Source organism: Theobroma cacao, chromosome 9 (genome assembly GCF_053813885.1).
Source record: "Theobroma cacao isolate CCN51 chromosome 9, ASM5381388v1, whole genome shotgun sequence".
Classification (NCBI taxonomy): Eukaryota; Viridiplantae; Streptophyta; class Magnoliopsida; order Malvales; family Malvaceae; genus Theobroma; species Theobroma cacao.
The window spans coordinates 17763985-18052342 of record NC_142647.1 but is presented as its reverse complement, the minus strand read 5'-3'; the positions used below and the strand labels follow the sequence as shown (position 1 = coordinate 18052342).

Below are 288358 nucleotides of genomic sequence, written 5' to 3'. Positions count from 1 at the left end.
ATGATTTCATAAATTTGTCTTGAAATTGAATGATGGCTTTGAAAATTTGAGTAATTGGAAACCATGTGAGTTATTGTAAATTATCATTTTAATTAAATGACTTGTGATAAATTGGCATGATTGGCTGAATTTATACTTGTGTTGAAAAATATGAACTGTCTATTTTGCCTTGATAAATTAGTTAGTAATGTAATTGCCATGCTATGCCATTGAGATTTGATCAATTGGTGGATTAAAGATTAGCTACTACAGTTGTCACGATCCGGAACCTCCCTCAGGCCCATGACAATCGCCGCGACGTCCCAATTGACACTCATTATTCGGAATGCCAACCGGAACCCTGCAAGGCTTACATATCAGTTTCTTTCCTTTCCTGTGAGCAATCATTGTTAAATACCGAGTTTTTAGAGAATATATATTATTTTAGATCAAAAACAATCAAAATAAAATTTTCGCCACACAGGGGTATTTTGGTCATTTTTTTCTCAAAAATTTCGAAACTGGCTAAAACGTAATATACAAGTACAAAACACATAATTCATATTCAAAATGAGTTTAAAAGTCTAAAATCTTCATTTAAAACGAAATTACGGTTATTTGAATATAATAAGAAAACAAAAGAAATATTAAGGAAAATATTCTATTTTCTTATAAAACAATATTTATAGAGTTATACGTAAATAATTTTTATAGCGTAAAAGCTAAATAAATTTATACATACTGAAATACAGTAAGCCAAAATATTTAATTTAATTTACAATAACAAGAGGGCCCCCGAATAAATAAAAGTAAAGAGGACTGCGAACCTACGGTTGAAAAATGCAGATCCAATGGTAGTCCTCGATGAGATCAGCTATCTACAGTCTATACTGAACCTGAAATGGGTGGAAAGGAGGGTGGTGAGATTATAAAATCCCAATGAGTAAACAGACATTATCATAAATATCTAAAAGCGAGTAAAATGGAGGCAAGTTTAAACAACAAATTTCAACCCATTTCATAATGTTTCCAATTTATTTCTTAAACCATAAAATATTTGTAATTTACCAAAACAGTTGTTAAGGCTTATGTCTTTTATTAAAACAAGGCTCAAGCTAAAACTAATCCTCGGGGATACCTTGGCCGAGGCATCTAACCGAGTCCGCCAAGGGTGTTAAAATATTCACACGTGAAACACATTTTTATTTTTAAAACCAGCCATTCCTTGGCGTTGGCCGAGTTACACATTCACGTGAGGGTTCGACGTGAAGTGAGCTCTAATACTACCCCGAGAGTTACCCTCCTCGCCTCTACAACCGGAGTAACTATATAACTGGGTTTACCGTACCCCTCTAATAGGCAGTCCACGGAAACCCGTCACTGCAGTGACTAACCCACCAATTTTAATAAAATTTCGACAGTATAACGTGACTTTTATTTATTTATCCAGTCTGCATAGTAAAATCAACTTACATAAATTTTCCAAATGCACTCACAAAATATAGCCACATATACTCATTTCTCATAAGCCATTCCTAGGAAAATATATATTTTTCAAGTCAATTTGCAGCCTCCAATTACTCAATTTCATAATCAATACAATATATTTTTATTTATCACATTTATTCCTAAAACATCAAAAATCCCGTTTTTATTTCATAAAATACATAAAGGGCATTTAAAAATAAACTCTAGATAATTTACAATAATAATAAGTTTACTCAACGTTTGTACAACTAAAAGCTTTCTAAGCACCCCGATCATTACTCGTCGGGTATGACTTCTTTGCCTTTTTCGGAAGGCTCTCCTCCTAGACACATTACAAAAATTTACACAATTCATCATATTGATGCTAAATCACTATATAATTAACTTAAATCCTATACTAATGCATGGTATGAAATGCAATAGCCTAAAACAGCTTAAACGCGGTATTAACCTATTTTTGGCACTTTGCTTGATAAATTGCTAACGCGCTCCATTTTAGCCCTAAATCATCCCATTCTCTCTCCAACATTTCTAACCATTAAATATCAGCCAATAACCTTCTAAAAACAACAAAATCAGCTCACTCCCTTCCTTGGAAAATTCGGCCAAAAATGGGACATTAACTCGGTTAATTTTCTATTTTGTTTTTCTATCACGTTTAATCGTTTTTCATCATTTTCTCTTCATTTTCCTTAGAATAAAATCAATTCATCATCATTGTACAGCATTGAGCATCCAGCCAAGAGTGGGTATTGTGAAAATTTAATGATTTCTTGCCCAATTTAATTTCTAAACACATTTAACTAAGTAAAACTATCAATTTAACTAAAAATCAAAACCTAAAAATTTCAATTTCTCTCCCCTAGAATTTCGTCCAGGCCTTGATATCACTTTTTGATCTCTCTCCTCAAGCATGCTAAATGGAAATAAAGGTATAGGAAAGGTAGAAATCAAGCTAAAATCGAAAAATATTACCGTTAGACGCGTAAACGGGCGAAAAACGCGAATTTCCCTTTGAATTTTCTTGTTTCTCTTTGGTTTTTCTTTTTTTCTTCCTTTCCTCTCTATTTCCTCTCTTGTTCTTCCTTATGGCCGGCCAGCACTTAAAATGGGTTTAAATGGGCTGACTTTTTATTAAAATAATATTATTTCATTTTAAAAATACCACGTGTCACTTTCCCATTGGCCCATTTTTAAAATTTCATCCATTTGTTTTCAAATTTTCACCATACACTTGTCCCACATATCCATAGCTTAGATCAAATTCTCAGACTTATCCAAAGTCTCGGTGGAGTAATTTTTTGAAATTTACACTTTTGCCCCCGTAAAAGTGAAAAATTACATTTTTGCCCAAAAAACTGAAAAATTGCCCATAGACATATTTTTCATCCCTTATACTCATACCATTCTCCAATTTGTCAAATTTGATCTAAATTCTCTCAAAATCTCAAATTTTGTCCGTGGGTGGCAAAATTACGATTTTGCCCCTACACTCCAGAAATCACCAAAATTAAACTTTTTCACTTCCTATCATTACATTATACTCCAAATAGTTAATATTGGTCAAAAATTTCACTCCATGATCAAATTATTATCTTAGGTGGCAAAATGACGATTTTGCCCTTGAACATCAAAATTTTCAATTTTACCCCAAATGAACCCTTGAACTCCGAACAATCATTTTTAGTCATTCCTAGGCTATATAATATTAAATTTCATCCTACAATTCCTATTTGAACTAGTTCGAGGTTAAATCAACTCAAGTGTACCGTTAGGTACGATATCGGGTTTCGTCTTTTCTTATGTGCTTTCCTAGCATAATAACATGCTACTCAGTGCATGTATGTCATGACATGTATTTATAGGGTCGGGTTTTACAGCAATGGTGGGGGGTTCCGTGGACCAGCCTATTAGAGGGGCACGGTAAACTCCTTTATATTCTCACCTTGGTCGTAGAGGCACGTAGGGTATCTCCTGAGGTGGGCTTTTTGAGTGCACTTCACGTTAACCACCCCGTGAGAATGAGACCCAGCCAACGTCAAGGAACGACTGTGTGTCAGATGCGAAAACATGTTTATGGGTATGGGACATTTAACAGCTTTGGCGATCTTAGTGGGATACCTTGACAAAGGTACCCGCGAGAATAATTTTGGCAGGAGCCAAGTTTTGAGAAATTCACGAGCCATATTGATTATTTGGTTGAAATGAATATTCGTGTTGTGAAAAATTTGCTGAAATGAACTATTTTTAATTGTCTCCCTTTACTCGCCTTTCAATAGTTTAGATGGTGTCTGTTTACTCAGTGAGATTATGTAATCATAATCTAACCCCTCTTCCTATCCATTTTTCAGGCTCAGGACAGTTTGTTGATAGTTGATTAAGACGAGAATTAATCTCGGAGTTGCATCTTAGAAAGTAAGGGTTCGTAGCCCTACACCTTCTTGGTTAGTTGAGGGGCCACGTGTCACTGTAAAAGTAATTTTATACTTCAGTTATCTGATTTAAAGTATGTATGAACATATTTATTTTTTACACCATGTTTTTGGTGAGTTTCAGTATTTTTGAAGAAAAATGACAAATATGCCTCTGTGGGCCAAAAAAAATAATATTTTATTATTTTGATTTGGAAACGACTTATGATTTTTGAAATGTGAGATTTAATAACTGTCGCTCACCGGGGAGATGTGGAAGCTAATGCTAAGCCTTGTGGGGTTTCGATCAGCATTCGGGATAATGAGTGCCTATCGAGACGTCGGGCGGTTGTCACGGGCCCGATAGGAGTTTCGGGTCGTGACAAAGGAAATGCGAGTACTTCAAGCTTAAATCTTGGTAAATAAGAATGCAACATTTCATGATATGATGTCTCTTTTTTGTTGTTAGACTGAGATACTTTTTTAGTATGGACATATAATAGCACATTTAGTTTTATATTCATGTGTTTGACATTTTTAGATATTGTGTGTTTATAACGATTTTTAATTGTATGACCTTGACTTTGAATTTTAAATTTTAATGCGTGTTTCTCTCATAAATTTTGAATGTCAATTGTGGATGTCAATTGATAACTTATTATCAAACTTTTAATTGGTAACTTTTGTTTAAAAGGCATTACCGACAGAACATACCATCAAAAATTAGTAAAAGAATTTCCATTGGAAATACATCACCAAGGGAAAATTCCGTCAAAAATTTTCAATGGAATTCCATTGAAATGTTTTTCCAACAAAAAATTCAACCCTAAATTTCTCACAAAACAGTACAACTGACGGATTATGTATTTTTTCCTATGGAATTTTCCAACGAAAAGTATTTCTAACAAGGCTTTTATCGACAAAATTTTCAATGAATTTTTTAGTTGGAAATTCATTGGGAAAAGGCATTTCTAATAGAATTTTAATTTTTTTCAACGAAAAATTTCGTCAAAAAAAGCTTGTTTTTTTGGTAATGGTGGAACAATTGAGACATATACTACACATCCAAAAAATTTTAAATGGAAAATATTTGGTTCCTGACCATAAACTAATAACATAGAGGAGAATTTATAATAACTCGTCGGTCTAATGTGTATGTGTTGTTGTGTGCAAAATGGAATGCTTCCAAGTAGAAATTTGGAGTTTGAATTTCATAAGTAATGGCTTTGCAATCAGTTGGAAGTGTTTAATAAATAATTCTGTTAGACCATTTTGTATATCAACATAAGCAACAGGTTATTCAACAATTATTCCAACTAATATGCAATATTCATTAAAGGCTTAATATGTAAATTCATCAACATTGTCAAGAAGAATAGTCTTTTTTGTATTTTTTTTATTTTTTTGTATTTCTTTAATTTTTTTAGTATGTTTTTTCATTTTCCTGTACTTTTAATTTTTAATTTTTTTATTTTTTGTATTATTAATTTTTTTAATTATAAAAAATTAAAAAAAAAACCTTAATTCCAAAATTTTCGAAAGGTCTCCAAGAATGTAAAGTTGAAATTATTCTTTTTAAAATATTTAAGTAAATGTATAATGATAATTAGTAAAAAATCTAATATAAATATATATATATATATATATATATATATATACATATATAGTTTGTTTTTAACACATTGTAATCTAATTCATATTCCCTCAAATTAGTAAGCAAGAACTATTAAGTGGTAAATTAAAAATGTTAATGTTAAGCAATTAATATTTTTAAAATTTTAATGTAAGTGTATGAAAATAAGGATAACAATAAATATATTTGAAATGTCACTTTTTATATCCTTGACTTAAATGTGTAAGAATAAAAGTAAAAAGTTATATCATAATAATTTAAATGAAAAAACAAAGTATTAATTTTTTAAAAAGATGTTAAAAAAATTTGTATCCTCTCAAGCTAGCTAATAAGAATTTCTAACTAATAAACTAAAAATTGTTATGAAATATAATTTGAAAGAACAATTATGAGAGAAAGTATTTAGAGGAAAAAAGATAATCTAATTCAAGTATGTCTTTACAAATTAAGTGAGGGGCTTATTTATAAGTTAATAACCCCTTAAATCTTAATCTTAATCCAATTTAACCTATATCTAAATCTTGATATATATAATCAAATCTAAGAGTTTAAATCAGATTACACTTCTTGTATTTAGCATGTTGGGCTATTTGACTTGATCTAAACTTCTGAGGTCATAACATAATGGACATTCACGCATATATTCATAAAACTTTCCCTTGAATATCCATTGTATTAAGAATATGTCTTATTAAAACCTTATTAGGAAAAAATTTCATGGAAAAAAATCCAAGTGAATAAAGGTCTTATGTGAATATGAGTAAAAATCATTCAAGGGACACAAATAAGGAAAAAGGAATTAATGTCTCAAGTATGGATATTGATTTGATACTTGAGGCTAGGAATGAAAAAGAAAAAAATCATTCATAATGTTAAAGAGCAGAATCAAGGAAGTTCTAATTCTGATTGGGAGGGTAAAGCTATTGATCGATATATGACTAGTATTCCTTATGTACCTAATGAGTTTGGAAATGTTAGGCTAGTCCAGAATATGTTGTTTAACAATGTTACTCATTCTAGGGAAGTCATGACAGACTATATGATTTAAGAAGGAATTGACTTAGATAAGGCTAAAAATGACAAGACTAAGTATGCAACGTACTATAACGGGAATGGTTGTAATTGAAGCATACATGATCAATTATTTTGTATAGGAAGACATAAAACTAGAAGGTGAACACACTTGGATAAAAGTGAGTAATAACCATGTTGTAGCAACAAATGTTCAAATAGCTAGAAGTTAGGTTCTCAGGTGCATTCTAAACCCAATATGTCTTACAACTTAATGCAGCATGAATTAACTAAGAAGTATGGTGTGATAATGAATCCTAAGAAGATTTAGATGGTTAAAAAAAAGTCAGAGAAGAATCTCAAGGAAATCATGCTAGGTTATACAAATTCTTTTATTTTAAATGCTCAAATGGTGATGGATACTAATCTTAGTAGCATTGTCATCATGTACTTAGAAAGGTTTGAAATTAGTGTCAAACCTACATTTAAAAGTTTTTTTTTCTTTTTTGAAGCTATGAAGAAATGGTTCACTAATGGAAATAGGTCTTTTATTGATGTTGATGGATGCCACCTAAAAGGATCTTACGGAAGAACTCTGTTACCAGCTATAACCGTTGATGGGAATTGTGGACTTTTACCTATTGCTATTGCTATTATGGAACTAGAAAATGGTGATGCACGGGCATAGTTTTTGCAAATATTGAATATTGTCATTAGGAACTTCAACAGACCTTTGACATTAATGAGTGATGGTCAAAAGGTAAACTGATTCCATATATTATTTTTCACTAATTATTTTAGTGATTTGAATAATTAATTTTTTCAATTTTGTTATATAGTTAAGGCTAGATGAAATCATCATAGAAGTCATGGCACATGCAAGTCAAAGAAGGTGTGGTAGGCATTTGTCCAATAATTTTAAGTAAAAGTTTATGGGTTTGGATTTGAAGAAAAAATTTTAGAAACTTGTTAAAGCTTCTAATCAATGGGACTGGAATGAAGTAATGATGAAGATTAAGGCTTAAAATGGTGAGGCATGTAAGTGGTTGATGGAAAAACCGCACACATTAAGGGCTAGGCATACATTTGATCCTAATGTGAAAAGTGATTATGTCACCAGCAACATAACTGAGAGCTTCAATTAGTGGATTAATAGTGTTAGAAGCAAGATAGTCCACTATTAAAGGGTACTGCAATGAAGCTGATCAAAAGGATTCATGACAAAAATGTGAAGGCTTGTACATGGGACATGATGATGACTCCAGCAATTAGGAAGAAACTAGATTGAGTTAAGTACAGTGTTAGGTTTTGCAAAGTTGTGCTTGCTAGTGAGAGTGAGTTTATTGTATTTGAAGGTGGAAGGACTTTTGTGGTGAACTTGCAATAAGGAATTTGGACTTGTCCATGTAAGGTTTTGGCAGATTTCAAGCTTGTAAGTATGCAACAGCATGCATTGCTTACAAGAAGGGTGATATTGAGCTCTATTGTGATAATTATTACTCCAAAGAAAATTTCATGTTGGCATGTAATGAGTTCATTCACCTTATACCTGATATCACCATGGCTGAGTTTTGAGGTCAAGTTGATCCAGTGGAGCCTCCATTACTTCGTCGTATGCTTGATAGACAAGAAACATTGAAAAATGGAACTTTAGGAAGCATTAATTGGAGACTAGAATGCTAGAAGGAAGAGCAGTATCAGATGCACTTTTTGCTCTAAGCTTGGCCAGAATAAAAGAACCTATCCTAGAGTTCTTGTGGGAAGTAATAAAAAGGTAATTTTCAAACTCAGTTTTTACATTAATTATGCATTTTACTACAACTAATACATTTATTTATTATATTCTAAGCAATGAAATCTGACTTTAGAGGAGCTTTAGACTGTGAATTTTAACTTCAAAACCTAAACTTCCTGTTTCTATGATGCGAAAAGGATAAAATTGTTCAAAAATTAATGCTATGTCATTAAATAAATAGAAACTCTAAAGATGGACTAACAGTAAGACTTTTGTGTCCAGCAATTTGTGACAGAATGTCCATTTTTGACACTAGTCGACCAAAAATGAATTATAATCAAAACATCAAGGGTAGGGGTAATTCACCCTTTCATATAATTAGAGGTGGCAATTTGGATCATTTTCGAATTTGGATCATTTTAGTTTTAGGTCATTTTGGGTACGAATTGTTTTGATTTTGCATCATCGCAGGGTCATCTCATTCGAGTTTGACACTCTAGTTCTTCAAGTGCAGCTTATTTTAAATTCAATTGAATTTGGACAAATTATTCGAATTCGGACCGTTTCAAATTATTTTTTAAAATCATTCAATTTCAAGTCATTTCATATTCAGATCAATGCAAGTTCAAATCATTTCAAATTAGATTTAGAGTGATTTAATTATTGACTTTTTTTTATAATCGGGTTCCATCGAGTTAGGGTTCAAGCGAGTTTGTCTAGTTGTGTCAGGTTTGCCACCTCTAAATATAGTGTATTATTTTTAATTTGTTAAAACTATGTTTATTTCTTAACTATTATGCTTATGATAACTTCGTTATTATTTTTGCGACATTTAACAACATTATTTACCTTCTTCTTTTAAATATTTTTGAAAAGAAAAGGAAAAATAAAAATTTTGACAACAAAAAAACAAAACTCAGAAAACAGTACAAAAGTGTAACAAACAGATCCTAAGTTTATAAAGATAAAAACTAAAAGTTAAAGTTGTTAACTGAGAACAGAAAAATTCAGAGTGTCAAAGTGAATCAACCTTGGTAGTCTAGCAGAGGATATAACATTGCAATATAAATCAAAATTCGTGTTATATTTCATGCAAACTCGTAGTTTGAGATGATAAAGAGGATTGAGTATGATTAAATCAATGAATAAAACAACATAATAGTGTTAAAAGATAAAAAGTGACTAGTTAATCAGATTACACGAGCACAGTCACCTGCTTCACAAATCAAGACAGCAGTATCTGGGTTCAATTGGCTGGCCAACACAGGCTGGAGCTTTGGATATTCTTCCCTGACAAATTTTGCAGCTTCTGCTACACAATCAGTATCTACCAATGCAACACAGCAACCCCTAAATCCAGCACCACTGAACCGAGCTCCAAATACACCAGGGGCCCTCAATAGGACCTCATATAGTTGAATTAGTGGCTCACAACCTTGACATTCATATATTCATCCAAGTTAATAGTTGAATAATTTTAAGTAGGCATTTTAGCAGAGTCACAAACTCAAACCTACAAGATAAAAAATAAATAAACTGCTTTATAGTCAATAGGAAATTCCATCAGCACTTCACTCTTTCCACATTTTATCGAGACAGTGAAGGGAAAATTGACGGTTCAAGGTTTTAAAGCTGTAATTGACTCCTTGAAAAATACAAGTAAAACTCTCAAGTCTGAAATAGTAGAAGCTTTAAATTCAAATTTAAACTTAAATAATAGTCATAAATGCATTTGAGTTGAACAAAAAATATTCTTGGTAATTGGACCATGGGAAGGGACACAGGAAACGGTTGCAGCATTTCATATATTACGGCAATCGTCAAACACAAAATTTTCATGTCCTTTAGAACCAGTATCAGAGCATGTATTAGAACTTGAAGTAATTCAACCATCAGGTGTATATAACACCCACCTCACCAAGCCAGTTAAGAATAATATAATTAATTAACTACAAAAGTATCGAAACTGAGAATGGTAGAAAAGCCTATTTATATTATTATATATGAAAATGAGATAAAGGTTTCTCAAGGTATGATTATTGTGTCTTCTCAAATGGGCTTCAATGGCAAATATGAATATGAGTTCTTTATTGTTTTTGTGCTTTCTTGGCAACTTTTAGGAATTTTAGGGGCAGGGTGATGCAACTATGGAACAAAAGAGGTATGCCATACCACATTCATAGTTTTTAATAGAACTTAGACCAGAAGCCGACATTAGCTGTCCAAACTGCCTCAATTCTCCTGAAGCCCAAGCCTCTAATCCTGGAATAACCATTACACCAATGCCATAGTAGTTGATAAGCCTTATAACAACATGGATATCTACATGAAACCATTACATAGATCAGAAAAATTTATGAAAGTGTGATAACACAGTTGTACCTTTACTAACTCTCATATTCTCTGAAAAATAATGCTCTGCTCTTCTGGCTAGATTTGGTTCCAGTTTGACCTGCAAAGGAAAGGAGATACTGATATAGAAACAAAATTGTGAACAAACTTAGCATGTTAAGTCAACAAATGGATGCTTAGCATTATATACATCAAATATAACCTATCTACCACCTTGTCGGGATTAGGTAGAGATCTTATGTTTGAGACATAGTGATCTCTTCTACCAAAAAGGAAAATGGATAACCAATCTACTGATGAGGTAGAAGGTTGATTTAGACATGGAGAATTGCTGTTTCTTTTCCTTTGTTATGTAATCTGAGTTTTCATTCACAAGGGAAAGTATGTTATTTCAGGTACTTTAAGCTAGGTTTATTATTTCTTGGCTATCAGATTATTAGGCTTATTTTGCTCATAGTCTAAGTTAATTAGTCTTCTTTGTTGAAGTTTAATCCTAAGAAGAGTATTTAGGATCTACGTAAATGCTTATGTAATTATCATATCCAGGGAGCTTTTGATAGATTATCCAGTTGAGAAATTTCTTCAAATCTTTTCTCTTTTAATTCTTTATATCTCGTTCTCTCTCTTTTACTCTTTTCTCTCTCATACTCTATTTTGTCCTGTCCGTGTGCTACATCATAAGTTTATATTCAAGGATGAGGTGAATAGACACCTCATTTACGACAAACTGCAATGTTTATTAATAGTAATATAGTCATGAATCTATGCACTCTGCACTCCTCTAACTATTTAATAGTGAGAAATAGAAATCTTATTTAGTGAATTGAAGTATAGAACTTAAAGTTTACTCTTCTAGTAGGATAAGCAATTAAATAGAATACATTCAAAACATAACTATTTAACTGATAAAAAGAAATGGAGCAAAAATTCTCAGCTTCAAAAATCAGAGTTTATATGTTTGATGTTTACCTTGTGAGCTTCATAAGATTCTGGTTCAACTGTTCAAAAGAGGGGAACAAAGAAATTTAATTCATTGTGCAAATCAAAAAATTGAAAGGAAGTTCAAATTCACAGAGAAAATTGGGTCAAGTACTAGCCATTGCAAAGGAAGGGCTCCAGTTCACCATTTCCAGAAGCACTGCAAAACAGAAAACAGAGAACAAAAGAAAAGGATGAAACAATATGAACCAGGACATGATCCTCATAAACAGTAATATTACAAATATGGTGCACAATGTTGCAGTCTATTGAAAAATGGAAATATCATGTTTATCTTAGTGAAAGATATGTGTGAAGTCAGAAACAAGGCTACAAAAGATGTTGATTTCATTTAATGCTATTAGTTGTGTGCATTTTTCCCTGCAGAGTGTGGACCCAGACAACTTTCGGTTTTGTAAGAAAAGGAGGAATAGTACCATGCATTGAACATCTTTATGCATTCTGTTCATAACAAGTTGGAACATTTAACAGGGGATATGAAATATCTCTGAAGTTTTAAACAATATATTAACTCCCCCCAGTCAACACTATCAAGGAAACAATTCAAATGCTCTCCGTTCATAATCATTCAATCAAAAAGTGATTCAATATTGAAATTAACATGAACACAACTGTCTCACAAGCTAAGAGGACAAGGTGAAGATATGTGCAACCAAAAAACCAAAATCATAGTTGAAAATTTCCAGGGTTCTCAATTAGAGGGAACAAGAGTCATACTGCAGAAGAATTTTGGCGGCTTCTTGACATTCTGCAACTCGAGAATTGTATCCAGGGTTGCTGGTCAAAGCCTGCCTCAGTCCTGAAAATGCTAGTAATATTTTGTAGCCTTTCTGTGGTTCAGTCTCGTGATCCTTTAGAAAATTCAGTGGGTGTATAAGCTTGTGTTCTGTAGTCTACATTTAATGAGATACCATGTTGCTTGAACAAGTTAAATAAATTCAGCCTCGACTTTACAAAAATAATATAAGAATAAAAGTAAACATTAATAATTTGATCATAATTATATTGCAAAGAAAACATTAACAATCAAAGTGAGTGAGAAGTACAGCAAATTCTCTAAAAGCAAATTTATTTTGAAGCAAAACATCATCCGTTTGTAGATAAGACACAGGTTTATCAATTTATAGAGAAAGGAAATCTTGTAAAAGAGTAATAAATGAATGTAGACAGTGGCTTAGGGAGAAGCATCTGACCAAATGTAGACAGCTCAAGCAATATGGTAGACAAGCAATTATTGAAAGGTCCAAAAACGAAATATTTTCGATGTCCTAGTATTCTTCTAACTCACAAACATAGCCTATGATAGAGAAAAAAAAGATCTTTTATTTCTTGTGCCTCTCAATTAATTAGCAAAAACTTTAACAGGTGATGCTTTACAGTTAAATAAAGTGCATCTTTTTGTCAATTTAATTTGGTAGTACAACTGGCAATAATAAAAAAAAATGATATTGTACATATATGTTTATGCAATGATAGAATAATTCAGTAGAACTGAGGAGCAACAAAGACATAGAATTAATGATTTCAAACATATATACAAATATGAGAGTAAAATATAGCCATAGATCTGCGTGATAACTAAATTACAGGAAGTCCATCAGACTAATTAAGCAGTGCAAAAGTAACAAAGTTAAACCACATTAAAACAAAGAAGGATCTGTTATTTCTGAATTTTTTTTGGATAATTTATTTCTGAAATTATTATCAATAGTGACTTACTTTGCAGTTCATGTAGGTTAGACAACCATGGCTTGAAAGCAGTATAGCTGATTGATCCAATATGCCATTTCTCAGGCCTAAGTACTCATTTTCAATCACCCTACATGTGCCATAACATCAGATTCAGAAAAGGTTTCACATGTAACAATAAAGAGGCAATCATGTAACCCTAACAATGTGCATTCTCTGATCAGTGAAGTAACTTTGAGATGAAGAGGATTGGGATAAAGTCTAAATAAACCACTTTACTTAGAGTGATAGACCAAATTTACCACTTATTTTTAAATTGATGCAATTTCAACACTGTACTTTTTAAATTTTGTCAAAAATGGTCCAAAGTTAATGGTAAAGGAATATTTCGTAGCATATTACATGGAATATTCCTTTGCTCCCTCACAAAATATTTTTTTTTTTTTTACCATTAACTGCTGACCATTTTTCTACCAAATTAAAAGTCAAAATGCACCCGCTCAAAACTGGGATTAAATTTGGTCCATCACCCTAAGTAGAGTGGTAAATTTGGATCTTATCCCAAAAAGGATTTAACATTTCAAATTCAAAGAAACTTCATTGCCAGCTAAATGGAACCACTTATCATGAAAAACATTGCAAGCGATCATCCAAATTATCTATTCTCTCCATCTAATTTTCAATATTCTCGTACCTTTTTGTATATTCTAAGTCTGCTGTTGCAAAACAGATATATATTTAATATTAGTTTTTGTTATGTTATATGTCAAAACCTTTTAGGGCAAAGAAGAAATATTATTGAGAAAGACAAATAAACTTAAAAGTTTTTTTTTTAAGTTTTTGCAAGTCCAAACAAATTGGGACAAAGGGAGCACTTAATTAATAAATTCTAATAATTCCTTATGATCACTTATTAGAGGTATTTAAAACAAGAGTAAAGCTTGTTGCTTATTTATGAGATATTAGTAATTATACATTGAAATTACCCAAAGAAAATCGCCCACAATATGAATTGAAGGCTGATTCCGAAAACATCCTTCACCCTCATAAATTTTACCTAATAAGGACAACGAAGACAAGAAAGCTACTGACTAATGTAAGGTCAAAGTTAAGCTATCCTCTACAATTAATGTGGCTGCATTTAATGTAATTCCTTAATCTTTGAGCTTTTAACTTTTCAGAAAAAAAAAAAAATCTTTGAGCTTTTCAGAGGACAATAACTTTGCAACAAAGGGAACAATATTTAATATCAAGTGCAACAGTAGGCACCATATTGATCATGATTTCCCAAGCTCCATATATCCTTTCTAGGTATATCCACCAAGAAATTAGCAACCTGCTCCAGAAACACTTACTTTGTATGTCTTAACCTCCTTGAATCAAGCAAACCTACAATTCAGTTTCCACTCTCAAACCAGTTCCCCATTCAATACCAATGACCAACTCCAACTTAAGTCAGGACCCCCCCCTCTACTTTAAAATATTTCCACTCTCCTTTATTCAAAATGATTCTAGATTTCAGTCTAGGGATTGGGTGAGTTATTTAGCCAATGGAAAAAAAAAAAGAAAATTAAAAATGAAGATCCCCTCTTTCAAGTTTTAAGTATCAGTCCATCTCCAAGATCATGTAAATCCCTAATTACTCTATATAACACCTTGCATTTCATTTTTTTCTTTTCATGACAGAATTTTAGGTTTGAATGGATTGAACATCTTCCCAGATTTCAAAATATCCTGACCTCTATAGAAGCATTCCTAAGCAACAGTAAAGAGAATGGAAACTAAAATAAAGCACTGGAGTGAACAGTGATCAAACCTCTTCGAGTTAAATCCAAACTGGCCCCACCTATACAGACCACAAAACCACTGCTACCAAGACAGTACAAACCTATGATATTCCAATTCTTCATATTCCTCAATTACCCATGTTGGACACTTATCTGACACCTCAAAGTGGACATGAGTATGAGGTATTGACCCTCAATAAGGAAAAACTTGGAAAAAATTTTAACACAATTGTGTTAGACACACACTTATGTCTGACAACTTACACCCAAGTCCAACCAACAAAGGAGTCAAGTACTATTATACTAGACTTACTCAGCTATGGTACATGGTGGACCTTATTCAGTTCTATTACGTCCTTCCCCCCTACCCCCCAGTTCTCATAAATGAACGCACACATGCAAGGAGACACACAAATAAGACAATCATGCACATGCACTTCTTGACATGTGTAGAGAGTCATGGACAAGGCAAAGTAGATACTAAGTTACAAATGATCACACAGAAGTTGCTTGCTATAAAAATTGCTTCAAAATAATTATGGCAAATTGTGCTGCTTACTTGTAGGATTTTACCCAGAAACACACCACTTCACTACATTTTTCCAAAGGACAATCTCATCCTTATTTGTAAATTATGTGAGACAATATATTACATCAGCTTGCACATACACATCCCTTTTTTATTGGAGAAAGAGGATTTGAACCCACTCTTTGCGCAAGAAAATACATTCACATACCATTGAGTTAAATATTAAAGTGCAAGTTTTGAAATGGAGTATTGAGATTTTCCTTTTTTATTTCTCTCTGATTTTCTACCCTTACTACCTCTATTTCTCCCCCAATTCCATTTGTTAGTCCCTTATTTCTTATATCTATCCCTATTTTTCTCTTTGATTCCTATTCCCTATATCTTTTCCCCTCTTTATTCAACATAATGACTTTTTTATAAATGTGGTCCTGAAGCATACTTATAAGCAACAGATATGCAATTTGCCTCTAAAACTAAACATAACTTTTGGTGATTAAAATTTGACAACATTCACCAGTAAATTTCAAATGTTAAGCATAAAACACAGTTTTAAAATTTGGATGGTATTACCACTAAAGTAAAATGCATACACACTAAAGTATTTCAACATGAACAAAAATACCTGTCATATTCAATATTTTCTGTGGGAGATACAGTTAAATTATTTGCACTTTCCAAAGCCAGCAGGTAAGCTACGCCAACCTGTCAAACATAAATTAACTACATGGTAAGCAGAAAAGAGGAAATTCACTTAGAAAAAAAGCATGCCTCAGGTTGGCCTTAAAGTTTTAGAAAATAACTATGAAACAAGACAATTACTGATAAAAGTTACATATATTGGCCTGAAACTATAATTACAATTTAATTTAATCCCTGAGTTTTCAAGAAAAATGCATACTTAACTATATGAATGGTGCAGATCAATTCCTAAGAAACATTGAATGCTACACTTCCTCTGCCTATGTTTTCTTTGCAGACTCCCAAAACGAAAGTTACCAACAATTAAGGTACTAGATTTATTGATTTTTACTTTGATTATTAAAGATAAACAAACACAAGCACTAAACACCATAGTTTTAATGATATGTAATGAATTTCCTGGTAAAAATTAAAAAATAAAAAATGCAATATATCTCTTCCTAAGACTTCCCACCAAGTTAAGCAAGACATGGAGAATGGTACCTCTCTTGCCTGGTTAAAAAAATTCCAATAGCCTCAGATTTCACCAAAACAGATATACTCTTTTCAAAAGACGGCTTGAGCATATATAGCCTATTTTCTAATGAAAAGTTAGTTCTCATCCTCCCAAGGTTGAGAAGGTACAGCTTGAATCAGTTTCCTCCTTATGAAAACATACTGAGCCTATCTTTCTCTGCCAATATTTGGACCTCTTCTGTTTCATCTTCACTAATCCTTTGAAAGCCAGAGGCATCTATCAGCACATAAAAATTTCTCTAAAATTAATATATTGTGAAATTCAGAAATTTTTGCAACTTTAAGATGGCTGAAACTCAATCACAACCTCTATCTACTCCTATTTTGAGAACGGTACATATTGTCATTTCTGGGTGATTCATCCGCTTCCTCTTCTTCCTTTTGTTTCGAGTTTTCTTATCTTGTTACCTTTTAATACTTTATATGCAAATGGAAGAAGTTTTGCAGAACTAAGGCTCCTTCTTCATAGAACATTCATACCTTAAGGAATGGTTTCAGGATTGTCTTTTTCTTTTTTTTCTCTCTTACTTGATAATGGTCTTTATCAAGTTATGCCTAATTTCTTTGCACAAACCAGAGCCATTTTGAATTTATTTATTTTGGAGTTAATCCGTGGGTATTCTGAGTAGGAAGGGAATGTAATGAGAGAAAAATAGGATCTCTTTATAAGTGATCACCAAATATCAACCTATTAATTCTTCTCAAAAATTCAGACTTTGAATTTCTGCGACTCTTGAAAAATTTCAAGCCATATTTTCCCCATTTATGCAGTCTACCAAGAATTCTTTTAACCTATTTTGTAATGCCATCTAATGCTTCATCTTCTCCTAACTTTGCTGCTAAGCTGTAGCAGTCTGTATAAATCATTCTCTACTTAAACTGCCATTGTATAAAATAAGCTGACTTAGCTTACCAACTTAATTTGGACGTCATAAACATCAATTTCACATTCTAAATGAAGAAGGCAAGAAAAAGGATGGACTTGTGGGTGCTGCCAGAAGTGAGTAGGAGTGCTGCTTATTCAACCTAGCAAGTAAGGAACCTATGTGGTTCCATCTGATGCTTCAAACTAATGAAGTTCTATAAAACATTGGTTAGTTTTGAGCTTTAACTCTATGTGGGTCAATAAGGATTAATCATGTCCAGGACAAATAAAAAACAGGATTAATTATACATGCCATATATATGGTGAGTAAGCATATTTATCTAGTTTCTAATGCCTCAAACCATGCTGGTATTGGAATTTTATTGAGCTTATGTCTGTTTAATTGGATCAGGAGGGCAACTTTTAGCTTCCAATTATTTGTGTTCCCTATGTCTAGAATGAGATGAACTTAGTTTTGGGGCTTATTCACTAGTATTTCCAGGAAACATAATTTTTATTGTTTCCTATACTAGAAAACTGTTCCAACACTGGTCTATGCATCTGCAAATAACGTATAGAAAAGCATATTATGCGAAATTTTATCTCTGGGATAGATTTTCTTGGAGCAGTGAGCTGCTTTATCTCAAAGGTGTGAGTGCATGAGCTTTTCTTTCCTTTACAACATAGTGTCACCTTAGCTGTCTATATGCTGTAATGAAGGCGAGAAAAAACATAAACATACAGCAGCTGAAGAGCTAAGGCCTGAACTGTCCAGACCCTCAGATCCACAGATGTAGCCAATGATTCCCTGCAAATATGAGTGGAATTTATTGAAAACCTGCATATTTTCAAAAATGATTAAATGTGAAAAAAACTAAGAAAAAGCATTTGCTTTCACAGTTTGTAAAAAGTTAGTTTCCTACTCAGCATTTTGACGGACATAGCCATCAGATTAGGAATCTGAAGATGATGATTGATAACCCAATACAAATAAAAACCAGTTTTCCTCAATCTCACAATGCATAAACTTGAAAAGGATGCTCAGGTCCTAAAGAAAGAAATGAGAAAAGAAACTTGGCTGTGATTATCTTTCATTAATAGATTTTGCATATTTTTCTAGACTGTGAACAGATTCCCTCTCATTATGATCTTCATTACGGGTTTTAGAATGTATTACAGCTTACCGTCGACTGATAATTTTATTTTCTTTCTGCGTGGTCATAATAATTTAGATAGTTTTTTACTTGCATGAAAATACAGGGGAATAACTCTTACCTGAGCAAGATGGTTCCCTCTGCTCTGTAACGCATACAAGGCTCCTATAGCATATCTGCCCCAGTAACATTCTTGTGGTGAAGGAGAAGATTTATCTACTTTAATCTCTTCACCCTTGCTAATCCTGTGTCTCGGCTGTTGGGTTTCATTAACTCTATAAAACCAGTGATGCCAAAGAATCAAGTTAAACATGGCATAGTTGTGTAATCATAATGCAAAAGATGTGACTCATCACAATGGATTAATCTTGTTTGAAGCAGAAAGAAGAAAGTCATACACACAGTATATGCAAATACCCTAGAAATAAGATGGTAGTACTATTGTATAGAGCATCCTATTTGAATTGTGTGATGTAATGATTCATCTTTAACAGCAGCCAGTGAATTTCCAATGTAATTAGTGATTTCCTATTTATAATAGTTGAAGATCCCTACCAATAACAGGCTTTTTAATGTAGAAGAGTATTAACCAAGAGGTAAGTGGAGGTTGAGTGGGGAAGGGTAGAAAGAAAGAAGAACGTAAACTCAATGGTTTGAGATGTATCACTTAGGCAACTCAATTTATAGATATTTGACATTGGCACACAAGTTATATCTAACTGCAAATACAGTCCATGGTTCATTTGAAAAATCTAGAAAGATGGCTATCATGTTTCACAAGCAATCCTCACAAAAGAAGGGCTAGCGATGGTTCTGTATTAACAAGCATATTTCTTCCTTTAACCAACAATGATTTAATGCCTGAGAGAGGAGAGGACAGTTTCCACTGACAAAAGAAGTAAAAGAAAACAAAAAATGCTGCAAATGAAATGAAAAATCACAAAATCCTTATTAGACTTGGAAATATAAAAGACTAATCAGATAAAAAAAAATGAAAAAAGGACATTATTGAAGAGCAATGCATAAGGGAAGGAGGATTATCATAATCCTCATACCTGAACCTAACTTCTCCTTTAAACTGACCTGAACGTAATGCAACCTATACCAAGCATTCCAAAGTCCATTCAGCAGAAGATGAAATGAAAAAAATAACAATAGCAGAATAGGAAAATGATTGCTCACATTCTGTTAAAATTTTTGAATTGTGGTTGCTTTTTCTTTTATACCCTCAAGCATTAAGAAAAAAGTCAAAGGCCTTCATGTCTGTGTGTGTGTGTGTGTGTGTGTGAGAGAGAGAGAGAGAGAGAGTATTATAATGCTATCCAAGAACAACTCATTTTGCGATGTACATAGTAATGGAACTCAAGTCAGGGATTAGAAATTCAACAATAGCCTTTTTCTCATGGCCACTCTTGAAGTTTGGATTCTCACCCTTAGATTGATCAGTCAAATTCATTACCTTTGCACTATACAATAGCCTTTTAACTTCTCATTTTATGATACAATAGCAATGGTTCAGCTGCCTACGTAGTTACCACTCTCTCAGAGGACAATATCTTGTTTACTTATCAAGAGAAGAGGGAAAAAAAACAGAGAGAGGGAGAGAGAGAGAGAACATCTTGCTAATATGATCTGAAGTACACACCAGGCAGCAGTCTGTCTCGCTACAACACGCGTGAAAAAGACTGCTGCCAGACACATGATGATATACTAGGTATCAAGCGCATTACACAAGCCAAATGGCATTTTAAAACTGCTGAAGGAAAAAACTCAGGTGAAAGCTCACGTCCTAAACAACCTCTTAGTTTTAAATTTCTTTCATGAAATGCAGGGATAGGCCAAAAAAGCTCCTTCAGAAGAGAAAGATACTTGGCAACAGCTCAGTAAATCTGCTTTTTTTAGCAACACTTACAACTACTTTGCAGAGTAACCTAGTTCGCACTACCCCTCCTTCTAATAAATATACAATGGGAAATCTTATAAGATCTTTAAACCTCAAGGTAGGACCAAGCAATTGAAATTCAAATTATAAAGATAGACATTCTGGAACATAAATTTTATGATTATATTAAAGACAACCTCAAGGCATCAAAATGTTCACAGGGCAACTAGATGGTGTTCAAAAATTGAGTTCACTGTCTTCTATAAACTTATTCAATGAAGAGAAAAAACTACTAGCAACAAGCATGCTTGTGCAGTGTTTCACGTATGCAAATTTGATTTATTCCACCTACTTTATTTGCACGCAATTTGTAAGAATTCTAAAAGATTGGTGCGAAGCAGGCAGGTAACAATCTGGAACAAAACAAGCAGATTGAGCCACCGCATGACCAATGTACAACAGCACAAACTTATATTAATTTTATTGTCTGAGATCAGGAAGTTTTGTAAAAAATGTTAAGATTCGAGCATAAATGACCACAAAACTTCCAGAAATCTAATCACTGTTCTGAAAAACCTACAAGATAAAAACTCTATCTTAACCTCACCTGAGTGTTGCCAGAAGGTACAAATCCCAGCAGTATCCCCTTATTAATTGTCATAGCAGAAACAATTCCACCCTGTAAGCATTAGAAAACAGAAAGTGGTCAGCAATAAACAAAAAACAAATTTACATCACTGACATCATACATAACACAGAGCAAATACAGCTGCAATGTTCTAACCTGATGATCAATATGAGCTCCCAACGGACAAATCCGATAAGGAGAAACAACAACTCGAACATCCTCTGTACCTTTCCCAGCCATTTCAGATACTATCCCTCTAATTTTATCTAACTGCAATCCAGTGGCATCCGCAATTATTACATGAGCACAGTAGCCAATGCAAAGTGGGAAAATGTAAGAGAAAGAAACCCAAGATTTACTAAAATAAAAAATGCAGAGGCAATGGCAATCATCCAAAGACCCCCCCCCCCCCCCCCTCCCCCCAACATCAGATTATTAAATCATTCTTAAATTAGTTTTATCAGAATTAAAGAGCCAAAACTATCCCCTTATTTTTGGCTTTGAAAAGAAATAATATCAACTGGAAGATACTGATTAAACAATGCCACAGACACTGATGTAAAAACGGAAATGACGCTGTATCGATGTAAATAGATCACAAGTAAAAACTAAAAACCCAGATAGATGCAGAAATATTAGCCAATTCAACCAAATTAAAAGAGAGAAAAGAGAAATGCAGTTAAAAATAGTAAGGCAATGGCCGTGCCTATGGATGAAGGAAGATTACTACCTCATCCTGAGTAGGCCAAGACATTGCAGCCATCTCCCAATATGTTCTGAGCTGTAGCCAACTCGAGGGCTGTGTTTATAAACGGAAAGAGGAGTAAAGTGAAAGAAACAGTGAAGGAAGGAGGATGCGGTTGGTGAACCGGGAAAGTCGGTTCAAACGTCAAATGAGGTAAATGTCTTCCTCACAGTTATACAATGGTTGTTTAGTTGAGTTTCTTTGTTTTTTTTCTTTTTTTTTTTCCAGAATTTTGAATTTGATTTTTTATTATCTGAATGGCTGCGTTTATTTAGATTTGCATTTTTATTAAAAATCAAATTTATCAATTTATAAATCTAAGAAATTAAGAGATAAATATCAATGTATAAATCTAAAAAAAAATTATCAATTTTAATATTTCGATGTACTTGAAAAATCATCTTGCCCCCTTTTTTGTTTTTTTTTTTTCATTTTTCTGTATTTTTAATTTCTTTGTATTTTTTATTTTCAGTATTTTTATTACTTTTTGTATTTTCTATTTTTTTTGTATTTTTTTCATTTTCCTGCACGTTTAATCTCTTTGTAGTATTATTTCTGTATTTTTTTTGTGTATTTTTTAATTAAAAATAAATTTAAAAAAACCTTAATTCCAAAATTTGCAAAATGTCTCCAAGAATGTAAAGTTGAAATTCTTCTTCTTAAAAATATTTAAGTGAATCTATAACGATAACAGTAAAAAATTTAAAATAAATATATATATATATATACATATATTTTTTTTAACATATTATAATCTAATTCGTATTCTGTCAAATTAACAAACAAGAATTATTAAGTGGTAAATTAAAAATGTTAATGTTAAACAATTAATATTTTTAAAATTTTAATGCAAGGGTATGAACATAAGGATAACAATAAATATATTTAAAATTTGACTTTTTATATACTTGACTTAAATGTGTAAGAATAAAAGTAAAAGGTCATAGCATAATAATTCAAATAAAAAAACTATTAATTTTTAAAAAAGATGTTCAAAAAATTTGTATGCCCTCAAATTAGTTAATAAGAATTTCCAACATAATAATCAAAAAATTATTATGAAATATAATTTAAAAGAACAATTACGAGATAAAATATGTAGAAAAAGTAAAAAATCTTATTCAAATATATATTTACAAATGAAGTGAGGGTCAATTTATAAGTCAATAATCCCTTAAATTTTAATTTTAATCCAATTTAATTTATATCTAAATTTAGATATACATAATCAAATCTAAGAGTTCAAATCATATTACACTTCTTGTATATAGCCTGTTGCGCTATTTGACTTGGACTAAACTTCTTGGGTCATAATATAATGGATATTCACACATATATTCATAAAACTCCCTCTTCAATGTCCATTGTATTAAAAATATGTCTTGTTAACAACTTACTAGGAAAAAACCTAATGGAAAAATGTTTGAATGAAGAAAAAAGAATACATAATTATTTTAAAAAATACTGTGAAACCTCGACCTCTATAGCCTCATAACTAGGTGTTGACACAATAACTTGAGCCAAGGGTAATTTTGTCATTTCTTTAGTGAGCCCCTGAAAATATGCTTTCAAATATTTTCAAGGCCTAAGTAGGCCTAAAGCATAAATGAATGATGAAAATAAGGATTAAATGACGAAAGAAATAAAAATAATGATGATTTCCAAAATATAGGCAAAATGGTCATTTTTCATCTCGGGTCAAAATTTTAATTTTTCATAAACTCAAATATTTTTAGACCACTGTAGACTTGGCCTCAGTGTCAAAAGAGTAAAAAGATTGCATAAAGGATTGGAAAAGAATAAGCTAATTTGCTAAGGGCATTTTCATAATTTAAGTGGAATTGGATAAGCTTGAGCTATAAATATCATCTTCCAGCAACTTTTTCTCACATTTTCCAGTAGCTTCTTCTTTTTCTTCCTTCTTCCTTCTCACGTTTCTTCATCCTCCATGGGAGTTTTCTTTAAGCTTCCATAACTCTTTCAAGCTAGCTCCACTTTTCATGCTTTTGTACACCCTTTCATTGAACCTTTATGCTCTTTTACTCTCTCACTTAAAAACCCTTGAAAAAAAAAATCTTACTTCCATACTTTCTTTCACTAGCTAGGTGTTTAGAGAGAGAAAGAGGGAGCTTCCATAATAGCTTGAAATTTTTGGAAAGAGATTCAACTACGAAGCTACCAAGGTGAGTAGGGAATTAGAATTTGATATTTAAGTATTGAGAATAGCTATTGATAAGACTTGGGAATGTTTTGTAGTTGAGGTTGTTTATTCATTTTAAAGTGATTAGGATGGTACAAATAATAGCCATTTAATAGTAGTTAGAAACTAGTTAGGAATGACTAGTAGAACCCAATTTAGAAAATAGTTGTGGAATAGTAATAATGCCAAGTTAGGTTGATGGTGATGTTATTGTGTGTGATAGGCTCCAACGAAACCCTACACCTCCATTCGGAACATTAGTCAAAGCTAGAGCCCACCAAAACATCAATAAAGACTGGTGAGTGAACTTGCATTTCAAAATTTTTTTGGGAAATGTAATGTATTTGAATGAACATTTGAATGATTTTATCCAACTTTTCTTTAAAAATGTATGCCAGGGAACAAGCCCTTGATAAAATGTTTTGATGTTGTGAAAAATGTGAAATGTGTAAAAGGATGAATCCATGTGCTTCTATATTTTATTGGTAGGTATATATATGAATATATGTTTTGTATTGATGAATAATGTTGTGTGATGATGTTGAAGTGTGCGAGTAGGGAATGCACACATGATGATGATATTGCATTGAGTTGAGTGTGGTGGAATGGTATGCATGATGATGTACGTATATACAAATATATATATATATATATATATATATATGTTATAGAAAGTTTATGAAAATAATTGTGATTGTGTTGTGTGTTGGTGTTGTTAATTGCTCCCAAATTGCTTTTCATTTCAATAAGAAAATGGCTTTTGATATAACAAGACTCATTTCACTTAAAATGCTCTGTTTCTCGCTGCAACGAGATTCATTTTCATTGCAGTGAGAAACTCTCTGGTTTTGGGGGTCACACTAGCCTGATTCTCGCTGCAGCATGAAACTCTCTAGTTCTAATGCAGTGCTTTCACTTCAATAAAGATTTTGACCACTTTCTCGTCCCAACTGAGAAAAGTGGTAAACATAAAAGTTGTAGCCCTTCCTCTTAGCTTTCTAATGGTCTAAATATCATGTCAATTGTACTTCTGTAGTGGGAGATATGATAGAAACTAACAATGTTTCTCGCTGCAGTGAGAAACTTGCTGCCATGCTTGTTACCTTGCTTGATTTTGACATATTTTTCACCCATTTAACTTCATGGATTGATTATGGGTTTTTACAACACTATGAAGTTATTAATCAAAGTTTGAAATGAGAGGTTTTTAGTAAGAAATTAAATCAATTGCATTGTTTTTTAAACAAGTGCATCATGATTTCCAAATTCTTCCTATTGATTGCTTTTTCTCTTCTTATGTTCACTCACTGAGTTTATACTCACCTTTTTCAAATTCATGTTTTTAGATCAAGAGGTAGCCGGTAACTAGGTCGAGGTGTTCTCCTAGATTCGTATCCTTGGTAGGTATCTTGGCATTTCGTCGCTGCACCTTCACCTTGGTCACTTCGTTAAAAACCCAAAGTCATTTTTATTGTAAATACGTACCTGTGATGTAAAGTACTAAGATGTATACATTAGACCATATATGTACGTTTTGATTGGTAAAGCTACCATGGGTGGCAATAGTTAATGTTATTTTGGGATAATATAAATGCAGTTTTGATTGTTATAATTTACTATTAAAGTACTTAAAGGGTTGAGATTATGAGATGTAAATGTAAAAATAGTTGACAGAATAATTAGTATGATTATATAAATAGGCTTGCTTGGGCTTAATGGGCTACGTCCATTAGGCCCATGCACCGGTCATGGCCCGAAAATTGGGTTGTGACAAATACGCTTTTGAAATATTGCCTTATTATAAACTTTATCAAGAAAAATCGAGTGGGAAAAATTTTAATGAAGGAAAAGAGTACGGTACGTATTTTACTCTCCTTAATGATTGTATTATTTGAGATCTTTAAAACAACGAATTTCAATCTTTCGTACCAACTTTTCAAACGTTACAATAAGAAGGACTTTGATGAATAAATCTATTAGATTGTCACTTGGACAAATTTGTTAAACACTAATATCACATTTTTCTTAGAAATCGTAAGTGGAGAATTTTAGCAAAATATGTTTTGTCCTATCGCCTTTAAAGAATCATTCCTTTACCTGGGTTATGCAAATAGTATTATCTACATATAATGTTGTTGGTATTTCCTTTTTGATTAACAAGTCACATGTTTTACGAATATGTTGAGTTACAAATCTTAATCAACACATTTATAACTTACCTCATGAATTGCTAAAATTTTTATATGATTAGAATAAGTAGCAACTATAGTTTGTTTTACAAAACACTACGAAATAGTTGTATCTCTATATGTGAATAAGTAATCTATTTAGGATCAAGCTTTATGTGGATCAAATAAATATTCTGCATATACATAATCAATGCATTTGAATAATATAAGCTCATGTTCATTGTTCTTCGGAGATATCAAAGTATGTTAATTCCATTCTAATTTCTTTGAGTTGAAAAAAAAAAACTATATCTTACTAATAAAATTATAACAAATGATATATTAGGTCATGTATTGCTAACAAGATATATTTGTGCTCCAATTACACTAAGATATGGCATTTCAAGACTAAGAAGTTTTTTATCATCCTCATGAGGTCAGAAATAGTACTTTTTAACATCTAATGACCTTAATACCATTGGTGAACTTAATTGATATGCTTTGTCCATATAGAACTGTTTTAGCACTTTTGTTATATAATTTGATTGATGGATAAAAATTCTATTTGTTGAGTACTCAATTTAAAGACTCAAACAAATTTTTTTTTTCAAAGATCTTTCATCTCAAATTCTTTCTTTATGTAAGTCATGGCTTTGGATAACTTTTCACAAGTTCTAATAATGTTTATGTCATCAACATAAACAACAATTATGACAATTTCATATTTAAATCTTTTTATAAAAACACATAAGCATATAGGATCATTTTTATAATCTTCTTTTAATAAATATTCACTTAGACAATTGTACCATATGTGTCCAGATTGCTTTAATCTATATGCATATTTATTTAATTTGATTGAATAAATTTCTTAAGAATTATGTACATATAATGTTGTTGGAATTTCCTTCTTGGTTGACAAGCTACACGTTTCTCGAATATGTTGAGTTACAGATCTTAATAAGACATATTCACAACTTGCCTCATGAATTGTTAAAATTTCTACATGATTAGAAGAAGTAACAACTGTAGTTTGTTTTGCAAAACACTATGAAATAGTTGTATCTCCATATGTGAATAAGTAATCTATTTGGAATCGAGTTTTATGTGGATCAAATAAATATTCTGCATTCGCATAACCAATATATTTAAATAACATTAAACCCATATCCATTGTTATTCAAAGGTATCGAAGTATATGCTAATTCCATTCCAATTTATTTGAGTTAGAGGAAAACTATATCTTACTAATAAATTTATAGCAAATGATATATCAGGTCGTATATTGCTAGCAAGATATGTTAGTACTCCAATTGTACTAAGATATGGTACTTTAGGACTAAGAAGTTCTTTATCATTCCCACGAGGTCAGAAATGGTACTTTTTCACATCTAATGACCTTACAATCATTTGTGAACTAAATCGATGTGCTTTATTCATATAGAATTATTTTAACACTTTTGTTATACAATTTGATTGATGGACAAAAATTCAATTTGTAAAGTGCTTAGTCTGAAAACCCAAAAGGAAACTTTATTTTTCAAAGGTCTTTCATCTCAAATTCTGTCATGGCTCGGTACTCTTTTCGAGCCCGTGACAACCACCGCGATGTCCCGATAGACATACCTTACTCGAAATGTCAACCGAAACCTAGCAAGGCTCTAGCATCAGTTTTTCGCCTTCCCTATGAGCAACAGTTACTAAATATCATGTTTTAAAATAATATAAACTATTTTCAAATCAAAGACAATTAAAAAGTAATTTCTACCGCACAGGGGTATTTTGATCATTTTTACCCAAAAATTTTGAAACTTGCTAAAAATATAATATATAAATGAAAAATATACATTTCATATCTAAAAATAAATTTAGGTATCTAAATCATCCATTTAAAGTGAATTTTTATCTAATAGAACTAAATAAAAATATTGGATAAAATATTCCATTTTCATATAAAACAATATTTATAGAATTCTACGTCAACAATTACTATAACGTAATAACAAAATAAATTCATATATATAATAGCACACTGCGCCAAGGTATACAAAAATATTTTACAATGACATGTGAGCCCCAAAATAACAAAAATAAACAGGATTGTAGACCTACGATTTCTAAGGGTGCAAATCCAAAAGCAAACCCTCGACAAAATCAACTGTCTACAAACTACTCTGAAACTGAAATGGGTGAAAAGAAGGGGGTGAGTTTTTATAAACCCAGTGAGTAAGCAAAGTTCATCTATAACATCTAAAGCCGAGTAAATGGAGAGAATTAAAACATCTCTTCATAATATGATTCATAACATTAAAACTCATTTCAACCATATAAAACAATTACATTTCATAAAAAAAATCAGTAAGGCTTATGACTCTCTTAAAACTTGGCTTGTGCCAAAACTCTTCCTCGGTGACACCTTGAGCCGGGCATCCAATCGAGTCCGCTAAGGCTATTAAATTAACATATACACATAAAACATGTTTTTACGTTTAAAAACGTAGTCGTTCCTTGGCGTTGGCTGAGTTTCACCCTCACGTGGTGGTTCGACGTGAAGTGAACTCTAAACTACCTTAGGAGAAACCCTTCGCGCCTCTCATACTTAGGTAAAATATAACGGGGTTTACCGTGCCCCTCTAATAGACTGGTCCACGGAAACTCGCCCATTGCAGTAAGCTAATCACTTACCCCACCAAATGAAAAAAAATTTCAACAGCATGACATGGATAATATGATATTACCCAGCTTGTCAAGGTAAAACAAAACAATTCATATATTCCACACAAACACAAATCCAGCCATTCATGCCATCACATTGTCATAAGCCATCAATTCAAACCATATGTCAAAACATATATATAACACAAGTATATAGTCTCCACTTACGCAATTTCCAAAACCAGTATTCGATTTCAAAGCAAGTTATAAATCTCATTTCGTTTAACCAACACTTCAATTTTAAAACATAATAATTTACAATTTAAACTCATTATTCTTTAAAACATAAAAACGAGTAAAAACAACTTTAGATAGTTAAGATGAAAGTTTGTTACTCACTATAACGGGAGTACTCCTACTCTTGGTGTCAAGCCCAGCTCTACAATATGTTTATTATGCCATTCCTACATAGGAATGCATGTTTGCTTACTTGGGTACTTCGAAAATCGTTAAAGGACGACAATGTACCAAATGGTACAATTAAGTTGAATTAAGCCTTGAACTTGTCCAAATAGAGATTTTAATATGAAATTAACAAATTTAAACCCCAGAATGACTTAAAATGGTGATTCGGAGTTCAAGGACCGATTTGGAGTCAAATTGCAATTTTCATGACCTAGGGGTAAAATGGTCATTTTGCCACCCGAGGTTAAAATTGGAATGTTGGAAGAAGTTTTTGATCAAGATTGAATATTTAGAACATAATTTGAGTTTGAGAAGTGAAAAATTTTAATTTTGGTATTTTTTCAAGCATAAGGGCAAAATAGTCATTTTGCCACTCCAAGGTCAAAATTGTAATTTTACACCGTCCAACACTTGTCCAGCACATGAATTTTACCCAATATTATCATGGATAATTGAGGAAATTTAAGTGGTGGAGAGAGATTTCTTAATGGGTAAGTATGACACATGGACCAATGGAATGGTGACATGTGTCAAATTTTCATCCATTTATTATTTTCCTTATAAATCAGCACAAAATCAGCCCATTTCTCATTCTTATGGCTGTCCAAAGCAAGAACAAAGGAAGAAAAGAAAGAACAAAACCTTAGGTGGAAAAATTCAAGGGAAAAGTGTGAAAATTCAAAGAATCAAGTGACAAAAGGTAAGATTTTTCAATTCTAGCTTGTGATTTACCTTTCCTATGCATTCTTTTTCATTTTCCATGGTTGAGAATCAAGTTTGCATGAGGATACCCTTGCTGGCCGGACATGGGGGGAGGAGTTTTTGATGCTTGATTTGGTTATATTTTAAGATATTTTAGTGTTTTTAGTTAGTTAGTGATGTGTAGCATGAAAATCAAGCAAGAAAAATTCATGTTCTTCCATCACCCATCATTGATCGAATTCTCCATGTAGAATATTGATGATGATTTTGATTTTATTTCAAGTGATTTGGTTAGGAATTAGTGATTTATGGTGTGAGAATCAAGCTTGAAAAATTATAGTGTTGATGCATCCACCATGGCCGAATTTTTCAAGAGAAAATGTGAGGATGATTTTGCCATATTTCAAGTTATTTAATTTGTGTTTGATGATTTGGAGTATTGGGAGAAAAATGGAATTATTTGGAGTTGAATTGGACATATTGGCCAATTAATCGGGTGATAGATTGAATTAGGCCAATACCGTTTTATTTAGGTACATAATTGAATTTATATTGAACACCGTATTTAGATAGTTACCTGAGTATTTCACATCCCATTTCGTGCATTAGTATAAAGCCTAAATTGGTTTTACAACGGTTTAGCACAAATGTAGTAAATGACTTATTGTGCATTATGTCTAGGTGGTGAGCTTTCTGGCAAAGTAAAGAGATAGTACCCGAGGATCAAGAATCGGAGTACTCGAAATTCGACTCCCGAAATAGTGAGTAACCTTACTATCATCTTAATTATCTAAAGTGGTTTTTATCCAATTTTGTGATTTTATGAAAAATGAGTTAAGTGGTAAATCTATGTGTTTTGTAATTAAAATGTGATTTAATGAAATGATTTTATAACATTGTCTTGCAATGAAATGATGGTTTGAAAATAGAGTAATTGGAGACTAATTACTGTGTTATAAATCATGGTTTGAATTGAATGGCTTATGATAATATTGGCATGAATGGTTGGATTTAGTAAATGTGCTAAAAAAGTATGAACTGTTGATTTGCCTTGAGAGGCTGTAAAATGAAATGATTGCCATGTCATGCTGTTGAATTGGTGGGTTATAATTGGTCGCTGCAGTGGACGGGTTCCGTGGACCAGCTTATTAGAGGGGCACGATAACCCTATTATATTCATACCTCAGTATGAGAGGCGCGGTTGGATAACTCTTGAGGTTAAAACTTTAGAGTTCACTTCACGCCAAACCACCACGTGAGGGTGAACTGAACCAATGCCAAGGAACGGGTATGTTTTCAAAATAAAAATATGATTTATGTGTACATAACTTTTTAATAGCCTTGGCGGACTCGGTTGGGATAGCCCTCGGCCAAGGTATCCCTGATAACTGAGTATGAGAATGATTTTGGCATGAGCCAAACTTTTCAGGAAATCATAAGCCTCGTTGTTTATTATGGTGAAATGAATCTATTTTATCTTATTAAAATGAGTTCGAAATACTAAGAATCATTTTTATGCGAATCTATTTTATCTGTCTCCATTTACTCAGCTTTAGATATTTTAGATGGTATTTGTTTACTCACTAGGATTATATAATCTCACCACTCTTCTTTCCACCCATTTCAGGCTCAGAATAGTCGGTAGATAGCTCACTTTGTTGAGAGCTACAATTGGACTTGCATCTTCAAAAACTGTAGGTTTACTGCTTTCGATATTTTTGGTCGTTCGTGGGCCCACGTGTCACTGTAAATTAAATTTTACACTTTGGTTATCTATATTACAGTATGTATGAATATATTTAGCTTTTACGCTACAAAAATTATTTACCGGTAACTCTATAAATATTGTTTTATAATAAAATAGAATATTTTATTGAATATTTTTATTATATTCAAATAGTTATAATTTCACTTTTAATGAATATTATAGATATCTAAACTTATTTTTGATTATGAAATATGTGTTTTCCACTTGTATACTATAGTTTTAGCTGGTTTCCAGATTTTTGAAGAGAAATGACCAAAATGCGCTTGTGAGACAGACATCATTTTTTTATTGATTTAAGTTGGAAATAACTTAAAATCTTTTAGAACATGATATTTGGCAACGGTTACTCATAGGGGAAATGAGAAACAGATATTAAAGCCTTGCGGGGTTTCGATTGATATTTCGGGTAATGAGTGTCGATTGGGACACCACGACGGTTGTCACAAGCTTGAGGGGAGTACCGGGTTGTGACACTTGGTCCTCGGGTACGATATCCTTACCCTTACAAGAGGACTCACCACCTATACATAATACATAACAAGTAATTCAATATATTTGTGCCAAACTGTTATAAAACTATTTCAGGCTCTTTATGAATGTATGAAATTGAATGAGAAGCGTTCGAATAATCACTTAAAGATGGTGTTCTACGTAGGTTCAATTATTGTTGGATTGAAATGGTATTCGACCTAACTCGCACTATACACTGTTTAATTAGCCAAAACATCCAATTCAACTCCAAATAGATTCATTGCACTTTCGATACTCCAATAAGTCTGTATACCTCATTAGAAATCAATTCTAAGTCCATTTACTATAATTTTCTCATTATCCTTCAAGTCGTTTACTAAAGGAACTATACTTTTCGATAATCGTTTTCGATATCCGACATCACGAATCATCAAATACAAGCTAGATAACATGAAATATGACAAAAATTATCTTCAAAATATTCCCTATAGAATTCGGCCAATTAGGGTTTGATGAAGAACATGTTATTTTCTTGCTTGTTTTTCATACCGAATATCATAAAACACTAAAAACATCTAGATAGTCTAAAATCTATCAAAAACCATCATCAAAACCTTCCCCCCTTGATTCGGCCAGCATGCTTCCATCATGAAAACTTGAGTTTCAACCATAGAAAATGAAAAAGAAAGCATGGGTAAGGTAGATCTTAAGCTAAATCACAAAATCCTACCTCCGATCGCTTCGTTTTTCGAAAATCTAATGAATTTCTCTTGAATTTTTCCTCCTTAGGGTTTTTCTATTCTTTCCCCCTTTGTTCTTTGGTTTGAACGGCAATGAGAGAGTGAATGGGAGAGTTTATGTTGAGTTTATAAAGGAAATTACAAAATAATAAAAACTTGACACATGGCAACATATAATTGGTTCACATTTAAAACTTAACTAATAAGGCTTTTCCTTTCCACCACATATAATCCCATAATTATCCAAAGTATAAAATGATAATAGGTGAAATTCATGGGCTTGACAAGTGTCATGGTGGTGTAAAATTTTAAAAATTTCAATTACGTCCTCGTGGACACGTGAAATGACCATTTTGCCCTTATGCTCAAAATTGAAATTTTTCACTCCTTAAATTCAAATTATGTTCCAACTAGTCAAACTTGATCAAAAATCTCATCCAACATTCCAATTTTTCCCTCGGGTGTCAAAATGACCATTTTCCCCATACATTATGAAAATTCTCGATTGGATTCTAAATTAATCCTCGAACTCCAAATCACCATTTTAAGACATTCTAAGGTTCAATAACTCTCAAATACATCCCAAAATCTCTATTTGGACTAGTTCGAGGCTTTAATCGACTTAATTGTACCACTAAGTACAATACCGACTTTTAACGATTTTTCGAGGCATCCAAGTATGCAGACATGCTATCAAGTACATGAATGACATGACAAGTATATTATAGAGCTGGGCTTAACAGCACTACCCCCCTTAAAATAAAATTTTGACCTTAAAATTTTACTTACCGGATTATGAGAAAAAATGGGGATATTGGCTTCTCATCTGGTGCTCAACTTCCCATGTCATCTCTTCCATCCGAGCATTCTTCCACAACACCTTAACCATCAGGATGCTCTTATTCCTCAACACTTGATCCTTTCGATCTAGAATATGTACAGGTTGTACCTTGAACTTTAAATCTTCCTGCAACTCAATCCAAGGTGCCTCGAGAATATGGGAGGGATTAAGGACATACTTCTTCAGCGTTGAGACATGGAAGATATTGTGAATCCGATCCAACTCCGGGGGTAATTCTAGTCTATATGTCACTGGCCCAATCCTTTCAATGACACGAAAGGGTCCAATGTATCTCGGATTGAGTTTTTCTCGCTTTGCAAACTGAATCACACCTTTTATTATCCAACAAGATACCACAATTTACTATAATAGTATAATCAAATAAGACTTAATACCTCAAAGTATTCAAATCATTACCTTTCCAAGGAGAAACCTTAAGAAAAACTCTATCATCAACTTCAAATTCTAGGTATTTTCTCTGTCTATCAGAGTAACTTTTTTACTTGTCTTGAGTTGTCTTTAATCGTTGTCGAATAACCTTGATCTTGTCATTAGTCAAATCAATCAACTCTACATTAAACAATTTCCTTTCACCCACTTTATCCCAGCAGAGTGGAGTTCAGCACGTTCTCCCATACAGAGCCTCGTATGGTGCCATCCCAATACTAGACTGAAAACTGTTGTTATACGTGAACTCCACCAACGGCAAGTGTCTATTCTAACTCCCAATAAAGTCAATGACACAAGCTCGTAGCATATCTTCCAAAGTTTGAATGGTCTTTTCAGACTAACCATCTGTCTGTGGATGAAAGGCAGTGTTAAATCTCAAATTAGTTTCGAGAATGTCTTGGAATTTCAGCCAGAATCGAGAAGTGAACCAGGGGTTTCGATTTAACACGATAGAAATTGGAACTCCATGCAATCTCTGTCAAGCCCTGCTCTATTATATACTTGTCATGTCATTCATGTGCTTGATAGAATGTTGCATAAGTGAATGTATTGGAAAATCGTTAAAAGTCGGTATTGTACCTAGTGGTCTAATTAAGTTGATTAAAGCCTCGAACTAGTCCAAATAGAGATTTTAAGATACATTTGAGAGATATTGAACCTTAAAATGTCTTAATATGGTGATTTGGAGTTCGAGGATTGATTTGAGGTTTAGACGGGAATTTTTATAACGTAGGGGGAAAATGGTCATTTTGCCATCCAAGGGCAAAATTGGAATGTTGGATGAGATTTTGACCAAGTTTGACTATTTGGAGCATAATTTGAAATTGTGGAGTGAAAAATTTCAAATCCGACATTTTTCTAGTATAAGGGCAAAACGGTCATTTCACGCATCCATGAGGACGTGATTGAAATTTTACACCACCATGACACTTGTCAAACTCGTGAATTTCACTTATTATCACTTTATACTTTGGATAATTATGGGATTACATGTGGTGGTGAAAGATTGCTTAATTATTAAGTTTTTAAACATGGACCAATTAAAAGGTGACAAGTGTCAAGCTTTAATATTATTTTAATTGCCTATATAAACTCACTTAAAACCCTCACATTCACACTCTTATGGCCAGCCAAGCAAGGGAACAAAGAGAAAAGAGAAGAGCAAACCCTAGGAAGGAAAAATTCAAGAGAAATTGTTCGATTTCAAGGAATCAAGCAAGTAAAGGTAAGATTTTTTGATTTTAGCTTGTGATCTACTTTTCCCATGTATTCTTTTTCATTCTCCATGGTTGAAATTCAAGTTTTCAAGAGGGAACCTTTGCTGGCCAAACCTAGAGAGAGAAGTTTTGGTGATGAATTTTGCTAGATTTCATAATATCCTAGTGTTTTTAGTCATTTTGTGATGTTTGGAAGGAAAAACAAGCAAGAAAATCACATGTTCTTTAACCACCCTCATTTTGCCGAATTTTCTATAGGGCATGTTAATGATGGATTTGGTTGTAATTCATATTATTTAGCTAGGAATTGATGAATTATGATGTTGGATATCAAAACCAGTTATTGAAAAGTATAGTTCCTTTATAAAATGGCTTGATGGAAAATGAGAAAATCATAGTAAATGGACTTGGATTTGATTCCTAATGATATATAGATGGATTTACGAGACTGTGTTGACATTGATTAGTATGTTAGTTCGGAATTGGAATGAATTTCAAAAAATGGTGAAGTTAGTAAAAAATCAAGTTCATTGTAATGCTTTGGTGTATCAGATTATTGGGAGTGTAACGAATATATTTGGAGTTGAATCGGATGTTTTGGTTAAATCAATGGTGTATAGTTCGAAGTAGGTCAAATACAAATTCATTCCGATCACAATTGAACCTACGTAGAACACCATCTTTAAGTGACTATCCGAACATTTCTCATTCAATTTCATGGATTCATATAGAGCCTGAAATAGTTTTATGACAGTTTGGTACAAATATATTGAATTACGTGTCGTGTATTATGTATAGGTGGTGAGCCCTCTAGTAAGGGTAAGGATATCGTACCCGAGGATCAAGAATAGGAGTACTTCATACTCCCATTATTGTGAGTAATCAGACTTTCATCTTAACTATCTAAAGTAGTTTATACTCATTTTTATGTTTTAAAGAAAAATGAATTTAAATTGCAAACCATTATGTTTTATAATTGAAGTGTTGATTAAACGAAATGAGATTTATAACTTGATTTGATATTGAATATTGGTTTTGGAAATTGAGTAAGTGGAGACTGTATACTTGTGTTATATATATGTTTTGTCATATGGTTTGAATTGATGGCTTATGACAATGTGATGGCAAGCATGGCTGGATTTGTGTTTGTGTGGAATATATGAACTATTTTGCTTTGCCTTGACGGGCTGGTAATATTATATTAGCCATGTCATGCTGTCGAAAATTTTATTGAATTGGTGGATTATTTGATTAGCTTACTATAGTGGGTGGGTTTTCGTGGACCAGCCTATTAGAGGGGCACGGTAAACCCGGTTATATTTTACCTTGGTACGAGAGGCGCGGAGGGTATCTCCTAAGGTAATGTTAGAGTTCACTTCACGCCGAACCACCACGTGAAGGTGAAACTCATTCAACGCCAAGGAACGGCTGTGTTTTGAACGTAAAAACTTGTTTTATGTGCATATGTTATTTTAACAGCCTTGGCAGACTCGGTTGGATGCCCTGGGCCAAGGTGTCACCGAGTACGAGTTTTAGGCATGAGCCAAGTTTTTAAGAGAGTGATAAGCCTTGTTAATTATTTTTGATGAAATGTAATTGATTTATACGGATTGAAATGAGATTTGATATTATGAATCATATTATATTGAGATGTTTTAAATTGTCTCTATTTACTCTACTTTAGATGTTATAGATGAAATTTGCTTACTCACTGGGTTTATAAAAACTCACCCCTTCTTTTTATCCATTTCAGGCTTAGGACAGTCTGTAGACAGCCGATTTTGTCGAGGGTTGCTTTTGGATTGCATCTTTAGAAATTGAAGGTCTACAGTCTTGTATATTTCGATTATTTAGGAGGCCCACATGTCATTGTAGAATGTTTTGTATACCTGGCTGCGTGTGCCACTGTATGTATGAATTTATTTTACTTTTACGCTACAAAAATTATTTACGCAGAGTTCTATATATATTGTTTTATAAGAAAATGAAATATTTTATCTAATTTAAATAGCTATAATTTCACTTTAAATTGATGAATTAGACAATGAAACTTATTTTTAGACATGAAATGGATGCTTATTACTCGTGTACCATATTTTTACCAGGGTTCGAAAATTTTGGGTAAAATGACCAAAATACCCCTGTGTAGTAGAAATTACTTTTTGATTGTTTTTGATTTGAAATTAGTCTATATTTCTTTAAAACATGGTATTTAATAATTGTTGCTCACAGGGGAGAAGTAAAACTGATGCGAAAGCCTTGCGAGGCTTCGGTTGGCATTCTGGGTAATAAATGTCAATCGAGACATTGCGACGGTTGTCATGGGCTCGATGGGAGTACCGAGTCATGACAATCTCACTATCTCATCAATATAAAGCTTAGCTAGTTTCTCAATGGAATACGTGTTATGGATAGCCAAGAAATGGGCGGACTTAGTCAATCTATCCACAATCACCCAAATAGCATTCTTCCCACTCTGCGTCCGCAGTAAACCCAATGCAAAGTCCATAGTCACGTGCTCCCACTTCTATTTAGGGATAGGTAAAGGCTGAAGAGTACTCGATGGTTTCTGATGTTCCACCTTGATTTGCTGGCATGTGAGACATTTCGTCATAAACTCTGCTATGTCTCGTTTCATACCCGGCCACCAGTAACTTTCCTTGATAGTCCTATACATTTTTGTGCTTTCGGGATGTAAAGCATAGGCGAAAGAATGAGCTTCCTCCAAAATAGCATGTCTCAGCTGATCATCCTTAAGGATAAAAACCTGATTCCCAAGCATCAAAATACCATCATCACCGAGTCTGAGCTCACTAGTTTCTCCATCTTGCAACTTTTGAACTTCCTGCCTCAACTCATCATCAGACTTCTGCAATTCTCTGATTTGATTCAATAGTGAGGGTCTCACAACAAAACTAGCAAGTAGGGTTCCATTCTCGCCATTACTCAACTGAATCCCTAGAGATTTCATCTCAACTAGCATCGGAAGATAAGACTTTCGAAATGATGCTAATGAAGATGAGGATTTACGACTCAAGGCATTTGCTGCAACGTTTGCCTTCCTCGGATGATAATCAATCACTAAGTCATAATCCTTAATCAACTCTAACAAGCGTCTCTGTCTCAGGTTGAGTTATTTCTGGGTGAGCAAGTATTTCAAGCTTTTGTGGTCGGTAAAGATCCGACAACGCTCACCATATAAGTAATGCCTCCAGATCTTCAATGCAAAGACTATTGCTGCCAACTCCAAATTGTGGGTAGGGTAATTCATCTCATGTTTCGTCAACTGCCGAGAAGCATAAGCTACTACTTTCTCATCCTGTATTAACACGCACCCTAATCCCAATTTAGAGGCATCACTATATACCACAAATTCTTTCCCACTAACAGAAAGTGTCAAAATTAGAGTGGAGGTCAACCGGTTCTTTAGCTCTTGAAACTAACTCTCGCAAACATCATCCCATTCAAACTTGATTCCTTTATGAGTCAGACGAGTCAGAAGAGCAACTATCAATGAGAACCCCTGAATGAACCTCCTATAATAACTAACTAAACTGAGGAAACTCTGAATCTCTGTCACCGTTTTCAGTTGCTCCCACTGTAAGATTGCCTTAATCTTCTTGGGATCGACATAAATTCTAGCTCCAAACACCACATGTCCCAAGAAAACTACTTCCTTCAACCAGAACTCACATTTGGAAAACTTGACATAGAATTGTCTCTTGCATAAGGTTTGCAGCACAATGCGCAAATGGATAGCATGTTCATCATCATCCTTCGAATACACTAGGATGTCGTCTATAAACACTATCACGAACTTATCCAAGTGCGAGTGGAACACCCTGTTCATGAGGTCCATAAAAACTGCCGGGGCATTAGTCAGACCAAAAGGCATAACTAGAAACTCGTAATGCCCATAACGAGTTCTAAAAGCAGTCTTGGGTACATCCTGTTCCTTGATCTTCAACTGATGATACCCAGACCTCAGATCAATCTTAGAAAACATCATAGCATCCTGTAGCTAATCAAAAGGATCTTTAATCTGTGGTAGAGGATATTTATTCTTGATGGTCACTTAGCTCAATTGACGGTAGTCAATACATAGCTGAAGAGTGTCATCCTTTTTCTTTACAAATAAGACTGGCGCACCCCAAGGAGAAGTACTAGGGCGAATAAAACCCTTATCTACCAAGTCTTGCAGCTGGACTTTCAACTCCTTTAATTCTGTCGGAGCCATCCGATATGGAGGAATAAAAATAGGTGCGGTACCCGGAAATAGATCAATAGATAACTCAAGCTCTTGATCAAGAAGTAGTCTTGGTAATTCACCCAAAAACACATCAGAGAACTCATTTACTATTGGGACATCCTCTAACTTAGGTTCCCCCTTTAAGGTATCAATCACATGTGCTAGATAAGCCGGATGTCCTTTCTGCACTAGTTTCAAAGCTTTGATAGTCGAGATTACATAGGATGGTAATACTTGATGTTCCCCTGCAAATATAACCTCTACTCCCTTAGAATTCTGAAGTACAACTTCCTTCCTGAAACAATCCACATTCGCCCGATGTGTAGTCAACTAATCCATACCCAATATCAAATCAAAATCTCAGATTTCTAGGAGAATTAAGTCAGCCCTGAATTCTTCCTCACCAACCCTTATTTCACAGTCTCTATAATAGGTGTTTCTAACCAACTACTCTCCTAGAGGGGTATGAACTACAATTTCCTCCTCTAAAGGTGACAGGTTTCTATTAGAAAATGATGCGAATGTCGTGCTCACATATGATCTATAAGAAGAAACAGAACGAATTTAGACAACTTCAGGTCCTATATGCAGATGCATGCATTCAACTCAATCTAACTTAACTTGGGGTCACAATGACATTGTAGTTTTTAAAATAACTTTAAAATCAATGGCTTTGATACCAATAGAATTGTCACGACCCAGTACTCTCTTCGAACCCGTGACAACCGTCACGATGTCCTGATAGACATACCTTATCCGAAATGTTAATCGAAACCTTGCAAGGCTTTAGCATCAAATTTCCACCTCCCTTGTGAGCAACAGTTACTAAATATCATGTTTTAAAAGAATATAGACTATTTTCAAATCAAAGACAATCAAAAAGTAATTTTTACCGCACAGGAGTATTTTGATCATTTTTACCCAAAAATTTTGAAACCTACTAAAAATATAATATATAAATGAAAAATATACATTTCATATCTAAAAATAAATTTGAGTATCTAAATAATCCATTTAAAGTGAATTTTTATCTAATAGAACTAAATAAAAATATTGGATAAAATATTCCATTTTCATATAAAATAATATTTATAAAATTTTACGTCAATAATTACTGTAGTGTAATAACAAAATAAATTCATATATATAATAGCACAATGCGCCAAGGTATACAAAAATATTCTACAATGACATGTGAGCCCCAAAATAACAAAAATAAACAGGACTGTAGATCTACAATTTCTAAGGGTGCAAATCCAAAAGCAAACCCTCGACAAAATCGACTATCTACAAACTGCTCTGAACCTGAAATGGGTGAAAAAAAGGGGGTGAGTTTTTATAAACCTAGGGAGTAAGCAAAGTTCATCTATAACATCTAAAGCCGAGTAAATAGAGAGAATTAAAATATTTCTTCATAATATGATTCATAACATTAAAACTCATTTCAACCGTATAAAACAATTACATTTCATAAAAAAAAATCAGTAAGGCTTATGACTCTTAAAACTTGGCTCGTGCCAAAACTCGTACTCGGTGACACCTTGAGCCGGGCATCTAACTGAGTCTGCCAAGGCTGTTAAATTAACGTATACACATAAAATATGTTTTTACGTTTAAAAACGTAGCTGTTCCTTGGCGTTGGCTGAGTTTCACCCTTATGTGGTGGTTCGGCGTGAAGTGAACTCTAAACTACCTTAGGAGAAACCCTTCGCGCCTTTCGTACTACGGTAAAATATAACAGGGTTTACCGTGCCCCTCTAATTGGCTGGTCCACGAAAACCTGTCAACTGCAGTAAGCTAATCACTTACCCCACCAAATCAATAAAAATTCAACAGCATGACATGGATAATATGATATCACTCAGCTTGTCAAGGTAAAACAAAACAATTCATATATTCCACACAAACGCAAATCCAGCCATTCATGCCATCACATTGTCATAAGTCATCAATTCAAACCATATGTCAAAACATATATATAGCACAAGCATATAGTCTCCACTTACTCAATTTCCAAAACCAGTATTCGATTTCAAAGCAAGTTATAAATCTCATTTTGTTTAACCAACACTTCAATTTTAAAACATAATAATTTACAATTTAAACTCATTATTCTTTAAAACATAAAAACGAGTAGAAACAACTTTAGATAGTTAAGATGAAAGTCTGTTACTCACTATAACGGGAGTACTCCTACTCCTGGTCCTCGGGTATGATATCCTTACCCTTACCAGAGAGCTCACCATCTATACATAATACATAACAAGTAATTCAATATATTTGTGCCAAATTGTTACAAAACTATTTCAGGCTCTTTATGAATGTATGAAATTGAATGAGAAGTGTTCGAATAATCACTTAAAGATGGTGTTCTACGTTGGTTCAATTATTGTTGGACTGAAATGGTATTCGACCTAACTCGCACTATACATTGTTTAATAAGCCAAAACATCCAATTCAACTCCAAATAGATTCATTGCACTTTTGGTACTCCAATAAGTCCATATACCTCTTTAGAAATCAATTCTAAGTCCATTTACTATAATTTTCTCATTATCGTTCAAGTAGTTTACTAAAGGAACTATACTTTTCGATAACCGTTTTCGATATCTGACATCACGAATCATCAAACATGAGCTAGATAACATGAAATATGACAAAATTCATCTTTAAAATACTCCCTATAGAATTTGACCAATTAGGGTTTGATGAAGAACATGTTATTTTCTTGCTTGTTTTTCATATCGAATATCACAAAACACTAAAAACACTTAAATAGCCTAAAATCTATCAAAAACCATCATCAAAACCTTCCCCCCTTGATTCGGCCAGCATGCTTCCATCATGAAAACTTGAGTTTCAACCATAGAAAATGAAAAAGAAAGCATGGGTAAATTGCGAAATATTACCTCCGATCGCTTCATTTTTCGAAAATCCAATGAATTTCTCTTGAATTTTTCCTCCTTAGGGGTTTTCTATTCTTTCCCCCTTTGTTCTTCGGCTTGAACGGCAATGAGAGGGTGAATGGGAGAGTTTATGTTGAGTTTATAAAGGAAATTATAAAATAATAAAAACTTGACACATGGCAACATATAATCGGTTCACATTTAAAACTTAACTAATAAGGCTTTTCCTTTCCACCACATATAATCCCATAATTATCCAAAGTATAAAATGATAATAGGTGAAATTCATGGGCTTGACAAGTGTCATGGTGGTGTAAATTTGGAAAAATTCTAATTACGTCCTTGTGGATACGTGAAATGACCATTTTGCCCTTATGCTTGAAATTAAAAATTTTCACTCCTCAAATTCAAATTATATTCCATCTAGTCAAACTTGGTCAAAAATCCAGTCCAACATTCCAATTTTTGCCATTGGGTGGCAAAATGACCATTTTGCCCCTACGTTATGAAAATTCTCGATTGGATTCCAAATTAATCTTCGAACTCCAAATCACCATTTTAACACATTCTAAGGTTCAATAACTCTCAAATACATCCCAAAATCTCTATTGGGACTAGTTCGAGGCTTTAATCGACTTAATTATACCACTAAGTACAATATCGACTTTTAACGATTTTTCGAGGCATTCAAGTATGTGGACATGCTATCAAGTACATGAGTGACATGGCAAGTATATTATAGAGTTTGGCTTGACAAATTCTTTCTTTGTGTAATTCACGGCTTTTAATAACTCTTCAAGAGTTTCAATAATGTTTATGTCATCAACATAAAAAACAATTATGACAAATTCATATCCAAATCTTTTTATAAAAACACATGGGCATATAGGATCATTTTTATAGTCTTTAACAAATATTCATTAAGGTGATTATACTGCTTGCGTCCAAATTGCTTTAATCCATATACATATTTAATTCGATTGAATAAATTTCTAGAGAATTGTGTAACTATAATGTTGTTGGAATTTCCTTCTTGATTGACAGGCCACATGTTTCTTAATTATGTAGAATTACAAAACTTGCCTCATGAATTGCTAAAATTTCTACATGATTAGAAGAAAGTAGCAACTATGGTTTGTTTTATAAAACACTATGAAATAGTTGTATTTCCATATGTGAATAAGTAATCTGTCTAGGATCAAGCTTTATGTGGATCAAATAAATATTCTGCATATGCATAATCAATGTATTTGAATAACATAAGCCCATGTCAATTGTTCTTCGAAGATATTGAAATATATGTTAATTCCATTCCAATTTCTTTGAGTTGGAGAAAAACTATATTTTACTAATAAATTTATAGCAAATGATATATCAAGTCGTGTATTACTAGCAAGATACATTAGTGTGCTAATTGCACTAAGATATGGTACTTCAGGATCAAGAAGTTCTTTATCATTCTCATGAGGTCGAGAATGGTACTTTTTCACAACTAATGACCTTACAACCATTGGTGAACTCAATGGATTTTTTTATCCATATAAAATTGTTTTAACACTTTTGTTATATAATTTGATTGATGGACAAAGATTCAATTTGTCAAGTGCTCAATCTGAAGGCCCAAACAAAATTTTATTTCGCAAAAGTCTCTCATCTCAAATGCTTTCTTTATATAATTCACGACTTTTGATAAATCTTTAAGAGTTTCAATAATATTTATGTTATCAACATCAACAACAATTATGACAAATTCATATCCAAATCTTTTTATAAAAACACATGAGCATATAGAATCATTTGATAGTTTGTTTTGAACAAATATGAACTAAGATGATTATAACACATGCGTCAAAATTGCTTTAATCCATATACATTTTTATTAATTTGATTGAATAAATTTCTCGAGAATTGTGTATGTGCATCAAGCAACCTAAATCTTTCAAAAATTTTCATATTAAATATCGACATTAAGTGAGCCATATAAATAGGCTAAATAGGCTGTAGTTACATTTATTATACATATTTAAATATTCTCATTTATTACCAGACTAAGTAAATATAGAAATGTAATTACATCCACCACAAGAGAATATATCTCTTCATGACCAATATCAGGTTTTTGGGTAAAACCTTGTGCGATAAATCATGTTTTATATCTAATAATGTCATTTTTCTCATTCCATTTTCGCCCAAATACCCATTTAGATTCCACTGATTTTACACCATTTGTTCTATAGACTAAAAGCTTAAAATGTCACGACCCGGAACTCCCATCGAGCCCGTGGCAACCGTCACGAAGCCTCGACAGACATTTTTCCCCCGAATGCCCTTCGAGACTTCGCAAGGCTTTGTACCAGTTTTTCCACTCCTCTTTTTTTTAAAATAATAAAATAAAATAAAAATATTAATTAAAATAATCTATTTTAATGTAAAACAATATATATATATATTTTTGAAACATCAAAAATTAATTTTCTGCACATAAAAACAAAATAAATTTATACATACTGTAATATAAAAAAACTGGAGTATGCAATTTAAATTACAATGACACGTGGGCCCCCAAATAACTGAGAAGGTTTAAGTCTATAACCTTGCTTTCTAGGATGCAACTCTGAAATTTACTTCTCGATGCAATTGACAGTCTATTGCCTATTCTGAGCCTGAAAAATGTATAGGAAGAAGGGGTGAGATTATAAAATCCCAGTGAGTAGACAGACATCATCAAAATAATCTAAAGCCAAGTAATAGGAGACAATTAAAATAATTCATCCCAACCCATATAAATAATTGGATTTCATTCAATAACTCAACATGGCTTATGGACTTTTCAAAAACTTGGCCCTTGCCAAAAATCCATTCTCGGGGATACCCTGCGGAGGCATCTTACCGAGACCGCCAAGGCTGTTTATTACCACACACACAAACACATTTCACCTCTAACAACACAGTCATTCCTTGACGTTGGCTGAGTCCCAGTTTCACGTGGTGGCCAGCGTGAAGTGTACTCAAATCCTACCTCGAGAGTTATCCTACACGCCTCTCCAATCGAGGTAAGCTCAATAATTGGGAACCGTGCCCCTCTAATTAGGCTGGCCCACAGAACCCCCGTCACTGCAGTGCCCACTTTATAATCCACCAACCAATAAAATCACAATAGTATGACATGGCTCACTTAACACATTCAAGGCAAATCAAAGCAGTTCACATATTCTTTAAATCATAAAAATAACCAATCATACCCACATTTATCATAAGCCATTTAATGTAAAATCATGAATAAACAACACAATCATAGTATAGGTCTCCAATTATTCTATTTTTGAAATCATTATTAAATTTTCAAAAATATTATAAAATTATTTTATAAAATCCCATTTTCCCATAAAACACAATAATTTTCCAATTAAACCATTTTTCCATAAAATCTTACAATTAAATAAATCTACTCTAGATAATTAAGACGATAGTAAGTTTACTCACTGTACCAGGAGTAGATATACTCCTATTCTCAGTCCTCGGGTGTAGTCTTTTACCCGTATCAAATAGCTCACCACCTATCCACAATACATGACACAAAAAATTCAATAATTTGTGTCAAATCAATATATATTATTTCAGGCTCTTATCCATGCGTATGCACTAGATAGGGTGTGAAATGTTTTGACAATCGCTTAATCACAGTGTCCGACCTAACTCGCCTATACACGGTGTAAATTTCTAAAATCTCCAATTCAACTCCAATTCCATCCATTTCAATTTCAATTATCCAATTATATCCATAATACCTCAATGACTGTGAATGTGGTCCAATTTATCAGTTCGGACCATAAATTAAGTTTTTACCCCTAGTGGGTAAAAATTTCAATTTTTTTACACCAAAAATTCCCATTTAATTTCCAACCTCATAATTCATCATTTTTCCATCTAATTCTCTTAAAATAAAGTCAACCTCATCCTCACACACCATTGGCTAGATTCGGCCTATAGAAATTCATGGAGAAAATGAATATTTTTCTTGTTGTTTTACTCATAAACATGCTAAACTAACACTAAATACTAACATAGTTCAAAATCAAATTAATCTAACAACTTTCTCTCTCTAAACCCATATGATCAGATTTGAATCCATCATCAAAACACATAATTTAACCATGGAAAATAAAGAGAAATGCATGGAAATGATAGATCTTAAGCTAAGCTTGAAAAATCATACCTTTAAACACTTGATTCTTTGAAAAATCACACTTTTTCTTTGAATTTTCTCACTCTAGGGTTTGTTCTTATTTCTCTCTCTCTCCTGCTGGTTTTGGCTGACCCTCCAAATGAAGAATTCTGGAATTTTCAAGCCTTTTAATAGGCTTAGTAAAATATTATTATTTTATTTACCTTTTGAATATTTTATTATTTTATTTTTTTCTAGCCATCTTTTTGACTTTCTTTTTCTACCACTCAATCCTCTTCACTTATCCATGTCTTCCATGAAATTTCTAGACTTTTTCAAAGTTTTGGTAGAGCAAATTTTTAAAAATTACACTTTACCCCCGTAAAAGTAAAAAATTACATTTTTACCCCAAAAATTGAAAAATTACCAAAATGCATAATTTTCACTCCTTATACTCATATCATGCTCCATTTAATCAAATTTGATCTAAATTCTCTCGAAAAATTCAATTTCATCCTCGGGTGGTAAAATTACCATGTTACCCCTATACTCCAAAAATATCAAAAATTCATATATTTTCACTGCTAAATCTTCCAATTGTACTTCAATACTCATATCATACTCAAATATGCCAAATGGGTCTAAGAAAATCTTTTTTAAAAAAAAAATTCTCATTTTGTCCTCATATTGCAAAATAACCATTTTGCCCAATAACCGATCAAATTTCCTAATTGATTCCAAATTGATCCTCGAATTCTGAATCACCATTCCAAGTAGATTTTGGGGTTTCAGAACTCTCAAATCCCTTTTAAATTTTTCATTTGAACTAGCTTGAGGTATAAATCAACTTTATAGCACCTCTAGGGGCAATACCGTCTTTTGTCGATTCTCGGGCCTCTTCAATATACAAACATTCTATCGAGCATGGGAATAACATCATAATTATTTTACAAAGCAGGGTTTGACATAAAAACTTCATGTTTGGCAAGTGAATTCAATCCCACCTTGATTGTGTCTTTCCATATTGGCCAATCATTTCTATGTTTACATTCTTTAATAGATGTAGGTTCAAGATCTTCTTTTTTTTTTCATTATATTGAATGTCACATTACATGCAAAAATATCGTCTACTTTTATTTCATTTTGATTCAATCTTTTACCCGTCATGATATAATTTAATGAGATTTTTTTATTTTCAATGATTTCAAGTACTTGAATTTCTTCTGGAATTTTATCAATTATGTTAGGGGTTTATTCTAATGTTTTTGTTTCCTTTTTTTGACCATTGTATATTTGCTCTTTTCCTTTTTTGAGAATTTTATCTTTGGAACCCATTGGTTTCCAACACTTTTGGCGTGCCTTGTCCTATAGGGACATCAATTCTAATATAAGTATTTGCAGTGAGTATATGAGATTTAGTTATTCTCTTTAGGTCAGTAAATATATCTGGCAATTGATTTGCTGTATTTTGCAAATGAATTGTCTTTTGAACTTCATGTTCAAATTGATTTATGCAAAGATCAAAACTAGATAACGCTAATGCATTTCAAGAAATTTTGTTTTCCACGTGCTTATTTTCTTCGCTTAATGTTAGAAAAACTATTTCATCAAAATAACAATCAACAAATTTGTAGTGGATAATTCTCCTGTTAATGGTTCTAGATATTTCATTATAAGAGGAGATTCATATCAAGCATATATTTCTAACCTCTTTTGAGAACCCATCATTTTGCGTTGTGGTGGAACAATTAGGATATATATCGCACATCCAAAAATTCTTAAATGGGAAATATTTGGATCCAAACCACAAACCAATTGTATAGAAGAGAATTTATGATATCTCGTTGGCTTAATGCATACAAGTGCTGCTGCATGCAAAATGGTATGCTCCCAAGCAAAATGTAAAACCTGACCATATAAACACATGTCATGACATACATGCACTGAATAGCATGTTATTATGCTAGGAAAGCACCTAAGAATAGACGAAACTCAGTATCATACCTAACGGTACACTTGAGTTGATTTAACCTCGAACTAGTTCAAATAGGAATTGTAGGATGAAATTTAATATTTTATAGTCCAGGAATGACTAAAAATGATTGTTCGGAGTTCGAGGGTTCATTAGGGGTAAAATTAAAAATTTTGATGTTTAGGGGCAAAAATCGTCATTTTGCCACCTAAGATAATAATTTGATCATGGAGTGAAAGTTTTGACCAAGATTAACTTTTTGGAGTATAATTTAATGATAGGAAGTGAAAATTTTCAATTCTGGCAATTTTCGGAATGTAGGGGCAAAACGATAATTTTGTCGTCTCGGGGTAAAAACCGTAATTTTCACCACCCAAAACTTGTCAAAATCATAGGATTTATTTATTTTTGGTATGAACAACTATGGTATGTTAAGTGGTGAAAATTTGAAGTTTAAAAGACGAAATTTTAAAAATGGGCCAATGGGAAAGTGACACATGGCACTTTTTAATGATTTAATATTATTTTAATGAAAAGTCAGCCCATTTAAACCCCATTTTAAGTGATGGCCGGCCATAAGGGAGAACAAGAGAGAAAATAGAGAGGAAAGGAAGAAAAAAAATGTAAAGCCCGACCTTATAAAATACTATTCATGACATACATGTGATGATAGCATGATTGCATGCTAGGAGAGTCCCGAAAAATTTACAAAAGTCGGTATTGTACCTAGAGGTACAACAAAGTTTATTTAATCCTCGAACTAGATCAAATAGGAATTTTAAGGTGAGATTAAGAGTTTCACAGTTCATGGATGACTTAAAATGGTAATTTGGAGTTTGAGAATCAATTTGGAGTCAAATTGGAATTTTCACTAACTAGGGGCAAAATTGTCATTTGCCACCTTGGGACAAAATGGAAATTTTTAGAAAAGATTTTTGGCCTCATTTGACTTATTGGAGTAAGATTTGAGGTTTAGAAGTGAAAAATTTTAATTTCGGTATAATTTGGAGTAAAAGGGTAAAATGGTAATTTTACCATTCGAAATCGAAAATTTAATTTTTTGAAAGGATTTTGATCAAATTTAATTATTTGGAGTGTGAAATGAGTATGAGGAGTGAAAATTATGCATTATGGAAAATTTTCAATTTTTGGGGTAAAAATGTAATTTTTGAAAAGTTCGGGGGCAAAAGTGTAATTTTGAAAAATTTGCTCCACCAAAACTTTGGAAAAATCTGAAAATTTCACTTAAGACTTGGATAAGTCAAAGGGAATGCATGGTGAAAAAAATAGGACAAGTGGATGGCTAGAAAAAAAATGAATTAATAAAATATTTAAAATATGAATAAAATAATATTATTTCATTAAACAATAAAAAGGCATAAAAAAAAATCAGCCCACCCATTCTTCTTCTTCAACATTCGGCCAAGCAAGAAACAAGAGAGAGAAAGGAGAAAACAAAACCCTAGAGAGAGAAAATCAAAGAAAAAGTGTGAATTTTCAAGGAAATTAAGTGAAAAAGGTGAGATTTTTTCTATTAAGCTTGAGTTTTCTTATTCCCAAGCATTTCTCTTTATTTTCCATGATTAAATTACATGTTTTCATGATGAATTCAATTCTGAAAAAATGGGTTAGGAGAGAGAAAGTTGTTGGATTTATTTGATTTTAATTTATGTTAGTGTTTTTAGTTAGTTTAGCATATTTAGAAACAAAACAACAAGAAAAGAATTTATTTTCTCCCCCAACCATTAATGGCTGAATTTACCATGTAGTGAGTGAGGATGAGTTTGATTTTATTCTAGGAGAATTGGTTAAGGAATGATGAATTATGAGCCTAGAAAAATAATGGGAATTTTCGGAGCAAAAATATGAATTTTTACCCACTAGGGGTATTTTCGTAATTTGTTGTTGGGACTAATAATTTGCACCACACTGAGGGACATTAAGTTAATTTGGGTGCAATTGAGGTATAGAAACTGAAAAGAATTAAATTGGAGTTTAAACGGACCCGTTAGGAATTTAATCGGGTGATAAGACGAATTAGGCCAATACCGGGTTTAAATAGTTACCAGTGCATTTTTGCATTCCATATCATGCCTTGGTAATCTAAATTAGTTTAATTTTGATTTAGTACCAACTTGGTGAAACTCTCGATTTTGTATTGTGTCAAGGTGGTGAGTCCTCCGATAAAGGCAAGGAAATTGCATCCGAGGACCAGTAGACAGAGTGCTTCGAAAGTCTGCATTCTAGACATTGTGAGTAAACTTACTGTCATTTTAATTATCTAGGGTGGTTTTTAGATGCTTTCATGAATTCTATGGAAAAAGGAATTTAAAAAGATAAATTTTCATGTTTTATGAATAAATGAGTTTCAATGAAATTAAATTATAAATTGTTTTGAAATTAATAGTGATTTTGAAAAATAGAGTACACGGAGACTGTTAATTGTGGCAATTTGATTGTTTAAATTAACTGGCTTATGATAAATCGAGCATGATTGGCTAGTTGGCAATTGTATTGAAATGCGAATTGTTTGGTTACCTTGAAAAACTACGAATTACAAAATTGCCATATCATGTTATTGAGTTTTGTTATATGGTGGATTATATATTAATTAATCACTGCAGTAGGGGGTTTCTGTGGACCAGCCTTTTAGAGGGGCACGGTAAACCCCATTATATTCTTACCTCGAACGGAGAGGCGCGTAGGGTATCTCCTGGGGTAAAGTTTAGGGTTCACTTCACGCTAAACCACCACGTGAGGGGGAACTCAGCCAACGCCAAGGAACGGCTATGTTTTCAAAACAAAAACATGATTTATGTGAAATGTGAATTTTAATAGCCTTGGCGGTCTCGGTAGGATGCCTCGGCCAAGGTGTCCCCGAGAATGGATTTATGGCACAAGCCTAGATTTTTATGAGATTCATAAGCCTCTTTACGTGTTTTGAACAAAATGTGTTCTAATGCTATAACCCAGTTTATGATGATTTACTTTATTGTCTCCATGTACTCAACTCTAGATGTTTATGATGATGTTTGTTTACTCATTGGGATTTTATAATCTCACCACCCTCCTTTCCACCCATTTCAGGTTCAGTATAGACTGTAGATAGCTGATCTCATCGAGGACTACAGTGGGATCTGCATTTTCCAAACCGTAGGTTCACAGTCCTCTTTATTTTTGTTTATTCGGGGGCACTCTTGTTATTGTAAATTAAATTAAATATTTTGACTTACTGTATTTAAGTATGTATAAATTTATTTAACTTTTACGTTATAAAAATTATTCACGTATAACTCTATAAATATTGTTTTATAAGAAAATAGAATATTTTACTTAATATTTTTTTTATTTTCTTATTATATTCAAATAACCATAATTTCGTTTTAAATGAAGATTTTAGACTTTTAAACTCATTTTGAATATGAATTGTGTGTTTTGTACTTGTATATTACGTTTTAGCCAGTTTTAAAATTTTTGAGAAAAATGACCAAAATACCCTTGTGAGACGAAAAATTAATATTTTATTTGTTTAAAGTTGGAAACAGCTTAAAATATTTTAGAACACGATATTTGACAATGGTTGCTCACAAGGGAACAGAGAAACTGATAGTAAAGCCTTGCGGGGTTTCGGGTTGACATTCCGAGCAATAAGTGTCTACCGGGACACCGCGGCGGTTGTCACGGGCTCGAGGGGAGTACCGGGTCGTGACAATTCGATTGGTATCAGAGCTTTTGGTTTTCAAGATCAAAGTTTTTAGTTTTAAAGTTGTTTTAAATATTTACAATATCAGTGTGGCCCCGGATTAAGTTAAGTTAGGTTAGGTTGAATAGAATGCATGCATTTGCATATAGAGCCTAAGGTTACCTAAACTTGCTCGTATTTTTTTTTTATAGATTATAATGCCTCCTCGACGCGGACGCCCACCTCTCACTAGATCGATTGGGAGGGGAAGAGGTCGTTCCCAACGTCATCAGCCAGATATAGTAGAGGAGGAATCAGCTGCATCTACCATTCGGGCAGCACCTGCTGCTGAGCAGGCCGATAGTCCTCCACATCCTCCATCTCCTCAGCCACCTACTGGTATTCCCGCCATGCCTACTGAGGCAGCACAGGCATTGGCAGCTTTCTTTGCAGCAATGGCTGGTCAAGCTCAGACTGGTCAAGTTCCACCTGTACTGCCTCCAGCTACTCATTTAGTTCCACCACCAATACAGGATGTATCCATTTCCAAGAAGCTGAAGGAGGCTAGGCAATTGGGTTGTGTATCTTTCACTGGTGAGTTGGATGCCACTGTGGCAAAGGACTGGATTAATCAGGTGTCCGAGACTCTCTCTGATATGAGATTAGATGATGACATGAAGCTGATGGTGGCTACGAGATTATTAGAGAAGAGGGCTCGTACTTGGTGGAATTCGGTGAAATCCCGTTCCGCTACTCCTCAGACATGGTCCGATTTTCTCAGGGAATTCGATGGTCAGTATTTCACTTATTTCCATCAAAAAGAAAAGAAGAGAGAATTTCTGAGTTTGAAACAGGGAAATCTAACTGTAGAGAAGTACGAGACTCATTTTAACGAGTTGATGTTATATGTGCCGGATCTGGTGAAATCTGAGCAGGATCAGGCCAGCTATTTCGAGGAAGGGCTCCGTAATGAGATCAGAGAGCGAATGACAGTGATTGGTAGGGAGCCACATAAGGAGGTGGTACAGATGGCTTTACGGGCTGAGAAGCTCGCGACTGAGAATAGAAGGATTCGGACTGAGTTTGCAAAAAGGAGGAATCCTGGTATGTCTTATAGTCAGCCAGTAAAAAGAGGCAAGGACTCAGCGACTTCAGGGAGCACTACTTCTGTTTCCGTGACATCTCCTCGACCTCCATTTCCACCATCACAGCAGAGACCTTCGAGGTTTAGCAGATCTGCTATGACTGGTTCTGGGAAGAGTCTCGGAGGTTCTGACAGATGCAGAAATTGTGGGAATTATCATAGTGGGCTATGTAGAGGGCCAACAAGATGTTTCCAATGTGAACAGACGGGTCACATTAGGAGTAATTGCCCACAGTTAGGACGAGCCACTGTAGCTGCATCATCTCCACCAGCTCGCACAGATATACAGAGGAGAGATTCTTCTGGGTTACCACCGAGACAGGGAGTAGCCATACGGTCTGGTGTGGAGAGTAATACCCCGTCACATCCACCTTCGAGACCACAGACTCGTACCGCGACAAGAGTTTTTGCTGTGACAGAAGATGAGGCACGAGTCCGACCTGGAGCAGTGACAGGTACTATGTCTTTATTTGATAAAGATGCTTATGTTTTGATAGATTCTGGCTCAGATAGATCTTATGTGAGCACGACATTTGCATCAATTACTGATAGAAACCTGTCACCATTAGAGGAAGAAATTGTAGTGCATACCCCTCTAGGAGAACAGTTGATTAGAAATACTTGTTATAGAGACTGTGGGGTAAGGGTAGGTGAGGAAGAATTTAGGGGTGACTTAATTCCTCTAGAGATCTTGGATTTTGATTTAATATTAGGTATGGACTGGTTAACTGCACATCGGGCGAACGTGGATTGTTTCCGAAAAGAAGTTGTTCTTCGGAATTCAGAGGGAGCAGAGATTGTGTTTGTAGGGGAACGTCGAGTATTACCATCTTGTGTAATCTCGGCCATCAAAGCTTCAAAATTAGCGCAAAAAGGGTATCCGACTTATTTGGCATACGTGATCGATACTTCAAAGGGGGAACCTAAGTTAGAGGATGTCCCAATAGTAAGTGAGTTTCCTGATGTATTTCCTGATGAGTTACCGGGAATACCTCCTAATCGAGAGCTTGAGTTCCCTATTGATTTACTTCCGGGTACTGCACCTATTTCTATTCCTCCATATAGAATGGCTCCAGCAGAGTTGAAGGAACTGAAAGCCCAGTTGCAAGATTTGGTGGATAAAGGTTTCATTCGCCCTAGCATTTCTCCTTGGGGAGCACCAGTCCTATTTGTAAAGAAGAAAGATGGCACTCTTCGATTGTGTATTGATTACCGTCAGCTGAACCGAGTGACCATCAAGAATAAATACCCTTTACCCCGGATAGATGATCTTTTTGATCAATTACGAGGTGCTATGGTATTCTCTAAGATTGATTTGAGATCTGGGTACTATCAGTTGAGGATTAAGGAGCAGGATGTACCTAAGACTGCCTTCAGGACGCGTTATGGGCATTATGAGTTTCTGGTGATGCCGTTTGGTTTGACTAATGCCCCGGCAGTTTTTATGGATCTTATGAACAGGGTGTTCCATCCATACTTGGATAAGTTTGTGATAGTATTCATCGATGACATCTTGGTTTATTCGAAGAATGATGATGAACATGCTGCCCATTTGCGCATTGTGTTGCAAACTTTGCGCGAGAGACAACTCTATGCCAAGTTCTCTAAATGTGAATTCTGGTTGAAGGAAGTGGTTTTCTTGGGACATGTGGTGTCCGGAGCTGGAATTTATGTCGATCCCAAGAAGATTGAGGCAATCTTGCAATGGGAGCAACCGAGAACGGTAACTGAGATTCGTAGTTTCCTTGGCTTAGCCGGTTATTACCGGAGATTTGTTCAGGGATTTTCTTTGATAGCAGCTCCTCTAACTCGTTTGACTCGTAAAGGAGTTAAGTATGAGTGGGATGATGTTTGTGAGAATCGATTTCAGGAGCTAAAGAACCAGTTAACCTCCGCTTCCGTTTTAACACTTCCTGTTAGTGGAAAAGAATTTGTGGTATATAGCGATGCATCTAAGTTGGGATTAGGGTGTGTGTTGATGCAAGATGAGAAAGTAATAGCTTATGCTTCCCGACAGTTGAAGAAGCACGAGACGAATTACCCTACTCATGACTTGGAGTTAGCAGCAGTAGTATTCGCATTGAAGATTTAGAGACATTATTTATATGGTGAGCGTTGTCGGATTTTTTCTGATCATAAAAGTTTGAAGTATTTGCTCACCCAGAAAGAGCTTAACTTGAGACAGAGACGATGGTTGGAGTTGATTAAGGATTATGACTTAGTGATTGATTATCATCCGGGAAAAGCAAATGTTGTAGCGGATGCTTTAAGTCGTAAATCCTCATCGTCGTTAGCAACACTTCGGAGTTCTTATTTTCCGATGTTACTTGAGATGAAATCTCTAGGGATCCAGTTGAATAATGGTGAGGATGGAACCCTACTTGCTAGTTTCGTCGTGAGACCTTCATTGTTGAATCAGATCAGAGAATTGCAGAAATCTGATGATTGGTTGAAACAGGAAGTTCAAAAGCTGCAAGATGGAAAAGCTAGTGAGTTTAGACTCAGCGATGATGGTACTTTGATGCTTAGAGACCGAATTTGTGTCCCTAAGGATGATCAGTTAAGACGAGCTATTTTGGAGGAAGCTCATTCTTCCGCCTACACTTTACATCCCGGAAGCACCAAGATGTATCGGACTATTAAAGAAAGTTATTGGTGGCCGGGTATGAAACGAGACATAGCAGAGTTTGTAGCGAAATGTCTCACATGCCAACAGATCAAGGCGGAGCATCAAAAACCGTCAGGTACTCTTCAACCTTTACCGATTCCTGAATGGAAGTGGGAACATGTGACTATGGACTTTGTATTGGGTTTGCCGCGGACACAAAGTGGGAAGGATGCTATTTGGGTGATTGTGGATAGATTGACTAAGTCCGCCCATTTCTTGGCTATCCATAGCACGTATTCTATTGAGAGGCTGGCAAGACTTTATATAGATGAGATTGTGAGATTACACGGAGTCCCAGTTTCTATTGTGTCAGATCGAGACCCTCGATTTACTTCTCGATTTTGGCTAAAATTTCAGGAAGCTCTTGGAACTAAATTGAGATTTAGTACTGCCTTTCATCCACAGACAGATGGTCAATCTGAGAGAACTATTCAGACCTTGGAGGATATGTTACGGGCTTGTGTCATTGACTTTATCGGGAGTTGGGACAGACACTTGCCATTGGTGGAGTTTGCTTATAATAACAGTTTTCAGTCTAGTATTGGGATGGCACCATACGAGGCTTTGTATGGAAGGAAATGCCGAACTCCGCTCTGTTGGGATGAAGTAGGTGAGAGGAAATTGGTGAATGTGGAATTGATTGATTTGACAAACGATAAGGTCAAAGTTATCCGAGAGCGATTAAAGACAGCTCAAGATAGGCAGAAGAATTATTCGGATAAATGAAGGAAAGATTTGGAGTTTGAAATCGACGATAAAGTTTTTCTTAAGGTTTCTCCTTGGAAAGGTAATAATTTGAAATTTCCAAGTATTAAATCTTATTTGATTATACTATTGTGATAATTTGTGGTATTTATTGGATGATGAAAGGTGTGATTCGATTCGCGAAGAGGGGAAAGCTCAATCCAAGATACATTGGACCTTTTCGTATCATTGAAAGGATTGGGCCAGTGGCTTACAGACTTGAATTACCCCCAGAGTTAGATCGGATTCATAATGTCTTCCATGTCTCGATGTTGAAAAAGTATGTTCCCGATCCCTCTCACATTTTAGAGACACCTCCCATTGAGTTGCATGAGGATTTGAAGTTCGAGGTGCAGCCTGTACGTATTCTAGATCGAAAGGATCGAGTGCTAAGGAACAAGAGCATTCCAATGGTGAAAGTATTGTGGAAGAATGCTCGAATGGAGGAGATGACGTGGGAAGTCGAGAGCCAGATGAGAAACCAATATCCACATCTTTTATTCGAATCAGGTAAGTGAAATTTTGAGGTCAAAATTTTATTTTAAGGGGGGTAGTGCTGTAAAGCCCGACCTTATAAAATACTATTCATGACATACATGTGATGATAGCATGATTGCATGCTAGGAGAGTCCCGAAAAATTTACAAAAGTCGGTATTGTACCTAGAGGTACAACAAAGTTTATTTAATCCTCGAACTAGATCAAATAGGAATTTTAAGGTGAGATTAAGAGTTTCACAGTTCATGGATGACTTAAAATGGTAATTTGGAGTTTGAGGATCAATTTGGAGTCAAATTGGAATTTTCACTAACTAGGGGCAAAATTGTCATTTGCCACCTTGGGACAAAATGGAAATTTTTAGAAAAGATTTTTGGCCTCATTTGACTTATTGGAGTAAGATTTGAGGTTTAGAAGTGAAAAATTTTAATTTCGGTATAATTTGGAGTAAAAGGGTAAAATGGTAATTTTACCATTCGAAATCGAAAATTTAATTTTTTGAAAGGATTTTGATCAAATTTAATTATTTGGAGTGTGAAATGAGTATGAGGAGTGAAAATTATGCATTATGGAAAATTTTCAATTTTTGGGGTAAAAATGTAATTTTTGAAAAGTTCGGGGGCAAAAGTGTAATTTTGAAAAATTTGCTCCACCAAAACTTTGGAAAAATCTGAAAATTTCACTTAAGACTTGGATAAGTCAAAGGGAATGCATGGTGAAAAAAATAGGACAAGTGGATGGCTAGAAAAAAAAATGAATTAATAAAATATTTAAAATATGAATAAAATAATATTATTTCATTAAACAATAAAAAGGCATAAAAAAAAATCAGCCCACCCATTCTTCTTCTTCAACATTCGGCCAAGCAAGAAACAAGAGAGAGAAAGGAGAAAACAAAACCCTAGAGAGAGAAAATCAAAGAAAAAGTGTGAATTTTCAAGGAAATTAAGTGAAAAAGGTGAGATTTTTTCTATTAAGCTTGAGTTTTCTTATTCCCAAGCATTTCTCTTTATTTTCCATGATTAAATTACATGTTTTCATGATGAATTCAATTCTGAAAAAATGGGTTAGGAGAGAGAAAGTTGTTGGATTTATTTGATTTTAATTTATGTTAGTGTTTTTAGTTAGTTTAGCATATTTAGAAACAAAACAACAAGAAAAGAATTTATTTTCTCCCCCAACCATTAATGGCTGAATTTACCATGTAGTGAGTGAGGATGAGTTTGATTTTATTCTAGGAGAATTGGTTAAGGAATGATGAATTATGAGCCTAGAAAAATAATGGGAATTTTCGGAGCAAAAATATGAATTTTTACCCACTAGGGGTATTTTCGTAATTTGTTGTTGGGACTAATAATTTGCACCACACTGAGGGACATTAAGTTAATTTGGGTGCAATTGAGGTATAGAAACTGAAAAGAATTAAATTGGAGTTTAAACGGACCCGTTAGGAATTTAATCGGGTGATAAGACGAATTAGGCCAATACCGGGTTTAAATAGTTACCAGTGCATTTTTGCATTCCATATCATGCCTTGGTAATCTAAATTAGTTTAATTTTGATTTAGTACCAACTTGGTGAAACTCTCGATTTTGTATTGTGTCAAGGTGGTGAGTCCTCCGATAAAGGCAAGGAAATTGCATCCGAGGACCAGTAGACAGAGTGCTTCGAAAGTCTGCATTCTAGACATTGTGAGTAAACTTACTGTCATTTTAATTATCTAGGGTGGTTTTTAGATGCTTTCATGAATTCTATGGAAAAAGGAATTTAAAAAGATAAATTTTCATGTTTTATGAATAAATGAGTTTCAATGAAATTAAATTATAAATTGTTTTGAAATTAATAGTGATTTTGAAAAATAGAGTACACGGAGACTGTTAATTGTGGCAATTTGATTGTTTAAATTAACTGGCTTATGATAAATCGAGCATGATTGGCTAGTTGGCAATTGTATTGAAATGCGAATTGTTTGGTTACCTTGAAAAACTACGAATTACAAAATTGCCATATCATGTTATTGAGTTTTGTTATATGGTGGATTATATATTAATTAATCACTGCAGTAGGGGGTTTCTGTGGACCAGCCTTTTAGAGGGGCACGGTAAACCCCATTATATTCTTACCTCGAACGGAGAGGCGCGTAGGGTATCTCCTGGGGTAAAGTTTAGGGTTCACTTCACGCTAAACCACCACGTGAGGGGGAACTCAGCCAACGCCAAGGAACGGCTATGTTTTCAAAACAAAAACATGATTTATGTGAAATGTGAATTTTAATAGCCTTGGCGGTCTCGGTAGGATGCCTCGGCCAAGGTGTCCCCGAGAATGGATTTATGGCACAAGCCTAGATTTTTATGAGATTCATAAGCCTCTTTACGTGTTTTGAACAAAATGTGTTCTAATGCTATAACCCAGTTTATGATGATTTACTTTATTGTCTCCATGTACTCAACTCTAGATGTTTATGATGATGTTTGTTTACTCATTGGGATTTTATAATCTCACCACCCTCCTTTCCACCCATTTCAGGTTCAGTATAGACTGTAGATAGCTGATCTCATCGAGGACTACAGTGGGATCTGCATTTTCCAAACCGTAGGTTCACAGTCCTCTTTATTTTTGTTTATTCGGGGGCACTCTTGTTATTGTAAATTAAATTAAATATTTTGACTTACTGTATTTAAGTATGTATAAATTTATTTAACTTTTACGTTATAAAAATTATTCACGTATAACTCTATAAATATTGTTTTATAAGAAAATAGAATATTTTACTTAATATTTTTTTTATTTTCTTATTATATTCAAATAACCATAATTTCGTTTTAAATGAAGATTTTAGACTTTTAAACTCATTTTGAATATGAATTGTGTGTTTTGTACTTGTATATTACGTTTTAGCCAGTTTTAAAATTTTTGAGAAAAATGACCAAAATACCCTTGTGAGACGAAAAATTAATATTTTATTTGTTTAAAGTTGGAAACAGCTTAAAATATTTTAGAACACGATATTTGACAATGGTTGCTCACAAGGGAACAGAGAAACTGATAGTAAAGCCTTGCGGGGTTTCGGGTTGACATTCCGAGCAATAAGTGTCTACCGGGACACCGCGGCGGTTGTCACGGGCTCGAGGGGAGTACCGGGTCGTGACAATTCGATTGGTATCAGAGCTTTTGGTTTTCAAGATCAAAGTTTTTAGTTTTAAAGTTGTTTTAAATATTTACAATATCAGTGTGGCCCCGGATTAAGTTAAGTTAGGTTAGGTTGAATAGAATGCATGCATTTGCATATAGAGCCTAAGGTTACCTAAACTTGCTCGTATTTTTTTTTTATAGATTATAATGCCTCCTCGACGCGGACGCCCACCTCTCACTAGATCGATTGGGAGGGGAAGAGGTCGTTCCCAACGTCATCAGCCAGATATAGTAGAGGAGGAATCAGCTGCATCTACCATTCGGGCAGCACCTGCTGCTGAGCAGGCCGATAGTCCTCCACATCCTCCATCTCCTCAGCCACCTACTGGTATTCCCGCCATGCCTACTGAGGCAGCACAGGCATTGGCAGCTTTCTTTGCAGCAATGGCTGGTCAAGCTCAGACTGGTCAAGTTCCACCTGTACTGCCTCCAGCTACTCATTTAGTTCCACCACCAATACAGGATGTATCCATTTCCAAGAAGCTGAAGGAGGCTAGGCAATTGGGTTGTGTATCTTTCACTGGTGAGTTGGATGCCACTGTGGCAAAGGACTGGATTAATCAGGTGTCCGAGACTCTCTCTGATATGAGATTAGATGATGACATGAAGCTGATGGTGGCTACGAGATTATTAGAGAAGAGGGCTCGTACTTGGTGGAATTCGGTGAAATCCCGTTCCGCTACTCCTCAGACATGGTCCGATTTTCTCAGGGAATTCGATGGTCAGTATTTCACTTATTTCCATCAAAAAGAAAAGAAGAGAGAATTTCTGAGTTTGAAACAGGGAAATCTAACTGTAGAGAAGTACGAGACTCATTTTAACGAGTTGATGTTATATGTGCCGGATCTGGTGAAATCTGAGCAGGATCAGGCCAGCTATTTCGAGGAAGGGCTCCGTAATGAGATCAGAGAGCGAATGACAGTGATTGGTAGGGAGCCACATAAGGAGGTGGTACAGATGGCTTTACGGGCTGAGAAGCTCGCGACTGAGAATAGAAGGATTCGGACTGAGTTTGCAAAAAGGAGGAATCCTGGTATGTCTTATAGTCAGCCAGTAAAAAGAGGCAAGGACTCAGCGACTTCAGGGAGCACTACTTCTGTTTCCGTGACATCTCCTCGACCTCCATTTCCACCATCACAGCAGAGACCTTCGAGGTTTAGCAGATCTGCTATGACTGGTTCTGGGAAGAGTCTCGGAGGTTCTGACAGATGCAGAAATTGTGGGAATTATCATAGTGGGCTATGTAGAGGGCCAACAAGATGTTTCCAATGTGAACAGACGGGTCACATTAGGAGTAATTGCCCACAGTTAGGACGAGCCACTGTAGCTGCATCATCTCCACCAGCTCGCACAGATATACAGAGGAGAGATTCTTCTGGGTTACCACCGAGACAGGGAGTAGCCATACGGTCTGGTGTGGAGAGTAATACCCCGTCACATCCACCTTCGAGACCACAGACTCGTACCGCGACAAGAGTTTTTGCTGTGACAGAAGATGAGGCACGAGTCCGACCTGGAGCAGTGACAGGTACTATGTCTTTATTTGATAAAGATGCTTATGTTTTGATAGATTCTGGCTCAGATAGATCTTATGTGAGCACGACATTTGCATCAATTACTGATAGAAACCTGTCACCATTAGAGGAAGAAATTGTAGTGCATACCCCTCTAGGAGAACAGTTGATTAGAAATACTTGTTATAGAGACTGTGGGGTAAGGGTAGGTGAGGAAGAATTTAGGGGTGACTTAATTCCTCTAGAGATCTTGGATTTTGATTTAATATTAGGTATGGACTGGTTAACTGCACATCGGGCGAACGTGGATTGTTTCCGAAAAGAAGTTGTTCTTCGGAATTCAGAGGGAGCAGAGATTGTGTTTGTAGGGGAACGTCGAGTATTACCATCTTGTGTAATCTCGGCCATCAAAGCTTCAAAATTAGCGCAAAAAGGGTATCCGACTTATTTGGCATACGTGATCGATACTTCAAAGGGGGAACCTAAGTTAGAGGATGTCCCAATAGTAAGTGAGTTTCCTGATGTATTTCCTGATGAGTTACCGGGAATACCTCCTAATCGAGAGCTTGAGTTCCCTATTGATTTACTTCCGGGTACTGCACCTATTTCTATTCCTCCATATAGAATGGCTCCAGCAGAGTTGAAGGAACTGAAAGCCCAGTTGCAAGATTTGGTGGATAAAGGTTTCATTCGCCCTAGCATTTCTCCTTGGGGAGCACCAGTCCTATTTGTAAAGAAGAAAGATGGCACTCTTCGATTGTGTATTGATTACCGTCAGCTGAACCGAGTGACCATCAAGAATAAATACCCTTTACCCCGGATAGATGATCTTTTTGATCAATTACGAGGTGCTATGGTATTCTCTAAGATTGATTTGAGATCTGGGTACTATCAGTTGAGGATTAAGGAGCAGGATGTACCTAAGACTGCCTTCAGGACGCGTTATGGGCATTATGAGTTTCTGGTGATGCCGTTTGGTTTGACTAATGCCCCGGCAGTTTTTATGGATCTTATGAACAGGGTGTTCCATCCATACTTGGATAAGTTTGTGATAGTATTCATCGATGACATCTTGGTTTATTCGAAGAATGATGATGAACATGCTGCCCATTTGCGCATTGTGTTGCAAACTTTGCGCGAGAGACAACTCTATGCCAAGTTCTCTAAATGTGAATTCTGGTTGAAGGAAGTGGTTTTCTTGGGACATGTGGTGTCCGGAGCTGGAATTTATGTCGATCCCAAGAAGATTGAGGCAATCTTGCAATGGGAGCAACCGAGAACGGTAACTGAGATTCGTAGTTTCCTTGGCTTAGCCGGTTATTACCGGAGATTTGTTCAGGGATTTTCTTTGATAGCAGCTCCTCTAACTCGTTTGACTCGTAAAGGAGTTAAGTATGAGTGGGATGATGTTTGTGAGAATCGATTTCAGGAGCTAAAGAACCAGTTAACCTCCGCTTCCGTTTTAACACTTCCTGTTAGTGGAAAAGAATTTGTGGTATATAGCGATGCATCTAAGTTGGGATTAGGGTGTGTGTTGATGCAAGATGAGAAAGTAATAGCTTATGCTTCCCGACAGTTGAAGAAGCACGAGACGAATTACCCTACTCATGACTTGGAGTTAGCAGCAGTAGTATTCGCATTGAAGATTTAGAGACATTATTTATATGGTGAGCGTTGTCGGATTTTTTCTGATCATAAAAGTTTGAAGTATTTGCTCACCCAGAAAGAGCTTAACTTGAGACAGAGACGATGGTTGGAGTTGATTAAGGATTATGACTTAGTGATTGATTATCATCCGGGAAAAGCAAATGTTGTAGCGGATGCTTTAAGTCGTAAATCCTCATCGTCGTTAGCAACACTTCGGAGTTCTTATTTTCCGATGTTACTTGAGATGAAATCTCTAGGGATCCAGTTGAATAATGGTGAGGATGGAACCCTACTTGCTAGTTTCGTCGTGAGACCTTCATTGTTGAATCAGATCAGAGAATTGCAGAAATCTGATGATTGGTTGAAACAGGAAGTTCAAAAGCTGCAAGATGGAAAAGCTAGTGAGTTTAGACTCAGCGATGATGGTACTTTGATGCTTAGAGACCGAATTTGTGTCCCTAAGGATGATCAGTTAAGACGAGCTATTTTGGAGGAAGCTCATTCTTCCGCCTACACTTTACATCCCGGAAGCACCAAGATGTATCGGACTATTAAAGAAAGTTATTGGTGGCCGGGTATGAAACGAGACATAGCAGAGTTTGTAGCGAAATGTCTCACATGCCAACAGATCAAGGCGGAGCATCAAAAACCGTCAGGTACTCTTCAACCTTTACCGATTCCTGAATGGAAGTGGGAACATGTGACTATGGACTTTGTATTGGGTTTGCCGCGGACACAAAGTGGGAAGGATGCTATTTGGGTGATTGTGGATAGATTGACTAAGTCCGCCCATTTCTTGGCTATCCATAGCACGTATTCTATTGAGAGGCTGGCAAGACTTTATATAGATGAGATTGTGAGATTACACGGAGTCCCAGTTTCTATTGTGTCAGATCGAGACCCTCGATTTACTTCTCGATTTTGGCTAAAATTTCAGGAAGCTCTTGGAACTAAATTGAGATTTAGTACTGCCTTTCATCCACAGACAGATGGTCAATCTGAGAGAACTATTCAGACCTTGGAGGATATGTTACGGGCTTGTGTCATTGACTTTATCGGGAGTTGGGACAGACACTTGCCATTGGTGGAGTTTGCTTATAATAACAGTTTTCAGTCTAGTATTGGGATGGCACCATACGAGGCTTTGTATGGAAGGAAATGCCGAACTCCGCTCTGTTGGGATGAAGTAGGTGAGAGGAAATTGGTGAATGTGGAATTGATTGATTTGACAAACGATAAGGTCAAAGTTATCCGAGAGCGATTAAAGACAGCTCAAGATAGGCAGAAGAATTATTCGGATAAATGAAGGAAAGATTTGGAGTTTGAAATCGACGATAAAGTTTTTCTTAAGGTTTCTCCTTGGAAAGGTAATAATTTGAAATTTCCAAGTATTAAATCTTATTTGATTATACTATTGTGATAATTTGTGGTATTTATTGGATGATGAAAGGTGTGATTCGATTCGCGAAGAGGGGAAAGCTCAATCCAAGATACATTGGACCTTTTCGTATCATTGAAAGGATTGGGCCAGTGGCTTACAGACTTGAATTACCCCCAGAGTTAGATCGGATTCATAATGTCTTCCATGTCTCGATGTTGAAAAAGTATGTTCCCGATCCCTCTCACATTTTAGAGACACCTCCCATTGAGTTGCATGAGGATTTGAAGTTCGAGGTGCAGCCTGTACGTATTCTAGATCGAAAGGATCGAGTGCTAAGGAACAAGAGCATTCCAATGGTGAAAGTATTGTGGAAGAATGCTCGAATGGAGGAGATGACGTGGGAAGTCGAGAGCCAGATGAGAAACCAATATCCACATCTTTTATTCGAATCAGGTAAGTGAAATTTTGAGGTCAAAATTTTATTTTAAGGGGGGTAGTGCTGTAAAGCCCGACCTTATAAAATACTATTCATGACATACATGTGATGATAGCATGATTGCATGCTAGGAGAGTCCCGAAAAATTTACAAAAGTCGGTATTGTACCTAGAGGTACAACAAAGTTTATTTAATCCTCGAACTAGATCAAATAGGAATTTTAAGGTGAGATTAAGAGTTTCACAGTTCATGGATGACTTAAAATGGTAATTTGGAGTTTGAGGATCAATTTGGAGTCAAATTGGAATTTTCACTAACTAGGGGCAAAATTGTCATTTGCCACCTTGGGACAAAATGGAAATTTTTAGAAAAGATTTTTGGCCTCATTTGACTTATTGGAGTAAGATTTGAGGTTTAGAAGTGAAAAATTTTAATTTCGGTATAATTTGGAGTAAAAGGGTAAAATGGTAATTTTACCATTCGAAATCGAAAATTTAATTTTTTGAAAGGATTTTGATCAAATTTAATTATTTGGAGTGTGAAATGAGTATGAGGAGTGAAAATTATGCATTATGGAAAATTTTCAATTTTTGGGGTAAAAATGTAATTTTTGAAAAGTTCGGGGGCAAAAGTGTAATTTTGAAAAATTTGCTCCACCAAAACTTTGGAAAAATCTGAAAATTTCACTTAAGACTTGGATAAGTCAAAGGGAATGCATGGTGAAAAAAATAGGACAAGTGGATGGCTAGAAAAAAAAATGAATTAATAAAATATTTAAAATATGAATAAAATAATATTATTTCATTAAACAATAAAAAGGCATAAAAAAAAATCAGCCCACCCATTCTTCTTCTTCAACATTCGGCCAAGCAAGAAACAAGAGAGAGAAAGGAGAAAACAAAACCCTAGAGAGAGAAAATCAAAGAAAAAGTGTGAATTTTCAAGGAAATTAAGTGAAAAAGGTGAGATTTTTTCTATTAAGCTTGAGTTTTCTTATTCCCAAGCATTTCTCTTTATTTTCCATGATTAAATTACATGTTTTCATGATGAATTCAATTCTGAAAAAATGGGTTAGGAGAGAGAAAGTTGTTGGATTTATTTGATTTTAATTTATGTTAGTGTTTTTAGTTAGTTTAGCATATTTAGAAACAAAACAACAAGAAAAGAATTTATTTTCTCCCCCAACCATTAATGGCTGAATTTACCATGTAGTGAGTGAGGATGAGTTTGATTTTATTCTAGGAGAATTGGTTAAGGAATGATGAATTATGAGCCTAGAAAAATAATGGGAATTTTCGGAGCAAAAATATGAATTTTTACCCACTAGGGGTATTTTCGTAATTTGTTGTTGGGACTAATAATTTGCACCACACTGAGGGACATTAAGTTAATTTGGGTGCAATTGAGGTATAGAAACTGAAAAGAATTAAATTGGAGTTTAAACGGACCCGTTAGGAATTTAATCGGGTGATAAGACGAATTAGGCCAATACCGGGTTTAAATAGTTACCAGTGCATTTTTGCATTCCATATCATGCCTTGGTAATCTAAATTAGTTTAATTTTGATTTAGTACCAACTTGGTGAAACTCTCGATTTTGTATTGTGTCAAGGTGGTGAGTCCTCCGATAAAGGCAAGGAAATTGCATCCGAGGACCAGTAGACAGAGTGCTTCGAAAGTCTGCATTCTAGACATTGTGAGTAAACTTACTGTCATTTTAATTATCTAGGGTGGTTTTTAGATGCTTTCATGAATTCTATGGAAAAAGGAATTTAAAAAGATAAATTTTCATGTTTTATGAATAAATGAGTTTCAATGAAATTAAATTATAAATTGTTTTGAAATTAATAGTGATTTTGAAAAATAGAGTACACGGAGACTGTTAATTGTGGCAATTTGATTGTTTAAATTAACTGGCTTATGATAAATCGAGCATGATTGGCTAGTTGGCAATTGTATTGAAATGCGAATTGTTTGGTTACCTTGAAAAACTACGAATTACAAAATTGCCATATCATGTTATTGAGTTTTGTTATATGGTGGATTATATATTAATTAATCACTGCAGTAGGGGGTTTCTGTGGACCAGCCTTTTAGAGGGGCACGGTAAACCCCATTATATTCTTACCTCGAACGGAGAGGCGCGTAGGGTATCTCCTGGGGTAAAGTTTAGGGTTCACTTCACGCTAAACCACCACGTGAGGGGGAACTCAGCCAACGCCAAGGAACGGCTATGTTTTCAAAACAAAAACATGATTTATGTGAAATGTGAATTTTAATAGCCTTGGCGGTCTCGGTAGGATGCCTCGGCCAAGGTGTCCCCGAGAATGGATTTATGGCACAAGCCTAGATTTTTATGAGATTCATAAGCCTCTTTACGTGTTTTGAACAAAATGTGTTCTAATGCTATAACCCAGTTTATGATGATTTACTTTATTGTCTCCATGTACTCAACTCTAGATGTTTATGATGATGTTTGTTTACTCATTGGGATTTTATAATCTCACCACCCTCCTTTCCACCCATTTCAGGTTCAGTATAGACTGTAGATAGCTGATCTCATCGAGGACTACAGTGGGATCTGCATTTTCCAAACCGTAGGTTCACAGTCCTCTTTATTTTTGTTTATTCGGGGGCACTCTTGTTATTGTAAATTAAATTAAATATTTTGACTTACTGTATTTAAGTATGTATAAATTTATTTAACTTTTACGTTATAAAAATTATTCACGTATAACTCTATAAATATTGTTTTATAAGAAAATAGAATATTTTACTTAATATTTTTTTTATTTTCTTATTATATTCAAATAACCATAATTTCGTTTTAAATGAAGATTTTAGACTTTTAAACTCATTTTGAATATGAATTGTGTGTTTTGTACTTGTATATTACGTTTTAGCCAGTTTTAAAATTTTTGAGAAAAATGACCAAAATACCCTTGTGAGACGAAAAATTAATATTTTATTTGTTTAAAGTTGGAAACAGCTTAAAATATTTTAGAACACGATATTTGACAATGGTTGCTCACAAGGGAACAGAGAAATTGATAGTAAAGCCTTGCGGGGTTTCGGGTTGACATTCCGAGCAATAAGTGTCTACCGGGACACCGCGGCGGTTGTCACGGGCTCGAGGGGAGTACCGGGTCGTGACAATTCGATTGGTATCAGAGCTTTTGGTTTTCAAGATCAAAGTTTTTAGTTTTAAAGTTGTTTTAAATATTTACAATATCAGTGTGGCCCCGGATTAAGTTAAGTTAGGTTAGGTTGAATAGAATGCATGCATTTGCATATAGAGCCTAAGGTTACCTAAACTTGCTCGTATTTTTTTTTTATAGATTATAATGCCTCCTCGACGCGGACGCCCACCTCTCACTAGATCGATTGGGAGGGGAAGAGGTCGTTCCCAACGTCATCAGCCAGATATAGTAGAGGAGGAATCAGCTGCATCTACCATTCGGGCAGCACCTGCTGCTGAGCAGGCCGATAGTCCTCCACATCCTCCATCTCCTCAGCCACCTACTGGTATTCCCGCCATGCCTACTGAGGCAGCACAGGCATTGGCAGCTTTCTTTGCAGCAATGGCTGGTCAAGCTCAGACTGGTCAAGTTCCACCTGTACTGCCTCCAGCTACTCATTTAGTTCCACCACCAATACAGGATGTATCCATTTCCAAGAAGCTGAAGGAGGCTAGGCAATTGGGTTGTGTATCTTTCACTGGTGAGTTGGATGCCACTGTGGCAAAGGACTGGATTAATCAGGTGTCCGAGACTCTCTCTGATATGAGATTAGATGATGACATGAAGCTGATGGTGGCTACGAGATTATTAGAGAAGAGGGCTCGTACTTGGTGGAATTCGGTGAAATCCCGTTCCGCTACTCCTCAGACATGGTCCGATTTTCTCAGGGAATTCGATGGTCAGTATTTCACTTATTTCCATCAAAAAGAAAAGAAGAGAGAATTTCTGAGTTTGAAACAGGGAAATCTAACTGTAGAGAAGTACGAGACTCATTTTAACGAGTTGATGTTATATGTGCCGGATCTGGTGAAATCTGAGCAGGATCAGGCCAGCTATTTCGAGGAAGGGCTCCGTAATGAGATCAGAGAGCGAATGACAGTGATTGGTAGGGAGCCACATAAGGAGGTGGTACAGATGGCTTTACGGGCTGAGAAGCTCGCGACTGAGAATAGAAGGATTCGGACTGAGTTTGCAAAAAGGAGGAATCCTGGTATGTCTTATAGTCAGCCAGTAAAAAGAGGCAAGGACTCAGCGACTTCAGGGAGCACTACTTCTGTTTCCGTGACATCTCCTCGACCTCCATTTCCACCATCACAGCAGAGACCTTCGAGGTTTAGCAGATCTGCTATGACTGGTTCTGGGAAGAGTCTCGGAGGTTCTGACAGATGCAGAAATTGTGGGAATTATCATAGTGGGCTATGTAGAGGGCCAACAAGATGTTTCCAATGTGAACAGACGGGTCACATTAGGAGTAATTGCCCACAGTTAGGACGAGCCACTGTAGCTGCATCATCTCCACCAGCTCGCACAGATATACAGAGGAGAGATTCTTCTGGGTTACCACCGAGACAGGGAGTAGCCATACGGTCTGGTGTGGAGAGTAATACCCCGTCACATCCACCTTCGAGACCACAGACTCGTACCGCGACAAGAGTTTTTGCTGTGACAGAAGATGAGGCACGAGTCCGACCTGGAGCAGTGACAGGTACTATGTCTTTATTTGATAAAGATGCTTATGTTTTGATAGATTCTGGCTCAGATAGATCTTATGTGAGCACGACATTTGCATCAATTACTGATAGAAACCTGTCACCATTAGAGGAAGAAATTGTAGTGCATACCCCTCTAGGAGAACAGTTGATTAGAAATACTTGTTATAGAGACTGTGGGGTAAGGGTAGGTGAGGAAGAATTTAGGGGTGACTTAATTCCTCTAGAGATCTTGGATTTTGATTTAATATTAGGTATGGACTGGTTAACTGCACATCGGGCGAACGTGGATTGTTTCCGAAAAGAAGTTGTTCTTCGGAATTCAGAGGGAGCAGAGATTGTGTTTGTAGGGGAACGTCGAGTATTACCATCTTGTGTAATCTCGGCCATCAAAGCTTCAAAATTAGCGCAAAAAGGGTATCCGACTTATTTGGCATACGTGATCGATACTTCAAAGGGGGAACCTAAGTTAGAGGATGTCCCAATAGTAAGTGAGTTTCCTGATGTATTTCCTGATGAGTTACCGGGAATACCTCCTAATCGAGAGCTTGAGTTCCCTATTGATTTACTTCCGGGTACTGCACCTATTTCTATTCCTCCATATAGAATGGCTCCAGCAGAGTTGAAGGAACTGAAAGCCCAGTTGCAAGATTTGGTGGATAAAGGTTTCATTCGCCCTAGCATTTCTCCTTGGGGAGCACCAGTCCTATTTGTAAAGAAGAAAGATGGCACTCTTCGATTGTGTATTGATTACCGTCAGCTGAACCGAGTGACCATCAAGAATAAATACCCTTTACCCCGGATAGATGATCTTTTTGATCAATTACGAGGTGCTATGGTATTCTCTAAGATTGATTTGAGATCTGGGTACTATCAGTTGAGGATTAAGGAGCAGGATGTACCTAAGACTGCCTTCAGGACGCGTTATGGGCATTATGAGTTTCTGGTGATGCCGTTTGGTTTGACTAATGCCCCGGCAGTTTTTATGGATCTTATGAACAGGGTGTTCCATCCATACTTGGATAAGTTTGTGATAGTATTCATCGATGACATCTTGGTTTATTCGAAGAATGATGATGAACATGCTGCCCATTTGCGCATTGTGTTGCAAACTTTGCGCGAGAGACAACTCTATGCCAAGTTCTCTAAATGTGAATTCTGGTTGAAGGAAGTGGTTTTCTTGGGACATGTGGTGTCCGGAGCTGGAATTTATGTCGATCCCAAGAAGATTGAGGCAATCTTGCAATGGGAGCAACCGAGAACGGTAACTGAGATTCGTAGTTTCCTTGGCTTAGCCGGTTATTACCGGAGATTTGTTCAGGGATTTTCTTTGATAGCAGCTCCTCTAACTCGTTTGACTCGTAAAGGAGTTAAGTATGAGTGGGATGATGTTTGTGAGAATCGATTTCAGGAGCTAAAGAACCAGTTAACCTCCGCTTCCGTTTTAACACTTCCTGTTAGTGGAAAAGAATTTGTGGTATATAGCGATGCATCTAAGTTGGGATTAGGGTGTGTGTTGATGCAAGATGAGAAAGTAATAGCTTATGCTTCCCGACAGTTGAAGAAGCACGAGACGAATTACCCTACTCATGACTTGGAGTTAGCAGCAGTAGTATTCGCATTGAAGATTTAGAGACATTATTTATATGGTGAGCGTTGTCGGATTTTTTCTGATCATAAAAGTTTGAAGTATTTGCTCACCCAGAAAGAGCTTAACTTGAGACAGAGACGATGGTTGGAGTTGATTAAGGATTATGACTTAGTGATTGATTATCATCCGGGAAAAGCAAATGTTGTAGCGGATGCTTTAAGTCGTAAATCCTCATCGTCGTTAGCAACACTTCGGAGTTCTTATTTTCCGATGTTACTTGAGATGAAATCTCTAGGGATCCAGTTGAATAATGGTGAGGATGGAACCCTACTTGCTAGTTTCGTCGTGAGACCTTCATTGTTGAATCAGATCAGAGAATTGCAGAAATCTGATGATTGGTTGAAACAGGAAGTTCAAAAGCTGCAAGATGGAAAAGCTAGTGAGTTTAGACTCAGCGATGATGGTACTTTGATGCTTAGAGACCGAATTTGTGTCCCTAAGGATGATCAGTTAAGACGAGCTATTTTGGAGGAAGCTCATTCTTCCGCCTACACTTTACATCCCGGAAGCACCAAGATGTATCGGACTATTAAAGAAAGTTATTGGTGGCCGGGTATGAAACGAGACATAGCAGAGTTTGTAGCGAAATGTCTCACATGCCAACAGATCAAGGCGGAGCATCAAAAACCGTCAGGTACTCTTCAACCTTTACCGATTCCTGAATGGAAGTGGGAACATGTGACTATGGACTTTGTATTGGGTTTGCCGCGGACACAAAGTGGGAAGGATGCTATTTGGGTGATTGTGGATAGATTGACTAAGTCCGCCCATTTCTTGGCTATCCATAGCACGTATTCTATTGAGAGGCTGGCAAGACTTTATATAGATGAGATTGTGAGATTACACGGAGTCCCAGTTTCTATTGTGTCAGATCGAGACCCTCGATTTACTTCTCGATTTTGGCTAAAATTTCAGGAAGCTCTTGGAACTAAATTGAGATTTAGTACTGCCTTTCATCCACAGACAGATGGTCAATCTGAGAGAACTATTCAGACCTTGGAGGATATGTTACGGGCTTGTGTCATTGACTTTATCGGGAGTTGGGACAGACACTTGCCATTGGTGGAGTTTGCTTATAATAACAGTTTTCAGTCTAGTATTGGGATGGCACCATACGAGGCTTTGTATGGAAGGAAATGCCGAACTCCGCTCTGTTGGGATGAAGTAGGTGAGAGGAAATTGGTGAATGTGGAATTGATTGATTTGACAAACGATAAGGTCAAAGTTATCCGAGAGCGATTAAAGACAGCTCAAGATAGGCAGAAGAATTATTCGGATAAATGAAGGAAAGATTTGGAGTTTGAAATCGACGATAAAGTTTTTCTTAAGGTTTCTCCTTGGAAAGGTAATAATTTGAAATTTCCAAGTATTAAATCTTATTTGATTATACTATTGTGATAATTTGTGGTATTTATTGGATGATGAAAGGTGTGATTCGATTCGCGAAGAGGGGAAAGCTCAATCCAAGATACATTGGACCTTTTCGTATCATTGAAAGGATTGGGCCAGTGGCTTACAGACTTGAATTACCCCCAGAGTTAGATCGGATTCATAATGTCTTCCATGTCTCGATGTTGAAAAAGTATGTTCCCGATCCCTCTCACATTTTAGAGACACCTCCCATTGAGTTGCATGAGGATTTGAAGTTCGAGGTGCAGCCTGTACGTATTCTAGATCGAAAGGATCGAGTGCTAAGGAACAAGAGCATTCCAATGGTGAAAGTATTGTGGAAGAATGCTCGAATGGAGGAGATGACGTGGGAAGTCGAGAGCCAGATGAGAAACCAATATCCACATCTTTTATTCGAATCAGGTAAGTGAAATTTTGAGGTCAAAATTTTATTTTAAGGGGGGTAGTGCTGTAAAGCCCGACCTTATAAAATACTATTCATGACATACATGTGATGATAGCATGATTGCATGCTAGGAGAGTCCCGAAAAATTTACAAAAGTCGGTATTGTACCTAGAGGTACAACAAAGTTTATTTAATCCTCGAACTAGATCAAATAGGAATTTTAAGGTGAGATTAAGAGTTTCACAGTTCATGGATGACTTAAAATGGTAATTTGGAGTTTGAGGATCAATTTGGAGTCAAATTGGAATTTTCACTAACTAGGGGCAAAATTGTCATTTGCCACCTTGGGACAAAATGGAAATTTTTAGAAAAGATTTTTGGCCTCATTTGACTTATTGGAGTAAGATTTGAGGTTTAGAAGTGAAAAATTTTAATTTCGGTATAATTTGGAGTAAAAGGGTAAAATGGTAATTTTACCATTCGAAATCGAAAATTTAATTTTTTGAAAGGATTTTGATCAAATTTAATTATTTGGAGTGTGAAATGAGTATGAGGAGTGAAAATTATGCATTATGGAAAATTTTCAATTTTTGGGGTAAAAATGTAATTTTTGAAAAGTTCGGGGGCAAAAGTGTAATTTTGAAAAATTTGCTCCACCAAAACTTTGGAAAAATCTGAAAATTTCACTTAAGACTTGGATAAGTCAAAGGGAATGCATGGTGAAAAAAATAGGACAAGTGGATGGCTAGAAAAAAAAATGAATTAATAAAATATTTAAAATATGAATAAAATAATATTATTTCATTAAACAATAAAAAGGCATAAAAAAAAATCAGCCCACCCATTCTTCTTCTTCAACATTCGGCCAAGCAAGAAACAAGAGAGAGAAAGGAGAAAACAAAACCCTAGAGAGAGAAAATCAAAGAAAAAGTGTGAATTTTCAAGGAAATTAAGTGAAAAAGGTGAGATTTTTTCTATTAAGCTTGAGTTTTCTTATTCCCAAGCATTTCTCTTTATTTTCCATGATTAAATTACATGTTTTCATGATGAATTCAATTCTGAAAAAATGGGTTAGGAGAGAGAAAGTTGTTGGATTTATTTGATTTTAATTTATGTTAGTGTTTTTAGTTAGTTTAGCATATTTAGAAACAAAACAACAAGAAAAGAATTTATTTTCTCCCCCAACCATTAATGGCTGAATTTACCATGTAGTGAGTGAGGATGAGTTTGATTTTATTCTAGGAGAATTGGTTAAGGAATGATGAATTATGAGCCTAGAAAAATAATGGGAATTTTCGGAGCAAAAATATGAATTTTTACCCACTAGGGGTATTTTCGTAATTTGTTGTTGGGACTAATAATTTGCACCACACTGAGGGACATTAAGTTAATTTGGGTGCAATTGAGGTATAGAAACTGAAAAGAATTAAATTGGAGTTTAAACGGACCCGTTAGGAATTTAATCGGGTGATAAGACGAATTAGGCCAATACCGGGTTTAAATAGTTACCAGTGCATTTTTGCATTCCATATCATGCCTTGGTAATCTAAATTAGTTTAATTTTGATTTAGTACCAACTTGGTGAAACTCTCGATTTTGTATTGTGTCAAGGTGGTGAGTCCTCCGATAAAGGCAAGGAAATTGCATCCGAGGACCAGTAGACAGAGTGCTTCGAAAGTCTGCATTCTAGACATTGTGAGTAAACTTACTGTCATTTTAATTATCTAGGGTGGTTTTTAGATGCTTTCATGAATTCTATGGAAAAAGGAATTTAAAAAGATAAATTTTCATGTTTTATGAATAAATGAGTTTCAATGAAATTAAATTATAAATTGTTTTGAAATTAATAGTGATTTTGAAAAATAGAGTACACGGAGACTGTTAATTGTGGCAATTTGATTGTTTAAATTAACTGGCTTATGATAAATCGAGCATGATTGGCTAGTTGGCAATTGTATTGAAATGCGAATTGTTTGGTTACCTTGAAAAACTACGAATTACAAAATTGCCATATCATGTTATTGAGTTTTGTTATATGGTGGATTATATATTAATTAATCACTGCAGTAGGGGGTTTCTGTGGACCAGCCTTTTAGAGGGGCACGGTAAACCCCATTATATTCTTACCTCGAACGGAGAGGCGCGTAGGGTATCTCCTGGGGTAAAGTTTAGGGTTCACTTCACGCTAAACCACCACGTGAGGGGGAACTCAGCCAACGCCAAGGAACGGCTATGTTTTCAAAACAAAAACATGATTTATGTGAAATGTGAATTTTAATAGCCTTGGCGGTCTCGGTAGGATGCCTCGGCCAAGGTGTCCCCGAGAATGGATTTATGGCACAAGCCTAGATTTTTATGAGATTCATAAGCCTCTTTACGTGTTTTGAACAAAATGTGTTCTAATGCTATAACCCAGTTTATGATGATTTACTTTATTGTCTCCATGTACTCAACTCTAGATGTTTATGATGATGTTTGTTTACTCATTGGGATTTTATAATCTCACCACCCTCCTTTCCACCCATTTCAGGTTCAGTATAGACTGTAGATAGCTGATCTCATCGAGGACTACAGTGGGATCTGCATTTTCCAAACCGTAGGTTCACAGTCCTCTTTATTTTTGTTTATTCGGGGGCACTCTTGTTATTGTAAATTAAATTAAATATTTTGACTTACTGTATTTAAGTATGTATAAATTTATTTAACTTTTACGTTATAAAAATTATTCACGTATAACTCTATAAATATTGTTTTATAAGAAAATAGAATATTTTACTTAATATTTTTTTTATTTTCTTATTATATTCAAATAACCATAATTTCGTTTTAAATGAAGATTTTAGACTTTTAAACTCATTTTGAATATGAATTGTGTGTTTTGTACTTGTATATTACGTTTTAGCCAGTTTTAAAATTTTTGAGAAAAATGACCAAAATACCCTTGTGAGACGAAAAATTAATATTTTATTTGTTTAAAGTTGGAAACAGCTTAAAATATTTTAGAACACGATATTTGACAATGGTTGCTCACAAGGGAACAGAGAAACTGATAGTAAAGCCTTGCGGGGTTTCGGGTTGACATTCCGAGCAATAAGTGTCTACCGGGACACCGCGGCGGTTGTCACGGGCTCGAGGGGAGTACCGGGTCGTGACAAAAAAAGCCAAAGAGAAACAAGAAAATTCAAAGGGGAATTCGCGTTTTTCGCCCGTTTACGCGTCTAACGGTAAGATTTTTCGACTTTAGCTTGATTTCTACCTTTCCTATGCCTTTGTTTCCATTTAGCATGCTTGAGGAGAGAGATCTAAAAGTGACATCAAGGGCTGGCCGAATTTCAAGGGGGGAGAAATTGAAATTTTTAGGTTTTGATTTTTAGTTAAATTGATAGTTTTAGTTAGTTAAATGTGTTTAGAAATTAAATTGGGCAAGAAAGCATTAAATTTTCACAATACCCACCCTTGGCCGAATCTGCAATGAGGTACAATGATGATGGTCTGATTTTTATTCTAAGAGAAATGAAGAGAAAATGATGAAAAATGGTTAAATGTGATAGAAAAACAAAGTAGAAAATTTACCGAGTTAATGTCCCATTTTTGGTCGAATTTTCCAAGGAAGAAAGTGAACTGATTTTGGTGATTTTAGAAGGTTATTGGCTGATATTTAATGGTTAGAAATGTTGGAGAGAGAATGGGACGATTTAGAGCTAAAATGGAGAGCGTTAGCAATTTATCGGGTAAAGTGCCAAAAATAGGTTAATACCGCGTTTAAGCCGTTTTGGGCTATTGCATTTCATACCATGCATTAGTATAGGATTTAAGTCAATTATATAGTGATTTAGCATCAATGTGGTGAATTGGGTAAATTTTGCAATGTGTCTAGGAGGAGAGCCTTCTGGTAAAGGCAAGGAAGTTGTACCCGACCAACAATGATCGGGGCACCTAGGAAGCATTTCATCTGTACAAACGGTGAGTAAACCTATGATTATTGTAAATTATCTAGAGTTTATTTTTAAATGCTCTTAATGTATTTTATGAAACGAAAATGAGATTAAAATGGGATTTTTGATGTTTTAGAAATAAATGTGACAAATAAAAATATATTGTGTTGATTATGAAATTGAGTAATTGGAGGCTACCAATTGTCTTGAAAAATATATTTTCTTATGAATGGTTTATGATATATGAGTATATGTGGCTATATTTTATAATTGCATTGGGAATAGAATGTAAGCTGACTTTTACTATGCAGGCTGGATAAATAAATAAAAGCCACGTTATACTGTCGAAATTTTATTAAAATTGGTGGGTTTAGTCACTGCAGTGACAGGTTTCCGTGGATTGCCTATTAGAGGGGCACGATAAACCCGGTTATATAGTTACTCCGGTAGTAGAGGCAATGAGGGTAACTCTCGAGGTAGTGTTAGAGTTCACTTCACGTCGAACCCCCACATGAATGTGTAACTCGGCCAACGCCAAGGAACAGCTTGTTTTAAAAACTAGAATGTGTTTAACATGTAAATATCTTAACAACCTTGGCGGACTCGATTATATGCCTCAGCCAAGGTATCCCCGAGGACTAGATTTTGGCTTGAGCCATGTTTTTAATGAAGGTTATAAGCCTTGACAACTGTTTTGGTAAATTACAAATGTTTTATAGTTTAAGAAAGAAATTGAAAACCTTATGAAATGGTTTGTGATTTGTTGTTTAAACTTGCCTCCATTTTACTCGCCTTTAAATATTTATGATAATGTCTGTTTACTCATTGGGATTGCAAAAATCTCACCCACCTCCTTTTCAAACATTTCAGGCCTGTGGTAGCTTGTAGATACCTTATTTTGTCGAGGATTCCAATTGACCCCTCTATCCCACAAATAGTAGGTTACTATTACCAACACTTGGTGTATTTAGGGGCCATTTGTCATTGTAATTATTATTGTACATTATAACTTTGTAAATTATAGTATGTATGAATTTATTTTGTTCTTACGCTACAAAATTTATTTATGTATAGTTCTATAAAAATTGTTTTATAAGAAAATGAAATACATTATCAAATATTTTTATTTAGTCTAGTTAGCCAACTTTTCACTCTAAATGAATGATTTAGATTATAAAAATTTATTTTTAATTGGCAGTGGATATTTTTCTACCATACGTTGTATCTTTATCAGGTTTCGAAATTTTCTAGTAAAAATGACCAAAATACCCCTATGTGGCGAAAATTTTATTTTGATTGTTTTCGATCTAAAATAGTTTATATTTTCTTAAAACTTGATATTTAACAACGATTGCTCACAGGAAAGGCAAGAAACTGATTCGTTAGCCTTGCGAGGTTCCGATTGGCATTCAGGATAATGAGTGTCAATCAGGACGTCGCGGCGGTTGTCATGGGCTCGAGGGAGGTTCCGAGTCGTGACACAGAAATTGAGAGTTTAGATTTCATAAGCAATGGCTTTGCAATCAGTTGGAAGTGTTTAATAAATGGTTCTGTTAGATCATTTTTGTGAATCAATATGAGCAACAAGTTGTTCAACAATTATTCCAACTAATATGCAATATTCATTAAAGGTTTGAAACGTAAATTTATCAACATTGTCAACACGAATAATCTTTTTTTGTATTTTTTTTTATTTTTTTGTACTTTTTTCATTTTCCTGTACTTTTAATTTTTTTGTACTTTGTATTTTTTGTATTATTGATTTTTTTATTTTTTATTTTTTTAATTATAAAAAATTAAAAAAAAAACCTTAACTTCAAAATTTTCAAAATGTCTCCAAGAATGTAAAGTCGAAATTATTCTTTTTAAAATATTCAAGTAAATGTATAATGATAATAGTAAAAAATCTAATATATATATACACACACATATATATTTTTTTAACACATTGTAATCTGATTCATATTCCCTCAAATTAGCAAGCAAGAACTATTAAGTGGTAAATTAATAATGTTAATGTTAAGCAATTAATATTTTTAAAATTTTAATGTAAGTGTATGAAAATAAGGATAACAATAAATATATTTGAAATTTGACTTTTTATATCCTTGACATAAATGTATAAGAATAAAAGTCAAAGGTTATATCATAATAATTTAAATGAAAAAACTAAGTATTACTTTTTTATAAAGGTTTTCAAAAAATTTGAATCCTCTCAAATTAGCTAATAAGAATTTCTAACATAATAAACTAAAAATTATTATGAAATATAACTTAAAAGAACAACTATGAGGGAAAGTATTTAGAGGAAGTAAGAAAATCTTATTCAAGTATGTATTTACAAATGAAGTGAGGGTCTATTTATAGGTTAATAACCCCTTAAATCCTAATCTTAATCCAATTTAACTTAGATCTAAATCTATATATATATATATATATATATATATATATATATATAAAATCAAATCTAAGAGTTTCAATTGAATTACACTTCTTGTATCTGGCTTGTTGGGCTATTTGACTTGGTCTAAACTTCTTAGGTTAAGTCATAACATAATGGATATTCACATATATATTCATTAAACTCCCCTTTGAATGTCCATTGTATTAAGAATACACCACATTAAAACCTTATTAGGAAAAAACTTCATGGAAAAAAATCCAAATAAAGGAAAAAGAGTATATAATTCTTTTCAAGAATACACTTTTGAAATAGTTCCTCATTAAAAACCTTGTCAAGAAAAACTCAATGGGAGAAATCTTGATGAAGGAAAATAGTATAGTGCGTATTTTACTCCTTCGGATGACTACATTATTTCAGATCTTTTAAAAGATGCATTCCAATTTTTTGCACAACTTTTCAAACATTGTAGTAAGAAAGGTTTTGGTAAGTAAATATGCTAGATTGTCACTTGAAAAAATTTGTTGAACATTAATATCACATTTTTCTAGGAGATCATGAGTGAAAAAAAACTTTGACGAAATATGTTTTGTCCCATCGTCTTTAATATATCATTCTTTTAACTAGGCTATGCAAGCAATATTATCTACGTATAATATTATTGGAATTTCCTTCTTGGTTGACAAGCCACATGTTTCTTGAATATGTTGAGTTACAAATCTTAACTAAACACATTCACAACTTGTCACGACCCGGTACTCCCCTCGAGCCCGTGACAACAGCCGCGGTGTCCCGGTAGACACTTATTGCCCGGAATGTCAACCCGAAACCCCGCAAGGCTTTACTATCAGTTTCTCTGTTCCCTTGTGAGCAACCATTGTCAAATATCGTGTTCTAAAATATTTTAAGCTGTTTCCAACTTTAAACAAATAAAATATTAATTTTTCGTCTCACAAGGGTATTTTGGTCATTTTTCTCAAAAATTTTAAAACTGGCTAAAACGTAATATACAAGTACAAAACACACAATTCATATTCAAAATGAATTTAAAAGTCTAAAATCTTCATTTAAAACGAAATTATGGTTATTTGAATATAATAAGAAAATAAAAGAAATATTAAGTAAAATATTCTATTTTCTTATAAAACAATATTTATAGAGTTATACGTGAATAATTTTTATAACGTAAAAGTTAAATAAATTTATACATACTTAAATACAGTAAGCCAAAATATTTAATTTAATTTACAATAACAAGAGTGCCCCCGAATAAACAAAAGTAAAGAGGACTGTGAACCTATGGTTTGGAAAATGCAGATCCCACTGTAGTCCTCGATGAGATCAGCTATCTACAGTCTATACTGAACCTGAAATGGGTGGAAAGGAGGGTGGTGAGATTATAAAATCTTAATGAGTAAACAGACATCATCATAAACATCTAGAGTTGAGTACATGGAGACAATAAAGTAAATCATCATAAACTGGGTTATATAATTAGAACACATCTCGTTCAAAATACGTAAAAAGGCTTATGAATCTCATAAAAATCTAGGCTTGTGCCATAAATCCATTCTCGGGGACACCTTAGCCGAGGCATCTTACCGAGACCGCCAAGGCTATTAAAATTCACATTTCACATAAATCATGTTTTTGTTTTGAAAACATAGCCGTTCCTTGGCGTTGGCTGAGTTCCCCCTCACGTGGTGGTTTAGCGTGAAGTGAACCCTAAACTTTACCCCAGGAGATACCCTACGCGCCTTTCCGTTCGAGGTAAGAATATAATGGGGTTTACCGTGCCCCTCTAAAAGGCTGGTCCACAGAAACCCCCTACTGCAGTGATTAATTAATATATAATCCACCATATAATAAAACTCAATAACATGATATGGCAATTTTGTAATTCGTAGTTTTTCAAGGTAACCAAATAATTCGTATTTCAATACAATTGCCAACTAGCCAATCATGCTCGATTTATCATAAGCCAGTTAATTTAAACAATCAAATTGCCACAATTAACAGTCTCCGTGTACTCTATTTTTCAAAATCACTATTAATTTCAAAACAATTTATAATTTAATTTCATTGAAACTCATTTATTCATAAAACATGAAAATTTATCTTTTTAAATTCCTTTTTTCCATAGAATTCATGAAAGGATCTAAAAACCACCCTATATAATTAAAATGACAGTAAGTTTACTCACAATGTCTAGAATGCAGACTTTCGAAGCACTCTGTCTACTGGTCCTCGGATGCAATTTCCTTGCCTTTATCGGAGGACTCACCACCTTGACACAGTACAAAATCAAGAGTTTCACCAAGTTGGTACTAAATCAAAATTAAACTAATTTAGACTACCAATGCATGATATGGAATGCAAAAATGCACTGGTAACTATCTAAACCCGGTATTGGCCTAATTCGTCTTATCACCCGATTAAATTCCTAACGGGTCCGTTTAAACTCCAATTTAATTCTTTTCAGTTTCTATACCTCAATTGCACCCAAATTAACTTAATGTCCCTCAGTGTGGTGCAAATTATCAGTCCCAACAGCAAATTACGAAAATACCCCTAGTGGATAAAAATTCGTATTTTTGCTCCGAAAATTCTCATTATTTTTCTAGGCTCATAATTCATCATTCCTTAACCAATTCTCCTAGAATAAAATCAAACTCATCCTCACTCACTACATGGTAAATTCAGCCATTAATGGTTGGGGGAGAAAATAAATTCTTTTCTTGTTGTTTTGTTTCTAAATATGCTAAACTAACTAAAAACACTAACATAAATTAAAATCAAATAAATCCAACAACTTTCTCTCTCCTAACCCATTTTTTCAGAATTGAATTCATCATGAAAACATGTAATTTAATCATGGAAAATAAAGAGAAATGCTTGGGAATAAGAAAACTCAAGCTTAATAGAAAAAACTCACCTTTTTCACTTAATTTCCTTGAAAATTCACACTTTTTCTTTGATTTTCTCTCTCTAGGGTTTTGTTTTTGTTTTCTCTCTCTTCTTGCTGGTTTGGCCGGCCATGGGGTGGAAGATGGGCTGATTTTGTGCCTTTTAAAAAGGAAAATAATAAATTAATAAAGGCATGACACATGGCATCATGTCATTGGCCCGTTTTTAAAATTTTAAAAATTTAAACATTTTATCTCCACCACATGTTTAGTCAAGGGTCAAAGATGAAGACAAAGGAAGACCATGTGCTGGAAAAAATATCCTGGTGGTGGAAAATTACAATTTTGCCCCTGAGGTGGCAAAATTATCATTTTACCCCTATACTCCAAATTATACCGAAATTAAAATTTTTCACTTCTAAACCTCAAATCATACTTCAATAAGTCAAATTATACTCTAATAAGTCAAATGGGGTCAAAAAAATCTTTTCTAAAATTCCCATTTTGTCCCCAGGTGGCAAATGACCATTTTACCCCTAGTTAGTGAAAATTCCGATTTGACTCCAAATTGATCCTCAAACTCCAAATTACCATTTTAAGTCATCCATGAACTGTGAAACTCTTAATCTCACCTTAAAATTCCTATTTGATCTAGTTCGAGGATTAAATAAACTTTGTTGTACCTCTAGGTACAATACCGACTTTTGAAAATTTTTCGGGACTCTCCTAGCATGCAATCATGCTATCATCACATGTATGTCATGAATAGTATTTTATAAGGTCGGGCTTTACACAACTTGCCTTATAAATTGCTAAAATTTTTGCATGGTTAAAAGAAGTAGCAATTATAGTTAGTTTTACAAAAAGCTATGAAATAGTCGTGTCTCCATATGTAAATAAGTAATCTATCTGGTATCAAGCTTTGTGTGGATCAGATAAATATTCTGCATATGCATAACCAATGCATTCGAATAATATAAGCCCATGTCAATTGTTCCTCGAAAATATTGAAGTATATGTTAATTCCATTCCTATATCTTTGAGTTGGAAAAGAACTATATCTTACTAATAAATTTACAGCAAATGATATATCAGGTCATATATTGCTAACAATATTTATTAGTGCTCTAATTGTACTAAGATGTGCTATTTCAGGACCAAGAAGTTCTTCATCATCCTCATGAGATCGACAATGGTCTTTTTTCACATCTAGTGACATTACAATCATTAGCGAACTCAATGGATGTGCTTTATCCATATGAAATTGTTTTAGCACTTTTGTTATATAATTTGATTGATGGACAAATATTCTATTTGTTAAGTGCTCAATCTGAAGACCTAAACAAAATTTTGTTTTTCAAAAGTCTTTCATCTCAAATTCTTTCTTTGTGTAATTCATGGCTTTTGATAACTCTTTTAAGAATTCCAATAATGTTTATGTCATCAAAATAAACAGTAATTATGACAAATTCAGATCAAAATATTTTTATAAAAACACATAAGCATATAGGATCATTTTTATAACCTTTATTTCACAAATATTCACTAAGATAATTATACCACATACATCCAGATTGTTTTAATCTGTATACATATTTGTTTAATTTGATCGAATAAATTTCTCAAGAATTGTGTACGTGCTTCAGGCAACTTAAATTATTCAAGGATTTTCATATAGATATCAATATTAAGTGAGCCATAAAATAGGCTGTAGCTACATTTATTAGATGCATTTTAATATTCTCATGTATTGCTAGAATAATTAAATATAGAAATGTAATTGCATCCACCACAAGAGAATATTTCTCTTTATAATCAATACTAGATTTTTGGATAAAACTTTGTGCGACAAGTTGTGCTTTATATCTCACAATCTCATTTTCTCATTTCATTTTTGCACAAATACCCATTTAGATCCCACTGATTTTACACCATTTGTTGTATGGACTACAGGTCTAAAAACTTCACGTTTTACAAGTGAATTGAATCCCACCTTAATTGCTTCTTTCCATATTGGTCAATCATTTTTATCTCTATATTCTTCAATAAATGTAGGTTCAAAATCCTAGTTTTTTTCACAATATTAAGCATTACATTATATGCAAAAATATCGTCAACATTTATTTCATTTCGATTCCATCTTTTCCCCATTATGATATAATTTATCGAGATTTCTTTATTTTCAATGATTTCAGGTATTTGAATTTCTTTTGAAATTTTATCAATTATCTTAAAGGTCTTTTTTAGAGTTTCTGTTTTTTTTTATCATTTTGTATATTTGTTCATTTTCTTTTTCGAAGATTTTATCTTTGGAATCGATTGGTTTCCCACGTTTTTGACGTGTTTTGTCCTACAAGCACATTAATTCTAGTAAGAGCATTTGCAACTGATGTATGAGATTTAGTTATTCACTTTGTCTTAAGGTTAGTAAATACGTATGGCTACTGATTTGCTATATTTTGTGAATGAATTATCTTTTGAACTTCAAGTTCACATTAATTTATGCGAGGATCAAAATTAGATAATGTTAATGCATTCCAAGAAATTTCTTTTTTTGTTCAAATGCTTATTTTTTCCTTTAATGTTAGAAAAATGGTTTCATCAAAATGACAATTGGCAAAACTTATCGTGAATAAATCTTTTGTCAATGGTTCAAGATATTTAATTATAAATGGAGATTCGTATCCAACATATATTCATAACCTCCTTTGAGGACTCATCATTACACATTGTGATTGTAAAACCTGACCCTATAAACACATGTCATGACATACATGCACTGAGTAGTATGTTATTATGCTAGGAAAAGCACCTAAGAATAGACGAAACTCGGTATTGTACCTAATGGTACACTTGAGTTGATTTAACCTCGAACTAGTTCAAATAGGAATTGTAGGATGAAATTTAATATTTTATAGTCAAGAAATGACTAAAAAATGATTGTTCAGAGTTCGAGGGTTAATTTGGGGTAAAATTGGAAATTTTGATATTCAATGGCAAAATCGTCATTTTGCCACCTAAGATAATAATTTGATCATGGAGTGAAATTTTTGATCAAGATTAACTATTTGGAGTATAATTTAATGATAGGAAGTGAAAAAGTTTAATTCTGGTGATTTCTGGAGTGTAGGGGCAAAATCGTAATTTTGCCACCCACGGACAAAATTTGAAATTTTGAGAGAATTTAGATCAAATTTAACAAAATGGAGAATGGTATGAGTATAAGGGATGAAAAATATGTCTATGGGCAATTTTTCAGTTTTTTGGGCAAAAATGTAATTTTTCACTTTTACGGGGTAAAAGTGTAAATTTAAAAAATTACTCCACCGAGACTTTGGATAAGTCTGAGAATTTTATCTAAGCGATGGATATGTGAGACAAGTGTATGGTGAAAATTTGGAAACAAATGGATGAAATTTTAAAAATGGGCCAATGGGAAAGTGACAAGTGGCATTTTTAAAATAAAATAATATTATTTTAATGAAAAGTCAGCCAATTTAAACCCCATTTTAAGTGCTGGCCGGCCATAAGGAAGAACAAGAGTGGAAATAGAGAGAAAAGGAAGAAAAAAAAGAAAAACCAAAGAGAAACAAGAAAATTCAAAGGGAAATTTACGATTTTCGACCATTTACGCGTCTAACGGTAAGATTTTTCGATTTTAGCTTGATTTCTACCTTTCCTATGGCTTTATTTCCATTTAGCATGCTTGAGGAGAGAGATCAAAAAGTGATATCAAGGGCTGGACGAAATTCTAGGGGAGAGAAATTGAAATTTTTAGGTTTTGATTTTTAGTTAAATTGATAGTTTTAGTTAGTTAAATGTGTTTAGAAATTAAATTGGGCAAGAAATCATTAAATTTTCACAATACCCACTCTTGGCTGGATGCTCAATGCTGTACAATGATGATGAATTGATTTTATTCTAAGGAAAATGAAGAGAAAATGATGAAAAACGATTAAACGTGATAGAAAAACAAAGTAGAAAATTAACCGACTTAATGTCCCATTTTTGGCCGAATTTTCCAAGGAAGGGAGTGAGCTGATTTTGTTGTTTTTAGAAGGTTATTGGCTGATATTTAATGGTTAGAAATGTTGGAGAGAGAATGGGATGATTTAGAGCTAAAATGGAGCGCGTTAGCAATTTATCGAGCAAAGTGCCAAAAATAGGTTAATACCGCGTTTAAGCCGTTTTAGGCTATTGCATTTCATACCATGCATTAGTATAGGATTTAAGTTAATTATATAGTGATTTAGCATCAATGTGATGAATTGTGTAAATTTTTGTAATGTGTCTAGGAGGAGAGCCTTCCGAAAAAGGCAAAGAAGTCGTACCCGACGAAGTAGTGATCGAGGCGCTTAGAAAGCTTTTAGTTTGTACAAACGGTGAGTAAACTTATTATTATTGTAAATTATCTAGAGTTTATTTTTAAATGCCCTTTATGTATTTTATGAAATGAGAACGAGATTAAAATGGGATTTTTGATGTTTTAGGAATAAATGTGACAAATAAAAATATATTGTATTGATTATGAAATTGAGTAATTGAAGGCTGTAAATTGACTTGAAAAATATATATTTTCCTAGGAATGGCTTATGAGAAATGAGTATATGTGGCTATATTTTGTGAATGCATTGGGAAATTTATGTAAGTTGTTTTTACTATGCAGGCTGGATAAATAAATAAAAGCGACGTTATACTGTCGAAATTTTATTAAAATTGATGGGTTAGTCACTGTAGTGACGGGTTTCCATGGACTGCCTATTAGAGGGGCACGGTAAACCCAGTTATATAGTTACTCCGGTTGTAGAGGCGAGGAGGATAACTCCCGGGGTAGTATTGAGCTCACTTCACGTCGAACCCCCACGTGAATGTGTAACTCGGCCAATGCCAAGGAACGGCTGGTTTTAAAAATAAAAATGTGTTTCACGTGTGAATATTTTAACACCCTTGGCAGACTCGGTTAGATGCCTCGGCCAAGGTATCCTCGAGGATTAGTTTTGGCTTGAGCCTTGTTTTAATAAAAGACATAAGCCTTAACAACTGTTTTGGTAAATTACAAATATTTTATGGTTTAAGAAATAAATTGGAAACATTATGAAACGGGTTGAAATTTGTTGTTTAAACTTGCCTCCATTTTACTCGCCTTTAGATATTTATGATAATGTCTGTTTACTCATTGGGATTTTATAATCTCACCACCCTTCTTTCCACCCATTTCAGATTTAGTATAGACTGTAGATAGCTGATCTCATCGAAGACTATCATTGGATCTGCATTTTCCAAACCGTAGGTTCACAGTCCTCTTTACTTTTGTTTATTCGGGGGCCCTCTTGTTATTGTAAATTAAATTAAATATTTTGGCTTACTGTATTTCAGTATGTATAAATTTATTTAGCTTTTACGCTATAAAAATTATTCACGTATAACTCTATAAATATTGTTTTATAAGAAAATATAATATTTTTCTTAATATTTCTTTTATTTTCTTATTATATTCAAATAACAGTAATTTCGTTTTAAATGAAGATCTTAGACTTTTAAACTCATTTTGAATATGAATTATGTGTTTTGTACTTGTATATTACGTTTTAGCCAGTTTCGAAATTTTTGAGAAAAAAAATGACCAAAATACCCCTGTGTGGCAAAAATTTTATTTTGATTGTTTTTTATCTAAAATAGTATATATTCTCTAAAAACTCGATATTTAACAATGATTGCTCACAGGAAAGGAAAGAAACTGATATGTAAGCCTTGCGGGGTTCCGGTTGGCATTCCGGATAATGAGTGTCAATCGGGACGTCGCGGCGATTGTCATGGGCCTGAGGGAGGTTCCGGGTCGTGACAGTGATGGAGCAACTGGGACATATATTGCACATCAAAAAATTCTTAAATAGGAAATATTTGGTTCCTGACCATAAACTAAGTATAGGGGAGAATTTATAATAACTTGTTGGCTTGATGTGTACAAGTGCTGCTACATGCCAAATGGCATGCTCTCAAGTTGGGAGTTTAGATTTCATAAGAAATAACCTTGCAATTAGTTGGAAGTGTTTAATAAACGATTCTACTAAATTGTTTTGTGTATGAACATGAGCAACAAACTCTTCAATAGTTATTCCAACTTGTCACGACCCGATACTCTCTTCGAGCCCCGTGACAATCGTCGTGATGTCCCAATAGACATACCTTACCCGGAATGTCAACCGAAACCTCGCAAGGCTCTATCATCAATTTTTCACCTCCCCTGTGAGCAACAGTTACTAAATATCATGTTTTAAAGGAATATAGACTATTTTCAAATCAAAGACAATCAAAAAGTAATTTCTACCGCACAGGGGTATTTTGATCATTTTTACCCGAAAATTTTGAAACCTGCTAAAAATATAATATATAAATGAAAAATATACATTTCATATCTAAAAATAAATTTAGGTATCTAAATCATCCATTTAAAGTGAATTTTTATCTAATAGAACTAATTAAAAATATTGGATAAAATATTCCATTTTCATATAAAACAATATTTATAAAATTCTACGTAAACAATTACTGTAGCGTAGTAACAAAATAAATTCACATACATAATAGCACACAGTGCCAGGGTATACAAAAATATTTTACAATGACATGTGATCTCCAAAATAGCAAAAATAAACAGGACTGTAGACCTACGATTTCTAAGGGTGCAAATCGAAAAGCAAACCCTCGACAAAATCGACTGTCTACAGACTGCTTTGAACTTGAAATGGGTGAAAAGAAGAGGGTGAGTTTTTATAAACCCAGTGAGTAAGCAAAGTTCATTTATAACATCTAAAGCCGAGTAAATGGAGACAATTAAAACATCTCTTCACAATATGATTCATAACCTTAAAACTCATTTCAACCATATAAAATAATTACATTTTGTCACGACCCGAAACTCCCCATTGGGCCCGTGACAACCGTCGCGAGGCCTCGACAAACATTCTTCACCCCAAATGTCGATCGAAACCTCGCAAGGCTCTTGTATCAACTTTCGCACTTCCCCAGTGAGCAATAGTTATCAAATATCAAAATTCAAGAGATTACAAATTATTTCCAAATCATAACATAACATATTTTTTTTTGGCTCACAAGGGCATTTTCGTCATTTTTTTTCGAAAATCTCCAAACTTGATAAAAATGTAGTAAGTAAGCAGAAAATATATATTTAATGATTTAAAAACAAATTAAATATCTAAAATGTTCATTTGAAGTGAAAATTTGACCATTTGAATATAATAAAAATATTCAATAAAATAAATCATTTTCTTATAAAATAATTTTCATAAAACTATCGGTACATAATTCTTATAGCGTAAAAGTAAATTATATTTGTATATACTATAAAGCAAATAACCAAAGTATAAAATTTCTTTTACAGTGACACGTGGGCCCACATCTATCCAAAATGCATCGGAAGCTGGAAACCTACAGCTTTTACCGATTCGAGTCCAAATGAAGGTCTTTGTCAAAGTCAGCTAACTATGGAATTTGAAATACCCCATATTTTGATATAGTGATAAATAAAGTTGATCGAATGCAAATTGAGGTCAATTAAAATGTTTAGAAGTGATAAAAGACGAAAGGAGTAGTTTAGGATAAAATATTTCGCAAGTGAGAAAATAATAATAATTTTATCGGAGGAGAATTTGTGAGATAAAAGGCGATTTGGAAGTCAAGTGAGGCATAATAAGGTATTTTGGGTACCAAGGAGACAAGATAAAATTTTTAGAATAAAATAATGTTTTATTAATAAAATAATATTAAAATATTAATATTTAGCCGGATGTCGAAATCAATCAAGAAGAAGGATCATATGGTGGATCCAAGTGGGGGAGAAGATGACAAGCTCGACTCTACAGAAATATTTGTCATGACATACATGTGGTGGATAGCATGTTTACATGCTAAAAGAGTCTTGAAAAATTTACAAAAGTCGGTATTGTACCTAGACGTACAACAAAGTTGATTTAAACCTCGAACTAGATCAAATAGAGAATTTATGATGAAATTAAGAATTTTAAAGTCCCAGAATGGGTTAATATGGTGATTCGGAGTTCGAGGATCAATTTGGAGTCAAATCGGAATTTTCGCTATCTAGGGGTAAAATGGTCATTTGCCACCTAGGGACAAAATGGGAATTTTTAAAAAATATTTTTGGCCCCATTTGACTTATTGGAGTAAGATTTGAGGTTTAGAAGTGAAAAATTTTAATTTCGGTATAATTTGGAGTAAAAGGGTAAAATGGTAATTTTGCCACTCGAAATAAAAAAATTTAATTTTTGAAAGGATTTTGATCAAATTTAATAATTTGGAGTGTGAAATGAGTATGAGGAGTGCAAATTATGCATTATGGCAAATTTTCAATTTTTGGGGCAAAAATGTAATTTTTGAAAAGTTCGGGGGCAAAAGTGTAATTTTGAAGAATTTGCTCCACCAAAACTTTGGAAAAATCTGAAAATTTCACTTAAGACTTGGATAAGTCAAAGGGAATGCATGGTGGAAAAAGTAGGACAAATGGATGGCTAGAAAAAAAAAGAATTAATAAAATATTTAAAATATGAATAAAATAATATTATTTCATTAAACAATAAAAAAGGCATAAAAAAATCAGCCCACCCATTCTTCTTCTTCAACATTCGGCCAAGCAAGAAACAAGAGAGAGAAAGGAGAAAATAAAACCCTAGCTAAGAAATTTAAAGGGAAAATAGGTGGAAATTCAAAAATCAAGTGAAAAAAAAGGTAACATTTCTTAAATTTGTCTTGTGCTTTACCTTTCCCATGCATTTCCCATCATTTTCCATGGTTGAATCATGTGATTTGAGGATGATTCCAATTCTGGTCATATGGGTTTAGAGAGAGAAAGTTGTTAGATAAATTTGATTTTGAGCTATGTTAGTGTTTAGTGTTAGTTTAGCATGTTTATGAGTAAAACAACAAGAAAAATATTTATCTTCTCCATGAATTTCCCTAGGTCGAATCTAGCCAATGGTATGTGAGGATGAGGTTGACTTTATTTTAAGAGAATTGGGTGGAAAAATGATGAATTATGAGGTTGAAAATTAAATGGGAATTTTCGGTGCAATAAATTGAAATTTTTACCCACTAGGGGTAAAAGCGTAATTTATAGTCCGGACTGATAAATTGGACCAAATTCACAGTCATTGAGGTATTGTGGATATAATTGGATAATTGAAACTGAAATGGATGGAATTGGAGTCGAATTGGGGATTTTAGGAATTTACACCGTGTATAGGCGAGTTAGGTCGGACACCGCAATTAAGCGATTGTCTAAACATTTCAAATCCTATCTAGTGCATACGCATGGATAAGAGCCTGAAATAATTTATGATAAATTGACACAATTTATTGAATTTTGTGTCATGGATTATGGATAGGTGGTGAGTCAATTGTTTCGGGTAAGAGACTGCACCCGAGGGCGAAAGATAGGAGTATTTCTACTCCTAATGCTGTGAGTGAACTTATTATCGTCTTAATTGTAAAACCCAACCCTATAAATACATGTCATGACATACATGCACTGAGTAGCATGTTATTATGCTAGGAAAGCACATAAGAAAAGACGAAACTCGATATCGTACCTAACGGTACACTTGAGTTGATTTAACCTCGAACTAGTTCAAATAGGAATTGTAGGATGAAATTTAATATTTTATAGTCCAGGAATGACTAAAAATGATTGTTCGGAGTTCGAGGGTTCATTTGGGGTAAAATTAGAAATTTTGATATTTAAGGGCAAAATCGTCATTTTACCACCTAAGATAATAATTTGATCATGGAGTGAAAATTTTTGACCAAGATTAACTATTTGGAGTATAATTTAATGATAGGAAGTGAAAAAGTTTAATTCTGGTGATTTTTGGAGTGTAGGGGCAAAATCGTAATTTTGCCACCCATGGACAAAATTTGAGATTTTGAGAGAATTTAGATCAAATTTGACAAATTGGAGAATGGTATGAGTATAAGGGGTGAAAAATATGTCTATGGACAATTTTTCAATTTTTGGGGCAAAAATGTAATTTTTGACTTTTACGGGGGCAAAAGTGTAAATTGTAAAAATTACTCCACCGAGACTTTGGATGAGTCTGAGAATTTTATCTAAGCTATGAATATATGAGACAAGTGTATGGTGAAAATTTGGAAACAAATGGATGAAATTTTAAAAATGGGCCAATGGGAAAGTGACACATGGCATTTTTTTAATGAAATAATATTATTTTAATGAAAAGTCAGCCATTTAAACCCAAATTTTGAGTGCTGGCCGGCCATAAGGAAGAAAAACAGAGGAAATAGAGAGGAAAGGAAGAAGAAAAGAAAAACCAAAGAGAAACAAGAAAATTCAAAGAGAAATTCGCGGTTTTCGACCGTTTACGCGTCTAACGGTAAGATTTTTCGATTTTAGCTTGATTCCTACCTTTCCTATGCCTTTATTTCCATTTAGCATGCTTGAGGAGAGAGATCAAAAAGTGATATCAAGGGCTGGACGAAATTCTAGGAGAGAGAAATTGAAATTTTTAGGTTTTGATTTTTAGTTAAATTGATAGTTTTAGTTAGTTAAATGTGTTTAGAAATTAAATTGGGCAAGAAATCATTAAATTTTCACAATACCCACTCTTGGCTGGATGCTCAATGCTGTACAATGATGATGAATTGATTTTATTCTAAGGGAAATGAAGAGAAAATGATGAAAAACGATTAAACGTGATAGAAAAACAAAGTAGAAAATTTACCGAGTTAATGTCCCATTTTTGGCCGAATTTTCCAAGGAAGGGAGTGAGCTGATTTTGTTGTTTTTAGAAGGTTATTGGCTGATATTTAATGGTTAGAAACGTTGGAGAGAGAATGGGATGATTTAGAGCTAAAATGGAGCGCGTTAGCAATTTATCGGGCAAAGTGCCAAAAATAGGTTAATACCGCATTTAAGTCGTTTTAGGCTATTGCATTTCATACCATGCATTAGTATAGGATTTAAGTTAATTATATAGTGATTTAGCATCAATGTGATGAATTGTGTAAATTTTTGTAATGTGTCTAGGAGGAGAGCCTTCCGGAAAAGGCAAAGAAGTCGTACCCGACGAGTAGTGATCGGGGCGCTTAGAAAGCTTTTAGTTTGTACAAACGGTGAGTAAACTTATTATTATTGTAAATTATCTAGAGTTTATTTTTAAATGCCCTTTATGTATTTTATGAAATGAAAACGGGATTTTTGATGTTTTAGGAATAAATGTGATAAATAAAAATATATTGTATTGATTATGAAATTGAGTAATTGGAGGCTGCAAACTGACTTGAAAAATATATTTTACTAGGAATGGCTTATGAGAAATGAGTATATGTGGCTATATTTTGTGAGTGCATTTGGGAAATTTATGTAAGTTGATTTTACTATGCAGGCTGGATAAATAAATAAAAGCCACGTTATACTGTCGAAATTTTATTAAAATTGGTGGGTTAGTCACTGCAGTGACGGGTTTCCGTGGACTGCCTATTAGAGGGGCACGGTAAACCCAGTTATATAGTTACTTCGGTTGTAGAGGCGAGGAGGGTAACTCCTGGGGTAGTATTAGAGCTCACTTCACGTCGAACCCCCACGTGAATGTGTAACTCGGCCAACGCCAAGGGACGGCTTGTTTTAAAAATAAAAATGTGTTTCACGTGTGAATATTTTAACACCCTTGGCGGACTCGGTTAGATGCCTCGGCCAAGGTATCCCCGAGGATTAGTTTTGGCTTGAGCCTTGTTTTTATAAAAGACATAAGCCTTAACAATTGTTTTGGTAAATTACAAATATTTTATGGTTTAAGAAATAAATTGAAAACATTATGAAATGGGTTGAAATTTATTGTTTAACTTGCCTCCATTTTACTCGCCTTTAGATATTTATGATAATGTCTGTTTACTCATTGGGATTGCAAAATCTCACCCAACTCCTTTCCACCCATTTCAGGTTCAGTATAGACTGTAGATAGCTGATCTCATCGAGGACTACCATTGGATCTGCATTTTCCAAATCGTAGGTTCACAGTCCTCTTTACTTTTGTTTATTCGGGGGCCCTCTTGTTATTGTAAATTAAATTAAATATTTTGGCTTACTGTATTTCAGTATGTATAAATTTATTTAGCTTTTACGCTATAAAAATTATTCACGTATAACTCTATAAATATTGTTTTATAAGAAAATAGAATATTTCCCTTAATATTTCTTTTATTTTCTTATTATATTCAAATAACCGTAATTTCGTTTTAAATGAAGATTTTAGACTTTTAAACTCATTTTGAATATGAATTATGTATTTTGTACTTGTATATTACGTTTTAGCCAGTTTTGAAATTTTTGAGAAAAAAATGACCAAAATACCCTTGTGTGGCGAAAATTTTATTTTGATTGTTTTTGATCTAAAATAGTAAATATTCTCTAAAAACTCGATATTTAACAATGATTGCTCACAGGAAAGGAAAGAAACTGATATGTAAGCCTTGCGGGGTTCCGGTTGGCATTCCGGATAATGAGTGTCAATTGGGACGTCGCGGCGATTGTCATGGGCCTGAGGGAGGTTCCGGGTTGTGACAATTCTATTGGTATCAGAGCTTTTGGTTTTAAAGATCAAAGTTTTTAGTTTTAAAAATTTACAATATCAGTGTGGCCCCGGATTAAGTTAAGTTAGGTTAGGTTGAATAGAATGCATGCATCTGCATATAGAGCCTAAGGTTACCTAAACTTGCTCGTATTTTTTATAAATTACAATGCCTCCTCGACGCGGACGTCCACCTCTCACTAGATCGGTTGGGAGGGGAAAAGGTCGTTCCCAACGTCATCAGCCAAATACAGTAGAGGAGGAATCAGCTGCATCTACCATTCGGGCAGCACCTGCTGCTGAGCAGGCCGATAGTCCTCCACATCCTCCATCTCCTCAGCCACCTACGGGTATTCCCGCCATGCCTACTGAGGCAGCACAAGCATTGGCAGCTTTCTTTGCAGCAATGGCTGGTCAAGCTCAGACTGGTCAAGTTCCACCTGTAGTGCCTCCAACTACTCCTTTAGTTCCACCACCAGTACAGGATGTATCCATTTCCAAGAAGCTGAAGGAGGCTAGGCAATTGGGTTGTGTATCTTTCACGGGTGAGTTGGATGCCACTGTGGCAAAGGACTGGATTAATCAGGTTTCAGAGACACTCTCTGATATGAGATTAGACGACGACATGAAGCTGATGGTGGCTACGAGATTATTAGAGAAGAGGGCTCGTACTTGGTGGAATTCGGTGAAGTCCCGTTCCGCTACTCCTCAAACATGGTCCGATTTTCTCAGGGAATTCGATGGTCAGTATTTCACTTATTTCCATCAGAAAGAAAAGAAGAGAGAATTTCTGAGTTTGAAACAGGGAAATCTAACTGTAGAGGAGTACGAGACTCGTTTTAACGAGTTGATGTTATATGTGCCGGATCTGGTGAAATCTGAGCAGGATCAGGCCAGCTATTTCGAGGAAGGGCTCCGTAATGAGATTAGAGAGCGAATGACAGTGACTGGTAGGGAGCCACATAAGGAGGTGGTACAGATGGCTTTACGGGCTGAGAAGCTCGCGATTGAGAATAGGAGGATTCGGACTGAGTTTGCAAAAAGGAGGAATCCTGGTATGTCTTCTAGTCAGCCAGTAAAAAGAGGCAAGGACTCAGCGATTTCAGGGAGTACTACTTCTGTTTCCGTTACATCTCCTCGACCTCCATTTCCACCATCACAACAGAGACCTTCGAGGTTTAGCAGATCTGCTATGACTGGTTCTGGGAAGAGTTTCGGAGGTTCTGACAGATGCAGAAATTGTGGGAATTATCATAGTGGGCTATGTAGAGAGCCAACAAGATGTTTCCAATGTGGACAAACGGGTCATATTAGGAGTAATTGCCCACGGTTAGGACGAGCCACGGTAGTTGCATCATCTTCACCAGCTCGCACTGATATACAGAGGAGAGATTCTTCTGGGTTGCCACCGAGACAGGGAGTGGCCATACGGTCCGGTGTGGAGAGTAATACCTCGGCACATCCACCTTCGAGACCACAGACTCGTACCTCGACAAGAGTTTTCGCTGTGACGGAAGATGAGGCACAAGTCCGACCTGGAGCAGTGACAGGTATTATGTCTTTATTTGATAAAGATGCTTATGTTTTGATAGATTCTGGCTCAGATAGGTCTTATGTGAGCACCACATTTGCATCAATTGCTGATAGAAACTTGTCACCATTAGAGGAAGAAATTATAATTCACACCCCTTTAGGAGAAAAGCTAGTTAGAAATAGTTGTTATAGAGACTGTGGGGTAAGGGTAGGCGAGGAAGAATTTAGGGGTGACTTAATTCCTCTAGAGATCCTAGATTTTGATCTAATATTGGGTATGGACTGGTTAACTGCACATCGGGCGAACGTGGATTGTTTCCGAAAGGAAGTTATTCTCCGAAATTCGGAGGGAGCAGAGATTGTGTTTGTAGGGAAACGCCGAGTATTACCGTCCTGTGTAATCTCGGCCATCAAAGCTTCGAAATTAGTGCAGAAAGGGTATTCGACTTATTTGGCATACGTGATTGATACTTCAAAGGGGGAACCTAAGTTAGAGGATGTCCCGATAGTAAGTGAGTTTCCTGATGTATTTCCTGATGATTTACCGGGACTGCCTCCTGATCGAGAGCTTGAGTTCCCTATTGATTTACTTTCGGGTACCGCACCTATTTCTATCCCTCCATATAGAATGGCTCCGGCAGAGTTGAAGGAGTTGAAAGTACAATTGCAAGAGTTGGTGGACAAGGGTTTTATATGCCCTAGTATATCTCCGTGGGGAGCACCGGTTTTATTTGTGAAAAAGAAAGACGGTACACTTCGGTTATGTATCGATTACCGACAGCTTAACAGAATGACCATTAAGAACAAGTATCCGTTACCGAGGATTGATGATCTTTTCGATCAATTACAGGGAGCTACAGTGTTTTCCAAGGTTGATCTAAGGTCTGGGTATCATCAGTTGAGGATTAAAGAACAAGATGTACCCAAGACAGCGTTCAGGACTCGGTACGGTCATTATGAGTTCTTGGTCATGCCTTTCGGGTTAACTAACGCACCGACAGCTTTTATGGATCTCATGAATAGGGTGTTCCACCCTTACTTGGACAAGTTTGTTATTGTGTTCATTGATGACATACTGGTTTACTCGAGAGATAATGATGAGCACGCTGCCCACTTGCGTATAGTATTACAAACTTTGAGGGAAAGACAGTTGTATGCAAAGTTTTCGAAGTGTGAGTTTTGGTTACAGGAAGTGGTATTCTTGGGACACGTAGTATCGAGAACTGGAATATATGTTGATCCTAAGAAAGTAGAGGCAATTTTACAATGGGAGCAACCTAAGACAGTGACGGAGATTCGTAGTTTCCTCGGATTAGCCGGTTATTATCGGAGGTTTGTTCAGGGGTTTTCCTTAATAGCAGCTCCTTTGACCCGTCTAACTCGTAAGGGAGTTAAGTTTGTGTGGGATGATGTTTGTGAGAATCGATTTCAGGAGCTAAAGAACCGGTTAACCTCCGCTCCCGTTTTAACACTTCCTGTTAATGGTAAGGGATTTGTAGTATATAGTGATGCCTCAAAGTTGGGGTTAGGGTGCGTATTGATGCAGGATGAAAAAGTTGTGGCTTATGCTTCTAGACAGCTAAAGAGGCATGAAGCAAATTACCCTACCCATGATTTAGAGTTAGCAGCAGTGGTGTTTGCTTTAAAAATCTGGAGGCATTACTTGTATGGTGAGCATTGTCGGATATTTACGGATCATAAGAGTTTAAAGTATTTGCTCACCCAAAAGGAGCTTAATTTGAGGCAAAGGCGATGGTTGGAATTGATAAAAGATTATGACTTGGTGATAGACTATCATCCGGGGAAGGCGAACGTTGTAGCTGATGCCTTAAGTCGTAAGTCTTCATCGTCTTTAGCAGCGCTTCAGAGTTGTTATTTTCCAGCATTAATAGAGATGAAATCTCTTGGGGTCCAGTTGAGAAATGGTGAGGATGGATCCTTATTGGCAAACTTCATTGTGCGACCTTCGTTACTTAATCAGATCAAGGACATTCAGAGTCTGATGATGAGTTAAGAAAAGAAATTCAAAAACTGACCGATGGGGGAGTCAGTGAGTTCAGATTTGGATAGGATAACGTCTTGATGTTTAAAGATCGAGTTTGTGTTCCTGAGGGAAACCAGTTGAGACAGGCGATCATGGAAGAAGCTCATTCATCTGCTTATGCATTACATCCCGGAAGCACCAAGATGTATAGGACTATCAGGGAGAATTATTGGTGGCCGGGTATGAAGCGAGACGTAGCAGAATTCGTAGCAAAGTGTCTCGTATGTCAGCAAGTTAAGGCGGAGCATCAGAGGCCAGCAGGTACACTTCAGTCTTTACCTGTTCCCGAGTGGAAATGGGAGCATGTAACTATGGATTTTGTTTTGGGATTGCCGCGGACACAGAGGGGAAAGGATGCGATTTGGGTGATCGTAGATCGGTTGACTAAGTCCGCTCACTTTTTAGCTGTCCATAGTACATACTCTATTGAGAAGCTAGCTCAGCTCTATATAGATGAGATTGTGAGGCTACATGGAGTTCCCGTTTCTATAGTGTCAGACCGAGATCCTCGATTCACTTCTCGATTCTGGCCGAAATTTCAAGAAGCTCTCGGAACCAAATTGAAATTTAGCACTGCTTTTCACCCACAGACGGATGGTCAGTCAGAGAGGACTATCCAGACCTTGGAGGATATGTTACGGGCTTGTGTCATTGACTTTATTGGGAGTTGGGACAGACATTTGCCATTGGTGGAGTTCGCGTATAATAACAGTTTTCAGTCTAGTATTGGGATGGCACCATACGAGGCTTTGTATGGAAGGAAGTGCCGAACTCCGCTCTGTTGGGATGAAGTAGGTGAAAGGAAGTTAGTGAGTGTGGAATTGATCGAGCTAACTAATGACAAGATCAAGGTTATACGAGAGAGGCTAAAGGTAGCCCAGGATAGGCAGAAGAGCTATGCAGATAAACGGAGAAAAGACTTGGAGTTTGAGATCGATGATAAAGTTTTTCTTAAGGTTTCTCCTTGGAAAGGTAATAATTTGAATACTTTGAAGTATTAAATCTTATTGATTATACTATCATGATAAATTATGGTGTTTTATTGGATAATGAAAGGTGTGATTCGATTTGCGAAGAGGGGAAAGCTCAACCCGAGATATATTGGACCATTCCGAATCATTGAAAGGATTGGACCAGTGGCTTATCGGTTAGAATTACCTCCGGAGTTGGATCGGATCCACAACGTTTTCCATGTCTCCATGCTTAAGAAATATGTACCAGATCCCTCTCACGTCCTCGAAGCACCTCCGATCGAGTTGCATGACGATTTGAAGTTCGAGGTACAACCTGTGAGTATCTTGGATCGAAAGGATCGAGTACTGAGAAACAAGAGTATTTCAATGGTCAAAGTATTGTGGAAAAATGCTCGAATGGAGGAAATGACATGGGAAGTAGAGCATCAGATGAGGAACCAATACCCGCATCTATTTGTCGAATCTGGTAAGTGAAATTTTGAGGTCAAAATTTTATTTTAAGGGGGGTAGAATTGTAAAACCCAACCCTATAAATACATGTCATGACATACATGCACTGAGTAGCATGTTATTATGCTAGGAAAGCACATAAGAAAAGACGAAACTCGATATCGTACCTAACGGTACACTTGAGTTGATTTAACCTCGAACTAGTTCAAATAGGAATTGTAGGATGAAATTTAATATTTTATAGTCCAGGAATGACTAAAAATGATTGTTCGGAGTTCGAGGGTTCATTTGGGGTAAAATTAGAAATTTTGATATTCAAGGGCAAAATCGTCATTTTACCACCTAAGATAATAATTTGATCATGGAGTGAAAATTTTTGACCAAGATTAACTATTTGGAGTATAATTTAATGATAGGAAGTGAAAAAGTTTAATTCTGGTGATTTTTGGAGTGTAGGGGCAAAATCGTAATTTTGCCACCCATGGACAAAATTTGAGATTTTGAGAGAATTTAGATCAAATTTGACAAATTGGAGAATGGTATGAGTATAAGGGGTGAAAAATATGTCTATGGACAATTTTTCAATTTTTGGGGCAAAAATGTAATTTTTGACTTTTACGGGGGCAAAAGTGTAAATTGCAAAAATTACTCCACCGAGACTTTGGATGAGTCTGAGAATTTTATCTAAGCTATGAATATATGAGACAAGTGTATGGTGAAAATTTGGAAACAAATGGATGAAATTTTAAAAATGGGCCAATGGGAAAGTGACATATGGCATTTTTTTAATGAAATAATATTATTTTAATGAAAAGTCAGCCATTTAAATCCAAATTTTGAGTGCTGGCCGGCCATAAGGAAGAAAAACAGAGGAAATAGAGAGGAAAGGAAGAAGAAAAGAAAAACCAAAGAGAAACAAGAAAATTCAAAGAGAAATTCGCGGTTTTCGACCGTTTACGCGTCTAACGGTAAGATTTTTCGATTTTAGCTTGATTCCTACCTTTCCTATGCCTTTATTTCCATTTAGCATGCTTGAGGAGAGAGATCAAAAAGTGATATCAAGGGCTGGACGAAATTCTAGGAGAGAGAAATTGAAATTTTTAGGTTTTGATTTTTAGTTAAATTGATAGTTTTAGTTAGTTAAATGTGTTTAGAAATTAAATTGGGCAAGAAATCATTAAATTTTCACAATACCCACTCTTGGCTGGATGCTCAATGCTGTACAATGATGATGAATTGATTTTATTCTAAGGGAAATGAAGAGAAAATGATGAAAAACGATTAAACGTGATAGAAAAACAAAGTAGAAAATTTACCGAGTTAATGTCCCATTTTTGGCCGAATTTTCTAAGGAAGGGAGTGAGCTGATTTTGTTGTTTTTAGAAGGTTATTGGCTGATATTTAATGGTTAGAAACGTTGGAGAGAGAATGGGATGATTTAGAGCTAAAATGGAGCGCGTTAGCAATTTATCGGGCAAAGTGCCAAAAATAGGTTAATACCGCATTTAAGTCGTTTTAGGCTATTGCATTTCATACCATGCATTAGTATAGGATTTAAGTTAATTATATAGTGATTTAGCATCAATGTGATGAATTGTGTAAATTTTTGTAATGTGTGTAGGAGGAGAGCCTTCCGGAAAAGGCAAAGAAGTCGTACCCGACGAGTAGTGATCGGGGCGCTTAGAAAGCTTTTAGTTTGTACAAACGGTGAGTAAACTTATTATTATTGTAAATTATCTAGAGTTTATTTTTAAATGCCCTTTATGTATTTTATGAAATGAAAACGGAATTTTTGATGTTTTAGGAATAAATGTGATAAATAAAAATATATTGTATTGATTATGAAATTGAGTAATTGGAGGCTGCAAACTGACTTGAAAAATATATTTTACTAGGAATGGCTTATGAGAAATGAGTATATGTGGCTATATTTTGTGAGTGCATTTGGGAAATTTATGTAAGTTGATTTTACTATGCAGGCTGGATAAATAAATAAAAGCCACGTTATACTGTCGAAATTTTATTAAAATTGGTGGGTTAGTCACTGCAGTGACGGGTTTCCGTGGACTGCCTATTAGAGGGGCACGGTAAACCCAGTTATATAGTTACTTCGGTTGTAGAGGCGAGGAGGGTAACTCCTGGGGTAGTATTAGAGCTCACTTCACGTCGAACCCCCACGTGAATGTGTAACTCGGCCAACGCCAAGGGACGGCTTGTTTTAAAAATAAAAATGTGTTTCACGTGTGAATATTTTAACACCCTTGGCGGACTCGGTTAGATGCCTCGGCCAAGGTATCCCCGAGGATTAGTTTTGGCTTGAGCCTTGTTTTTATAAAAGACATAAGCCTTAACAATTGTTTTGGTAAATTACAAATATTTTATGGTTTAAGAAATAAATTGAAAACATTATGAAATGGGTTGAAATTTATTGTTTAACTTGCCTCCATTTTACTCGCCTTTAGATATTTATGATAATGTCTGTTTACTCATTGGGATTGCAAAATCTCACCCAACTCCTTTCCACCCATTTCAGGTTCAGTATAGACTGTAGATAGCTGATCTCATCGAGGACTACCATTGGATCTGCATTTTCCAAATCGTAGGTTCACAGTCCTCTTTACTTTTGTTTATTCGGGGGCCCTCTTGTTATTGTAAATTAAATTAAATATTTTGGCTTACTGTATTTCAGTATGTATAAATTTATTTAGCTTTTACGCTATAAAAATTATTCACGTATAACTCTATAAATATTGTTTTATAAGAAAATAGAATATTTCCCTTAATATTTCTTTTATTTTCTTATTATATTCAAATAACCGTAATTTCGTTTTAAATGAAGATTTTAGACTTTTAAACTCATTTTGAATATGAATTATGTATTTTGTACTTGTATATTACGTTTTAGCCAGTTTTGAAATTTTTGAGAAAAAAATGACCAAAATACCCTTGTGTGGCGAAAATTTTATTTTGATTGTTTTTGATCTAAAATAGTAAATATTCTCTAAAAACTCGATATTTAACAATGATTGCTCACAGGAAAGGAAAGAAACTGATATGTAAGCCTTGCGGGGTTCCGGTTGGCATTCCGGATAATGAGTGTCAATTGGGACGTCGCGACGATTGTCATGGGCCTGAGGGAGGTTCCGGGTTGTGACATTAATTATCTAGAGTAGTTTTATACAATTGTGTGATTTTACAGAAAATGAGTTTAAATGGTAAATTGCTATGTTTTAAGAGAAATTGTGATTTTATAAAATGATTTTATAAATTTTCTGGAAAACCGAATATTGGTTTTGAAAATAGAGTAATTGGAGACTGCCTGCTTGTGTTGTAAATTTATGGTTTTAAATTGAATGGCTTATGACAATATATGAGCATGAATGGCTAAACTGATTTTGGTGTCAGAATTATTTGTATTGTGTATTCAGCCTTGAGAGGCTAGATTGCGATAAATTGCCATGCCATGCTAGAATGAATTTTATTGAATTGGTGGAGTATATATTAATTATTTACTGCAGAGGGGGTTCCGTGGACCAGCCTATTAGAGGGGCACGGTAAACTCCATTATATTATTACCTCGAACGGAGAGGCGCGTAGGGTATCTCCTAGGGTAAAGCTTAAGGTTCACTTCATGCCAAACCACCACGTGAAGGGGAACTCAGCCAACGCCAAGGAACGGCTGTATTTTTCTCAAACTAAAAATATATTTTAAGTGTATACAAAATTTTAACAGCCTTGGCAGACTCGGTTGGATGCCCTGCGCAAGGTATCACCCAGTATGAGTTTTGGCACGAGCCAAAGTTTTAAGAAATTCATAAGCCAAGTTGATTACTCGATTTATATGGATTGATTTTATTTGGTTGAAATGAACTGAAAGGTAATGAAATTACAGTGTGATGATTTATTTTAATTGTCTCTATTTACTCGGCTTTAGATACTTTAGATGGTATCTGTTTACTCACTGGGATTATAAAATCTCACCCATTCTTCCTATACATTTTTCAGGCTCAGGACAGTTTGTAGATAGTCGAGTAAGACGAGAACTAAGCTCGGAACTATATTATAGAAAGTAAGAGTTCACAGTCTTACATCCTCTTGGTCAATTGGAGCCCACGTGTCAGTGCAGATCAAAACTTATATTTTGGTTATTTGTATTTCTATTCATACAATTTTTATTTTACTTTCATGTGCGAAAAATTATTTACGAATATTTCTATAAAAATTTATTTTATGAGAAAATAGAATATCTTATTTATTATTTTTGAATAGTACTAGTTGTCAACAATTTGCTTTCAAATGAACGTTTTAGATACTTAATTGTTTTTAAATCATTAAATATATATTTTCTGCTTACCTACTACATTTTTAGCAAGTTTTGAGATTTTTGATGAAAAATTATGAAAATACCCCTGTGAGCCAAAAAATAATATTTTATTGTTCTTATTTGAAAATGACTTATGATTTTTTTGAAATACGAGATTTAATAATTGTTGCTCACCGGGGAGATGCGGAAGTTGATGCTAAGCCTTGCGAGGTTTCAATCGGCATTCGGGGTGAAGAATGTCTGTCGAGGCCTCGCGGCGGTTGTCACGGGCCCGATGGGGAGTTCTGGGTCGTGACAGAATTCCCCGAGCTTGAAATGTGAGGAAATGAGGGTGGTGAGATTATAAAATCCTAGTGAGTAAACAGATACCATCTAAACTATCTAAAGTCGAGTAAATGGAGACAATTAAAATAAGTCATCATACTGTAATTTCATTACCTTTCAGTTCATTTCAACCAAATAAAATCAATCCATATAAATCGAGTAATCAACTTGGCTTATGAATTTCTTAAAACTTTGGCTTGTGCCAAAACTCATACTCGGTGATACCTTGTGCAGGGCATCCAACCGAGTCCGCCAAGGCTGTTAAAATTTTGTATACACTTAAAATATATTTTTAGTTTGAGAAAAATACAGTCGTTCCTTGGCGTTGGCTGAGTTCCCCTTCACGTGGTGGTTTGGCGTGAAGTGAACCCTAAGCTTTACCCCAGGAGATATCCTACGCGCCTCTCTGTTCGAGGTAATAATATAATGGAGTTTACCGTGCCCCTCTAATAGGCTGGTCCACGGAACCCCCTCTGCAGTAAATAATTAATATATAATCCACCAATCAATAAAATTTATTTTAGCATGACATGGCAACTTATCGCAACCTAGCCTCTCAAGGCTGAATACTCAGTGCGAATAATTCTAACACCAAAATCAGTTTAGCCATTCATGCTCATATATTGTCATAAGCCATTCAATTTAAAACCATAAATTTACAACACAAGTAGGCAGTCTCCAATTACTCTATTTTCAAAATCAGTATTCGATTTTTCAAAAAATTTATAAAATCATTTTATAAAAGCACAATTTCTCTTAAAACATAGCAATTTACCATTTAAACCCATTTTTCATAAAATCACACAGTTGTATAAAACTACTCTAGATAATTAAGACGATAATAAGTTTACTCATAGCTCTAAGAGTCGATGTACTCCTAATCCCAATCTCCAAACACAATTTCTGTACTTTTACCAGTGTACTTTGCTCACCACCTATCCACAATGTACAATACATAATTCACCACATCAATGCTTGACCATTATAAAATCAATTCAGGCTCGGTATATATGCGTGATATGATATACAACTTATCCGACTACCGCTTAAATGCGGTGTTGACCTAATTCGGCCTATTATCTCCAATTTAACTCCAAATCAATTCTTCTCACTTTCTACAGTCCAATTATACCTAAATTACCTCCATGACTGTGAATGAGATTCAATTTATCAGTTTCAGTAGCAAATTACGAAAACACCCCTAGTGGGTAAAAATCGTATTTTTGCTCCGAAATTTTTCATTATTTTTCTAGGCTCATAATTCATCATTTCTTAACCAATTCTCCTAAAATGAAAATCAAAATTTATCCTCACTCAACACATGATAAATTCGGCCATTAATGATTGTGGGAGAAAATAAGTTCTTTTCTTGTTGTTTTGTTTCTAAATATGCTAATCTAACTTAAAACACTAACATAACTTAAAATCAAATTAATCTAACAAGTTTCTCTCTCCTAACCCATTTTGATCAGCCATCAATTCATCATGAAAACATGTAATTTAATCATGAAAAATAAAGAGAAATGCTTGGGAATAAGAAAACTCAAGCTTAATAGAAAAAATCTCACATTTTTCACTTAATTTCCTTGAAAATTCACACTTTTTCTTTGATTTTCTCTCTCTAGGGTTTTGTTTTTATTTTCTCTCTCTTCTTGCTGGTTTGGCCGGCCATGGGGTGGAAGATGGGCTGATTTTATGCCTTTTTATAAAGAAACAATAAAATAATAAAGGTATGACACATGGCATCATGTCACTAGCCTGTTTTTAAAATTTTAAAGTTTTAATCCTTTTTATCTCCACCACACAATTAGTCAATGGTCAAAATGAGGATAAAGGAAGACCATGTGCTGGAAAAATGTCCTGGTGGTGGAAAATTACAATTTTGCCCCTGGGGTGGTAAAATTACCATTTTACCCTTTTACTCCAAATTATACCAAAATTAAAATATTTCACTTCTAAACCTCAAATCTTACTCCAATAAGTCAAATTATACTCCAATAAGTCAAATGGGGCCAAAATAATCTTTTCTAAAACTCCCATTTATCCCAAGTGGCAAATGACCATTTTGCCCCTAGATAGCGAAAATTTCGGTTTGACTCCAAATTGATCCTCGAACTCCGAATCACCATATTAAACCATTCTGGGACTTTAAAATTATTAATTTCATCATGAATTCTCTATTTGATCTAGTTCGAGGATTAAATCAACTTTGTTGTACCTCTAGGTACAATACCGACTTTTGTAAATTTTTCAAGACTCTCTTAGCATGCAAACATGCTATCCACCACATGTGTGTCATGACAAATATTTCTGTAGAGTCGGGCTTGTCATCTTCTCCCCCACTTGGATCAACCATATGATCCTTCTTCTTGATTGATTTCGATATCCGGCTAAATATTAATATTTTAATATTATTTTATTAATAAAATATTATTTTATTGTAAAAATTTTATCTTGTCTCCTTGGTACCCAAAATACCTTATTATGCCTCACTTGACTTCCAAATCGCCTTTTATCTCACAAATTCTCCTCCGATAAAATTATTATTATTTTATTATTATTTTCTCACTTGCGAAATATTTTATCCTTAACTACTCCTTTCGTCTTTTATCACTTCTAAACATTTTAATTGACCTCAATTTGCATTCGATCAACTTTATTTATCACCATGTCAAAGTATGGGGTATTTCAATCTTCCTCACTTAAATAGAATTCGTCCTCGAATTCCAGTCGATGTTGCGTTATCAACTCCTTCTATGATCCTACTCCTTGTTCCTTCTATAGGGACATTCAACTTATTCACTCGTTCACCTTTAGTTCAATTAAATGCTTTATTTATGGCAATTATCATCCTTTGAAACTGAATCAGTAATACTTTTCACAACCATGATCTCTTATATCGAGACACTAAGCATGCCTTTATCACCATTATTAAATTTGAACCCTAACTTCACCTCAATTATACCAATTTCGATCACATATCATACTTACTTATGTATACCTATTCATCGTTTTATTAATTTGCTCCATACCAAATTTCTCAACCTTAATTCATTCATCTTATACTGGTCCATACCCTTCCTTTAATAGAGTTCCATTAAGAACTTAAACAATTCAAGGTTTACTTTCAAAGTCATTCATAACTTTAATCGTTCATTACATGTCCGTTAACACTTTAGCTCACTAACCTCTCTGGACACTATTTCAAAATCTCCCAATTACCGAGAACCATTCTTCACTTCAGTTAGTAAAATTATCAATTTCATATATACATATATACATGCATTTTCAAATGTCAACATCTCTCTTTATATATAGGAATCCATGTGTTCACATGCCTTGGACTACATTCCCCCTTTATTCATCCGTATCCCAATCCTAGTTTTAATATAATAATTCTTATAGTGCATGTCAACCTTCTTATTATACTTGTATATAACTTCATATCATTCATATCATTTCCAACCATATGTTTGAGTTTCCTTATACTATATATCATTCATCACAATGTCATCTCCATTGAATTATAATCTATTATGCATGTATGCTTTATAATTCTATTGACACCTCAAAGATTTATCTCAACTTGATCATTGCATCTCATGCAATACCACAATTCCTAAGAGTCATTCTTTTGTCCTTAATCATCTTTCATGCCTCTATATTACCTTGTATCTTTCTTGCATTACGATATTGATTTGTCACTTAAGACTCAAACCCATTTGAATCATGTATGCCTTAAGCATTTTCGAATTCCAATTTCCATAATATATTAGGAAAGTTTCATTATCTGACTTCATTTTCAAGGTCAACTTCTATCATCCTTTGTTCCACTCCTTCATATGAACATAACATCATTCTTCCTTAATCAATTTATAAATTGTACTTGAAATTGTAAAACTTAAAACTAGATTCTCCTTAAGTATTTTTCAATATTAATACTAATATCACTCTCAGCTTACAGCTTCCTTTTTATAATCACATAACTTAATGCTAGCTTTAACAAGATCCAGAGTAAAACTTCTCTTGAGTATTTCCTTGGGAATATCTATCTTAAACTTATGTCTCACAGCATGTGATCCCTTAACTTGTGATTTAGCTATTAGGCTTCTTAGCAAGTTTTAAAAATTTTACGTTTCATACTTGCTGTGTATGATTAGAATCTCTTCTCAAAGATGTTTATGTATTCCTAAAACACTTACTCTTAAAGATATATAAATACGTACTCATCCATTCAATCCCTAACTCATCTTCATAGGTTTCTAGGGTGTCACACAATTAGCCTCATGTTGTTACTAACCCTTGTCATTTTACTATATCAATACAGATATTACAAATTCTCGTAATGATATTCTATATAAACTGATTTTCTATACCAGTCTCGTAATTCTTCCTTCACACTTTCATTACTTGGTATCTCATCCCAATATAGTCATCTCAAGAATCTTTCAAATTTTTTTTTCTTTTAATTATATGCCTATATACAAGGCAATAAAGAAGTTTTTCAATTCATTTGGGTAAACATTCTCCAGAATATTTAAGACTCCCAGATAACAAAACACAATGACCAATAACAAAAATTCAATTTGCAAGCTCATTATCGTGTCACTCCTATCTTGCTCATGCATCATAGGCGTGAGGTATTCAAAGCATTACAGCGTTGAACAATCAATGCTAAAGTACTGTAGCTATTAGAAATTTTCTCATCAAAGCTATTTGTCCGCATTTAAAGTCACCACATCAATCATTCTCAACCAATGGTTTCCCTTCTAGATATATATCATGAGTTCCATAAGAATAGGTACCTTCTATTTTCTTGTCATACACACTAAGCCAGATTAATACTTTCATCTCATGTCATCTTTTGACGTTTATCAACATTCATAAAATTCCACCTCAAAACATCCTTTCCATACAATGTAATAAATTCAAAATACATATACCACTCCACACATAAGTTGCTTACTATCTACAACTTTCCTCAAATTTATTGTCATCCCTATCCAATTATCTTCTTTGTCTTATACTCCAATAATTTTATTGACTTTCGGTGTAATTAACGACGAAAAGAGCCCAGCTTTCTCCTCACTTTATTCTCGCAATCCTTACTGAATCAAAATTTTATATTCCCCATATTCCATAATTTAACTTCATTGGGTTATATTTGTGCCTAACTATTACCCCATAGTGTCATAACATCACTGAATAATCCCCTTCAAGCTTAAATTACAATCATTAATGTAATCACATTATCCATTCCGAATGTCATTTATAACTTTATTGCTTCCTTCTATAACCTTCCTCAATAATTATATTACCAATTTATCCCTATCATACTAAAGATTCCCATATACTTTCAGTTACTTAAACAGCCATTTTATAATACATTCTAGTCCTATACTTTAAAACCCAAACTATTTTTAATTCTTTGTACAGATAATTATTATCTCTTTTACACAAGTCCTATACTTAAACTACTTCTTTCGTCTTTTATCACTTCTAAACATTTTAATTGACCTCAATTTGCATTCGATCAACTTTATTTATCACCATATCAAAGTATGGGGTATTTCACATTTCATCAAAAATAATCAGTAAAGCTTATGACTCTCTAAAAGCTTGGCTCGTGCCAAAACTCGTACTCGATGACACCTTGCGTCAGGCATCCAACCGAGCCTGCCAAGGCTGTTAAATAAACATATACACATAAAACATGTTTTTACGTTTAAAAACGTAGCCGTTCCTTGGCGTTAGCTGAGTTTCACCCTCACGTGGTGGTTCAACATGAAGTGAACTCTAAACTACCTTAGGAGATACCCTCCGTGCCTCTCATACTAAGGTAAAATATAACAGGGTTTACCGTACTCCTCTAATAGGCTGGTCCACGAAAACTCGCCCACTACAGTAAGCTAATCACTTACCCCACCAAATCAATAAAAATTTCAACAGCATGACATGGCTAATATGATTTTACCCAGACTGTCAAGGTAAAACAAAACAATTTATATATTTCACACAAACACAAATCCAGCCATTCATGCCATCACATTGTCATAAGCCATCAATTCAAACCATATGTCAAAACATATATATAACACAAGTATATAGTCTCCACTTACTGAATTTCCAAGACCAAGATTCAATTTCAAACCAAATTATGAATCTCATTTCATTTAACCAACACTTCAGTTATAAAATATAATAGTTTACAATTTAAATTTATTATTCTTTAAAATCATAAAACGAGTATAAACTACTTTAAATAGTTAAGATGATCATCTGTTTACTCACTATAACGGGAGTACTCCTACTCCTAGTCCTCGGTTACGATATTCTTACCCTTACCAGAGGGCTCACCACCTATACATAATGCATAACAAGTAATTCAATACACTTGTGCCAAACTGTTATAAGATTATTTTCGGCACTTTATGTAAAGCCCGACCTTATAAAATACTATTGATGACGTACATGTGATGATAGCATGATTGTATGCTAGGAGAGTCCCGAAAAATTTACAAAAGTCGGTATTGTACCTAGAGGTACAACAAAGTTGATTTAATCCTCGAACTAGATCAAATAGAAATTTTAAGGTGAGATTAAGATCGTCACAGTCCAAGGATGACTCAAAATGGTAATTCGGAGTTTGAGGATCAATTTGGAGTCAAACCGAAATTTTCACTATCCATGGGCAAAATGGTCATTTGCCACCTGGGGATAAAATGGTAATTTAGAAAAGATTTATTTGTCCCCATTTGACTTATTGGAGTATAATTTCACTTATTGGAGTATGATTTGAGGTTTAGAAGTGAAAAATTTTAATTTCGGTATAATTTGGAGTAAAAGGGTAAAATGGTAATTTTGCCACCCCATGGGCAAAATTGTAATTTTCCACCATCAGGACATTTTTTCCAGCACATGGTCTTCCTTTATCTTCATCTTTGACCCTTGACTAATCATGTGGTGGAGATAAAATGTTTAAATTTTTAAAATTTTAAAAAAGGACCAATAAGAAAATGCCATGTGTCAAGCTTAGGATATTTTATTATTTAACTAAAAAATCAGCATAAATCAGCCCATTACTCTCCAAATATTTGGCCAAGCAAGGAAGAGAGAGAAAGAGAGGAAGAACAAACCCTAGGTGAGGAATTTCAAGAGAAAAAGTGTGGAAAATCAAGGAAAACAAGTGAAAAAGGTAGGATTTTTCAACTTAAGCTTGAAATCTATTTTCCTTAAGCATTTCTCCTTATATTCTATGCTTAAATTACTTGTTTTTATGATGAATTGTTGGCTGATCAAAATGGGTTAGAAGAGAGAAAGTTGTTAGATTAATTTGATTTTAAGTTATGTTAGTGTTTTTAGTTAGTTTAGCATATTTAGAAACAAAACAACAAAAAAAGAATTTATTTTCTCCCACAACCATTAATGGCCGAATTTACCATGTATGAGTGAGGATGAGTTTGATTTTTATTCTAGGAGAATTGGTTAAGAAATGATGAATTATGAGCCTAGAAAAATAATGGAAATTTTCAGAGCAAAAATATAAATTTTTACCCATTAGGGGTATTTTCATAATTTGCTGTCGAGACTGATAATTTACACCACACTGAGGGACATTAAGTCAATTCGGGTGCAATTGAGGTATAGAAACTGAAAAAAATTAATTTGGGATTAAATTAGACGCGTTAGTAATTTAATTGGGTGATAAGACGAATTAGGTCAATACCGAGTTTAGATAGTTACCAGTGCATTTTTGCATTCCATATTATGCATTAATAGTCTAAATTAGTTTAATTTCAATTTAGTACCAATGTAGTGAATTTCTCGATTTTGTACTGTGTCAAGGTGGTGAGTCCTCCGATAAAGGCAAGGAAATTGCATCCGAGGACCAGTAGACAGAGTGCGTCGAAAGTCTGCATTATAGACATTGTGAGTAAACTTACTGTTATTTTAATTATCTAGGGTGGTTTTTAGATGATTTCATGAATTTTATGGAAAAAGGAATTTAAAAAGGTAAATTTTCATGTTTTATGAATAAATGTGTTTCAATGAAATTAAATTATAAATTGTTTTGAAATTAATAGTGATTTTGAAAAATAGAGTACACGGAGACTATTAATTGTGGCAATTTTATTGTTTAAATTGATTGGCTTATGATAAATTGGGCATGATTGGCTAGTTGACAATTTTATTGAAATGCGAATTGTTTGGTTGCCTTGAAAGACTGTGAATTACAAAATTGCCATATCATGTTATTGAGTTTTATTGTATGGTGGATTATATATATTAATTAATCACTACAGTAGGGGGTTTCTGTGGACCAGCCTTTTAGAGGGGTACGGTAAACCCCATTATATTCTTACATCGAACGGAAAGGCACGTAGGGTATCTCCTGGGGTAAAGCTTAGGGTTCACTTCACGCCAAACCACCACGTGAGGGGGAACTCAGCCAACGCCAAGGAGTGGCTATGTTTTCAAAACAAAAACATGATTTATGTGAAATGTGAATTTTAATGGCCTTGGCGATCTCGGTAGGATGCCTCAACCAAGGTGTCCCCAAGAATGGATTTATGGCACAAGTCTAGTTTTTATGAAATTCATAAGCCTCTTTACATATTTTAAATGAAATGTATTCTTATGCTGTGACCCAGTTTACGATGATTTATTTTATTGTCTCCATGTACTCAACTCTAGATATTTATGATGATGTCTATTTACTCATTAGGATTTTATAATCTCACTACCCTCATTTCCACCCATTTCAGGTTCAGTATAGACTGTAGATAGCTGATCTCATCGAGGACTACCGTTGGATCTGTATTTTCCAAACCGTAGGTTCACAGTCCTCTTTACTTTTGTTTATTCGGGGCCCTCTTGTTATTGTAAATTAAATTAAATATTTTAGCTTCCTGTATTTCAATATGTATAATTTTTTTTAGCTTTTACGCTATAAAAATTATTCACGTATAACTCTATAAATATTGTTTTATAAGAAAATAGAATATTTTACTTAATATTTTTTTTATTTTCTTATTATATTCAAATAACCATAATTTCGTTTTTAATGAAGATTTTAGACTTTTAAACTCATTTTGAATATGAATTATGTGTTTTGTACTTGTATATTACGTTTTAGCCAGTTTCAAAATTTTTGAGAAAAATGACTAAAATATCCCTGTGAGACGAAAAATTAATATTTTATTTGTTTAAAGTTGGAAACAGCTTAAAATCTTTTAGAACACGATATTTTACAATGGTTGCTCACAAGGGAACAGAGAAACTAATAGTAAAGCCTTGCGGGGTTTCGGGTTGACATTTCGGGCAATGAGTGTCTACCGGGACACCGCGGTTGTTGTCACGGGCTCGAGGGGAGTACCGGGTCGTGACAATTCGATTGGTATCAGAGCCTTTTATTTTAAAGATCAAAGTTTTTAGTTTTAAAGTTTTTTTAAAAATTTACAATATCAGTGTGGCCCCGGATTAAGTTAGGTTAGGTTAGGTTAAATAGAATGTATGCATTTGCATATAGAGCCTAAGGTTACCTAAACTTGCTCGTATTCTTTTATAGATTATAATGCCTCCTCGACACGGACGCCCACCTCTCATTAGATCGATTGGGAGGGGAAGAGGTCGTTCTCAACGTCATCAGCCAGATACAGTAAAGGAGGAATCAACTGTATCTACCATTCGGGCAGCACCTGTTGTTGAGCAGGCCGATAATCCTCCACATCCTCCACCTCTTCAACCACCTACTGGTATTCCTGCTATGCCTACAGAGGCAGCACAAGCATTGACAGCTTTCTTTACCATAATGGCTGGTCAAGCTCAGACTGGTCAAGTTCCACCTATAATGCCTCTAGCTACTCCTTTAGTTCTACCACCAGTACAGGATGTATCCATTTCTAAAAAGCTAAAGGAGGCTAGACAGCTCGGTTGTGTGTCTTTTGCGGGTGAGTTGGATGCCACTGTGGCAAAGGACTGGATTAATCAAGTTTTAGAGACTCTCTCTGATATGGGATTAGATGACGACATGAAGTTGATGGTGGCTACGAGATTATTAGAGAAGAGGGCTCGTACCTGGTGAAATTCGGTGAAGTCCCATTCCACTACTCCTCAAACATGGTCCGATTTTCTCAGGGAATTCGATGGTCAGTATTTCACTTACTTTCATCAAAAAGAGAAGAAGAGAGAATTTCTAAGTTTGAAATAGGGGAATCTAACTGTAGAGGAGTACGAGACTCGTTTTAACTAGTTGATGTTATATGTGCCGGATTTGGTGAAATCTGAGTAGGATCAGGCCAGCTATTTTGAGGAAGGGCTCCGTAATGAGATTAGAGAGCGAATGACAGTGACTGGTAGGGAGCCACATAAGGAGGTGGTACAGATGGCTTTACGGGCTAAGAAGCTCGCGATTGAGAATAGGAGTATTCAGACTGAGTTTGCAAAAAGGAGGTATCCTGGTATGTCTTCTAGTTAGCCAGTAAAAAGAGGCAAGGGCTCAACGACTTCAGGGAGCACTACTTCTGTTTCCGTGACATCTCCTTGACCTCTATTTCCACCATCACAGCAAAGACCTTCGAGGTTTAGCAGATCTGCTATGACTGGTTCTGGAAAGAGTTTCGGAGGTTTTGACAGATGCAAAAATTATGAGAATTATCATAGTGGGCTATGTAGAGGGCCAACAAGATGTTTCCAATGTGGATAGACGGGTCATATTAGGAGTAATTGCCCACGGTTAGGACAAGCCACTGTAGCTGCATCATCTCCACCAGCTCGCACTGATATGCAGAGGAGAGATTCTTCTAGGTTACCACCGAGACAGGGAGTAGCCATACGGTCCGGTGTGGAGAGTAATACCCCGACGCATCCACCTTCGAGACCACAGACTCGTACTTCGACAAGAGTTTTCGCTGTGACGGAAGATGAGGCACGGGTCTGACTTGGAGCAATGATAGGTATTGTGTCTTTATTTGATAAAGATGCTTATGTTTTGATAGATTCTGGCTTAGATAGATCTTATTTGAGTACGACATTTGCATCAATTGCTGATAGAAACCTGTCACCATTAGAGGGAGAAATTGTAGTGCGTACCCCTCTAGGAGAATAGTTGATTAAAAATACTTGTTATAGAGACTATGGGGTAAGGGTAGGTGAGGAAGAATTTAGGGGTGACTTAATTTCTTTAAAGATCTTGGATTTTAATTTAATATTGGGTATGGACTAGTTAACTGCACATCGGGAGAATGTGGATTGTTTCCAAAAAGAAGTTGTTCTTCGAAATTCGGAGGGAGCAACGATTGTGTTTGTAGAGGAACGTTGAGTATTACCGTCTTGTGTAATCTCGACCATCAAAGCTTCAAAATTAGTGCAAAAAGGGTATCCGGCTTATTTGGCATACGTGATTGATACTTCAAAGGGGGAACCTAAGTTAGAGGATGTCCCAATAGTAAGTGAGTTTCCTGATGTATTTTCTGATGATTTACCGGGACTACCTCCTAATCGAGAGCTTGAGTTCCCTATTAATTTACTTCCGGGTACCGCACCTATTTCTATTCCTCCATATAGAATGGCTCCGGCAGAGTTGAAGGAATTGAAAGTCTAGTTGCAAGATTTTGTGGATAAAGGTTTCATTCGCCCTAGCATTTCTCCTTGGGGAGCACCAGTCCTATTTGTAAAGAAGAAGGATGGCACTCTTCAATTGTGTATCGATTACCGTCAACTGAACCGAGTGACCATCAAGAATAAATACCCTTTACCCTGGATAGATGATCTTTTTGATCAATTACGAGGTGCTATGGTATTCTCTAAGATTGATTTGAGATCTGGGTACTATCAGTTGAGGATTAAGGAGCAAGATGTACCTAAGACTGCCGTCAGGACGCGTTATGGGCATTATGAGTTTTTGGTGATGCCGTTTGGTTTTACTAATGCCCCGACAGTTTTTATGGATCTTATGAACAAGGTGTTCCATCCATACTTGGATAAGTTTGTGATAGTATTCATAGATGACATCCTGGTTTATTCGAAGAATAATGATGAACATGCTGTCCATTTGCGCATTGTGTTGCAAACTTTGCGCGAGAGGCAACTCTATGCCAAGTTCTCTAAATGTGAATTCTGGTTGAAAGAAGTGGTTTTCTTGGGACATGTGGTGTTCGGAGCTAGAATTTATGTAGATCCCAAGAAGATTGAGGTAATTTTGTAATGGGAGCAACCGAGAACGGTAACTGAGATTCGTAGTTTCCTTGGCTTAGCCGGTTATTATCGGAGATTTGTTCAGGGATTTTCTTTGATAGCAACTCCTCTGACTCGTTTGACTCGTAAAGGAGTTAAGTATGAGTGGGATGATCTTTGTGAGAATCGATTTCAGGAGCTAAAGAACCGGTTAACCTCTGCTCCCATTTTAACACTTCCTATTAGTGGAAAAGAATTTGTGGTATATAGTGATGCATCTAAGTTGGGATTAGGGTGTGTATTGATGCAGGATGAGAAGGTAATAGCTTATGCTTCCCGACAGTTGAAAAAGCACGAGACGAATTACCCTACTCATGACTTGGAGTTAGCAGCAGTAGTCTTCGCATTGAAGATTTGGAGACATTATTTATATGGTGAGCTTTGTCAGATTTTTACTGATTATAAGAGTTTGAAGTATTTGCTCACCCAGAAAGAGCTTAACTTGAGACAGAGACAATGGTTGGAGTTGATTAAGGATTATGACTTAGTGATTGATTATCATCCGGGAAAAGCAAATGTGGTAGCGGATGCCTTAAGTCGTAAATCCTCATCGTCGTTAGCAACACTTTGGAGTTCTTATTTTTCGATGTTACTTGAGATGAAATCTCTAGGGATCCAGTTAAATAATGGGGAGGATGGAACCCTACTTGCTAGTTTCGTCGTGAGACCTTCATTGTTGAATCAGATCAGAGAATTGCAGAAATCTGATGATTGGTTGAAACGGGAAGTTCAAAAGCTGTAACATGGAGAAACTAGTGAGTTTAGACTCAGCGATCATGGTACTTTGATGCTTAAAGACCGAATTTGTGTCCCTAAGGATGATCAGTTGAGACGAGCTATTTTGGAGGAAGCTCATTTTTCTGCCTACGCTTTACATCCCGGAAGCACCAAGATGTATCGGACTATTAAAGAAAGTTATTGGTGGTCGGGTATGAAACGAGACATAGCAGAGTTTGTAGCGAAATGTCTCACATGCCAATAGATTAAGGCGGAGCATCAAAAACCGTCAAGTACTCTTCAACCTTTACCGATTCCTGAATGGAAGTGGGAACACGTGACTATGGACTTTGTATTGGGTTTGCCGCAGACACAGAGTGGGAAGGATGCTATTTGGGTGATTATGGATAGATTGACTAAGTTCGCCCATTTCTTGGCTATCCATAGCACGTATTCTATTGAGAGGCTGGCAAGACTTTATATAGATGAGGTTGTGAGATGGCATGGAGTTCTAGTTTCTATTGTGTCAGATCGAGACCCTCGGTTTACTTCTCGATTTTGGCAAAAATTTCAGGAAGCTCTTAGAACTAAATTGAGTTTTAGTACTACCTTTCATCCGCAGACAGATGGTCAATTTGAGAGAACTATTCAGACCTTGGAGGATATGTTACGGGCTTGTGTCATTGACTTTATTGAGAGTTAGGACAGACACTTGCCATTGGTGGAGTTCGCGTATAATAACAGTTTTCAGTCTAGTATTGGGATGGCACCATACGAGGCTTTGTATGGAAGGAAGTGCCGAACTCTGCTCTGTTGGGATGAAGTAGGTGAGAGGAAATTGGTGAATGTGGAATTGATTGATCTGACAAATGATAAGGTCAAGGTTATCCGAGAGCGATTAAAGACAACTCAAGATAGGCAGAAGAATTATTCGGATAAACGAAGGAAAGATTTGGAGTTTGAAGTAGACAATAAAGTTTTTCTTAAGGTTTCTCCTTGAAAAGGTAATAATTTGAAAATTCCAAGTATTAAATCTTATTTGATTATACTATTGTGATAATTTGTGGTATTTATTGGATAATGAAAGGTGTGATTCGATTCGCAAAGAGGGGAAAGCTCAATCCAAGATACATTGGACCCTTTCGTATCATTGAAAAGATTGGGCCAGTGGCTTACAGACTTGAATTACCTCAAGAGTTAGATCGGATTCATAATGTCTTCCACGTCTCGATGTTGAAAAAGTATGTTCCCGATCCCTCTCACATTTTAGAGACACCTCCCATTGAGTTGCATGAGGATTTGAAGTTCGAGGTGCAGCCTGTACGTATTCTAGATCGAAAGGATCGAGTGTTAAGGAACAAGAGCATTCCAATGGTGAAAGTATTATGGAAGAATGCTCGAATGGAGGAGATGACGTGGGAAGCCGAGGGCCAAATGAGAAACCAATATCCACATCTTTTCTTCGAATCCGGTAAGTGAAATTTTGAGGTCAAAATTTTATTTTAAGGGGGGTAGTGCTGTAAAGCCCGACCTTATAAAATACTATTCATGATGTTCATGTGATGATAGCATGATTGTATGCTAGGAGAGTCTCGAAAAATTTACAAAAGTCGGTATTGTACCTAAAAGTACAACAAAGTTGATTTAATCCTCGAACTAGATTAAATAGGAATTTTAAGGTGAGATTAAGATCGTCACAGTCCAAGGATGACTCAAAATGGTAATTCGGAGTTTGAGGATCAATTTGGAGTCAAACCGAAATTTTCACTATCCATGGGCAAAATGGTCATTTGCCACTTGGGGACAAAATGGTAATTTAAAAAAGATTTATTTGTCCCCATTTGACTTATTGGAGTATAATTTGACTTATTGGAGTATGATTTGAGGTTTAGAAATGAAAAATTTTAATTTTGGTATAATTTTGAGTAAAAGGGTAAAATGGTAATTTTGCCACCCTAGGGGCAAAATTGTAATTTTCCACCATCAGGACATTTTTTCCAGCACATGGTCTTCCTTTATCTTCATCTTTGACCCTTGACTAATCATGTGATGGAGATAAAATGTTTAAATTTTTAAAATTATAAAAATGGACCAATAAGAAAATACCATGTGTCAAGCTTAGGATATTTTATTATTTAACTAAAAAATCAGCATAAATCAGCCCATTACTCTCCAAATATTTGGCCAAGCATGGAAGAGAGAGAAAGAGAGGAAGAACAAACCCTAGGCGAGGAATTTCAAGAGAAAGAATGTGGAAAATCAAGGAAAACAAGTGAAAAAGGTAAGATTTTTCAACTTAAGCTTGAAATCTATTTTCCTTAAGCATTTCTCCTTATTTTCATGCTTAAATTACATGTTTTTATGATGAATTGTTGGCTGATCAAAATGGGTTAGGAGAGAGAAAGTTGTTAGATTAATTTGATTTTAAGTTATGTTAGTGTTTTTAGTTAGTTTAGCATATTTAGAAACAAAACAATAAGAAAAGAATTTATTTTCTCCCACAACCATTAATGGCCGAATTTACCATGTATGAGTGAGGATGAGTTTGATTTTTATTCTAGGAGAATTGGTTAAGAAATGATGAATTGTGAGCCTAGAAAAATAATAGAAATTTTTAGAGCAAAAATACGAATTTTTACCATTAGGGGTATTTTCATAATTTGCTGTCGAGACTGATAATTTACACCACACTGAGGGACATTAAGTCAATTTGGGTGCAATTGAGGTATAGAAACTGAAAAAAAATTAATTTGGGATTAAATTGGATGCGTTAGTAATTTAATTGGGTGATAAGACGAATTAGGCCAATACCGAGTTTAGATAGTTACCAGTGCATTTTTGCATTCCATAGTATGCATTAATAGTCTAAATTAGTTTAATTTCAATTTAGTACCAATGTAGTGAATTTCTCGATTTTGTACTGTGTCAAAGTGGTGAGTCCTCCGATAAAGGTACGAAAATTGCATCTGAGGACCAGTAGATAGAGTGCGTCGAAAGTCTGCATTCTAGACATTGTGAGTAAACTTACTGTTATTTTAATTATCTAGGGTGGTTTTTAGATGATTTCATGAATTTTATGGAAAAAGGAATTTAAAAAGGTAAATTTTCATGTTTTATGAATAAATGTGTTTCAATGAAATTAAATTATAAATTGTTTTGAAATTAATAGTGATTTTGAAAAATAGAGTACACGGAGACTGTTAATTGTGACAATTTGATTGTTTAAATTGATTGGCTTATGATAAATTGGACATGATTGGCTAGTTGACAATTTTATTGAAATGCGAATTGTTTGGTTACCTTGAAAAACTGTGAATTACAAAATTGCCATATCATGTTATTGAGTTTTATTGTATGGTGGATTATATATATTAATTAATCACTGCAGTAGGGGTTTTGTGGACCAACCTTTTAGAGGGGCACGGTAAACCCCATTATATTCTTACATCGAACGGAGAGGCAAGTAGGGTATCTCTTGAGGTAAAGCTTAGGGTTCACTTCACGCCAAACCACCACGTGAGGAGGAACTCAGCCAACGCCAAGGAATGGCTATGTTTTCAAAACAAAAACATGATTTATGTGAAATGTGAATTTTAATGGCCTTGGCGGTCTCGATAGGATGCCTCGACCAAGGTGTCCCCGAGAATGGATTTATGGCACAAGTCTAGTTTTTATGAAATTCATAAGCCTCTTTACATATTTTAAATGAAATGTATTCTTATGCTGTGACTCAATTTACGATGATTTATTTTATTGTCTCCATGTACTCAACTCTAGATATTTATGATGATGTCTGTTTACTCATTGGGATTTTATAATCTCACCACCCTCATTTTCACCCATTTCAGGTTCAGTATAGACTGTAGATAGCTGATCTCATCGAGGACTACCGTTGGATCTGTATTTTCCAAACCGTAGGTTCACAATCCTCTTTACTTTTGTTTATTCAGGGGCCCTTTTGTTATTGTAAATTAAATTAAATATTTTGACTTACTGTATTTTAATAAGTATAAATTTATTTAGCTTTTACGCTATAAAAATTATTCACGTATAACTCCATAAATATTGTTTTATAAGAAAATAGAATATTTTACTTAATATTTCTTTTATTTTCTTATTATATTCAAATAACCATAATTTCATTTTTAATGAAGATTTTAGACTTTTAAACTCATTTTGAATATGAATTATGTGTTTTGTACTTGTATATTACGTTTTAGCCAATTTCGAAATTTTTGAGAAAAATGACCAAAATACCCCTGTGAGATAAAAAATTAATATTTTATTTGTTTAAAGTTGGAAACAACTTAAAATCTTTTAGAAACAGAGAAACTGATAGTAAAGCCTTACGGGGTTTCGAGTTGACATTCTGGGCAATGAGTGTCTACCGAAACACCGCGACGGTTGTCACGGGCTCGAGGGGAGTACCGGGTTGTGACACTTTATGAATGCATGAAATTGAATGAGAAGTGTTCGAATAATCACTTAAAGATGGTGTTCTACATGGGTTCAATTGTTGTTGGACTGAAATGGTATTCGACCTAACTCGCACTATACACTCTTTAATTAGCCAAAACATCCAATTCAACTCCGAATAGATTCATTGTACTTTTGGTACTCCAATAAGTCCGTATACCTCATTAGAAATCAATTCTAAGTCCATTTACTATAATTTTCTCATTATCGTTCAAGTCGTTTACTAAAGGAACTATACTTTTCGATATTCGACATCACGAATCATCAAATACGAGCTAGATAACATGAAATATGACAAAATCATCTTTAAAATATTCCCTATAGAATTCGACCAATTAGGGTTTGATGAAGAACATGTTATTTTCTTGCTTGTTTTTCATACCGAATATCACAAAACACTAAAAACACCCAGATAGCTTGAAATCTATCAAAAACCATCATCAAAACCTTCCCCCCTTGATTCGGCTAGCATGCTTGTAATAGCCCGCACCCTTGTTGGACACAAATAAGACCTTATTGATCAAACGAATGATTGTTTGATGCGAATTGGCGTGCTAAAGAGCGACAAAAGATGAAAGGAACGTTCAAGAATAAAATGCTTCACGCGTACAAAAATAATAATTAAATAATAATATTTTTGTTGGAGATGAATTAGTAAGCTAAAGGATGATTCGGAAGTAAACCGAGATGTAATAATGCGTTTTGGGACCAAAGAAGGCAAGTGAAAATTTTTGAAATAAAATAATATTAAAATATTAATATTTTATATGTTATCGGAATTACTCATGAAAAATGGAATATGACTAATTTAAGTGGGGGAGAAGAATAAAGAAGAATTTTGAAGGAAAACGACGATAATTGTGACAGCGTGATTTTATTAAATCGAGCTAACGTTGGTAAGTAAATATTTAAATATTATGGTGACACCGCGTTGAAATGTGATCTTGATATTTTGATTATACACGTGTAAGAAAAGGAAGATAGAAGAAAATTAGAATTTTTAAATGTGTCGGAATGATCAAATTTTAAGATACGAAAATTGGAAGATTGAGTAACAAATAAAATAAAGTTGAGGAATTACATGTAAATTGCATTATTTGGAGAGAATAAAATAAATAAATAATAAAATAATAAGGAAATAAAAAGAATAGGAATGATGTGGTATGGATGGGAATGAAGAAAAGTCAAACCCAAGAATTCTAAATTCAATGGCCGGCCATACAAAAAAATTAAGGGAACAAAGACGCAAAGAAACAAAGAAAACAAAGAGAAGAATGTAGAAATGATGGTGAGACCGGCCATGTGAGAGGAAAGAAAGGAGAAGTCGGCTATGAAGAGGAAAGAAAGGACCAAAAGGTTGAACAAAAGAATAAAGAAAAGGAGAGGAAGTCGGTTGAGAGAGGAAGAAAGAAATGATGAGAAAAAGGGAGAGAAAAATCGTGGGAGAGGAAGAGAAAAAGGAACGAAAATTCTGCTCTTTTTTTTGGTAAAGTTTTGTTGCACTTTGAGGGAGGAAAAGAAAGCTTTTTGCTGCAATTTTTGGAGGAAGAAAAAGCTGAAATTTTTTAGGTAAGAAAGCTGATTTTTTTTTAGTTAATTGTTGGAATTTTTGAGGTTTTTATGGCTGATTTTGGTGCTGAAAATTCAAGGTTGTTGCTGCTGAAATTGTGTGAATTTGCAGCTGGAAATTTTGGAGGTTTTGCTGCCATTAAAGGGCAGCAAAGTGCTACCAATTTGTGCAGAAAAATTGGAGCTGTTTGCTGCCAATTTGTGCAGAAAAATTGTGCAGAAAAATTGGAGCTGTTTGTGCAGAAAAATTGGAGCTGTTTGATGCAGAAAAATTGGAGCTGTTTGTGCAGAAAAAATTGGAGTTGTTTGCTGCAGAAAAATTAGAGCTATTTGTGCAAAAAAATTGGAGCTGTTTGCTGCCAATTTGTGTAAAAGAATTGGACAGCATTGTGCTGCCAATTTGAGGGAGAAAAAGTAGCTTGGTGCTGCCAAATTTTTGAGGAAAAGAGACCTGAAAGTGCTGCCACTGAAAGAGGAAGAAAACGACCCAAGGAAAAGAGGAAGCCACGGTGGTGAAGAGAGGAAGACATGGTGGTGAAGGGAGTGACGGTGAAAGAAAGAAAAAAAGAAAGAAAAGGAAAAGAAATAGAAAATAAAAATGGGCATGACCCAAATAGAAAATAAATGGGCATGACCCAACAGAAAATAAGTGGGCATGGCCCAATAGAAAATAAAAAATAAATAGGTTTGGCCCAAATAGGAAAAATGAAGAAGCCCATGGAGAAGGCCCAATGGTAAGTTAATTTTATATTTTAAGATTTATGGGTAGTTTAATATTGTGCATATTTTGGATAAAAAATATGCAAGTTGCTTAAGGAATTTTTAATTAAGTTGCTACCCATATAAATGTGTGATTAAGTATACTAAGTTTAAATTGTTGTTAGGAAAGTTGTCGTGGAGGCGTGCCGAACAAAGTATGTGACCGACAAATAGGAATAATTATACGCGTACGAATCAATAGTGAAGTAATATCGCACTATTATGAGGTGAGTAGGGGGTGTCAATTTTAAAGAATTCCGTATATATGTACATGTACATATATTTTACGTGAAGTGCAAAATTTATGGAAAGCATGCGTTGATAGAATTTTAAGGAAATATGGGTGTAAGTTATTTTTAGAAATCATTTGAAATATATATATATATATATATTAGACATAAAGTGTTTTAAACCGGGAAACAAGCTTGTTGAAAAGATTTTTATCAAAGGAAATTGTGCCTTATTGTTTGTGTGGTGTGCATTCATGAAATTTATTACATATTCACCATGCTTGTAAAACCCGACCCTATAAATACATGTCATGACATACATGCACTGAGTAGTATGTTATTATGCTAGGAAAAGCACCTAAGAATAGAAGAAACTCGGTATTGTACCTAATGGTACACTTGAGTTGATTTAACCTCGAACTAGTTCAAATAGGAATTGTAGGATGAAATTTAATATTTTATAGTCTAGGAATGACTAAAAATGATTGTTCGGAGTTCGAGGGTTCATTTTGGGTAAAATTAGAAATTTTGACATTTAAGGAGAAAATCGTTATTTTACCACCTAAGATAATAATTTGATCATGGAGTGAAATTTTTGACCAAGATTAACTATTTGGAGTATAATTTAATGATAGGAAGTGAAAAAGTTTAATTCTGGTGATTTTTGGAGTGTAGGGGCAAAATCGTAATTTTGCCACCCACGGACAAAATTTGAGATTTTGAGAGAATTTAGATCAAATTTGAAAAATTGGAGAATGGTATGAGTATAAGGGATGAAAAATATATCTATGGGCAATTTTTCAGTTTTTTGGGTAAAAATGTAATTTTTCACTTTTACGGGGGCAAAAGTGTAAATTTCAAAAAATTACTCCACCGAGACTTTGGATAAGTCTGAGAATTTTATCTAAGCTATGGATATGTGGGACAAGTGTATGGTGAAAATTTGGAAACAAATGGATGAAATTTTAAAAATGGGCCAATGGGAAAGTGACACGTGGCATTTTTTTTAATGAAATAATATTATTTTAATGAAAAGTCAGCCTATTTAAACCCATTTTAAGTGCTGGCCGGCCATAAGGAAGAACAAGAGAGGAAATAGAGAGGAAAGGAAGAAAAAAAGAAAAACCAAAGAGAAACAAGAAAATTCAAAGGGAAATTCGCGTTTTTCGCCCGTTTAAGCGTCTAACGGTAAGATTTTTCGATTTTAGCTTGATTTCTACCTTTCCTATGCCTATATTTCCATTTAGCATGCTTGAGGAGAGAGATCAAAAAGTGATATCAAGGGCTGGACGAAATTCTAGGGGAGTGAAATTGAAATTTTTAGGTTTTGATTTTTAGTTAAATTGATAGTTTTAGTTAGTTAAATGTGTTTAGAAATTAAATTGGGTAAGAAATCATTAAATTTTCACAATACCCACTCTTGGCTGGATGCTCAATGCTGTACAATGATGATGAATTGATTTTATTCTATGGGAAATGAAGAGAAAATGATGAAAAGCGATTAAACGTGATAGAAAAACAAAGTAGAAAATTTACCGAGTTAATGTCCCATTTTTGGCCGAATTTTCCAAGGAAGGGAGTGAGCTGATTTTTTTTGTTTTTAGAAGGTTATTGGCTGATATTTAATGGTTAGAAATGTTGGAGAGAGAATGGGATGATTTAGAGCTAAAATGGAGTGCGTTAGCAATTTATCGGGCAAAGTGCCAAAAATAGGTTAATATCGCGTTTAAGCCGTTTTAGCCTATTGCATTTCATACCATGCATTAATATAGGATTTAAGTTAATTATATAGTGATTTAGCATCAATGTGATGAATTGTGTAAATTTTTGTAATGTGTCTAGGAGGAGAGCCTTCCGGAAAAGGCAAAGAAGTCGTACCCGACGAGTAGTGATCGGGGCGCTTAGAAAGCTTTTAGTTTGTACAAACGGTGAGTAAACTTATTATTATTGTAAATTATCTAGAGTTTATTTTTAAATGCCCTTTATGTATTTTATGAAATGAGAACGAGATTAAAACGGGATTTTTGATGTTTTAGGAATAAATGTGAGAAATAAAAATATATTGTATTGATTATGAAATTGAGTAATTGGAGGCTGCAAATTGACTTGAAAAATATATATTTTCCTAGGAATGGCTTATGAGAAATGAGTATATGTGGCTATATTCTGTGAGTGCATTGGGAAATTTATGTAAGTTGTTTTTACTATGCAGGTTGGATAAATAAATAAAAGCTACGTTATACTGTCGAAATTTTATTAAAATTGATGGGTTAGTCACTGCAGTGACGGGTTTTCGTGGACTGCCTACTAGAGGGGCACGGTAAACCCAGTTATATAGTTACTCCGGTTGTAGAGGCGAGGAGGGTAACTCCCGAGGTAGTATTAGAGCTCACTTCACGTCGAACCCCCCCGTGAATGTGTAACTCGGCCAATGCCAAGGAACGACTGGTTTTAAAAATAAAAATGTGTTTCATGTGTGAATATTTTAACACCCTTGGCGGACTCGGTTAGATGCCTCGGCCAAGGTATCCCCGAGGATTAGTTTTGGCTTGAGCCTTGTTTTAATAAAAGACATAAGCCTTAACAACTGTTTTGGTAAATTACAAATATTCTATGGTTTAAGAAACAAATTGAAAACATTATGAAATGGGTTGAAATTTGTTGTTTAAACTTGCCTCAATTTTACTCGCCTTTAGATATTTATGATAATGTCTGTTTACTCATTGGGATTTTATAATCTCACCACCCTCCTTTCCACCCATTTCAGGTTCAATATAGACTGTAGATAGCTGATCTCATCGAGGACTACCATTGGATCTGCATTTTCCAAACCGTAGGTTCATAGTCCTCTTTACTTTTGTTTATTCGGGGGCCCTCTTGTTATTGTAAATTAAATTAAATATTTTGGCTTACTGTATTTCAGTATGTATAAATTTATTTAGCTTTTACGCTATAAAAAAATTATTCACGTATAACTCTATAAATATTGTTTTATAAGAAAATAGAATATTTTCCTTAATATTTCTTTTATTTTCTTATTCTTTTCAAATAACCGTAATTTCGTTTTAAATGAAGATTTTAGACTTTTAAACTCATTTTGAATATGAATTATGTGTTTTGTACTTGTATATTACGTTTTAGCCAGTTTCGAAATTTTTGAGAAAAAAATGATCAAAATACCCCTATGTGGCGAAAATTTTATTTTGATTGTTTTTGATCTAAAATAGTATATATTCTCTAAAAACTCGATATTTAACAATGATTGCTCACAGGAAAGGAAAGAAACTGATATGTAAGCCTTGCGGGGTTCCGGTTGGCATTCCGAATAATGAGTGTCAATCGGGACGTCGCGGCGATTGTCATGGGCCTGAGGCAGGTTTCGGGTCGTGACAATTCTATTGGTATCAGAGCTTTTGGTTTTAAAGATAAGAGTTTTTGGTTTTAAAGTGGTTTTAAAAAATTACAATATCAGTGTGGCCCCGGATTAAGTTAGGTTAGGTTGAATAGAATGCATGCGTTTTCATATAGAGCCTAAAGTTTCCTAAGCTTGCTCGTTTTCTCTTATAGATTATTATGCCTCCTCGACGCGGACGCCCACCTCTCACTAGATCGGTTGGGAGGGGAAAAGGTCGTTCCCAACGTCGTCAGCTAGATGCAGTAGGGGAAGAATCGGCTGCGTCTACCATTCGGGCAGCACCTACTGCTGAGCAGGCCGATAGTCCTCCACATCCTCCACCTCCTCCGCCACCTACGGGTATTCCCACCATGCCTACTGAGGCAGCACAGGCATTGGCAGCTTTCTTTACCGCAATGGCTGGTGGAGCTCCGACTGGTCAAGTTCCACCTATAGTACCACTAGTTACTCCTTTAGTTCCACCACTGGTACAAGATGTATCCATTTCCAAGAAGCTAGAGGAGGCTAGACAGCTCGGTTGTGTGTCTTTCACGGGTGAGTTGGATGCCACTGTGGCAAAGGACTGGATTAATCAGGTTTCAGAGACTCTCTCTGATATGAGATTAGATGACGACATGAAGCTGATGGTGGCTACGAGATTATTAGAGAAGAGGGCTCGTACTTGGTGGAATTCAGTGAAGTCCCGTTCCACTACTCCTCAAACGTGGTCCGATTTTCTCAGGGAATTCGATGGTCAGTATTTCACTTATTTTCATCAGAAAGAAAAGAAGAGAGAATTTTTGACTTTGAAACAGGGGAATCTAACTGTAGAGGAGTACGAGACTCGTTTTAACGAGTTGATGTTATATGTGCCGGATCTGGTGAAATCTGAGCAGGATCAAGCTAGTTATTTCGAGGAAGGGCTCCGTAATGAGATTAGAGAGCGGATGACAGTGACTGGTAGGGAGCCACATAAGAAGGTGGTACAGATGGTTTTACGGGCTGAGAAGCTCGCGACTGAGAATAGGAGGATTCGGACTGAGTTTGCAAAAAGGAGAAATCTTAGTATGTCTTCTAGTCAGCTAGTAAAAAGAGGCAAGGACTCAACGACTTCAAGGAGCACTACTTCTGTTTCCGTGACATCTCCTCGACCTCCATTTCCACCATCACAGCAGAGACCTTCGAGGTTTAGCAGATCTGCTATGACTGGTTCTGGGAAGAGTTTCAGAGGTTCTGACAGATGTAGAAATTGTGAGAATTGTCATAGTGGGCTATGTAGAGAGACAACAAGATGTTTCCAATGTGGACAGACGGGTCATATTAGGAGTAATTGCCCACGGTTAGGACGAGCCACGGTAGTTGCATCATCTTCACCAGCTCGCATTGATATACAGAGGAAAGATTCTTCTGGATTGCCACTGAGACAGGGAGTGGCCATACGGTCTGGTGTGGAGAGTAATACCCCGACACATCCACCTTCGAGACCACAGACGCGTACCTCGACAAGAGTTTTCGCTGTGACGGAAGATGAGGCACAAGTCCGACCTGGAGCAGTGACAGGTACTATGTCTTTATTTGATAAAGATGCTTATGCTTTGATAGATTCTGGCTCAGATAGGTCTTATGTGAGCACCACATTTGCATCAATTGCTGATAGAAACCTGTCACCATTAGAGGAAGAAATTGTAATTCACACCTCTTTAGGAGAAAAACTAGTTAGAAATAGTTGTTATAGAGACTGTGGGGTAAGGGTAGGCGAGGAAGAATTTAGGGGTGACTTAATTCCTCTAGAGATCCTGGATTTTGATCTAATATTGGGTATGGACTGGTTAACTGCACATCGGGTGAACGTGGATTGTTTTCGAAAGGAAGTTGTTCTCCGAAATTCGGAGGGAGCAGAGAATTTGTTTGTAGGGAAACGCCGAGTATTACCATCTTGTGTAATCTCGGCCATCAAAGTTTCAAAATTAGTGCAGAAAGGGTATCCGACTTATTTGGCATACGTAATTGATTCTTCAAAGGGGGAACCTAAGTTAGAGGATGTCCCGATAGTAAGTGAGTTTCCTGATGTATTTCCTGATGATTTACCGGGATTGCCTCCTGATCGAGAGCTTGAGTTCCCTATTGATTTACTTCCGGGTACCGCACCTATTTCTATCCCTCCATATAGAATAGCTCTAGCAGAGTTGAAGGAGTTGAAAGTACAATTGCAAGAGTTGGTGGACAAGGGTTTTATACGCCCTAGTATATCTCCGTGGGGAGCACCAGTTTTATTTGTGAAAAAGAAAGACGATACACTTCGGTTATGTATCGATTACCGACAGCTTAACAAAATGACCATTAAGAACAAGTATCCGTTACCGAGGATTGATGATCTTTTCGATCAATTACAGGGAGCTACAATATTTTCCAAGGTTGATCTAAGGTCTGGGTATCATCAGTTGAGGATTAAAGAACATGATGTACCAAAGACAGCGTTTAGGACTGGGTACAGTCATTATGAGTTCTTGGTCATGCCTTTCGGGTTAACTAACGCACCGGCAGCTTTTATGGATCTCATGAATAGGGTGTTCCACCCTTACTTGGACAAGTTTGTTATTGTGTTCATTGATGACATACTGGTTTACTCGAGAGATAATGATGAGCACGCTGCCCACTTGCGTATAGTATTACAAACTTTGAGGGAAAGACAGTTGTATGTAAAGTTTTCGAAGTGTGAGTTTTGGTTACAGGAAGTGGTATTCTTGGGACACGTAGTATCGAGAACTGGAATATATGTTGATCCTAAGAAAGTAGAGGAAATTTTACAATGGGAGCAACCTAAGACAGTGACGGAGATTCGTAGTTTCCTCGGATTAGCCGGTTATTATCGGAGGTTTGTTTAGGGATTTTCCTTAATAGCAGCTCCTTTGACCCGTCTAACTCGTAAGGGAGTTAAGTTTGTGTGGGATGATGTTTGTGAGAATCGATTTCAGGAGCTAAAGAACCGGTTAACCTCCGCTCCCGTTTTAACACTTCCTGTTAATGGTAAGGGATTTGTAGTATATAGTGATGCCTCAAAGTTGGGGTTGGGGTGCGTATTGATGCAGGATGAAAAAGTTGTGGCTTATGCTTCTAGACAGCTAAAGAGGCATGAAGCAAATTACCCTACCCATGATTTAGAGTTAGCAGCAGTGGTGTTTGCTTTAAAAATTTGGAGGCATTACTTGTATGGTGAGCATTGTCGGATATTTACGGATCACAAGAGTTTAAAATATTTGCTCACCCAAAAGGAGCTTAATTTGAGGCAAAGGCGATGGTTGGAGTTGATAAAAGATTATGACTTGGTGATAGACTATCATCCGGGAAAGGCAAACGTTGTAGCTGATGCCTTAAGTCGTAAGTCTTCATCGTCTTTAGCAGCACTTCAGAGTTGTTATTTTCCAGCATTAATAGAGATGAAATCTCTTGGGGTCCAGTTGAGAAATGGTGAGGATGGATCCTTATTGGCAAACTTCATTGTGCGACCTTCGTTACTTAATCAGATCAAGGACATTCAGAGGTTTGATGATGAGTTAAGAAAAGAAATTCAAAAACTGACCGATAGGGGAGTTAGTGAGTTCAGATTTGGAGAGGATAACGTCTTGATGTTTAAAGATCGAGTTTGTGTTCCTGAGGGAAACCAATTGAGACAGGCGATCATGGAAGAAGCCCATTCATCTGCTTATGCATTACATCCCGGAAGCACCAAGATGTATAGGACTATCAGGAAGAATTATTGGTGGCTGGGTATGAAGCGAGACGTAGCAGAATTCGTAACAAAGTGTCTCGTATGTCAGCAAGTTAAGGCGGAGCATTAGAGGCCAGCAGGTACACTTCAGTCTTTACCTGTTCCCGAGTGGAAATGGGAGCATGTAACTATGGATTTTGTTTTGGGATTGCCGCGGACACAGAGAGGAAAGGATGCGATTTGGGTGATCGTAGATTGATTGACTAAGTCCGCTCACTTTTTAACTGTCCATAGTACATACTCTATTGAGAAGCTAGCTCAGCTCTATATAGATGAGATTGTGAGGCTACATGGAGTTCCTGTTTCTATAGTGTCAGACCGAGATCCTCGATTCACTTCTCGATTCTGGCCGAAATTTCAAGAAGCTCTTGGAACCAAATTGAAATTTAGCACTGCTTTTCACCCACAGACGGATGGTCAGTCAGAAAGGACTATCTAGACCTTGGAGGATATGTTACGGGCTTGTGTCATTGACTTTATTGGGAGTTGGGACAGACATTTGCCATTGGTGGAATTTGCTTACAACAATAGCTTTCAGTCTAGCATTGGTATGGCACCGTACGAAGCTTTATATGGAAGAAAATGTCGTACTCCACTCTGTTGGGATGAAGTAGGTGAAAGGAAGTTAGTGAGTGTGGAATTGATCGAGCTAACTAATGACAAGATCAAGGTTATACGAGAGAGACTAAAGGTAGCCCAGGATAGGCAGAAGAGCTATGCAGATAAACGGAGAAAAGACTTGGAGTTTGAGATCGATGATAAAGTTTTTCTTAAGGTTTCTCCTTGGAAAGGTAATAATTTGACTACTTTGAAGTATTAAATCTTATTGATTATACTATCATGATAAATTATGGTGTTTTGTTGGATAATGAAAGGTGTGATTCGATTTGCGAAGAGGGGAAAGCTCAACCCGAGATATATTGGACCATTCCGAATCATTGAAAGGATTGGACCAGTGGCTTATCGGTTAGAATTACCTCCGGAGTTAGATCGGATCCACAACGTTTTCCATGTCTCCATGCTTAAGAAATATGTACTAGATCCCTCTCACGTCCTCGAAGCACCTCCGATCGAGTTGCATGACGATTTGAAGTTCGAGGTACAACCTGTGAGTATCTTGGATCGAAAGGATTGAGTACTGAGAAACAAGAGTATTTCAATGTCTCCATGCTCGAATGGAGGAAATGACATGGGAAGTAGAGCATCAGATGAGGAACCAATACCCGCATCTATTTGTCGAATCTGGTAAGTGAAATTTTGAGGTCAAAATTTTATTTTAAGGGGGGTAGAATTGTAAAACCCGACCCTATAAATACATATCATGACATACATGCATTGAGTAGCATGTTATTACGCTAGAAAAGCACCTAAGAATAAACGAAACCTGATATTGTACCTAACGGTACACTTAAATTGATTTAACCTCGAACTAGTTCAAATAGGAATTGCAGGATGAAATTTAATATTTTATAGTCAAGAAATGACTAAAAAATGATTGTTCAGAGTTCGAGGGTTAATTTGGGGTAAAATTGGAAATTTTGATATTCAAGGGCAAAATCGTCATTTTGCCGCCTAAGATAATAATTTGATCATGGAGTGAAATTTTTGACCAAGATTAACTATTTGGAGTATAATTTAATGATAGGAAGTGAAAAAGTTTAATTCTGGTGATTTTTTTGAGTGTAGGGGCAAAATCGTAATTTTACCACCCACGGACAAAATTTGAGATTTTGAGAGAATTTAGATCAAATTTGACAAATTGGAGAATGGTATGAGTATAAGGGATGAAAAATATGTCTATGGGCAATTTTTCAATTTTTGGGGCAAAACTGTAATTTTTGACTTTTACGAGGGCAAAAGTGTAAATTTCAAAAATTACTCCACCGAGACTTTGGATGAGTCTGAGAATTTTATCTAAGCTATGAATATATGAGACAAGTGTATGGTGAAAATTTGGAAACAAATGGATGAAATTTTAAAAATGGGCCAATGGGAAAGTGACATGTGGCATTTTTTAATGATATAATATTATTTTAATGAAAAATCAGCCCATTTAAACCCAAATTTTAAGTGCTGGCCGGCCATAAGGAAGAACAAGAGAGGAAATAGAGAGGAAAGGAAGAAAAAAAAGAAAAACCAAAGAGAAACAAGAAAATTCAAAGGGAAATTCACGGTTTTCAACCGTTTACGCGTCTAACGGTAAGATTTTTCGATTTTAGCTTGATTTCTACCTTTCCTATGCCTTTATTTCCATTTAGCATGGTTGAGGAGAGAGATCAAAAAGTGATATCAAGGTCTGGACGAAATTCTAGGGGAGAGAAATTGAAATTTTTAGGTTTTGATTTTTAGTTAAATTGATAGTTTTAGTTAGTTAAATGTGTTTAGAAATTAAATTGGGCAGGAAATCATTAAATTTTCACAATACCCACTCTTGGCTGGATGCTCAATGCTGTACAATGATGATGAATTGATTTTATTCTAAGGGAAATGAAGAGAAAATGATGAAAAACGATTAAACGTGATAGAAAAACAAAGTAGAAAATTAACCGAGTTAATGTCCCATTTTTGGCCGAATTTTCCAAGGAAGGGAGTGAGCTGATTTTGTTGTTTTTAGAAGGTTATTGGCTGATATTTAATGGTTAGAAATGTTGGAGAGAGAATGGGATGATTTAGAGCTAAAATGGATCGCGTTAGCAATTTATCTGGCAAAGTGCCAAAAATAGGTTAATACCGCGTTTAAGCCGTTTTAGGCTATTGCATTTCATACCATGCATTAGTATAGGATTTAAGTTAATTATATAGTGATTTAGCATCAATGTGATGAATTGTGTAAATTTTTGTAATGTGTCTAGGAGAAGAGCCTTCCGAAAAAGGTAAAGAAGTCGTACCCGACGAGTAGTGATCGGGGAGCTTAGAAAGCTTTTTGTTTGTACAAACGGTGAGTAAACTTATTATTATTGTAAATTATCTAGAGTTTATTTTTAAATGCCCTTTATGTATTTTATGAAATGAGAACGAGATTAAAACGGGATTTTTGACGTTTTAGGAATAAATGTGAGAAATAAAAATATATTGTATTGATTATGAAATTGAGTAATTGGAGGCTGCAAATTGACTTGAAAAATATATATTTTCCTAGGAATGGCTTATGAGAAATGAGTATATGTGGCTATATTTTGTGAGTGAATTGGGAAATTTATGTAAGTACTTTTTACTATGCAGGCTGGATAAATAAATAAAAGCCACGTTATACTGTCGAAATTTTATTAAAATTGGGGGGTTAGTCACTGTAGTGACGGGTTTCCGTGGACTGCCTACTAGAGGGGCATGGTAAACCCAGTTATATAGTTACTCAGGTTGTAGAGGCGAGGAGGGTAACTCCCGGGGTAGTATTAGAGCTCACTTCACGTCGAACCCCCACGTGAATGTGTAACTCGGCCAACGCCAAGGAACGGCTGGTTTTAAAAATAAAAATGTGTTTCACGTGTGAATATTTTAACACCCTTGGCGGACTCGGTTAGATGCCTCGGCCAAGGTATCCCCGAGGATTAGTTTTGGCTTGAGCCTTGTTTTAATAAAAGACATAAGCCTTAACAACTGTTTTGGTAAATTACAAATATTCTATGGTTTAAGAAACAAATTGAAAACATTATGAAATGGGTTGAAATTTGTTGTTTAAACTTGCCTCCATTTTACTCGCCTTTAGATATTTATGATAATGCCTGTTTACTCATTGGGATTTTATAATCTCACCACCCTCCTTTCCACCCATTTCAGGTTCAGTATAGACTGTAGATAGCTGATCTCATCGAGGACTACCATTGGATCTGCATTTTCCAAACCGTAGGTTCACAGTCCTCTTTACTTTTGTTTATTCGGGGGCCCTCTTGTTATTATAAATTAAATTAAATATTTTGGCTTACTGTATTTCAGTATGTATAAATTTATTTAGCTTTTACGCTATAAAAAAATTATTCACGTATAACTCTATAAATATTGTTTTATAAGAAAATAGAATATTTTCCTTAATATTTCTTTTATTTTCTTATTCTATTCAAATAACCGTAATTTCGTTTTAAATGAAGATTTTAGACTTTTAAACTCATTTTGAATATGAATTATGTGTTTTGTACTTGTATATTACGTTTTAGCCAGTTTCGAAATTTTTGAGAAAAAAATGATCAAAATACCCTTATGTGGCGAAAATTTTATTTTGATTGTTTTTGATCTAAAATAGTATATATTCTCTAAAAACTCAATATTTAACAATGATTGCTCACAGGAAAGGAAAGAAACTGATATGTAAGCCTTGCGGGGTTCTGGTTGGCATTCCGAATAATGAGTGTCAATCGGGACGTCGCGGCGATTGTCATGGGCCTGAGGCAGGTTCCGGGTCGTGACAATGTACTTGAGCCTGGTGTGATTATGATGATATTGATGTTTGTCTATCTAATTATGCATATCTAGACTTATGAAATGAAAGCTCATGAATGTGATATATGGTTGACATATATGTGAAATTTGATACTTTGCACTTTGGGAATTTTCATGAGTTTTATGTTGATTTTGTTGGTTTAGTAGGGTGGCCTTTTTGTTGAGTGAAGGGAAACTTTTCTCTTGTTGCTCTGTTTCGCTGCAACGAGAAACTCTCAGGTTTGAGGGCCTTCACCAGAATTGGTTTTCGCTACAGCGAGAAACTTTCTGTCCATTTTGCTAACTTGTGGGTTTTTGCCATATTTCCCATTTCTTTGGTACCATAGTTGAGCATGGATTTTTGTAAAGTGATTTATTCATGTGGGGTTTACATGAGGGGTTTAAAGGAGCTAAAACAATTGCATGGTTTTGAGAAAATGAATGCATCATGATTTCGATAAACATTTCTTATGGTATGTTTGTTCCCTTCTTGTTCACTCACTGAGTATTGTACTCACATTTTATAAAAAAATTCATGTTTTCAGATCAGGTGACTGTTGGACCCTAGATCAAGGAGTCCCGTAGTGCATCTCCTAGGTATGTGTCTGGCATTCGATAGTAATCCCTTTTATTGTAAATGTCTCCGCTGGAAGTCATGGGTCCTTTTGTATTGTGAATACAGTCTAACGATGTGAATATGTGTATGCAATGTAAATTGCTAAATACATGACTGGTATAGTGCATGTATATTATTATCGATAATGCCATTGTGTTTTGGCTATGTTCACACCCAGGAAAAGATGTGTGTGTATGCATGATATGATAAATTTGTTAAGCAAAGGTAAATGGATAGGCTTGCTTGGGCTTAGTGAGCTATGCTCATTGAGCTCATGCACCGGTCATGGCCCGAGAAATTGGGCCGTCACAAAATTACTCTTAATCTCATTAAGATAATTCAGGTTTTTTAACCATGAAATCACTTAAGACTATTTAAGGATAATAACACTCAAGATGCTTACACTGGAGAGGTAGCCTCGAACTGTTTGTGTTGCTGTGAAAAGAAAGAAAGTTATGGCTCATTGACTGCAGTAAAGATAATTTCCCATGCCTTGCATTGTGACCTTTGTATTAGTTGAACTTGTAAACTGATAAATGTAAAATTAATTTATATTACTTGAACTACGATGCAAACTTAAATATATAAAATTTTTATGGTAGTTGAACTTATAAACTAACAAATGTAAAATAAATTTATATTACTTGAACGATGATGCAAACTTAAATATATAAAATTTTTATATTAGTTGAACTTGTAACCTAATAAATGTAAAATAAATTTATATTAGTTAAACTATGATGCAAACTTAAATATATAAAATCATTACAGTAGTTGAACTTGAAAACTAACAAATGTAAAATTAATTTATATTACTTAAACTATGATGCAAACTTAATATATAAAATTTTTATATTAGTTGAACTTGTAAGCTAACAAATGTAAAATAAATTTATATTATTTGAACTATGATGTAAACTTAAATATATAAAATTTTTATACTAGTTGAACTTGTAAACTAATAAATGTAAAATAAATTTATATTACTTGAACTATTATGCAAACTTAAATATATAAAATTTTTATAGTATTGAACTTGTAAACTAACAAATGTAAAAATAATTTATAAGGTAAAATATACATAGCCCCTCAACTTTTAGTCATAATGCCACGTGGATCCATTAGTTTTCAAAAGAAACACTCTATTCCGAAAGAATATCTCTGTTGGACACATAAGTCTAACTGTTAATTAGCTCCATTAATTTGATGACATGTCTGTCAAACCTTACTTTGTAAAATAATTATAATGTCATTCACATGCTCGATAGAATGTTTGTATATTTAGGAAGTTCGAGAAATCGTTAAAAAATGATATTGCCCCTAATGGTATCATTGAGTCGATTAAGCCTCGAACTAGTTCAAATAGGAATTTTAAGGTGAAATTAAGAGTTTCACAGTTTAGGGATGACTCAAAATGGTAATTTGGAGTTCGAGGATCAATTCAGAGTCAAACTGAAATTTTCACTATCTAGGGGCAAAATCGTAATTTTTCCACTTACGGACAAAATTTGAGATGTTGAGAGAATTTAGATCACATTTGACAAATTGGAGAATGGTATGAGTATAAGGGATGAAAAATATGTCTATAGGCAATTTTTCAGTTTTTAGGGCAAAAATGTATTTTTTCACTTTACGAGGGCAAAAGTGTAATTTTTAAAAATTTACTCCTCCAAAACTTTGGAAAAGTCTAGAAATTTCATGGAAGACATGGATAAGTGAAGAGGATTGACTGGTAGAAAACAAAAGTCAAAAAGATGGCTAGAAAAAAATAAAATAATAAAATATTTAAAAGGTAAATAAAATAATAATATTTTATTAAGCCTATTAAAAGGCTTGAAAATTCCAGAATTCTTCATTGGGATGGTCAGCCAAAACCAGCAGGAGAGAGAGAGAAATAAGAACAAACCCTAGAGTGAGAAAATTGAAAGAAAAAATGATATTTTTCAAGGAATCAAGTGTTTAAGGGTATGATTTTTCAAGCTTAGCTTAAGATTTATCATTTCCATGCATTTCTCCTTATTTTCCATGGTTAAATTATGTGTTTTGATAATGGATTCAAATCTGATCATATGGGTTTAGAGAGAGAAAGTTGTTAGATTAATTTGATTCTGAATTATGTTAGTGTTTAGGGTTAGTTTAGCATGTTTATGAGTAAAACAACAAGAAAAATATTCATTTTCTCCATAAATTTCTCTAGGCCGAATCTAGCCAATGGTGTGTGAGGATGAGGTTGACTTTATTTTAAGAGAATTAGATGGAAAAATGATGAATTATGATGTTGGAAATTAAATGGGAATTTTTGGTGTAAAAAAATTTGAAATTTTTACCCACTAGGGGTAAAAGCGTAATTTGTGGTCCGAACTGATAAATTGGACCACATTCACAGTCATTGAGGTATTGTGGATATAATTGGATAATTGAAATTGAAATGGATGGAATTAGAGTTGAATTGGAGATTTTATAAATTTACACCGTGTATAGGCGAGTTAGGTCGGACATTGTGATTAAGCGATTGTCCAAACATTTCACACCCTATTTAGTGCATACGTATGGATAAGAGCTTGAAATAATATATATTGATTTGACACAAATTATTGAATTTTTTGTGTCATGTATTGTGGATAGGTGGTGAGCTATCTGATACGGGTAAAAGACTACACTCGAGGACTGAGAATAGGAGTATATCTACTTCTAGTACAGTGAGTAAACTTACTATCGTCTTAATTATCTAGAGTAGATTTATTTAATTGTGTGATTTTATGGAAAAATCGTTTAATTGGAAAATTATTGTGTTTTATGGGAAAATGAGATTTTATAAAATAATTTTATAAAATTTTTGAAAATTTAATAATGATTTCAAAATAGAGTAATTAGAGACCTATACTATGATTGTGTTGTTTATCCATGATTTTACATTAAATGGCTTATGATAAATGTCGGTATGACTAGTTATTTTATGATTTAAAGAATATGTGAACTGCTTTGATTTGTCTTGAATGTGTTAAGTGAACCATGTCATACTATTATGATTTTATTAGTTGGTGGATTATAAAGTGGGCACTGCAGTGACAGGGGTTCCGTGGGCCAGCCTAATTAGAGGGGCACGGTTCCAAATTATTGAGCTTACCTCGATTGGAGAGGCGCGTAGGATAACTCCCGAGGTAGGATTTGAGTACACTTCACGCTAGCCACCACGTGAAATTAGGACTCAGCCAACGCCGAGGAACGGCTGTGTTGTCAGAGGTGAAATGTGTTTGTGTGTGTGACAATAAATAGCCTTGGCAGTCTCGATAAGATGCCTTCACGGGGTATCTCCGAGAATGGATTTTTGGCAAGGGCTAAGTTTTTGAAAAGTACATAAGCCATGTTGAGTAATTGGATGAAATCTAATTATTTATATGGGTTGGGATGAATTGTTTTAATTGTCTCCTATTACTCGGCTTTAGATTATTTTGATGATGTTTGTCTACTCATTGAGATTTTATAATCTCACCCCTTCTTTCTATACATTTTTCAGGCTCAAAATAGGCAGTAGACTGTCAATTGCATCGAGAAGTAAATTTCAGAGTTGCATCCTAAAAAGCAAGGTTATAGACTTAAACCTTCTCAGTTATTTGGGGGCTCACGTGTCATTGTAATTTAAATTGCATACTCCAATTTTCTATATTACAGTATGTATAAATTTATTTTGTTTTTATGTGCAGAAAATTAATTTTTGATATTTCAAATATATATATATTGTTTTACATTAAAATAGATTATTTTAATTAATATTTTTATTTTATTTTATTATTTTAAAAAAAGAAAAAAAAAGAAAAAAGAGAGAGGAATGGAAAAACTAGTACAAAAGCCTTGCGATGCCTCGAAAGGCATTCGAGGGAAGAATGTCTGTCGAGGCTTTGCGGCGGTTGTCACGGGCTCGATAGGAGTTCCGGGTCATGACATGTCAATAATGAAAGGATAATTTTACCCTTCATCAATTTTAAAAATTACAAAATTATAATTTTAAAAAAAACACTTTACCTCCGCCGATCAACCATTCTTGTCTAGATGGGTGCTCCCTAGGGGGCACTAATCTGGTGTTCGTTGGGGAGCACCCATTGTGGTGTTTCCTAGGGAGCATCGAGATCTACTGCTCCTTCGTGGTGCTCCAAGGGAGCACCGATCTGGTGACCGTTCAAGGTAAGCAATGATATAATATGATGAAAAAAGTAAAATATGATGAAAGACATTTTAGACATTTAACGTTTAAGTGTTAACATCGTTTACATGTTTGAGGTTGGGTGTTCATTTTGAAAACTAATGAACCTACGTAGAATTATGATTAAAAGTTGAGAAGCTCTGTGTGTTTTACCTTAATTTATATTATTTGAACTATAATGCAAACCTAATATATAAAATTTTTAATAAATGTAAAATTAATTTATATTACTTGAACTATGATGCAAATTTAATAACATATCATTGTTTTGTTTAATAAACACTCTAACCTTTTGGAAGCAACATATAAAATTTTTTCTTAATTTATGTTTAATTTTTCTTAGAGTAACTTTAATTATCTTTTTAACTATTTTAATTTGATTTGGTATCTTATATCTATTTCCTTCCCACTTATGATTTATTTAGCATATATATATAAAGACTAGATAATCATATAAGATATAAAAATTTTACATTATATCTATTGTCTTAATTTTTTATTTTAGATAAGATAAGATAACACTAGGAAATAGATATAGGATTGTTGTACCCAAATAAATGTGTTAGAAGGGGGGTGAATAACACTTTTTGGCTCTTAATAAAGTTATCTTCTAGTTAGGGATAGATTCAAGATAAAAGGAAAATTAACAAATGAATGAAAGATTAAAAATAGAGGAGACAATGCGCAACATTTTATAGTGGTTCAGTCCAAGACCTACATCCATTACCTTGATTATTCAACCAAGGATTTTTCAAACTAATCCATTATGAACCGGTGAAATTCACAAACTTTCACCAAGCTTTAAAATGGCTTTTATCAAGCTTAGCCAAAACCTTTCACAATGGTTTTTACCGGGATCAACTAAAACCCAAAGTGGTTTTTCAAAGGCTTAACCACAACTTTTCACAATGGTTTTTCACAAGCTCAACCAAAACCCAAAGTGGTTTTTCAAAGGCTCAACCAGAACCTACAACAATGGTTTTTCACGGGATCAACCAAAACCTAACAACTAACTTTTCTAGGCTAAGTTAAAACCTATACATCAATCAAGCTAACCCAAGCTTGAATAAACCCCTTAAAGTGACTCGCTCACTTTAAGCATTTAAGAAGAAAAGAAATAAAAGTGTACCTATGATCACTAGCTTGATCTGAATGGTACCAAGTGAAGTGCCTATCTCAAATACAAAGATTGGAGTGAAGTGCAAAGAGTATTGCAAAGAATTTTTGCTATTTTGAGGTCTTTTTGTTCTTGGAAGCCTTCATTTCATTTCTAGCTGTTAGAACTCTATTTTATACTGGGAAAATCAATTCTGAAGTGAGTTAGACAGTTTTTGACCGTTGGAAACAGTTTTGTTACAGTTTTGGCAGTTAATTTGTCTTTTTGTGTACAATTCAAATTTTTTGGTAAAATGCTCTTAGTCGACTAACTGATATCTTAGTCGACTAAGTCGTCTCTGTCTTTTGATCCCAGTTTCTGGTAGTGTGCACTTAGTCGACTAACTTACTTCTTGGTTGACTAAGTTGGTTCTGTCTCTCAATACTCTTTAACCAACCAACTTCTGATTTGAATTTTAGCTGACTAATTCCTCATTAATCAACTAAGGGGCTTCTGTCTTGTTGATCAATTGTGACTTCCTTATTCCTTTGCTCTTTGATATGTGCATTTGAATGATTTATTAATTATTTGCATATAATTTTTGTCTTGCACACTCAAGTAGAGATATTAGACACAAATGAATGGGAATGTTTTATTATCATAAAAAACTAATGGAGCTAACAATCTCCCCATTTTTTGATGATGACAAAACATTCCTTAGTTAACAGCTCAGTGTCCTTTTATTCTTTTCAGTTTCGCACAAAATGGAGGTTTTCCTCCCCCTAAGTGTGTGCTCCCCCTTACTGTGTGCATAGTTTTATTATTCATTTCTGCATGTTTCTATTCTTGTCACACAGAAAATGATAAATAAGGGTTCAAATTTTTGACAGAATATATTTATACAAGCTTATGGAAAAATAAGCAGTAAGTGACAAGATAACAGAACATTATTACTACTTCAGCTTGTTGTTTGTCATATTGTTTCCAGACTTAATTCATTCCAAAGCTAAATGCCATAAACCATCCAATCAAAAATACTAGCATTCATATTTATTTTCATCCAAATTTCACTCACAATATCACATCAACAATTAATTATCATCATAACAGCTCAATATCAGCACCAAAGCATCAGCAGAAACTCAATGGCAAATTCAACTTTTCAACATTGCATTCATTCACAATCCAACCAAAATATCATGAGAATAAGTTTTTAGTATATTATCAGAATAAGTTCTCAATACACTTTTAGCATCAATCATCAGCAGAGGAACAAAATAAATAAGTAGTGTCTCAGCACAATGATTAGTATTCAATTTCTAACAAACTACCGTAGACCATCTACCATAGACAACCTAGTCAGATTCAACACCCTAAATTTCTCTTAGATTTCTGGTAACTCTACCATAACAATTTTTTTTAATTTATTTTCCTTTTCCTTTAGCTTTCCACTTCTCTTAGCTTTCCATTTCTCCCCCTTTTTGGCATCATCAAACCAAGAGGTCCTTATTCTTCTGAAGAGGCATAGGGGGTTGATTCAGGAGTTCCAAGGTCAACAGCAAAGGGTTGAGGAGAGGTTGCAAGTGGTGATTTAGGTGGGGAGGGTTCAGGTGAGGATTTGTCAAAAACTTCTAGTGGATTCTAAAGAGAGGAAATGTTTGCTGGTTTAAGTTTGTCAGCTAGCCGTGAGGATCTTCTTCTTTTTGGAAATTTTGTTTTGGTGGCCATGGTTTTTATCCCTTTTCCTGGTGGTTGGGATCTGGTTTGTGGAGTAGTAGTGATTTTTTCTTTTCTTTTCCCAGATTGCCCTTCTGTAGTATGAGCTGGTGCAGATGTGGCTTGTTGTGTTTATGGCTTTAACTGCTTCTTTTTCAGTTAGCTCTTCTCTAACTATCTGTTGGAAAAGATCTATGATCGATACTTCTTCAAACTTGGGAGGTGAAGACTGTTCTAGGTGTGGTTCTTGAATAGGTGGAGAGTTACCATCAAGAGATCCAAAAACTTCAATCCCCTTTCTTGATCCTTTTTCCTTCTCAACCTCAACTTCAAGGTCAACCATTGGGTTAACATCTTTATCTTGAGGAATAGGGCCTGTAGAACTCTCAGCTTGGAAGGCAAGGCCTTCAGTAGCTTGCCCTGCTGATGCTGGGCTTAGAGTTGCTGAGGTGTCCTCAACTGCAAGCTCAGCAGTAGATTTACCTTTTTCTTTCATCATATTTTCAAGCTTAGTAAGTCTTTCTTCCATTTTCACCATTTTTGAAGATTGCTCTGTAAGCTTCCCATCCATTCTCATCAACAGATTGAAAATCATTTCACTGAAAAATGGTGAGGGTGTTGTCTTTGTCTGTACTGGTATTGCAGAGACCTTAGGTGTTTTAGTAAATTTCTCTCCATTTATCTTGTAACCCATCTTTGGCAGACTACCTAGGTAGATAACCTGGTCTCTACTCTTTACCAGGTCCATTTCATACCGTTTAGCCCAAATACCTTTCTTTTGTACCAGTGAAGTAACGATATTTCCATATGGTAGATTTATCTTGTCCCCTGTACAAGCTTTTCTCATCCTTTCAACCATAAATCGACCTCGATTCAGGGGAGTACCATTGAATGCATGTTCTATTAGCCATAAGTCTTGAAGGCTAATGTAGTTAAAACTGCCACTTCTACCATATATGTTTGCTGCTATAAAGTAATGCAAAATCCTAATTTGAGGAATGGTAATCAGACCGGTATTACTTTTTGAGGAGTATTTTTTCTTTCTTCACTGTAATTATTTCCCACAGGGAGGATGAGTCATAATTTTCAGGGAATTCAAACTCATCTTCCTCACATTCGATTTTAAGTAAACTCCCTAGATCAGCTGCCGTTACACAAATTCCTTACCATTCATAAACACATTTAGACCATGATCAATATAATCATCAGAATCTTCAAGTTCCTCCTTTCCTAATGCAATACTTGCATAAAACTCTTTAACCAAATAGGCATTGTAAGATCGATTCTTAAAGGTACTATACTTCTTCAGTTTTAATTCCTCAAAATAATCAGATAAACTTGTCTGAATTTTTGGGGTTTCATTGAAACTATCCCAGTCTATGAATTTACCACAGGAAATTGGGAAATTTTCTATTTTCTTGTATTTATCCTCATGGGCCTTATTCCCAAACTTGGAGGATGAAGAGTTACCTTTCTTAGATTATTTTTTCGTCTCTTTCTTCTTCTCTATCTTATGACCCTTCATGATCAGCGTTTTTCCAGATATTTTGATTCCAGATGCATCTAAAATCCTTTTCTTCTTCTTCTGCATTCCGGTTTGTGAGCTTTCCTCCAATGGCCTCTTTCCCTTTTTCTTTTTCAGGGTTTTTTCAGATTGCCCTGATTTTACCATTTGATTTAAGGGATTTTCTAACTGAAGGTTTTGAGAATTTGAGAGGAGAGGGTTTCAGTTTTAGGTGGGTCAGTTTTAGAGGAGAGAAAATGTAGGGGAAATGAGTTAATGGACAGTTTGATTTTCCCAAAAACCGTTTGTCTCCCCTTTAAATACTGTCAGTTTTTCTCTTGTTCAAAATTCAAACTTTGCCTCCTATTTTATTTTTTTATCTAGGCAGTATTTTCTACCCATTCTCTTCACTCGGTATATTGCTCCTGTTCACTATTTTATTCTTTTTCTCTCTAACTCACTAAGTCTTATTATTTAAAGTGACAGAATGCTCTTAGTTGACTAAGTGTCTCTCTTAGTCGACTAAGTGCCTACTGTCTTTTGAGAAAAATTTCAAAATTTTTCTTAAAGCTCCTACATACTAACCATTCCTAAATTTCTTCTAATCTCACAGAATCTATCCTCATTGAAGGGTTTTGTGAAGATGTCAGCTAATTGATGTACAATATTTAGAAACTCAATTTTAATGTCACCTTTAACTACATGATCTCTAACAAAGTGGTGCCTAATCTCAATATGCTTAGTCTTAGAATGCTATACAAGATTTTTTGAAATGTTGATTGCACTTGTATTGTCACAATATATTGGTATGTTATGCATTGAAATTCCATAATCTTTTAGTTGTTGTTTAATCCACAATATTTGAGCATAACAGCTACCTAGAGATACATATTCAGCTTCAACTATAGAGAGAACTACTGAATTCTGCTTTTTGCTTGACCATGACACAAGCATACTACCTAAAACCTAGCAAGTTCCACTAGTGCTCTTTCTATTTGTTTTGCTATCAACAAAATCAGCATCCGAATATCCAACTAAGCTAAAGGATGATTCTCTAGGGTACCATATGCCTAAAGTTTGTGTGTTTATGAGGTATCTAAAAATTCTTTTAATAACAGTCATTTGTGATTCTTTGGGTTGAGATTGAAAATGAGCACACAAACACACACTGAATTGGATATCAGGCCTGCTTAGTCTTGGAATGCTGTACAGGATTTTTTGAAATGTTGATTGCACTCGTATTGTCACAATATATTGGTATGTTATGCATTGAAATTCCATAATCTTTTAGATGTTGTTTAATCCACAATATTTGAGCACAACAACTACCTAGAGATACATATTCGGCTTCAACCGTAGAGAGAGCTATTGAGTTCTACTTTTTGTTTGATCATGACACAAGCATACTACCTAGAAACTGGTAGGTTCCACTAGTGCTCTTTCTATTTGTTTTGTTGTCAGCAAAATCAGCATCTGAATATCCAACTAAGCTAAAGGATGATTCTTTAAGGTACCATATGCTTAAAGTTTGTGTGTCTATGAGGTATCAAAAAATTCTTTTAACAGCAGTCATGTGTGATTCTTTGGGGTGAGATTGCAAACGAGCACACAAACACACACTGAATTGGATATCAGGCCTACTTAGTCTTGGAATGCTATACATGATTTTTTGAAATGTTGATTGCACTTGTATTGTCACAATAGATTGGTGTGTTATGCATTGAAATTCCATAATCTTTTAGTTGTTTAATCCACAATATTTGAGCACAGCAGCTACCTAGAGATACATATTCGACTTCAGCTGTAGAGAGAGATATTGAATTCTGCTTTTTGGTTGACCATGACACAAGCATACTACCTAGAAACTGGCAGGTTCCACTAGTGCTCTTTCTATTTGTTTTGCTGTCAGCAAAATCAGCATCCGAATATCCAACTAAGCTAAAGGATGATTTTCTAAGGTACCATATGCCTAAAGTTTGTGTGTCTATGAGGTATCTAAAAATTCTTTTAACGGCAGTCATGTGTGATTCTTTGGGTTGAGATTGAAAACGAGCACACAAACACACACTGAATTAGATATCAGGCCTACTGGCTATTAAATAAAGTAGTGATCCGATCATACCTCTATAAAGATTTTGATCAACATCTTTTTCTTTTTCATCTACATCAAGTCTGCTGGATGGACTCTTTGGTGTGCAGATTGATTTTAGCTTCAGCATATCAAATCTTTTCAGCATGTCTTGAATATATCTTTCTTGATTGAAGAAGATTCCTTTTTCACTTTGTTTGATTTGAAGACTAAGACAGTACTTCAGCTCACCCATCATGCTCATCTCAAATTCCCCCTGCACCTCTTTAGCAAAGTTCTTACATAAAGCCTCATTAGTTGCACCAAACACAATGTCATCCACATAAATTTGAACAGCAATTAAATCATTTAAATATCTTTTGATAAATAATGTTGTATCAATACTACCTCTAACATAGCCTTTTTCAACCAAAAATTTTGAAAGCCTCTCGTACCAAGCTCTAGGAGCTTGTTTCAATCCATACAAGGCTTTGTGAAGTTTGAAAACATGATCTGGTTTTTCAAAGTCCTTAAAATCGGGGGGTTGCTCAACATAAACTTTTTCTTGGATGAAACCATTTAAGAATGCACTATTTACATCCATTTGAAATAACTTAAAATTCATAAAGCAAGCAAATGCAAGTAGTAATCTTATAGCTTATATCCTAGCAATTGGTGCAAAGGTTTCATCATAGTTTATTCCTTCTTCTTGGTTATATCCTTGGGCTACCAACCTAGCTTTATTTCTAACTACATTCCCTCGCTCATCTACCTTATTTCTAAACACCCATTTTGTTCCAACAATAGAGTGGTTTATAGGCTTAGAAACTAATAACCATACATGGTTTTTTTAAAATTGATTAAGTTCCTCTTGCATGGCCAATATCCAACTTTCCTCTTTTTCTGCTTCCTCAAATGTTTTAGGCTCAATTTGAGATATGAAAGTTGACAACTCACAAGTCTCTCTTGTTATTCTCCTAGTTTTAACACCTTGTGAAATATCACTTATGATTAGTTCTTGTGGGTGGTCTTTTGCATATCTCCAACTCTTTGGAAGGTCATTATTCTGATTTTCAGTTCTTTGTAGAGTTTCTGTGGGTGGAGGTTCTGTTTCTCTACCAAAGGCATTTTCTTCACTATTTTTCTTATTATTTAAACTCATCTCTTCCATTTATTTTTCAAAGATCATCCATATCATGTTCATCATCAGAAATTTCCTTTTGCAAGGTATTGGATTCATAAAAAACTACATGGATAGATTCTTCAACCATTAAAGATCTTTTGTTGAAGACTCTATAGGCTTTTGAGTTTAATGCATATCCTAAAAATATAACTTCATCACTCTTTGTATCAAACATTCCCAAAGGCTGTTTTCCATTATTCAACATAAAGCATTTGCAGCAAAAGCTCCTAAGGTGAGAGATATTTGGTTTTCTACCTTTGTACATGTGAGACCTTGTCAAGCTTAATTAAAAGACGGTATTATATCGAGTGGTACAACTAAGTTAAATAGAGATTTTAACTAGTTCAAATAGAAATTTTAAGAGGAATTTGAAAATTTTAAAACCCACAGAATGACTTAGAATAGTGATTCAGAGTTCAAGGTCCAGTTTGGAGTCCATCAGAAAAATTGACCGATTAGGGACAAAACGGTCATTTTACCATTTGATGATAAAATGGAGAATTTTAGCCAAGATTTGATCACATTTGACCAAGAATAATTATATGAGATATAATTATGATTATTGGAGTATAAAATGATGTTTAGCAGTGAAAAATTGTGATTCTCGATATTTTTGGAGCATAAGGGTAAAATGGTAATTTTGCCACTAGAAGACTAAACGAAAATTTTTATAAAACGATTTTTACCCCATTTGGTTAATATTGATCAATATTAGTGTTATTTGAGGTTGAAAAGTAGAAATAATGTGATTTCGGTACATTTGGGAGTATAGGGACAAAATTGAAATTTTTTCACCCCAAGGGCAAATCAGTAAATTTTTCACCCTATCACTTGTCAAGACCAAGGGATTTTAATTGTGGTTGGATTGGATAAGTACCAGAATATTTGTGGTGGAAAATTAAGAAGAAAAAGTCAAAAAGTTAAAAGATTGGGCCAATAAGCATGTGACACTTGGCATGCTTGATTATTTTATTATTTTTTATAGAAATTAGCCCATTAAATCCCCAATTCTCTCACCATATTCTGCCTAGGCAACCAGCAACAAGAACAAAGGAAGAACAAAGGGAAAAATAAGAAAACCTAGGTGAAAATTCAAAGAAAAAGTGAAGAAATCAAGGGAACAAGCTAGGTAAGTTAGAATTTCTTTAATTCTCCTTGATACCTAGCTTACCCATGCTTTTGTTCTTGATTTCCATGGTTGAATATTGAGTTATCATGATGAATTCAATTCTGAAAAATGGGTATGGAAGAGGAATTGTTGTTGGAATAATTTGATTTTAGATTATGTTAGTGTTTAGGGATAGTTAAGCATGGTTATGAACAAAAACACAAAAGAAATATTCAATTTCTCTAGGGTTCCTTGCTGGTCGAACCATGAGGGCTGAATATCAATGGGGGATTGTTTTTATTTCAAGGAAAATGGCTTGAAAAATGATGAATTAAGGTGAAACGGTTATGTAGAAAAAATTTCGGTGTTAGTGCACCAGATGACCGAATTTTTCTATGAGGAACTGTGAGGGTTCTAATGCTGAATTTGGCTTTATTTAAATGGTATGCAGTAAATTAAGGTATTAGAGGAGAAATGGATTAATTTGGAGGTGATTTGGACACAATCGCCAATTAATCGGTGATCGGTCGAATTTAATCAAAACCGTGATTAAGCGGTAATTAGACGTATTTTTGCATTTACATATCAAGCATTAGTAATTTAAATTAGTTTATATCAATTTAGGGACAATATAGTAAATTCCTCGACTTTGTTATTTGACAAGGTAGTGAGACATCTGAAAAAGGTAAAGGAATTACGCTTGAGGACTATTAGTCCGAGTGCACCCGGAATCTGAATTTTCGACACCTGTGAGTGAATTTGCATTTCAAAATTTATTTGGGAATTCTAATTAAGTTGAAATGAAATTCGTGAATGATTATATCTAATTCCCATTTAAAAATGAATCTCGGGAACAAGCCTTTAGTGAAAATATTTCTGTGATGTTAAATATGATTGTGATGCATCTGTGTATATCTGTATTATGCCTACATGTATTATTGAGAAATTGTGTGAAATTAAGTGTACTGAATCTGTGTACCCTTGTATTATGCTGATATGCATTATTAATAAATTATGGTGAAATTGATGCAACCGTGCATGTGCGGAGTGGGAAGTGCAATGCTAGTTGAATGACAAAGGATGTGATAATTACGACTGTGCATGTGCGGAGTGGGAAGTGCAATGCTAGTTGAATGACAAAGGATGTGATAATTACGACCGTGCATGTGCGAAGTGGGAAGTGCAATGCCGGTTTAATATTAAAGGTTGTGGGGACGGCGATACGTAACGCCCACAATTTCCTAGAAATTCAGAGGTGTGCAAAGAGGGATATTGAGTGATACCCCTTACCGAGTACTCCAATAGTTATTTCTTTGTACCACCAAGAATAGTGAAGACTTGGCGGTGTATATAATTGCTCATATCTTTGTGTATATATATTTGATTGTGTGGTATGTGAAACCCTTGTTTGTGACAGTTTGTGATAAACCGTTAATTTTGCTATCTTGCTTGATAGAACAATTGGTGAATGAAATTGTACGTGATACATATGCATATATGAATCGTACGGGTTGTGAAACCCTTATTGTGTGACGATTTGTAAATAACCGTCAGTTTTACTACTTTGCTAGAAGGATCGGTGTAAATTCAAGGATGTTTAATCCTTGAATGCGTAATAAATTTTTAGGTAAGGGAAAAAGGGTTTGGAATAGTAGTTACATGAAAATGGCTTTATTTTCAACCGGTGCATCATGATTGTCAAATTTCCTGGTTGAGATTGCTTGTTCCCTTCTTGTTCACTCACTGAGTATTGTACTCACGTTTTATAAAAAAAATTCATGTTTTCAGATCAGGTGATTGTTGGACCCTAGATCGAGGAGTCCCCGTAGTGCATCTTCTGGGTACGTGTCTGGCATTCGATAGTAATCCCTTTTATTGTAAATGTCTCCGCTAGAAGTCATGGGTCCTTTTGTATTGTGAAAACAATCTAACGATGTGAATATGTGTATGCAATGTAAATTGCTAAATACATGACTGGTATAGTGCATGTATATTATTATCGATAATGCCATTGTGTTTTGGCTATGTTCACACCCGGGAAAAGGTGTGTGTGTGTATGCATGATATGATAAATTTGTTAAGCAAAGGTAAATGGATAGGCTTCTTAGGCTTAGTGAGCTATGCTCATTGAGCTCATGCGCCGATCATGGCCCGGGAAATTGGGTTGTGACAGTACAGCTCATATGAAGTCTTTGATATCATGGCTCTTATAGACACTCTATTAAGGATATAAGCTGCTGTATTAACAGCTTCTGCCCAAAAGTATTTAGGTAAATTATTCTCACATAGCATAGTTCGAGCCATTTCTTTCAATGTTTTGTTTTTCCTCTCTACAACTCCATTTTGTTGGGGAGTTCTAGGTGCAGAAAATTATGATCCAACCTCTTTTCATTACAAAAATTCTCAAATTCATCTCCTTCAAACTCACCTCCATAATCACTCCTAATACTAATTATAGCTAGTCCTTTTTCATTTTCAACCTTCCTACAATGACTTATGAATGCTGGTAGAGCATCATTTTTATGAGCAAGGAAATATACCCAAGTGTACCTAGAGTAGTCATCAACTATTACAAAGCCATAAGATTTTCCTTCTAGACTAGTTGTACTTATTGGACCAAATAGATCAATGTGCATCAATTCAAGAGGTCTAGATATGGAGACAACTTTCTTGGTCTTAAAGGATGTTCTAACTTGTTTTCCTAGATGGCAAGCATCACATATCTTATCATTTTCAAACTTAAGATCCGGTAGTCCAACAACTAAATTTTTTCTAATCAACTTTGACATGGTATGCATGCTTACATGTCCCAATCTCCTATGCCATAACCAACTATCATTTTCAGCATTTGCCACAAGACATATTTCACAATCCATTTCAAGATCCTCAAGAAATACAACATACATATTCTTTAATCTTCTTCCTATAAATGAGACTTTATTAGTGCTTATGTCTATCACTTCACATTTGGTTGAGTCAAAACATACCTTAAATACTTTATCACACAATTGACTAAAGCTCAATAAATTATGTTTCAAACCTTTAACCAACAACACATGACTAATTTGAGTTAGAAAGTTCTTACCAACCGTTCCTATGCCATGAATTCTACCTTTTGAATCATCACCAAAGGATACAGTTCCTCCCTTTTTCTTGTCTAGTTGTGCAAATAGCATTTCATTTCTTGTCATGTGCCTTGAGCAGCCACTGTCCGTATACCAAGGTTGCTTCTTCTTGAGTTGAGCTCTTGAACATGTATCTTTTGAGTGCAACTCAACCTACAAAACAAATTTTCTATTTTTCTTGACAAGTACCCATACCTTGATGGGTCCTTGAAGGTTAGTTGCAACATAGGATCTTTTTAGAACCCAAAATTTTCTTATTTTCTGCATACTTCTTTTTCTATAGCAATCATAGGATAAATGACCAATTCTATCACATATATAGCATCTATGAGAGAAATCATTAGCATTTCTTCTGAAATTTGTGTTCTTTCTTGATGATTCTTTTCTCAAACTTTTAAGAACAACATTTTCATCAACTGCTTTTTGTAAAGCTTCTGTTCTGTTTTCCAATTCTAATTTTAGTGTTTCAAAATCTATTTTTGAATGCTCTAATTCAATTTGCAGAAAATTTCTTTGCTCAAAAACAGAATTGAAGTCATGTTTTATCTTTTACAAATCAGTCTCAAGAGATGCAGTTTTTCTTTTCAAAGTTTAATATTTAGATGCAAGTTTCTTAAATTCATCATAAAGACATTCATACTCCTCTTGTAGTTCATCAATTGAAATATCACAAGGGGATGAAGATACTTTATATTCATCTTCTCTGGCCATCAAACATAAATTTGTTCTTTCTTCAGCTTTTTCTTCTTCAACATTTGAGCTTAAAGTATCATTGTCTAACCATGTTGTAGCCACCATTACCTTCTTTGATTTTCTATTTTTCTTTGGCGTTTCTTCCTTTTGCATCTTTGTTTCTCCATATAACTCTTTTAATTTTTGCCAAATTTCCTTGGCACTTTTGCACATGGGCACTTTATCATATTCTCTATAATCAAGTGCACAAATGAAAGTGTGCATGGCCTTAGAGTTGATTTGTGCTCTCCTCATTTCAGCTTCTGTCCATTTATTTCTATCTTTGGGAGTTTTCTTACCATTGATCGAATTAATGATCATAGGAATGAAAGGACCATCGGTAATGACATCCCATATCTCATAGTCATAAGCCCTAGCATAAACGGACATTCTAGTACTCCAATAAGGATAGTTTGATCCATTAAATAGAGGAGGCATATTTATGCATTGACCCTCAGCATCAATAAAATTTTCTAGAGCCATTTGGATCTACCCTAAGGATGTTAAGCCTTTAATATGAGGGATAGACTCTGATACCACTTGTTGGTCCCAAATAAATGTGCTAGAGGAGGGTGAATAGCACTTTTTTGCTCTTAATAAAGTTATCTTCTAGTTGGGGATAGATTCAAGATAAAAGGAAAATTAAAAGATGAATACTCTTCAACCCGTCAACTTCTAATTTGAATTTTAGCTGACCAACTCATTAATCAACTAAGGAGCTTCTATCTTGTTGATCAATTGTGACTTCCTTATCCTTTTACTCTTTGATATGTGCATTTGAATGATTTATTAATTATTTGCATACAATTTTTGTCCTGCACACTCAAGTAGAGATATTAGACACAAATGAATGGGAATGTTTTATTATTATCAAAAACTAATGGAACCAACAAGGATAACATAATATAATGAAGAATAAATAACATTACCAAAAAACAAGCTTTTTTCAACGGAATTTTGCGTTGGAAAGAGTCAAAATTTTGTTGGAAATACCTTTTTCCTATGGATTTCCAACAAAAAAATCCATTGAAAATTCTGTCAGTAAAAGGCTCGTGGGATATACTTTCCGTTGGAAATCTGTCGAAAATTTTCAATGGAAAATTTCGTTGGAAAAAATACATAATCCGTTGGCTATACCGTAGCAATTCTGTTGGAGTTTCGTTAAAAATTTCCAATAGAAATTCCATTGGAAATTCTTTTCAAATGTAATTTTGTTGAAAATTTCCAACGGAATTCCATTGGTGATGTAGTTTCAACGGAAATTTTTTTACTAATTTTCAACGGCATGTTCTGTTAGTAATGCTTTTCCAATAAAAATTACCTATTAAAATTTTGATAATAAATTATCAATTGACATCCACAATTAACATTTGAAATTTATAAGAGAAACACGCAGTAAAAACTAAAATTCAAAGTCAAGTTCATACAATTAAAAATTGTCATAAACACACAATATCTAAAAATGTTAAGCACATATGAATATAAAGCTAAATGTGCTATTAAATGCTTATACTAAAAAGTATCCAAGTCTAGCAATGAAAAAGAGACATCATATCTGTGAGACCTCAACCTCTATAAGCTCGTAACTAGGCATAGACACAATAACACAGGCTAGGGGTAGTTTCATCATTTTCTCTAATAAGCTCTCAGAAGAAAGTTTTATGATATTTTAAGGTCTAAATAGGCATAAGACCGCATAAATGATGTGTAATGATCAAAAAACGAAGAAAATTAGAAATGATAATAATTTTCACAACAGGGGCAAAATGGTCATTTTTCACCTCGGGTCAAAATTTTTCAAGTTTCATAAACCCGAGCATGTCTAGACCATTATAAACCTTGTCCTAGTGTCAATAGAGTAAAAAGATTTCATATAGGGGTGGAGAAGGACAAGCTAACTTAGTAAGGGTATTTTCGTAATTTTTAAGGGAGTAGATAAGCTTGGGCTATAAATACCTTCTCTTTCTAGCAGCTTCTTGAATTTCCAACAGCTTCTTCTTCTTCTCCTCTTCCCATCTCACGTTGTTTCCATCCTCCATGGAAACTTGATATGAAGCTTGCATAATTTTCTCTCTCTAGCTTTAGTTTTCATATCTTTGTGCCTTTTTGACTAGAACCCTTGTATTCTTTCACTCTCTCACTTCAAAACCCTTGATAAAGCTTATTTCCATACTTTCTCTCACTAGTTGGGCATTCTAGAGAGAGAAAGAGAGAATTATCCCATTTGTTTGGAAGCTATTAGAAGAGAATTCAATTACAAAGAAACCCTAAGGTGAGTGGTGAACTAAGCTTGGTTTTTAGCTGTGGATAATGGCTAGTAATTGGGATTTATGAGCTGTTTTATTGTTGAGAATATTCATTCATTTTATAGTGATTAAGATAGTGAACTTAGATAGCCATTTAAGTGGCAATTGAAAGCTTGCTAAGGTATAGCTTTTATGGTTTATAATTATGAATTGACATTATGGTAATGTTAATTTGATGGTAGGTTCTAACGAAGCCCCATCACCCCAATTGGATCATTAGGGAAATTAGAGTCAACTAAAGGCTCAACAATATACCGGTGAGTGAACTGCCTTCAAAACTTGTTTTGGGAAATATAATGTATTTGCCACACATTTGAATGAATTATCAAGATTTTCATAAAAACAAGTGCCTTAGGAACAAGCTTTTGCTAAATGGTTTTATGTCATGATATGTGATTGCTATGGATTCATGCACTATTGTATTATGATGATATATATATATATATATATATATGTGTGTGTGTGTGTGTGTGTGTGTGTGTGTGTGTGTGTGTGTGTGTGTTGTGCATGATGATTGATATTGTGTATGATGACTATAACCGTGTGTGTGCACGATGTTAGGGAATGCACATGTCGGTGATGATGGTGGCGTGAGAGATGGATGATGATAGTGCCCGTGTGCATGATTGTGGGGGGATGTATACGATGGCACTGATTGTGCACGATGTGGGGGGATGCACACGATGGCGCCGGCTATGTGCATGATGTGGGGGGATGTACATGAGTTGGGTGTGATTATGATGATATTGATGTTTATCTATGTAATTATGCATATCTATACATATGAAATGAAAGCTCATGAATATGATATATGATTGACATATATGTGAAATTTGATACATCGCACTTTGAGAAATTTCATGTGTTTTATGTTGATTTTGTTGGTTTTGCAGGATGGCTTTTTATTGAGTGAAGGGAAACCTTTTTCTTGGTGCTCTGTTTCTCGCTGCAGCGAGATTCATTTTTGCTGCAGCAAGAAACTCTTGGGTTTTTGGAGAGTGACTGGCCAGAAACTCGTTGCAGCGAGAAAGTTTCTGTTTTGGGGCAGGAATTTCGCTGTAGCGAGATTCATTCTCGCTGCAGCGAAAAACTTTCTGTTTTGTCTCACATTTTGATTAATTGTTACCCTAGTTTCCATTCCTTTGGTACCATAATTAAGCATGGACTTCCAATATTACAGAATCAATGATTTAAGTTTAAAATGAGGAGGTTTGGTGAGAAACCCTCGGCCAGTTGAGAAACCCTCGTTCGGTTAATAACTTAAATCCCAACGTCGCTGCAGCGAGAATGCCTTTCCGCTGCAGCGAAGATTCGTTGTCGCATTTGACTCATTTGTGTATCACTAAAGCCTTCATTTTTCAAATTATTTGTTATGTATGGGTTCATCATTACCAAGTGATTAATCATTTAAGGGTTTGATGAGGGGATTTTAATATGAATGAAATTAAATTGCATTGTTTTAAAACAAGTGCGTCATGATTTTAAATTATTCCCTATTGTTGCTTATTCCCTTCCTTGTTCACTCACTAGGTTTATACTCACCGTTTTCAACTTCATGTTTTCAGATCACGAGGCAGCCAGTAACTAGGACAAGGTGTCCTTGTAAACTTGTATCCATCTTTTGGTAGGTGTCTCGGCATTCAGTAGTTGTACATTCGTCTGAGTCTCTGTGCTGGAAGTCGAGTATTCTTTTATTGTGTATAGACAAACCTAATGTAAATTATTAAGATACATGTTGTAGACAACGTATATACACTTGTCTAGTATGCCAGTATGAGGTTGCAATGTTTAATATTACTTTGATCCTCAGTTATGAAATGTGACTTAGCAGTTTATGATAGAATGATGAACACGTCAGATTAATAGGCTTGCTTAGGCTTAGTGGACTACGTCCATTGGGCCCATGCTCCGGTCATGTCCCGGAATTGGGTCGTGACAATATCATGAAATGTTGGATTCTTACTTGTCAAGATTTTAGCTTGAAGTACCTGCATTTTCTTGTTTTGAAAGCGCATTAGTCACGATCATTGTTTCCATACGTGCCATAAATTCACTCATGTTTTCTACCATTTCATTCTTAATTTCTTCATGTATTTCCCCACATATTTCCTCAATTATCTTACCAAAGTTTTCTTATAGATTTTTCACTTTTTCTTCTAATGCAATTGCAAGACTGGTAGCATTTGAGTTAATAGGACTACACTCAGACTCAGATGTTGCTGCATTGCTATGTGTTCCACTAAGTAGAGCTGTAACAGGCACTCGAGTATCAAACCCATACACGTGAGTGCGTGTAGTCTCCATCCCTCCAATTGCTTCAGTCCAAGCATGCGGATCAAATTCTGACCGAGAAGATGAATTTTCACCATACTTATACGATAAATATAGAATTATACATTTCCTACATAAAAAATTAAGCAAAAATAGTATTTAATTGTATTGTCAACTTTGAAGTAAAAATTAATCAATTTTGTGCATACACTAGTATATTTATACTTGTTATCTATAAAATCACCACGACCTGCTAAACGTTTATTGGTGAGGTTGAACACTTCCAAAAAGCTAACATTTCATTCCATCTCAATTGCCTCCATTTATTTACTACTATATATACTTAATCATAATCCATATATATAAATAACATGTAAGGAAAAACCAAAGTCAAACTACTAACAATTTAAATTTAGTTTTAAAGAAAACCATACATATAAATGCGAAGTAAGATTAATGCATACCATTTTTTTTTCATGAACAATAAATGGAACTGAACTGTCAATGTGCTTTGGAATGCTTCCGTCTTTTGGCGTTAAACGATTTTGCCTTGCTTTTCTTGATTTGTTTTGCCATTGTTCTGTACCCCATACCATATTGATAAGGGCATCCCAAATTTCATTTGTGATCCATTCCCTTGACATGCCTTGACAATCCCTAATGTTGTTTGTTTTAGCTTCTAGCATTGCTTTATTCTTGACATCTAAAAGCATGTCTTCAACCAATCGGAACAAATTTTTCCCCATATTCATCGAACCAAAACATCTTGATTTGTAGGCCAAACACATTTTTCCTACATCAAAATAATAGAGTAACTAAAAAAATTGATACAAATTAATTGAAAATAAAAAGTTATAATTTAATTGAATAAAAAACATAAAACCTGAAATTTCTTAAACATTAACTTCTTTATGTCATTAGGGACTTTCCTCCATGTTGACCATGGACCGTGGAAGTGATTTTTTATGATCCTTGTTATTGTAGTTGTGACCCCTCGCTAGAAAAAAGTACTTGTACAATATAATAGAAAAATATTACATACTAAACTATATAACAAATATAACTATTTCATTATAATACAAGATAACATACCTCTCTCCAATAGGAGTTATACACAATCTTTCGAATGGATCTATAGGAGTCTGTAATCCTACACCATTCCCTCTACCCTTTTACCTTGAGGATGTATCATCTACACTTGCACCAAAATCAATAGATGTGGATCTAAGAGAATCGTGAGTAAATGTCTCATTATATACTTGCTCTGTAGATACACTTAACAAAAAGGGTGGCTCAAAGGGCACATCATTATTAACCTGCTATATCTGTGGTTGAATGGATGGATCAGTAAACGCACTAGCATTTGTAAGCAACGACATAATTTTAGAGGCATTTGTTGCTCTAGGTCTCAGTTTTGAATGCTTCCTTTTAACCATCGCTCCTGTAATTTTTTTGTTAAAATTCATACACAAATTTTAAAAAAAAAATTGAAAACAAACTATAAAAATCATCAATTTACAACAATCAAGAGTAATTCCTAATCATTTGTACAATAAAACATGCCATTATAAAGTATTCATTTCAACAATTATAAATATAAACTATAATAATTTTATAACATGTCAAGATCTTTCAATATTATAAAATTAAAGTTAAACAACTGTGTAACAAAAGATATAGAACCAATATCATATATGTCTACCATTATCAATCACTTTCAGAATAAGCAAACTCATGTTCTTCATTATTATCACTATCACAACTAAAAGTTTCTTCGTCTTCGTATTCAACTTCATCTTCATTTTCATCTCCTTCCATGTCATCTTCTTCATTTTCATCTCCTTACATGTCATCTTCTTCATCTTCATCTCCTTGCATGTCATCTTCTTCATCTTCATCTCCTTGCATGTCATCTTCTTCATCCTCAATCAAGAGATTAACCTTTTCATAATCACCATTTGCTAAAACTGTAGAGTTATCAAGTTCTTTCGATAGAGTAACATTAATTGAAATAGACACATCTTCTTGGTATACTTCTTCATTCAAATCAATTTCATTTTCTCTATCTCCACTACAAGGAATGTGGAATTTACTCCTAACTTTTGTTTTAAATACTACCCACTAATCACGTCGATCTTTTTTGGTTAATAGATAACTACTATAATAAACTTTGTGAGCTTGTCCAGCTAAAACAAATGGTTCATTAGTGGCAAGTATTGAGTTGTGTTTAATTTCAACAAGACTATGAAAAAAGTCTACCTTAATACCTTTTTTAGTGTCAAACCAATGAACTTAAATAGCACAACTCTGTTTCTGACACCAAAATACTCCAACTCGATTATATCCACTAAAATACCATAAAAGTCACGCTTATAATTATTGTAAAAATCCCCTTTTATGCATATCCCACTATTCATTGTCTTACTTTTTTGTCCATAATCTAAGGTGTGAAACTTGAAACCATTTACACAGTATCCTTTGTAACACCTTATCATACGTCCTAGACCATAGGAGATTTCAAGTATACGTGGGTCCATTTCATCCTTACATTCTGCAACTTACGAACATGAAATACAAGATCAAAAATGATTAATTGCATAAGTAATGCATATTTGTTATTAAAAGTTCACTTCTAATTTACATAAACTTACATGTTTTTTAAACCATTTCACGAATCTTGGATCACATACTTTCTCTAATTCATCTTCTGATATAGTCACAACATTTCTCTTCACCATTTTATCAAATATCCTATCATCATATCCATAATTTACAAATTAAGTTCATTATTATAATCAATCATTTGAGGTTATGGTAGAATGGTACTTACTTAGTATATGGGAGCATCTTTTCACAATTCATTAAAACATATAGCTTAGCAGCATAAAACTCATCCTCATCTAAAAATCGAGATTTATCTAATGAACCAAAAGCTTGCCCAAGATGAGTGAAAATTGAAAGAGAATGAAGAGAGTCCACATTTCCCCCATCATCATTACATGGCACTCGATTTAATCTTGTTCGTACAGTTGGTTCAAAATACCATGAGCAAAACGAGGAGATTTCCTCGATCATATAAGCCTCACATATAGATCCTTCAACAAAGGCTCGATTTTTTACTTTCTTTTTCCAATGTTGCAAAAACCTAAAAATCACAATATTCATAAAACTTAATGAGTACCTTAAACTCTTCTAATAAACTATTTGAAAACAAATAATAAGTATAGTACCTCTTAAATGGATACATCCATCGATAATGGACGGGTCCACCAACCTTTGCCTCATAAGGTAAATAAATCGGCAAATGCTCCATAGAGTCAAAGAAACCGAGAGGAAAGATCTTTTCTAGTTTGCATATAGTTTCACATATTTTCTTTCCAAAGCTTTCATATGATCTACAAGTATTTTAGTTGAGCATAAATCTCTAAAAAAGTGAGACATCTCAGTAATCACATCCCAAATTGAGTGAGGCACCATATCACGAAAGACAATTGGGAGCAATCGTTACAAAAAAAATTGACAATCATGACTTTTCATCCCATAAAATTTACAATCAATCTCATTAACGCACTGAGATATGTTCGATGCAAAGCTATCAGGTAATCTCAATTGTTTCACCCAAGCACAAATAATTTTTATTTCCTCCTTATTTAAGGTGTATAAAGCCTTAGGCTTGAAATTTTTTCATTATTTTCCACCAATTCCAATTCTGAACGCTTGCAATACAACTTCAAATCTTGTCATGCCTTTAAGTTATCTTTTGTTTTCCCCTTAACATCCATCATTGTGTTAAACATATTCTCAAATACATTACATTCAATATGTATCACATCTAGATTGTAACAAATAAAAAGTGTATGCCAATAATGTAAATCCCAAAATATACTCTTTTTCACCCAATTATGACTTACACCATAACTCGAAATCTTCTGCTCACCACATTTTGTTCCAAATGGGATATGGGGAAGCGAATTCAAAAGTGACAATATTTCTTCTCTTGATAATTGAGGAAATGAGAAGTCATGCTCAACTCTTTTTTTAAGAAATTTGTCTCTCTTCCTCCCAAAAGGATGATTAGGTCACAAGAATTGCTAATGATAATAAAAAAAATAAGGTTTCTTGCTATGATCCAATATGAAAGACTTAGAACGTTCTATGCAATAGGGACATGATAATCGTCTATGAGTACTCCATCTTGACAACATACCGTAAGTAGAAAAATCATTAATTGTCCATATAATGTTGCCTTTAATTGAAAATTTTGTTTCCTATATGCATCATACGTGATAACACCTTCGGTCCATAATACTTTCAACTCATCTATCAAAAGACTCAAGAAAACATCTATGTTTTGGCTTGGATTTTTCTTTCCCAGAATGACCATATTAAGAAATATATATGGTTGTTTCATACACATCAATGGGGTAAATTGTGCACATAGAGCATTATTGGCCAAACAAAATAAGGTTTCACAGTCGGTCCATAAGGATTGAAACCGTCAGCACATAACCTTAGTCTGACATTTCAAGGTTACATTACAAATAACTCATGTGTGCAGTTGAAGTGTTACCAAACCTCACTATCAACAGGGTATCTAAGGACTCCATCATGACCTTGGTTTTGTGTATGCCACGCCATATGTTCAGCAGTTTTGCTTGACATATAAAGTCTTTAAAGCCTTGGTATAAATGGCAAGTAACGTAAAATCTTGTAAGGTATTTTCTTCTGCCTTTTCACACTTGATTTCCTTAGTTTATATCGAGGATGCCCACATATCAGACAATGCTCCAAATCAACAGTTTCCTCATAAAATAAGATGCAATTGTTTTTACCAGCATGAATTTTGATATATCCAAGTCCAAGTTTTGCTACCTTTTTTTTATTCTATAGAAGTCAGTAGGTAAAGTTTCATCTGATGGCAACATATTCTTTATTATCTCCAACAGCCAATCAAAGCATGATTCACTTAAATTAAACTCTGACTTAACATTTAAAAGTTACGACACAGTTGAAAGTGTTGTGTGTTTTGTGTAACCTGACTACAAAGGTTAATCTACATTACTTAACAAAGAGTAAAAGCTAGGTACATTTGGATTTAGATCTTCTTCCACAAACCTTGACTCATTATCATGGCTATAATTGAAAGTAACTTCCAGACCCATAGCATCCCTAACCATTATAGTATACGGATTTTCTATTTCCTCTTCATATATAGGTTCCTTATATTCCCCATGTTCCCCATTACTAGCATATGGTTCAACTCTATCTCTACTTCTTGATAATTGTCCAACATCAAGTTCCCTATGCAAACTCCATATTGTGTAAGCACAAGTAAAACCCTTTTTAAGGATGTGCTTTGCCACCTTATCGAAATTTAGAAACTTGTTGTTACTACATCGAAAGTGAGGGCATCTAATCTTATTCTCCCACATAAATGTAGGGTTAGAACATGCAAAATTAATGAATTCTTTAACTCCATTTATAAATTCATCTCTAATGAATCCATCATAAGTCAAGCGGTGGTACATCCAAGATTGATCTCTCGTCATTTTGTAATCCTAAATGTCATAGAATATAATAATCAAGAGTAATTTCCATTTTTGTTTACAATAAAAATTGTTAACAACTACATTCCATTATGAAAAGCTAAGTTAAACATTTTAAATATAAATTAAAAAATATAATAACATGTCAAGATAGTAAAAATGATTTCATACAATTGCCTAGTGTTAAATATCAGTCCAATTCCATAACATATTAATAGCTATTCCATACAATTTTGCAACACAAAATTAAGAACAAGCCAAAAAGATACAAGATAATAAAAAGCCAAAACTAAAATTTAAATAGAAACCAAATAGTAAAATAATTGAGTTTCAATCATAGAAAGGGGAAAAAACCAAATCCCTGAACTGAACTAACCTGGCTTTTTCTTTGAAGTTGAAATTCAAAGCACCAATGATTGCATACAGCTCAAACTAAGAAAAAACAACTAGTTCAGCAAGAAAAAAAAGAAGTATAAATTTTGAGGAACTAAGCAAGAAAAGAAAAAAAATAAAGTCAAAGAACGTAACTAATATATTTTTGATATTTTAATTGTAAATGTATGAGTTGGTCTATACATGTAGTGTACAACACATAACTAATACCCTAAAAATAAATTTTAAAAAATACTATCACTTCAAGAGTACAAGAAAAAAGAGAGAAATCGTTTCATTTTGAATATCTTTTCTTAACAAATATTTTTTTATATTTTTGTTTTGATTATAATTCACCTAAAATCTTAAATGCCATTAATAAATTTTATTAAATGACTTAAATATCATCTATATTGTTTTCGTAATTTGAGAGCCATCACACAATGCTGTTGTACTTTTGAGTTGTCAATCTTTCTTGGCTTCTCTTAAAATGCTAAACTACAAGTTTCAATTCCCCAATCCCTACCCAACTAAAACTAGAATATTTAATTCAATCTCAACTCCAAAATCCGCAAACAATAGCACCTTAGGCTAAGGATCTCATTCTAAAAGGCTAGAGATCCCTGCCATCATTGGAGCTGTCATGACCCGGAACTCCCCTCGAGCCCGTGACAACCGTCGCAGTGTCCCGGTAGACACTTATTGCCCGAAATGTCAACCCGAAACCCCGCAAGGCTTTACTATCAGTTTCTCTGTTCCCTTGTGAGCAACCATTGTCAAATATCGTGTTCTAAAAGATTTTAAACTGTTTCCAACTTTAAACAAATAAAATATTAATTTTTCGTCTCACAAGGGTATTTTGGTTATTTTTCTCAAAAATTTCGAAACTGGCTAAAACGTAATATACAAGTACAAAACACACAATTCATATTCAAAATGAGTTTAAAAGTCTAAAATCTTCATTTAAAACGAAATTATGGTTATTTGAATATAATAAGAAAATAAAAGAAATATTAAGTAAAATATTCTATTTTCTTATAAAACAATATTTATAGAGTTATACGTGAATAATTTTTATAGCGTAAAAGCTAAACAAATTTATACATACTTAAATACAGTAAGTCAAAATATTTAATTTAATTTACAATAACAAGAGTGCCCCCGAATAAACAAAAGTAAAGAGGACTGTGAACCTACGGTTTGGAAAATGCAAATCCCACTGTAGTCCTCGATGAGATCAGCTATCTACAGTCTATACTGAACCTGAAATAGGTGGAAAGGAGGGTGGTGAGATTATAAAATCCCAATGAGTAAACAAACATCATCATAAACATCTAGAATTGAGTACATGGAGACAATAAAGTAAATCATCATAAACTGGGTTATACAATTAGAACACATCTCGTTCAAAATACGTAAAAAGGCTTATGAATCTCATAAAAATCTAGGCTTGTGCCATAAATCCATTCTCGGGGACACCTTGGCCGAGGCATCCTACCGAGACCGCCAAGGCTATTAAAATTCACATTTCACATAAATCATGTTTTTGTTTTGAAAACATAGCCGTTACTTGGCGTTGGCTGAGTTTCCCCTCACGTGGTGGTTTAGCGTGAAGTGAACCCTAAACTTTACCCCATGAGATACCCTACGCGCCTCTCCGTTCGAGGTAAGAATATAATGGGGTTTACCGTGCCCCTCTAAAAGGCTGGTCCACAGAAACCCCCTACTGCAGTGATTAATTAATATATAATCCACCATATAATAAAACTCAATAACATGATATGGCAATTTTGTAATTCGTAGTTTTTCAAGGTAACCAAACAATTCGCATTTCAATACAATTGCCAACTAGCCAATCATGCTCGATTTATCATAAGCCAGTTAATTTAAACAATTAAATTGCTACAATTAACAGTCTCCGTGTACTCTATTTTTCAAAATCACTATTAATTTCAAAACAATTTATAATTTAATTTCATTGAAACTCATTTATTCATAAAACATGAAAATTTATCTTTTTAAATTCCTTTTTCCATAGAATTCATGAAAGCATCTAAAAACCACCCTAGATAATTAAAATGACAGTAAGTTTACTCACAATGTCTAGAATGCAGACTTTCGAAGCACTCTGTCTACTGGTCCTCAGATAAAATTTCCTTGCCTTTATCGGAGGACTCACCACCTTGACACAGTACAAAATCGAGAGTTTCACCAAGTTGGTACTAAATCAAAATTAAACTAATTTAGACTACCAATGCATGATATGGAATGCAAAAATGCACTGGTAACTATCTAAACCCGGTATTGGCCTAATTCGTCTTATCACCCGATTAAATTTCTAACGGGTCCGTTTAAACTCCAATTTAATTCTTTTCAGTTTCTATACCTCAATTGCACCCAAATTAACTTAATGTCCCTCAGTGTGGTGCAAATTATCAGTCCCAACAGCAAATTACGAAAATACCCCTAGTGGGTAAAAATTCATATTTTTGCTCCGAAAATTCCCATTATTTTTCTAGGCTCATAATTTATTATTCCTTAACCAATTCTCCTAGAATAAAATCAAACTCATCCTCACTCACTACATGGTAAATTCAGCCATTAATGGTTGGGGGAGAAAATAAATTCTTTTCTTGTTGTTTTGTTTCTAAATATGCTAAACTAACTAAAAACACTAACATAAATTAAAATCAAATAAATCCAACAACTTTCTCTCTCCTAACCCATTTTTTCAGAATTGAATTCATCATGAAAACATGTAATTTAATCATGAAAAATAAAGAGAAATGCTTGGGAATAAGAAAACTCAAGCTTAATAGAAAAAATCTCACCTTTTTCACTTAATTTCCTTGAAAATTCACACTTTTTCTTTGATTTTCTCTCTCTAGGGTTTTGTTTTTGTTTTCTCTCTCTTCTTGCTAGTTTGGCCGGCCATGGGGTGGAAGATGGGCTGATTTTGTGCCTTTTAAAAAGGAAAATAATAAATTAATAAAGGCATGACACATGGCATCATGTCATTGGCCCGTTTTTAAAATTTTAAAAATTTAAACATTTTATCTCCACCACATGTTTAGTCAAGGGTCAAAGATGAAGACAAAGGAAGACCATGTGCTGGAAAAAATATCCTGGTGGTGGAAAATTACAATTTTACCCCTGAGGTGGCAAAATTACCATTTTACCCCTATACTCCAAATTATACCGAAATTAAAATTTTTCACTTCTAAACCTCAAATCATACTCCAATAACTCAAATTATACTCCAATAAGTCAAATGGGGCCAAAAAATTCTTTTCTAAAATTCTCATTTTGTCCCCAAGTGGCAAATGACCATTTTACCCCTAATTAGTGAAAATTTCGATTTGACTCCAAATTGATCCTCAAACTCCAAATTACCATTTTAAGTCATCCATGAACTGTGAAACTCTTAATCTCACCTTAAAATTCCTATTTGATCTAGTTCGATGATTAAATAAACTTTGTTGTACCTCTAGGTACAATACCGACTTTTGTAAATTTTTCGAGACTCTCCTAGCATGCAATCATGCTATCATCACATGTATGTCATGAATAGTATTTTATAAGGTCGGGCTTTACAGCACTACCCCCCTTAAAATAAAATTTTGACCTCAAAATTTCACTTACCTTATTCGAATAAAAGATGTGGATATTGGTTTCTCATTTGGCTCTCGACTTCCCACGTCATCTCCTCCATTCGAGCATTCTTCCACAATACTTTCACCATTGGAATGCTCTTGTTCCTTAGCACTCAATCCTTTCGATCTAGAATACGTACAGGCTTCACCTCGAACTTCAAATCCTCATGCAACTCAATGAGAGGTGTCTCTAAAATGTGAGAGGGATCGGGAACATATTTTTTCAACATCGAGACGTGGAAGACATTATGAATCCGATCTAACTCTGGGGGTAATTCAAGTCTGTAAGCCACTGGCTCAATCCTTTCAATGATACGAAAGGGTCCAATGTATCTTGGATTGAGCTTTCCCCTCTTCGCGAATCGAATCACACCTTTCATCATTCAATAAATACCACAAATTATCACAATAGTATAATCAAATAAGATTTAATACTTGAAATTTTCAAATTATTACCTTTCCAAGGAGAAACCTTAAGAAAAACTTTATCGTCGACTTCAAACTCCAAATCTTTCCTTCGTTTATCCGAATAATTCTTCTGCATATCTTGAGCTGTCTTTAATCGCTCTCGGATAACTTTGACCTTATCGTTTGTCAAATCAATCAATTCCACATTCACCAATTTCCTCTCACCTACTTCATCCCAACAGAGCGGAGTTCGGCATTTCCTTCCATACAAAGCCTCGTATGGTGCCATCCCAATACTAGACTGAAAACTGTTATTATAAGCAAACTCCACCAATGGCAAGTGTCTGTCCCAACTCTCAATAAAGTCAATGACACAAGCCCGTAACATATCCTCTAATGTCTGAATAGTTCTCTCAGATTGACCATTTGTCTGTGGATGAAAGGCAGTACTAAATCTCAATTTAGTTCCAAGAGCTTCCTGAAATTTCGGCCAAAATCGAGAAGTAAATCGAGGGTCTCGATCTGACACAATAGAAACTGGAACTCCATGTAATCTCACAACCTCATCTATATAAAGTCTTGCCAGCCTCTTAATAGAATACGTGCTATGGATAGCCAAGAAATGGGCAGACTTAGTCAATCTATCCACAATCACCCAAATAGCATCTTTCCCACTTTGTGTCCGCAGTAAACCCAATACAAAGTCCATAGTCACATGTTCCCACTTCCATTCAAGAATCGGTAAAAGCTGAAGAGTACCTGACGATTTTTGATGCTCCGCCTTGATCTGTTGGCATGTGAGACATTTCGCTACAAACTCTGCTATGTCTCGTTTCATACCCGGCCACCAATAACTTTCTTTAATAGTCCAATACATCTTGGTGCTTCCGGGATGTAAAGCGTAGGCGGAAGAATGAGCTTCCTCCAAAGTAGCTCGTCTCAACTGATCATCCTTAGGGACACAAATTCGGTATCTAAGCATCAAAGTACCATCATCGTTGAGTCTAAACTCACTAGCTTCTCCATCTTGCAGCTTTTGAACTTCCTGTTTCAACCAATCATCAGATTTCTGTAATTCTCTAATCTGATTCAACAATGAAGGTCTCACGACGAAACTAGCAAGTAGGGTTCCATCCTCACCATTATTCAACCGGATCCCTAGAGATTTCATCTCAAGTAACATCGAAAAATAAGAACTCCGAAGTGTTGCTAACGACGATGAGGATTTACGACTTAAAGCATCCGCTACAACATTTGCTTTTCCCGGATGATAATCAATCACTAAGTCATAATCCTTAATCAACTCCAACCATCGTCTCTGTCTCAAGTTAAGCTCTTTCTGGGTGAGCAAATACTTCAAACTTTTATGATCAGAAAAAATCCGACAATGCTCACCATATAAATAATGTCTCCAAATCTTCAATGCGAATACTACTGCTGCTAACTCCAAGTCATGAGTAGGGTAATTCGTCTCGTGCTTCTTCAACTGTCAGGAAGCATAAGCTATTACCCTCTCGTCCTGCATCAACACACACCCTAATCCCAACTTAGATGCATCGCTATATACCACAAATTCTTTTTCACTAACAGGAAGTGTTAAAATAGGAGCGGAGGTTAACCGGTTCTTTAGCTCCTGAAATCGATTTTCACAAACATCATCCCACTCAAACTTAACTCCTTTACGAGTCAAACGAGTCAGAGGAGCTGCTATCAAAGAAAATCCCTGAACAAATCTCTGATAATAACCGGCTAAGCCAAGGAAACTACGAATCTCTGTAACCGTTCTTGGTTGCTCCCATTGCAAGATTGCCTCTATCTTCTTAGGATCGACATAAATTCCAGCTCCGGACACCACATGTCCCAAGAAAACCACTTCCTTCAACCAGAATTCACATTTAGAGAACTTGGCATAGAGTTGTCTCTCGCGCAAAGTTTGCAACACAATGCGCAAATGGGCAGCATGTTCATCATCATTCTTCAAATAAACCAGGATGTCATCGATGAATACTATCACAAACTTATCCAAGTATGGATGGAACACCCTGTTCATAAGATCCATAAAAACTGCCGAGGCATTAGTCAAACCAAACGGCATCACCAGAAACTCATAATGCCCATAACGCGTCCTGAAGGCAGTCTTAGGTACATCCTGCTCCTTAATCCTCAATTGATAGTACCCAGATCTCAAATCAATCTTAGAGAATACCATAGCACCTCGTAATTGATCAAAAAGATCACCTATCCGGGGTAAAGGGTATTTATTCTTGATGGTCACTCGGTTCAGCTGACGGTAATCGATACACAATCGAAGAGTGCCATCCTTTTTCTTTACAAATAGGACTAGTGCTCCCCAAGGAGAAATGCTAGGGCAAATGAAACCTTTATCCACCAAATCTTGCAACTGGACTTTCAGTTCCTTCAACTCTGCTAGAGCCATTCTATATGGAGGAATAGAAATAAGTGCGGTACCCAGAAGTAAATCAATAGGGAACTCAAGCTCTCTATTAAGAAGTAGTCTCGATAAATCATCAGGAAATACATCAGGAAACTCACTTACTATTGGGACATCCTCTAACTTAGGTTCCCCCTTTGAAGTATCGATCACGTATGCCAAATAAGCCGGATACCCTTTTTGCACTAATTTCGAAGCTTTGATGGCTGAGATTACACAAGATGGTAATACTCGACGTTCCCCTACAAACACAATCTCTGCTCCCTCCGAATTCCGAAGAACAACTTCTTTTCGAAAACAATACACGTTGGCCTGATGTGCAGTTAACCAGTCCATACCCAATATTAAATCAAAATCCAAGATCTCTAGAGGAATTAAGTCACCCCTAAATTCTTCCTCACCTACCCTTACCCCATAGTCTCTATAATAAGTATTTCTAATCAACTGTTCTCCTAGAGGGGTATGCACTACAATTTCTCCCTCTAATAGTGACAGGTTTCTATCAGCAATTGATGCAAATGTCGTACTCACATAAGATCTATCTGAGCCAGAATCTATCAAAACATAAGCATCTTTATCAAATAAAGACATAGTACCTGTCACTACTCCAGGTCGAACTCGTGCCTCATCTTCTGTCATAGTAAAAACTCTTGTCGCGGTACGAGTCTGTGGTCTCGAAGGTGGATGTGACGGGGTATTACTCTCCACACCAGACTGTATGGCTACTCCCTGTCTCAGTGGTAACCCAGAAGAATCTCTCCTCTGTATATCAGTGCGAGCTGGTGGAGATGATGCAGCTACAATGGCTCGTCCTAACTATAGGCAATTACTCCTAATGTGACCCGTCTGTCCACATTGGAAACATCTTGTTGGCCCTCTACATAGCCCACTATGATAATTCCCACAATTTCTGCATCTGTCAGAACCTCCGAAACTCTTCCCAGAACCAGTCATAGCAGATCTGCTAAACCTCGAAAGTCTCTGCTGTGATGGTGGAAATGGAGGTCGAGGAGATGTCACGGAAATAGAAGTAGTGCTCCCTGAAGTCGCTGAGTCCTTGCCTCCTTTTACTGGCTGACTAGAAGACATACCAAGATTCCTCCTTTTTGCAAACTCAGTCCGAATCCTCCTATTCTCAGTTGCGAGCTTCTCAGCCCGTAAAGCCATCTGTACCACCTCCTTATGTGGCTCCCTACCAGTCACTGTCATTCGCTCTCTAATCTCATTACGGAGCCCTTCCTCGAAATAGCTGGCCTGATCCTGCTCAGATTTCACCAGATCCGGTACATATAACATCAACTCGTTAAAACGAGTCTCGTACTCCTCTACAGTTAGATTTCCCTGTTTCAAACTCAGAAATTCTCTCTTCTTTTCTTTTTGATGGAAATAAGTGAAATACTGACCATCGAATTCCCTGAGAAAATCAGACCATGTCTGAGGAGTAGCTGAACGGGACTTCACCGAATTCCACCAAGTACGAGCCCTCTTCTCTAATAATCTCGTAGCCACCATCAGCTTCATGTCATCATCTAATCCCATATCAGAGAGAGTCTCTGAAACCTGATTAATCCAGTCCTTTGCCATAGTGGCATCCAACTCACCCGTGAAAGATACACAACCCAATTGCCTAGCCTCCTTCAGCTTCTTGGAAATGGATACATTCTGTACTGGTGGTGGAACTAAAGGAGTAGTTGGAGGCACTATAGGTGGAACTTGACCAGTCTGAGCTTGACCAGCCATTGCTGCAAAGAAAGCTGCCAATGCTTGTGCTGCCTTAGTAGACATGGCGGGAATACCCGTAGGTGGCTGAGGAGATGGAGGATGTGGAGGACTATCGGCCTGCTCAGCAGCAGGTGCTGCCCGAATGGTAGATGCAGCTGATTCCTCCTCTACTGTATTTGGCTGATGACGTTGGGAACGACCTCTTCCCCTCCCAACCGATCTAGTGAGAGGTGTGCGTCCGCGTCGAGGAGGCATTGTAATCTATAAAAAATACGAGCAAGTTTAGGTAACCTTAGGCTCTATATGCAGATGCATGCATTCTATTCAATCTAACCTAACTTAACTTAATCCGAGGCCACACTGATATTGTAAATTTTTAAAACAACTTTAAAACTAAAAAATTTGATCTTTAAAACCAAAAGCTCTGATACCAATCGAATTGTCACAACCCAGTACTCCCTTCGAACCCGTGAAAACCGCCGCGGTGTCCCGATAGACACTTATTGCCCGGAATGTCAACCCGAAACCCCGCAAGGCTTTACTATCAGTTTCTCTGTTCCCTTGTGAGCAACCATTGTCAAATATCGTGTTCTAAAAGATTTTAAGCTGTTTCCAACTTTAAACAAATAAAATATTAATTTTTCGTCTCACAGGGGTATTTTGGTCATTTTTCTTAAAAATTTCGAAACCGGCTAAAACGTAATATACAAGTACAAAACACACAATTCATATTCAAAATGAGTTTAAAAGTCTAAAATCTTCATTTAAAACGAAATTATGGTTATTTGAATATAATAAGAAAATAAAAGAAATATTAAGTAAAATATTCTATTTTCTTATAAAACAATATTTATAGAGTTATACGTGAATAGTTTTTATAGCGTAAAAGCTAAATAAATTTATACATACTTAAATACAGTAAGCCAAAATATTTAAATTAATTTACAATAACAAGAGTGCCCCTGAATAAACAAAAGTAAAGAGGACTGTGAACCTACGGTTTGGAAAATGCAGATCCCACTGTAGTCTTCGATGAGATCAGCTATCTACAGTCTATACTGAACCTGAAATGGGTGGAAATGAGGGTGGTGAGATTATAAAATCTCAATGAGTAAACAAACATCATCATAAACATCTAGGCTTGTGCCATAAATCCATTCTCGGGGACACCTTGGTCGAGGCATCCTACCGAGACCGCCAAGGCTATTAAAATTCACATTTCACATAAATCATGTTTTTGTTTTGAAAACATAGCCGTTCATTGGCGTTGGCTGAGTTCCCCCTCACGTGGTGGTTTAGCGTGAAGTGAACCCTAAACTTTACCCCAGGAGATACCCTACGCGCCTCTCCGTTCGAGGTAAGAATATAATGGGGTTTACCGTGCCCCTCTAAAACGCTGGTCCACAGAAACCCCCTACTGCAGTGATTAATTAATATATAATCCACCATATAATAAAACTCAATAACATGATATGGCAATTTTGTAATTCGTAGTTTTTCAAGGTAACCAAACAATTCGCATTTCAATACAATTACCAACTAGCCAATCATGCTCGATTTATCATAAGCCAGTTAATTTAAACAATCAAATTGCCACAATTAACAGTCTCCGTGTACTCTATTTTTCAAAATCACTATTAATTTCAAAACAATTTATAATTTAATTTCATTGAAACTCATTTATTCATAAAACATGAAAATTTATCTTTTTAAATTTCTTTTTCCATAGAATTCATGAAAGCATCTAAAAACCACCCTAAATAATTAAAATGACAGTAAGTTTACTCACAATGTCTAGAATGCAGACTTTCGAAGCACTCTGTCTACTAGTCCTCGGATGCAATTTTCTTGCCTTTATCGGAGGACTCACCACCTTGACACAGTACAAAATCGAGAGTTTCACCAAGTTGGTACTAAATCAAAATTAAACTAATTTAGACTACCAATGCATAATATGGAATGCAAAAATGCACTAGTAACTATCTAAACCCGATATTGGCCTAATTCGTCTTATCACCCGATTAAATTCCTAACGGGTCCATTTAAACTCTAATTTAATTCTTTTCAGTTTCTATACCTCAATTGCACCCAAATTAACTTAATGTCCCTCAGTGTGGTGCAAATTATCATTCCCAACAGCAAATTACGAAAATACCCCGAGTGGGTAAAAATTCATATTTTTGCTCCAAAAATTCCCATTATTTTTCTAGGCTCATAATTCATTATTCCTTAACCAATTCTCCTAGAATAAAATCAAACTCATCCTCACTCACTACATGGTAAATTCAGCCATTAATGGTTGGGGGAGAAAATAAATTCTTTTCTTGTTGTTTTGTTTCTAAATATGCTAAACTAACTAAAAACACTAACATAAATTAAAATCAAATAAATCCAACAACTTTCTCTCTCCTAACCCATTTTTTCAGAATTGAATTCATCATGAAAACATGTAATTTAATCATGGAAAATAAAGAGAAATGCTTGGGAATAAGAAAACTCAAGCTTAATAGAAAAAATCTCACCTTTTTCACTTAATTTCCTTGAAAATTCACACTTTTTCTTTGATTTTCTCTCTCTAGGGTTTTGTTTTTTATTTTCTCTCTCTTCTTGCTGGTTTGGCCGGCCATGGGGTGGAAGATGGGCTGATTTTGTGCCTTTTAAAAAGGAAAATAATAAATTAATAAAGGCATGACACATGGCATCATGTCATTGGCCCATTTTTAAAATTTTAAAAATTTAAACATTTTATCTCCACCACATGTTTAGTCAAGGGTCAAAGATGAAGACAAAGGAAGACCATGTGCTGGAAAAAATATCCTAGTGGTGGAAAATTACAATTTTGCCCTTGAGGTGGCAAAATTACCATTTTACCCCTATACTCCAAATTATACCAAAATTAAAATTTTTCACTTCTAAACCTCAAATCATACTCCAATAAGTCAAATGGGGCCAAAAAATTCTTTTCTAAAATTCCCATTTTGTCCCCAAGTGGCAAATGACCATTTTACCCCTAGTTAGTGAAAATTTCGATTTGACTCCAAATTGATCCTCAAACTCCAAATTACCATTTTAAGTCATCCATGAACTGTGAAACTCTTAATCTCACCTTAAAATTCCTATTTGATCTAGTTCGAGGATTAAATAAACTTTGTTATACCTCTAGGTACAATACCGACTTTTGTAAATTTTTCGAGACTCTCCTAGCATGCAATCATGCTATCATCACATGTATGTCATGAATAGTATTTTATAAGGTCGGGCTTTACAGGAGCAAAGATTCAGACTCTTTGGTCAAAGGCCAAGAGCACCTCAAGCTCAAGGGCCTTCGTTTTTCATAACACTAGAGGACACCAATGCTTTTCTCCTTTTGAGCAACTATTCAAACATGAGTCTTTATTTATTTGTCTATGTTTTTGTCTTTATCAATGCATACAAGAAATCATTACTAGCAACCAATGTTTTTTGCTTTTATTTTTTTGGAGGTTACCTTTATTATTTCTTTCTTAGCTGTTGTTCGTGGTTTTTTGCCTATTATAATTGATGGCTTGGGTACAGAATTTCCAGGTTCAATAAAAATTCAAATGTTTTTTCCACTTTTTGTTTTTCCATTTTCAAAACATTTTGCAGTTGTTTTCGTGTTACCAGCTTCCTTTTCTCTAAGACAAACCTTTTCAGTAACAAACCAAACCAAAACAAAATGTTTCTCATCTTCTTAGTTTGAATTCTTTTTAGGTTTTATTAGTTTGTTCTTTTTGTGATTTTATTTTATAGCTATCCTCAAACAAAAATTGATGAGTGATTGGAATGAAAATACATAGAAAATAAGAAGAACAATAAATACCTAAGTTGTAGATCTGTACATAGAGGAAGTGCAAATATTGGGAAGCAAAACAAGGATCCTTTAAAAATAGCACAGCAAAGGGAGATTCATAGCAAAGGTAGCAAAACAACAAAATTTTGGAAAAGTGATGAGTGAGCCAACAAATGGGTTTCAGCCTCTGGTCTCTGTTAGTTAAAATCCTACTACGCAAGTATACATATCGAATAGTTAGTATATTAGCAAGCAAGGTATCGATCCCACAGGAAATTGATCTAAAACTTTACTAAGTACTAATGTCACGACCCGGAACTCCCATCGGGTCCGTAACAATCGTTGCGACGTCCCGATTGGCACTCATTACCCCGAATGCCGATCGAAATCCCGCAAGGCTTAGCATCAGCTTCCGCATCTCCCGAGTGAGCGACAGTTATTAAATCTTACATTTGAAGAAATCATAAGTCGTTTCAAAATCAAAATAATAAAATATTATTTTTTAGCTCACAGGGGCATTTTTGTCATTTTTCTTCGATAATACCGAAACTCGCTAAAAACATGGTGTAAATGCTAAATATGTTCATACATATTTTAAATCAGATAACTAAAGTATAAAATTACTTTTACAATGACACGTGGGCCCCTAACTAACCAACAAGATGCGAGTATGTGAACCTATAATTTTGTCAATGCAAGGCTAACTGAAGTCCTTGATGCAATCGGCTATCTACCGGCTATCCCGAACCTGAAATGTGGGGAATTGAGGGTGGTGAGATTATAAAATCCCAGTGAGTAAACAAACACCATATAAACTATCTAAAGGCGAGTAAATGGAGACAATTAAAAATAATTAACTTCAACAAATTTTTCACATCACGAATATTCATTTCAACCAAATAATCAATATGGCTTGTGAATTACTCAAAACTTGGCTTATGCCAAATCCTGTACTCGGTGAAACTTGGACTAGGGGTATCCAACCGAGTCCGCCAAGGCTGTTAAAAATTCATATTTCGCATAAATCATATTTTTATTTTGAAACATAGTCGTTCCTTGGCGTTGGCTGAGTCTCACTCTCACGTGGTGGCCCGAACGTGAGGTGCACTCAAATCATACCTCAGGAGATACTTCACCCAACATCTCCCCTCGGAGGTAAGTATATAATTGGGTTACCGTACCCTTCTCATAGGCAGTCCACGGAACCCCCACCACTGCAGTGACCGTTTAATATACCACTAGACCCATAAAAATTTCAGTAGCATAATATGGCGAATAAAATGTAATCCAGTCTACCAAGACCAATCCAAAACTGTTCATATATTTCATGCCAACCTCAAAAAATTTAGCCATCATGCTACCATAGTGTCATAAGCCCCAATTTCAATAACATATAAAGTCATAAATTTCAACACAGTCTCCATATACTCATTTTTCTCAAAACAATATTTGATTTCAAAACCAGTATAAATCTCATTTTTATTAAAAAACATTTTAATTGGAAAACATAATATTTTATAATTTAAACTCACCATTCAATAAAAGCATTAAACAAGTATAATTACTCTAGATATTTAAGACGATAAATTGTCCACTCACAGTTTCTGAAAACTAAATTCGGGTACTCCAACTATTACTCATCGAGTGCGATTTCTTTGCCCTTGCCAAAGGATTCGCCACCTTGACAAATTGCACAATTAAGAGGTTTACTACTTTGGTACTAACCAAAATAAACTAATTTATACTACTAATGCATGATATTAAGTGCAAAATGTCTAAATTTTGCCTAAACGCGGTGTTAGCTTATTTCGGTCTTTTACCCGATAAATCGATATACGCGTCCGTTTAAACTCCAAATTATTTTTTTTTTCAGTTTCTATACCTCAATTGCACCCAAATTGACTTAATGTCCCTCAGTGTGGTGCAAATTATCAGTCTTAGTAGCAAATTACGAAAATACCCCTAGTGGGTAAAAATTCATATTTTTGCTCCAAAAATTCCCATTATTTTTCTAGGCTCATAATTCATCATTATTCATCATAATTCCTCAAATAAACATCAAGATCAGCAGCCAATATTCCCCTAGAAAATTCGGCATAATGGGTTTCAATGGGAGAAAATTATTTCTCTAGCTTATTTTTGCTATATTTCAATATAACCTAACTAAAATCACTTAATTTAATTAAAATCAACCAAAACTCAAGCTCAAAACTCATCCATGGAGGTTTATCCAGCATGGGTGTCCATACCCACTTTCTAATTTTGCATGGAAATGAGAAAAAAATGCATGGGTAGTGAAAATCACAAGGAAAATCAATGAAATTTACCTTTTTAATGCTTGATTTCTTGATTTCTCTTGATTTTCCCCAAAATTTTCAGCTAGGGTTCTTATTTCTTTTCCCCCTTTTTCTCTCCTGGTTTGGACAGCTGAAGAAGATGAGAATTTTGGAATTTTGACATTTTTAAAGGCTAAAATAATAATATTATTATTTTATTCATTTTTTTATTAATTCCTTAAATTCTAGCCATCCATTTATTTCCAAATTTTCACCATACACTTGTCCCACATATCCATAGCTTAGATAAAATTCTCAGACTTATCCAAAGTCTTGGTGGAGTAATTTTTGAAATTTACACTTTTGCCCCGTAAAAGTCAAAAATTACATTTTTGCCTAAAAACTGAAAAATTGCCCATAGACATATTTTTCATCCCTTATACTCATACCATTCTCCAATTTGTCAAATTTGATCTAAATTCTCTCAAAATCTCAAATTTTGTCTGTGGGTGAAAAAATTACGATTTTACCCCTACACTCTAGAAATCATCGGAATTAAACTTTTTCACTGCCAAACCCTCAAATTAAACTCCAATAAGTTTAATATAATCAATCTTAATCAAACGGGATTAAAAATTTTCGTATTCGTCCTCAGGTGACAAATTACCATTTTACCCATGGAATACTTAAAGTCCGGATTAACTCCATATCGGACCTCAAACTCTGAATCCTCATTTTAAATCAACCCATGGGTTTTAGTTTTCTCAAATTCATCCTCGATTTTCTGTTTAAACTAGTTCAAGACTTATTTGACTGAACCGTACCATTAGGGGTAATACAGTCATTTAACTTGTTTTTCGGGGCAATTCAATATACAAACATGTTATCCAAAGCATGTGAATGATATATCACAAATAATTTAGGGTCGGGTGTTACAACTAAAATTAGAACAATTTAATCTTATCCAAATAATCAAAATTAAAACTAAAATTAAAACCAACAAGAAAAATCAAAATAATAACTTGAGAAAATATCCAATCAATAAACCTAGGATTAGAACATCCCTCACACTTCATCTAGATCTTACCTCTCTTCCTTAACTTATTTTAATGGGTTGAATTGCTAACTTAGAGTCCTAAATTATTTATAAGGGTCTCCCAACTCATCCTATAAAAATATCTATTTTAACCAAAACACTATATCCCTATGTGAATTGAAATTAAAACAAACTCATTAAGTTCAAGCTCTAATCTGGCTACATATGGCGTATAAGTATATCCCTATACTATACTCAAATCAATTAATATAATCATATGCTATCCCAATTTTAGTTTACTCTAAACTCCCTTTCCCAAGTTTGTTTAGGTTCCTAGATCAATTTGATTGATGGCCAAACAATTAAAAGCATTAAGAACAAATTGGAATAAACAATTCAAATCCCATTAAAGATAAGTAAGCAAGAGATTAAAAATTTAGACTACATGTGAGTTCAATTGCAATCCTAGAAAAAGAAAATTTAGCCACTCATAATTGCAAAAACAAATAACATTATAATAAATTTAACCATTGAAAGTAACAAGAAAAATAAAAGCTAAGGAAGAACACAAAACAATTATTGCCGACTTGATCTCCAAGTTTCAGCCTCAACTTCTAGTTTCTTAAATCTCTCAAAGGTTGTCTTCCTTAATGTTGTTAAACATATCCTATTTATACTAATAAACTTAACCTAAAGTTTCTTAAGCTGACCTAGGGTTTAATTGGGCTTAAAGGTGTACTAAAAAGCCCAAATATCAATTATCAATCTTTACAATTTTCCATTCCCGGTACAGTACTTCCAGCCATTTTCTGATATGATTTTCTCTATCTTCGATTCAGAACTGGGCAAAGTGATATTCATAAAAGTTGTAGCCATATCTCTTAGCTTTCCAATGGTCTAAGAATCACATCATTTAGAGTTCTGTAGCTCAAGATATGGCCAAACTACTGAAACATATGCAAGCAGATTCTAGGTCTTTCAACACCTTACTTTCCAAAATTAAGCCCAATCACTTTTAATCCTACAAAAAAATATAAAAACCAATAAATAATAACTAAAATAAAAGGAATAACATAAAATTAAAATAACTCACTAAAAAGTAACCTAATTATAAAAACAACTAAAAATAATTAAATTATAATTGAAAATTGAGGACTTAGCTAATATTTAATAACAAAATTGGAATAAAATAATTCTATAAAATAGAATTATTAGTCTCAGCACAAGAAGGGGAAGCAAAGTAGAGACATTGGGGAAAGTGAGCCACGCACATGGTTAAGGATTAGTATTTGAGTCATATGGGTTTGGTTTCCTTTGAGACTAAGTTGGGAAATTTTAAAATTAGTTTGAATGGGTGGTAGACTTGGTTAAAGTTTAGTTTATTTTTCATCTAAACACAAGTTTGAGTCTTTATAGTAACAAAATTTTAAATATTTTAAATTTTATTAATAAATGAATAATTGTTAATAATAATAAAACTTTAATATATTTATATTAAATTGAAATCAATATTATTTTGTTATTTAATTATAATATATTAATTATTAATTACTAACTAAATTTATTACTTTGTAAAATATTAATTACTTATTTATAATAAGTATAAGTAATATGTTAATTTTAATAGTATATATTTATATGTATTACTTATATATATATATATATATATATATATATATACGAAATTAATGACATAATTTAAATATTATAATGTTTTATATCAAATTTTGTATAAATAAAAATTAATTATAAATAATATATTATAAAAACTAAGATGATAACTAATAAAATTATTAAATGTAATAATATAAATAATAAAATTTATTTTAAGTTACAGTAATGTTTATGTATAAATTAAATATATGTATATATATATAATATTTATAAATATATATATTCATGACATTTTATATTACAAAACAATACTAATGTGTAATAATTACAACATATTAATATGTAAGATATTTACTATCATTTATTAATATTAACATATAAATTATATCATGCAAAACATGCAACTTGTGATTTCATATTAATACAGATTTATAAATAAAAAAATATATAGTTAATATTAAATTATTATGATTATGATTCGTATATGTACATATAATAAACTAATATATTTAAGTATATATTATTAATTGAGCTTACAATCAATTCTTCTAAATTTATATTAACTAATATTAATATACATCAAGTATTATTATTTTTGCATACCTTATATATGGTGTTATATATATATATATATATATTTATAAATAGTACTCATGATTTCACTTATTAAAATTATAATATGAAACTAATCGTAAAGGATGAAGTACTCAAAGTAATATTAAAATGATCTTATATGAATTTAATCAATGTAAAACATAATGTTATATTACTTAATTTATTATATATATATATATATATTAATGACACAAATTATATGTTATAATTTGATATATATTACAAAGTTTGTATAATTAATTGTAAATATAATTTTGTAAAAACTATGTTAATAACTAATAAAATTAATAACTATACTCATATAAATAAAATTTACTATAGGCTTACATATAAAACATATTAATATATATGGGATATTTTAATATATCATCTACATACATACATATATATATTAACTTATAAAGTTATATCAATTAAAGTATATAACTTGTAGTTTCATATTAATACAATAGGTTATATTTTTTTTTATGAATAATATAGGTTTATACATATATATTCTATAACTATGATTTTAATTTGTATACATATATATAATAAACTAATATATTTTAAATATATTATATTAATAAGTTTATTATATATCTGTCTTCTTAATTTATATATATTAACTAATTAATATTAATACGTACATAAAGCATTATTATTTTTTGTTTAATTTATTATTAGATCTTATCATCTAATTTTATAAAATTAAAAAATTTATTATATTCTTTTTATCAATTTTTTAATTTTATAAAATTAATGAATTTGGAACTATTAATTTGTAATTTATGATTCAATAAAGTTTTCAAAAATGTAAAAAAAAAGCAAAGGAAAACATATTTAAATTTTTAAATATTATAAACTTTAGTATGTATATATTTGCTTTTATTAATATCTATTTTTTATAAAGGATTAATAAAATTTATAAAAATTTTAAAATATTTTATGTAAAAAAATTTTAAAAATAGTATTACCAACAAAATTTTCCAATGGAATGTTCCGTTGGAAAATTTTCATTGGTAATAGCTTTTTAGCAAACTTTAAATTTTTTTGGGTCCTTAAACTTTTAGACAGATTTTTAACGAAAAATTTTTTGTCAGAAAATTCTAACGAAAATCCGTTGGAAATTTTGTTAGAAAATTTGGTGGGAGAAAAATTTTTTTGCACTAAAAAAATCTCCAACGAAAATATTCTGTTGGAATATTTCCATTGGAAATCCACTGAAAAAAGTCAAAAAAAAATTTGTTGGAATTCCATTGGAAATCTGTTGGAAATTTCCAACGAAATTTTTTCTGTAGGAAAAAATCTATTTTTTTTGTAGTGTAATGCCCTAATTCCCCTAAAACGGTGCTATTTTGCACCTTTCCTTCTAACAACCCAAACCCTAAATATATATCTCATTTTCTCTCCACAATTTCCTTTCCCTTTCTTTTTCGACCGTTCCTCTCTCTCTAGTCTCTAACAGTTGCTATAGTGGTGCTTCGGTGATTCAGTGTTTTAGTGTTGAAATAATATCCTGTCACTTTAAGTATATGGCATAGTGTTTTGTTTTTCAAAAAAATTAAGACAAAATTCTTAATTGTTTTTCTGTTCTTTCCTAGAATTTTTTTCCCGGCTGTTTGCTTTGATTTTTTCATGCTATGTTCTAAGTTTTTGGGAAGGAGTCTACTCTGTGTGTGTCTGCTTTTTTGTTGGATGTTCTAAGTTTTTGGGTTAGTCTTTGCAATGATTTTTTTTTGAGTTGGTGAACGTCTTTTGGTACTTGTTCTTGACTAAGTCCGAAATTCCTAATAAGAAGTTTATTAGTCCTCAAGAATCATCAGCCATGACTAAGGTTGAAATTCCTAGGAAGAAGTTGGTTAGTCCTTGGGAATCTGAATTGACAAAAAAGGTGGTGTAAGAATTTTGTTGGGTGTTAAGAGAAAAACCGACCCCGTACAGTTGTATGTTGTGTATGTGACCAAGTGCTGTAGTTAAGCAAAGAGTAGAGTTTTTACCATTAGTTAGTCATTACATTGTAGGCATATACATACATTAACAAGAATTCTGAATTTATTCTCAAAAATTAAGTTAAATTAAGTGTTACTTCTACAATTGATTGTGTAAAGCCCGACCTTATAAAATACTATTCATGATCTACATGTGATGATTGCATGATTGTATGCTAGGAGAGTCTCGAAAAATTTACAAAAGTCAGTATTGTACCTAAAGGTACAACAAAGTTGATTTAATCCTCGAACTAGATCAAATAGGAATTTTAAGGTGAGATTAAGATCGTCATAGTCCAAGGATGACTCAAAATGGTAATTCGGAGTTTGAGGATCAATTTGGAGTCGAATCAGAATTTTCACTATCTAGGGGCAAAATGGTCATTTACCACTTGGGGACAAAGTGGAAATTTTAGAAAAGATTTTTTTGACCCCATTTGACTTATTGGAGTATAATTTGACTTATTGGAGTATGATTTGAGGTTTAGAAGTGAAAAATTTTAATTTTGGTATAATTTAGAGTAAAAGGGTAAAATGGTAATTTTCCACCATCAGGACATTTTTTCCAGCACATGGTCTTCCTTTATCTTCATCTTTGACCCTTGACTAATCATGTGGTGGAGATAAAATGTTTAAATTTTTAAAATTTTAAAAATGGACCAATAAGAAAATGCCATGTGTCAAGCTTAGGATATTTTATTATTTAACTAAAAAATCAGCATAAATCAGCCCATTACTCTCCAAATATTCGGCCAAGCAAGTAAGAGAGAGAAAGAGAGGAAGAACAAACCCTAGGTGAGGAATTTCAAGAGAAAAAGTGTGGAAAATCAAGGAAAACAAGTGAAAAAGGTAGGATTTTTCAACTTAAGCTTGAAATCTATTTTCCTTAAGCATTTCTCCTTATTTTCCATGGTTAAATTACATGTTTTTATGATGAATTGTTGGCTGATCAAAATGGGTTAGGAGAGAGAAAGTTGTTAGATTAATTTGATTTTAAGTTATGTTAGTGTTTTTAGTTAGTTTAGCATATTTAGAAACAAAACAATAAGAAAAGAATTTATTTTCTCCCACAACCATTAATGGTCGAATTTACCATGTATGAGTGAGGATGAGTTTGATTTTTATTCTAGGAGAATTGGTTAAGAAATGATGAATTATGAGCCTAGAAAAATAATGGGAATTTTTGGAGCAAAAATACGATTTTTTACTCATTATGGGTATTTTCGTAATTTGTTGTCGAGACTGATAATTTGCACCACACTGAGGGACATTAAGTCAATTTGGGTGCAATTGAGGTATAGAAACTGAAAAAAATTAATTTGAAATTAAATTGGACGTGTTAGTAATTTAATTGGGTGATAAGACAAATTAGGCCAATACCGAGTTTAGATAGTTACCAGTGCATTTTTGCATTCCATATTATGCATTAATAGTCTAAATTAATTTAATTTCAATTTAGTACCAATGTAGTGAATTTCTCGATTTTGTACTGTGTCAAGGTGGTGAGTCCTCAGATAAAGGCAAGGAAATTGCATCCGAGGACCAGTAGACAGAGTGCGTCGAAAGTCTGCATTCTAGACATTGTGAGTAAACTTACTGTCATTTTAATTATCTATGGTGGTTTTTAGATATTTCATGAATTCTATGGAAAAAGGAATTTAAAAAGGTAAATTTTCATGTTTTATGAATAAATGTGTTTCAATGAAATTAAATTATAAATTGTTTTGAAATTAATAGTGATTTTGAAAAATAGAGTACACGGAGACTGTTAATTGTGACAATTTGATTGTTTAAATTGATTGGCTTATGATAAATCGGGCATGATTGGCTAGTTGGCAATTGTATTGAAATACGAATTGTTTGGTTGCCTTGAAAGACTATGAATTACAAAATTGCCATATCATGTTATTGAGTTTTATTGTATGGTGGATTATATATTGATTTATCACTACAGTAGGGGGTTTCTGTGGACCAGCCTTTTAGAAGGGCACGGTAAACCCCATTATATTCTTACCTCGAACGGAGAGGCGCATAGGGTATCTCCTGGGGTAAAGCTTAGGGTTCACTTCACACCAAACTACCACGTGAGGGGGAACTCAGCCAATGCCAAGGAACGACTATGTTTTCAAAACAAAAACATGATTTATGTGAAATGTGAATTTTAATAGCCTTGGCGGTCTCGGTAGGATGCCTCGGCCAAGGTGTCCCTGAGAATGGATTTATGGCACAAGCCTAGTTTTTATGAAATTCATAAGCCTCTTTACATATTTTAAATGAAATGTATTCTAATGCTGTGACCCAGTTTACGATGATTTATTTTATTGTCTCCATGTACTCAACTTTAGATATTGATGATGATGTTTGTTTACTCATTGGGATTTTATAATCTCACCACCCTCCTTTCCACCCATTTCAGGTTCAATATAGGCTGTAGTAGCTAATCTCATCGAGGACTACCGTTGGATCTGCATTTTTCAAACCGTAGGTTCACAGTCCTCTTTACTTTTGTTTATTCGGGGGCCCTCTTGTTATTGTAAATTAAATTAAATATTTTGGCTTACTGTATTGCAATATGTATAAATTTATTTAGCTTTTACGCTAAAAAAATTATTTACGTATAACTCTATAAATATTATTTTATAAGAAAATAAAATATTTTACTTAATATTTCTTTTATTTTCTTATTATATTCAAATAACCATAATTTCGTTTTAAATGAAGATTTTAGACTTTTAAACTCATTTTGAATATGAATTATGTGTTTTGTACTTGTATATTACATTTTAGTCAATTTCAAAATTTTTGAGAAAAATGACCAAAATACCCTTGTGAGATGAAAAAATTAATATTTTATTTATTTTTAGTTGGAAACAGTTTAAAATCTTTTAGAACACGATATTTGACAATGGTTGCTCACAAGGGAAATGAGAAACTGATAGTAAAGCCTTGCAGGGTTTCGAGTTAACATTCCAAGCAATGAATGTCTATTGGGACACCGCGACGATTGTCACGGGCTCGAGGGGAGTAGCGAGTCGTGACAGATTGAATGTATAAGAGCAGTGACAACTCTTTAGTTTTCCTGAAGCTATTGTAATAACATTTAATTTCACTAGAGGTTGGATTTTAAATATCAATTAACCCATTTTCAGTTATGATTTACAAAAAAAAAAATGACCTGAGAGATCAAAGAGATTTTGGCAAATCATGTTCAACAAGAAATGACCTGAAATTTTATCTTAATCTATTTGAGATTGCTCTTTTTAACCATAATCAAAGATGTTTTCTTGTCTCTCACTTCTTTTCTAAATATGAAAAATTTTCCATGTTCTGTTTTTTCAAGTTTTATACCTTCAATTCTTTTGATCCTTTATGATTTGTGTAGCGATAATATCTTGTTAATATCTTATCACCTTTCATTAATTTTTCTTTTGGCAATGTATAGATTTTTTGAAGAATGTTGACAATCAAAATAGAGGGTGAGAATTTTAATAGTCAAAATTATAAGAATTTAGACAATCTATCTTCGATGGATGCGAACTTGTCTTGTTCGGAAAACTCACTTATGATGATGGAAACTCCTACTGCACCATCTACTATGCCTAGTTCGACTAAACCTCTGTTAGTTTCTACTGTTGCAAGTGTAAAATGTCGTAAGTTAACATCGAAGGTTTGAGGTCACTTTGAAAAGAAAAGCATAAACGGAGTAGATATGGCAACTTGCAATTATTGTAATGCTTCGCTTAAGGCCTCTAACAATAATGGAACAACATCTTTGAAAAATCATATGGGTACTTGTCCAAGAAAAAATTTTCAAGCATTCATGAATGCTTTAAAAAGTAAAAGCAACTTAGTGTGAGAATGCAAAATGATGGAAAGGTTCAAATAAAAAATTTTACCTTTGATCCAAGCATTTCAAGACATGAGTTGTCTTGTGCTGTAGCTTGACATGAGTATCCTCTTAGTATTGTTGAACATAATGATTTTACGCGATATAGTAGTAGTCTTCAACCCCTTGTTAAGTTTATTTCTTGCAATACAATTAGAAGTGATATTATCAAGGTTTATAACACACAGAAGGGCAAGTTACAAGGTGCATTTGGGAAGTTAAAAAGTAGAATAAGAATTATGACATATATGTGGACTTCAAATCAAAAGAAAGGTTGCGTGTTTATCACTGCTCATTTTATTAATGATTCTTAGGTGTTTCAAAGACGTATCTTGAGATAAATAATATTTATTTTTAATTATATAATATGTGGTACAAAATTCATTAATGTTTTTATAAGCATACTTTTAATATTTATTTTTTAAGTATGTAAGTCTAATTATGTGTCTACATCTCACACCATGGATGTTCTTACACAAGAGCTGTTAGATGTTTTGACTCAGTGAAATATAGAGAGAAAAATCTCTACTATAACTATGGATAATTGCAACTCTAATGATAGTATGATTTCTATCATAGTTGATAAGCTGTATTCTAAGCTTTTACTTGATGGGAAAATCCTTCACATAAGATATTGTGCACATATTTTGAATTTGATTGTGATAGATGACGTCATTGAAAATATTCAAAGTAGTGTAATTTTTTAGATAGCTAGTTCTTCTAGAGTGGCAAAGTTTGAAAATGTAACTCATTAGTTAAAACTATCATATTCTAAAAAGTTAAGCCTTGATTGAAAAACTATGCGAAATTTGACTTACTTAATGCTTCACACTGCTTTGTTGTACAAAGATCTTTCCTCTAAGTTGAAATTTAGGGATAAATATTATGTTTCTTTGCCTAGTGAAGAAAAATGGGAGAAGGTTGAAAAGTGGGAATTGTTTTATAATGTCACGAAATTGTTTTCTGGGACGAAGTATCTTACTGTGACTTGTTATTTTGTTCAAATATGTGAACTTCAAAGTTCAATAATAAATTGGATGTGCTTTGATTGTCACGACTCGGTACTCCCCTCGAGCCCGTGACAACCGTCGTGGTACCCCGATAGACACTCATTTCTCGGAATGCCAACCGAGACCCCGCAAAACTTAATATCAGTATCTCATTTCCCCCGTGAGTAACCATTGCCGAAAATCATGTTCTAGAAGATTTTAAGCTGTTTCCAACTCAAAACAAATAAAATAATAATTTTCGTCTCACAAGGGAATTTTAGTCATTTTTTTTCAAAAATTTCAAAACTGGCTAAAATGTAATATACGAGTACAAAACATATAATTCATAATCAAAAGTGAGTTTTAAAGTCTAAATTCTTCATTTAAAACGAAATTTTGATTATTTGGATATAATAAGAAAATAAAATAAATATTAAGTAAAATATTATATTTTCTTATTAAACAATATTTTCAGAGTTATACGTAGATAATTTTTGTCGCGTAAAAGCAAAGTAAATTCATACATACTGTAATACAGTAAGCCAAAGTATTTAATTTAATTTACAATAACCAGTGGGCCCCCGAATAACTAAAAGTAAAGAGGACTGTGAACCTACAGTTTGAAGGAATGCAAATCCAAGGGTAGTCCTCGATGAACTCCGCTATCTACAGCTAAACCTAAAATGGGTGGAAAGGAGAGTGGTGAGATTTTATAATCCCAGTGAGTAAACAAACATCATTCGAAATATCTAAAGTCGAGTAAAAAGAGACAATTAAAATATTTCATCTCAATATGTATTTCATAACATAAATATTCAACATGGCTTATGAGTATCTTAAAAGCTTGGCTCCTACCAAAATCATTCTCAAGGATACCTTGGCAGAGGCATCTAACCGAGTCCGCCAAGGCTGTTAAAAAGTTCGTATACACGTAAACATATTTTTAGTTTGAAAAACACAGCCATTTCTTGGCGTTAGCGGAGTTCATCATCACGAGGTGGTTCGGGGTGATGTGAACTCTGTCCATACCTCAAGAGATACCCTACGCGCCTTTCCGACAGAGGTATATATGTATATCCGGATTCCATACCCCTCTAATAGGCTGGTCCATAGAATTCGTCTACTGCAGCAAGCTAAACCCACCATACAATAAAATTTTGACAGCATGACATGACTAATATTATACTACCCAGCCTGTAAATGTAAAACAGAACAATTCATATAGTTCACAACCCACAATCCCAGCCAGTCATGCCAACACATAATCATAAGCCATCAATTAAAACCATAAATCACAACACATCAAGTGGTCTCCAGTTACTCTATTTTCAAAGCCATCATTCAATTTCAAGACAATTTTATGAAATTATTTCATTAAATCACAGTTTATTTGTAAAATCGAAAAATGAATCATTTAATTCATTTTTCATAAAATTCACAAAATCGAATAAAAAGACCACTTTAGATAATTAAAATGATGATAAGGTTACTCACTATTTTGGGAGTCGAATTTCTAGAGTACTCTGACTACCGATCCTCGGGTACAATTTTCTTGCCTTTATCGGAGGATTCACCACCTAAACATAGTACAAAATTGAGAAACTTACTACATCGGTACTAAATCAAAATTAAATTAATTTAGACTACTAATGCATGATATGGACTGCAAAAATGTCCGAATAGCCGTTTAAATACGGTATTCGACTTAATTCACACTATTCTCGGTGTAATTGGCTAAATCCTCCAATTTAACTCCAAATCAATTTCTTTCACTTTCTACACTCCAATTATACTTAAAATACCTCAATGACTGTGAATATGATTCAATTTATCAATCTGAACCATAAATCACACATGTCTATACATTGAGCAAAAATTCATATTTTCACACCAAAATTTCCCATTTAATTTCTAGCCTCACCAAACATCAAATATCACCAAAATATCATGAAATATCATCAATTTCAGCCTCAATATTCTCCCTAGAAAATTCGGCCTCTTATGGGTAATGGGAGAAAATGAATTTTTTTCTTGTTGTTTTGTTTCTAAATATGCTAAACTAACTAAAAACACTAACATAACTTAGAATCAAATCAATCCAACTTCATTCTCTCTCCATACCCATTTGGTCAGCCATGAATTCACCATGAAAAAATGAAATTTAATCATGAAAAATAAGGAAAAATGCATGGGAAAGGTAGATCACAAGTCAAAATCAAGAAATTTTACCTTTGATTGCTTGATTCCTTGAAATCTCACACTTTTTTTTTCAATTTTCCCACCTAGGTTTTGTGTTTTTCCTTTCCTCTCTTTGTTCTTACTATGGCCGGCCACATGAAGAGAAAATAGGCTGATTTTTGCTGATTTTAAAGCTAAAAAAAATAAATGGATATTAACTTGACACATGTCACCATTTCATTGGCCAATTTTTATTTCTTAACTATTAAGCTTTCTCTCTCCACCATATAAATCCCTTCAATTATCCATGATAAAATTGGGTAAAATCCATGTGCTGGACAAGTGTCGGGTGTGTAAAATTACAATTTTACCCTTAAAATGGCAAAATTACCATTTTACCCCTATACTCCGAAAAGTACCGGGATTACAATTTTTTTTCACTTCTCAACCTCAAATCATACTCCAATACTCAAATCATACTCCAATAAGTCAAATGGAGCCAAAAAAATCTTTTCAAAAAATTTCCATTTTGTTCTCAGGTGGCAAATGACCATTTTGCCCCTCGATAGTGAAAATTTCGATTTAACTCCAAATTGATCCTCAAACTCCGAATTATCATTTTGAGTCATCCCTAGATTATGAAGCTCTTAATCTCACCTTAAAATTCCTATTTGATCTAGTTCGAAGCTTAGTTCAACTTAGTTATACTATTAAGTACACTACTGGCTTTTAACGATTTTCGGAGCTTTCCTAGCATGCAAACATGCTATCCATCACATGCATGTCATGACAAGTATTTTATAAGATCAGGCTTTACACTGATGATGTTACAATTAGTGCAATGGCAAAAAAATGTTTGACAAGTTTGATAAGTACTGGAAAGTTATTCACATTGTGTTAACTGTTGCAGTAATCTTAGATGTAAAATGAAGGCAATGGAGTTTTATTTTTTTGAGGTTTATGGTCATGATGCAACTTATGAGATTGAACAAGTTAAGAGAACATTTTATGTTTTACTTCTTGAATACCAATCTAGATCATCTAAACCAAAGTCACATTCTTCTAATACATCAACTAAGACATCACCATCTATTTAAGCAGTAAGTAAAAAAAAGTTATTTTTCAAATTTATTGCATTTGTGAGTTTTTCTTCTAGTGAAGGGAATGTGAAATCATAATTGGATCACTATTTAGATGAGGTACTTGCACCACTGGCTGAATATTTGATATTTTGAATTGGTGAAGGATAAATGCGTTAAAATATCCCACATTACAAATGATGGCTAAAGATTTTCATATTGTTCCTATTGCTACAGTTGCATCCGAGTCAGCTTTTAATACCAATGGGAGAGTGGTGAGTAAACATTGAAGTAGGCTTCATCCAGAAACTTTAGAGGCATTAATGAGTAGTCAGAATTGGTTGAGGAATGAAATGAAAGGTAAATAATATATTAGTTTTTTTCATTTGTTTTGTAAAAATATTTATTATATTTCAATTTACATAATTTTTCATTATTTTAATTTGTTGAGGATCTTCACTTGGAGGTGAACTTTGCATAATTAATGATGAGGAAGAAGAGGAATTCAAATGAAATTTATGATGCATTAATGTTGTTGTATGTTACATTTAAATATGATGTTTGATGCCACACTTTTATTATTTTTATGTTGTGTTGTTGTTGATTTTAATTGTTAGTTAATTATATATGAATTAATGCAAAAAAAATTTTATTAAGGTTTCAGGTTTTGGGTTCAGGTTATTAAAGAGGTATCCAAATGCTAAAAATTTGCTTTGAATAATTGGATAATTAATGGATTCGGATAATTAACGAGTAGTGATATACTAATAGAGTTCAATTTTGAATAGTTATTTTTAATTTTGTCTGAGCTTTTATAGGGTTTGGGTATCTTAATATTTAAATGGTTTCAGAGTCAGGTACCTAAAAAATAACAGGTACCATACCCGTTTACATCTCTAATTCCATCTAACCATATATCATGCCAAAAACATATTGATTTCTCATCATCTACAACAAATCTCGTGCTAGCTAAAACCTACCAAAAGTACTTATTAGTAGGTGACAGAGAAGATAAATGTTTTTCCAAATATTAGAGTATTTATGAGTCACAACAACATTAGGCAACAAGGCATGTGGATCCTAGTCATTTTTTGCAATCATAATGTATCTTCATAGGTTAGCTAGACTAATCAACACCAACTTTAGTAAAATGACACCACCTTCTAATGACAAGTATTTACATTTCCACCTTTCCAACCTTGCCTCAAATCGCTCTACCATTGGTTTCCAAATATTCAACGATGCTTAATTAGTACCCAATGACAACCCCAAATATATAGATGATAAGACACCTACTTTACAGTGAATTTTAACAACCCACATATTCAACTTTGTCACATTAACCAGTACCCCTATGAGGTTACTTTTCTGAAAATTGATTTGTAAGCCAGACACAATTTGGAACCATGTAATACTTGTTTCATGTTAAGAAAAAACTTAAATTTGGTTGATAGAAAAGTAAGGTATCATCCGCATATTATAAGTGAGAAAAAACTTTGATCACTAATGGGTGTACCATTGCAGATATTTTCCTCCTTTGTTTCATTCATGAGACAACTAAAAACCTCAGCAACTATATTAAACAAAAGAGGAAACAAAGGACACCTCTATTGCACACCTTTTTACATTTTAATTGTTTTCGTACTTGACCCATTCACAAAGACAATTATTGAGGCAGTCGAGATACATTCCATGATCCATTTTCGCCACCTCCACCCAACACCATTTTCTCCAATGTCAATTCTTGAAAACCCTAACTTACATTATCATACGCCTTCCTATAATCCACCTTTAACAGTAAACCATGAATATTATTTTTATTTGACATATCCACCATCTCATTTGCTGTTAGCTCACAATCTATTATTTGTTGACTTTTTACAAAAGCAAACTAATGAATGTCAATTACCTCCTCCATTACTTACTTCAAATGATTTGCTATAACCTTGGCAATAATCTTATAAACAGAACCCACCAAGCTGATTAGACGATACTCCCAAATAGCACTAGGATTTTTAATCTTTGGAATCAAAGTGATGAGACTTTCGTTTACTACATGGCCTAGCTGATAAGTATTGTAAAATCCAACTATAAATTTCATGACTTCCCCCTTCAAAACTACCTATTGTGATTTGAAGAAATTGAAATTAAACCCGTTTAGCTTGAGCATGTCACATCCAATTTCTAGGGAAATGATCTACACAAAGACCTAAACAAGTATAGCTCACTAAACCCAAGCAAGCCTCTTTACTTTCTTACTTAAATTGGCATTTCATAATAAACATCCATCATTTCAGTAAACATAATGAATATGTTATTTAGTGCCATCACAACTCGTGAAATTTCTACATCATGTCGTGTGGAAATGCACTACATCATATATCTCAAATTTACTATTCATAACATCATGCATTTGCACCTTGGTGCTTAAATGGGCCCTTAAGCCATCATAAGCATTCATCTATTTAATATTGTAAAGAAACATGATATTTAAATCCATTTACATAAACAAAAACATGTTTGACAACACAAACATAACATAGAGACAGACTCATTAGCAGAACATGGCACCAATTCTATAAAATAGAATTATCTCACCCCCAAACTTAAGATTTTGCTAGTCCTCGAGCAAAAGAAAATCACAAAAAGAAAACTGAACATAAAAAAAATCCTTGAACGAGGATAGAAGTACCAGATCAGGATTTCCTAATTGTTCCTCATAAATTAACTCAAATTCCAACTTAAGGTAACATACAGCTAAACCTTAAATTCATGCATCAATTCAAGTGAAAACTTATTTTTCGAATAGACTTCTTGTATGTGTGTGTGAATGCTCTCTTACAAAGAATATCATGCAATTCGGATTAGTTTATGCCAAATCTAAGTATAGATTAGTACTAGGATCCTATAAGTTTGCTTTTCATCTCTCTCTCCACTAATGTAGATTAACTCTTATTCAAGGATCAATAGGTCTTTATCAAGCTTGTAATGTAATGCTAAGGTCAAGGTATGATAAAGGATATATTTAGGCTCAAATTCACCCTAAGCACTTACTCAATCTAGGATATATAAAGCGCTTAATTTTTTTTTTTTAAATAGCACCCCCAAACTTGAAGTAAACTTTCCTTTGTACAACACATTTATTTCTTTTCTTTTCTTTTTCAACCCCCAAACTTATTTTTAACAATTATAAACAAGGGGTAATTTTTGCTAACAATCATCACTTTTTTTTTCATTTCTTGTTTTTTTTTTCACTTTTCTCCCTCAATTTATCTTTAAGCTCAAACCATTCGCTAGAAGATTAAAATACTTAGAAGGTGAAGGTTCAAATTGCTGGATTTAAATAGAAAGGCTAAGGCTAACATAATTGTGTAATTAGAAAGAAAAGGTAAGTTAGGCTAAAAAAGGGTGACTAAGGATAAATAAAATAAGGTAGGCTCAAAAAGGCGCAAACAATCCAAAGATGGCGTAGATCACTTCCTATCCTAAGTGTTATAAGATTTCGCCTCGAAAGAGAATCAAACAAATTCTAGAATTCTTGACTTCACTATACTTTTTCATCAACATAAAATTTCTTTAAATCACACCAAAATTCAAAATAAAAGAGTATAGTGCTCAAATTATTGGAAGTCACATTCTAAAATAAAGCTAACACAAGAATATCACAAAAAATTAAATCATAACTATATGCTTCCCAAAAGCTAAGAATCAAAAGATAATTAAAATATCTTCCTAAGATTGAGACAATTATGAATGAGGTGCAACTATCTCAATTTTTTTTTTAAAACACAATAAAACATGCAACACATAAATAAATATGCAAGACATATCTTAAAACAAAGCTAACTAAAAAATTAACTAACAAAATTCTAAACCACTCCCCCAAACTTGGAATAAACATTGTCCTCAATGTGATAAAAGAAAATAAAAGAAAAAGGACAAGAATACTCCCCTAACTCTGAAGCTACAATCTACATGTCCTTCACATTGTCACCACCCATCATCTTAGGAGTGTAGGATTTCAAATGGAAAATAAAAAAAATCCAAGTAAAAAGAAAATGCAAAAAAATTGGAGTGAAAAAGAGAAAAGAAAGGCAAGAGATTGGCAAGAGGAGGAAGAATGGGAGTGGGGATGGCGGCTGAAGAAGAAGAAAAAGAAAAAAAAAAGAGGATTTTCAAGGGGTTAGGGCTAGGTTTGAGCATTAAGCTTCAGGTTTGAGCGCGGCGGCTCTCAGGGTTGAGCATCGAGGTGCTCAACCATTTTGCCTAGTTCGCTTCATGTAGCGTTGACACTCTCCTTTTGAGGGTCGCAGTGCTGAAACATTCTATTTCAGCTTATTTTTTTAACCTCATTCAAGGTCACGGCACTCAATTTGAGGGTCGCGATTTTAACCTTTTTTATTTTTTATTTTTTTGAAACCAATTACCTGCAAAAGGAAACATAAAAAAAAAAGAATTAGATCACAAGAAATAAATTGATTCTAACAAAACATAAATAAAAGAGGAAAATTAGTAAGGTTGAGGAACTTGGGTTGCCTCCCAAGAAGCGCTCGTTTATAATCACTAGCTTGACTAAAGCAACCCCTTTTCCAATTCTTCATCTTAGGAATATGGTTTGAGGCTCATCCCATTAACCATGATTATTCTCGTGTCTTCACTATAAATCTCAATTATTCCACAAGGATAAGTCTTTATTACTTTGAAAGGACCCCACCATCTTTCTTTGCGTTTCCATGGAAAAAGCTTGAAGTATGATCTAGAAAGCATTATTTGAAATACCCCATACTTTGATATGGTGATAAATAAAGTTGATCGAATGCAAATTGAGGTCAATTAAAATGTTTAGAAGTGATAAAAGACGAAAGGAGTAGTTTAGGATAAAATATTTCGCAAGTGAGAAAATAATAATAAAATAATAATAATTTTATCGGAGGAGAATGTGTGAGATAAAAGGCGATTTGGAAGTCAAGTGAGGCATAATAAGGTATTTTGGGTACCAAGGAGACAAGATAAAATTTTTAGAATAAAATAATATTTTATTAATAAAATAATATTAAAATATTAATATTTAGCCGGATGTCGAAGTCAATGAAGAAGAAGAATCATATGGTTGATCCAAGTGGGGGTGAAGATGACAAGCCCGACTCTATAAAAATATTTATCATGACATACATGTGATGGATAGCATGTTTGCAAGCTAAGAGAGTCCCGAAAAATTTACAAAAGTCGGTATTGTACCTAAAGGTACAATAAAGATGATTTAAGCCTCGAACTAGATCAAATAGAGAATTTATGATGAAATTAAGAATTTTAAAGTCTCAGGATGGTTTAATATGGTGATTCAGAGTTCGAGGATCAATTCGGAGTCAAACCAAAATTTTCGCTATCTAGGGGCAAAATGGTCATTTGCCACCTGGGAACAAAATGAAAATTTTAGAAAAGTATTTTTTGGCCCCATTTGAATTATTGGAGTATAATTTGACTTATTTGAGTAAGATTTGAGGTTTAGAAGTGAAAAAGTTTAATTTCGGTATAATTTGGAGTAAAATGGTAAAATGGTAATTTTGCCACCCCAGGGGCAAAATTGTAATTTTCCACCACCAGCACATTTTTCCAGCACATGGTCTTCCTTTATCCTCATTTTGACCATTGACTAATTGTGTGGTGGAGATAAAAAGGATTAAAATTTTTAAAGTTTTAAAAACGGGCCAATGACATGATGCCACGTGTCATGCCTTTATTAATTTATTATTTTCCTTTTTAAAAGGCACAAAAATCAGCTCATCTTCCACCCCATGGCCGGCCAAACCAGCAAGAAGAGAGAGAAAATAAAAACAAAACCCTAGAGAGAGAAAATCAAAGAAAAAGTGTGAATTTTCAAGGAATTAAGTGAAAAAGGTGAGATTTTTTCTATTAAGCTTGAGTTTTCTTATTCCCAAGCATTTCTCTTTATTTTTCATGATTAAATTACATGTTTTCATGATGAATTGATGGCTGATCAAATTGGTTAGGAGAGAGAAAGTTGTTAGATTAATTTGATTTTAAGTTATGTTAGTGTTTTAAGTTAGTTTAGCATATTTAGGAACAAAATAACAAGAAAAGAATTTATTTTCCTCCATTACCATTATTGGCCGAATTTTCTAGGAGAACATTGGCTGATGATCTTGATGTTTATTTGAGGAATTATGATGAATAATGATGAATTATGAGCCTAGAAAAATAATGAAAATTTTTGGAGCAAAAATACGATTTTTACCCACTAGGGGTATTTTCGTAATTTGCTATCGAGACTGATAAATTGAATCTCATTCACAGTCATGGAGGTAATTTAGTTATAATTGGAGTGTAGAAAGTGAGAAGAATTGATTTGGAGTTAAATTGGAGATAATAGGCCGAATTAGGTCAACACCGCATTTAAGCGGTAGTCGGATAAGTTGTATATCATATCATGCATATATATGCATATATACCGAGCCTGAATTGATTTTATAATGGTCAAGCATTGATGTGATGAATTATGTATTGTAAATTGTGGATAGGTGGTGAGCAAAGTACACTGGTAAAAGTAAAGAAATTGTGCTTGGAGATTGGGATTAGGAGTATATCGACTCCTAGAACTGTGAGTGAACTTATTATCGACTTAATTATCTAGAGTAGTTTTATACAACTGTGTGATTTCATGGAAAATGGGTTTAAATGGTAAATTGCTATGTTTTAAGAGAAATTGTAATTTTATAAAATGATTTTATAAATTTTCTGAAAAATCGAATATTAGTTTTAAAAATAGAGTAATTAGAGACTGCTAGTTTGTGTTGCAAATTTATGGCTTTGAATTGAGTGGCTTATGATAATAAATGAGCATGAATGGCTAAACTGTCACGACCCGATACTCCCCTCGAGCCCGTGACAACCGCCGCGGTGTCCCGGTAGACACTTATTGCTCGGAATGTCAACCCGAAACCCCGCAAGGCTTTACTATCAGTTTCTCTGTTCCCTTGTGAGCAACCATTGTCAAATATCGTGTTCTAAAATATTTTAAGCTGTTTCCAACTTTAAACAAATAAAATATTAATTTTTCATCTCACAAAGGTATTTTGGTCATTTTTCTCAAAAATTTTAAAACTGGCTAAAACGTAATATACAAGTACAAAACACACAATTCATATTCAAAATAAGTTTAAAAGTCTAAAATCTTCATTTAAAACGAAATTATGGTTATTTGAATATAATAAGAAAATAAAATAAATATTAAGTAAAATATTCTATTTTCTTATAAAACAATATTTATAGAGTTATACGTGAATAATTTTTATAATGTAAAAGTTAAATAAATTTATACATACTTAAATACAGTAAGCCAAAATATTTAATTTAATTTACAATAACAAGAGTGCCCCCGAATAAACAAAATAAAGAGGACTGTGAACCTACGGTTTGGAAAATGCAGATCCCACTGTAGTCCTCGATGAGATCAGCTATCTACAGTCTATACTGAACCTGAAATGGGTGGAAAGGAGGGTGGTGAGATTATAAAATCCCAATGAGTAAACAAACATCATCATAAACATCTAGAGTTGAGTACATGGAGACAATAAAGTAAATCATCATAAACTGGGTTATAGCATTAGAACACATTTTGTTCAAAACACGTAAAGAGGCTTATGAATCTCATAAAAATCTAGGCTTGTGCCATAAATCCATTCTCGGGGACACCTTGGCCGAGGCATCCTACCGAGACCGCCAAGGCTATTAAAATTCACATTTCACATAAATCATGTTTTTGTTTTGAAAACATAGCCGTTCCTTGGCGTTGGCTGAGTTCCCCCTCACGTGGTGGTTTAGCGTGAAGTGAACCCTAAACTTTACCCCAAGAGATACCCTACGCGCCTCTCCGTTCGAGGTAAGAATATAATGGGGTTTACCGTGCCCCTCTAAAAGGCTGGTCCACAGAAACCCCCTACTGCAGTGATTAATTAATATATAATCCACCATATAATAAAACTCAATAACATGATATGGCAATTTTGTAATTCGTAGTTTTTCAAGGTAACCAAACAATTCGCATTTCAATACAATTGCCAACTAGCCAATCATGCTCGATTTATCATAAGCCAGTTAATTTAAACAATCAAATTGCCATAATTAACAGTCTCCGTGTACTCTATTTTTCAAAATCACTATTAATTTCAAAACAATTTATAATTTAATTTCATTGAAACTCATTTATTCATAAAAAATGAATATTTATCTTTTTAAATTTCTTTTTCCATAGAATTCATGAAAGCATTTAAAAACCACCCTAGATAATTAAAATGACAGTAAGTTTACTCACAATGTCTAGAATGCAGACTTTCGAAGCACTCTGTCTACTGGTCCTCGGATGCAATTTCCTTGCCTTTATCGGAGGACTCACCACCTTGACACAATACAAAATCGAGAGTTTCACCAAGTTGGTACTAAATCAAAATTAAACTAATTTAGATTACCAATGCATGATATGGAATGCAAAAATGCACTGGTAACTATTTAAACCCGGTATTGGCCTAATTCGTCTTATCACCCGATTAAATTCCTAACGGGTCCGTTTAAACTCCAATTTAATTCTTTTCAGTTTTTATACCTCAATTGCACCCAAATTAACTTAATGTCCCTCAGTGTGGTGTAAATTATCAGTCCCAACAACAAATTACGAAAATACCCCTAGTGGGTAAAAATTCGTATTTTTGCTCCGAAAATTCCCATTATTTTTCTAGGCTCATAATTCATCATTCCTTAACCAATTCTCCTAGAATAAAATCAAACTCATCCTCACTCACTACATGGTAAATTCAGCCATTAATGGTTGGGGGAGAAAATAAATTCTTTTCTTGTTGTTTTGTTTCTAAATATGCTAAACTAACTAAAAACACTAACATAAATTAAAATCAAATAAATCCAACAACTTTCTCTCTCCTAACCCATTTTTTCAGAATTGAATTCATCATGAAAACATGTAATTTAATCATGGAAAATAAAGAGAAATGCTTGGGAATAAGAAAACTCAAGCTTAATAGAAAAAATCTCACCTTTTTCACTTAATTTCCTTGAAAATTCACACTTTTTCTTTGATTTTCTCTCTCTAGGGTTTTGTTTTCTCCTTTCTCTCTCTTGTTTCTTGCTTGGCCGAATGTTGAAGAAGAAGAATGGGTGGGCTGATTTTTTTATGCCTTTTTATTGTTTAATGAAATAATATTATTTTATTCATATTTTAAATATTTTATTAATTCATTTTTTTTTCTAGCCATCCACTTGTCCTATTTTTTTCACCATGCATTCCCTTTGACTTATCCAAGTCTTAAGTGAAATTTCCAGATTTTTCCAAAGTTTTGGTGGAGCAAATTTTTCAAAATTACACTTTTGCCCCCGAACTTTTCAAAAATTACATTTTTACCCCAAAAATTGAAAATTTTCCATAATGCATAATTTTCACTCCTCATACTCATTTCACACTCCAAATAATTAAATTTGATCAAAATCCTTTCAAAAAATTAAATTTTCGATTTCGAATGGTAAAATTACCATTTTACCCTTTTACTCCAAATTATACCGAAATTAAAATTTTTCACTTCTAAACCTCAAATCTTACTCCAATAAGTCAAATGGGGCCAAAAATCTTTTCTAAAAATTTCCATTTTGTCCCAAGGTGGCAAATGACAATTTTGCCCCTAGTTAGTGAAAATTCTGATTTGACTCCAAATTGATCCTCAAACTCCAAATTGCCATTTTAAGTCATTCATGAACTGTGAAACTCTTAATCTCACCTTAAAATTCCTATTTGATCTAGTTCGAGGATTAAATAAACTTTGTTGTACCTCTAGGTACAATACCGACTTTTGTAAATTTTTTGGGACTCTCCTAGCATGCAATCATGCTATCATCACATGTAAGTCATGAATAATATTTTATAAGGTCGGGCCTTACAGCACTACCCCCCTTAAAATAAAATTTTGACCTCAAAATTTCACTTACCTGAATCGAATAAAAGATGTGGATATTGGTTTCTCATATGGCTCTCGACTTCCCACGTCATCTCCTCTATTCGAGCATTCTTCCACAATACTTTCACCATTGGAATGCTCTTGTTCCTTAGCACTCGATCCTCTCGATCTAGAATACGTACAGGCTTCACCTCGAACTTCAAATCCTCATGCAACTCAATGGGAGGTGTCTCTAAAATGTGAGAGGGATCGGGAACATACTTTTTCAACATCGAGACATGGAAGACATTATGAATCCGATCTAACTCTGGGGGTAATTCAAGTCTGTAAGCCACTGGCCCAATCCTTTCAATGATACGAAAAGGTCCAATGTATCTTGGATTGAGCTTTCCCCTCTTCGCGAATCGAATCACACCTTTCATTATCCAATAAATACCACAAATTATCACAATAGTATAATCAAATAAGATTTAATACTTGGAAATTTCAAATTATTACCTTCCCAAGGAGAAACCTTAAGAAAAACTTTATCGTCGATTTCAAACTCCAAATCTTTCCTTCGTTTATCCGAATAATTCTTCTGCCTATCTTGAGCTGTCTTTAATCGCTCTCGGATAACTTTGACCTTATCGTTTGTCAAATCAATCAATTCCACATTCACCAATTTCCTCTCACCTACTTCATCCCAACAGAGCGGAGTTCGGCATTTCTTTCCATACAAAGCCTCGTATGGTGCCATCCCAATACTAGACTGAAAATTGTTATTATAAGCAAACTCCACCAATGGCAAGTGTCTGTCCCAACTCCCGATAAAGTCAATGACACAAGCCCGTAACATATCCTCCAAGGTCTGAATAGTTCTCTCAGATTGACCATCTGTCTGTGGATGAAAGGCAGTACTAAATCTCAATTTAGTTCCAAGAGCTTCTTGAAATTTCGGCCAAAATTGAGAAGTAAATCGAGGGTCTCGATCTGACACAATAGAAACTGGGACTCCGTGTAATCTCACAATCTCATCTATATAAAGTCTTGCTAGCCTCTCAATAGAATACGTGCTATGGATAGCCAAGAAATGGGCGAACTTAGTCAATCTATCCACAATCACCCAAATAGCATCCTTCCCAGTTTGTGTCCGCGGCAAACCCAATACAAAGTCCATAGTCACATGTTCCCACTTCCATTCAGGAATCGGTAACGGTTGAAGAGTACCTGACGGTTTTTGATGCTCCGCCTTGATCTGTTGGCATGTGAGACATTTCGCTACAAACTCTGCTATGTCTCGTTTCATACCCGGCCACCAATAACTTTCTTTAATAGTCCGATGCATCTTGGTGCTTCCGGGATGTAAAGCGTAGGCGGAAGAATGAGCTTCCTCCAAAATAGCTCGTCTCAACTGATCATCCTTAGGGACACAAATTCGGTCTCTAAGCATCAAAGTACCATCATCGCTGAGTCTAAACTCACTAGCTTTTCCATCTTGCAGCTTTTGAACTTCCTGTTTCAACCAATCATCAGATTTCTGCAATTCTCTGATCTGATTCAACAATGAAGGTCTCACGACGAAACTAGCAAGTAGGGTTCCATCCTCACCATTATTCAACTGGATCCCTAGAGATTTCATCTCAAGTAACATCAGAAAATAAGAACTCTGAAGTGTTGCTAACGACGATGAGGATTTACGACTTAAAGCATCCGCTACAACATTTGCTTTTCCCGGATGATAATCAATCACTAAGTCATAATCCTTAATCAACTCCAACCATCGTCTCTGTCTCAAGTTAAGCTCTTTCTGGGTGAGCAAATACTTCAAACTTTTATGATCAGAAAAAATCCGACAACGCTCACCATATAAATAATGTCTCCAAATCTTCAATGCGAATACTACTGCTGCTAACTCCAAGTCATGAGTAGGGTAATTCGTCTCGTGCTTCTTCAACTGTCGGGAAGCATAAGCTATTACTTTCTCATCCTGCATCAACACACACCCTAATCCCAACTTAGATGCATCGCTATATACCACAAATTCTTTTCCACTAACAGGAAGTGTTAAAACGGGAGCGGAGGTTAACCGGTTCTTTAGCTCCTGAAATCGATTCTCACAAACATCATCCCACTCATACTTAACTCCTTTACGAGTCAAACGAGTCAGAGGAGCTGCTATCAAAGAAAATCCCTGAACAAATCTCCGGTAATAACCGGCTAAGCCAAGGAAACTACGAATCTCAGTTACCGTTCTCGGTTGCTCCCATTGCAAGATTGCCTCAATCTTCTTAGGATCGACATAAATTCCAGCTCCGGACACCACATGTCCCAAGAAAACCACTTCCTTCAACCAGAATTCACATTTAGAGAACTTGGCATAGAGTTGTCTCTCGCGCAAAGTTTGCAACACAATGCGCAAATGGGCAGCATGTTCATCATCATTCTTCGAATAAACCAGGATGTCATCGATGAATGCTATCACAAACTTATCCAAGTATGGATGGAACACCCTGTTCATAAGATCCATAAAAACTGCCGGGGCATTAGTCAAACCAAACGGCATCACCAGAAACTCATAATGCCCATAACGCGTCCTGAAGGCAGTCTTAGGTACATCCTGCTCCTTAATCCTCAACTGATAGTACCCAGATCTCAAATCAATCTTAGAGAATACCATAGCACCTCGTAATTGATCAAAAAGATCATCTATCCGGGGTAAAGGGTATTTATTCTTGATGGTCACTCGGTTCAGCTGACGGTAATCAATACACAATCGAAGAGTGCCATCCTTCTTCTTTACAAATAGGACTGATGCTCCCCAAGGAGAAATGCTAGGGCGAATGAAACCTTTATCCACCAAATCTTGCAACTGGGCTTTCAGTTCCTTCAACTCTGCTGGAGCCATTCTATATGGAGGAATAGAAATAAGTGCGGTACCCGGAAGTAAATCAATAGGGAACTCAAGCTCTCGATTAGGAGGTAGTCCCGGTAAATCATCAGGAAATACTTCAGGAAACTCACTTACTATTGGGACATCCTCTAACTTAGGTTCCCCCTTTGAAGTATCGATCACGTATGCCAAATAAGTCGAATACCCTTTTTGCACTAATTTTGAAGCTTTGATGGCCGAGATTACACAAGATGGTAATACTCGACGTTCCCCTACAAACACAATCTCTGCTCCCTCCGAATTTCGAAGAACAACTTCTTTTCGGAAACAATCCACGTTCGCCCGATGTGCAGTTAACCAGTCCATACCTAATATTAAATCAAAATCCAAGATCTCTAGAGGAATTAAGTCACCCCTAAATTCATCCTCACCTACCCTTACCCCACAGTCTCTATAACAAGTATTTCTAATCAACTGTTCTCCTAGAGGGGTATGCACTACAATTTCTTCCTCTAATGGTGACAGGTTTCTATCAGTAATTGATGCAAATGTCGTACTCACATAAGATCTATCTGAGCCAGAATCTATCAAAACATAAGCATCTTTATCAAATAAAGACATAGTACCTGTCACTGCTCCAGGTCGGACTCGTGCCTCATCTTCTGTCAGAGCAAAAACTCTTGTCGCGGTACGAGTCTGTGGTCTAGAAGGGGGATGTGACGGGGTATTACTCTCCACACCAGACCGTATGGCTACTCCCTGTCTCGGTGGTAACCAAGAAGAATCTCTCCTCTGTATATCTGTGCGAGCTGGTGGAGATGATGCAGCTACAGTGGCTCGTCCTAACTGTGGGCAATTACTCCTAATGTGACCCGTCTGTCCACATTGGAAACATCTTGTTGGCCCTCTACATAGCCCACTATGATAATTCCCACAATTTCTGCATCTGTCAGAACCTCCGAGACTCTTCCCAGAACCAGTCATAGCAGATCTGCTAAACCTCGAAGGTCTCTGCTGTGATGGTGGAAATGGAGGTCAAGGAGATGTCACGGAAACAGAAGTAGTGCTCCCTGAAGTCGCTGAGTCCTTGCCTCTTTTTACTGGCTGACTAGAAGACATACCAGGATTCCTCCTTTTTGCAAACTCAGTCTGAATCCTTCTATTCTCAGTCGCGAGCTTCTCAGCTCGTAAAGCCATCTGTACCACCTCCTTATGTGGCTCCCTACCAATCACTGTCATTCGCTCTCTGATCTCATTACGGAGCCCTTCCTCAAAATAGCTGGCCTGATCCTGCTCAGATTTCACCAGATCCGGCACATATAACATCAACTCTTTAAAACGAGTCTCGTACTCCTCTACAGTTAGATTTCCTTGTTTCAAACTCAGAAATTCTCTCTTCTTTTCTTTTTGATGGAAATAAGTGAAATACTGACCATCGAATTCCCTGAGAAAATCGGACCATGTCTGAGGAGTAGCGGAACGGGACTTCACCGAATTCCACCAAGTACGAGCCCTCTTCTCTAATAATCTCGTAGCCACCATCAGCTTCATGTCATCATCTAATCCCATATCAGAAAGAGTCTCGGACACCTGATTAATCCAGTCCTTTGCCACAGTGGCATCCAACTCACCAGTGAAAGATACACAACCCAATTGCCTAGCCTCCTTCAGCTTCTTGGAAATGGATACATCTTGTATTGGTGGTGGAACTAAAGGAGTAGCTGGAGGCACTACAGGTGGAACTTGACCAGTCTGAGCTTGACCAGCTATTGCTGCAAAGAAAGCTGCCAATGCCTGTGCTGCCTCAGTAGGCATGGCGGGAATACCAGTAGGTGGCTGAGGAGATGGAGGATGTGGAGGACTATTGGCCTGCTCAGCAGCAGGTGCTGCCCGAATGGTAGATGCAGCTGATTCCTCCTTACTGTATCTGGCTGATGACGTTGGGAACGACCTCTTCCCCTCCCAACCGATCTAGTGAGAGGTGGGCGTCCGCGTCGAGGAGGCATTATAATCTATAAAAAAAAATACGAGCAAGTTTAGGTAACCTTAGGCTCTATATGCAAATGCATGCATTCTATTCAACCTAACCTAACTTAACTTAATCCGGGGCCACACTGATATTGTAAATATTTAAAACAACTTTAAAACTAAAAACTTTGATCTTGAAAACCAAAAGCTCTGATACCAATCGAATTGTCACGACCCGGTACTCCCCTCGAGCCCGTGACAACCGCCGCGGTGTCCCGGTAGACACTTATTGCTCGGAATGTCAACCCGAATCCCCGCAAGGCTTTACTATCAGTTTCTCTGTTCCCTTGTGAGCAACCATTGTCAAATATCGTGTTCTAAAATATTTTAAGCTGTTTCCAACTTTAAACAAATAAAATATTAATTTTTCGTCTCACAAGGGTATTTTGGTCATTTTTCTCAAAAATTTTAAAACTGGCTAAAACGTAATATACAAGTACAAAACACACAATTCATATTCAAAATGAGTTTAAAAGTCTAAAATCTTCATTTAAAACGAAATTATGGTTATTTGAATATAATAAGAAAATAAAATAAATATTAAGTAAAATATTCTATTTTCTTATAAAACAATATTTATAGAGTTATACGTGAATAATTTTTATAACGTAAAAGTTAAATAAATTTATACATACTTAAATACAGTAAGCCAAAATATTTAATTTAATTTACAATAACAAGAGTGCCCCCGAATAAACAAAAATAAAGAGGACTGTGAACCTACGGTTTGGAAAATGCAGATCCCACTGTAGTCCTCGATGAGATCAGCTATCTACAGTCTATACTGAACCTGAAATGGGTGGAAAGGAGGGTGGTGAGATTATAAAATCCCAATGAGTAAACAAACATCATCATAAACATCTAGAGTTGAGTACATGGAGACAATAAAGTAAATCATCATAAACTGGGTTATAGCATTAGAACACATTTTGTTCAAAACACGTAAAGAGGCTTATGAATCTCATAAAAATCTAGGCTTGTGCCATAAATCCATTCTCGAGGACACCTTGGCCGAGGCATCCTACCTAGACCGCCAAGGTTATTAAAATTCACATTTCAAATAAATCATGTTTTTGTTTTGAAAACATAGCCGTTCCTTGGCGTTGGCTGAGTTCCCCCTCACGTGGTGGTTTAGCGTGAAGTGAACCCTAAACTTTACCCCAGGAGATACCCTACGCGCCTCTCCGTTCGAGGTAAGAATATAATGGGGTTTACCGTGCCCCTCTAAAAGGCTGGTCCACAGAAACCCCCTACTGCAGTGATTAATTAATATATAATCCACCATATAATAAAACTCAATAACATGATATGGCAATTTTGTAATTCGTAGTTTTTCAAGGTAACCAAACAATTCGCATTTCAATACAATTGCCAACTAGCCAATCATGCTCGATTTATCATAAGCCAGTTAATTTAAACAATCAAATTGCCATAATTAACAGTCTCCGTGTACTCTATTTTTCAAAATCACTATTAATTTCAAAACAATTTATAATTTAATTTCATTGAAACTCATTTATTCATAAAAAATGAATATTTATCTTTTTAAATTTCTTTTTCCATAGAATTCATGAAAGCATTTAAAAACCACCCTAGATAATTAAAATGACAGTAAGTTTATTCACAATGTCTAGAATGCAGACTTTCGAAGCACTCTGTCTACTGGTCCTCGGATGCAATTTCCTTGCCTTTATCGGAGGACTCACCACCTTGACACAATACAAAATCGAGAGTTTCACCAAGTTGGTACTAAATCAAAATTAAACTAATTTAGATTACCAATGCATGATATGGAATGCAAAAATGCACTGGTAACTATTTAAACCCGGTATTGGCCTAATTCGTCTTATCACCCGATTAAATTCCTAACGGGTCCGTTTAAACTCCAATTTAATTCTTTTCAGTTTCTATACCTCAATTGCACCCAAATTAACTTAATGTCCCTCAGTGTGGTGCAAATTATCAGTCCCAACAACAAATTACGAAAATACCCCTAGTGGGTAAAAATTCGTATTTTTGCTCCGAAAATTCCCATTATTTTTCTAGGCTCATAATTCATCATTCCTTAACCAATTCTCCTAGAATAAAATCAAACTCATCCTCACTCACTACATGGTAAATTCAGCCATTAATGGTTGGGGGAGAAAATAAATTCTTTTCTTGTTGTTTTGTTTCTAAATATGCTAAACTAACTAAAAACACTAACATAAATTAAAATCAAATAAATCCAACAACTTTCTCTCTCCTAACCCATTTTTTCAGAATTGAATTCATCATGAAAACATGTAATTTAATCATGGAAAATAAAGAGAAATGCTTGGGAATAAGAAAACTCAAGCTTAATAGAAAAAACTCACCTTTTTCACTTAATTTCCTTGAAAATTCACACTTTTTCTTTGATTTTCTCTCTCTAGGGTTTTGTTTTCTCCTTTCTCTCTCTTGTTTCTTGCTTGGCCGAATGTTGAAGAAGAAGAATGGGTGGGCTGATTTTTTTTATGCCTTTTTATTGTTTAATGAAATAATATTATCTTATTCATATTTTAAATATTTTATTAATTCATTTTTTTTTCTAGCCATCCACTTGTCCTATTTTTTTCACCATGCATTCCCTTTGACTTATCCAAGTCTTAAGTGAAATTTCCAGATTTTTCCAAAGTTTTGGTGGAGCAAATTTTTCAAAATTACACTTTTGCCCCCGAACTTTTCAAAAATTACATTTTTACCCCAAAAATTGAAAATTTTCCATAATGCATAATTTTCACTCCTCATACTCATTTCACACTCCAAATAATTAAATTTGATCAAAATCCTTTAAAAAAATTAAATTTTCGATTTCAAATGGTAAAATTACCATTTTACCCTTTTACTCCAAATTATACCGAAATTAAAATTTTTCACTTCTAAACCTCAAATCTTACTCCAATAAGTCAAATGGGGCCAAAAATCTTTTCTAAAAATTTCCATTTTGTCCCAAGGTGGCAAATGACAATTTTGCCCCTAGTTAGTGAAAATTCTGATTTGACTCCAAATTGATCCTCAAACTCCAAATTGCCATTTTAAGTCATTCATGTACTGTGAAACTCTTAATCTCACCTTAAAATTCCTATTTGATCTAGTTCGAGGATTAAATAAACTTTGTTGTACCTCTAGGTACAATACTGACTTTTGTAAATTTTTTGGGACTCTCCTAGCATGCAATCATGCTATCATCACATGTAAGTCATGAATAATATTTTATAAGGTCGGGCTTTACATAAACTGATTTTGGTGTTAGAATTATTTATACTGTGTATTCAGCCTTGAGAGGCTAGGTTGGGATAAATTGCCATGTCATGCTAGAATGAATTTTATTGATTGGTGGATTATATATTAATTATTTACTGCAGAGGGGGTTCCGTAGACCAGCCTATTAGTGGGCCATGGTAAACTCCATTATATTATTACCTCGAACGGAGAGGCTTAGGGTTCACTTCACGCCAAACCACCACGTGAAGGGGAACTCAGCCAACGCCAAGGAACGACTGTAGTTTTCTCAAACTAAAAATATATTTTAAGTGTATACAAAAATTTTAACAGCCTTGGCGGACTCGGTTGGATGCCCTGCACAAGGTGTCACCGAGTATGAGTTTTGGCATGAGCCAAAGTTTTAAGAAATTCATAAGCCAAGTTGATTACTCGATTTTTATGGATTGATTTTATTTAGTTGAAATGACTTGAAAGGTAATGAAATTACAGTATGATGATTTATTTTAATTGTCTCCATTTACTCGACTTTAGATAGTTTAGATGGTATCTGTTTACTCACTGGGATTTTATAATCTCACCACCCTTATTTCCTCACATTTCAGGTTCGGGGAATTCCATAGTTAGCTGACTTTGACAAGGACCTTCATTTGGACTCGAATCGGTAAAAGCTGTAGGTTTCCAGCTTCCGATGCATTTTGGATAGATATGGGCCCACGTGTCACTGTAAAAGAAATTTTATGCTTTGGTTATTTACTTTATAGTATATATGAATATAATTATCTTTTACGCTATAAGAATTATGTACCGATAGTTTTTTGAAAATTATTTTACAAGAAAATAGTTTATTTTATTGAATATTTTTATTATATTCAAATGGTCAAATTTTCACTTCAAATAAACGTTTTAGATACTTAATTTTTTTTAAATCATTAAATATATATTTTTGGCTTACCTACTACATTTTTAGCAAGTTTCAAGGTTTTCGACAAAAATAACGAAAATGCCCCTGTGAGCAAAAAAAAATATTATGTTATGATTTGGAAATGATTTGTAATCCTTCGTATTTTGATTATTTGATAACTATTGCTCACCGGGGAAGTGCGAAAGCTGATACGAGAGCCTTGCGAGGTTTCGATCGACATTCAGGGTGAAGAATGTTTGTCGAGGCTTCGCGACGGTTGTCACGGGCTCGATGGGGAGTTCCGGGTCGTGACATTATTACTTGTTGTCCAATCTTGAAAGGATAATTAAATGCTGGTGGAGGATGCTCCGTTGGTGACTGCTTGGGTCTTACGAGCGGAAGTGGTGGCTTAAACTCAAAGATTGGTGCTTGCTCAATTGTAGGTGGAGAAATAGGTTCACCTTTTCCTTCATCAATTAACTCTACTCTATAGCAACAACTTGTAGAGCTAGGATTTTTATTTGCATTGAAAATGTTAAACTCAACTGCCTCTTCTCCAACTTTGAAAGTTATCTTGCCTTCCCTCACATCAATGATTGCTCCTGTAGTGGCCAAGAATGGTCGCCTCAAGATTAAAGGAATTTCTAGATCCTCTTCCATCTCAAGCACAATGAAGTCTTCCGGAATGTAGAGATGCCCAACTTTAACCAATACATCCTCAATAACCCCAACAGAATACCCGATTGTTCTATCTGTTAATTGCAAAAAAATTGTGGTAGGTTGTATCTCCTTAAGTTCAATTTTCTCAACAATTGACAAAGGCATGATTGAAACACCTGCACCCAAATCACATAAAGCTTTAGTAAATTCAAATGTACCAATAGTATAAGGTATAGAAAAACTCCCTAGATCTTTAAGTGTTAGTGGAAGCTTGTTATGCATTATTGCGCTGCACTCCTCAATAAATGCCACTATTTCAAAATCTTTCAGTTTCCTTTTCTTAGTTAAGATGTCTTTCAAGAATTTAACATAACTTGGCATGTTTTCCAAAGCTTCAACAAAAGGGATGTTTATGTGGAGCTTCTTAAAGACATTGAGAAATTTCTCAAACTGTTTATCAAGCTTTGACCTTTTCAACCTTTGTGGGAATGGTGGTGGAGGATAAATTGCTTGAGAGTCCCCTTGATTCTTAGCTTGCCCATTATTTGTCTTTTCCACCTTAACTTCTCTCTCAACAATTGCCTTGTCATCATCTATATGCTCCTTTGAAGATTCAATTGATTTTTTACTCACCCCTTCAGCTTCTTTGCCACTCTTAAGGGTAATTGCATTACAATGTTCCTTACCTTTGGGATTGACTTGTGTATCACTTGGTAAGGCACCTTGGGGTCTACTATTGATGGAGTTTGCAAGCTATCCCACTTGGATCTCGAGATTTCTCAAAGAGGCTTCATAGCTCTGAATTATGGCATCAGTCTTGGACATATATTGCAAGATAAGTTCTTCCACTTGGGACTTCTTTTCAGGAATTAGTGGTCTAGATTGTTGTTGAAAACTAGGAGGCACGTTGGGGTTTAGATTGGAAGGCCCTGTGTTGTTGTTCCATGAAAAGTTGGGGTGTTTCTGCAACCAGGATTGTATGTATTAGAATATGGGTTATTCTGCTGCCTGTTGAAGTTCCCCACAAATTGGACTGATGCAGAATTGTATGAACATTGATCACTTGAATGGCCATCTCCACACATCTCACAAACTACAAATGAATGTTGGACTGCATGAACTCTCAGTGTGTCAAATTTCATGGACAGTGCAGCCACTTGCTCAGCTAAGTTGCCAATTGCATCAATTTCATAGGCTCCAACAGCTTTTCTCAAACCTGACCATCCTGAAGGCCATTGATAATATTTGAAGCCATATCTTCCAACAAGTTATAAGCATCTACAACATTCTTACTCATCAATGCCCCACAGCAGCAGCATCAATTATGGTTTTAATTGACCCAACTAGCCCATTGTAGAATGTCTGAACTTGCAACCAATCAGGAATCCCATGATGTGGACATCTTCGCAGTAGTTCTTTAAACCTCTCCCAAGCTTCATACAAGGACTCACCATCAAATTGTGTGAATGAGGTGATATCATTCCTCATCTTTGCAATCTTTGCAGGCGGGAAGAACTTTGAGAGAAACTTTTGAGCCAAGTCCTCCCATGTAATGGTAAACCCATTGAGTAGTGAATTAAGCCAACTTTTTGCTTTATCCCTCAAAGAAAATGAAAACAGTCTCAATCTGATAGCATCGTCAGTTACACCATTGTATTTAAAAGTATTGCAAATCTCCAGAAAATTTACTAAATGAGCATTAGGATCATCACTGGGTTACCCACCAAATTGGACTGAAGACTGAATCATCTGAATGTAGATTGGTTTAATTTCGAAATTATTTGCATTGATGGAAGGTCTTCTAATGTTTTGGTGCAAACCTTGTAAAAGAGGAACAACATAATCTCGCAGTGCTCTATTTGCTTCGGGAACCAGATTAATCGCATTATTGCCATTTATTGTTACCCTCAACAATTGTTTGATTTAAAGCTGCAACTTGTAAATTCTCCCTTCGACATCTTCTGAAAGCTCTTTCTATCTCAAGATCAAAGGAACAAGATTCAAGTTGTTTCTTCTTTGCATACAATGACCAAAGATATCTGCAAACAAACAAAATCTAATAGTAAAACAAGAAAAATAAAATTTGAAGTAAGACTAAATTACTTGGTATTAGTATTAATAAAAATTTTAAAAACAATTCTCCAGCAACGACGCCAAAAACTTGTTAGTTAAAATCCTACTAAGCAAGTATACGTATCGAATAGATAGTATATTAGCAAGTAGAGTATCGATCTCATAGGGAATTGATCTAAAAATTTACTAAGTACTTAAATTAGAACAATTTAATCTTATCCAAACAATCAAACTCAAATAACTAAATTAATTAACTAAAACTAATTCAATTAAAAATTAAAGCAACAAAATAATTGGGTAAAAAGCAAATCAAATAAGCCTAGGATTACAATATCCCTCACACTTCATCTAAATCTTACCTCTCTTCCTTAACTTAATTCAATGGGTTGAATTGCTAACCTAGAGTCCTAAATTATTTATAAGGGTCTCTCGACTCATCTTATAAAAATATTTATTTTAACCAAAACACTATATCCTTATGTGAATTGAAATTAAAATAGACTCATTAAGTTCAGGCTCTAATCTGGCTACATATGGCTTATAGGTATATCCCTATCCTATAGGAAATCAATTAATATGATCATATACTATCCCAATTTTAGTCTACTCTAAACTCCCTCCCCCAAGTTTGTTTAGGTTCCTAGATCAATTTAATTGGTGGCCAAACAATTAAAAGCATTAAGAACAAATTGGAATAAACAATTCAAATCCCATTAAAAATAAGCAAGAAAGAGATTAAAAATTTAATTTACATGTGAGTTCAATTGCAATCCTAGAAAAAGAAAATTAGCTACTCATAATTACAAAATAAAATAACATCGTATAAAATTCAACCATTGAAAGTAACAAGAACAATAAAAGCCAAGGAAGAAAACAAAACAATATTTGCCCCCTTGATCTCCAAGTTTCAGCCTCAACTTCTAACTTCTTGAATCTCCAAAGGTTGTCCTCCCTAATGTTGTTAAACACATCCTATTTATACTAATAAGCTTAACCTAAAGTTCCTTAAGCTGGCCTAGGGTTTAATTAGGCTTAAAAGTGTAATGAAAGGCCCAAAAAATCAATTGTCAATCTTTACAATTTTCCATTCCAGGCACAATACGTCCAGCCATTTTCCGACGTAATTTTCTCTATCTTCGAAGTAGAACTATGTTACGACCCGGAACTCCCATCGAGCCCGTGACAACTACCATAAAGCCTCGACAGACATTCTTCCCCTGAATGCCTTTGGAGACCTCGCAGGGCTTTTGTAACAGTTTTTCCATTCCTCTCTTTTTTTTGAATAATAAAATAAAATAAAAATATTAATTAAAATAATCTATTTTAATGTAAAACAATATATATATATATTTTTGAAACATCAAAAATTAATTTTCTGCACATAAAAACAAAATAAATTTATACATACTGTAATATAGAAACTGGAGTATGCAATTTAAATTACAATGACACGTGGGCCCCCAAATAACTGAGAAAGTTTAAGTCTATAACCTTGCTTTTCAGGATGCAACTCCGAAATTTACTTCTCGATGCAATTGACAGTCTACTGCCTATTTTGAGCCTGAAAAATGTATAGGAAGAAGGGGTGAGATTATAAAATCCCAGTGAGTAAACAGACATCATCAAAATAATCTAAAGCCGAGTAATAGGAGACAATTAAAATAATTCATCCAAACCCATATAAATAATTGGATTTCATCCAATTGCTCAACATGGCTTATGTACTTTTCAAAAACTTGGCCCTTGCTAAAAATCCATTCTCGGGGATACCCCGCGAAGGCATCTTGCCGAGACCGCCAAGGCTGTTTATTGTCACACACACAAACACATTTCACCTCTGACAACACAGTCGTTCCTCGACGTTGGCTGAGTCCCAGTTTCACATGGTGGCCAGAGTGAAGTGTACTCAAATCCTACCTCGGGAGTTATCCTACGCGCCTCTCCAATCGAGGTAAGCTCAATAATTGGGAACCGTGCCCCTCTAATTAGGCTGGCCCACGAAACCCCCGACACTGCAGTGCCCACTTTATAATCCACCAACCAATAAAATCACAATAGTATGACATGGCTCACTTAACACATTCAAGGCAAATCAAAGCAGTTCACATATTCTTAAAATCATAAAAATAACCAGTCATACCCACATTTATCATAAGTCATTTAATGTAAAATCATGGATAAACAACACAATCATAATATAGGTCTCCAATTACTCTATTTTTGAAATCATTATTAAATTTTCAAAAATTTTATAAAATTATTTTATAAAATCCCATTTTCCCACAAAACACAATAATTTTCTAATTAAACCATTTTTCCATAAAATCACACAATTAAATAAATCTACTCTAGATAATTAAGACGATAGTAAGTTTACTCATTGTACTAGGAGTAGATATACTCTTATTCTCAGTTCTCGGGGTGTAGTCTTTTATCCGTATCAGATAGCTCACCACCTATCCACAACACATGACACAAAAAATTCAATAATTTGTGTCAAATCAATATATATTATTTCAGGCTCTTATCCATGCGTATGCACTAGATAGGGTGTGAAATGTTTGGACAATCGCTTAATCACAGTATCCGACCTAACTCGCCTATACACGGTGTAAATTTCTAAAATCTCCAATTCAACTCCAATTCCATCCATTTCAATTTCAATTATCCAATTATATCCACAATACCTCAATGATTGTGAATGTGGTCCAATTTATCAGTTCATACCACAAATTACGTTTTTACCCCTAGTGGGTAAAACTTTCAATTTTTTTGCACCAAAAATTCCCATTTAATTTCCAACCTCATAATTCATCATTTTTCCATCTAATTCTCTTAAAATAAAGTCAACCTCATCCTCACACACCATTGGCTAGATTCGGCCTAGAGAAATTCATGGAGAAAATGAATATTTTTCTTGTTCTTTTACTCATAAACATGCTAAACTAACACTAAACACTAACATAGTTCAAAACAACTTTCTCTCTCTAAACCCATATGATCAGATTTGAATCCATCATCAAAACACATAATTTAACCATGGAAAATAAGGAAAAATGCATGAACATGATAAATCTTAAGCTAAGCTTGAAAAATCATACCTTTAAATACTTGATTCCTTGAAAAATCACACTTTTTCTTTGAATTTTCTCACTCTAGGATTTGTTCTTATTTCTCTCTCTCTCCTGCTGGTTTTGGCTGACCCCCCAATGAAGAATTCTGAAATTTTCAAGCCTTTTAATAGGCTTAATAAAATATTATTATTTTATTTACTTTTTAAATTTTTTATTATTTTATTTGTTCTAGCCATCTTTTTGACTTTATTTTTCTACCACTCAATCCTCTTCACTTATCCATGTCTTCCATGAAATTTTTAGACTTTTCCAAAGTTTTGGTGGAGCAAATTTTTGAAAATTACACTTCTGCCCCCGTAAAGTGAAAAATTACATTTTTACCCCAAAAATTGAAAAATTTCCCATAGACATATTTTTCATCCCTTATACTCATACCATTCTCCAATTTGTCAAATGTGATCTAAATTCTCTCAAAATCTCAAATTCTGTCTGTGGGTGGAAAAATTACGATTTTGCCCCTAGATAGTGAAAATTTCGATTTGACTCCGAATTGATCCTCGAACTCTGAATTACCATTTTGAGTCATCCCTGAACTATGAAACTCTTAATTTCACCTTAAAATTCCTATTTGAACTAGTTCGAGGCTTAATCGACTCAATGGTACCATTAGGGGCAATATCGTATTTTAACGATTTCTCAAACTTCCTAAATATACAAACATTCTATCGAGCATGTGAATGACATTATAATTATTTTACAAAGCAGGGTTTGACAATAGGGTAAAGTGATCTGCATGAAAGTTATAGCTCTGTCTCTTATCTTTCTAATGATCTAAGAATCGCATCATTTGGAGTTTTGTAGCTAGAGTTATGCTCAAAAAATGGAAGCATATGCAAGCAGACTTTCGGGTCTTTTATTATCTCACTTTCCAAAATTAAGCCCAATTCTTTTATTCCTACAAAAAAATATAAAAACTAATAAATAACAATCAAATTAAAAAGAATAACATAAAATTAAAATAACTCACTTAAAAAATAAACTAATTATAAAAATAACTAAAAATAAGTAAATTATAATTGAAAATTAAGGACTTAGCTAATATTTACTAACAAAATTGGACTGAAATAATTATATAAAATAGAATTATCACACGACCATTTAGGTTGCAAGCAACTGTTAGAACACCCACCAAGAAGGAACAGATCACATCTCTGTGACATTGGCTACTAACTACTCATTGATTTATAAAACAAATACATCTTACATGTGTAAGTCATAATGTCACGTGGTGGTTCTTTAGACCACCCAATTGTGCGACCTTGGATTCAACCCTTAGCTCAGTTTCGAAACCTAAGTTAGCCTAAAATATGCCTACTAGCTAATCTTCAAGGCCACTAGGACCAAGAAGCACACAATATGCAATATGCAATGCCAGCCCATCCACCTTAACACTAGGCTTCAGCCCAACCAGTACTTAGCACACACACACAGCAGTACAAGGTTTCTGGTCAACAAGCTCATAGCACACCCACACAACAGCACAAAGCTTTCGGTCAACAAGCAAGCACACACCTAGCAGCACTAGGCCTTAGGCTAGCAAACAAGCATGCAGTAGAGGATTGAAGAAAATAGAGAATAAAAGAGAACTAGTGTCATGACCCGGTACTCCCCTCGAGCCCGTGACAATCGCCGTAATGTCCCCGTAGACATTCATTACCCGGAGTGCCAACCGGAACCTCGCAAGGCTTTAGTACCATTTTTTTTTCATCTCCCCTGTGAGTAATCATCGCCAAACCTCGATTTTTAAAGAATTTTAAGCTTTTTCCCTTTCAAAACCGTGGAAAAATAATTTTCGCCTCACAGAGATGTTTTCATCATTTTTCCTCGAAATTTTCTGAACCTGACTAAAAATGTAGTAGATGAGTGGAAAACACATACTTCATGATTTAAAATAAATTTGGGTGTCTAAAACATTTATTAAAAATGATATTGTAATTATTTGAATAAAATAAAAATATTCTAATTTCTTGTGAAACAATATTTATAGAGTCATCGGTAAAAAATTTTTGTAATGTAAAAGCTAAAAAAATTCATACGTACTATAATACAGATAACCGGGATATGAAATTTACTTTACAGTGACTCGTGGGCTCACAAGGAACAAAAGTGCACAAAGGCAATAAACTTACAGTTTTTGAAGTAGTAAAGTCGACTATAATTCTTGACGATATCTGCTATCCACAAGCTACCTCGAGCCTGAAATGGTTGAAAATGAGGGTGGTGAGATTATAAAATCCCAGTGAGTAAACAGATACCATCTAAACCATCTAAAGTCTAGTAAATGGAGACAAATAAAACAGTTTAACATACTAAAATTCATCACCTTTCAACTTGATTCAACTAAATGAAATTAATTCATATAAATTGAGTAATTAACATGGCTTATGAATTTCTTAAAAGCTTTGGCTCATGCCAAAATCAATATCATACTCAGTCATCAGGGATACCTTGGTCGAGGGCTATCTCAAACCGAGTCCACCAAGGCTGTTAAAAAGTTATGCACGCATAAATCATATTTTTATTTCGAAAACATAGCCGTTCCTTGGCGTTGGCCAAATTCCCCCTCACGTGGTGATTTGACGTGAAGTGAACTCTAAAAGTATTAACCTTAGGAGTTATCCATCCGCGCCTCTCAAACTGAGGTATGAATATAATGGGGTTACTGTGCCCCTCTAATAGGCCGGTCCACGAAACCTGTCCACTGCAGTAAGCTAATAATTATCCCACCAATCAATAAAATTCAATAACATTATATGGCAATTATTGTAATTCACAGCCTTTCAAGGCTAAATACACAGTTCATATATTTCAACACAAATACCAATTCAGCCATTCATGCAAATATTGTCATAAGCCATTCGATTCAAACCATGAATTTACAACACATGAAAACAGTCTCCAATTACTCTATTTTCAAACCATCATTTCATTTCAAGACAATGTTTAAAAATCATTTCATTAAATCACATTTTAATTACAAAACACAAAGATTTACCATTTAACTCATTTTCCATAAAATCACAAAATCGGATAAAAACCACTTTAGATAATTAAGACGATAGTAAGGTTACTCACAGTAATAGGAGTTCGATATACTCCTATTCTCGATTTTCGGGCACAATCTCTTTACCCTTGTTAGAGGTCTTACCACCTATACATCATACGTGGCACAAATTTCAATAAATTGTGTCAATTTATCTGTCACGACCCGAAACTCCCCTCGAGCTTGTGACAACTGCCGCGGTGCCCCGATGGGCATTAATTTCCTGGAATGCCAACCGGAACCCCTCAAGGCATAATATCAGTTTCTCATTTTCCTCGGTGAGTAATATTTCCAAATATTATGTTCTAAAGGATTTTAAGCTATATCCAACTTAAAACTGATAAAATAAAAATTTTGTCTCATAGGGGCATTTTGGTCATTTTCCACTGAAAATTTTGAAACCAGTTAAAAAGGTAGTAAACAAGTACCAATCGCATAATTCATATTCAAAAATAAGTTTAAGCATCTAAAACCTTTATTTAAAATGAAATTATAATTATTTGAATATAATAAGAAGATAAAACAAAATATTCAATAAAATATTTTATTTTCTTATAAACAGTAATTTTAGAGTTATACGTAAATACTTTTTGTAATGTAAAAACAAAATAAATTCATTCTTACTGTAACACAATAAACTATTAAATTTACAATATCAAGTGGATCCACAATAACTAGAATTAAAGAAATTGTGAACCTACTGTGTGGAGGACGCTAATCCAATAGAAGCCCTCGATGGAATCAGCTATCTATAGCTTACTCTGAGCTTGAAATGGGTGGAAAGGAGGGTGGTGAGATTATAAAATCCCAGTGAGTAAACAAACACCATTTAAATCAGCTAAAGCCGAGTAAAATGAGACAATTCAAATATCCCATCATTTTTTTAAGTATTTCACAATTTGAAAATTCATCCCAACCCATGCAAACAGTTGTATTTCATTTAATTTCTCATTAAGGCTTATGATTTCCATAAACATTTGGCTCATGCCATCAAATAGTACTCGGTGACACCTTAATCAGAGGTGTACACTCGCGCCCGCCAAGGCTGTTAAAATTTCGTATACACTTAAAACATATCTTTAGTTTGAAAAACACAGCCATTCCTTGGCGTTGGCTGAGTTCCCCTTCACGTGGTGGTTTGGCGTGAAGTGAACCCTAAACTTGACCCCAAGAGATACCCTACGCGCCTCTCTGTTCGAGGTAAGAATATAATGGAGTTTACCGTGCCCCTCTAAAAGGCTGGTCCATAAAAACCCCCTACTGCAGTGATTGATTAATATATAATCCACCAATCAATAAAATTCATTCTAGCATGACATGACAATTATTATAATTCACAGCTTTTCAAGGCTAAATACACATTTCATAAATTTTAACACAAGCATCAATTTAGCCATTCATGCAAATATTGTCATAAGCCATTCGATTCAAATCATAAACTTAATTCATAACAAGTGGTCTCCAATTACTCTATTTTTCAAAATCATCATTCAATTTTAAAACAATTTATAAAATCTTTTCATATAGACACATTTTGTTTGTAAAACTCAAGATTTACCATTTAATTTCATTTCCATAAAATTTCATCAAAATCAATTAAAAACATACTTTAAATAATAAAAATGATGGTAAGGTTACTCACCTCATAATAGCGGGATTTCTACATCGTTATTGCTTCGTATACAAATATAATTATACTTAATTGCCTGTCACCTACTTCGTTCAACACGCTTTCCTAGCAACCATTTAAATTCAATACATTTAGTTAATCAATTTTACTTTTCTCTCTCTCATTCTATCATAAATTGTCACGACCCGGAACCTCCCTCAGGCCCATGACAATCGCCGCGACGTCCCGATTGACACTCATTATCCGGAATGCCAACCGGAACCCCGCAAGGCTTACATATCAGTTTCTTTCCTTTCTTGTGAGCAATCATTGTTAGATATCGAGTCTTTAGAGAATATATACTATTTTAGATCAAAAACAATCAAAATAAAATTTTCGCCACATAGGGGTATTTTGGTCATTTTTTCTCAAAAATTTCAAAACTGGCTAAAACGTAATATACAAGTACAAAATACATAATTCATATTCAAAATGAGTTTAAAAGTCTAAAATCTTCATTTAAAACGAAATTACGATTATTTGAATAAAATAAGAAAATAAAAGAAATATTAAGGGAAATATTCTATTTTCTTATAAAACAATATTTATAAAGTTATACGTGAATAATTTTTATAGCGTAAAAGCTAAATAAATTTATACATACTGAAATACAGTAAGCCAAAATATTTAATTTAATTTACAATAACCAGAGGGCCCCCGAATAAACAAAAGTAAAGAGGACTGTGAACCTACGGTTTGGAAAATGCAGATCCAATAGTAGTCCTCGATGAAATCAGCTATCTACAGTCTATACTGAACCTGAAATGGGTGGAAAGGAGTTGGGTGAGATTTTGCAATCCCAATGAGTAAACAGACATTATCATAAATATCTAAAGGCGAGTAAAATGGAGGCAAGTTAAACAATAAATTTCAACCCATTTCATAATGTTTTCAATTTATTTCTTAAACCATAAAATATTTGTAATTTACCAAAACAATTGTTAAGGCTTATGTCTTTTATAAAAACAAGGCTCAAGCCAAAACTAATCCTCGGGGATACCTTGGCCGAGGCATCTAACCGAGTCCGCCAAGGGTGTTAAAATATTCACACGTGAAACACATTTTTATTTTTAAAACCAGCCGTTCCTTGGCGTTGGCCGAGTTACACATTCACGTGGGGGTTCGACTTGAAGTGAACTCTAATACTACCCCAGGAGTTACCCTCCTCGCCTCTACAACCGGAGTAACTATATAACTGGGTTTACCGTGCCCCTCTAATAGGCAGTCCACGGAAACCCGTCACTGCAGTGACTAACCCACCAATTTTAATAAAATTTCGACAGTATAACGTGGCTTTTATTTATTTATCCAGCCTGCATAGTAAAACAACTTACATAAATTTCCCAATGCATTCACAAAATATAGCCACATATACTCATTTCGCATAAGCCATTCCTAGGAAAATATATATTTTTCAAGTCAATTTGTAGCCTCCAATTACTCAATTTCATAATCAATACAATATATTTTTATTTGTCACATTTATTCCTAAAACATCAAAAATCCCGTTTTAATCTCGTTCTCATTTCATAAAATACATAAAGGGCATTTAAAATAAACTCTAGATAATTTACAATAATAATAAGTTTACTCACCGTTTGTACAAAATAAAAGCTTTCTAAGCGCCCCGATCACTACTCGTCGGGTACGACTTCTTTGCCTTTTCCGGAAGGCTCTCCTCCTAGACACATTACAAAAATTTACACAATTCATCACATTGATGCTAAATCACTATATAATTAACTTAAATCCTATACTAATGCATGGTATGAAATGCAATAGCCTAAAACGACTTAAATGCGGTATTAACCTATTTTTGGCACTTTGCCCGATAAATTGCTAACGCGCTCCATTTTAGCTCTAAATCATCCCATTCTCTCTCCAACATTTCTAACCATTAAATATCAGCCAATAACCTTCTAAAAACAACAAAATCAGCTCACTCCCTTCCTTGGAAAATTCGGCCAAAAATGGGACATTAACTCGGTAAATTTTCTACTTTGTTTTTCTATCACGTTTAATCGTTTTTCATCATTTTCTCTTCATTTCCCTTAGAATAAAATCAATTCATCATCATTGTACAGCATTGAGCATCCAGCCAAGAGTGGGTATTGTGAAAATTTAATGATTTCTTGCCCAATTTAATTTCTAAACACATTTAACTAACTAAAACTATCAATTTAACTAAAAATCAAAACCTAAAAATTTCAATTTCTCTCTCCTAGAATTTCGTCCAGCCCTTGATATCACTTTTTGATCTCTCTCCTCAAGCATGCTAAATGGAAATAAAGGCATAGGAAAGGTAGGAATCAAGCTAAAATTGAAAAATCTTACCGTTAGACGCGTAAACGGTCGAAAACCGCGAATTTCTCTTTGGTTTTTCTTTTCTTCTTCCTTTCCTCTCTATTTCCTCTGTTTTTCTTCCTTATGGCCGGCCAGCACTCAAAATTTGGGTTTAAATGGCTGACTTTTCATTAAAATAATATTATTTCATTAAAAAAATGCCATGTGTCACTTTCCCATTGGCCCATTTTTAAAATTTCATCCATTTGTTTCCAAATTTTCACCATACACTTGTCTCATATATTCATAGCTTAGATAAAATTCTCAGACTCATCCAAAGTCTCGGTGGAGTAATTTTTGCAATTTACACTTTTGCCCCCGTAAAAGTCAAAAATTACATTTTTGCCCCAAAAATTGAAAAATTGCCCATAGACATATTTTTCATCCCTTATACTCATACCATTCTCCAATTTGTCAAATTTGATCAAAATTCTCTCAAAATCTCAAATTTTGTCCATGGGTGGCAAAATTACGATTTTGCCCCTACACTCCAAAAATCACCAGAATTAAACTTTTTCACTTCCTATCATTAAATTATACTCCAAATAGTTAATCTTGGTCAAAAATTTCACTCCATGATCAAATTATTATCTTAGGTGGCAAAATGACGATTTTGCCCTTGAATATCAAAATTTCTAATTTTACCCCAAATGAACCCTCGAACTCCGAACAATCATTTTTAGTCATTCCTGAACTATAAAATATTAAATTTCATCCTACAATTCCTATTTGAACTAGTTCGAGGTTAAATCAACTCAAGTGTACCGTTAGGTACGATATCGGGTTTCGTCTTTTCTTATGTGCTTTCCTAGCATAATAACATGCTACTCAGTGCATGTATGTCATGACATGTATTTATAGGGTTGGGTTTTACATAAATCTACTCACCTAATTCACATCTTAATATATTTTTACTATAATTAATTGCATCCTTTGTTCACGTAATTCTTTGGAGTATTAACATCAATAACTTAATTACGGTATTAGTGCCTATTTCAACCTTCTAAGCAACTTAAATTTACTTCATATCACCAATTAACCAATGCATAATTAAATAAAATAATTTAGCCTCCATATAATCCAATTTCAAAATAAATCATGGTGAAGAGTAAAGAAATTTTACCCAATTAAACTAGGTTGGCTCAAATCTTCACTTTCCTTTTCTTTTGGATTTTTCTTCCTTTGTTGTTTTTGGACTCTTATTAATGGACTTCTCCCATTTCTTCTAATTGGACCATGTCCATTTTTCCTTTATTGGACCATGTCCATTTTTCTTGCTTGTTGGGCCATGCCCATTGTCCTTGTTATTTTCTTTTCTTTTCTTTTCTTTCTTTCTTTCTTTCTTTCTCTCCCACCGTCCAGCAACCTCGTTTGTCTTTCTTTTTCTTCTCTTCACATGCACAAACCGTCCACTCTCTTCCTCTCTCTCCCTCTCACCACCGGTCACCCTTTCCTAGCTTTTTATCCTTCAATTTTTTTTAGTAGCTACAGCTGCTCATTTTGGCTCCAAAATTAGCAAAAAAATGGCACTTTCCAACCTCCAAAACCATAAAAAAATGGCTCTTTTCAGCCTCCAAAACCAGCCCTTAAATGGCTCTCTTTCCCTTCTTGAATGGTAGCAAAAATAGCCCCTCAACTCAACTATCTTTTCCTTTTGTTTTCCTTTCTCATGAATGGTTTTCTTTTTGTTTTTCTTGCTCTTGGTTCTTTCTTCTTCTTTTGCTCTTTTATTTCTCCCTCAACCGACCTCTCTCTTTTTCTTGGTCTTCTTCACTTAGCTTGGTCAATTACACATATATATTTTTATTTCTTTCTTGAATGTTCCACAAATTTCCACAACATTCCATCATGGCCAGCCACATCAAATTTTTTTTTCTTCCTTCACTATGTGTTCCACATGGCCAGCCCCCCCCCAATTCACTAAGTAAAGAGTCTGACTCTTTTATTGACCACATGGGTTGCTGCCCATGCTGGTCTTCTAATATTTTTTTTTTTACTCTATGATCATTTTATTTTTCTCACTAATTTCACTACATATCCTTTAATCTTTATATTCCAATTTCGATCCTTTTAATACATCTAAAAATTCCAATTTTTATCTAACTTCCTTTCTCGATGCGTGTACCATCGAAATATAAAAATTACACCTCAACACGGTATTACCATAATATTTAAATATTTACTTATCCGCGTTGGTTCGACTTAACAAAACACGCGTATTTCACTTTTGTCGCTCATTTCTCCAAAAATTCACTTGTATTTCTTCTCCCCCACTTGGATCAATAATATGATCCTTCTTCATGACTAATTTCGACATTCGATTATATATTAATATTTTAATATTATTTTATTAATAAAATATTATTTTATTCTAAAAATTTTATCTTGTCTTCTTGGTACCCAAAATACCTTATTATGCCTCACTTGACTTCCGAATCGTCTTTTATCTCACAATTCTCCTCCGATAAAATTATTATTATTTTATTATTATTTTCTTGCGTGCGAAATATTTTATCCTAAACTACTCCTTTCGTCTTTTATCATTTTTAAACATTTTAATTGACCTCAATTTGCATCCGATTAACTTTATTTATCACCGCATCAAAGTATAGGGTATTTCATTATCATAAACTATTTCAGGCTCTATAAATCTATATGAATGCACGCAATGTGATGCAAAATGTCCGAATAGCCGTTTAAATACGGTATTCGACCTAATTCACACTATTCTCGATGTAATTGGCTAAAACCTCCAATTTAACTCCAAATTGATTTCTTCCACTTTCTACACTCCAATTATACTTAAAATACCTCAATGACTATGAATATGATTCAATTTATCAGTCCGAACCATAAATTGTACATGCCTATACATTAGGTAAAAATTCAGATTTTCATGCCAAAATTTTCCATTAAATTTCTAGCCTCACCAATCATTAAATACCACCAAAATATCATGAAATATCATCAATTTTAGCCTCAATATCCTCCCTAGAAAATTCGACCTCTTGTGGGTTTGTGAAGAACAAAGTGATTCCTTGCTAGATTTTCATACTTTCCATTACCAAACAACCAAAAACACTTAATTAGCTTGAAATCTAGCAAAATCAATGCTCAAAACCTCTCCTCTCAAATTCAGCCAGCATGGGTTCATCATGCAAACTTGAGTTCTAAGCATGGAAAATGAAAAAGAAAGCATGGGCAGTGTAAATCACAAGATAAAATTACAAAATTTTACCTTTATTAGCTTAATCCCTTGAAATCCCACACTTTTTCTTCAATTTTCCCACCTAGGGTTTGTGTTCTTTCCTTTCCTCTTCACTTCATGCTTTGATCGGCCATATGGGTGAGACTAAGAGAGTTTTAAATAGATTTTACAAGGAAATTCTAGAATAATCCAAGCTTGACACATGGCATGTTTCCATTGGTCCATGTGTAATACTTATCCATTAAGCAATCTCCCTCCACCACATAAAATGTTTCAATTATCTACAATGTAAAATGTTAATAGCTGAAATCCATGGGCATGAGAAGTGTTAGGTGGTGTAAAATTCCAAAAGTCCAACTTTGCCCCCGTAAACTTGTAAAATTACTGTTTTACCCCTTGGACTCCAAAAATGTTAGAATTTAAATTTTTCACCTCTCAAACTCAAATCATACTCCAATGAGTCAAATGTGATCAAAATCTTTTCTAAAAATTCCCATTTTGTCCTCGAGTGATAAAATTACCATTTTACCACTACAACATGAAAATTTCAAATTGACTCCAATTCAGTCCTCGAACTCCAAATCATCATTTTAAGACATTTTGGGGTTTTAAAATTCTCAATTTCATCTTAAGATCTCTATTTAGACTAGGTCGAGGCTTAATTCAACTTAATAGTACCATTTGGTACAATATCGACTTTTGACGATTTTTCGAGGCTTTTCAAGTATGCAAGCATATTGTCAATCACATGAAGGACATGGCAAGTACTTTATAAGGTCGGGCTTGACAGCACTACCCCCCTTAAAATAAAATTTTGACCTCAAAATTTCATTTATTGAACTCAGAGAAAATGTGGGGTATTGTTTTCTCATCTGATGTTCAACTTCCCATGTCATCTCTTCCATTCGAGCATTCATCCACAATACTTTAACCATTGGAATGCTCTTATTCATTCCTGTACGTATCCTCATATTTATGTTTACCTCACATTTATGTAGCTTCAATCTTCTTAATCATATTAGTCCATCGCGTACAGCTTAACTGCACTATAAATTAGATTTCCTTGATACCATTTCCTTAACTCTCTCCCAAAGTCTCTTATGTCCACGCAACTCAACCTCTAATGGGATTTCTTATTGTTATGCTACCTTTATCACTTGTCAACGATCAATAATTCCCACTTCAGAATACTCTTTCCATATTACAACTACTTCCAAATCAATTTTTCTCCTTAAGGGGTGTGCACTACAATTCCTATTCAAGCATTTCATAATACATAAGGATCAAACACTCTTTATTTATCCATATATATATTTAACATCACAGATAATTCAAATTTGATAACCATTAGTAACCATTTTCTCAAAAAGAAAACTCCAATACTTTCATGATCGAGTACTTATTAAGTAGATCTCGTCTAATACCACGATATATTTAAATAAATAAACCACTTTTGGATGTATCCTTATGGATTTAATCAATCCTTATAATTCCTAGGTCATAACCAACTTGTTAGTTGTACGTCACATATAAACATATCTAACTTGTGATTCCTCAAATTTTACTCCAAACACTAGATCTCATGGCCTTATTAGTTTATCAATCTGAAAATGAAAATAAACATTTATGTCCTCTCAAGACACTTTAAAATCAAAGTATCATTTATCAAAATATTTCTAGTATCAACTTGCTTCAACCCTTTTTACCTTAGAAGATTAAATCCATAATCATCCATTTTGAGTCATGGGCTTATTCCAATCAAGGCAAATTTTCACACTTTCGATTACATGAATTCGATTGCACATATTCCATTCTCATATGAGAGTTAACCACTAGTTGGCATCATCCCCAAACAACACGTATTATATAAATCAAATTTTTATAGTCAAAGTTCATATTGGAGTAATTCAACCCTATGTCATATCTCATCACCAAACCCTTACTTGTACATGAGTACTTGAATTTTTGAATCATCATTTCTTTTCTAAGTAGATCTTTATAGTCCCCGTAGCGTATTTCTATTCCCTTACATATAATAGTGTCATTTAATCAAACCGTATCACCCTCATTTTCTATACATTCGAAACACAATTCAACCTTTGCCTACCATTATCAAGTACTTTGCCTTTATAATTACTTAAAAATAAATTGAAACTTGTGGGGAAGTACATTTCACAATTTATGTTTTGCGTCTACAATTATGTCGAGACCAGAACCTCATCGGGTCCATAAAACAGTAGGATAATCATTGCCTCAAACCAGTATTTCCAAGTATACTTATGCTTGTATCCCATCCTCATACTTATGTGACATGTCAGTCATGAGTCTAACTTGACTGTATAGCCATTTGCTCCTTAAGCTTTAATGTTTTCTCATTACGAAAAGTCTTTCGAATTTATCACATCAGAGTATTCATAAGGTGGATACATATCCATATTTTGTAGTTTAAGGTCTAACGCAGCAAACATTGTCTCATCATTAAAGTTCTACCCTTATCTATCAATCATAGCTCCCTTGCACACTTACCTATACATTCCTAGGTTACTTACAAGCCACTCATGGCCATCCAACTTTTAACCTCTTATAGTAAGTCAAACTAATATATTCTTTAATGCTTTTTCATATGCTTCCTTTAATAAAGTTCCATTGAGAACTTAAACAATCCAAGGCTTATCTTCAAAGTCACTCATAATTTTAGTCGTTCATTGAATGCCCAATAACACTTTAGCTCACTAACCCCACTGGACATTATTTCAAAATCTCCCAAGGCGTCCATGTTCTTAATTCAAATCATACCATCTAACTTAGTATAATTTCATTAATTATCCTTAAGTCCTTATGCTCAACCTATCAACATCCATATCTCCCCCTCCTTCATGTTATTGGCTTTATTAAGTATATATGGCTTTTTAACCTTTCACACTACATTCTACATTTATGCCAAGGCACTTTCAATTTCATGTCAAACCTATTGTCATGTAACCATAAATTAGGGTAAGCACCCCTATGGAATATCTCCTTCCATATGATGCATGGGGATCACAAGATGTATAACTCCAAGTGTATGCCTACATATTGATAATGTCCATGTATTTCATGATCATGGAAACCACAATTTTCAAAACTATGTCTTTATCACAAGTTTACGATCGAAACATTAATCTCCACATATACATATACTCGCACATTCAAATGTCCATATTCCTCATTATGTATACGGGTCTCTGTTTTCAAATGCCTTCAGACTAATTTCTCTTTATATCCACATAATCGACCTTGTGTTGTTACTAGCCCCTTTTTATTCAACTGAGTCGAGACAAGAATTATAAATTCTCATAGCAACACTTTACATTAACTCATTTACCATACCACACTTGTAATTCGTTATTCATACTTCATCACTTAACATTGATATTCCTCATCGATATCTCATACCTTCATCTTTCTTTACACTTATATTCACAATCCTCATAAAATCAAAAATCCGTTATAAACATCATTTATATCCTTTCAAATTTGTAGCTGCAATTGAAATTTCAAATTTCACCTTTTCCATAAGAAATTTTGAAGTCACTTATCAGGTATTGTAGTTGCCCGAACCATTGATGAATTTCTACGTCAATTCTCAATAATTATATAAGGCAACTAATCACACCGCTAAGGTGAATACCCCTCCTCAATGATTATACCACTAATCCACTTCTGTTCTACCAAAAAGGTTCCCATATACACATATCCAGTCATTTAAACAACTACTTCATTCACATTATATAAAATAAAAGTCAACTCTTAATTCCTTTATACAGGTAGTTACTATTTCCTTTATACTACATCTATCTAGAGTTAAAGTAGTACAACTTCAACAAAACACTAAGTATCTTTATGGTCACCATCACCCTGATCCTCTTTCAGATTCTCTTGGAGCTTTTTTTTTTTTGTTCTTCAATCCGAGCCTGTTGGATTTTCCTACATTCCTCAATTTCTTTCAAGATGAAATTTCTTATGCCTTCATTAACGTCGTTACTATAAACACTGTCATCAGTCTCACTAGTACTAATGCTTTCCTTTATCTGAACCTTCGCTCCCAAATCCGATAAAGTCCAATTAATAGGAACTCTAAACGGATATATTTCTAGATTACTGGGTTCAGAACGACATCGATTTTCAGCGATGGAATCTATTGATCCCTCACTAGTACAATGTTAGGTATCGAAATCACTGTCTCTCCTAGGCATAGTAAGTACAATTCGCGCACCATAACCTATACGTAACCAAATGGTAATTTCTTGATCATTTATATCCCACAAGGACAGGTAGGTTTCTATATGCAGATGTATCTATCTAACAAAATCTAATCTAACTTAACTTAACTTGGGGCCACACTGACATTGTAGTTTTTTTTAAAAACAACTTTAAAACCAAATGTTTTGACCTTTAAAACCAAATGCTCTGATACCACTCGAATTGTCACAACCAGGTACTCCCCTCGAGCCCGTGACAACCTCCACGACGTCTCGATAGACATTTATTACTCGGAGTGTCAACCGAAATCGCGCAAGGATTTAGTACCATTTTTTTTCCATCTCCCCTGTGAGTAATCATCACCAAACCTCGTTTTTTAAAGAATTTTAAGCTTTTTCCCTTTCAAAATCGTGGAAAAATAATTTTCGCCTCACAAAGGCATTTTCGTCATTTTTCTTCAAAATTTTCAAAACCCGACTAAAAATGTAGTAGATGAGTGGAAACCACATATTTCATGATTTAAAATAAATTTGGGTGTCTAAAACATTTATTAAAAATGATACTGCAATTATTTGAATAAAATAAAAATATTCAATAAAATATTCTAATTTCGTGTGAAACAATATTTATAGAGTCGTTGGTAAATAATTTTTGTGATGTAAAAGCTAAAAAAATTCATACGTACTATAATATAGATAACCGGGATATGAAATTTACTTTACAGTGACTCGTGGGCCCACAAGGAACAAAAGTGCACAAAGGTAGTAAACCTACAGTTTTTAGAGTAGTAAAGCTGACTATAATCCTTGACGATAACTGCTATCCACAAGCTACCTCGGCCTTGAAATGGTTGAAAAGAAGAGCGGTGAGATTATAAAATCCCAGTGAATAAATAGATACCATTTAAACCATCTAAAGTCGAGTAAATGGAGACAGATAAAATAGTTTAACATACTAAAATTCATCACTTTTCAACTTGTTTCAACCAAATAAAATCAATTCATATAAATCAAGTAATTAACATGGCTTATGAATTTCTTAAAAGCTTTGGCTCGTGCCAAAATCATTATCATACTCAGTCATCAGGGATACCTTGGCCGAGGGCTATCCCAAATCGAGTCCGTCAAGACTGTTAAAAAGTTATGTACGCATAAATCATGTTTTTATTTCGAAAACATAACCGTTCCTTAGCATTGGTCAAGTTCCCCCTCACGTGGTGGTTTGACATGAAGTGAACTCTAAAAGTGTTAACCTCAGGAGTTATCCATCCGCCCCTTTCAAACTGAGGTATGAATATAACGAGGTTCCCGTGCCCCTCTAATAGGCTGGTCCACGAAACCCTTCCACTACAGTAAGCTAATAATTATCCCACCAATCAATAAAATTCAATAACATGATATGACAATTATTGTAATTCACAGCCTTTCAAGGCTAAATACACAATTCATATATTTCAACACAAATACCAATTCAGTCATTCATGCAAATATTGTCATAAACCATTCGATTCAAACCATGAATTTACAACACATGAAAACAGTCTCCAATTACTCTATTTTCAAACCATCATTTCATTTCAAGACAATGTTATAAAATCATTTCATTAAATCACATTTTAATTACAAAACACAAAGATTTACCATTTAACTCATTTTCCATAAAATCACAAAATTGGATAAAAACCACTTTAGATAATTAAGACGATAGTAAGGTTACTCACAGCACTAGGAGTTCGATATTCTCCTATTCTCAATCTTCGGGCACAATTTTTTTACCCTTGTTAGAGGGCTCACCACCTATACATCATACGTGACACAAATTTCAATAAATTGTGTCAATTTATCATAAACTATTTCAAGCTCTATAAATCTATATGAATGCACGAAATGTGATGCAAAATGTCCAAATAGCCGTTTGAATACAGTATTCAACCTAATTCGTACTATTCTTAGTGTAATTGGCTAAAACCTCCAATTTAACTCCAAATTGATTTCTTCCACTTTTTACACTCCAATTATACTTAAAATACCTCAATAACTGTGAATATGATTCAATTTATCAGTCCGAACCATAAATCGCACATGCCTATACATTAGGTAAAAATTCAAATTTTCATGCCAAAATTTCCCATTAAATTTCTAGCCTCACCAATCATTAAATACCACCAAAATATCATGAAATATCATCAATTTCAGCCTCAATATCCTCCCTAGAAAATTCGACCTCTTGTGGGTTTGTGAAGAACAAAGTGATTCTTTGCTAGATTTTCATACTTTCCATTACCAAACAACCAAAAACACTTAATTAGCTTAAAATCTAGCAAAATCAATGCTCAAAACCTCTCCTCTCAAATTCGGCCAACATGGGTTCATCATGCAAACTTGAGTTCTAAGCATGGAAAATGAAAAAGAAAGCATGGGTAGTGTAAATCACAAGATAAAATCACAAAATTTTACCTTTATTAGCTTAATCCCTTGAAATCCCACACTTTTTCTTCAATTTTCCCACCTAGGGTTTGTGTTCTTTCCTTTCCTCTTCACTTCATGCTTTGGCCGGCTATATGGGTGAGACTAAGAGAGTTTTAAATAGATTTTACAAGGAAATTCTAGAATAATCTAAGCTTGACACATGGCATGTTTCCAATTGGTCCATGTGTAATACTTATTCATTAAATTTTCCATTAAAATTCTAGCCTCACCAATCATTAAATACCACCAAAATATCATGAAATATCATCAATTTCAGCCTCAATATCCTCCTTAGAAAATTCAACCTCTTGTGGGTTTGTGAAGAACAAAGTGATTCCTTGCTAGATTTTCATACTTTCCATTACCAAACAACCAAAAACACTTAATTAGCTTGAAATCTAGCAAAATCAATGTTCAAAACCTCTCCTCTCAAATTCAGCCAGCATCGGTTCATCATGCAAACTTGAGTTCTAAGCATGGAAAATGAAAAAGAAAGCATGGGTAGTGTAAATCACAAGATAAAATCGCAAAATTTTACCTTTATTAGCTTAATCCCTTGAAATCTCACACTTTTTCTTCAATTTTCCCACCTAGGATTTGTGTTCTTTCCTTTCCTCTTCACTTCATGCTTTGGCCAGCTATATGGGTGAGACTAAGAGAGTTTTAAATAGATTTTACAAGGAAATTCTAGGATAATCTAAGCTTGACACATGGCATGTTTCCATTGGTTCATGTGTAATACTTATCCATTAAGCAATCTCTCTCCACCACATAAAATGTTTCAATTATCCACAATGTAAAATGTTAATGGCTGAAATCCATGAGCATGACAAGTGTTAGGTGCTGTAAAATTCCAAAATTCCAACTTTGCCCCTGTAAACTCGTAAAATTATCGTTTTGCCCCTAGGACTCCAAAAATGTCAAAATTTAAAATTTTCACCTCTCAAACTCAAATCATACTCCAATGAGTCAAATGTGATCAAAATCTTTTTTAAAAATTTCCATTTTGTCCTCAGGTGATAAAATTACCATTTTACCCCTAAAACATGAAAATTCCAAATTGACTCTAATGCAGCCCTCAAACTCCAAATCATCATTTTAAATCATTTTGGGGTTTTAAAATTTTCAATTTCATCTTAAGATCTCTATTTAGACTAGTTCGAGGCTTAATTCATCTTAATAGTACCATTTGGTACAATATCGACTTTTGACGATTTTTCGGGGCTTTTCAAGTATGCAAGCATATTGTCAATCACATGAAGGATATAGCAAGTACTTTATAAGGTCAGGCTTGACAACTAGAGAGTATTTGAGAGTGAAAATCTTGTATTCATTAAGTCATCAACTATAGAAGAGATTTACAAAGGCTATTTATAGCTAAAATTCCCCTCAAGATTCAAAATGGCTGTACAAGATAGTTTTAGGTGGGACAATTTGAACACAAGCAATCAGGCCATTACAGGGGCTATAATGATGGGCCAGTCCAGTTTTTGGGTAGTTTGGCTTATTTAGGCCACCCAAAGGCGGTTTGCCTAGGTGCTGTACAGGTTGGCTCGCCTAGGGGCCAGTATTGTGTGCTCTTTTTGGGTAGCTTGCACTTGTCTCATGCTACCAAATGGGGGGTTCTCTCCCAGTAAAATCCCTCATATGCTGACACTCTGAAACACCCCAAGGCCTCCTCAAATGCTTTGAATTACGATCCGTGACACCTTCCCCCACCTAAGTTAATAATTTCCTTGCTATTGTGTGGAAGGCCTTGATTCGATCTTGGAACTGCCATAAGTCTTCCGCAAACTCCCAACTCAGGTAGCCCTTTCCATTTCACAAGGTATTAATGTTAGGGCATGTGGTGTTGTCATCTAAGTACCCTATCAGCCAACACCTCTTCCACCTCTTTGTCATATGTTGTCTAGATACCCAATGGAGCCCTATGGCTCACCCCTCGACTAAGGTTTCCCTCATCACCATGGTAAGGCTTCAACATGCTGATGTGGAATACCAGGTGCACTGTCAGCTTGAGCAGCATGTCCAACTTGTAAGCCACCTTGCCTATCCTCTTAACCACTCGATACGGCCCCTCATACCTTCAAACAAGGCCCTTATGCAAGCCCTTATTCTTCAAAACCAAATGTAACTTGACCATCACCATATCCCCTACACTGAAATGAGCCTCTAGTCTGGTCTATCTGCCCACTTTTTTGCTCTTTTGTTAGCCTTGAGGAGACAAGCCTAGGCCAAGTCACACTGCTCTTCCAAGCCCTTGGTAGTTTTGTAGGTAGTTGGTGTTGGACCAGTATAGCCTACGGCAATGGTACTAGCCATGTGTGGTTGCTGCCTTATCATAATCTCAAATAGACTCCAACTAGCAGACTCACTACACTACAGGTTGTACAAAAGTAGGTCATGTTGGGCCACCTTAGCCAATCAATTGGTGTGCCCTGCACGAAGTGCCTTAGATAGAGTTCCAGTAGTGCATTCACCTGCTCTGCCTGCCCATCGATCTGTGGGTGGTTACTGGTGGAAAAACACAGTTCTGACCCCAACAATCTAAACAGCTCTGTTCAAAACTTCCAGGTGAACCGGCCATCCCGATCACTGATAATAGTTTGTGGCACCCCCCAATACTTCACTATATGTCTCAAGAATAGCCTAGCAACTTCCTTTATAGGAAATTCCTTGGTAGTCGATATGAAAGTAACATACTTAGAAAACCTATCTACCACCTCCATAATATTGTTGAACCTATCAGCCTTAGGTAGCTTCATGATGAAATCCATACTTACACTGTCCCAAGGTTTTTCTTGCACCGGTAGTGTGTTGAGTAGTCCTCTAAGCCTCTGTTGTTCAACCTTGTCCTATTAACACACTTGGCAAGTCCAGACATAACCCTCAACATCATCATCCATTCTAAGCCAATAGTAGTTGGCACTCAGCAATGCTAGCATCTAGTTTACCTTTGGATGCCCTACCTAGTGACGGTCATGGCACTTCTTCAACAGTAGTTTTCGTAGGTCCCCGTGCTACAGCACATAGAGTCTGTTGCCCTTAGCATACACTAACCCGTCATTCACCCAAAATCATCTAGTCTTGCCTACCTTGGCATGCTCCAGTATAAACTGTGAGGTAAGGTCATGTGTCATGCCTTCTCGGATGCGTGGTAGCAGCTCTGCCCGCACTTTACTGATGGCAGCTAGTGTGGCCTTTCGACTCAGTGCATCGGCCACTAAATTAACCTTGCTCGGCTTGTATTCTAGCACATAGTCGAATTCAGCTCAAAAGTCTTACCATTTGGCCTACTTTAGGCTTAGCTTTTTTTGACTTGGGAAGTAAGACATGGCCACATTATGGGTTCAGACAACAAATTAAGCCCCCAATAAATAATGCCTCCATGTCTGTAAGTAATGAACCACAGCTGACATCTCTTTCTTCTGAACCATATACTGTTGCTGGGTATCGTTCAACTTTTGGCTCTCATAAGTGATAAAATGCCTAGCTTGTATTAGTACTCCTCCAATGGCAAAGTCGCTGGCATCTATGTGCACCTAATATGGTAGCACATGGTCTGACAGTCCCAACACCGGATTCTCGCACACTACTCATTTCAGCTGATCAAATGCCTGTTGGCTCACAAAATCCCATGCCCACACCTTACTTTTTTTCAGCATATCTGTAAGTGGTGCTGCGATGGCCGAGTATCCCCCAATGAACCTTCTATAGTTGTTGGCCAACCCTAGGAAAGATCTCAACTCTTTCACCTTGGTGGGCGACTCCCACTCTTGGATAGCACTAACCTTAGATGGGTCCATCAGAATCTTCCCATCCTTTATAATGTGCCCTAGAAATGGTACCTCATGTAACCCGAAATAGCACTTTTCCTTCTTGACATACAACTCATGTTGTCTAAGAACCTCAAAAACTAATCTCAGGTGTTCAACATGGTCATGCAAAGAATGGTTATATACAACTATATCATCAAGGTAAACTACTACAAATTTATCAAAAAACGATTGTAGTACCTTGCTCATCAAAGTGCAAAACGTTGTTGGAGCATTCGTCAATCCGAACAGCATAACTAAGAACTCATATGATCCATACCAAGTTACATAAACAGTCTGAGCTATGTCCCCTATCGTTACCCCAACTTGGTAATACCTGGACCATTGCCCCTATCGTTACCCCAACTTGGTAATACCTGGACCATTGATCCAATTTAGAAAACCAAAGAACATTTCTCAACTAGTCAAACAAATTAGCTATGAGTGGAATAGGGTATTTGTTATTGATCGTTAGCTTATTCAAAGCTCAATAGTCTATGCATAGTTGTAATAAACCATTATGCTTCTTCTGGAACAAAATCGGAGCACCTAAAAGAGACTTAGATGGCTTGATAAACTTAACATCGATTAACTCCCTAAGCTATTTTCTCAATTCTACCAACTCGGGAGGGGCCATTCTATATGGTGCCTTGACAAGTGGCTGTGCCCTTGGCACCAGCTCTATATGATGGTCTACTTCACGAATGGGAAGTAAGTGGCTCAGCAACTTAGGAGGCATCATATCCCGAAACTCTTACTGTACCTCAAGCACCTCTGCCAAAGCCTTAATCACATTGCTTAGGGTATCTTCCAAGCTTAACAAAGCAACAAAGGTCTGCTTACCTTTGCCCACACCCATGGCCAATTGCATGGCAGAAAACATCTTGGTCAATTAGGTGCGCCCTCGTCGAATCCGGACTACACACTGCCCTCTTGGGTCTAGGATACATAAACAGTCATTGTGCGGCACAAGCATGGCCTAAATTTAGTCCAAAAATTTGATCCCTATAACACCTCGTAGTCATTTATCGAAATCACCTCTATATCCTCAACCTCATGCCACTGTCTTAGCTACACATCTATCCCCTTAGCAATGCCCTTAGTACACACCTTCTTAAAGTTTACAATCTTAACCTAACCTCTAGTAATGTCGGCCTTGATGCTAAACTTAGCAACACCTTGTTTGGACACATACAAGTCAGAAACACCCGTGTCTACCAAAGCCTCAACATGTTGACTGGCCACAACCATATCTGCATACATGAGCCATTTGGCTCTACTGTCAGTCTTGTTCACTGTCCTTAGTAACATTGAGCTCAACTTGACTACATCAACTGGTTGTTGCTCTTTCTCTGAGGCGATTGCCACCAACTTAAAGCACTTAGGGCAATTCTTAACCTAATGTTGGCCATCACATAGGAAACAGCTCTTAGGCTTGTCCTGTTTGTTTTCAGAATGCTTCCCTTTCCAAGTAAACTTACCTTTTCATTGTTGCTGTGGCTTGCCATTGCCACTTTCTTTGTCCCTAGGCTGTTTGCCCTTGTTTGCCCAACCCTTGCCTTTATCCCTAGGCTTGGTAAGCACCAACTTGTCTTTGTTTGATGGAGGATAATCTACTAAACTCTCAGCTACTACCATTGCTAGAGTGAGGTAGCACACCCCTTCTCTGTAACTTTTGCTTGGCCCATGGCTTCAAGCCATCAATGAAGGCAAAGAGAGCCTCTCTTTCCCCAAGATCACCCACTTGTAGAGCTAGCTCACTGAACTCTCTAACATATTCTCGAATTTCCCCACGTTGCACCAACCTAAGCAACTTACCCCTAACCTCGTCCATAGCATATTCCGGATAGAACTGTTTACGTAGCTCACTTTAGAAGTCAGCCCATGAAAGCATCGGTACTCCCCCGAGCCTTTCATCACACCGCTTTCTCCATCAAAGCAATGTTGTGTCTCCCAAATACATGGATGTTGTGGTGATCCGACGGTCATTCATAGCAATACCACTAGCCTTAAAGTATTGCTCTAACCCTTAGAAAAAGTTATCAATTTCCTTGGCATCCCTTCGACAATGAAATTTTCTCAGCTTAGGCACTTCAAGCCTTACCTCTGGTCGTGTGGTAGCCTCCAGGCCACCCCCGACTCCTGTCGTGCTAACTTTCGCTCTCAATTCCTCCATTTCACGCCTCAAGATATCTAACACGCTCTCAAGCTGAGCATTTCTCTCAGTCACAACCTCAAGGGTCTCCCTAACCATTTCCTGGACCTCCCCTTTGAGCTCTTCATCTCGAACATTGAGCTCATCCATGTGCTCCTCCTGCACATCAAGGAGGTCTCGCATCTCTTCTACTATCACTTCTATACTAGACAGCCTAGCATCAAGAGCAAACATAAGGTCTTGGGAGGCAGACTTACCCCTCCGATTGACACTAGTTTCCTTTTCCTCGGGCATGAGGTCTGGCAAGCTTGACCCACTAGTAGTCATTTCTCACCTTAGATCACCTCCTACAAGGCTTGCAAACTGTGGCTTGCAATTCGATCGTAAATTGATTGCAACTAACCTAACAACCGGCTATCTCGCAACTAATCGCAAACGGCTTTGATACCACTTGTCACGTGGTGGTTTTTTAGATCACCTAACCGTGCAGCCTTGGATTTAACCCTTAACTCGGTTTTCGAACCAAGTCAACATAAAATATGCCTACTAGTTTATCTTCAAGACCATGAGAACCAAGAAGAACACAATATGCAATATGCAATGCAAGCCCACCTAGCACAGAACACACATACACAACAATACAAAGCTTCCAATTCACAAGCTCACAGCATACCCACACAACAGTACAAAGCTTCCGGTCAACAAGCAAGCACACACTCAACAGCATTAGGCTTTAGGCCAGCAAATAAGCATGCAGTAGAAGATTGAAGAAAAGAGAACTAGAAAGTATTTGAGAGTGAAAATCTTGTATTCATTAGGTCATCAGCTGTACAAGAGATTTACAAGGGCTATTTATAGCCAAAATTCCCTCCAAGACTCAAAACGGCTGTACAAAATAGTTTTGGGTGGGACAATTTGAACACAAGCAATTCAGGCCATTACAAGGGCTACAGTGGTGGGTCGGTCTAGTTTCTAGGTAGTCTGGCTCATCTTGGCCGCCCACAAGCAATCTGCCTAGGCGCTATCTGGGCTGGCTCGTCTAGGCCACCCACAAGCAGTCTGTTTAAGTGTTGTGTGGACTGGCTCGCCTAAAGGCCAGTGCTGTGCACTCTTGCTGGGTAGCTTGCACTTGTTTCATGCTACCAAGCGGGGGTTTTCTCCCAAAAATACTCCCCTATATGCCGATGCTCCGAAACTCCCCAAGGCCTTCTCTAATGCTTTGAACTATGGTCCGTGACAATAAAACTCTGTGAGTGGATACGAGAAAAGGACAAGTCAAAGGGGAGTAGCTTTTGCTTAAATAACAACTTTAACTAAGCATACACGTGGGAGCTTTAAATACTTTGCCATAAATTTTGAAAGTAGTTCATATCAATCTTGAGAATAGGTATATTCAAAGCCTTTTTCTAAATTTAAAGTCAATCTCAAGTTTACATAAACTTTAAAAGTAAAGCTTAAGTGGAAAACCATTAAAAACTCATAAAAAAAGCTAGAATTATGGTTTTGTACATGAAGTCTCGATACTTCCTTAAAGGTATCGATACTTTTTACTTAGGTCTCAATACCTTCACTAGGAAGTATTGAGACTTTCGGCACATAATGCCTTTCATGCATTATGTTTTCAAGGTATCAATACCTTTGGTTTAAGTTCGATACTTTAGTCTTATAAACTTAGATGTGGGCTATTTTCAGCACATTTTGACACTAAATGTCCTTCTATGCTTTGGATTCATCAAGTTAAACTTTCATTCATATCTAACTAAGAAACATTATTACTTTTGTAATTCTAACACAATTTACATTTCTAACTATAGCATAACACTTAAAACACTAACATGTCCAAAAACACAAAACTTATATATAACTGATTATAATGGAATCATCACCATTATCTTTAGATTAACATGACAATGGTTCAGTCTCCATTATCCTTGACTCACTAATGTCAATAGTTTAATCCCCAACATCCTTGGATTACTGAAATATCCTTAGACTCACTATGAATGGCATTCCACCTTACTCATACTGGTGACAAGGGTACCATCCTCATTCTCTTGGATTTTATTGTGTGTGTGTGGTATATGCCCCACATCTAGCTCTCATATGTATAAAGGATATAACACCCATAATTGATTATATCACAATACATGCTCATACTTTACTAGTTCTCATATTCATAATCATGCTTAACTCATGAGGTATGTGGAACCACATCACATACATGTTCAACTAGCATAGAATACATGTTATCTTAATTCAGCTCATGCTTTCGACTTATCATGCATGCTTGCTATCAATCATGCTCTTAGCATATACATAATCAATTCTTATTAATGGGTGGGACACATACGTCCACCTTACTTATTGTAATACTATCATGAATTTCATGTTTATCACATCATCACTAGAGATTTTAAATCAAAACATTTGAAAGAACTTGTCCCTTCTTATTGAAAACTAATGTATAGTAGGATATATATATATAAATTTGCAAACATTATTAAAACTTGGATTCATACATAAGCACATTTTGTTAGCTTTGTAATTGATCTTTTGTTTTAATATGACGAAGCTAATGATCAGAATATGGAATTCTTAGTGCATTTAGACTTTAAAGAAAGTCCCATAACTTTGATTGACAAATAGGTTGGGTACTTAAGTTCAATATTTCTTAAGAGGTTAAAACTAATTTAAAGTATTGAGACCTCGAAAGAGGGTATTGAGATTAGTTTGTTTGTGTATGCCTCAAAAAACAATCAAAGGAAGAAGGTGTATCGAGACTACTTTGGACGGTATCTACACTCCACTCAAACAAAGTTATATTTCCAAAGACCAAATATTGAAGTATTAAGAACAAAAGCATCAAGTATCGAGACAACTTATTGGTAGTGTAGAGTTTCAAAAAACAAGGATTTGTGTATCAAGACACATTTTTAGAATTTAGATTCCGAATAAAAACTCCAAATGTATTGAGAAGGAAGATCTTTAATATCGAGACAACACCTTTAGAGAGTGAACAATAAAAAAGAAGTGCTTAAGTATCAAGGCACATTATATTTGTATTGAGACCACAACTTTAAGATTCAAAATTCAAAATGGCCAAGTAAATCGGTATCGAGATCAATTTGAAAGAATATCGAGATGACATCTCATGAGGAAAATTCCAAAAAGCAATTTGAAATGTATCAAGATGGAATATGGTATCGAGACAAGGCTTAGTCAGAATTGTGCATGGAAGATAAAAGTATCAAGAAAGGCATCTGGAGTATCAAGCCATCAACAACCAAGGAACTTAAAGCATAGAGACTCAGATTGCAAGTATCGAAATTTCCCTTCAAACAAGCTAGAAAAAGACAAGGACAATGACTAGATTTTTTAAATTCAAAAGTCCAACGGCTAATTTAAAGTCTCTAAATATAAAAAAAAAAGAGTCTAAAACTTCTTTGTGAGTTAAGAGAACACATTAAGAAGAAATCCTAGGCAAGTGCGAATCCTTCACAGGAAAATTCCTCATTCTCACTCTTCAAACTAAGTGTTCTCGTCCTTTGTTGATTGTTGAGTTGAACTCTTATTCCTTTATCAAGCCTTCAAGATCCTTTCTCTAATATTCATTGTTCTATTCTGCCTATTTAAAGGTAAACTCCTTGAGCTTCACTTTCATTCATTGTAATCTCTTGTAAAGGTTATACCTTACCTTTAAAAAGGTAGAAAGCTAGAAAATGATTATACCTTTACCTTTGAAAAGGTAGTTGTATAGGTTTTGCTTGATCCTTGAAAAAGAAAGTGATATGTTCTGTTTAATCTTTGAAAAAGCAAGTGTGTGAGTTGTGTTTGATCCCATGAAAAAGTAGTGTGGGTTGTGCTTGAGCTCGTGAAAAAGCTTTTTGTATAAGTTATACTTTAGCCTTGAAAAAAAAGTTAAAGTTAGTGAATTTTTAATTCCTTAGTGAGCCAAAGAAAAGGACGTAGGCATCGAGGCTAAGCCTCTATAAATCTCATATCTTTTATGCTTGCTTGATTTTCTTCTTGTGTTTTGACTTGCTCATCATTTCAAAGCTTTCTAAAAAAGAACACTCATAACTCTCTTTGCTTGATTTCTAAAGGCTTATTGTGTTTAATTTGCAAAAGAATTTTTTATTAGCAAAAAACAAGGAAATTTTTCAAAGAGATTTTAAAATACCCAATTCACCCTTTCTTGAGTTTATTCCTTTGAGCTTAACGATTCTAACACATTTCAATCTAAATCCTCATTGAAATCATGCTATTCGAAGAATTCAATAAATCATGCTTCACTTTACGTACTAAAATAATTTTGAAAGTGGTGTATGCACTCACTTGTTTGAAGACTCGACCTGTACCAAAGCCAAGCTTTATTCTAGTGAATTCCTTGGAGTTTCTACAATACCTAGAGCATTTAACAATCATCCTAATCAGTACTTAGATTATGAATCACGTAATAATCATCTTAGCTGCATCAAAGATCTTGGGTGTTCCCTCTGATAAAATGCATACGTTTCCCTTTTTCTTGGGTACCAAGGCATGTATATTTTGGCATATGGAGGTTTAATAAAAGCATATCTTTACAAATGAGATAGTGTAGAATTCATAGTTTCTCTACGCTTGGTTGGGGGGAATGGAATAGTCATTCCTCCCCTATTCTCATTTTTAAGATAAAGCTGCATTTGGTTCAATAGAATGGCTATTCTTCAAAATAACCATTCCACGAGAAGCCTGAATAGCCATTACTAAGGCCCCCCTTGGTAATAGCTATTCCAAATTGTTGAGAATAAGAAAATAAGTTAATTAGACAAATATACCCTTTTACAATTTAAAAATTTACCTTATAAAAAAATACTAAACCTATTTTTTTCTCTCTCTTCCTCACTCCTTCTCTCTCTAAAGCACAAAAGACACAATTTTTTACTTCATTTTCAAAAAAAGGGAAATGAAAATATTTAAATATTATTTAATATATTAATATTATTTCACTATAATAAGTATTATAAACCATGTTACTTATTATTATTATTTGAATATAATAAATGTAATAAAGAATATTATTTAGTATTATTTAAATTTAATGAAGAATATATTTTATCTTTTAATATTTAATATTATTTAATTATAATAAAAGGTTTAATTATCTTCTAATACAAAATATTATTAAATTATAATAAAAATATGTTTGTATTTTGGTGCAAATATTATTTAATTATAGTAAAAGTTATTTTGATGTTATTGCTCAAAATATTTTTATCTTTTCACAAAATAAATTCTTTAATTTTAATAAAGAGTATTTATTTCTCATCATAGTTTTTTTGTTTTTAATTAAAAAAATTTTAAATTTTAATAAAGGGTATTTGTATCATTTACCCATTATCCCTTAACCATTCTTAAAATTATTCCTACCAACTAAATAATGGAATAAGTAATAATAGCATTTTCTATCCTATTCCATTCCCATGAACCAATCTACATAATAGCTATTTTTTCTCTATTCTATTTCCTTGGAATGGCTATTGTAAAGCCTGACCTTATAAAATACTCGTCATGACATACACGTGATGATAGCATGATTGCATACTCGAAGAGTCTCGAAAAATTTACAAAAGTCAGTATTGTACCTAGAGGTACAACAAAGTTGATTTTAATCCTCGAACTAAATCAAATAGGAATTTTAAGGTGAGATTAAGAGCTTCACAGTCCATGGATGACTCAAAATGGTAATTCGGAGTTTGAGGATCAATTTGGAATCAAATCGGAATTTTCACTATCTAGGGGCAAAATGGTCATTTACCACTTGGGGACAAAGTGGGAATTTTAGAAAAGATTTTTTTTGGCCCCATTTGACTTATTGGAGTATGATTTGAGTATTGGAGTATGATTTGAGGTTTAGAAGTGAAAAATTTTAATTTCGGTATAATTTGGAGTATATGGGTAAAATGGTAATTTTGCCACCCCAAGGGCAAAATTATAATTTTCCACCACCAGGACATTTGTCCAACACATGATCTTCCTTTATCCTCATTTTTGACCTTGACTAATCATGTGGTGGAGATAAAAAGTTTAAATTTTTAAAGTTTTAAAAATGGATCAATAAGAAAATGTCATGTGTCAAGCTTAGGATATTTTATTATTTAACTTAAAAATCAGCATAAATCAGCCCATTACTCTCCAAATATTCGGCCAAGCAAGGAAGAGAGGGAAAGAAAGGAAGAACAAACCCTAGGTGAGGAATTTCAAGAGAAAAAGTGTGGAAAATCAAGAAAAACAAGTGAAAAAGATAGGATTTTTCAACTTAAGCTTGAAATCTATTTTCCTTAAGCATTTCTCCTTATTTTCCATGCTTAAATTACATGTTTTTATGATGAATTGTTAACTGATCAAAATGGGTATGGAGAGAGAAAGTTGTTGGATTGATTTGATTTTAAATTATGTTAGTGTTTTTAGTTAGTTTAGCATATTTAGAAACAAAACAATAAGAAAAGAATTTATTTTCTTCAACAACCATCAATGGCCGAATTTACCATGTGTTGAGTGAGGATGAATTTGATTTTATTCTAGGAGAATTGGTTAGAAAATGATGAATTATGGTGTGGAAAAGTAGTAGGAAAAATCACGGTGTTAATTCACCATTATTGGCCGAAAATTTTAAGAAGAAAAGTGAAGATAGTTTTGCCAAATTTTAGGTTATTTGATTTGAGTTTAGTGAATTAAGATATTGGAAAAGAATTGGAACAATTTGGGATTAAATTGGACATGCTAGTAATTTAATCGGGTGATAAGACGAATTAGGCCAATACCGGATTTAAATAGTTACCAGTGCATTTTTGCATTCCATATCATCCATTAGTAGTCTAAATTAGTTTAATTTCAATTTAGTATCAATGTAGTGAGTTTCTCAATTTTGTACTATGTCAAGGTGACGACTCCTCCGATAAAGGCAAGGGAATTGCATCCGAGGATCAGTAGTCTGAGTATTTCGAGAATCGACACTTTAGACATTGTGAGTAAACTTAGTGTCATTTTAATTATCTAGGGTGATTTTTAGATGATTTCATTAATTCTATGGAAAAATGGATTTCAAAAGGTAAATTTTCATGTTTTATGAATAAAGGTGTTCCAATGAAATAAATTTATAAATTGTTTTGAAATTAATAGTGATTTTGAAAAAAATAGAGTACATGGAGACTGTTAATCGTGGCAATTTGATTGTTTAAATTGATTGGCTTATGATAAATCAGGCATGATTGGCTAGTTGGCAATTGTATTGAAATACGAATTCTTTGGTTGCCTTGAAAGACTGCGAATTACAAAATTGTCATATCATGTTATTGAGTTTTATTGTATGGTGGATTATATATTAATTAATCACTGCAGTAGGGGGTTTTTATGGACCAGCCTTTTAGAGGGGCACGATAAACCCCATTATATTCTTACCTCGAACGGAGAGGCGCGTAGGGTATCTCCTGGGGTAAAGCTTAGGGTTCACTTCACGCCAAACCACCACGTGAGGGGGAACTCAGCCAACACCAAAGAACGACTATGTTTTCAAAACAAAAACATGATTTATGTGAAATGTGAATTTTTATAGCCTTGGCGGTCTTAGTAGGATGCCTCGGCCAAGGTGTCCCTGAGAATGGATTTATGACACAAGCTTAGTTTTTATGAAATTCATAAGCCTCTTCAGGAATTTTAAATGAAATGTATTCTAATGCTGTGACCCAATTTACGATGATTTACTTTATTGTCTCCATGTACTCAACTCTAGATGTTTATGATGATGTCTGTTTACTCATTAGGATTTTATAATCTCACCACCCTCCTTTCCACCCATTTCAGGTTCAGTATAGACTGTAGATAGCTGATCTCATCGAGGACTATCGTTGGATCTGCATTTTCCAAATCGTAGGTTCACATTCCTCTTTACTTTTGTTTATTTGGGGGCCATCTTGTTATTGTAAATTAAATTAAATATTTTGACTTACTATATTACAGTATGTATAAATTTATTTAGCTTTTATGGTACAAAAATTATTTACGTATAACTCTATAAATGTTGTTTTATAAGAAAATAGAATATTTTACTTAATATTTTTTTTATTTTTTTATTATATTCAAATAACCATAATTTCGTTTTAATTGAAGATTTTAGACTTTTAAACTCATTTTGGATATGAATTATGTGTTTTGTACTTGTATATTACATTTTAGCCAGTTTTGAAATTTTTGAGAAAAATGACCAAAATACCCCTATGAGACAAAAAATTAATATTTTATTTGTTTTAAGTTAGAAACAGCTTAAAATCTTTTAGAACACGATATTTGACAATGGTTGCTCATAAGGGAAATGGGAAACTGATAGTAAAGCCTTGCGGGGTTTCGGGTTGACATTATGGGCAATGAGTGTCTACTAGGACACCGCAACGGTTGTCACGAGCTCGAGGGGAGTATCGGGTCGTGACAATTCGATTGGTATTAGAGCTTTTGGTTTTAAAGATCAAATTTTTTAGTTTCAAAGTGGTTTTAAAAATTTACAGTATTAGTGTGGCCCCGGGTTAAGTTAGGTTATGTTGAATAGAATGCATGCATATGCATATAGAGCCTAAGGTTGCCTAAACTTACTCGTATTCGTTTATAGATTATAATGCCTCCTCGACGCGGATGCCCACCTCTTACTAGATCGGTTGAGAGGGGAAGAGGTCATTCCCAACGTCGTCAGCTAGATGTAGTAGGGGAAGAATCGGCTGCGTCTACTATTCAGGCAACACCTGCTGCTGAGCATGTCGAGACTCCTCCACATCCTCCATTTCCTCTAACACCTACTAACATTTCTGCCATGCCTACTGAGGCAGCACAAGCATTGGCAACTTTCTTTACCGCAATGGCTGGTCAAGCTCAGACTGGTCAAGTTCCACCTATAGTCCCTCTAGCTATTCCTTTAGTTCCACCACCAATACAGAATGTATCCATTTCCAAGAAGCTAAATGAGGCTAGACTGCTCAGTTGTGTGTCTTTCGCAGGTGAGTTGGATGCCATTGTGGCAAAGGACTAGATTAATCAAGTTTCAAATACTCTCTTTGATATGGGATTAGATGACGACATGAAGCTGATGGTGGCTACAAGATTATTAGAGAAGAGGGCTCGTACTTGGTGGAATTCTGTGAAGTCCCGCTCCACTACTCCTCAGACATGGTCTGACTTCCTCAAAGAATTCGATGGTCAATATTTCACTTATTTCCATCAGAAAGAAAAGAAAAGATAATTTCTGAGCTTGAAACAAGGAAATCTAACGGTAGAGGAGTACGAGACTCATTTTAACGAGTTGATGTTATATGTGCCGGATCTGATCAAATTTGAGCAGGATCAGGCTAGCTATTTTCAGGAAGGGCTCCGTAATGAGATTAGAGAGCAGATGACAGTGACTGGTAGGGAGCCACATAAGGAGGTGGTACAGATGGTTTTACGGGCTAAGAAGCTCGTGACTGAGAATAGGAGGATTCGGACTGAGTTTGCAAAAATGAGGAATCCTAGTATGTCTTCTAGTCAGCCAGTAAAAAGAGGCAAGGACTTAGCGACTTCAGGGAGCACTACTTCTGTTTTCGTGACATCTCCTTGACCTCCATTTCCACTATCACAGCAGAGACCTTTGAGGTTTAGCAGATCTGCTATGACTAGTTCTGGGAAGAGTTTCGGAGGTTTTAACAGATGCAGAAATTGTGGAAATTATCATGTTGGGCTGTGTAGGGGGCCTACATTATGTTTTCATTATGGTCAGCCAGGTCATAGTAAGAGTAATTGCCCACGGTTAGGATGAACCAATGTAGCTGCATCATGTCCACCAACTCTCTCTGATATGTAGAGGAGAGATTCTTCTAGGTTACCACCGAGACAGGGAGTAGCCATACTGTCTGGTGTGGAGAGTAATACCCCGACACATCCACCTTCGAGACCACAGACTCGTACCTCGACAAGAGTTTTCGCTGTGATGGAAGATGAGGCACGGGTCTGACTTGGAGCAGTGATAGGTATTATGTCTTTATTTGATAAAGATGCTTATGTTTTGATAGATTCTGGCTCAGATAGATCTTATGTGAGCACGACATTTGCATTAATTACTGATAGAAACCTGTCACCATTAAAGGGAGAAATTGTAGTGCATACCCTTCTAGGAGAACAGTTGATTAGAAATACTTGCTATAGAGACTGTGGGGTAAGGGTAGGTGAGGAAGAATTTAGGGGTGACTTAATTCCTTTAGAGATCTTGGATTTTGATCTAATATTGGGTATGGACTGGTTAACTGCACATCGGGCGAATGTGGATTATTTTCGAAAAGAAGTTATTCTTCAAAATTTAGAGGGAGCAGAGATTGTGTTTTTAGGGGAACGTCGAGTATTACCGTCTTGTGTAATCTCGGCCATCAAAGCTTCAAAATTAGTGCAAAAAGGGTATCCAGCTTATTTGGCACATGTGATTGATACTTCAAAGGGGGAACCTAAGTTAAAGGATGTCCCAATAGTAAGTGAGTTTCTTGATGTATTTCCTGATGATTTACCGGGACTACCTCCTGATCGAGAGCTTGAGTTCCCTATTGATTTACTTTCGAGTATCGCACCTATTTTTATTCCTCCATATAGAATGACTCAGGCAGAGTTGAAGGAATTGAAAGTCCAATTGCAAGATTTAGTGGATAAAGGTTTCATTCACCCAAGCATTTCTCCTTAGGGAGCACTAATCCTATTTGTAAAGAAGAAGGATGGCACTCTTTGATTGTGTATCGATTACCGTTAACTGAACCGAGTGACCATCAAGAATAAATACCTTTTACCCCGGATCGATGATCTTTTTGATCAATTACGAGGTGCTATGGTATTTTCAAAGATTGATTTGAGGTCTGGGTATTATCAATTGAAGATTAAGGAACAGGATGTACCCAAGACTACCTTCAAGACGCGTTATGGGCATTATGAGTTTCTGGTGATGCCGTTTGGTTTGACTAATGCCCCGGCAGTTTTTATGGATCTTATGAACAGGGTGTTCCACCCATACTTGGATAAGTTTGTGATAGTGTTCATAGATGACATCCTGGTTTATTCGAAGAATGATGATGAACATGCTACCCATTTGCGCATTGTGTTGCAAACTTTACGCAAGAGACAACTCTATGCTAAGTTCTCTAAATGTGAGTTCTGGTTAAAGGAAGTGATTTTCTTGGGACATGTGGTGTCCGGAGCTAGAATTTATGTTGATCCTAAGAAGATTGAGGCAATCTTACAATGGGAGCAACCAAGAATGGTAACAGAGATTCGTAGTTTCCTTGGCTTAGCCGGTTATTATTGGAGATTTGTTCAGGGATTTTCATTGATAGCAGCTCCTTTGACTCGTTTGACTCGTAAAGGAGTTAAGTTTGAGTGGGATGATGTTTGTGAGAATCGATTTCAGGAGCTAAAGAACTGATTAACCTCCACTCCCGTTTTAACACTTCCTGTTAATGGAAAAGAATTTGTGGTATACAGTGATGCATCTAAGTTGGGATTAGGGTGTGTGTTGATGCAGGATGAGAAGGTAATAGCTTATGCTTCCCTGCAGTTGAAGAAGCACGAGACGGATTAGCCTACTCGTGACTTGGAGTTAGCAGCAGTAGTCTTCGCATTGAAGATTTGGAGACATTATTTATATGGTGAGCGTTGTCGGATTTTTACTGATCATAAAAGCTTGAAATATTTGCTCACCTAGAAAGAGCTTAATTTGAGACAAAGACAATGGTTGGAGTTGATTAAGGATTATGACTTGGTGATTGATTATCATTCGGGAAAGGCAAATGTTGTAGCGGATGCTTTAAGTCGTAAATCCTCATCTTCATTAGCAGTACTTCAAAGTTCTTATTTTTCGATATTACTTGAGATGAAATCTTTAGGGATCCAGTTGAATAATGGTGAGGATGGAACCCTACTTGCTAGTTTCGTTGTGAGACCTTCATTGTTGAATCATATCAGAGAATTGCATAAATCTGATGATTGGTTGAAACGGGAAGCTCAAAAGCTACAAGATGGAGAAACTAGTGAGTTTAGACTCAGCGATGATGGTACTTTGATGCTTAGAGACCGAATTTGTGTCTCTAAGGATGATCAATTGAGACGAGCTATTCTGGAGGAAGCTTATTCTTCCGCCTACGCTTTACATCTCGAAGCACCAAGATGTATCAGACTATTAAAGAAAGTTATTAGTGGCCAGGTATAAAACGAGACATAACAGAGTTTGTAGCGAAATGTCTCACATGCCAACAGATCAAGGCGGAGCATCAAAAATCGTCAAGTACTCTTCAACCTTTACCGATTCTTGAATGGAAATGGAAACACGTGACTATGGACTTTGTATTGGGTTTGTCGCGGACACAAAGTGGGAAGGATGCTATTTGGGTGATTGTGGATAGATTGATTAAGTCCGCCTATTTCTTCGCTATCCATAGCACATATTCTATTGAGAGGCTGGCAAGACTTTATATAGATGAAGTTGTGAGATTACATGGAGTTCTAGTTTCTATTGTGTCAGATCAAGACCCTCGGTTTACTTCTCGATTTTGGTCGAAATTTCAAGAAGCTCTTGGAACTAAATTGAGATTTAGTACTACCTTTCATCTGCAGACAGATGGTCAATCTGAGAGAACTATTCAGACCTTGGAGGATATGTTACGGGCTTGTGTCATTGACTTTATTGGGAGTTGGGACAGACACTTGCCATTGGTGGAGTTCGCGTATAATAACAGTTTTCAATCTAGTATTGAGATGGCACCATACGAGGCTTTATATGGAAGGAAGTGCCAAACTCCGCTCTGTTGGGATGAAGTAGGTGAGAGGAAATTGGTGAATGTGGAATTAATTGATCTGACATATGACAAGGTCAAGGTTATCCGAGAGCGGTTAAAGACAGCTCAAGATAGGCAGAAGAATTATTTTGATAGACGAAGGAAAGATTTGGAGTTTGAAGTTGACGATAAAGTTTTTCTTAAGGTTTCTCCTTGGAAAGGTAATAATTTGAAAATTTTGAAGTATTAAATCTTATTTGATTAAACTGTTGTGATAATTTATGGTATTTATTGGATAATGGAAGGTGTAATTCAATTCGCGAAGAGGGGAAAGCTTAATCCGAGATACATTGGACCTTTTCGTATTATTGAAAGGATTGGGCTAATGGCTTATAGACTTGAATTACCTCCTGAGTTAGATTGGATTCATAATGTCTTCCACATCTCGATGTTAAAAAAGTATGTTCTCGATCCTTCCCATTTTCTGAGACACCTCCAATTGAGTTGCATGAAGATTTGAAGTTCGAGGTGCAGCCAATACGTATTCTAGATCAAAAGGATCGAGTGCTGAGGAACAAGAGCATTCCAATGGTGAAAGTTTTGTGGAAAAATGCTCGAATGGAAGAAATGACGTGGGAAGTCGAGCACCAGATGAGGAACCAATATCCACATATTTTCTTAGAATCCGGTAAGTGAAATTTTGAGGTTAAAATTTTATTTTAAGGGGGCTAGTGTTGTAAAGCCTGACCTTATAAAATACTCGTCATGACATACATGTGATGATAGCATGATTGCATGTTCGGAGAGTCTCGAAAAATTTACAAAAATCGGTATTGTACCTAGAGGTACAACAAAGTTGATTTAATCCTCGAACTAGATCAAATAGGAATTTTAAGGTGAGATTAAGAGCTTCACAGTCCATGGATGACTCAAAATGGTAATTCGGAGTTTGAGGATCAATTTGGAGTCAAACAGAAATTTTCACTATCTAGGGGCAAAATGGTCATTTGCCACTTGGGGACAAAGTGGAAATTTTAGAAAAGATTGTTTTGGCCCCATTTGACTTATTGGAATATGATTTGAGTATTGGAGTATGATTTGAGGTTTAGAAGTGAAAAATTTTAATTTCGGTATAATTTGGAGTATAGGGGTAAAATGGTAATTTTGCCACCCCAAGGGCAAAATTGTAATTTTCCACCATCAGGACATTTTTCCAGCACATGGTCTTCCTTTATCCTCATTTTTTACCTTTGACTAATCATGTGGTGGAGATAAAAAGTTTAAATTTTAAAAGTTTTAAAAATGGACCAATAAGAAAATGCCATGTGTCAAGCTTAGGATATTTTATTATTTAACTTAAAAATCAGGGTAAATCAACCCATTACTCTCTAAATATTCGGCCAAGCTAGAAAGAGAGGGAAAGAAAGGAAGAACAAACCCTAGGTGAGGAATTTCAAGAGAAAAAGTGTGAAAAATCAAGGAAAACAAGTGAAAAAGGTAGGATTTTTCAACTTAAGCTTGAAATCTATTTTCCTTAAGCATTTCTCATTATTTTCTATGCTTAAATTACATGTTTTTATGATGAATTGTTGGCTGATCAAAATGGGTATGGAGAGAGAAAGTTGTTGGATTGATTTGATTTTAAGTTATGTTAGTGTTTTTAGTTAGTTTAGCATATTTAGAAACAAAACAATAAGAAAAGAATTTATTTTCTCCAACAACCATCAATGGCCGAATTTACCATGTGTTGAGTGAGGATGAATTTGATTTTATTCAAGGAGAATTGGTTAGAAGATGATGAATTATGGTGTGGAAAAGTAGTAGAAAAAATCACGGTGTTAATGCACCATTATTGGCCGAAAATTTTAAGAAGAAAAGTGAAGATAGTTTTGTCAAATTTTAGGTTATTTGATTTGAGTTTAGTGAATTAAGATATTGGAAAAGAATTGGAACAATTTGGAGTAGTTTGGGATTAAATTGGACGCGTTAGTAATTTAATCTGGTGATAAGATGAATTAGACCAATACCAGATTTAAATAGTTACTAGTGCATTTTTGCATTCCATATCATGCATTAGTAGTCTAAATTAGTTTAATTTCAATTTAGTACTAATGTAGTGAGTTTCTCAATTTTGTACTGTGTCAAAGTGGCGAGTCCTCCGATAAAGGCAAGGGAATTGCATCCGAGGACCAGTAGTCTGAGTATTTCGAGAATTGGCACTCTAGACATTGTGAGTAAACTTACTGTCATTTTAATTATCTAGGGTGATTTTTAGATGATTTCATTAATTCTATGGAAAAATAGATTTAAAAAGGTAAATTTTCATGTTTTATGAATAAAGGTGTTCCAATGAAATTAATTTATAAATTGTTTTGAAATTAATAGTGATTTTGAAAAAAAATAGAGTACACGGAGACTGTTAATCGTGGCAATTTGATTGTTTAAATTGATTGGTTTATGATAAATTGAGTATGATTGGCTAGTTGGCAATTGTATTGAAACACGAATTGTTTGGTTGCCTTGAAAGACTGCGAATTACAAAATTGCCATATCATGTTATTGAGTTTTATTATATGGTGGATTATTTATTAATTAATCACTGCAGTAGGGGGTTTCTGTGGACCAGCTTTTTAGAGGGGCACGGTAAACCCCATTATATTTTTACCTCGAATGGAGAGGCGCGTAGGGTATTTCCTAGGGTAAAGCTTAGGGTTCACTTCACGCCAAACCACCACGTGAGGGGAAACTCAGCCAACGCCAAGGAACGGTTATGTTTTCAAAACAAAAACATGATTTATGTGAAATGTGAATTTTTATAGCCTTGGCGGTCTTGGTAGGATGCCTCGGCGAAGGTGTCCCTAAGAATGGATTTATGGCACAAGCTTAGTTTTTATGAAATTCATAAGCCTCTTTATGTATTTTAAATGAAATGTATTCTAATGTTGTGACCCAGTTTACGATGATTTACTTTATTATCTCCATGTACTCAACTCTAGATGTTTATGATGATGTTTGTTTACTCATTGGGATTTTATAATCTCACCACCCTCGTTTCCACCCATTTCAGGTTTAGTATAGACTGTAGATAGTTGATCTCATCGAGGACTACCGTTGGATCTGCATTTTTCAAACCGTAGGTTCACAGTCCTCTTTACTTTTGTTTATTCGAGGGCCCTCTTGTTATTGTAAATTAAATTAAATATTTTGGCTTACTGTATTATAGTATGTTTAAATTTATTTAGCTTTTACGTTATAAAAATTATTTACGTATAACTCTATAAATATTGTTTTATAAGAAAATAGAATATTTTACTTAATATTTCTTTTATTTTCTTATTATATTCAAATAACCATAATTTCGTTTTAAATGAAGATTTTAGACTTTTAAACTCATTTTGAATATGAATTATGTGTTTTGTACTTGTATATTACATTTTAGCCAATTTCGAAATTTTTGAGAAAAATGACCAAAATACCCCTGTGAGACAAAAAAATTAATATTTTATTTGTTTTAAGTTGGAAACAGCTTAAAATCTTTTAGAACACGATATTTGATAATGGTTGCTCACAAGGAAAATGAGAAACTGATAGTAAAGCCTTGCGGGGTTTCGGATTGACATTCCGGACAATGAGTGTCTACCGGGACATTATGACGGTTGTCACGGGTTCGAGGGGAGTACCGGGTCGTGACAGCTATTCTGTTCCCATTCTATTCTTTCCAGTGAACCAAGCATGCTATAAGTTTTTGAACAAAATCCATGAAGAGTTCTCAATGATAAACTTATAATAGATCAATCCCTAGTGTGAATGCTCCTAATGGTGGGGTCTTCTTTGTTGAGGGACAAAATGTCTCCCATATGTGTGTAAGACTTTGAACTTGGATATTAACTTAATTCTTTGTCTCTTATCACTTAAAATTTACTACTTTTCTTCATTACTAAGTTATTTACACTTCAATAATAAAGTATGAAATGTCACAGTTTATCTTGACCATGATTAACGCAAGGGCCTAGCAAGTAAGCCTGTTCGTTCAAGTAACCTTCCAATGCCAAATCCATAGAATAATCAAACATGACATTTGATAGAGTGCCTTATCTAAATAAGTGTGCATGTATATATAATTAAATTCAAAGTATATTTCATTTGAAAATTTATAACATTTTCCAAACACATGTATATGTAAAACCATTCAAAATCATTGTATATTAACATATTGTATGGCAACCAATAACTAAGCATAAACATTTATTAAAAATATATTTAATCAAAATAATATATGACTCGATTTTAATGCCTCAACAAAAGATGAGTATCTTTACGGAAGCCCAGACGTCCATTTCTAATATTAACAGACACAAAGCCAATTATGATCAAATATTAAGTAATAGAGTTATTTTAGCTAATTTCTATTTATCTAACGGTTCTAATTCAATAACCTTCACTTCAAATTTTAGGACCTACTTTGGAACGAGGGAAGGAGCACCGTCAATCCGTGGACATGTGGAAGGAAACATCGAAAAGAAAGTAGCAGTAGTGGTCCACTCGGTCGCATCATCAATGATCCAATCCAATAGTAACATAGAAACAGACAGACAGTAGAAGTTTGAGCGGAGAACAGCAAAACCAAATCCACTGATTTCAGATCAGAGAAAATTTGATTCTCATTCTCTAATGAAGAATCTCGTTTGATCATAATCAATGGACTTAACCTGTTGCACTTTCTGTTTGCAATATGCTCCAAAGCTCATCCCTGCAACATTGCGCCGGCAAACACCTCCAAAACCTAACTTGAGAACCGTCTCCAACAACCATGCAACAACATCAACCACTAGAATGGTGGTTAAAGCACGAGGAGGAGGAGGGGGTGGAGCAAGAAGAGGAGCGGCAGAGGCCGATACTGCAGTGGTTGAGAAGCCAAAGATAAAGAGATTTCAGCTGTCGGAGGGCCATCCCGGGCCATTCGGTGCCACTCTTCTAGACGGTGGCGTCAATTTTGCGATATATTCGGCCAATGCCGTTTCTGCTACTCTCTGCCTCATTACTTTCTCGGATTTGCAGCAGGTTACTTAATTATCGATGTTACGTTTCATCATTTAAGTTCAGCAATTGGTGTGTTAAATATTGAAACTTCTGGCTGCTTCGGTCGTTCAAGAATAAGCAAATAGTTAAAATGTGCTAATGCTCATTCCAACGTAATTACGCTATAAAATAATGCAATTTGATTTTCATCAAAGTTAAATTGTTAATTATTTAAGCATATTAGTTACTTTTGTAACCAAGTCCACTTTTTACTTCCTCTAAAATAACAACCTAACTGAGTCTTATAGCAGTTGTGCCATTTGATTAAGGGAGTTGTTTCTTTTCAGAATTAGCTGCTTTAAATAAATGGATGTTTGATAATGATTTTGGAGAGTTTAAAATTATAATAAAATGATGTTTGTTTTTGGTCATTAATTTGGATTAAAATGACTGTTTTGGCATCCAGAATAGAGTTACAGAGCAGATATCTCTTGATCCATTGACTAATAAGACTGGAGATGTCTGGCATGTATTTTTGAGAGGAGACTTTAAAGATATGCTATATGGCTACATATTTGATGGCAAGTTCTCTCCTGAAAAAGGTCATTATTATGATTCTTCCAAGATACTCTTGGATCCATATGCAAAGGTAACATGGGCCTTTTACTTATATTCTGTTAGATAAGACTTTATATTGACCAAGTTTTCTTTATTTTTTACTTTGTTGGTTCTCTTGTGATTTGGAACACTGATTTCTTGTCACTTTTCTAGGCAGTTATAAGCAGAGGGGAGTTTGGGGCTTTAGGGCCTGAAGATAATTGTTGGCCCCAAATGGCCTGCATGGTGCCTACTTCTGAAGATGAGGTACTTATATCTGAATTTATTGCTATACTTCAGTGAACTGCTGTTGTGGGGGCAAATATAGGTATATCTTATGATTGTGGACTTCTTCATGACCTTTGTCTGAATCTTTCAAGCAATTTCTGCCTCATACTTGTTTCTCAAATTTTTGGTTGGGTGAGGGGGTGGTGTACTATCCATTCTTATTTCATTGTTCTCAACTTATGGCACATTTTAGCACATAACAAAGTATGGTTTTCTTATTGTAAGGATAACTGCATTGAAATCTCTTTTTAAGCTTACTTCTAGAAACTGGTGAAGAAAAGGAAAAAGCTTTGTGGAAAAACAATAACTAAATCAAAGACCATAGTCCATATGTCTTCACCATCCCATAGAGTTTTAATCTCTAATTTTTATTTGTAATAGATTGCCTTCTTTTCATACTCTCTTCCCTCTGGGGATTTTCTTTTAAATATTTGGATATATCTCATTCCTTGTGGTTCTTACATAGTAATATGTGGATTTCCAAGCAAAAAACCACATTTTATGGGAATGAAAGAGAAGACTAGTTGTTGGAATGCAGGACTTGGGAGCTGTCATTGAGGGGAGTAATGGGTATGGAAGCGAAAATAATTTTAAAGCTTCTAACTTCTGCAGACAGAAATTTGGAAGAGGAATTATTGTAGTGATGGGCACTACATTAATCAAAGGCAATCTTACAATAAATTGAGTGACATTCAGAATGAGAATGCGAAATGTTTGCATTGGTTGCAAACAGTGACGTATTCATGAAATCATGTTGTGTGTTCTAGGGAACACATAGGTAGCAAGGAGAGTAGTTTTTTGTAAAGTTTCAGTTTGAGATCATAATGCCAAAATCTTAAGCTAAAAGTCTGCAGCAGTGCATCTGCTAGCAACCTACTTTTATTTGTGTAAAGAGTTCCGTACTGCCCTCTGTATTTTGTTGTATTCTAAAATGCCTCCAATGTATTAAAGAGTTTCTTCTAGTGTAATCTGAAATGCTTGCTATGAGCTTCAACTATTACATCTGTGACCTCTTCACCTAGTTTCATTTCTTACATCCCTAAAAATTTGATAGCAAATAGCCTCAGAGCTGGCAGCCACCTACTTTTTATATATTTAAAACACTTCTTAATGCCCGGCTGGATTATGAAAGGCCTAAACTTTTATCTTATACCTTCTGATATTCTTTACTGTTTTCTTTTGGCAACCTCAACTACTATCTATATATGTAAATATACATACATACATACACATGTATGTGTACACACACACAAACTTATATTTGTTTGTTTGTTTATGTGTTTGTAATTTTATATGCACGTATATATGTATGCATATGTATGTATGTCTGTATTTAAAATTTGGAGTTTGACACTTGTCTACTGTGGATACAGTTTTGTGCAACTATGACTCATTATCTATTTAAAATTTATAGGAAAATAGAATACTGTGAATTGAAAGAAATATAGATGCAAACTTATTATTGCTGTTGTTTTTTATTACTTGTAAGATATGTATGGTGGTGTCCCCATGCAATCTGTCATGGTTTTTGAATGCTCAACTTTGTGATTCATCGTCACTTAGGATACTATTTCTAAATCAATGTATTTGACTGTTTAATTTGAACTTGGATTCGTGTACTTGGTTATTTGATATTTTCAGTTTGACTGGGAAGGTGATTTGCCTCTGAGGTATTCACAAAGAGATCTCATCATATATGAAATGCATGTTCGAGGATTTACAAGGCATGAATCAAGCAGGACAGAGTTTCCTGGTACATACCGTGGTGTGGTGGAGAAGCTTGATCACTTGAAGGTAGAGCTTATAGCATTTTATAGAACAATATGAGGTCCTTTCTCCAAAAGTTTTATTTCACTTCAAATGATGGTTTCTTAGTGATAATTCCTAGATATATTAGTGGTAACAATTTCCTTTGGTGCCTTGTGAGTATATGCTATGCATAATGGTGGCTATATGAAAGAATCAAGATGGTCAGTCCCAAAAAAAAAAGAAAAAAACAAAAAGAACAAAGAGAGACATTTTGATCAACTATCATGTATGATTATATGAAGTTTCAAAAGGGAAATTTTCATTATGCTGTTTTACCATTAAGACTAAAATTCATATGATTGCTTAAAAACTAAGATGCCGAAAAGAAACAGTTTAGATGAATTGATTGATTGTTGTGTCCTGTTTGCTTTATCACTTTTTTCTTGAATTAAAATCTTCCATATAATTTCGTTTTGAATATATATATATATTGTTGGAGGCATTCGAGTGGAAGTGCCTGAGGACAAGATATAGTGGTTCAATGTATTGGAAGGGAAAGAAACTCTTTAAGGCCAAACTGTGTTAGCATTTGGTGATGGCGTCATTCTAAAGCAGGGTTGTTTGGTTTTGCTAGGTGGCTTACAAATTTCTTTACAAGGGAGTAAAAAAAGGATACAGGCAAGGGCAAGATAAATTGTATTGGTCCAATGATTGGTAAAGATTTCTAGAAAGAGTATGAGGTGGACTAGGTTAGAACACAATAATCAATATGTAAATAGGTTGGGGTTTTTAATTAAGGAAAAAGAGGATCTAATTTTTGTGTTTATAGAGGTAATTCTAGTGAGCATATGCCTTTTTTATTTGTTATCTTTTGTGATTCTTAGTGCTTCTAATAATTTGCAATCTACTGACAAAGATCTAAGAGTGGGAGATAGGAGTGTTAATATTTCATGTTTCTACTTGTTATTGGCTTGGCAAGCCCTTAATGTTAGATGCAATCTTTCTTGTAAGGGTAAATTCCCCTTGCCCCCTTCCCTCCAAAATTCCTAAGGAAGAACTTGGGGCTCTCTTCCATTCTTTTAAAAAATAAATATGGGTTCTCAAGAGCAAGTGCTGATACGTTGAACTTTTCATCCATTTTTTGGTTTTCCATGTCGTTTAGGTAACAATATTTTGGGATGACCTTTTATAGTATAGTCAAGTTTGTTTTTCACCTTTTCTTTGGTTGTTGCGTGTCAGTTTCTCTATACAATTGGAAAAGTTAAGGAGGAGAAATGGATGCTTGCTATATGTAGAGGGGTCAAACGGGCATTCATGACATAGCTTGGCCCATCACTTTCTTGGCTGTGCTGGCATGGTGTTGCTACAGCAATGGGTTGTGCTAGGTATGGCCAAAAGGTAGGGCCGAGCTGGGTCAAGGTTCTGTGGCCCTTCAAGCTGGCATGGTGCCCGTGTCACACAGGATTGCAAATCACGGCTTGTGGCCCATTTAGGGGCATTACAGTAAGCCTAGTACAACCCAACACTTCTACAATTTTTTTTCCTCTTTTTGTTTCTAAAAAAAATTATTTTAATAAATAATCTAATGCAAATTCATAAATAACTAATTTACGGAAGTATTTTAATTAGAACTTAGAGGGGATCTAAATGCTTGTTAATACTTTAAAAAAGAACTAAAAATCTTATTTATAAATATTTTAAAGATAAAAATAAAAATTAGACAGATGGTGCTTGGCCAAGCTTGGCCAGACCCTGTGCCTTTTTGGGCTGGGCTAGCACAACCATTAAGATGAGCCGTGCCTGTTCATCACCATAGTGTGCTGGGATGACCCAACACAACTTTTTTGACCCCTCTACCTGTTTATGAAATCTCAAATATTTAACTTGTATTTTTATTTGTGCCATATTGCAATATTTTTGTTCGACAAATGTTTGAAAACAAAAACTTTCAAATAATATGGCATCTTAGCTTATAAGATCTTAACTTTGAAAGAATTTAAGATAATTTGATCCAAAAGTGAGCTTGTTATAGCTAATAAATTTTTAACTATGGCATGTTAGAATAGTAAAAATGAAAAAGATGAATCAAGTAGATGTGCCAACTTGAAATGGTTTAGTTATTAAAGCATCTTTACCTAAAACAACCCTGAACCCATAGTTTGAGGACATTTTAAGAAATGGAACCTAAATTAGCCCGGTCCAATAACACTTGAGATTCAAAATGACTTTGAGATGTGAAGGAACTGAACTTGAAATTGCTCGGGTTAAAATTATTCGAACCTAGAACAACTTGATAGATGACAGTACTCGAGCTTGAAAATGACTCAACAAGACATGACAACACAATAAGACTTATGCCTAAATGAAGTAAACCTGAAATGATCCAGCCTGCCCATATGGCAGCTGCATTGCTGTGTATTAGAGTTGCCTTGCATGTGGGTTTACAAGGATGATGCTCCCTTGAAATTGGAGTCTATTGATACTATTTTAGGCATATTAAGGTGTAGGTTTGTCATTCTCTCTCTTTTTTTTTTTTCTTTTTTGATTCTTTTGTTCTTTTGTTCTTCTTGTTTTGTTTTTTAAAATTTTTGAGATTGCTCTAGTATGTGTTCTTTAAATGTGGTGTTAAGTTCTGTCTCTTGGTCCCTCATTTAACTTATTTTTGTTCATCTATAAAGGAACGTAGGTAGTGTTATGTTTTTATTATTTAAAGGAGTTCAATTATTTAGTTTTGCCAAGATTGCAATTTGTTGCACTTGGGGTTATGAAACAGATGGGACTAAATTGCTTCAAGATGAAATGCTGGCAGAACCTGGGATGTACAAAATAGTCAAGTCTAAAAGATTTTAGGACTTCAAATGTTTGAATTTGGTTGAGTATGTAATGAAACTATAGATGAGGTTTTGTTGAGACAAGTCAAGGAAGTTGTTGGTTTCAGATTTTAGAGCTTTGGTCCAGCCAATAATGTTGGGTTTTGGCATTTGGTCAGCTCTCATGGCAGGTAGTGCTTAAGAGAATATGGTTATGAAGCATTCTATTTATGGATAAATTGAGTAAATTGCACTCATAGTCCTCAAACTTTAAGTCACATATCATTTTAAATCTTTATAGTTCAAAAAGTAACTTATGGCTTCATATATTTCTAATGTTATAACAAAAAGATCCTTCCGCTAGTGAATCCGTCAACCCAATTGGTAATTGTTTGTTGGTAACATGTGGCAGTTGACATGTCAACTGATATGTACAAAATTGCTTTGTTGGACAATATTTATATGATTTCATTGCACCTATAGTCCCTAAAGTTTGGATTGCAGATCAAATTGGTCTCCATAGTTCAAAAAAGGATTAGCATTTGGGTTTTCTTATATTAGGTTAATAGTTTTTTAAATTTTACTTTAATTTTTATATTTGGTTTTGTAGTTTTCAAACGTTTTTATTTGGGCTTGTTATATTGGTTGAATTTTTTTTTATATACTCATATTATAATAATAATGTACTAGATTTTGTAAAAAAATTTCATATTATAATTTAAATTGATTTTATCAAAAGATGTTATTAAAAATATAATTTACTATTAAACAATTTTAATAAAAAGAAAAAATGGATAATAGTCTTTGAATATTATAATTTAAATTAATTTTCTTAAAAGTACTTTTGCAAGTTAATTTTATTTTTCTCTAAACATTTTGGAGTGGTTTTGGGGTTATTTTTGATAAAATAATATTTTTTCCAAGTTCATTTTGGCATTATTAGTAAATTATTATTTATAATAATATCATTTTATAAAATCATTTATAATTATAATTTTATTTTTTGTAAAATCTATACCATTATTGTTATTTTTATTTATATGGGCGTATATAAAAATTTTAAACCCAATATAAAAAACCAAAGTATTTTTAAAAGTTATCAACCAATAGTAAAAAATCCAAATGTTAAAACTAAATCTTTACCATTTTTGAATTAAGGGGCCAATTTGATATATAATTCCAAAGTTTTATAGACTACAGGAGCAATAAAATTAAAAAAATGTTTTTCAACAAAGCAATTTTGTATACATCAACTAAAATTCCATCTGCCTCAAGTCACTAACTGGCAGTTAACGGCTAGGTTGATAGAAACACTTACAGAGGGATCTTTTTATTATTATACTATTGAAAGCATAGGGACCAATAAGTGACTTTTTGAGCTGTAGGAACCAAAATGATATCTGAGTCAAACTTTGGGAGCCATGGGTGCGACTACTCAGATAAATTAAGTCCAATATTTCTTTAGAGTTGTAAAAGCAATTGCACTGAACTCTTAATGGTAACTGTTTTCATTCATTTTGCAGAAATTATTATTTTATAGGTACACTAGTGCACATATTGAGCTAATTTTATCCAAAGCAGTTGTTACAGCATCTGCTTTTTCCCTGTGCATGAGAGTGTGCCTGCTTCAGGTTACTGAGAACAATGAAATGATTTGTTTGCTGTTAACTGGAGTACAAGTTTCGCTTCAGTAGTTGAGCTAGTAACTACCTTACCTTACACTTCATCTTTTAGAGTTGCTGCAACCAACCAATTGTGAGTCATGTCCTTCAGATGCATTTTTACTTAACAGCATGATTGTTTTAGTGGAGACATTATGAAATAACATAATAAGAATTATTACTTGCTTCGTGTATTTATTGGGTGTTTATTTGGTTTGCAGGAACTCGGAGTCAACTGCATAGAATTAATGCCATGTCATGAATTCAATGAGTTGGAGTACTACAGTTACAATTCCATCTTGGGTGACTATAAGTATGACATTTCAACCTTTGATTAGAGCTGTTTTTGGATACTGTGCAAGATTTAATTAACTAGTGAATGTTTTGGGAAAATGTTTTTATCATTCTGTGCAATTAAACAAGCTCCTAGACCCATGAAATAAGATAATTCTTTTTACCTCAAAGTTCCCGGATGGTAAAGTACATTCAAATCTGCTAAATTTTGTGATGTACAACAGAGTTAGGAAATTCCGCCTACTCAGTGTTCATGGTGGGGAAAAATTAGGGATTAAGGGTTCATAGTTATGGTAGGAATCTAGGTTAGAATGTATGAATCACTTGTGGATTGATTCAGTTGAGTTTAGATCTGAAAAGAGGGCTGAATTGAAGGAAAGTGATGCTGGAATATCTGGGCCGCGATACTAAGATGAAGAAAGTTTATGAATGCTATTCCTATGCTGTGAACTGTATTTCAATGTACTGTAGTAATATAGATATGAAAAGAGAGAAAAATACCTTGTCACGATTTATCTAATAATTCTCAAAATAATTTTATCAAAATTCAACTTCACCAAATTTGGTAATGCAAAGAGATTTAAATAGACAAAAACTAATCACTCTACTTGGAATAGGATTCTGAAAGTCTTTAGGGCCCGTTTGGTGGGCAGTTAGGATGGCCCCATGTGTTGCCACGCAGAATAGTCCAGAAAATTCAGAAAAGTTTGCTGGCTATGTAGAAATAGAAGACATTTCGGAAACCACAAGTATCAATCTTCTAAACAAGGCAGAATAGTCCAGAAAATTCAGAAAAGTTTTAGAAAAAAAATCCAATTCCCCGGGTGACATTAGAAACTGAAACATAGATTGATTTAGGGGAGATGCCTACTATTGAAAAGCCGAGGGACATAAATGGAATGCTGGATTTTCATTCAGGTTGCCTTAATTGAAAGGAGTAACTATTTGGCCTCTTTGTAAACTTACTAACAAGGTTCTGAAGTTTGAAAAGTTGTATGTTGGCATCATTTTATCATGTCTAATGTAGAAATATCATGTTGACTGTTGGCAACTTGTTGTCATACTTACACCTAGGTGCCGTTTCTTTTCAAGGTTGAACTTTTGGGGATATTCAACAGTCAATTTCTTTTCTCCCATGATAAGATATTCATCTTCTGGTATGCATAACTGTGGTCGTGATGCCGTCAACGAATTCAAATATCTTGTTAAAGAAGCACATAAACGAGGAATTGAGGTCAGAGCTGATTCCAATCTCAATAAGCAATTCTTTCTATAAAACTTTTTTAGTGGTTTTCTCATTGAATTTTATTTGAGCAGGTCTTCATGGATGTTGTTTTCAATCACACAGCTGAGGGCAATGAGAATGGTCCCATTCTGTCTTTTAGGGGTGTTGATAACAGTGTCTATTACATGCTGGCGCCTAAGGTATAACTGTTCAATCCCTTGCAAATGCTTTGCTGTGTATGTATAACACACACAAACACACATATGCTACTATTGTAGTTGTATCTATGCCTGAATAAGTTAATAAATTTTTATAGGTAATATCAATGGCTACTCCTTTATATAAACACACGAGAGTAATGTTGCTATAATATTTTCAATTTATTCATTGTTGGTTGTCATTCATTTTGTTGACTTCACATCATCTTCTAACTCTTATGATGACTATCTTGTGATTTCCTTGTTAATATTTGATGATTAATAGTTCTGTCTTTGCCAAATACAGAGTTATGGAGCGAATTCTCTTTACATTGTGTCAATGGAATAGAAGTCAGACATTTATCTTACATTTAAATTAATAATAAAGCTGCTTCCTCCTCTGGGAAAATTGATAAAATTTTTTGTTTGCAAGACTATAATCTTAATGATGGATTTGTGACTTGTCTACATATTAGTCTATTCTATAATCATGTAGCATAAAGAGGAAGGAAAAGCAAATTGTATTTGGTTTCAAGGTTCAGCATAACCCAACTGTTCATATGAAATATAGTCGGTTAATTACGTTTCTAGGGACCTCTTAGGTTGGGTTTTGTTGTATGTCCCCAAATTTCACTAAGTTGTTGAACTTATTGATATCTATGTTTTAGTCTGTCATGACTCCTTATTCATAAGCCTTGTCATTTACTATTTTCTTACCCTCAATTTTAGATGTTAATATTGATTTTACTTTGAATTAGTTAGTTGTTATATTCCATTCAACCATGTCCTGAACATCTATGTAAGTGACCAACGACATTGGTTTCTAACATATATGACAATGTGGTGTTGGTTTGGGGGACAACTAGTCTAGGTTTAGCATTACTTAATGACATCTTCAACAATCTTGTCTAGTTCGGAGGGCGAATTGTTTAAAAATTAAAATCATTATTGGAGAAGGATTAACTTACACTGGGTTCAAGTGTTTTATATATATATATATATATATATATATATATATTTACACATACGCATACATACATATGTACGTATGTATGCATACACACACACACGCATATATATATATATATATATAGAGAGAGAGAGAGAGAGAGAGAGATAAAAGGTGAAATTTCACTCCATTCAGGCAAGACAAGCAAGAAATGGCCCTGTTCTCCTTCAGCCGCAGGCATCAATTCACATGCTTAGACAATTACTTTTGCAAAAGCCCATTTGAATAGAAATTTTGTTTTGTTTTGTTTTTGTTTTTTTTTTTTTTATGTTTTGGCTTGTACTTTCTTTGTTGTTGTCTGCCAAAAAGGAGTCTGTCTTGATTTTTCTGGAGACTTTTCACTTCTTTTCCACCTAAAGTCACCAAAAATCTTGTCTGTTAATTGGCGCCTGCTGCTGATGGGCAACAAGATCATTTCTTGCTTTTTTCTTGCGGTATTGGAGGGAAAATCCTAGCAATCATCCTCATTGGATTGGGTTAGCCTCACTATACCAAAAGGAACCTATGCTGAATGATAAATCAAATACTAGGAGCATTTCATTTTTGACTGATGCGGTACTAAAAGCCGTATCTCCAAATACTGCTAGATGAGATAAAGACATATCAAAAGCTTAATTAACTTCAATTAAGTGAACAACAAAAACACATATTAAATGAAATGCTGTTCGAAACATCAACTCTAGAATCTGAACAAATTTCAAATTCATAAAATGAGTCTCAAATTAATGCCATACAAACAACTTTTGAATCTGACTTAGAAGGTCAAATAAATGTCTTAACGAAAGATCAAGAATTTATGCTAGAAATAATAGACAAGATCAAGATCTAAATATTAAAAAGGAATACTTAGAAAATCATAAAACAGAACTCAGTCAAACATCAACTTGAGATATTATTTCAACATCTCAACAAATGCACAATATAATGAAATTATTTAGTTGGCAAATATGAAGACATGAAACCAAAAGAAATAACAAACCAAGACCTGCAAATAGAAGTGAATCAAATTAAAACCGATATAAAAGAACTAGAGAACTTCCAAGTAGAGATACAAAAACTAAAGAAAAACCAAGAGAAAGACCACCAAGAAATTAAAAGATTAAAACAAGCTAAACATGATTCCTCTGACTCATCTTCAGATGAAGAACAAAATCAGGAATATCCACAGGAAAAGTCTCAAGAATATGTGCAAATGATCACTCAAATTTCCATACAATGATAGTTAATCAAATTATATTATAAACTCCCAGATGCAAAAATCTGCAAGAATGGAATTAAAATAAAAAAATCCATTCATGTTGATCAAAGACATAATGCAAAATATTATCATTGTTATATCATTCATAAATATTCTCAACCTTACACAACTTCTGTTGAAGGTATATAAACAAATATTTTAGGCACCAAATTATTCTTTGAATTTGTAGGAAAACCCAAAAAAGAAACATAAATTTGTTAAAAGCCTTAACGGTCAAATCACAATACATATATTGCCTTATACAAGATAAGGAAAAACAAATTTCCATTTCTTTAAAAGGGATAGAAAATAAATTACAAACCACACAAAAGCAAACGAAAATTGAACCAATCCAAAATGAATAGAAAATGTTCAGATCTTCTAGAATGCATTCTGGCGAAGGAAAAAGCATATGGTAGAATTACCGTAAGAAAAATATTTTGATGAAAAACGAATTCCATCTAAAACTAGACCAATTCAATGAACCAAAAGTTAGAAGAACTCTGTAAAAAAGAAATTCAAGATTTGTTACAGTAAAAAGTTAATTAGAAAAGAGTAGCTCTCCTTGGAGTTGTTCAGCGTTCTATGTGATGAAAAATGGTGAACTTGAAAGAGGAGCTCTGATATAATAAGTTACAAACCTCTCAAGAATGCACTCAAATGGATTTCTACCCAATACCATATAAAAGCAATTTGTTGTAAAAAATTTACGATGCGAAGATCTTTCAAAATTTGATATGAAAATCTGGATTCTGACAAATCCAAAGAACAAGAAATATAGAAAACAGCATTCACAATAAAAAGCTGTCAATATGTTAAATGACGATACAGAAGTGGAACAAATTCAGGTCAAATATCCACATGGGCTGAAATTTCTGACTTTGAGAAAAAGGAACAAGAAAAAAGAGAAAATGGATATTGTGCATCATCTTCCTCCAAATCAAATGAGAGATTTCTTTTCGGCAAATCACAAGCACAATCCATTACCAAATTTGTGGAATCCTTTCGCCAATGTCAGGAATTAGCCTTGGCCCTTTCCCAACAAAAGGACGAAACTCCTATGAAACAGGCTGCTGAACAGCCCCGACATTTCAAAAAGTAAAGATATTGTAGTGTAGATGTTTTAACACTGTTTCCCCAAAAACAGAAGTGGTAATTTCTGGATCCACTTCCAAATTAAAACCAGTTGAAAATATTTCCCTAAAGAACTTTACAAACTGTTATATTGGTAGAAGAAGGATTCTACCATGAAAATCCAAATGTTGCTATAAAATTGTTTTCAAATGATGGCAATTTAGATAATAGGATGCCCAGAAACCTCAAGAATATTATGAAAGCATCAAAATATTGAATGGAATCTAATGCCTTTTGGTTTGAAATGTGCTCCATCAGAATTGCAAAGGATAATTAATGAAAAAGGGGTGTGCAAACGGTTAGTTCGGTTTTGGATAACCAATAACCGAACTAACCAAACTCCTTTTTAAAAATGACCGAAACTGCACCGAACTATATAACTAACCGAACTAACCGAAACTGAACTAATTTGGTTAGTTCGGTTCGGTTTTCAAAAACCGAACTTAACAAATTTTTTATTTTTTTTGTTTGTATATATTTATTTATTCTGTATTTTTTTAAATAAATCAATATTACAAAAATATTAAAAACGTTCCTAAAAAATTATAATAAATAAAATGAATACTTATATAATTTATATGATATAAACAACAATAAATAATTTAGGTTTAGGATTTTATTTCATGTAAAATCTCCATAATACCCTTATTTAGGTTCAGTTAGTTCGGTTAGAAAATTTCTTAACCGAAACCAAATCGAAACAATTTTACTAACCGAACTCATTTCGATTTGGTTCGGTTTATATTTGCTCACCCCTAAATGAAATATCCAATTCTTATTTCCAATTTACTGTTCTATACATAGATGATGTATTAGTGTTTTCGACATGTCTTGAATAACATTTCAAACGCTTAAATACATTCATCCAAATTATCACAAGAAATGGCTTAGTGGTATCTAACTTCAAGCTTAGCCTTTTGTAAATAAATTTATATATATTGGAGATGCATACTTTTGCCACATCAATTGTTTGAATAAATATTTTATTTTTGTTGATCATGCATGTTAGATTTTCAAGCATTGAATTTTCTAATGTTCTCATTAGTGTCATAAGACTTTTACTTGTAAACAGAAAAAAAACAGCTTCTTTGATGGAATGGTTATAGATATCTTATTGGCTGCAAAATCGGCTATGACATACCTGAACTAACTCCAATAGTTGTGTTGTTGTTATCGAAAAAATGAAAATAAAGGGGAAAAAAAAAGGTTTTGTGGAAAATGAACTAAACCAAGAACTATACTAGTGAGAGTTGCTAGCACTAACATTTCAGTGTCAATTGATCCTGCCTTTACTATGTTTGGTTCCTTATTATGATTCTCAGGTCAATGATCACTATGATGTCAATCTCATTTTATGGTTTTACAGGGAGAGTACTATAATTATTCAGGTTGTGGAAACACATTCAATTGTAACCATCCTGTGGTGCGTCAATTTATATTAGACTGCTTAAGGTAGATGAACCAAAATTGTTTGTGCCATGCTCTTTCAATTCTTGCAACTTCTTCATATTGGTCTCATCTTTTTGGGCACGAATTTTTTGTTTATTTATTCCTGGAAAATTTTTTGTATGATAGTCTTCACTTTCAAGGGGAAAGAGCGATAGAAACAAATATTGGGGATACTAGAAACACTTTGGCAGCCTCTTGTATTTATTTAAATGCAAAAGACAAGACTACCCTTTTGCATAAGACACCAATAACACTCCCTCTCAAGCATTTCGGATATAAATCAGTCTTGGATGTCCTAAAGGACTGGTGAGCAAGTCCACTAACTGACCTGCAGATTTCATTAGTCTTGTGCAATGTCATTTTGTTAAAGTCTCTGTCTAGCTTTATGAAAATCAACTTCAATATGTTTGGTTGATTGAGGGAATTTAGGATTGGATGCAATATGTTGAGGTGCTTGGTTGTTAAAATGGAAATCCATAGGCTTGAATATTCAAATCGTAGCTCCTCTATCAATTTTTTTAACCAATCCAATTCACAAGTAGTTAGACCCATAACACTGTACTTAGATTCAGAACTCAATCTCACAACAACCATTGCACTTCATGACCCTAAATTTCCACCATATAAACAAAATCCTGTAATAGACTTTCAATCATCAGGAGATCTGACCTACTCTGCATTACAGTTTTCCTCAATATAAGTATGGCCTTGGTTCTTATAAAGTATATCTCTACCTATGGTACCAGTTAGATAACTCAAAATGGAACATCATAGTGCGCCAATGACTATAGTCCTGGAGCATCAAGAAACTAATTACACTTGCTGCAAAAGAGACATTTGCCATGTAACTGTCAAACAGTTCAACTTCCCAACTAAAACCTCCTATACTATTCCATAAAACTAGCTATGATCTGCTACAAGTTTAGTTTTTGGGTCCATAGTGATATCCATAGGTTAGACTCCATAATTCTTGTCTGAGTCAAGGACATATTTTCTTTGAGACAGGTATACTCCCAAGGGAGACCTAGCCACCTCAATGTCCAAGAATTTTCAGTTGTCCCAAATCCTTAGTTTGGATTTTACCAAGCAAGTATAATTTCAACTCTTGTATTTCCAACACCATTGTCGCCTGTGATGGAAAATCTTTAACATAACCATTATTTAACTTGTGGTTTGGCAATAAAAATGAAAATGACTTTCCATCTTCTTTTAAGTCCAAACTCAAGCACTACATAAAAAAGAATGCATTCTTTTTATATCTAACCGTGTAATGGCCAATTGAACATGGGTTACATGGCAGACAAGAAAAATAAACAAACTGAAGGATGTTTAACCATAAGATAGCAAATAAACAAACTAATCTCAGAATAAGTTGGGGAACAAATTATTACGCCCAATGATATGAAGAAGCAAAACAAAAGGAGGCTCTTGCAGAAATAGGACTGAATGAGGAAATTTACCTGCAAGAATGGAGGAAGGTATTTGATTAACAAGATAACACCCACATGATATCCAATCTTTTTCTTTTTCCTTTTGGAAACTGCATCTTTTTGTGGGGAATGAAAGGAAAAGGATTAGTGAATAATTCTAGATCTAGTCATAAGAGTGTTGGAGGGCTTAGAACTTATTCTTCAATATCATACTACATAACATGTGAATGTAGATTGAGGTTTTGCTATAGAACACAAAAGCATGAAAAATTGAAGAACAATTTACAACAATTTTTAATTACATTGAGCCATGTCTTTCTTAATGAAACCACAGTTTTGAGGTTAGATGATGCCATTCACAAATATCATAGTGAACAAGTTGTAAAGAATCTACAACCTGTTTGTTGACTGGGAATCAAAAGGAATTTGATGATGCTTTCCCAGTTGACAAGACTCATAGTCCAATCACACGACCATAGGGACTAACTTGTTCAATTTTTTTTCAAGGAGGGATGACTTAGCTGAAGCTAGGATTTCTATGTCCCGTTTGCTTGGAGAAACCCATTGCTGATAAGAAAATAAAAATTCTATGTTATTAAATTTTTGCCTACTCCATTAATCGATATTCAGAAAAGATAATTCAATATATCTAATTAGGATTATTATTGTTTGACAATGTTTAAAATTTTTATAATGGTTTAATTCTTGCTTACACGATTTTCTTTTTTATTTTTACACCTTGTACATTTTATGATCATAAAGTCCTAATGCTATGTTTCATAAGAAGGAAATGTCGAGGAAGTTGTGAACTGAAGGAAAAAGGCTGGAAGAAGAAAGAGATTTACTGTTACACTTGACCATTAGATTGAATGTTACAAGAAAAATGAATGCATGAAGTAAATTGAAAGATTAGGATCAAATGATCTATTTTTAGTTAGTTCTAGTTTCCCCCTTTTTCTTTCATCTTTACAGGGATTGGATTTTGTGGTCTGGAAAGATGTGGACCCCTCTGTTTACCTTAACCCTAGTTTCCTCCTTAGTGAACAACAGAAGTGGTTCTCTTCTTTTTCTCTTTCACGCATTTTTCATTCTTCCTTTTCTTCATCCTACCAGACAAATGTTATAGAGCAGCAGTTTTTTGAAGAAAGTTAAACACAGATAAGACTGTGCTCAAATATAGAATAAGAATATGACCAAATTTGATTAAATATTTACCTTTCTTGACTGTTGGCTATGTTGGTGAAAGTAATTCACTTTTTTTTTCTCTGAAGTTACTTATAGAAAATTATTGAGCATTAGCATAGCATTTAGCCTACTAACTATTTAGACTCTTATCCATTATGTTGTTTCCCTTGAACTCTTCCTTACAAAAGCTAATGTTCATTATCTTTTTGATTCTTTTGTATCACTGATTTGTTTGTAACAACCCATCATCTTGGAGATCTTAGTGTTTCGTAATCATGCAACAGATATTGGGTGACAGAAATGCACGTGGATGGCTTTCGCTTCGACCTTGCTTCAATTATGACCAGGAGTAGCAGGTTAATCTAAACAAACAATCAGTACACTTTTCCTTCAGTTTGTAAAGGGTCTAATATGCTTTCTGGTTTTCTTTATCCTTCTCTGTTAATAGTCTCTGGGATTTGGTTAATGTATTTGGAAATCCTTTAAAAGGCGACTTGATAACAACCGGTACCCCTCTCAGCAGTCCCCCATTGATTGATATGATGAGTAATGATCCTGTACTTCGTGGAGTGAAGGTATACCCTGTATATTGTTTCCTCATTTCCCCTTGTTAAACCTATCCTATCCTCTTATTGCTAACTATTCATCCTTCATGACGATAGTTTTGAATCGCTTATGATATCTTGGGATCCAACTAGTCACAAGGGAATGAATTTACCTTAGGGTTTGATCAAAATACTTGGTTGGAAAGACTAGTAACACGTAGTTGCCTCTTAGTCCATATGCTAATGGAAAGAGCTGTTTCTTTAATCTTAAGTATATTCCCCTAACATGCTATAAATACTGAGTGAAGTGGAATGAGCTTTTCTTACCTGGTGAGACATTATGAACATTAAAATCTATACTTTCTAAGGAGGCCTAATAATTGCTAGGCCAATTTTGGATTGTTACTACCTAGGATAATGTTTATAATGATGACTCAGATCAAGTGAGACATTTAACTAACTGAGCTAGATATCGAGGTATTTGAATAACTCAATTTGAAACATTTTTGGCTAAATGGTAAAAGGAAAAAAAGGAAAAGAAAAAAAACCTTTTATTGATCAGAATGTCAACTAAGCACCCCTTTACTATTCAATTTAATTGAGTTCTTAACCAATTATTTATACTCAATTAAGTCCTTATTTGGATGGAAACTGGTCAAGTGATGCACGTGATCCTAATGTTGGTTAATACTTTACTAGTGTGGACATATTTAGCATGTTGGTAGTTGTTTACATTGGGTTGAATTATGTTCAAGAATATTGTTTGCTAACCCCATAAAATAATTTAAGTAAAAGGGTCTAGCACATTGGCAAACTGCCCTTGACATATCTTTCTTCCATTTTCACTATTACTTCTCTGATTCATTATTTCCTTTCGCCCCCTAATTCTCTTTTTCTTCTTCCTTTGTTTTTCTATCTGTTTTCATGGCATTATTTAAAGAAAAACTAACCAAATTTCCTGTTACTTTCTATTTAGCTTATAGCCGAAGCATGGGATACAGGTGGCCTATATCAAGTTGGCTCATTTCCTCACTGGGGTATTTGGTCAGAATGGAATGGGAAGGTTGGTGCTAATGCTAACCCTTCTTTCTATCACTTCAATCAATCTTTGTGAATATGTGATTCAATAACACCAAACAGTTTAAAGTTTATAGCACCATATTGTGGCCTTTTCTCTATTTTTTCTCTTTTAAGGAAAGTGCTCAATACTTGTTAACTTTTGAGGCTGATGCTTTAACTTTTGAAAAATAAAGATGTATTTTGTAGTTCAGTGCATAAACCAGAACCTGATTATAGCTTCCTTTCAGCTTCTAAGCATTGAAGAGGTTAATAAATTTTGATCTGGTTCTTGTTCCTACTTAAAGGCATTAGATTTTGTAATGGGCTGAGGGCTGATCATGTACCATTTTCACTATTCTAGCAGTTCTTTGAGCTGATAATCCCTAGCTGAATACTAAAGTTTTACTTCCACCCACAGTTTATCTTTACGAACCATATTTGGGTACTTGTTTTTCAGATATTGATTTCATTCCTTTCTTGCATCCAAATATAACTGAAAATGACAAATCCAAAATCCAAGTTTTTCCTGTCTACCCAGACACACTGCAATTCCTAGTTTAGCTATTCACATTGGACCTACTAGCAAATCCAGCTGACATTAGTAGATGTGTCTGTATTTTATTTTATGGAAATTGTGGTTCTGGAATTGATATGCATATTCCTTTTCATTTCAGTATCGTGACATAGTACGGCAGTTTATTAAGGGTACAGACGGATTTTCTGGGGCTTTTGCTGAATGCCTTTGTGGAAGCCCTAACTTATATCAGGTTTGTCTTCTATGGTCTGCCGTAAGTGCACCCTTGGTCATCTATCCAAGTGGATGATTATGGTCTCATTATCTTTCTTATAAGAGCTTTCAATTTTTTAAAAAATATTTTTGACCTTTAAATTAAAATTTTGCATTTTTTATTTACTTTTTCCCTGATGTCATAGAATCGTCTAAGTTATTAGCCATTTCTTGGAGCAATCTTGCCATACATATTCTCATAGGCAATATTTTTGAACTCTAGAGAGAAGCTCTGTTTTATTGACAGAGTTCTTATTTCCTTGCGTCCTCACTCTGTTGTGAATCAGGAAGGAGGAAGGAAACCATGGAACAGTATCAACTTTGTATGTGCACATGATGGGTTTACTTTGGCAGATTTAGTTACCTATAATAACAAACACAACTTAGCAAACGGGGAAGACAACAATGATGGAGAAAGTCATAATAATAGCTGGAACTGTGGACAGGTAGGTATTGACTTAGCTGTAAACTCTTGCTTGTATTTGGATGCTTGAGTTTAAGAGTGCAATGAGGTCACCAACATGACCGATGATTATATGAAATTAACATAAAGGATAGAAGGTTTCCAGCTTAGTGACATAATGGCTTGTATTGTGATGTACAAACATTATGGTGGCCTGTGTACTTGGTGGATCTTTATTGACATGCATCTAATAATGACATACTGCTTTGGTTTTTCTAGCTTTGCTCTTCCATTTACACAGTACCATACTATTGGATACATTCTGTGATGTAACTGACTTTATGCTGGCTCATATACCTGATGCACATATTTTGATCTGCATCTTAGAATAATAAGGGAAATATCAGAACTTTATAGTTGTTTCCTAGCATTTCTAATTGACCTTACAAGATATATTGAATCTTGAAAACATTGTATGCACAAATCATATTTTTGGCTTTTGATGCTTCTTTCTTTGCATACATATTTTCCTATTTCTTTCCTTATCTGTCAGTTTTGCAAAATGAAAAAAGCATCTTTTGATTTTTTATTCATGATGCGAAGAGACCATGTTTGCTTATCAAAAATAAAAAAGAAAAAAGAAGAAGATAGAAAGATATCATGTGCTCTTCTACTTCAGTACCTTTTAACACAGATTTGAGCAGAGCAAAATGTGGAACATAAAGCAAGTGACCTTTTACCCAAAAAAGTCCAAAAGAGAAACAAATGCTTTTGATGGTTTAAAATGCTTGAAGAAGAAATATTGTGAGGGAAAGCATGTTATGTCAAACTAATTATTTCTTCATAGCATTTTATTAGTTGATCAATCTCTGACAATTTTGACATTAGATGTGTTGAGGAAAAACAAAATGAAGAAAACAATTGAAGCTAGTGAAAATTTGCATTCCATATCATGGTCTTCATTAGTTAATTTGGAGTTTATCAATATTGTGATTGGTCATTGGAAATACAACTAGATGGAAATGCTATGAAAACCTCAAAAGGAGGTCTATGGGGGGGTTTATCAAAGGTTATTCAGTCAGTCATTTTTACATGATTTGTATCTGTAACTTTGTACTTTTAACAACTAAACTGGCGATCATAAAGCATAACACCATTAATTTGGTAATTTTACAAAGTTACCTTTTATGCATTCAAGGTCATGTGAAAAACTTTTCTGCAACTGTCATGCATGACATTCCTGCTACTGTCATGCATTTTATTCCTGCTACCTAATGTTCTTACTTGGCTTGTAGCTTTATTTACTCTATTAACTTGTAGACATGGTTAATTAGGAGGGTGAGTTTGCGAGTATTTCGGTGAAGAAACTGAGGAAACGCCAAATGCGGAATTTCTTCCTCTGCCTTATGGTTTCCCAAGTAAGGTTAAATCATTATTACTCACATTGGATTTTTCTATTTCTGTTTGGAACAATAATTATTAGTATATGAATTGGATTAGAAACCCGGATTTGAAATTTTACTTAATTTTGTTATATGTGCAAACTTCATTTGAAATATGAATCAATAAAAAGGTTTTAATTGATAATTTCAAAAAATGATCTCAAGTTTGAGCTTAGCTAACAATCAAGATTGATTTTTTGTTGTAAATACTTGAGCTTTAGGTCCAAAATTTGGGCTTAATTAAAAATTAAGCCTAAATATCCTTTTATAAATGAGTTGGCATTCAATATTACGAGAGTTGGGTCTTCATCTGAGCTTGAGCTCAGTAAAAACATAATTGGAAGCTGGCCTCTAAAGATCCTTATCATAGAGTTTGAAGTTCAAGTGAAAAATCTTCAATCCAAGGGTCCCATTTTGTAGTGAATAGAAACATAGATAATCAAAATAATCTATGCTCCCTTTGAAACTTTGGGCTAAAATTTTAAATCTGGGTTACATGTGGGAGACAAAGACCACAATTTGGCTGTCTGCTCACCTCCCATTTAAAGCTGATATCACATAATGTGAAAATTGCATCAGTTTGATTGGCACAGCCTAAACAAATGACCATGAAACATTTGCAGGGTCCAATTTGAGAATTGAAGTCATAGGATGATTTAAAGATTGGTTCAAACTTTGGAGCCATTTGTGTTCAGTACTTGTCACCTATGAAGCATAGAGATGTCATCTACTGTCATGTGCTGATGTCAGACACACACACCTCTGACACAGGGGGATACATGTTGGACATGCCAAAAAAATTTAAAAAAGAGAAGATTGGACACACAAGACACGTTTGGACATGCTATGGGGGTTTTTTTTTCTTTTGCATTTTCCTCCCTAAATTTGGAGTCAAAATTAGAGCACAAAACCCAGATCAATCCATCATTAAAATCAAGATTTTTGAACCCTGTAAAAGATATTAATATGTTAATATGGTCATGGACCGATGACCTTCCCATATATATCTACTTTATTCATTTTGGCATAATTTTTACATACATTTTTGTGATTATTTTTGGTATACTTTTTAACATAAAATTTTGTTTAATTAAATTTGAAAGACAAGAGAGCCTTGTGAAGAAATTGATTATATTTGAATAAAAAGAATCAATATTTATATTTACATGGAATATTTTTCATTGCCGTGTCCTGCCATGCCCGTCTCAATTTTAAGAAATTGCTGTATCACCATGTACATATTGTGTCATGCCCATATTGCGTGTCCATGTCTGTGCTTCCTAGCTTTTCACTAAATTATTTATTCCTTTAGCTTGTGGTGGACATTTAATCACCCTTGATTATTTGCTGCTAACTAAGTTCTTAATCTAACCAGGGTATCCCAATGATTTGCATGGGTGACGAATATGGTCACACAAAAGGGGGAAACAACAATACATACTGCCATGATAATTATGTAATCCTCTATACCATCATGAACTCCATAGATTATGTCAAACCTGATTGTTGATTATGTTTACTTATTATTAGTCATGATACAGATTAACTACTTCCGGTGGGATAAAAAGGAAGAGTGTTCATCAGACTTCTTCAGGTTCTGCTGTCTCATGACCAAGTTCCGCCGGTAAGCACCTATTTTGAGTCAGTGAACTTGCCTTCCTAATTTTCTTTCTTGCTGTTCTCGTTTCACTTATTTATTTTGTGTTGCAATCATTCAGTGAATGTGAGTCACTTGGCTTAAATGACTTCCCAACAGCAGAGAGACTGCAGTGGCATGGTCATACTCCTGGAATGCCAGACTGGTCTGACAGAAGCCGTTTTGTGGCTTTTACACTGGTACCTTTCTTATCAGTCCTTCATGTTGTATTTTCATTTTTTGTACTTCTATTCACTGGTAATTGAGCTTGTCTGACAGGATAAAGAATATAAGAATCATAAGAGCCAATGTAAAGGATAACAAGCTCTAGAAACACAGTGGTCTCATCTCTAGCTTTCTAGTTTTAACTACAAGCAGATTACTCCATTTAATGTTTCCACATGCTACAGAACATGTTAACCTGCATGAGGTAGCTGTAATGAAATATGACAGAAAATATGTACAAATATAACCAGTTAGGACTGCAATTAGAATACTTCATTTTACCATGTCTATATGCTAAGTGAATGAAGTAAGCGTAATGGAACATAGCGCAGAACAACTATAGAAGTATAGAATGTGCTGGACAACCCTTTGATCTGGGCATGCTTAAGAGGCAAGTTCAGAAAAGAAGGGACTACTATATTTATAGCTTTATTACCATGTTACATTGGGATTCTGAGTAAGTTAAGCCTTATGGCAAAGGTATGCTATAATGTCAAGCCTGGTATGAAAGAATGAAAGTGAATGCTATAATTATTAAATTGTCCCCATGGGCAGAACCAATCTCAAACAGAATACCAAGGAAACAAAAAACTGTTGTAACAATTCTAGTGAAAATGAATACATGATCTGAAATAACAAATGCCTAAAGCTCAAATCTCCAGTCTTGATATCAACATTCAACGTCTGAATATTTTAATCACCAGAAATTTAATAATACAAATTTCCTGGAAACTGAAATAACAATGATACATATAGGTTACTTCCTAAATCCTAACATGGCAAAAAATACCAAATGTAACTTGCCAGAAAAGATTCCTTGAAGAATGAAAATTACAATTTGAACCCATAATATGCAATCAAAAAAATATCTCAAGATAATTTTTATCCTTCACAAACACGCTCCTGCCCCGCATCATTCTCCTCTCGTGAGAGTAAACTAGATTCGAGGTTTAAAGTTTTGGAGTAGAAGAAAATGACCAACAAAATTGTTCAATCGCAATGTAAATCATAGATTTCTTGACTTTTACCTACACTGTTAATAGAGCTGCTTTTGCCTAAGCGTTGTGCACTCAGAAGAAGGAAGTTGATGGAAAAACTTTAACCAAATAGCACATTATTAGACTCCTCTTTTGCATGGAATGTCACATTTATTCTCTAGAAGATGATAATGTCAATGGGAGGATTTCCATTGGGTAGGCGATAGAAATAAAATCTTTACTTACAGGGACCTACTCGGATTTGATGTGTAATTCTTCAGATCCACTTGCATGATCTCAGCATTCTGACTTCAAAAACCTTGTTGCTTTTGTGTTCAACTATCCAGATAGATCACTTTGCATTGTTCCATCAATCATTACCTTTTTGCTTCACATTTTAGTTCCTCAAAACTTGTTTGTTCCTCAATATGGTTGTTCTCTTTCATCTCAATAATTAAGGATGTATGAACAACTTTAAGACCAATTGATCAGTCATCAAACCTTGTTTGCAGGCACATTAGAGGAACACTATTGAGATCATAAGACCAATTGATCATCCATATATAGTATTAACCATTCTTATATATTTTTGCCCTTTGAAGTATATATTTGAAATGACGGTACTCATAAAATACTGAATGATGAAGTTCATAGGACCAACCTATTTCTCAAAGAAATCAACTCTTTCAAGTGCCGAATGCATAAAGGCTTGATAAGCATCATCTTCCAAATTTGAGATTTTGAAATATATGGTGAAAGGATTTATGTGGTGTAAGTGATGATGTTGCACTGACACCTGGAGCTGAATTGCGGCTTTGAATTATGATGCGGTGCTGATATGTTAGTTGACATGGCATTGGGTTGCACAGGTGTGCCAATGGGGTAACCAATGCCAACTTGATGGTGGTAGAGATGACATCAAAATTCTGGAGTTGGATTTTTTTTTTCCTGGTGAATGGTGGAGGAAACAAGTGAGGGAGTTCACTGATTAGGACTTGGCTTTCAATGGTTTTGGTCAGACCACCAAAAACTAGAGAAAATTATTTTTGTTTATGGACAGTGATCCTTTTTTTCTTTTCTCAGGTAGTGGGGATGGAGAACTTTTTTGAAAAAATTGACAGATTTGGCTGGATGCTATCTTGCTTTGTTTTCTTTTTTGATCGTCAGTGGTAAGAACTACCAAACATAAGGCCAACAAAAGCTCTACTAGGGTTTGATGCTGATTAAAAATGATGCACAATCAACAATCTCAAAATAGAAATATGAAATACCAAAAAGCACCCCAATAATTCCTTAAATACTAAAAAGTACTACTGAATCCATACACATATATAAGATCAATACAACAAATATCTAGGTAATTTAGCTCTTAATATCATCACCTCACTTCCAACATTTGGAATGAAGATGGCTCTTCTTACACTCACCCAATGACTTGCTTGATAATTCAAATTTTTAGGGTAAACATATGTAATGGCATCTGGCCATGACATTACCACTTGCTTGTCAATTCCAGTCTCTAGTAAACAGCTCTCGTGAAGTTAATGATCATGCCAGAGATAACTACCACTTGCTTATCAATTCCAGTCCCTAGGAAACAGATCTTAGTGAAGTTAATCTTCATGCCAGAGATAAGTTACATTCACAAGTTGTTGTAAGTCAGCTTTACAAAGAATAATAGTGTTATCCACATATTACAAGTGTGAAATATTGAGGCTGTTAAAACATCGAGGTTGTGGAAACATTATTAATCTGTATCCCCTCCCTTCTGTCCCTCTGCTTTCTTTTGTGTTTCCATTTCTCTTTCTTCTCATTTCTGTTTCAGTACTCTGAGTGTCTTGATTTTTTTGTTATTTGCTTCTACCCAGATTGATTCTGTGAAGGGAGAAATCTATGTTGCTTTCAACACCAGTTATTTGCCTGTTACGATTACATTGCCAGAGCACCCAGGATATAGATGGGAGCCATTGGTGGACACCAGTAAGCCTGCACCATTTGATTTTCTCTCCGAAGAACTTAAAGAAAGAGATATTGCCATTAAACAATATGTTCAATTCCTTGATGCCAATCTGTACCCCATGCTCAGTTATTCTTCTATTATTCTGCTACTTTCACCCGATGGAAATGCTTAGATTAAAATCTGTATCATAAGCTCAAGGCTTGAAACGCTAGACCCTGAACCCTATCAATATTTTTAAGCCAATCCATCTTGTGTCCTAGCGTGAGCCTTAAAAGGTTACAAATAGATAGACGATCGACATACTTATTGTATAAAACTTTGGAGCAAGCCATGAAAATGGAAATATTCTCAGATCTATGCATTGTATTCCTAAAGCCTGCAGCAAGTAACAGCTCTTGTTGGCTGCAGATACTTGTTTAATGTCATAGGTTTGTGCAGAAGAAAAGTTTTTGTTAGTCACGTCAAGTATATTCATCAGGTAAAGATTGTGTGAATAATAATATGATACTTCCATAAAATTCCTGAGATTGAAATTCTGTAGCCACTGCATCGAGCAAAAATCATTGTAAATTTATCCTTCTATTTAGTTTGGTCCTCAAATTTTAATTGTCCTGAGACTCGTGCAAATTGAATTCTGTACTTTGTACTTTTGCTCAATATCAATCTAACAATAATGGGAAAAACCTTATATAGAATATTTTATCAAAATTCGTTTCCTCTTTTTTTTTTTTGTTTTTGTTCCCCTATGGCCACGAACTATATACTATGACCAATTTTGTTTTAGATCAAAAAGTCTGATGTTAAAATTGTAGCCGTGTAAAGATAGATGGTAAAATTTGACTATCAAATTAAATAAACTAGAATTGGTCCTGTGCGTTGCACACGGGTCAAATATAAAACATGAAAGCAAGTGTGGATGTGAAAATCTATACTGCAAACACATATTAGATTTGTGATTGTTATGTGGGAAAGAGAACCATCATTGTTTTTGGTAATGAATAAAAATCGGATGATAATATGTTGAATTTATAATGCATGGTTCTATTGGTTATTTGCAAGTATCTATTTTTTTAACCAAAGCCAACATTTCAATGTTGAATTCATGATATTCCCTACAAAAAATATAAGGCCGTTTTTGTAATTTGAGGACATCCATTGTTATGCAGTTAACCAAAAGTGGATGCCCTGGAATCATATGAGGATAATGACCTAGTGGTTTGTTTTTGCAGATCTCTCTACTTACACAAAAGTTAGTGTTAAACAGTATAATGCACAGTGCTGGCTTGTGAATAAAAAATATGAGGCAATTTCGGGTATCATTGTAAGCAAAATGCACGAGTCATATTTTGCTATTGGTGGGGGGAGGGGGCGCCCGGTGTTGAAGAGTCTTCAGCGACTTTCTTCATTGATGATTGGGTAGTCTTGGACAATGCTCTGTCACAATGAAAAACTAATTAAAAGTGATTAAGCATTATAGTAAGTTGGTATATATGCCAATGGAATATGTATGCCATTGACATGCGATGGTTTATTAGATGATGCTTTGTTTGTTGATTTTCTGTCAAAAAAAGAACTGTTTCCACAACATCAACTTCGAAAAATAATATGAGTCCATTTTCTGATCAAACAATTTAATCAATGGTAAAGAAAAAAATGTAATAATCAAGATCAAAGTCACGTTAAATCAAACTGAAGCAGGGAAAAAATTAAAAAAGAAAAGAGTAAAGAACATTGAAACTATGGTTAACAATTTATTTGATTTAAAAATTAAAAGGAGAAGAAAATGGGTATTGTTTAAAGGTAAATTGCTTCTCAATAGCAAAGCCATCTGCAATGAAATACAACTAGGGGAAAAATTAGCAGAGAAGCAACAACCAACATGGAAACAATGGTTGACAATTTCTTCCATTTGTAGAGAAAAAATCAGAAGAGAAGCAAGAACCAATATCGAAAGAATGCTTAATAACTTGTTTCATTTCAAGAAATGAAATGGTAATAAAATAGATTGTATATTACTTATCAAGTAGAAAGCCATATCTAATTAAATCTAGGCAGGAAAAAAAATACCAAACGAATTATAATCACATTTGAACAATGCTTGCCAATGTGTTTCGTTTCAAAAAATGAAAGGGCAAGAAGATAGGCTGTGTTTAAAGGTAAATTTGAATCGTACTTTTCGTACTTGTTCAGATCCAACATGTTTAAATTGAGAATCTCAATTGAAAGAGAATAAAAGTTAATGGAAAATTCAAAAATATAATGCCTGAAATCAAATAAAATTTGTTTAAGAAAGACTGGATTGAAGTAGTAAGAAAAGAGTTGAAACAAATAACATTTTAGTTCATCTCCATTAATATTAGATTAGAAAATGGGGGTGTTCATAAATTGCGCCTGGAATTGTATTTTTTTGTGGGTGACTGTTCCCCTTTGCTTGGTGCAGGTTGCTTCAGTGGTGTAAAGTCTGGAAAAAGTTCCGTAGCTACCTGGCTTTTCACTGGTGATGGTAGAACATGTTCCTCTAGTTCTTCTATTGATGTTAGAGGTGTTGATGATCTTGAGGCATTGGCAAAAATTGCAGTGTGCCATTGTCGATTATCTAAGTCAGCAGAGTCAAACATTATATAGTTGGCAATGCCCATTCTGATTCCCTTGTTTGTTAAGTCCACGGTAAAAATTTTCTTTTGGCTGATCAGTGCTTTGAGCGGTCTAGGGCGTGTCATTCGACGGATAGGCTGAAGCGTTGCAAGTTTTGTGATTGTTGCACCAACCAATTTTTTTACTGGTCTACCAAATGCTACCAAACCCATTTGTACAATGCCGTCTTTAACAATAAATTGTTTGCAGTACCTGAAATCAATCATGTATAATGTATCATTTCAATGAGAGTTTATAATAATAATGGTTGATTTTAAATGAATGGGGGAATGTATAAATATATGATTCTATGTATAAACCAAATTTTCAATAATATTTAATGTTGAAGACATTTGGCAGTAACACATTTACAGACAATTATCTGCAATAAATGATAACAGTAAGATTAAGAGAAATTTGTTAAGGATTTGAAGGTTAGCTTGTGCAACTATTTATGATTAAGAGATTTGAGGTATCTTAATCATATGGTTTGATGAGGGTTGTATTAAATATATAAGACATGTAAAAAGATATTTATTTGCTTACGTTGGTTACGATGTCTTTTCTGTATGTTGGGTGCACCAATATTTGCCAGCGTAGAATCAAAGTGTCATCCCATATTCGTTACAGGAATTGTAGTATCGGCCATTTGAGCAATCAATGTTAGTAATTGTTGCTTTGATTTTGTACTTGGTTTCTGGTAGTGTATGTGAGTTGTTAGTGTATTTTTTATTTTACACTTCAGGTTGGAGTGGTCGGAGGAATATTCCTTTTACCAGAACTTTTGCTGGGTCAGCAGCGTTGATTTCTCCTGTGGTTGAGTTTTTTATTTCACTTCCTTTTGTCGAGGGTTGGTGGGGCGACATCTGCATATTAATGATCTAGACACTGAATGCTTCTTTTTCATACCTATATGTTAATTTATCATTGCATAGTAGTGGAGTAATAATTCAGCAGCAATCGTTTTATGTATAAATATTACATCTGTATATGGAGTATGGTTTCTGGAATATCAAGATCTACATAAAATTTCATAGCTAAGCAGGAAGCAAGGTAAATTGTATCTACATTAATAAAAAAAAAAAAAAAGGAAATGTTCATCCAGGTAAATGAATTTAATTTTTGGTATGTATTATATATTGACTCATGTATTTTTTGACAGTTGTTGCAGCCGTAATTACAATCAGACTTATGAAATTGTCAAGCTACCGATCTCCATCAATTGCTTCAGCTTGATCTCCACGGTAAACAACTTTCAAGGTGTTGCCACTAGAATTTAAATGAACAATTTATCAGACATTGCATATTTTGGGGTGTTTTGATTTTGAAAAAAAAGTACTGGTTTTTTTTTATACCTAAGGTCTTCAATATAAAGGTCTCGTCTCTTGACATCATTTGTTAGATTTTGTAAATGGACCTTTTCAAGGGTGGTCATTGATTTGAGGGCTCCATTAAAGTCTGGCAGAAACAAAAAATGGTTATTGATAAAGTGAAGACAATAAGGAGTCAAAGTAAGTGTTTCTGAACATGATGTTACTTGTTAAAACTTTGTCCTTTCATATTCGAGCAGTGAGTTGAGCAATAGATGCAAAACAAAAATACCATGCAGGGTATGGATTCAAATCTTCTTGGATTGGATTGGATGAATGACAATGATCCTCGTAATCATACCCATCATATTAGAGGGAAAGGGATTGAAAGTGGTTTTTTTGTCATTAATTTGAAATTTCTGGATTGGGTAAAATACCCTTCTCCTCCTAAGTTTTGATCGAAATTATACGGAGATTCATTAGTTTTTGAAATGCACATTTTGTCCCAAGAGTACAAGCACTATTAACAGAGATTGTAAAAAGATTAAAATATCCCTTTTTTCTTTATTAATTTAAAAAATAATTATTATATTTTAAAAAAAATAAAAAAAAATAGAGAGCACCGATTGGTACTCCCCAACTCCTCAAGAAAGGGGAGCACCGGTGCTCGAGGCTCCCCAAGGGAACATTGAGTTCCCCAAGGG

General features: G+C 34.5%; 5 protein-coding genes, 4 long non-coding RNA genes and 1 other non-coding gene across 18 annotated transcripts; 7 read left to right on the top strand and 3 right to left on the bottom strand.

The window, feature by feature from the left end:
- Positions 1–9322: 9322 nt before the first annotated feature.
- Positions 9323–22239, bottom strand: GALAK (galacturonic acid kinase). 4 transcript variants are annotated; one of them, XM_007014406.3, is made up of 14 exons: positions 22088–22239; positions 21514–21627; positions 21337–21408; positions 19903–19946; positions 18969–19122; positions 18436–18531; positions 16236–16315; positions 13328–13427; positions 12326–12501; positions 11707–11747; positions 11579–11607; positions 10640–10709; positions 10430–10519; positions 9323–9692 (listed from the first exon to the last, which is right to left on the bottom strand). In XM_007014406.3, the coding sequence occupies exons 1-14, from the start codon at positions 22118–22120 to the stop codon at positions 9448–9450; spliced, it is 1344 nt and encodes a 447-aa protein (XP_007014468.3). In that variant the 5' UTR covers positions 22121–22239; the 3' UTR covers positions 9323–9447. The 4 variants fall into 4 exon arrangements, with proteins under 4 accessions (XP_007014468.3, XP_007014470.3, XP_007014469.3 ...); XM_007014408.3 differs by having other exon boundaries at positions 12326–12459; XM_007014407.3 differs by having other exon boundaries at positions 18436–18501.
- A 31411-nt stretch (positions 22240–53650) lies between these two features.
- On the top strand, positions 53651–60437 carry LOC148760807 (uncharacterized). Of its 2 annotated transcripts, none has more exons than XM_088810185.1 (3): positions 53651–54352; positions 59414–59497; positions 60333–60437. In XM_088810185.1, the coding sequence occupies exons 1-2, from the start codon at positions 53653–53655 to the stop codon at positions 59461–59463; spliced, it is 750 nt and encodes a 249-aa protein (XP_088666311.1). In that variant the 5' UTR covers positions 53651–53652; the 3' UTR covers positions 59464–59497; positions 60333–60437. The 2 variants fall into 2 exon arrangements, 1 of the variants encoding a protein (XP_088666311.1); XR_016028518.1 differs by lacking the exon at positions 53651–54352 and adding an exon at positions 57324–57819.
- Positions 60438–61824: 1387 nt separating this feature from the next.
- On the top strand, positions 61825–68611 carry LOC148760806 (uncharacterized). 2 transcript variants are annotated; one of them, XM_088810186.1, is made up of 3 exons: positions 61825–62526; positions 67588–67671; positions 68507–68611. In XM_088810186.1, exons 1-2 carry the CDS (start codon positions 61827–61829, stop codon positions 67635–67637), a joined length of 750 nt encoding a protein of 249 aa, XP_088666312.1. In that variant the 5' UTR covers positions 61825–61826; the 3' UTR covers positions 67638–67671; positions 68507–68611. The 2 variants fall into 2 exon arrangements, 1 of the variants encoding a protein (XP_088666312.1); XR_016028519.1 differs by lacking the exon at positions 61825–62526 and adding an exon at positions 65498–65993.
- A 1387-nt stretch (positions 68612–69998) lies between these two features.
- LOC148760805 (uncharacterized) lies at positions 69999–76785 on the top strand. 2 transcript variants are annotated; one of them, XM_088810187.1, is made up of 3 exons: positions 69999–70700; positions 75762–75845; positions 76681–76785. In XM_088810187.1, exons 1-2 carry the CDS (start codon positions 70001–70003, stop codon positions 75809–75811), a joined length of 750 nt encoding a protein of 249 aa, XP_088666313.1. In that variant the 5' UTR covers positions 69999–70000; the 3' UTR covers positions 75812–75845; positions 76681–76785. The 2 variants fall into 2 exon arrangements, 1 of the variants encoding a protein (XP_088666313.1); XR_016028520.1 differs by lacking the exon at positions 69999–70700 and adding an exon at positions 73672–74167.
- A 4914-nt stretch (positions 76786–81699) lies between these two features.
- LOC148760803 (uncharacterized) lies at positions 81700–175921 on the bottom strand. Of its 2 annotated transcripts, none has more exons than XR_016028631.1 (3): positions 175821–175921; positions 82690–82773; positions 81700–81853 (listed from the first exon to the last, which is right to left on the bottom strand). It is a non-coding gene; the product is annotated as an uncharacterized LOC148760803 (long non-coding RNA). The 2 variants fall into 2 exon arrangements; XR_016028632.1 differs by lacking the exon at positions 175821–175921 and adding an exon at positions 83422–83541.
- On the top strand, positions 124380–125100 carry LOC108663926 (uncharacterized). Of its 2 annotated transcripts, none has more exons than XR_001930020.2 (2): positions 124380–124654; positions 124767–125100. It is a non-coding gene; the product is annotated as an uncharacterized LOC108663926 (long non-coding RNA). The 2 variants fall into 2 exon arrangements; XR_001930021.2 differs by having other exon boundaries at positions 124735–125100.
- Positions 136593–140535, top strand: LOC148760804 (uncharacterized). Its single transcript, XR_016028319.1, has 3 exons — positions 136593–136649; positions 137765–137816; positions 140461–140535. It is a non-coding gene; the product is annotated as an uncharacterized LOC148760804 (long non-coding RNA).
- A 31599-nt stretch (positions 175922–207520) lies between the features above and the next one.
- On the bottom strand, positions 207521–209341 carry LOC148760802 (uncharacterized). The gene is made up of 3 exons (XR_016028211.1): positions 209255–209341; positions 208354–208419; positions 207521–207613 (listed from the first exon to the last, which is right to left on the bottom strand). It is a non-coding gene; the product is annotated as an uncharacterized LOC148760802 (long non-coding RNA).
- A 4479-nt stretch (positions 209342–213820) lies between these two features.
- LOC148760801 (small nucleolar RNA R71) lies at positions 213821–213927 on the top strand. The gene has a single exon (XR_016028736.1). It is a non-coding gene; the product is annotated as a small nucleolar RNA R71 (small nucleolar RNA).
- Positions 213928–257852: 43925 nt separating this feature from the next.
- On the top strand, positions 257853–284228 carry ISA1 (isoamylase 1). The gene is made up of 18 exons (XM_007014404.3): positions 257853–258453; positions 258878–259060; positions 259183–259275; positions 260938–261090; positions 265738–265829; positions 266903–267044; positions 267128–267235; positions 271979–272064; positions 274961–275032; positions 275125–275251; positions 276198–276284; positions 276955–277047; positions 277355–277513; positions 278805–278888; positions 280288–280368; positions 280454–280536; positions 280631–280748; positions 283619–284228. Exons 1-18 carry the CDS (start codon positions 258091–258093, stop codon positions 283880–283882), a joined length of 2388 nt encoding a protein of 795 aa, XP_007014466.3. The 5' UTR covers positions 257853–258090; the 3' UTR covers positions 283883–284228.
- The last annotated feature ends 4130 nt before the right edge of the window (positions 284229–288358 follow it).

Excerpts from the sequence above, each read along its gene's own strand:
- GALAK (XM_007014406.3), bottom strand. The coding sequence starts at position 22,120 with ATGGCTGCAATGTCTTGGCCTACTCAGGATGAG. Across the intron at positions 18,532-18,968 it reads GAGGGAACCATCTTGCTCAG|GTTTTCAATAAATTCCACTC; the intron begins GTAAGAGTTATT and ends GAAAATATGCAG. Across the intron at positions 9,693-10,429 it reads TATTAAAAACTATGAATGTG|GTTGTGAGCCACTAATTCAA; the intron begins GTATGGCATACC and ends ATGAATGTCAAG.
- LOC148760807 (XM_088810185.1), top strand. The coding sequence starts at position 53,653 with ATGTTATATGTGCCGGATCTGGTGAAATCTGAGCAGGATCAGGCCAGC. Across the intron at positions 54,353-59,413 it reads CCGACCTGGAGCAGTGACAG|GTGGTGAGTCCTCCGATAAA; the intron begins GTACTATGTCTT and ends TATTGTGTCAAG.
- LOC148760806 (XM_088810186.1), top strand. The coding sequence starts at position 61,827 with ATGTTATATGTGCCGGATCTGGTGAAATCTGAGCAGGATCAGGCCAGC. Across the intron at positions 62,527-67,587 it reads CCGACCTGGAGCAGTGACAG|GTGGTGAGTCCTCCGATAAA; the intron begins GTACTATGTCTT and ends TATTGTGTCAAG.
- LOC148760805 (XM_088810187.1), top strand. The coding sequence starts at position 70,001 with ATGTTATATGTGCCGGATCTGGTGAAATCTGAGCAGGATCAGGCCAGC. Across the intron at positions 70,701-75,761 it reads CCGACCTGGAGCAGTGACAG|GTGGTGAGTCCTCCGATAAA; the intron begins GTACTATGTCTT and ends TATTGTGTCAAG.
- ISA1 (XM_007014404.3), top strand. The coding sequence starts at position 258,091 with ATGGACTTAACCTGTTGCACTTTCTGTTTGCAATATGCTCCAAAGCTC. Across the intron at positions 267,045-267,127 it reads CACATAAACGAGGAATTGAG|GTCTTCATGGATGTTGTTTT; the intron begins GTCAGAGCTGAT and ends TTATTTGAGCAG. Across the intron at positions 267,236-271,978 it reads ATTACATGCTGGCGCCTAAG|GGAGAGTACTATAATTATTC; the intron begins GTATAACTGTTC and ends ATGGTTTTACAG.